Raw genomic sequence first — 288,358 nt, forward strand, 5'->3', positions numbered from 1 at the left:
GATTGTATGAGTGGGCGGCGACTGTCAGAGGACTCAGAGAAAATAATTTTACGGTAAGTTCTTACAAAAATTCTATTTTTGCACCCTAGGTTTTTTGTTGCAGCACTGGAGATTGTAGTTCAAGTTTTTTCATTAGAGAGTTTTGCATAAATGTCTCTTCTGAAATAGGAAAAGGGACAAAAACAACAAAGATTACTGAAAAACATACAGAGAGAGAGCGCATGGAAAAATACACAGGACGTTTTGAAAAAATAAACACAATTTATTACCATCCCAACCAAAAAAAAAAAAAAAAAATCAAAGCCAGGACTAGTAACAAAAAGTTTTTATAAACAGCAAAATTCTGTCACATGCTGTGTGATCATGTGGACATAAAAATAATCTGATATGTTGAAAGCCATCTGCAGGGTAGATGTAACTCTGGTAGAATTACATTTATGTGATACAACATATTTTATTATGCAGAATAATTTGCATTAAGTGTTTTTTTAAATAACAGATCGCAGTATGCTGACGCATGCAAAGCCATGATGGAAGCTGTATTAGCAACGACTGGAAAACAATCACGTCGTTTGTAAAATCTTTATAGGTTAATAAACCTTTTGTTTGATGTGGGTAGGAAGTATAAGCAGCACCCATAAGAGGCTAGAACATATACAGTGTTTATAACTGTAGCCATTTTGTAAGCAGATCATATATCTGTTTTCTTGCAGCTGGTAACATGGAAGGCTCTTCGGGTCGGGCAGGATACATATCGGCACAGTGAGCAGCATCTAAAACAATAAAGGCCAGACAATAATAAGTGACCCTACTTCTATTAACAGCTACTCTATGGTTAAAAAACATGTTTATACAAATGTATGTATCAGTCCAGGACCTAGAAATAAAGATCTACCACATACAGCATATAATGTCCAAAGTAATGGGTGTGGTGCCACACGGATTGTAGAGAAATATTAGTATTCTGACTCTTGAGGCACCTATCCCAGCAGATTATCCATAAAAAAGTAATTTGTTAATACAAATGTGAAGAGCACATACAATTCCATAGAAAAATACTGGTATATTTGGTAAATACTATGACAGTCTCTTTCTTATGTGTCCTCAACATAATAGCTGTTCATTATATGAAAAGGGGAACATTTTGTTTGCACATTTAAAAAGATATCTTCTTACATTTACAGTACAAATTGAGTAATAAAACACTCATGTCTGGACAATGGTGCCTATTAATCTAATGCATGATAGAATCATAACAATGACCTGATCATCTTGTTGATTCAACATGGCTGATGAATAATAAAAAATGTGCTTATAATTCAGACGTTTTAACATTCCTCACATAGTATCCAAAGATGCATGTAATCTGGCTGTCCAAATTCACCAGACTTCACTGCTAGGGAAGCGAATTAAGTTTTTCTATCAAATGTTACCAGTCTGACTCTGCAAAGAAAGGTGTAGAAGCTACTTTGGCACAATTGTTGCACATTGGGGAAACCCCCTTTGTGCAGTGAATGGGCTGCCCTATGCTGTTGCAGAAAAAAATGCTCTAAAAATTTTTTAAAAAAAAAACAGAGTGGGTGTGAATGGGGCCATAAAGTGATTTATGGCCCCATTCAAAAAAAAGTTTTTTTTTTTTTTTTTAATAACAAATATAATATTTACCTGCTTTGTGCAATGGCATTGAATAAAGCAATCGCTTACCTCCTCCCCTGGGGTCCCCTATTGGTACAGCCTGTTTTACCTCTTCTCCGGGGGATCCCCATAGCAAGCTGGCTGCTGTGGGGGCATTTACATGGGTGTGCTCCAAAGCCAAGCTGTGTGCATCCATAGACACACACAGCATGTCTCGGACCCGCCCTCTGCTCCCTTCTCACTGGATTGGACTGACAGCAGCAGGAGTTAATGGCAAGAAAAAAATAGGCAGTTTGGGACTTTAAAATGAGGCAGAAGCAGGTAATGCTTAGCATCTCCATCCCTGTACATGAAAAAACTGAAGAAAGGGGGACTAAAAGAGGTGCATGGAAAACAGCCAGCCCCTAGTTTGGTATACTCACCCACCAGTCTTGCCACCAACCGAATAAACCTGTCTAACAATGTAGGTTAAAAACAGGGGTTTAGTTGACACACATTTGCAAACGCATGTGTAAACTGCAAGGCCCCTTCACGGCACCCTGTGCAACTTGCAGTCTCCTAGCACTAATAAATTTGAGTGTCTCCACAGTGGAGTCAATGGAGTCAGGAGTCAATGGCTCCCACTGCTCTTAGTGAAGCTTGAGCGGAGAGAAATGGGGGGTGGGGGGATCTGCAGCAGAGCACAATGCTGGGTCACTAGGGGACTCGGGGGGGGGGGGGATGCTGGAGGGCATGGCTATTGGAAGCTTTTTTACCTCAATGCAGAGAATGCGTTAAGGTACAAAAAAAAATTGCCTTTAGAATCGCGTTAGTTATAATTACTGATTGATTGCGGGGTTCTTATAGGCGGAAATATCTCCAAATGGTGTTGAAGATGCAGACATGGGAAAATTAGAGCTGCCCTGTTGTAGTTGTGAACTGTACCGCTACCCCTGTAGGGACCGCTTGATTTTTAGGTCCCCCTTTACATGCACAGCCAGGCAACAGGTTTTTTCAGCATGCACTCTGTAGACCGAACCTAGTCCAAGGGCTTTGTTTTGTTTTTGGTTTATTAGGGGAATCAACTTGCATGGGGAAAGAGTGGTATAGGATGCCCAGAACTGTAGTACAAAAGCACTTGAGAATATAGAACAAATTGAATAGCCCAACTGGCATAGATCAGTTTCAAACTTCTTCCTTAGAGTAATGCCAAAGTACTTGGCTTCTCACTAGAATCCCCAAGCAGAGGTGCTCTAATGACGCGAAGCGTCATTCAGGTACGTTGTTTCGTGGGACAGAGCCGACCTGCCGCCGTAAAACTACGGCGGATGGTCGGTAAGTGGTTAATTCTTACAATGCAACAGTTGTCCATGATCAGTGTTTTAATCCTAAAGAAAAAGTCACAACATATAAGCAGGTGCTTACTGAGGTATTACAGGGTTGTGTGCAGTATTTCTGGGGTTATGTTTTCTTCTCTGATGATTGGTTAAAGGATAAGTTCACCTTTGTAAAAAAGAAAAAATGCACATCTTTTTTGAAGGTAAAAAAATGTACATTTATTATTTCTTTTACAATGAGCCTGCAAATCATTGCACCCATGGTCAGCAGATCATGGGTGCCATGCAAGGCAGAGAGTACGTGTAAGCTGTCTACTCGTACCTCATACGGCCAGGCAGTTATACACTGACAGGAAGAAACCTAGAATGCTCAACAGTGCCCTGGTAGTTAATTGAGAACATAAACAAAGTATTTACAGTGTGTGTGTGTGTTTTTTGAAAATGATCATGCTAAATACCCTCACACCACCACTGTGCGGTCACATAATCTCCCTCTGCTGGCTGACATCAGAGGGAAATTCTCAGCCCCTCCGGCTACTCTTACATCAGGGAAGGAGAGTGGAGGGAGGTCACGTGACCGCGCAATGGCAGTGTGAGCTAAGGTATTTATTATTATCATTTTTTTTTTACAAACACACACACACACACACACACACTGTAGTTTAGGTCTTTATAAACCAGAGGGGATAGCAGTAAGATAATAATGTTACTTTACAGCCACTTTAAAGCAAAATAGGATGCAACCCAAAAACAGTAAAAAAAACAAAAAAAAAAAAAAAACAAAAGCAAACATATTGCAGTTTACCCATTCTTATTTGTGATGGCTGCATTGGTTTTCTTTTTTTTTTTTCCTATTTATATCAGGTGATCTGGACAGCAAGTCTGCTGATTTTAATAACAAGCACTCTTGCAGTTATAGGGATGAGACAAACCATGTAACACTGGCAGGGGGGCTTACAATAATCCACTTTTATTTAAGTAAACCTTTTTACCAAAAGGTAAAAAAAAAACGTATAACTGCTTAGAAAGTGTACTTTGAAGTTTGGCTTTAATTAGTTATCGTATTAAAATCTGCTAGTACATCTACCACTCCCCTCCCCTAAGAATGACAAGGTTGCTGTCCAAATCTGCCCCCTGTGCTCCTTGTGTTTAGGTACTCTAATACGGGAGATGTGTTACTGGCCAGATCACAAGGTAAAAAACAAAGGTAAAAAGCCTAAAAAAGAAAACGAATGCAGTCAGCACATCTAATGATTAGTAAGCTGCGATATATTACATTTTTGGGATGAATACCACTTTTAATCTTTAATCAGCAAGTATGCGGAAGTGTAATAATTAAAATGGAAGTTTAGACTTTTTTTCCTCATATTTCCATTAGTCCAGCTTAAACCGATGTAAGTATGCATGTGCCATACCTGGCCAATCCCCATGGAAAATGGAAATCACTGTAGTAGACACCACTGCCACAGTGATTGCCACTAGATTCCTGGTCCCCAGCTTTATAAAAATGGAGTATGCCATGAGCATAGCTGATTTGATTAGTTTGCCTGTACTCTGTAGAAGTTATTTATAAGAAGCTTCTTTCTAGAATTATCATCTTGAGCTTTCCCATTTTCACTTCTGTTAACACTTTCAAACGTACAGTAACTACTGCCATTTTGGTTCTGACTTTCTGCGTAGTCTGTCACAGACTATACCAAAACTGAAGAGAAAAAGGGGATTAAAGAAGGTGTGCGTTTGAGACACTCAGGTTGAGTAGTGTTAGGAAGTGTTAGGACTGCAGGATACACAGGCCGTGGAGTGGCCTGCAGCTTATACATGCGTTTGCAAATGTGTGTTAACTAAATCCCTGTTTTTAACCTATTATGTTAGACAGGTTTATTTGGTTTGTCAGCAGACTGGTGGGTAAGTATAGCAAACTAAGGGCCGGTTGGTTTACACACACACACACACACACACACACACACACACACCTTCTTTAATTCCCTTTTTCTCTTCAGTTTTGTTATATACAGGGATGGAGACGCTGAGCAGTGCTCGCCGGTGTCTCATCTAAAGTCCCAAAACTGCCCAAATTTTCTATGTTATCAGGGATGGAGATGCTTGCTTTATAGGCTGGTGTCTCATCTAAAGTCCCAATTTGCCTTTACCATCTATACTATTGGGATGGGGGTGTGTGTTTCCCAGCTGGTAATTTTTTAGTTTGCACCCTGTGGTATTTATATAGCCATTAGTTTTTCAATACCAGTCATGGAGGGGAGCAGGTTGGGGGAGGATTGGGCCATCTCTAAGCTCACCTGTTTCCCATCCATCCATTAGCATTCATGTACTTCCATGTTTGAGACACTCAGGTTGAGTAGTGTTAGGAAGTGTCAGGATTGCAGGATACACAGGGTGCCGTGGAGTGGCCTGCAGCTTATACATGCGTTTGCAAATGTGTGAACTAAACCCCTGTTTTTAACCTATTATGTTAGACAGGTTTATTTATTTAGTTTTTCAGCAGACTGTGGGTAAGTATAGCAAACTAAGGACCGGTTGGTTTCCACACACATATACACACACACACACACACACACCTTCTTTAATCCCCCTTTTTCTCTTCAGTTTTGTTATGCACAGGGATGGAGACGCTGAGCAGTGCTGGCTGGTGTCTCATCTAAAGTCCCAAAACTGCCCAAATTTTCTATGTCACAGACTATACTGCTCCCAGCTTGCCAAAAATACTCAAATCCGGTATCAGGTTCAACAGCTATTATATGTTGCATGTTCAGCGACAGGTAAGAGACAAACCATACTACTGCAGCAGACAAAAGGGTGCAGACAAATATAATCAACATGGCTTAAAACAGAAGAACAACTGTCCCTAAACCCATCTTAAAATTAAGATATTTTTTTTCCTTTTATAGGCAAAAGGGAGGTAAGGAATACATGAAAAGATATATACTGGGAATTTACTTTGAAATCAAATCAATAAATCTGCACTGAGCGTCAGGTCCCGGTTTCATTATTTTACCAGCAAAGCAAGAATATTTTGTGTTTAAAGCGGTGACTGGTAGACAGGACAAGAAATACGATTTCAAAAAATTAATCCTTGTGTCCTATTGTAATAAATTTAGACTAGCTATGGATATAGATTGAATGTCATGGATGAAAAATGTATACTGTTAAGTCAGAATTTCAGACAAGGCTAGCTACATCAATATTAGTCCACTCACATGAGTCCAGATGATGCAGCAGGGATACATACCACAATATTGTACAAATGTAAAAACTATAACAAATTTTAATAACGAATGGTAGTGATTACAACATCTCTATAATGGACTTCGAAAGAATTACCTTGCATTGGGATAGCCACAACATCACTGCTAAGGCTCCTGGTAATCCCCAGTGCATGCCAAGGGTCAATCAATCCATTTGGAAATACTATTCTACTGCTGTGAATATTAAGGCCACCGTAATTTTCATTTGTTTGCTGAACAGCAGCACTAACCATTGATGAATTGAATTCTGAGCCATAAATATCAGCACACTGCTGGATGTGGTAGCTGCAAAAAACACAAGAAAACAACATATTTTATGTATGCATTCAAATACGTGTGCATTTGTCTTTTGTAGAATAAAAAAAAAAAAAAAAACAACTCTTCATGGGTATGTCACTTTAAACACTTTAAACACCCCCTTCCCATGACCAGGTCATTTGTTGACACTGTACCCAAATAAAATGTACCGTAGGTCTTTCTCCCACAAATTGACCTTTCTTTTGGTGGTATTTGATTATCTCTGCATTTATTTTTTGGCTATAAACAAAAAAACACCGGTAACATTTTTTACTTTCTGCTACAAAACATATCCAATAAAAAAAACGTACTAAAAAAAAAAAAAAAAAATCAAATTTTTTTCAACCATTTAGGCCAATATGTATTCTGCTACATATTTTTGGTAAAATAAAAATCCAATAAGCACATATAGATTGGTTACACAAAAGTTATAGCGTTTTTAAACTATTGGATATATTTATGGAATTTTTATATATTTATTTTTTTTACTAGTAAAGGGGGCGATCAACGACTTATGGTGCGACTGCAATATTGCGGCAGACAAATTGGACACTGACACTTTTTTGGGAACCAGTGACACCAATACAGTAATCAGTGCTAAACATATGCACTGTCACTATACTTAAGACACTGGTTGGGAAGGGGTTAACATCAGGTGCGATCAAACGGTTAACTGTGTGCCTAGCCTGTGTTTTTGTGTACCGTTGGAGGTGCTTGTACTAGGGAAAGACATGGATCCATGTCCCTGCTTTGCAGGAACACAGGATCCATGCCTTCCCTACTGCAATCTGCCTGGTTTACATGTCAGACTGCCATTCTGCTTCTGTACCAAATAATCGGCGGGTGGCGGTGGAGGAGTCCACAGTACCCGCTGATCGGCTCAGTGGCGGTGCGCATTTCGTGCCCGCTACTGGGAAATGCAGGATCACTTACATATAGCAGTGGATCTGCTATAGGGTGGTCATCAAATGGTTAAAAGGATTAAGGCAGATGCCCTAGGTCCCAAAAAAAGAAGACTCCAAGCAAATATGTGTTTAAAAGGGCTGATTGCTGAATCCATAGCCAGTTGCCATGGTGTCTTCCAGCAGCATGATCAAAGACTCCATATTACCAGCACTACTTGTTAAGACTGGTAGACAAGACATTTATTCATAGCCCATAAGCAGGCCCTGAGTAAGAGGCCCTTAGTGGCTGCAAAGAGTCACTTCTTCGAGGGTGACAAATAAATGACTGAAATTCTGAACATGGTGTGCTGGTGCAATTGAATCTTTTGGGCACATGGGATGATGGCACCATCTGTCTTGTCATCATAGCACTTGTTTTATGGTCAGCTACTCTAAGGAGTGCACTGGGTTCTGTGCATTTATGGACTGATCTTCCATCAGCATGATTTTCTGTGCTGATCACAAGGAGGTTTTGGACCTGTAAGGTCTATGAAAATAGCTTCTACTCCTTTTCTTGACCTGCAACTGACACTTGGCAGTTGAGTTCAAACCTTCAGATCAATTTTAGAAATCATCTTGAAACCACAAACCGATTCAACATTAACTTATGCCTTTTCTGAAGAGATGACAAGAAAAGATAGATAAAATATGTTGTTTTTGTTTCAGAAATAAATTAGTAGTGGAAGAGATGGAACTGAGGGTTAATTTACTAAAGACAAAATTGGGTGTTTATTTTGCAAAATAAATTGAACTATGCAAGGGAATCGTGCATGTGCAAGCAAACATACCTTTTTTATTTTTCATGCACATGATTGGGTTTTCTTTGCAAAGTGAATTTTCACCAAATTCATTAAACCAAGAGAAAATTCCTTTGGAAAGTACCTGGAAAATTTACATTTTGACTGGATATGCTCATGTAAAATAGCAGAGCACTCCTCGGCCTTGGACCTCGTAGCTGTATATGAAGCTTGAGATCATCTACTACTGTGGATCTGAAGTGCAAGGATCTTCCTGCTTCTGCTTTGTTCGTTTAGTAGATCTGAGCATTCTAAACCTCTCCTGATGCTTCCTAAAGGAGGAAATTTACGTATGGCAATAGCATACATTAATTTTAAACCATCATTAATAGATAGTTCAAACACATCATAGTTCTTTTTGACAAGTCAATATAAGCCTACTTGAAAAAATGTATTGTCATGTTGTTAGTGCTGCCTATCTGCTGGACATTGCTTTCCACAATTCTGTGTATTTTCTGCAGATGTTTTGCAGCTTCTCCTCTGCTGTTAATTTTCAATTTCTATAGGATTACATATCCCATGGTACCTTGCTGCCTGCAATCAGTGATTCCTGGACTCCATCTCATCCAAACTCCTCCTCTCAGCCCTTCTGTAGTTCACAAGGGAGGCTTTGTGAAATGTGACGCAGCAATGCACAGTCATAGGGCATATTGAATGTGTTACTGCCTTCAAGGAAGTAAATGTGTGGGATTCTTCTATACAATGTTTTTAAACTTCAAGATCATTCAGATTAACAGGAGAAGGCTAGAAATAATTACAATTCAATGCAATTTGGGCCATAGAAACACGTTAAGTATGTTTTTTTCATCAGGTCATTAGTCATTGGTGGGCAGCTCGGAAACAAGTTAGCAAAACCCTGCTCTTCTACAAAGGTGTTTTACTCAACTTATAGAGATATAGGGGTTGATTTACTAAAACTGGAGAGTGCAAAATCTGGTACATTGTAGCCAGTTTCTAACTTCAGCTTATTCAATTAAGTTTTGCCAAAAGAAAAAAAAAAAAGTGGAAGCGGATTGGTTTCTCTGCAGAGCTGCACCAGATTTTGCCAGTTTTAGCAAATTTCCCTCACAGTGCAGAACAAGGAATAGTAAGTCAGTAATGGGGAAAAGTTCAGCAGCAGAAAAGTCCATCATAAGGTGTACATTTGTAAAGTGTCCCACTAGTTCATTTTTTTTTTTTTTTCTTTTTAGAGTGTGGAAGGAATAGAAAGGTATTTTTCCCTCACTTTCTGCACGGTGACAACAGTTTCACCAGACAGCTAATCAGTCTTCAGCAATCATTGCTTGATTTCATGGCAAAAGAAAAAAGAGACAGAAATGAAATATTTTTTTTTAGTAGACTAGGGAAAGGCGAGAGCCCTCCTCAGCTTTTTAACACTGTGACTTTGTTGTAGAGTTTCCTTTTTTTTCTGTCTGTTAAAAAAGTTTTTTTGCCAGACCGAAAGTAAGAAAAAAATCTCTCTAATGGAGCCCTAGATAATAGAGAACACTTTCCCACTTAATCCAAACCTAAAAAAAAAAAAAAAAAAAAAGGAAGAAGAAACATGTTTTGGCTGCACCTATACTTTAATGCTTTAATGTTTATTTTGATAGGTAAACTTTATAATTTAGTTTCATTGCAAGGTTTCAATGAACAGCTCAATAATGAATATATAAAAGAGACATCAGAAGGATTCAAAAAAGTACAAAATCCACATAGCCAAAGCCCAACCATGTAGTTAAATTTTGTTTTTTGGGTGTGCGTAGGACACCCAAAGTACATACCTGGTTAATGGATCAGACCCAATCCTTCACACTCAAGCTGTGAGACTGAATCAAATGAAATCACATTCTATAGCTTGCATAAAACCATGAACTATTTTAGCAGCACTTTGGTGGGTCATGTCCTTATCCTCCAATGTTAGGGAAAGGGTTCTCTTATCTAACATTTCACTTTAAAAGGGCTGCATTTTAGGACAGTCCCCAAACAGATGTAGATCAGTGCCTGATGTTTGGGACAGCTATTAAATCAGTCCTTATTCAGTTTATTCAATCCTTCGGTTATCAATTAGATGCATTCAAATAGGCATACAGCTATGTGATTATAGCTGGGGTAGTAATCGGAGGAGTAGGGCTTTAAATTGTGTTACCATAGTGGGTTCATCTCTGTGGACCCAGGATTGCATAGAACTTAGGTTTGGGTTACTCTGTAGGGGAGTATAGGGTTAATAAATGCCACCAAATATCTGGTGGGAATTGGACTCAAGAACTATCCAAGAGGCCTCAAGAACTATCATCCAGGATTTGAAGTAAACTACCACCATACAATAGCTCCCATGGCTGCCCAGTAGGCTTGGAAGGTAAAGAGGACCTAACCCATCACTTAGAGGGAAGCACTGTCAGTGCGACACATAGGACCTTCCCTGCCCAGATAAAGGAGATGGAAACCATATCTAACAAAAGAATCCCTGTGTCATCCAGATGGAAATATTCCTAAATTTAGCAATACGACTGTATGGATATTTTCTCAACTAATAATAAATGGCAGAGTATTCCATGAGGAATGCCTATGTTAAAGTTCTTTAACAACTTGCCTAAGATTAGAATGTAGGTAAAAGGGATAAATCAGAAGGGATTACCACTTGAAAAATAGTTAAATGGCTGAAGCCACTTGAAATGCCTGAAAGGCATCACAAATTTATAACACAGTTTGTAAAGATGCTGCCAAAACATTTCAGTAAAGTACAGTGTCATCCATGTAGGATAATAACTCTTCTTCCAATCTTTACATGATCACACCCTTAACTCCTGGTGAAAAATGGATAATAATAGCTTGGACCTCCTCTACTAGAGCAAACAAGCCCAATAAAAAGCATATACAGTTTACCTTAATGGAAAACCAGAGAATGGTTGTGAAGTAGAATCTGAAGACTGGAAATAGCCAAATTCTGTACAGGTTTGGTACATCCACTGCCTGCCTGGAAAAGAAAGTTGACAAATTTAACAAAATATAACTTACTTATATTGCTTATGATTCTAACAGCGACATTTATGTTGCTCTGTTGGTAATACAATTATCAACTTTCCTTCTCTGACAATTAAGGCCTGGTTTACACCTACGTACGTTTTAGTTCATTTTCAGTTTTGCAGTAACACACTACAGTCCAGTTAACATGGTTTCCTATGGGTCATGTTCACATCTGTGCATTTTTTGGAAAGGGCCAGGGACCATCAGGTTGGGTTTTTGGTTTTATAGACTTTAATAGATTAAAAACGTGTATTGAAAAAAACGCAAAATGCACCTAGATCAACTTGCATCAACTGCAACCTGCATAGGTTTGAACCAGGCCTCAGAGGCTATTAATCATAAATTTACATCACCTGACCCCTTCACTGAAAATTTGAAGCAGTAGTGGCTTTAAAATATTAAATGAGGAAACACGCTGCAAATGTAAAGTAAAACTTCTCATAGGAGAAACACAGGGATTGCACTTATGACCTTATCCTAAAAATGCTATGCTTTAATACTGCTTGGGCCACTGATGTGGAACAAGTATGTAGATTAGGAAAGTCATGGAAATGTTCTCAGAGGTTTGCGACCTAAGTGGATGAAATTAGTTGAGGGTAAAAATGGATTGGAAAAATGAAGCCAATCTGTGTTTGAGCACCCAAACAAATTGCCAAATTGGGTAAAGATGTGCAGTTGGCAGCCCTAGAGGTTACTGCTACCTCTAACAGCCCGGAATGCAGCTGACCTACTAGAGGTGATCAGGGTAATGCAGGAAGGCCTAAACAGTTGCTGGTAATAAGGTAATCTGTCATCAGGAGAACTGATGGAATAATTTGTCTCTCAGTTTACACCTACCAATTGATTTGCTGTTTCCATGATGCCAGAGATCGGCATGTGGTGGACCAGATTGAAAAATGACTGGGGGGGATTAGGCATGACCCAGCTGCCTCAGTACATGTTGGGACTATGACAGGTGGTAAGGAGATTCCCATGTTACAAAGAAACTTTGGCAAATAGAGTACTATTTGCACTACAAAAAAGGTAATGTGAGGTAAGGTAAGGTGAACAAGTGAATAGTGCAACAATAGAATAAAGTGTTAGTTCACCAATTCCAGGAGTCTGCCAAGCAAAATAGGATAGTTGGAAGAATTGGTGCAGGAACAGCACTCTGATTTAGTTGGTAGTGCAGAAAAAGTAATAGCGCCTGTCTCTATGGGAGAGGTCATCTAAACTCAAAAGAAGAACTTATTGATGGAGAGTGTGAGAGTGTAGTTACATATTGACAGGCGAACTGCAAAGTTAAATGTTGCCGTTTGTTACAGGCCCCCCAGCGTTAATGAGGGGTTAGAGGCTCCTTACATAGATAAATTAGGCTAAAGGTGTAGGATGGTGGTAATAATGGCAACTTTCAAAATACCCTGAGATAGACTTGTGTATTGCTGTAGCAGTAAAATTGTGAAATTTTTAAACTTAAAGTGGTTGTAAAAGCACAAGTATTTTTACCTTCATGCATTCCATGCATGAAGGTATATAAAAAATCTTGTGTGCAGCAGCCCCCCCCTAGCCATTGGCTCCCACTGCTGTCAATCACAGCCAGTGACTCAATCAGCAGACGGAGGGGACGGGGCCGAACTTCGGCTCCGTGTGTGAACGGACATACAGTGCAGGAGGGAGCAGCCAGGAACGACAGGTGTGGGACCCAAAAAGAGGAGGATCCGGGCCACTCTGTGCAAAACCACTGCACAGAGCAGAAAAGTATAACAAGTTTATTTTAATGAAAAAAAAATAAAACAAATTAAAGCTTTACAATCACTTTAAGGCTACATTCACACCTGAGCGTAGCGTTTTTTCGCGCGTTTTTACCGCGATTTTACCGCGATTTTTGCGGCGATTTTTACCGCGATTTTACCGCGATTTTTGTGCAGGCGTTTTTAGATTGAATAGAGATCAATGGAAAACGCCTGTAATCTGCCCAAAAAGAAGCTCATGTACTTTTTTGAGCGTTGGGCGTTTTGTAAACAGCTTCAAAACGCTCAGATGTGAACAGGGGCCATTGAAATGAATAGGATTTGTCTTGTTGGGCGTTTTGAGAGCTGATCCTAGAGCAGAAAAATGCCCCAAAAACGCCCCAAAACGCCTACATGTTAACGGAGCCTTATACATGACAATTTTTTAGCACGGTTTATGTAAGCCCCAACTAGAAATGACGCTCTTCTTTACCCGTTAAAAAGGTAAAACAATGATAATTGTAATACAAAATGTTCATAAAACAAATAAGAGTAACAGTGACCATAAAATGATTTATTTTATTTAAATTGCAAACAAAACAAAAAACACATACTGGAAAGATAAAAACACAATTTTAAAAGAGCATTTTTTTCTAATGCGGAGGGCTGCTCTTCAGTACTTAGATTTGGGGGGGGGGGGGGGGGCAGAAAAGAATACAGAATAGAAAAGTGAAGGTTTTTTTCAAATTGACTATGTGCAAAATACACTACAATATCCAAATTTAAGGGTAAAAAAAAAAAAAATGCAAAAAAATTAAAGGGAAATTTTCATTATTTGAAAAAGACAAGACAAATGTTATAACAAAATATGTAAAGAGGAAATCAAGATTGCAAAGATTAAAACAAATGTGTAGGCAGATGCCTACTTTAAAAAATTGGTTTTATCTGATAATTTATATCACTGTATGTGCACCTTTAACCACTTGCCGACCAGCTGCCGTAGTTTTACTGCGGCAGGTCGGCTCTGTTACGCAAAACAACGTAACTGTACGTCACTTCGTGTAAGAGATAGTAGGGGCACTAGAGGTGGAGCCAATCTGCGGGTCCAGTAGGCACGATGTCCATTGGGCACCCTCGATCGCTTCCCATAGAAACAGAACAGCGGTCTGCAGATGTAAACAAGGCAGACTGCTGTTCTGTCAGTGATGAACACAGGGATCCTGTGTTCCTCCTATTTAAGAACACAGGTCTCTGTGTTCATCCAGTGAGTCCATCCCCCACACAGTTAGAAAGCACCCCCTGGGGACGCACTTAACCCTTTGATCGCCCCTGGTGTTAACCCCTTCCCTGCCAGTGTCATTAGTAACCTTGCATATTTTTAGCACGGATTACCATAGTAATGTCACTGGTCCCCTCAAAAGTGTCAGTTAGGTGTCCAATCTGTCTGCCACAATGTCGCAGTTCTGCTATAAAACGCTGATCACTGCCAATACTAGTAAAAAATAAATAAATAAATAAAAATAGGACATAAATGTATCCCCTAGTTTGTAGACTTTTGCGCAAACCAATCAATATACACTTATTGGGATTTTTTTTACCAAAATTATGTGGGAGAATACATATTGGCCTAAAAAGAACTTACCGTAAAATTAATTTTCTCTGAGTCCTCTGACAGATGCAGCCACTTCATAGTTTCCTCACAAATGGGTAATGTGCCACCTACAGGTGTAGACTAGGCAGTGAAACTATTTAGAAAAACTTTTCACTAGACACATCCTTAGGGGCTGTCCCCTCAGACATTACCCCAGACAAATCCAACTTCCTAATCAGTTTCATAGCAAGCAGTGAAGGAAAAAAAGACAACCAACCCCAAAATAGGAGGACCAGGGCCTTACACACCTGGGCCACAGAGGCTTGATGGCAAAAAGCCCAAGAGGCACTCATAGCTCTTGTAGAATGTGCCCTCACAGAAAAGGAGGAACCTGACCCTTTAGTGAATAGGCCTGAATAACCGTCTTTCTGATCCATTTGGAAATGGTTGCAGCGGACGCAGCCGAACCCTTACGGAGGTCCCTCAGGAAGGGCAAACAGGGAATCAGACATCCAAAAAGATTCCGTGGCTGACAGGTAAACCCTGATCGCCGGAACCACATCCAGTGAATGCAGAGCGAATTCCTTGGGATGCTTGGGCTTCACACAAAGTGAAGGCAACACAATATCTTCATTGAGGTGGAAAGCAGACACCACCTTAGGGAGAAAAGATTGGTTGGGTCGCAGAACAACCTTATCCCTATGAACGACCAGATAAGGCAAACGGCAAGACAGTGCCGCCAACTCAGACACCCTGCGAGCAGAGGTGATAGCCACTAGAAAATCAACTTTCTGATTTAACAAAGGCAGAGAATCTCTCTGATATATTCAAAGGGAGGTCGGTGCAGAACGGACAAAACCATATTCTGCAAGAAAGCCAAGACCCTCGCCACCGAAAAAGGGGCAAGGATGGAACCCCTGCGACTCACACCAGGCAATGTATGCCATACAGGTACGATAGTAAATCTTCCTGGGAGGTGGCATTCCGAGCCCCCAACAAGGTAGGAATCATGGCATCAGAGAGACCTCCGTCTCTCAACACCTGGCCTTCAACAGCCACGCCGTTAAAGCCAGAGACCGTAAAGCAGGATGGAAGATCAGCCCTTGATATAGCAGATCTTCCCTCAGAGGCAGCCGCCAGGGAGGCTCGACGACCCTCTTTACGAGGTCTGCGTACCAAGACCGGCGAGGCCAGTCTGAGGCCACCAGGATTACCTGCACCTGTTCCAACGCCAATCTGCGGAAGAACTTGGACAACAGCTGAATCGGTGGAAATAAGCCGACACCGGTGCCAAGGCACCACCAACGCGTCTGTGGCGTCTGCCAGAGGATCTCGATCCTCAACCACGAACCCGTCCACTGTCCTAATGAGACGAGACACGAACAGATCCATTTCTGTTGTCCCCCACAGGGCACACAGGAGACAAAACTCCCCCGGATGCAGGGACCATACTCCTGATCCAAGAACTGACAACTCAGACAGTTTGCCTGCCAGTTCTCCACTCCAGGAATGTGAACAGTGGAGAGAGCTGGAACTTGCGCCTCGGCCCAAGTCAACATCTCGGCCACTTCCCTGGCCGCCCGGCACTCCTGGTGTCCCATTGATGATCCCCATAAGCCACAGCTGTGGCAGTGTCGGACTGCACCCGAACCGGGAGACCGAGCAGCCGAGGCATCCAATGAAGCAGGCAGAGTTTGATCGCCCCAAGCTCCAGGACATGAGCGGAAAGGAAGCGATCGACAGATTGCCCAACTGGGTCGGGTGATAACCCGCTCTCAAAAGGAAATCGTCCAGATACCCGAGGATCACAATCCCTTTGTGCGGAAACAAGGCCAACACCCCGGTCAAAACCTCGGTGAAGACTCAGGGTTCCTGGACACTGGGAACAGGGGTGAATGAAAAAAACCCAAAACCTTTCCAGCTGAGGAACTGACACCACTACTCCCTGCGCAAGCAGAGCACGCACCACCTCCCTGGGATCCCACAAACGATCTGGAGATAAACGGAGACATGGTGGAAAGAACCTGTCCACCGGGCGAGACGGAAATACGTGGGAAAGGTGTTCTGTATAGGTTGCAGAAAAAAGTTGGTTATTGGAGGGTGAATGATGCACAAGGTAACACATAAATGATGTGATAATAGGTCAATTTATTATGATAATATTGTGTGAAATGCACACTGTGCAGTACAAGTCATGATGTTTTAACGATAAACAGAAAACAAGACGGACAACATGTAACAAAAATACAAAAACCGGCCGGTACACAAAATGTGACTTATCAGGGTGGAAAATAGGGGATGTGGGAAGTTCACATTTAGTGTCTCAATCTTGAGCTTGTTCCTCTCACATAATTGTGTATGGCCTGATAAGTTCCTTGTGGAAGCTCGGGTGAGACAGGTGGAGTGATATCACTCAATGTATGGTGCAGAGGGGCTGATCCGGTAAGACGGGGGTTAATTGGAGGGGAGTTCGATCCGGATGGAGGATATGCTGGAGGGATAGTTAATCCTTTTGCATATTCCTCTGCATTGCCTACCAGGGCTGGGCTGTATAGCGGTTGGGTGTCCTGGTCTGTGGGGAATGCCTAGAGGGTGTATGCATGCATCGCGGCGACAGTGAGCAGCTGAGTGGCTGGTGTGTATGCAATTGCACTGGTATGGTGCCAGGGTTTCTGGGGGACTTTGTAAGGTACAATGGTCCTGCGGACAGTATAGCTTATACTCAGTGTATGTACCTGTAAGTTCTGGCTGTGTCTTCGCCCCACAAAAAGTACCTGTCCTGTCAGATGTCCTGTACTTGTCTGCTTGCTGAGCTGCTGCTGTCTGCCGCTCTCCTTCCCTTTCTTACGGTCTGAGCCTTACGGTCCGAGCCACAAGAAAATGGTGCCATAATATAGAAGAAACACAGGGAAAATGGCTGCCGCCCATACAGTGCGGCCTACCCACATTCAAGATGGTGCCCAAAAATGGCGCCGGCAATCAGGAGCCCAGGGTATAAGGCCACCACGGGAATCCACCACAGGGACCCCCCCAGGACAAGGTAGTAGTCATACAAAACGTAAACAAAAAGAAAAATGTCAGCACCTAATCTATAAAAAATAGCAGCTTGCAAAACAGTGTGAATATACAAACACCAGTGAAATAAACAAATAAAAAGGTTGCAGCGCTAAACAGTGTTATAAGGAGTGTCTGAAAAATCAAGTCCAACTGTGAAACACAAGTCCAGCCAGCTAGCCTAGTGGATAGCAGTATTGTGTGTCAATATAAAATCAATGCCGACACCAGTTAGTGTTTCTCCAACAAATTAAAAAGTGAACACTCACCAGACTCTTATGCGGTCTTATCAGGACAGCTAAAAAGTGTGTAAGATGAAGCCAGAGAAATCAAGCGGGGGGTGGTCTTCTTATCCCTTTACCGGACTTGCTTTCCTCAGATGTTAACTCCAGAGTAGCAAATAACAGGCAAAAGAGAAAATAAACCTCCTCATGGTGTAGTATTTATTAAAACTTCCATAATAGTTAAAAGCAATGTACAAAAGACAAGATAGAGATCCATACAGTGCAACAGCATATATAGCACTTACATATGAAGCCACCAGACTAAGAAGACTGGCGGCTTATGGACCTCTGGCATATAACCCTGCTCTACGGACGTTTCGTGCCACGCACTTCTTCAGGAGCATACACCCCCCTCTCAGGCGTTAAACGCTGCTATAGTGCCCCCATTTGGAGCAGGGAGGGCAGGACCTGTCCTGACAGACTAAGGTGATCTTACAGAGACCGCAGCTCTGACATCCCCAGAAATGGGCCCAGATTCCCCCACCGATGATTGTCCCAGGGACACAGGGGGGGCAGTATCACCCACCATATCAAAGAAAGTAAAAAACAGACCTGAGTACCAGCAGTGAAACCTAGGTCCTACACCTGAACTAGGCAGCAAGAAATTGATTAGTAAGCTGGATGTGTCTGGGGTAATGTCTGAGGGGACAGCCACTAAGGGTGTGTCTAGTGAAAAGTTTTTCTAAATAGTTTCACTGCCTAGTCTACTCCTGTAGGTGGCTCATTACACATTTGTGAGGAAACTGAAGTGGCTGCGTCCGTCAGAGGACGTAAGAGAAAATTGTATTTTTTTTTGTTTTGTTTTTTATTGGGAATGTTTTATAACAGAAAGTAAAAATATTGCTTTTTTTTTATCAGAATCATCGCTCTTTTTTTGTTTATAGCGCAAGGTAATCAAATACCACCAAAAGAAAGCTCTATTTGTTGGAAAAAAATACATCAATTTTTTTTTGGTTACAGCGTTGCACGACCACGCAGTTGTCAGCTAAAATAACAGTGCCGTATCTGGTCATTAAGGGGGTAAAACCTTCCGGTCCTTAAGTGGGTAAACATTGGGCTGAGGCATGTAGGGGGTTAATGTGCTCTTTGAGATGGTTTCCTCTGCATGTGTGTCGCTTTTAGTTTTTAGGGCATATACACATGGGAACTGGGCTCATGGTGAGGAGCCCAGTATGAGAGCTGTACTGCAATGACCACATTACCCTCCTATGGGACCCATTTCTTAGTGTATCTACATGTATAGACTTGTTGTAAGGTCTGCTTTGCCCTAAAAGTACGGGCAGCACCACTATTGACAGCACAGTCAATCTAGGCTCAGCCAGCCTATGGACTTGCAAATTCATGCACAAACAATTGAATAGATTTAACAGTCATATATGTGAGGATAAGGTTCTACATTGCAATGTTCTACCTCAATTATATACTGTTCATTAAAGGGAGTATTCCAGACGAAATTGTCTTTTCTGGGGAAAAAAATATTAGATATTTTAATGATGTGTAGTTCTGGTGTATCACAAAGATCTGGGAATCGGGAGTGTAACTACATTTAATCCTCTGTGTTTTGAAGAAGTGACCTGTCCAGTAACAAGGGCAACATAGTCAACCACTGTTAGGTAAAAACATGTGTGAAGAGTACCAGAAGGAGAAGCAGCCAGCTGACTAAGGTAAGTGGTGACAGAGGCAAGTGATGGGGTATCTGGTAGTGAGGTAACAGCTTAGCACTTTTTGTTCCCCACTTAGTGGCAGGGCCAATAAATTGAAAAATGCTGTGGTACAGGTCCTGCCCAAGGACCAAGCCTGGTGTTATGCTGTGCAAAGTGAAGTAAGTGTCTTACCTGTATGCCCAAAGGTGGAGCATACTGTAGTTCAAAGTAGCAGAGTTAAAACATGAGACAAGTTGGAGATAAGTACTTGCTCAGTGATACTTTCTCAAAATGCTTTGGGGTCATGCATCTGATGAGACAGAAGTGTCACCAGGTCTCTGGTTGTTTCCTCCAACGTGCGGACAAATGTGTTGGGGCACAACAGCATGCAGTTTTAGAACATCCAATCACTGCAGAGGGCATTGCTTCAATTGTTTCCAGGGTGTTGAGTTTGCAGTGGGGTGGTCCTGTGCCTCAGGCCATTCACTTAGGTGTTCAGACCAGAGACACTTCATGCCACTTGTACGTGGAACACCTGTCACCTGGACTATCAGAGACAGTCTACCTTATTGTGAGAAAGTGTTGCTCCATAGAAAACGGAAGTAGTTGTTTCTTCTTAAGTGTTCTTATAACATATCTCTGAGTGTCTCGCTCTGTACTGTGCCGCCTAAAGCCCTTATTAGGAAACCGCTCCCATTCAGCTCCTGTTGTTGGAATAGCTACATTGCCTGTTTGTATTTGTTCTGTGCTTATTGTATACCTCCGTTACCATCCCATTTGAATTGACAATTCATCCTGCAATATAAATAGTTCGGCTGTTACCTCTACATAGCAGATTATAGAATGAATAGTTACATGCAATGCCAAGCTGCAGTTTCTAAAGCAAGGAAATAGTCTCTTGTATTTAAAGAGGTCGAGACTCCAGAGAGAGAAACATAATCTTGCCTCTGTAAAAAGCATCATTAAGACCATGTCTGGAATATGCAGTTTCGTTTTGGGCACAAATTCACAAAAAGGATGTTGAGGAAAAAGAATACAAAGATGGGCAACTAAACTGATAAAGATAGAGGTATACGATCTGAAGCAAACACAGTGACGTGCCTCCATCCCCAATGGTTAATACAAACAGAAAACAGAGGTCGTGGGACTTCAAATGAGGCAGGTCACATACTAAGATATACAAAATTAGACTATTAATTTATTATACATACAGTAATTGATACAAATGTTGACATCAACATTATAAAGGACATAAACTGATAAAGGACATGGAGGAGCTCAGGTATGAGGAGAGATTAGCTGAACTGAATTTAGTGTCCTCTGAGAAGAAGCAATTGATCGAGGTAATATCTCCATATAGCAAACTTGGTATGGAGTTATTTATTTTAAAGTAATTGCAAAGGGCAAGGGGGCACTCTTTGATTCTGGAGGGAAAGATTTACCTGCCACATACAAAAAGGCTTCTTCACAGTGGGGGCTGTGAAACTTGGAATAGGATACCTCAGAAACTAGCTCTAGCTAGCTTGGTAAATGTTTTTAAGAAAAAGCTTGATGCATTCCTAAATGCACAGGTAATTGGATATTAATATTTATAAAGCAATAACATAAGAGATTATTAAAACAAGGAATATTGCTGATTGCCTTAGGTATAGAGTTCTGCTTACGTGTTCCATTTCTTTTTTTTTATTATTGGATGAACTAGATGGACTTGTGTCTTGTTTCAGCCTAACTCAGTGGTTATCTCTCCTGCCTGGCAGCATTAGGGTCGTCAATTCAAATACCAACCTGCACAGAGTTTGCATGTTCTCCCTGTACTCCGGTTTCCAATGAATCCACCAATTCATAACAAACCAAAAAAGAGGAAAACCATGCTTGTGTATCAAAATAAACCAAATTACCACATAAAAACAGCTGCAACACACCAGGAGATATTGTCATAGTAAATAGAATTTACAAAAAAACGGTTGCGCTATACCAGTTCAAAATCATTCCAACAAACAAACGTGAATGTAAAACTATAAAGATGTCCTTTAGTGAATATATGTATTGTGAAAAAGCAGTCCTTCAGGTAAATATATGAAAAAGCAGGTAAATGAAAAAGAATCGTCACCAATACCTTCTGAGAAGAACCGCCACCGAAAGATTCGGATATACATTTACCAGAAGTAGATGACCTCCTAACTAAAGAAAGGTCAGACAGGCTATTTGGTATGTAATCTTTCAAAGGGTTCCACTCTAGTTGGTGATACTTACAGGTTTTCACATCCAATGCCACTTCTCATCTTACCTCCAATCAATACATTGTTTGATCGTGGTGGCTTTGTCCATTTTCTTTTTTCAGGCTATGTACATTTTATTTTAAAAAAAATCTGTCATTTTTTACTTTAACTGGCATGGGATGGACTTCATTTAATGACAGACAGAGCTGTGAAACCAAGTTCCCAGATGGCCTCTTCTCCCTCCTCACTGCCCGCAGACCACTATACAGGGTATACTGTACAGTATAATTTGGTATTATGATGAAAATGGAGAGCACTATGGTTTGTTTTTTCCTCTTTCTGTTCCTCTTTCTGGTTGGCAGTGGTGTTATTTGGTCCTGGAGTTGGCAATGAAGAAAAGGAGAGTTTATATTCCTCCAGTGTAGCCTATTCGGACTTATTAAATGGGGATTTATTTGATCTTTTATAATTTAAAAAAGGTCCAACCAAGGAGGTGAGAATTTGTCCTTTTGAGCCCACAGTTGAGGAGTGAACAGTTTAATTGCACAGGTTGTTTTTTTCTTTTGAAGAGGAATTCAATATTTCTTAAAGCTGAAGGTTTGTAAATAGACTCGTTTCTGTTTTTCGGTTTTTATTACTTGTTGGACATCCACACAATGACTATTTATTGGTCTTTTAGTAGCATTTATCTCAGTTAGCACATGCTTTTCTTTAAGTTTGCGGTTTAGGATGAAATCATTGATGTTATACCAGTTTTTTACTCTGCAACATTGGTGGATTTACATTTAATTTTAGCATGGTGCAGTTTTTCCCTTGTAGTTCAGCGACTCAAAATTCTATAGTAAAAGTATCATGACATCACAGCTGGACAACAAGCATTTTCAGATGCAGAGGTCAGAAATGGCAGTCTTCATGTTAATCTCATGACAGTTTTCCATGGTAGGTTTTGCACATTGTGCAACAGCAAATATAGAGCTCTACCATCTTTAGGATTCACAATCATTTTTGTTTTGAAGGATGGGGTTTGTAAGGCTAGCCAGGGCCGCTGATAGGGGGGGGACCACCAGCCCTCTTGTAGGGGGCCCGAGCACACAGGGGGGCCCACACAGAAAGGGGGATTAGTGATGGACAACAATTACAGAAATCTTCCTCCAGCACCTGAATCTGATCTGTCCCTCTCCCTGCTATCAGCTTTTATCTGTTGAGAAAGAGACAGTCGTCCCTCATTAATCCCCCTCCCTTGTGTGCCCCCCCCCCCCCCACCACCACCAGCACTTATCTCTGCTCAGGAGTTTATTTGTAAATTGTAACTTTGTTTCTCTCTCTCTGTCTCTCTGATCACTGAGCTCCAACTGCCCAACCTTTATATTTTTCTCATCTCTTCTTTTTTATTTAACATTTAGCAGTTTTTTTTTTTTTAGATTAAGCAGGAATTATGCGAGTTATGTTATATTTGTGTCTTATAATAGTGATTTTGTTGTAATTTTAGCTAAATATATCTTAAATATTTTCTTGGAGGGGCCCTGCCAGGTAGTCTGTACGGGGCCCCGAGGCTAGCCATACATGTTCAATACTCCAGTACAATTTTTGTACAATTTTACTTTAGATTTACCTAAATCTATGCAGTGCAGGGGCCTGTCTAGTTGGATAAAATTGAAAGTTGTTTCGTTTTGACCTCATATTATGTGGTTTTTGGTAAATCTAAAGGAAAATTGTACAATAAGATTGAACATATGGCCAGCCTTAGTCTTATGCTCAGGAGGAGGATATCTCTTTCACAGTTTGTCATTGATGGAGAGCTTCCTGGCATGGGTGGACCCAATAGTTATCCTACTGCTAGCATAGCAATTAGGACTAGGCCAACTACATTCAAATAGGCAAGCCTTGGTATTCATTTTATAAGTAATTAGGAACTTTACTATGGGAAGCCTTTGAAAATAACCCACCAAACCCACAATCCTTTTCGTTACTTAGAAGCTAAATATGTAGTAAAGCAGCAGATGTCCTCTGAATGTTATCCAGCATAGTCCAGGCACATCTTTTTAAATCCAGCCAATAAGTCTGTTTTTTTAAAGGAACACATGATCTTTCAGGTGTATCAGTTTAAAAAGGGACAGGACAAACCACTTAGCACTAGCAGGGGTGCTTACAATGGTCAGCTTTGATTAATGAAAAACCTTTATCCCAAAAGGAAAAAATTGCTTTCTTAAACTTCTTATAAAGTATTAGCTGCAGTTCAGCTTAAATTTGTTAGTGTATTAGAATCTGCTAGTACAGATCCCCTCCCCCAAGATTAACAATGCTGCTGTGCCACTTGTGCTCATTCATCCAAAGGTGTGGCATTCTAATACTGGAAGTGTGTTACTTGCCAGATTCACCAGGTGAAAACAGATGGGAAATGCGCCTAAATACAGAAAACCAATGCAGCCCCCACATCTATTGATTAGTAAGCTGCAACAGGTTACATTTTTGGTTTATTACCGCTGTGTCAAAACTTTCTGAAAATAACCCAGCACTTCTTTATTTTCAGGCTTTGATTGGCGGGAGAAAGGAGGGGGTAAATAGAGGGACATAACACTGGGGCAAGGCTGTCCAACGCATATGGGTACATATACACACAGATTTTGGAACATCACCAATCAATCAAATATTGACAAGTTCCTTCAAATTATTTTACTCACTCTTAAGAAGTTGGCCTCTTTGTTAATTATTTAAATGTGGGGTCGTTTTTAATAAATATGTGGCTGGAAAATTAACTGTTATCAATGCTGGACTTTTACAAGGAAAAAGTATATTCTTTATTCCTCACACATTTATCTTTGAATGTGGCAACATACAGTATGTAATAGTGTAACATCGGATGCCTGAGAACTTTTCTTTATAGTATATTTTTGGCACATATCACTTCCTTTTACTACAACTGAAATAACACTGGTAATTACAAACACATGGAGGCTCATGTTATAGACAGGGAAGCAGTAGGATGTGATGGAAGCAGTAGCACACAGCTGGAAGTTGAAGCCAGAGAGAGAATTTCTCAAGGTTTAATTTCTCATGTACAAATAAACACAACTGTGCATATGTTCTAAAAAAGAGCAAAGTGGGTCATGGAACCCTGAGTGGGAGTGCACTGCATAGGAGAAAAAAAAAAATTGGACAATGAAATGTATTCGTTCATTTTCATTCATTCAGGGACACAGGATTAAGAGACACAATCGAAAAATACAAATGGCAGAAAAACAAAAAACAAACAGTGACTCGGCTGGTACAGCCCCTGCCACTTCCAGCATGCCTTAGGTTTTGTGGTAGTGTCCTAGGAGCATGGATGTCCTTTCAATTAGGGATCGACCGATTATCGGCAAAGCCGATATATCGAGGGCCGATCTGCACTTTCCCGAGATATCGGATTCGGCCACCAAGGTGACCGATATTGCCAATATTTTGGGAAAAGTTGAAGGCATCACCCCCGGTACCGGTGTCCATAGCCGACGGTCGGCTGTCTTGAAATGACAACCGATGTGGCTGAGAAACCGCTCGGCTGTCATTACAAGGAGCGGGAGGGGATGTCCCCCCCTCCCGCGGCTCACCCGGGTCTCCCGTCCCACCGGGAGACCCAGTCAACCAGCCTGCACGGCCACCAAAGAGAAGACCCGATCAAAGCCCCATTTGGCTCTGATCGGGTCTCCATGTAAAAACCCGGAAGTGATGTCATGACATCACTTCCGGGTACTCGGCGCCAAATTCAAAAACATTACAGTATTCAAAACAGCCAAACTTGGCGTTTTGAATGCTTTTAAGTGCAGAGGAGGGGTTTGGGGTCTTTTAGACCTGCAGATCCCTCCAAAAGAGTACCTTTAAAAAAAAAAAAAAAAAAAAAAAAATGTTTTAATGTACAAAAATAAATCGGCCAATACCGATATGCGATGACCAAAATATCGGTATCGGCAATAAAAAAAAAAACGATATCGGTCGATTACTACTTTCTATACTGAGAAAAGTTTAACTGTTTTACTTACTATTTTTCCTAGGTTTTACTTTGTGGATGTTCGGATCTCTCTGATGCCAGCTTTGGCCATAAGGTCATTCAGGCAGCTCTTTGAGGCTGCCCCTATTTCCTTAGGTTTGCTATGTGGGCTTTTTACTGTTGCCCACTTCTCAGTTGAACTGTTTTGGACATCCTAAATATCTCTGAATCTGGGGTCTCTTAATCAAGTCCATGAAACAGATCCTACGGAAAGTACAAAAATTCTTTCTTGGCCTAGTGATACACTTATTTTTTTTTTGTAATTCAGCATCATTTTAGAAAGGGTTAATGTTTTGGTTCCTGTCAAACACCAGTGGCACTACACAAGCAGTCAGGAGTAGAGGTATTGATTCCAATGCACAAGATTCAAAAGTAGATCAGGAGATGGCAGACATCCCAACCTGCAAAAACTAATTTCAGGGAGGTGGCAAAGTCATTTCAGGGAGGGGAGCCCACCCCCCCCCACGCACGCCTGCGCCGCACCCCCCCCCTTTCCAATTTAACACTACCAGAGAATAATAAAATGAAATGTAATCGGTATACCTGGTCACTGGTGCTGGACACTGATGCTGGTACTGGACACTGGTGCTGGTACTGGTCACTGGTGCTGGTCACTGGTGCTTGTACTGGCCTGGTCACTGGTGCTCGTACTGGTCTCTGGTACTGGCCTGGTCACTGGTGCTTGTACTGGCCTGGTCACTGGTGCTCGTACTGGTCTCTGGTACTGGCCTGGTCACTGGTGCTGGTACTGGTCACTGGTGCTCTTACTGGTCTCTGGTACTGGCCTGGTCACTGGTACTGGCCTGGTCACTGGTACTGGCCTGGTCACTGGTACTGGCCTGGTCACTGGTACTGGTACTGGTCACTGGTGCTGGTACTGGTCACTGGTGCTGGTCACTGGTGCTGGTACTGGCCTGGTCACTGGTGCTGGTACTGGCCTGGTCACTGGTGCTGGTACTGGTCCTGGCACTGGCCTGGTCACTGGTGCTGGTACTGGCCTGGTCACTGGTGCTGGCCATTGGTGCTGGTACTGGCCACTGGTGCTGGTACTGGTGCTGGTACTGGCCTGGTAACTGGTGCTGGTACTGGCCTGGTCACTGGTGCTGGTGCTGGTACTGGTCACTGGTGCTGGTACTGGTACTGGCCTGGTCACTGGTGCTGGTCACTGGTGCTGGTACTGGCCTGGTCACTGGTGCTGGTACTGGCCTGGTCACTGGTGCTGGTACTGGCCTGGTCACTGGTGCTGGTACTGGCCTGGCCACTGGTGCTGGTACTGGCCTGGTCACTGGTGCTGGTACTGGCCACTGGTGCTGGCCTGGTAACTGGTGCTGGTTGCTGGTACTGGCCACTGGTGCTGGTGCTGGTACTGGCCTGGTCACTGGTGCTGGTTGCTGGTACTGGCCACTGGTGCTGGTACTAGTCACTGGTGCTGGTCACTTGCTGGTATTGGTCTCAGGTGCTGGCTCTCTGGTGCTGTTCTCAGAATAGGTCACTGTGTCTGTCACAGAGTGGGGTGTCACGATGATTGGTCCCGCGCCAAAATGCCTCCTGGAGTAGAAGATGTGGCTGTAGTAGAGAGCAAAGCCGCTGCTTGCTCTCTGCAGCTCCTCCCACAGGCGGAGTGCATGACTCATATCACTCCACCTGTGAGCCGGATCTACTTCGGCTCCGACGTGATTTCTCTGTGCAGGCTCAGCTTGCTGACAGCTGACACACTCGTCTTCTGCCTGCATCGATGAGTCATCTCATCTGACTCACTGTGACTGACTCACACACAGAGCCGGGATATTGCCCTGAGCTAGCGGGTGTCCGTGAGCTCAGGGCGGAAAGCGGGAGTCTCGCGCGATTTGCGGGAGACTTGAGATGTCTGCAGATGGGTGGTGTGAAATGACAGAACTGCATTAAAGTTTACATGCTGACTCCAAAATCTCCTGCCTAGTTTCTAGTTGCAATTACTCTTATTTATTTCATCTTGACAAAATGCTTCTTTTATGCTTAGAAGCATTGAGATATTGTACAGAGCTGGAAGATCCAACTGCTTCCCTGAACTATGTGCATATAGTTTGAGAGTTGTACAGTTTGGAAATTAACAAAAAGTAAATAAAAATGCCATAAAAAAATTAAATTAAGGTGGAAGTTTAAAAAAGTATTGAGAGAAATACAGGATATGTTTAGAACATAATTACTTAATTCTTATAGTAAAGTGTGTGAAATCCCTAACCACAAACTTCTCTTGCTCATTTCAACCTGTTAAATATGTTGGTTATGTGTTAAGATGAGGAACTGAGAAGTTGAGGAATTTAGAATTTAGCTTTACTTGCTTAGAACAGCATACATGTGTGAGAACAGCATTGCAGGAGAGAGCAGAGAACAAAAATGTCCTTCCTGTGCAGAATATACACGCAAATATAAACACACAGATGCTAGTATATCACTACAGGGCCATTTATAAAGTGCATAATACATGCTGTTGCACTCCCAAGAAAATATACTGTACCATTAAAGGGTTTGGTTTTATCGGCTTGATAAATGCAAAAAAAAAAAAAAAGTTCATTCTGCCAGAAATCCAGTGCTGTCCTGTACAGCTTACCGCTTAAAGTGGAACTTCCCTTTCCTAATCAACGTGGACTATTTTTAATCCTCATGCTGCAAGCATTTGTAAATAGATAGGAAAGTATATTATAGTTACTTTCTTTAAGCTTTTTTTTTTTTTACATCTATTCAGTTACTTCTGTTTTTTGGTCAAGGCAAATTAAGTCATACATCCCAGGAACCCTCAAGAGAAGGGGTTTGCTCAGCTAGGCACACCCTCCTGTATACATGCCTAAACCAAGGGCAGATGATTCCAGGAAGTAAATGCTACAGGAATCATCTGCCATTACTCAAGTTGGCCACGTTCAGAAATTCTAAGGGCAATAAGTGTTTTTTCAACAAAATAAAGCATGGAGACATTGATAGATTGGGGGTGGGGGGGGGGGTTGCTTTCAATAATAAAAATTAATTAAAAATGGTGTTTTTGATTTTTGGTGTTCAGATGCAGTGAAGATCCACTTTAAGATTCTTTAAAACAATGTCAGAACCCTTTTCAACCCAGCTGGAAAATCACATTTACATCAGCATCTCATGATGCAATGTGTGGTGTCCCAATCATATTGCCTTTTTGAGTTGTGGTGAGGCATATTATAAATAAATGCTTTTACTCTGAGCATTCTGACCCTAAGGGCTCATGCACAAGGTCAATCCACCAACTGAGCTTTGTGGAGGCAGCTCACAGAAGGCGACTTGGTACTCATATGCTGTACAGACTTACTTGCACAGCGAAGTTTCACAGGTAAGCAGAGAGGGGGGGCAAAGAACCAGGCGCACAGGTTCTGCGTTTAGGTCTATGCACCCATCCCTGCATACCTGTCAATTTGATGCGAGTAAGTCTGTATAGCTGATGTGTACCTATTCACTTTCTATGTATTATCTGCATGCAGCTTAGCTATAGTAAAAAAAAAAAAAAAAAAAAAAAAAAAAGGGATTCTTTCGTTTTTTTGGCTGTAAGTTTTTGGAAAAAGCAGAGGCCAGGTTAAGTAAACTGCTCTGGCCATTGCACAGGGCTGAGCGCATGTATGAAAAGATATATTCTTCTGCCTTATGATTAATTCACTTTAGACCTAAAAGTTATTTGATAGTTCCAATAAAATAATTTATTAGTTGTTACTAGCTTTCACAATAAAATTATAAAAAAGGAAGAGGAAGTTGAAAAAAAAAAAAAAAAACCATACTGTAAGGGAATTAATATTTTCTACCAATAACAGCATCTTTACTAAATAGATAAAACAACTCTAATGCCATGGCCAACACACAGTACACATCCTCTGTAACAACGGCCAACCAAAACAGTTTCTTCTAGTAGACAGAAATAAGGAGCTTAGTTTCCAATTTAGATACCCTGCAATGAAAAGACAACAGTAGTAAGGTCGAAAAGCTACCATGGCTGAACGGTGCAACAAGTGGTAGTAATGTTTAGGCAGAAAGCCTCCCAGGAAACATATACCCTCAATGCAAGTAGTATACATTCCTTGCAATCATCCTTGGGCGCATGTAAGGGGGACTAGGACTGGCTATGTGTTTATGCCATAATTGCTAGAGACCCCACCCTGCTTCTTTTTGGATGGGACAGCTACCCACCTGCTAGTAGGTGGAATCCCTTTGCCTTATTGTGTCCTAGCTCCTGGCCATAGGCCTGCTCAGTCTCACTACATCATTGGCTATAAGCCTTGATATTTAAGAATAAAGGAATGTCCACACCAGCGTCGGCCGGTCCATAAGGGGCACTGCCCCTCTCTAATTGGCTTCAAAAAGGTTGGGCTCAGGGTGCAGAGCACTGTGCCCCGAACCCACCCACTTGTGACATTAGCGAATCAATATTTGCTATTGTCTTCCGGCTTCTCCTCCCAGCCAATCAGGACAGGAGGTGGATCTTAAGACCGGATTAGCCAGGAGGAGAAGCCGGGGAAACCGCATCCTGAATGGGGTAAGTAAGGGCCTGGCGGAGGGGGGGGGGTTGCTTGCCGCCCCCCCCCCCTTCCCCCCAAAGAAAAATGGAGCACCAGCTGTCACTGGTCCACACATGAAATATATATTCTGCACTTTACTGTAGCTTTCAAAGATGGCCCGACTTCCAATATCCCATAAACATACTGGCAGAACTCTTCAGTGGTGAAGGCAATACTCAGGAGAAAAAATAAGGTAGCTGACATTTGGGCACAGATTTGGGCCAGCACATAATTTGTAAGCAATTTTCCCTTTTACACCTCCTCTCTTTTTAGGAGCACTACAGAACTGGGACCACTTCCCCATGTGTACCAAGTCCATGGCATACAGCTTCGTTCACAGAGTCTAATCAAGGTGCTTTTCGTTTGCTATAGTGATCTATAGCTCTGCCCAACCAGGCATGATCCCTGATGACACACTAATTTCTAGGTGTAAAAGTACTCACATCAGTGGACTCTGGCCTAGCCTAAAAGGCCTTTTACATTCTGCTCACAGACCACAGCCGACCGCAAAATAGTCAAGGCAACCACTGCTGTTCCTTCTGGGTGTTAAATTGTCTCATCTGGGGTTTCAGCCCTGTTAGGTGCCCTTGGCAGCGATGACTTCCGAAAAGCTCTGGGGTGTTGGTTTCCCATGCCCCAACTCACTATCCTAGTATTTATATGGGCATTTACTTCACCCATTACATCACTAGAGGAAAGTTTCCTTTAAAAGGGACCCAACAAGTAATTGCCACTTTCCCTATACCAGACTGTATTGGGAACAGAGCCACCTAGTGGCAGACTAGCTAACTGCACCTGCTAACATACATACTTCCCTATAAGCAAGTACTCAGTGCACTGTGCAGTCCTGTCTAGCCTCAGCAGCTTTTAGCTGCTGAAATCTCATGCACACCCAGTATGCATGAGGCCTTAAAGTGGTGGCTATTGCAATGCTTTGACAAACATTGTCAAAAAAGTGTTCTTTTCCTGATTGAATAAGACATGTTTTTGACAAGTGAATACAGTTTATGGTTTTTATATCAACTACAGGGGTGCATTAATAAGTTTATGAACTATGCAAAAAGGCATCATTGATGTAAAAGAGTTAGGGCATCATTTCTCACCTCCAGTAGAGGCAGCACCTTCCCAGTGGCAGTCTCTCATGTCTTGAACGTACGACCGATAACTTGCTTCAATGCATTTCTCCTGTGCAGCTTTTAGAATGGTGTCAATTACTTTAGAATATCTGTCATATGGTGAGCCCCATGATTCATTAGCCATAATATCACACACAGCCTGAATGGTGACATTGGTCGTTTTCACACCCTAAGAAAGGTGAAAAGAATACATTTATGTTAATATTTATAGATTTACAGGTTTATTCAATAAAGCAATATAAAGAACAATGGAAATGTTCAGCAACTAACTGAAACCAGAGGTCACATAAATCGCAGTTATATCAGCAGGATGGGTTCAGATTTGTTGCTACTGGCATATTTGCTTTTTATCATACTAAATAAAGTTCATAATTAAATATGTACATAAAGGAAGCCATATTTGCTCATTACAGTACATATATTGCAAAGCTACACAACGGTTGTGCTTTACTTGCAAGTCTGAGTTGTTTGACTTTTTAAAAGCAATTATACTCTGTGGCCGATAGCTTACCAACATTCCAGGTTGATCAAAACAATATATATGTGCACATTTTTACAGTTCATTTTCTTTCAAAAAGCCTGTGCTTCAAAGGTCACTTGCCCTCTATGGAGAAACAATTGACTCTTTACACAGGTCCAACACACCTTTTGTTTAGTCAGACCTATAGCTCTTTATTCAGCAATTAAATGCTCCCTGTGTTGATTGAATTGATTTTTTATTTGATTTGGGACCTCTAGCTCTGGCATGGAGAACGTTTTTTTAAAACACATATTTATATTTATATTTAGAAAAAAAAAAAAAAAAGGATGTAAAGATTATGTGTTTCCTTTAAACCTTGGGTGATATATTATGGAAATGTTAACAGACATCTTTTGGTTGCATTGTGGTGTTCTCCTGCTGTTCTTCTCACCTATCCGTTGGCTACAAAACAGGACTGGTTTGCACAATTTGGAGTGGAGGAAAGCAAAAAGGGTGAAAAACCTTGGAGTGCTCTGTTTTTTTCTCTCGTACTGTATATAGAACCTCTGGTTTTAAAGGACTGCTTCATTGTATCTCGCTAACCACAGTATGGGGGGCCCTAGATGGGCATATATATATATAACAAAAAAAACAGAGTGAGGAGTCTGTGTGGCCTTAAACCTGCAGAAAACACACCACAATGTGGTCTGCAACTGTGCCAACCAGCAGAAATGTTAAAAGGGAAGTATCAGTCCCATCAAAAATATATCTACTGACAAGTTTAATAAGCATGTGTGCAATTAGTGCTTTAAGCCTCTAAGTTCTTATTGCTCCTTTGGAAATCTCTCTGTATGACCTAACCCTTGGTTTATCCTCCAAACGGCTACTAAACTGCCAGAATTGACTATGTGTGGTCTGATTTTTGGTGCGAACCATCAAAATAGCATATCTAGCTTGCTTATATCATCATACTGTCACCAGTGCAGTTTAGCATCATCACATACCTGGTGTCTTGGTGATTAAGGACACGGATTGGTGACAGTATGTAAAATAAATATATATCATTTTTAAATTAAATAAACTTTTTCTGTTTTATTACATGTTTTTTTTACATACTGTGACCAGAGCAATACAGTGTTACCATAGTAACCATGTACTATTCTAGGGAGTTGATCAGGATTTTTTTTTAACACGGTAGGATTGCTTAGAACAGTGATCGCCGTTGTAAATAAGCAACCATTTTTGTTATTAAATAAATCCATTTATTCAGTGTGTTCTATTGAAAATCACTGTGATTAGCCACAGCTAACCACATAGTACAGATGGGCTGTGGTGGTTCCTGTCTGTACTATGTGATCACTGTGACTAATCACAGATCAACACAATAGTATGAATGGGAACCATCCATTGTGCGCAATTGTCATGTGATCTGCTCTGACTGGTAACAGCTAAAACATGATACCAGTGGCGGCCCGATACACTGATCTGTGTTCCGCTGTGTCCAGTGGACACAGCAGGTGACAGATGGGCCCAACAGCATGGCATAAAGCACAATCCTGGGAGGACATCATATGTGAGAGCTCCTGCCAGACTGTCATATTACAATAGGCCAGGCAAGAAGCAGTTAAAGAATAATTCCAGGCATCGGTATGTTATATGTAACACCCTCCTATTCAGGTGCTAGGTAAAAGCATTGGGTTGCTTTCCTGCTTATCAGGGAGCAGGATTTCTAGTTAGGCCTGTTGCATGTGTCCAGGTGTGATTAACTTGGTCTCAGGGAGTGTCCCCACTGTATCCAATAGGGGAGCCTTTTGGACAGTGGAGGAAACCCAGCCAGTAACCCACAGGCTTTTGTGGCAGTCCCAGTGGGAGGGCACAACAGCAGTGCATCCTGGGATTGACCATAAAAGCCAATGTGACAGGGGTCTTTGGGCGGAAAGCCAGGTCCCAGGAGGAGGGTGACGGCTGTCTCTCCTCCTGTCAGGTTGGAAAGTGGTCACAGGCAGTTGGCCTAGTGGACCAGAGTGTGAAGCTGAGCTGTGAGGTCCATGAGAAACTGACAGCGCAGCAGTGGCAGAGATTCCTGTGAAAAACAGTGTCTGTGAGTACCAGGGAGCTTGCCAGCGGTCTGCCCAGGAAGGGGACCACTCCAGGGAAAGTCAGTGGACAAGAATCAGCACACACAGTGGGTCAGAAAGGGGGTGCCAAGTTTGACCCTGAAGAGAAGCTAAAGTACAGTTCATCAATTAAATCTTCACCTCAGTGGCAAAGTGAAACAGTGGCCTTGTCGCATCCTCTGCAGATAGTTGTCCTCAAGTTGTGCATAGCTACTAGATGGAGTACCCCACTCCCTTCCCCATCCCATTATAAAATAGATACACAAAATCCAAATCCCCTGGACTGTTCATTGACTGAGCCAATTTTAAAGTGAGGAATATTTTACAGACTATTGCTACGGGTAACCCAGGGGAATCCACTTAAAGCGGCTCCTACGGGGGGCAGTGCTACATATATATAGTTTTATTGGTTGTCCAATGTATATGACATACCTGCCGAATGCCCCTGGAAGCTGGAAATCACTGAAGTATATGCAACTTCAGTGATACCCATTTGCTTCTTGGTCCAGTGGCAGGTGGCTGCTCTCCTGCATTGTGAGTACAGGAGGTCAGCCACTCGACACGGATACCATTTAGAGATTGCTTTGCATCTTCTGAATGAAGAGGCAGGGCAGTGACAGCAAGTTCTTTATTTCATTCAATTGGGGTTGGGTTAGTGGTTTACAGATGGAAAATCACATTGTTTTGTTTTCACTTCAGCTCATTGAAAGTAACAAGAACACTGCATTTCTAGCAAGACCAACAGATATGTTCTGTAATTATTAAAATTGTTCTTAGCCGGAAACATTATGCATCCACCTTAGTGAAGGTGTAATAACCCTATGGGAACTGCAAAGTCCAATGGATAAGCCTATGTCTATACAGAAAGGTAACATAGGTGTATTGGGGAATTCCTTAGATGCTGTATAATCCAATTACTATGTGGATCGGCAGTCCATAAAATTTGGTATCATAATGAACAAAACCTCTGAAATAGGGACTCAAAAGAGAAAGGTTTTTCAGCTCCTATAAACTGCAATAGAACTATGACAGATGAACGTCCATGTGGATCTCTGCTGGTGGATATTACTCCAGGATAACCCTGTATGCACATCAGCAGTTTCTCCTGGGTGATCTGTAACCAGCTTATCCATCTCTCCGCATAGCTTGCCACCTTGCTGGGGATACCATGAGTTGCGTTTTGGGTGTTGATTACGTCAACGCATTTCGCAATGCTATTGCGTATTATCGACTGGACATCTGGTGGTTATCTAAGGGTTCCTTTTAAGCCTGTATCCACATTGGATAGAGCCACCCTATACGATTTTCTCCTAAAGGAATAGCTTTTTGTTTTTCTTCTGCTGTGTCTATACTGTCAAAGGCAAGGATTATTGTGAATCATCTATACAAGTATATTGTATCTACAGTGAAACCGTTAAGCTTGTATTTGATATATTCTAACATACTAGGAGGAGAGGGAGGGGGATGAAAGGCGGGGGGAGGGGAGAAAAAGAATAAAGAAATGGAGGTGGAGGAGCAAGAAGGACAAGACAGATGACCGAGGCTATTACAGGAATAGCTATAAAGGGGGTGATGTGTATTTCTCACTTTCCATTCACATCATTATTTACAATTCTACTCTTGGTCACCAAAATAGCCTCTTTCCTCCCTGTCTCTATACAGGGAATACTTTTTTTGCTGTATGTTTGCTAGGCTATGCTGACAACACCATATACTGTAGGTGTAGACGTTATTGGGTATATCATTTTTTAAATAAGCCTCGATCGCTGGTCCTTATATATCGAGTCGCAGGATCACAAGTGATCCGTTCTGTAGGCATTGGTAGAATAACCTGGATTGGAAAATACCACTGTGTTATTGTACTGGTATATGTTGGGCAAGTGATGGCATTCGTATTAGGAGATGAAATAGATCAGGAGATAAAATTATCCTTTCAAAAAGATTTGACTTTGGCCTTTGGACAAGAGGAAATAGTTTTAAAGAACACAAAAATTGCTGACCAAACATTTAAATAGGAAATTGGATGTTTCCTTTTTGAAAACCTAATGAACAGAAGATAAGCCCGAGGTGATTACAAGATAAGCCTGAGGTGATTACGAGATAAGGTGCTACCAGTAGAACATTTACAAAATGACAGGATTCCTCCCTAAATGGAAGACATTATGCATAGAACATGGAGTAGGTGTGATGAGGTTGATAGTGGAGGTGGAAAGGATACAATTAACAGAATTAACCAAGCAAGGTTTAGATCCCTTTAAAAAGACACAGACAAATTTCAGAAAGAATATTCAATTTCTCAAAAAGAAGATAGAACACAACATAGCCCTAAAGTGACGAAACAATCTAAATTTAGACGTAATCTGGATGATTGGGAAAAAGGAGAATTATTTGATCTTACAATTCACCGCAATAGGAGTAGATCTAGGAGGAGAGCCTTTCGTTCCACATCACGTTCTAAAGATGGTCGATCACAAAAGTGACACAGACAAGGAGACTAACCCCAGAGCAGTTACTTTTTTAGAACGAGGGAGGGGAGGTAGAAGGGAATATCGAAGCGTATCCCCCAAGCACCAGGCCCTACTGCAAACAGAACACAGAACAAACAAAAGCAAAAAGACCAAGACCGAAGAACAGGGAAGGAAGGGACAGGAACAAGGAGTCAGAGAAATCAGAGGGACTAGAAATTATGGTTGCTTCGGCAACAGATATGAAAGTAATCAATCGAACATCCCCCTGGCCCCCGAGACACATTCACTTGTTACAACAAGGGATGTCCTTCTCCCCGATAAACTATATGGATTAGATTACGGTCTATAAAGATATTGCCTTGTTTCTTCGTAAAGTCTATCTGCGCTCCCTATATACTAGGAGAGATATACCTGATGGCCATGATATGATGATAGAGGAAAATTATAAAAAGATGTTGCAGAGTCTAAATTCCATATTAGAGGAAAAAACGAGGAGACATTTAATATATGACCCCTCCTGTAACGGAACAGGGCACCCCTGACCAGGTACCTCCATTGACAGATGCTCCTAGTGCTTTCCAAGGGCTCCAAGCACTCCACCAGACACCGTAACCACTTCAGACCCCATGAACCGCTGCTGGTTGGTTAGGGTCTCGCAATCTCCTACCCACCCTGGACCTATGACAAGGCTCCAGGTTCCTGTGGGTGAACCTCCTTTCCCCAGAGAGTTCAGCAGAACAAGCTCTTACACAAGCTCTTACAAGAGCTCAGTGATTCTCTATGGGAGTATGGAAGACCATAGCAATCCCTTGCAGCAGATTCCCCCAATAAGAGACAGGACTCTAGATGAGGGTGAAGGAACTCTAGAACAACTTTATTGAACAGACTTATATACAGTTTTAACCCACAAGGTACCACCCAGGTGGACCTTGTTGAAGACTGTACTCAACATTCACCATCCAATGGGAACAGAGTTTTACACTCTCATACAGTGTACACAAAAATATACAATGTGGGACAATCCCCCCTCCCCCTTAGCATCCAATCCACATATCTTTATACATCCCATAATATGTTTCTCTTAAGGCAGACAGACAGAACAATGGGAGGTCATTAGCACTTAACAATGAGACAGGGCAATCCACATTCCCTCCTCAATACACAACAAAAGGAACCTGTCTGACATTGAAAGATATGTAATATACACAGCATTTAGGAATTACAGATTTCGTGGCAAATGGGAATAAATCTTTATATTCCTATATGGAGATTTTGCTGGCAAATATGACCGTCCCATCTGAAGCAATTTAAACCATTAATTATCTGTTTTTACTCATAGTGACGGTGAATACCGTCACACCTCCTATCACAGAACAGCCAGTCTTAAAATCAAATCTACACGAATGCCACCATTAGGGAAAAACAAATGGCTTAGCCTCTTTTTAGAGATGGTACAGACATATCTAAATATGGTAGACTGGACAAAAAGAGGACCTGACAACCTCTCACGGGAAGAACGACAAGCGATGAGAGAACTGAACAAAGCCAAGAGTATGGTTACAAAACTAAGAGACAAAAGGGTAAAATGTCATCCTAATGGACGAGAAACTAGAAAAAAGGTCAAACAACCTATAAAAAGCTAGATCAGAATCCCTTCCCAAAAGTAAACGGCAGAACTAAATGGAAAAAAAAAACGCAAAAGAAGCAAACTTACTTAGCAGGAGTTTGATTATTTGTACATCATAAATCTTTGAATCCACCAGGAAAGACAATTGTATCGGCAATAAAAGGCCCAATGAAAAAGATCTGGATATATCTAGATTCCCTCTTAAAAGATATAGTAAAAAACTTAAAATCATACGTTCAGGACACAAGGGATGTCCTAGAGAAAATAATCCGATTTCAAAATTGGTGGTGATGTGTGGTTGGTCGGGGTGGATGTAAAGTCCATATATACCTCAATCCCACATCCATGGGGATTGAGAGAGATGGGAACATTCTTAGAACAACATTACCCTGAATGTGGCCACCAAAATGAATTTTTGGAGGACATACTAGCCTTTGCCCCGGAAAATAAACTACTTTCAGTTTATGTCCAAATATTGTAAACAGATTGAAGGCACATGGATGGGAGCATCATGGGCCCCAGCATATGCCTGCCTTCACCTAGGATTGTGGGAGGAGGAAGTAGTGTATGTCGCCCCCAGATATACCTAGACCACGTGCATACGTGGCTAAGGAACATCGATGACGTACTAGTCATATGGAGGGGAGATGTTGAGACCCTCCATAAATTAATTAATATCGTGAACATCAATGAACGTAATATCCACCTGACTTCTGTCTTTGATAGGAAACAAATCTTTTTCAGATCTATGGATAGCATGACACTCTGGTTACATGCACGTTACAAAAAGAAACAGCGGCTAACACCTTACTCAGGGCAGGCAGTAACCATCCCAAATGGCTGAAGGATGAGATTCCAGTAGGCCAATTTCTTTGCATTAATAAAACGCAACTGTACAAAGTCGGTTGACTATGTCCAAAAGAGTAATGATCTCTACAAAGAGAAAGAGGTTACTCACACAAGCAACCTAAAAAAGCGAAGAAAAGAATAGCAGGACGCGATAGAAACAAATCTCCTTAAAAGGAAAATGAGAGAGAGACCGAACAAGAGGGCTCGAACCCGATAAGAATTACCCAATTTGGAGCACAGTGAGATACAGTAGAAAAAAAAAAGAATACAGAAGCATTGGGGGGGATTTTAACCAACACTCCAGGACTAGCAAATATAGTGGGCCCAACCCCCAAGTTAGTGGCACACAGATCCAAAAACTTGAAACATTTTAATTAAATCTAAATTTACTAAGGAACCTGAAACAACATGGCTATCACAGTCAAATTTGCCCATATGTAGACAGAACCAACATGTTTAAGTATGCCTCAGGGGCAGTGGCGTACCTAGAGCATTTGGCACCCGGGGCGGATCCTATATCTGGCACCCCCCCCCCCCAACTTTAAAATGTAAACACACCCACAAAAATTTGTAATGTTTTCAAGAATATTTATTGCACACATTTCACAGCCCCACATCACAGTGCCCCATGCAGTCTGCCCCCCCCCCCCGTCTCTCTATGGTCAGAGACTGCAGACATGATACAGGAGAAGGTCAGAGACTACGGACTTGATACAGGAGATGGTCAGAGACTGCAGACTAGGGATGATCGAACGGTTCGGGTCGGCCATCGGTTCGACCCGAACATTGACTGTTCGAGGTTCGGTCGAATTTAGAACTTTTTGCTGAAAAAGTTCGGAATTCGGCAACCAGAACCGACCAAAATGCAATGGGCCAGGAAATGGGCTTTAAAAGCCTGTGATTGGACCAGAACCATTAGTAAAAGCCAATTGAGGGGGCAGGAGAATGCTAGAAATGTGATTGGAGTGACTAGGGGGGTCCAGAGGCCAATCATTAGTGAATACGCCCCCCAATATATAAGATAGCCCCTGCCAAATTTCTACCATTTTAATACAGGGACATGGAAGAGAGTGGAAGCAGTTCTGTTACTTCTGCTTCAAAAAAGTGTAATTTAGCAATTATTAGTGTGAGGAAAGGGATATCTAGTGTAGTTAGGGTGCTATTTTCCACTATAGTTAGCTTCAAAAATCAAGTTTCTGTAGGGAAAGTGTTAAGTGCCCGGGTGCCTGTAGTGTAGTGTAGGGTGAACTGACACTGACTGCTATGGCAGGGTGACCAAACCCTTCCATTTCAGGGTGACCGCTATAGAGAAAAGCTTGTTTTCTCTTATGTGACTTTCAGAGCAGCGATATGGCTTCTCTCCGGTCAGCCTGCTTTTTGCTGCAGGCGTTTATAGGGCTTTAGGACATGTTTGGAGTCAGGCATGACATCTGAACTTGTGTATAGGGGTATATATATACACACACACACACACACGTATGTATATATACACCTACACATATATAGGTGTGAAAATAGCAGAACCCTATGCTTGCGCTAATGAAATAATTAACAGGCATATGGGTCCGCTCCTATCACACCTATATGTGTGTACGTGTATAAATACATATAAGTGTGTGTGTGTATATATACCCCTATACACAAGTTCAGATGTTTTGCCTGCCTCCAAAGACCCCCAAAAAATGCCCAAAAAAACGCCTGCGCCAAAAAAAAAAAACGCCCAGGTGTGTTATTGCAGGCGTTTTTTTGGGGCATTTTTTTGGGGTCTTTGGAGTCAGGCATGACATCTGAACTTGTGTATAGGGGTATATATACAGACACACACGTATGTCTATATACACCTACACATATATTTTTTTTTCAATAATTTTTTTCAATAATTGGCTCTCTATCAAAAATGACAATTTTTAATAACTTTTTTTTTGTGTGATTAATAGTCCCTGGGGCATGACCCAGAACCCTAGGCACTTTTTAGGGGCATTTATTGGGTTTTAGGGCTTCAAAATGGGTTTTTTGATTACCGAAGTTCGGGTCCCATTGATTTCAATGGGGTTCTGAAATCCGGGCCGAACTTTCTGAAAGTTCTGGTGTTCTGGTCGAACCGAACTTTTGAAAAGTTCGATCATCCCTACTGCAGACATGATACAGTAGATGGTCAGAGACTGCAGATGTGATACAAGAGATGGTCAGAGACTGTGAAAAAGATACAAGAGATGGTCAGAGACTGAGGACATGAAACAAGAGATGGTCAGAGACTGAGGACATGAAACAAGAGATGGTCAGAGACTGAGGACATGATACAAGAGCTGGTCAGAAACTGAGGACATAATATACAAGAGATGGTCAGAGACTGCAGACGTGATACAAGAGATGGTCAAAGACTGAAGACATGATACAAGAGATGCTAAGAGACTGAGGACATGATAGAAGAGCACTAGGGGGCCGGAGAGCACAGGGAAAGCAGAGAGCACTGGAGGAACTGAAAGGCACCGGGGGGGGACTGGAGAGAATTAAGAGGGGGTTTGGAAAGCATTATAGGGGGGGTTGGAAGGCGCAGGGGGTTGGAAGGCGCAGGGGGTGGAGAGCACTGGGGGGGGGGACAGGGAGCACTAGGGGAGCCAGAGAGCATAGGGGGGAGGGAGATGAAAAGCACTGTGGGGAGCTGAAGAGCACGGGGGGGTCTAGGGCACTGGGGGGGCTAAGAGCATTGAGGGGGGTTAACCGCTTGCCAACTGCTCACAGTATATTTACTGCGGCAGTCAGCCCCTCACAGGCAGAGCGACGTAGGTCTACGTCGCTAGCCTGTGAGGCTCTGGGGAGCGAGCGCGCGCCGCCGGAGGCATGGTCACGGACCCCCCCCCCCCCCCGCGCGTGAGACCGGCGGACATCGGGGGGGGGAGGGAGAAAGTCAGGCGGCTTATGTAAACAAGCCACCTGTCATTCTCCCCGGTGTAGAAACACTGATCACACGGTTCTACAATGTAGGACCATTGATCAGTGTTCCTACAGCTCAAGCCACAGCCAATCACAGTAAGAATCACGCCCCTAGGGACACACACAGCCCCTCCCTCTCGAATAAAGTTAACCCCTTCACTACCAGTGTATTTTTACAGTAACAGTGCATATGTATAGCACTGATTACTGTAGAAATGTCACTGGTAACCCCAAAAGTGTCAAAAATGTCAGTCAAGGGTCCGATCTGTTTGTCGCAATGTCGCAAAAAAAAAAAAATTGCAGATCTCCGCCATTATGCGTTAAAAACAACAAAAATGACAAAAATCTTTCCCTTTGTTAGTAAATGCGATAACTTTTGCGCAAACCAATAAAAATACGCTTTTTGCAATTTTTTTTACCAAACATACAGTATGTAGCATAAAACAAATTGGCCGAAAATGTTAAAAAAATTTTGATTTTTACATTTTTTGGGGGGGAATTTCATATAAAAAAATGTGAAAAATATTGTCTTTTTGCAAAATTGACGCTTTTTGTTTATAGCGCATGATCAAAAAAAAAAAAAAAAAAAAAAAAAAATCGCACAGGTGATCAAATACCACCAAAAGAAAGCTCTGTTTGTGGGAAAAAAAGGACGTCAAATTCATTTAGGTACAGCGTCGCACGACCGTGCAATTGTCTGTTAATGTCACGCAGTGCTGAATCGCAAAATACCCCCTGGTCTTTTAGCAGCCAAATCCTCCGGGGCTTAAGTGGTTAAGAGCACTGAGGGGGGATTAAGAGCATTGAGGGGGGTTAAGAGCACTGAGGGGGGATTAAAAGCACTGAGGGGAGATAAGAGCACTGGGGGCCAGCAAAAGAAATTGTATAGGAGGGGGATGGGGCAGCTGCATATAGAGGAATTGATCTTTCCATATTCTTCCTGCAGGAGGGAGAGGAGGAGAATCAGGTATTCAGCGGCTGCAGGAAGAATAGGGAAATATCAATTCCCCTATTTGCAGCTGCCCCATCCATCTCCTATTCAGCACACACACTTGGGCACTCACCTTCTTACCAATGTGGCTCCGCCCCCTTCTTCCCGCCACGGCTCCGCCCCCCGCGAGCAGCACAAAACTGAAGGAGCTGCCTTCGCACTGAGATACGGGATCTGTCAGAGCACGCCAGGCAGGACACCAGCTGACACCCCCCCCCCCCGCGCACCCCCCGTTGGTACGCCACTGCTCAGGGGAAAAAAGTTATCAGATACATGACCTCATTAACTATTCAACAACAAGAATTATATACAGGTTAGCTTGCCCATGTGATATATTCTATATAGGCAAGACGAAACGCCAACTAAAAGTTAGGATAGGTGAGTACATACGTGAAATTAAAGAAAAAACCTGGGAAAAACCCCTTGCAAGACATTTCGCACAATACCATGATGGTAAACTGGAAGGCATGTGGGTGATAGGGATCTATATGCTAAAACTGCCCCCTAGAAGGGGGGACTTTAACCTGATAACACTACCAAAGGCAAAGTGGTGGATATACAGGTTGAAGTCCCTCCTACCAAAATGGCCTGAATACAGAACTTAATTTACAGCACTATTTGGAGTCCTGAGTAGACATGCAATTGATGATGTGAATGGAAAGTGAGAAATACACATCACCCCCTTATATCTATTCCTGTAATAGCCCCTGTCTTTTGTCTTGTCCTTCTTGCCCCTTCCCTCCTTTTCTTTATTCTTTTTCTCCCCTCTCCCCCCCTTTCATCCCTCTCCCTCTCCTCCTAGTACGTTACAATAAATAAAATACATGTTTAGCTGTTTCACTGTAGATATGATATACTTGTATAGATGGTTCACAATTAATCCTTGCATTTATGACAGTATAGACATAGCACAAGAAAAACAAAAAGATATTCCTTTAAGAGAAAATTATATAGGGAGGCTCTATCAAACGTGGAGACATGCTTAAAAGAAACCCTTGGATAACCACCACATATCCAGGCGAAGCTACACAATAGCATTGCGAAACGTGTTGACGTCATCCACGCCCAAAAAGCCACTCATGGTATCCCCAAGCAAGGTGTAGAAACAGCTGATGTGCATACAGGGTTATCCTGGAGAAACAACAAGAAATGCAAAAGCAGGAGTCTGAACTTATATCATCTAAAAGCACCACGGTAGGGATCGTGGCAGTGATCGGCGATTTGTTGGCTCCATAAGGGCGGTATAGTACCACGCTAATACAGTATTGACTACAATGTATGTCACCCCTAAGCCATACATGATTTGAACATATGCCGAACATACACCAGGTATACCCTAGATCCCAGGTACACTGATGAACCTTTACACCAGTGGCACCATTCCCTTAAAAAACTGCTTTCATCAGCACTAGGGAATAGGCAGCTTCACATACACCTTTGGACGTCAGCAGCACCTGAGAGATTCACATGGACGTTCATCTATCATAGTTCCATTGCGGTTTGTAGGAGAAGACAAACCTTTCTCTTTTGAGTCCAGGGTTTTTCAGGGTGTTTGGGTGTTTGATCATTATGATACCAAAATTTGTGGACTGCCAATCCACATAGTAATTGGGTTATACAGCATCTAGGAGATTTCCCTATACACCCATGTTATTTCATTGTATATAGACATAGGCCTATCCATTGGACTTTGCAGTCTTCATGTCAGCATGTCTAACATGCACAGTTGATGTGGTTCTGGTATCTCCCTAACCGGGGAAACATTTTATTGATATATGTTTCCACTGAGATAAATAAAGTAACATACTATTTTATTTTGTATCCCATTTGCCATTCTTTGTCACCAAAATAGCCTCTTTCCTCCTGCTATAGGATGAATGTGCAGTATATGGGCATATAACTTTAATACTTAGCCATTGATTTTTTTATGCAAACCAACAACAGCAAAAAATTATAGCAGTAAAATAACACATTGATGGTAGTGAGACTACAAATGCTACAAAATAACTATGGCAAAACATGCAATTAAGGTCCTGCCTATGTTCAGTGCTTGGCTGAAGCTAGTGTTAAGTTAACAATGTGTTTCCAAGTTTTAAAGTAAAGGACTAGAATCACTGAGGAAAAGAGGGCAGATCAATCAAACTAAGCAGATGGTATGGTTTGATCTTGGCCGTGTCGATGCCAAAGAAAATATTTGAAGAAAGTTTAAATACTGTAGAAACAAAATTTGCAACACCATGTTGAGCAACCAATTACCAGGTCTTCTTGGAAAGAACACAAGTTGTTTTATGAAAATTAACGAATTAATTTTATGTATATTGCTGTCCCATCTGTGACCTAAATATTACACTATTCATCTACTTTTAACCTAGATTTCATTGAGATTAAGGAAGTTTCACAACATTTCACAGACAAAGTTGGAAGGTTAAGAGCAGATCAGATTTTATAAACCAAAGACCTTAATCTTCCACCCATGCAGATTTTAAGAGGTTTCATGTCGTTGTACACACCATTCAATCCAACACAAACACAAACAGAACAAATTTGGCTTCTCTCCTCCTTAACATGGAAAAAAAAGCATTTAATTTAATGCTGGGATACTCTGTTGGAAGGAACAGAAAACCACAATGTTCTGTCTGGAAACAAGGGAAATGCTAACATCAAACATTTGATCAATTTAAATGTCAGAGGAGCTTGGAAAGAGTTCCAGGAGCTTAGGAAACTTAACACTCTTTAATGTTGCAATAGGAAAATGAACAATTCGTATCACATGGAAGTCACGTAGTAAAAAAAAAAAACTATAAAAAAAAACCTAAGAAAAAGAAGAAAAAAGAAAAAGCCTAGCTGAAAAGACACCACTTGCCCTTATGGTTATATACAGTATTTCACAAAAGTGAGTACACCCCTCACATTTTTGTAAATATTTTATTATATCTTTTCATGTGACAGCCCTGAAAATGACACTTTGCTACATTGTAAAGTCGTGGGTGTACAGCTTGTATAACAGTGTAAATTTGCTGTCCCCTCAAAATAACTCAACACACAGACTTTAATGTCTAAACTGGCGGCCATAAAAGTGAGTACACCCCTAAGTGAAAATGTCCACATTGGGCCCAATTAGCCATTTTCCCTCCCCGGTGTCATGTGACTCATTAGTGTTACAAGGTCTCAGGTGTACATGGGGAGCACGTGTGTGGTAAATTTGGTGTCATCGCTCTCGCTCTCTCATACTGGTCACTGAAAGTTCAACATGGCACCTCATGGCAAAGAACTCCCTGAGGATCTGAAAAAAGAATTGTTGCTTTTCATAAAGATGGCCTTGGCTGTAAGAAGAATGCCAAGACCCAGAAACTGAGCTGCAGCATGGTGACCAAGACCATACAGCGGTTTAACAGGACAGGTTCCACTTAGAACAGGCCTCGCCATGGTCAACCAAAGAAGTTGGGTGCACGTGCTCAGCATTATATCCAGAGGTTGTCTTTGGTGAATAAATGTATGAGTGCTGCCAGCATTGCTGCAGAGGTTGAAGGGGTGGGGGGGTCAGCCTGTCAGTGCTCAGACCATACGCCGCACATTGCATCCATTTGGTCTGCTTTTCTGTCGTCCCAGGAGGAAGCCTCTTCTAAAGATGATGCACAAGAAAGCCTGAAAACAGTTTGCTAAGACAAGCAGACTAAGGAAATGAATTACTGGAACCATATCCTGTGGTCTGATGAGACCAAGATAAATTTCTTTGGATCAGATGGTGTCAAGCGTGTGTGGCAGAAACCAGGTGAAGAGTACAAAGACAAGTGTGTCTTGCCTACAGTCAAGCATGGTGTTGGAATGGTCATGATCTGGGGCTGCATGAGTGCTGCCAGCAGAGGGTGGGGAGCTGAGAGAAAGACCCCCTAGCACTGCCCCTATCCACAGTCCCTCCTCTGCCCCCCCATCCCATTCTGTGTCTGCAGGTAGGTCTGTGTCAGTGTATGATGCCCAATACCTTCTCGATCCAGGAGGCACTCTGCTGCTCCTTCCAGCAGCTCCCTGGCCACTTGTGCCTCTCGCTCGTCCTCCGGGATTTACTGCTGATGCTGGAGCGGAGCAGAGAGGAGGTTGGAGGTGACGGGAGTCCAGGCTTTGGAACTCTGGGGATGCTTCTGCGTGCCTCTTCTGGGCTCAAAGAGGCTGTGAACCTCTTCCCTCTTCTGAACTCCCAGCTGCCCTCGATGGTCATCTTCCACGTGAGCGCGGCCTCCTTCTGCGGGGCCGCACACTCATCATGTGGGGATAGATGCCCACACCCCCAGGATGCCAGCACCCACCTGACATTATAACCAGCTACTGCAGGCTGCACAATACTGACTGGGATCTAGGCAGCACACTCGGGACTAACACTGCCCTTCTGAATTTTGTGTGTGTGTGTGCGCATGTGTGTGTGTGTGGTCCCCCCCCCTCCCCGATGCTATGCTACGCCACGCCACTGCTGGAATCCGAATCCCCAGCGATTGGCTTTTGAACCACCCCCTACCCTGGCGCCCTAGACAGCTGTACAGATGTGCCACTTCACAGGCAGGTTAAAGCGGTAGTAAACTTCACCAATTAAAAAAAAAAATGTTTAACCATGCAAGGTAAAGGCAAAATGTGCTAGTATACTAGCTCATTAGGAAATACCTTAGAGCGAAGCCCTCCAGCGCCGTGCTGTCACTGCAAGTAGATGCTTCCATCTTGATCCAGTCTTCCTTCTGGGTTTGCATCCTCTGGCCTTCTGATTGGCCGTGGCGTGATGACATTATGGACTGCGGCATGGGTATACCATATTCTTCAGGGTGCATGCAAAATGAATATCTCCTAAACCATGCAGGTACAGGTACCTTATTATAGGCTTATTTGTAGGTACAAGTGCCAAAAAAGGGCACCTCCACTTTAAGGGCATCCTCCAGGCTTGTTATCTTAAGCAATTTTGCATTTTGAAGGTTTCAAAATGGTTTATTAGATTGGAACCTTAGATTGTAAGCTCCTGGAGGGCAGGTACCATAGGTGTGTGCAGCCTTTTGCATTAGGGTGTGCACCCCAAAGCTCAAAACACACATGCCTTTCTCTGCAGCCTCAGCTGCACTGGACAGTGAATGAATGGGAAGTGCTCTGTGCTGAGCAGCTTCCTGTTCATTCACAAACTGAAGCATAGTAGATAATTTACCATGCTTCAGTTATGAATGGACACAGTGAGCTAGTGTGTTCCATTTAGAAAAGGAAGGGGCTGGTAAATTACATATTTACTAGCACCTTTCCCTGCTCTCCATCCTGAAACATACCCCGGGGCAGCTGGTACACCCCCTGCGCACACCTATGGCAGGGACTGATGTGAATTCATAAATATACATGTAAAGTAAATTGCCTAAATTGACCGGGTTATATATAGTGCATCCAGAAAGTATTCACAGCGCATCACTTTTTTCAGATTTTGTTATGTTACAGACTTATTCCAAAATGGATTAAATTAATTTTTTCCCTCAAAATTCTACAAACAATTCCCCATGATGACAACTTGAAATAATTTTGTTTAAAATCTTTGCAAACTTAAAAAAAAAAAATAATAAAATCACACGTACATAAGTATTCACAGCCCTTGCCATGACAATCAAAATTGAGCTCAGGTGCAATATATTTCCACTGATCATCCTTGAGATGTTTCTACAAGTTGATTGGAGTCACCTGTGGTAAATGCAGTTGATTGGACATGTGGAAAGGCACAACCTGTCTATAAATAAGGTCCCACAGTTAACAGTGCATGTCAGAGCACAAACCAAGCCATGAAGTCCAAGGAATTGTCTGTAGACCTCGGAGACAGGATTGTTTTGGAGGTACAGATTTGAGGAAGTGTATAGAAAAATGTCTACAGCATTGAAGTTCCGAATGAGTGGCCTCCATCATCCATAAATAGAAGAAGTTTGGAACCACCAGGACTCTTCCTAGAGTGGGCCACCCGGCCAAACGGAGTGATCAGGAGAGAAGGGCCTTAGTCAGGGAGGTGACCAAGAAACTGATGGTTACTCTGACAGAGCTCCAGCGTTTCTCTGTGGAGAGAGGAGAACCTTCCAGAAGAACCACCATCTCTTAAGCACTCCACCAAGCAGGCCTGTATGGTAAAGTGGCCAGACCGAAGCCACTCCTCAGTAAAAGGCCCATGACCACCCGCTTGGAGTTTGCCAAAAGGCAACTGAATAACTCGCAGACCATGAGAAACAAAATTATCTGGTCTGATGAAACAAAGATTCAACTCTTTGGCCTGAATGGTAATCATCATGTCTGGAGAAAAACCAGCAAAACTCATCACCTGGCCAAAACCATTCCTACAGTGAAGCATGGTGGTGGCAGCATTATATTGTGGAGATGTTTTTCAGTGGCATGAACTGGGAGACTAGTCAGGATCAAGGGAGCGATGAATGCAGCAATGTACAGAGACATCCTTGATGAAAACCTGCTCCAGAGCATTCTGGACCTTAGACTGGGGCGAAGGTACATCTTCCAACAGGACAATGACCCCAGGCACAAAGACAAGATAACAAAGGAGTGGCTATGGGACAACTCTGAATGTCCTCGAGTGGCCCAGCCAGAGTCCAGACTTGAAAGCAATTGAACATCTCTGGAGAGATCTGAAAATGGTTGTGTACCGACACTCCCCATTCAACCTGATGGAGCTTGAAATGTTCTGCAAAGAAGAATGTGAGAAACTGTCCAAAAATAGTGATGGACAAACATCGGCCGGAGCAGTTCGCGAATGTTAGCCGCAAATTCTCAAATGTCCGTAAACCGCAAGTTCGCGGCGGGCCCCATTGACCTTAATGGGAGGCGAACTTTAAAAACCTTTAGATCATATTTGCAGCCACAAAAGACTTACTAGCTGTGCACAAATAGTCCCACCACATGGACAATGTCATAACAGAAGTATGGCAATTGGAAAAAAGTTGCCCTAAAAATTTTATTTATTTTTTCCAGCAAAATTTTTTTTTATTTTTTCCTAAATCAGCCAGAACTGACAGCAGCCAGTAAATACATATAGGGTCCATTCACACATCTGTAAAATGGGTCCGCATACATTTCACAATTTTTACAGACCCATTGATTTTCAATTTCAGTCTGAAAAATTAGGCATTCACAGGATAAATTAAGTGTCGGCCATAAAAGGCCCTAAAAATTAGCCCACATGGGTTTACCTGACAGCTAAGAACGTTGTATGCTGTGGCTGAAGGTACATTAGGCATTCACAGGATAAATAAGTAAACGAATTGACAGAAAAAATAATTGTCGGCCATGAAAGGCCCCAAAAATTAGGCATTCAATGGACATGAAATGCCTTTTATGCCGCTGTATTTAACGAAGACAAGGACCATGAATTGTTGTGGGTGGATGGCAGTCTGGCGGATATTTGTGGCCTGTCATGAGGAATTTAAACGAAACATGGTCTACTGGTTACATGTGTTGAATTCCTCAGAGATCCATGCCTCATTCATTTTTATAAATGTGAGGTAGTCAACACTGTCATGAGCTAGGCGAGAGGGTTATCTGGCGTCTCTTTTTTTACGCTCCAACATTTGGGCCACGGAAGCCTGCCTTTTTCCAGAACAACGTGAGGACGGCATGATGGAAGGTGGAGTGGAGGACAATTGTGAGGAGGGAGGAGAAGGAGAAGAGGCTGGACGGTGAGAGCCTGGAGTGTGGCTTTGTGGGTTCTGACTGCATTGCTCCCACTGTGCTCAGTGATAGGAGTTCAGGTGCCTTCTTAAGGCGGTCGTCCCTAGGTGAGTGTTGGGCTTACCGCAACTTATGCTTTGACTGCAAAGGCTGCAGATGGCAACACCATTGTCAGCAGCGGACACATTAAAAAAAACCCCACACTGCGGAGCCATGTGCTGGCATCCTGGGAGCGCCAGATGTGACTGTACATGGTTGATGGCTCGCTCCTGATACATTTGCAGTCTGCTTTGTCCCTCCTGTGCAATGCAAGTTCCGCCTGCTTCTCCTCCCCATCTGCTGGTCCGTCTCTCCCTCTGAACTCCCCTCCTCTTCCTCTATTGTGGCCACCCACGAGACATCCATAGACACGTCATCATCCACGTCACCTTCCCCACCACTAACATTCAAGATCTCGGAGTAGGCAGCAACAGTGGGGACTAACCTCCTTGGGCTGATCTGGGTACTGTGGTCAGACTGCGGAGTGGCGGCTGATGCTACCTCCTCTTCCTGATCCGATGCCAACAATGGCTGCGCATCGCAAATGTCTTGTGATGGATCGGAAAATAATTCCAGTGACTCAAGCGGAGGGTATATGGTGGTGGTGGTGTTGGTGTCTTTGGGGGTGCACACAGCAGAGAGTAAAGAGGGTGCAGATAGAGAGGATAGAGAGGATGAGGAGGGTGCAGAAGAGGAAGGCTGAGTGAGCCACTCAACCAAGTCTGGTGCGTCCTTTGAGGTAATCGAATGCACCTTCTGAAACTTCACCCTTTGCCTCCGGCCTACTGCTCCTGCCCTACCCCTACCACCCCTGCATAAGGGCCTGTCTCTTCCTCTGCCTGTCATTTTTTAAAATTACCCTGTGACAAAAGTCTCTAGAGAAGCACAGTATATGTGGAACGAGGTATACAACAACCCGCTTCAATCTGTAGTATTGGGGGGCCACTGGTTTATCACACCAGTTCAACAAAAAATTGGCCAGTAACTGTTGTCACTGTGTGTAGCACAGTTAACACAGCAAAAGAGGCAATATTTTTGCAGGACACAAATACACTTATAAAAAGTATACTCAGATAACACCCCACTTCAATATGTGGTATTAGGGGGGGCACTGGTCTATCACACCAGTTATAATACTTTAAAAGTGCTTTTGTCACGGTTGGTAGTATTGCTGCAGAAACGCTCAACACACCAGTCACAATGCTGCAGCGCACAATACAAATCCACTAGAATATGCTTTCTATATTACAAAAGTATATTAGGTGAAGGTAACCTGGTTAGAAGGTAACCTGGTTAGAAAGCCTTCTGGTGACAGTTTGGTCTAAGGCCCATTTGGCAGCTCTCAGTGCGTGTTCCTGTTTTATATTTGTATATAGTGAATTGACGAATGATGTAGGAGAGGTTATGGTATAAAGAGCCTCTGCCAACAGGAAGTGATGTCCTTTGAAGACGCTGTGTGTGACGGCGAAACGCGTTGACGCACTTCCGGTTGCGGACGTAACGTCATTTCCGGTCGGGAACTTCCTGTATGTGGAACGCACGCCAAGAGCGGCGCCACTTGCTTTGTTTGCTACATGCCATTTTTTTTTCTTTGATCTTGTAAGTATTCAATCGTCTTTTGGGGAATAAAATTATACCTACGTACTTCACGATGTATGGCCCTCTTTTCTTTTAATGGTGTTATCGGGAACGATTTCAACACGGAGGACACATCGGAGGAATCCCACATCTGATCCTGGGCAAATATGCAATAAAATCAAGGGCTTTTATACAATCTAATTCCGGTGAGTGGGGAACCAAGAGGGCACCTTCACCTCACAAGCACCTTTATTTACTTGGCACAACCTCTCCCTAAACTGACAAAAAGCAGAATGCGAAATGGCCGCCAGGTTGGGTCTATTTATAGGGTAGGGGGTATGTCCATGTGCTTAAATGTTTCAATTGGCTGTCCCGTTCCAACTGATGGCTTTGTCATGGGTCAAAGTTCTCCCCAATGTAAACTAATATGGCCGCCGCGAACAACGCCATATGTTTGCAAAATCTGCGGACTGCGAACAAGCAAAGTTTGCCGCGAACCGAACGCCGGGCAAACCGCAAGGCCCTCCCTATCCAAAAATAGGTTTGCCAAGCTTGTAACATCATACTCAAAAAGACTTGAGGCTGTAATTGGTGCCAAAAGTGCTTCAACAAAGTATTGAGCAAAGGCTGTGAAAACTCATGTACATATGATTTTTTTATTTTTAATAAGTTTTCAAAGATTTGAAACAAACTTCTTTCACATTGTCCATATGGGGTATTGCTTGCGGAATTTTGGAGGAAAATAATTTAATTCATTTTGGAATAAGGCTGTAACAAAGTGTGGAAATAGTGAAGCGCTGTGAATACTTTCCAGATGCACTGTAAGTACCTGAAATTATAATAATGATTTCAGTGCATTCATTTTTTAAAACTTATTTTAAAATGGGCTGAATGCACCATTTTTAAAAACTATAACCGGATCTCATATTACTGTGGCACCAGGCAATTTGGTGGTATTTGATCACCTGTGCGATTTTTTTGATCATGCGCTATAAACAGAAAAAGAGCGTCAATTTTGCAAAAATAATAATATTTTTCACATTTTTTTTATATGAAATTCCCCAAAAAAAATGTAAAAATCAAAATGTTTTAACATTTTTGGCCAATTTGATTTCTGCTACATATGTTTGGTATAAAAAAAAAAATAGCAAAAAGCGTATTTTGATTGGTTTGCGCAAAAGTTATTGCGTTTACTAACTAAGGGAAAGATTTTTGTCATTTTTGTTGTTTTTTTTTTAACGAGTAATGGCGGCAATCTGCGATTTTTTTTGCGGGACTGCGACATTGCGGTGGACAGATCGGACCCTTGACTGACATTTATGACACTTTTGGGGTTACCAGTGACATTACTACAGTAATCAGTGCTATACATATGCACTGTTACTGTAAAAATGACACTGGGAGGGAAGGGGTTAACTTTATTGGAGAGGGAGGGGTTAAGTGTGTCCCTAGGGGCGTGTTTCTAACGGTGATTGGCTGTGGCTACTTGTGTAAGAACGGAGATCAATGGTCCTACATAGTAGTACGGCTCTAACGGACGATCGCGAGTGCCCGGCGAACATCGGGTCCGCTGGGCACGCGCGCGGAGGGTCCACGAGGGAGCGGGCGTGCGCTCGCTCCCTGGAGCCTCCCAGGCTAGCGACGTAGACCTACGTCGCTTTGCCTGTGAGGGGCTGACTGCCAACATAAATCGTCGTTAGGCAGTCGGCAAGTGGTTAAGACCGGAAGGATTTGCCCCCCTTAATGACCAGGCCACTTTTTTCAACTTGGCACTGCTTGACTTTAACTGACAATTGCACGGTCGTGCGATGCTGTACCCAGACGAAATTTACATCCTTTTTTCCCCACAAAAAAAGCAACAATTCTGAAAAAAACTCTATATTTTTCACATTCTGCTATAGAACATTCCCAAAAAAAGAATTTAAAAATCAAAATGTTTTAACATTTTCAGGCCAATTTGTTTTTTGCTACATATTTTTGGTAAAAAAAAAAAAAAAAAATGCAATAAGCGTATTTTGATTGGTTTGCGCAAAAGTTATTATTGTGTCTAACTACAGGAAAAATGTATGTAGTTTTTATTGTTTTTTTTCCCCCAGTAATGGGGGCGATATGCGATTTTTTGCGGGACTGCAACATTGCGGTGGGCGGATCGGACCCCTGACTGACATTTTTGACACTTTTGGGGGGACCAGTGACATTACTACAGTAATCAGTGCTAAATAATATGCACGGTTACAGTATAAATGACACTGGCAGGGAAGGGATTAACATTGTGGGTGATCAAGGGGTTAAAAGTGAGCCTAGGGGAGTGATTCTATCTGTGGGGGGCGTGGCTTGTGAAATGATCATAGAGACCTGCAATCCTATATAGAAGGATCACAGGGGCTCTATAATCATTCCAGGGAGAAGAACGGACAGCTATGTTTACAACAGTAGATCAATTCTTCTCTCTCAGCGGGAAACGTTTTCCGGTGTCAGGCGGCAATAGGAGCCACCTGCCTGCTGCATCGGCTTCCCCGCTGATGAGTGGGGGCGGGAGCGCACCTAGCCTCCTGCTCGCGACCACCTTACAGTTACGGCGGTTTGTGCAGGAACGGCTGCCTGCCATAGTACATCTGCGGCGGGTGGTCGTAAAGAGGTTGAAAAGCATAATTTTCTTTGTTTCTGTTACAGAATTTTGCAAATGAATAATCCTTCATAAATGTAGGACAAAATGTCTTCTGCTACTTTTCTTTGGTAAAAATTACCCAAATACACATATATTTATTTATTCGTGTGAAAGATAGAGAGTCTACAAACTATGGGGTATATATTTGAAAATTAATCAGTCCTGATGTACTAATGGCCCTGCTCATTTCTTGAGACCCTAAAATGACAGTACAAATACCCCCCATTTTTAGAAAGTAGACAGTTTAAAAAAGGTATTTAGTGAGTTTTTAGACGACGTAATTTTTTGAATCAAATTAAAAAAAAAAAAAAAAAATTATACAGTGCCTTGCGGAAGTAGTCGGCCCCCTTGAACTTTGTGACCTTTTTTCACATTTCAGGCTTCAAACAAAGATATAAAACTGTAATTTTTTATGAAGAATCAACAACAAGTGGGACACAATCATGAAGTGGAACAAAATTTATTGGATATTTCAAACTTTGTTAACAAATTAAAAACTGAAAAATTGGGCGTGCAAAATTATTCAGCCCCTTTACTTTCAGTGCAGCAAACTCTCTCCAGAAGTTCAGTGAGGATCTTTGAATGATCCAATGTTGACCTAAATGACTAATGATGATAAATAGCATCCACCTGTGTGTAATCAAGTCTCCATATAAATGCACCTGCACTGTGATAGTCTCAGAGGTCCGTTTAAAGCGCAGAGAGCATCATGAAGAACAAGGAACACACCAGGCAGGTCCGAAATACTGTTGTGGAGAAGTTTAAAGCCGGATTTGAATACAAAAAGATTTCCCAAGCTTTAAACATCCCAAGGAGCACTGTGCAAGCGATAATATTGAAATGGAAGGAGTAGCAGACCACTGCAAATCTACAAAGACCTGGCCGTCCCTCTAAACTTTCAGCTCATACAAGGAGAAGACTGATCAGAGATGCAGCCAAGAGGCCCATGATCACTCTGGATGAACTGCAGAGATCTACAGCTGAAGTGGGAGACTCTGTCCATAGGACAACAATCAGTCGTATACTGTACAAATCTGGCCTTTATGGAAGTGTGGCAAGAAGAAAGCCAGTTCTTAAAGATATCCATAAAAAGTGTGGTTTAAAGTTTGCCACAAGCCACCTGGGAGACACACCAAACATGTGGAAGAAGGTGCTCTGGTCAGATGAAACCAAAATCAAACTTTTTGGCAACAATGCAAAACGTTATGTTTGGCGTAAAAGCAACACAGCTCATCACCCTGAACACACCATCCCCCCTGTCAAACATGGTGGTGGCAGCATCATGGTTTGGGCCTGCTTTTCTTCAGCAGGGACATGGAAGATGGTTAAAATTGATGGGAAGATGGATGGAGCCAAATACAGGACCATTCTGGAAGAAAACCTGATGGAGTCTGCAAAAGACCTGAGACTGGGATGGAGATTTGTCTTCCAACAAGACAATGATCCAAAACATAAAGTAAAATCTACAATGGAATGGTTCACAAATAAACATATCCAGGTGTTAGAATGGCCAAGTCAAAGTCCAGACCTGAATCCAATCGAGAATCTTTGGAAAGAACTGAAAACTGCTGTACACAAACGCTCTCCATCCAACCTCACTGAGCTCGAGCTGTTTTGTAAGGAGGAATGGGCAAAAATTTCAGTCTCTCGATGTGCAAAACTGATAGAGACATACCCCAAGCGACTTACAGCTGTAATCGCAGCAAAAGGTGGCGCTACAAAGTATTAACTTAAGGGGGCTGAATAATTTTGCATGCCCAATTTTTCAGTTTTTTGATTTGTTAAAATTTTGAAATATCCAATAAATTTCGTTCCACTTCATGATTGTATCCCACTTGTTGTTGATTCTTCACAAAAAATTACAGTTTTATATCTATATGTTTGAAGCCTGAAATTTGGCAAAAGGTCGCAAAGTTCAAGGGGGCCGAGCAGTACAGCATCGTCACATGACTGGCATGGGCTGTGATCAGGGATTCTGAATGGGAAGAAAAAAAAAAAAGTTTATGTTATGCACACTGCACTACACAGACACAATCCACTGACACTACAGCATACTGAAGTAAAACTGCCCTGATGCACTTCAATATACTGCAGTAAAACTGCCCTGACACACTGCACCGACAAACTTCAATATACTGTAGTAAAACTGCACGGATGCACTACACTGACACTACAGTAAAACTGCACAGACGCACTACACTGATGCTGCACTATCACTATATTCACACTTCACTAACACTCTACACTCACAAAAGAATCAAAATAGCACACTAACTTGCCAGAAACAATGAACTGAGCTGGGTTCTATCTACTTATCTCCACTCCAGTATCACACTTTAAATGGCTCCTCTGGGAAGGAACCTTTTATAGTGTGGGGTGGGTCTATGAGCAATGAGCCATGATTGAGCTAAGTCATCATAACTTTCTCCAATCATGGCTCTGACAGTGCTCTGGTCCCTGATTGGGCAAAGCTATTATTGCTTCAGTCAATTAGGGCTTAGAATGCACTGTGCAGAGCATTGTGGTGCGCTCGGCGGGCCAAACAAATGGTTAAACGCCCTGCCAAAATAGGTGTTCGCCGAACCGGCCCAAATATTGGCTGTTTGCCTAACTTTTGCTGGGCCTGAACCGTTCGACTAAACCTACATGTGAAAGCTTATTTTCTTGGCATTTGTTTGCCAAGTTGTGCGTTGCTACCTTAGTTTAGCTAAAAGAATATCATCCATAGTTCCTCATACTCAGAACAATTATCTTGTCTATTATACAAAAAGCAAATATCCCAAATGTGTAATTGCATACAGATGGTCCCTTCAATAAGTTTTCCCTTCTGTTGTACTCAAGAGAAATAAAGACGTCATATTCAGCATTCTAATCCTAACATCTCACAAACAAATACATTCCTTCCCATAGCAGGAACACAAAAACCCCTAATCTTCCTCTTGAGATTCTGCCTTTGTCATGAAGGTCATCATCATTTAATATACAGTATGCATCCATGGGACTCTTAGTAAATTTTAATTATCCAGGAACTGTAATTTAATTAGCTGCAGAGATAGTTTGTCAGTGTGGGTGCCCTGCATGCTAGTTACTTCTTTAGCTTTCATCCAAAGCACTCTTGAAAATACTTACAATTTCTGCCTACCATGGTGGTGGCAGCATCATGGTTTTGGCCTGCTTTTCTTCAGCAGGGAAAGGGAAGATGGTTAAAATTGATGGGAAGATGGATGGAGCCAAATACAGGACCATTTTGGAAGAAAACCTGATGGAGTCTGCAAAAGACCTGAGACTGGGACGGAGATTTGTCTTCCAACAAGACAATGATCCAAAACATAAAGCAAAATCTACAATGGAATGGTTCACAAATAAACATATCCAGGCATTAGAATGGCCAAGTCAAAGTCCAGACCTGAATCCAATCGAGAATCTGTGGAAAGAACTGAAAACTGCTGTTCACAAACGCTCTCCATCCAACCTCACTGACCTCGAGCTGTTTTGCAAGGAGGAATGGGCAAACATTTCAGTCTCTCGATGTGCAAAACTGATAGAGACATACCCCAAGCGACTTACAGCTGTAATCGCAGCAAAAGTTGGCACTACAAAGTATTAACTTAAGGGGGCTGAATAATTTTGCACGCCCAATTTTTCAGTTTTTTTTTGTTAAAAAAGTTTGAAATATCCAATAAATTTCGTTCCACTTCATGATTGTGTCCCACTTGTTGATTCTTTACAAAAAATTACAGTTTTATATCTTTATGTTTGAAGCCTGAAATGTGGCAAAAGGTCGTAAAGTTCAAGGGGGCCAAATACTTTCACAATGCACTGTGTGTATATATATATATATATATATATATATATATATATATATATATATACACACACACACACACACACATATTCGTGCGGACACGTGTGATGTCATGCACATAGTCTGTGAGTAGTCCATGGATCAGTGTCTTGTTTTTTATATGATCCTTTATTCATTATTTCTAGTTTGTCTTTTGCATTTTTTATCATTTGTTTTTTAGTCTTTATATTTTTTTAATTGTATATTTTCCAATATCAATACCAAATATTATTATTTGTATTATTGTATTATGGATTCTTGTAATTTATATATATAGTAGATGAAATATGATTTTTATATGGATGTGTATTTAGTCTTACTTTACTGGAGTGGCTTCAAAAAAAGGTATGTATAGTGATTTATTTTTTACAGGGCTAGATAGGTTAGTGTTTGATCCCGATCATGGATGCCTGTAGATTTAGAGATTTTAGTGTTAGGATGGACATCTATTTTAAAATAGAAGTCTGGGATTTAAAAAAAAAAAAAAAACATTTTTACTCACTTAGGTGGATGCAGCATCAATCCAACAATGCATCTATCGTCAGCCGGCTCTACAGTGAGAACTGAGCGAACAAACACCATTGATTGCTCAGTTCTCCCCCTCTGTTCTGAGCAAAGAGATGTAACTGTCAGTCAGCGGCTCTCTGCTCTCTCCTCAAGTGCTCACTGGAACACTTGACCAGTGGCAGCTGGTGCTCATGGGCGGGGGCGTCAGGCGGACCACACTATACCCCCCGGACCACAGGACCACACCAACTTGCCAGCTCGCACAAGACCCCCCCCCCCCCCCATCGCCGGCTGACTTACATTAAAGCGCTAAAGATGCCCTGGAACACTCCTGCCTGGACACATTAGAAGCCTCCTATCAGCTTCATCTCCGGTGGCTTCCTCTGGAGTCTCCTCCCTCCTTCTCCTCCTCATTGGCCAATAGCATGGCCTCTCCTTTTGGCCAATCGGGAAACGGGTCTCATGACCCGCTTCCTGATTGGCCAGGAGGAAGATCTGTGTGACAATAGCGAATTTTCATTCGCTATTTTCACACAACTGCGTGGGCTCGGGGCACTCAACCGGTGACGTCATAGGGGTAAGCTCCTTAACAGGTAACATAACCTCAAAATCGACATAGACAACAAAAATTTAGAAATGGATATAAAGTTTTTTTTCCCCCACATACAGCTTTTTTCATTGTTATATATATAAAAAAAATACCGAACATAAAAAAAAACAAAAAGAAAAAGAAAAAAAATGCACGTTTCTTAGTTTCGGTTATAAAAATTTGCAAACAAATAATCTTTTTATAGACCAAAATGTATCTACTACATTTCTTTGGTAAAATTTACCTAAATCAGTGTAGAATATTTAGTCTGCATGAAAAAGTTATACAGTCTACAAACTGTGAGGATAGATAGAATAGATAGATACACACATACAGTATCTCACAAAAGTGAGTACAACCCTAACATTTTTGTAAATGTTTTATTATATATATATCTTTTCATTTGACAACACTGAAGAAATGGTTAATAAAAATGATTAATCAGCGCTAACCAATAAAAAAAAAAAAAAAAAAAAGGTATGACCCCAATTAATTGCTAAATAGCCAGATAAGGGGACCGATGGCTGCCAACATAAAAGTGCAGTCACCTAACACCAAAATGATCCAAAAAATATGAAATATGTAGCGCAAAAAGATATATACAATAAATAAAAAGCAAAGTGTGTCAAATGACAAAAAATATATATATCTGAATAAATAAATAAATAAATCTAGATATGTATCAAAATAAAGGTGCAAGTGCTCTTAAATTATGTGGTAATACAATAAGCCAGGTGATAAAAGCTACTTCCGTGGATAAACAAAATTTTATAATAAATAACTAAATGTCACAATAAGTGTTCGTGCAAATAAATATATCTATTGGTCATGCATAAGCATACACAAGTGGGAATAAAAATAGGTGCAAAAAGTCCATAAAAGTGGGTAATCTCTTCTATGCTGTGTTGGTATCAAGTGACCAAGTGCTGGTGCTTAAATAGCTTAAAGTGACTTGGTGCATTGATAGTAATGCTGGCGGCTCACCTCCTGGTTTGGCTCACAAGTTATAATACGCCAAACCCGCTTTTTGCACACACAGGTGCTAATAGGTAGGGATAGGTAGCTTCCTCCTGTCCTCTCTCTGGATAAAGGTGCTTCAGGTAAGATAAAAATGGCCAGATCCGCAGTGTCGCTGACACAGTGAAAGGGATAGGGTTGTCGCCTCCTCACACTCCTCTAGTGCTCTCTGTAACAACTACTTTTTTGGGGTAAATCAAACAGCAAAACACTCACATGAACTGGCACTCAGCCAGTGCGGGCATGGACAGTGATATGGGTGCTACAGCGTGTGCAGGCTCCTCCCCCATACGCGTTACATCGAAACCACAACCCCTGCTGAAGAAGTCGTGGTTTTCGACGTAACGCGTACGGGGGAGGAGCCTGCACACACTAACAAGACAGGACAGGTTCCACTCAGAACAGGCCTCGCTATGGTTGACCCAAGAACTTGAGTGCATGTGCTGTGCTCAGCATCATATCCAGAGGTTTTCTTTGGAAAATAGACATACGAGTGCTGCCAGCATTGCTGCAGAGGTTGAAGGAGTGTGTGTGTGTGTGTGTGTGTGTGGGGGGGGGGGGGGTCAGCCTGTCAGTGCTCAGACCATATACAGCACACTGCATCAAATTGCATGGCTGTCATCCCAGAAAAAAGCTTCTTCTAAAGATGATGCAGAAGAAAGCCCGCAACCAGTTTGTTGAAGACAAGAAGAGTAAGGACAAGTATTACTGGAACCATGTCCTGTGGTCTGATGAGATCAAGATAAACATATTTGGTTCAAATGGTGTGAAGCATGTGTGGCAGCAACCAAGTGAGTAGTACTAAGACAAGTGTGTCTTGCCTCAAGCATGGTGGTGGGAGTGTCATGGTCTAGGGCTGCATGACTGCTGCCGGCACTGGGGAACTACAGTTCTTTGAGGCTATCATGAATGCCAACATGTACAGTGACATACTGAAGCAGAGCATGATCCCCTCCCTTCAGAAACTGGGCCGCAAGGCAGTATTCCTACATGATAACGACTCCAAACACAGCTCCAAGACAACCACTGCCTTGCTAAAGAAGCTGAGGGTAAAAGGTGATGGGACTGGCCAAGCAGGTCTCCAGACCTAAACCCTATTGAGCATCTGTGGGGCATCCTCAAACGGAAGATGGAGAAGTGTGGGATCTCTAACATCCACCAGCTCAGTGATGTCGTCATGGAGGAGTGGAAGAGGACTCCAGTGGCAACCTGGAAAAGAATAGTGGCCATACAAAATATTGACACTTTGGTCCCAATTTGGACATTTTCACTTAGGGGTGTAATCACTTTTGTTTCCAGAGGTTTAGACATAATTGGCTGAATGTTGAGTTATTTTGAGGGGACAGCAAATGTACACTCTTAGACCGCATTCACACTAGTACGTCACGCTCTCATTGTGCGGTACAGGAGCCGTTCTAATAAGAGCGACACAAGTCACTTCGACTTAGCAAAAGGGTCCTGTACTACTTCGGAGCGACCTGGAGGCGACTTGCATAGACATTATATGAAGTCCGTGCAAGTCGTGCCGAAGTCGCGCTGCATGCGACTTCACAGGTCGCCCCCGAAGTCGGAGCGACCTAGTGTGAACCGGCACTTATACAAGCTGTAAACTACTACTTTACATTGTAGCAAAGTGTCATTTCTTCAGTGTTGTCACATGAAAAGATATTTACAAAAATTGAAGGAGTGTACTTACTTTTGATTTTTTTTAAATTGATTAGTCCTGATGTACTGATGGCCTATCTCATTTCTTGAGTAGGGATGGGCCGAACACCTCCCTGTTCGGTTCGCACCAGAACACCGCGAACGGGAGAAAAGTTTGTTCAAACATTCGAACTCCATTAAAGTCTATGAGACTCGAACCTGAAAAATCTAAAGTCCTCATTTTAAAGCTTAAATGCAAGTTATTGCCCAAAAAAAGTGTATGTGGGTCCGGGTACTGACCTGGGGGACATGTACCAATGCAAACATTTTTTTTTTTAAACAATTGTTTTTAAAGGAGCAGTGATGAGGTTTAAAGTGAAACAATAAAAATGAAAAATTTCTTAAAAAAATCATGCCTGGGGGGGCCCCTTAATGTAAAAATGTAATTTAAACTTGCTCGCGGCTGTAATGTATAGTCGGCTCCCCGCAATACAGATAAAAAAGAAAGAAAAAAACGGCGCAGGGTTCCCCCCAGTCCCTTCGGGTCTGGTATGGATTTGGTACGCCAAAATGAGAGGGATAGATAGATAGATAGATAGATAGATAGATAGATAGATAGATAGATAGATAGATAGATAGATAGATAGATAGATAGATAGATAGATAGATAGATAGATAGATAGATAGATAGATAGATAGATAGATAGATAGATAGATAGATAGATAGATAGATAGATAGATAGATAGATAGATAGATAGATAGATAGATAGATAGATAGATAGATAGATAGATAGATAGATAGATAGATAGATAGATAGATAGATAGATAGATAGATAGATAGAACGCGCATGGTTCAGGAACAAGCCCTGCTGTTAAAAATGTGATATAAATTTGAAATCGCATGTACTTGTCATACAGGTGCAGAAAAATTGGGCCTTGGGTGTTGGTGGTGCCTGAACACTGCAACCCCTCGCAGTTACTCTTGCTGGGTGCAGGAACGGGCCCTGCTGTTAAAAATTAGATTTGAAATTGCATGCACCTGTCATACAAGTGCAGAAAAATTAGGCCTTGGGTGTTGGTGGTGCCTTAAACCAAAAAACATTGTTGGAAGCTAGCATTATGAAGATTGAGGAATAGGATAGGCAGCATATGCAGTCTTCAAGGGATGGCAGACCCCTAGCAAATTCAATCAGTTACATCAGCATCAGGGGCTTGATAGCTCTTGTTGATCCAGGACAAAATTTTAATAAAAGTCAGCTGGTCAACAGAGTCTGTGGACAGACACACTCTTGTCTGTCACAAAACCTCCAGCAGCACTAAATGTCCTTTTGGAAAGCACGCTGGAAGCAGGACAGGCCAGTAGCTCCATTGCATATTGAGCAAGTTCTAGCCAGTGGTCAATCCTCAAGACCCAATAACCCAGTGGATGCTCAGTTGGAAAGGTCTCAGTCTGCTCTTGCCCCTAGATAATCGTGCACCATATGATGGAGACGCTGCCAGTGGTTGCTTAAATCGAACAGCCCTGGGCGCTGAGGACTAAAGAATTGGTTAAAGGCATCGGTCAGTTGGCCGACTTCTCCACCTCTCCTCCTTTGGCTGAACGATGCCTCAGAAACACATCCAGAGAACGTTACCCTCCCAGTGTCTGGAAAAGGTGTTACACAAACTTTTCTTCAAGGCGTCCCCAAGATGTTTCATCCTCCCTCTGTGAAGGCAGGATGAGCTCTGCAACTTTACCCTTGTAACATGGATCAAGAAGGGTTGCCAACCAGTAATAATCCCTTTCCTTGATACAAAGAATCTTCAGGTCCTTTCACAGGCTTTGCAGAATCAGGGAGCCTATGCAGCGTAAGTTTGAGGAGGCATGAGATTCTGAGTCCTCTGGGTCACTAAGGATAACTTTGTCAGGAACAACCTCTCCCCAGCCACGTACAACTCCTGGGGTTTCTGGGGAAGGACAACCATCCCTTTGAAGATTGCTGTAGGTTACCCTCTACATCCATGCTGTCACAATCCTCCTCCTCCTCCTCCTCCTCCTCTTACTCCTGTGTGTTTTGTGGCCCCGCAGTAATGATATCTGCATGTGGGTCCGGGTACTGACCTGGGGGACATGTACCAATGCAAACATTTTTTTTTTAAACAATTGTTTTTAAAGGAGCAGCAATGAGGTTTAAAGTGAAACAATAAAAATGAAAAATGTCTTTAAAAAAATCATACCTGGGGGCCCCTTAATGTAAAAATGTAATTTAAAAACTTGCTCGCGGCTGTAATGTATAGTCGGCTCCCCGCAATACAGATAAAAAAGAAAGAAAAAAACGGCGCAGGGTTCCCCCCAGTCCCTGACAAAGGATGACTTTGTCAGGAGCAAACTCTCCCCAGCCACGTAAAACTCCTGGGGTTTCTGGGGAAGGACAACCATCCCTTTGAAGACTGCTGTAGGTTACCCTCTACATCCATGCTGTCACAATCCTCCTCCTCCTCTTACTCCTGTGTGTTTTGTGGCCCCGCAGTAATGATATCTGCATAAAGGGAGCCTTGTGAGGAAAGGAAGTCCTCCTCTTCCTCTCGCTGTTCTGCCTCAAGTGCTCTATGTTTCCACAAAGCATGTGCTCCAGCCGGAAGACTAGAGGGATAGGGTCATTGATGCATGCATTGTCGTGGCTCACCATCCTTGTGGCCTCCTCAAATGGTGACAGTGCATGCATTCTTTATCAGCAGCTACTGGCATGGCGAAATGAGCCGCTGCAGCATTGCCAATGTTGAGTTCCACCTGGTGAGCATGTCACAAATGAGGCACTTGGTGGGCAGGTTGAATTCCCATTGAATTTCAGATAGCAGAGCACTGGCATTGTATGACCGCCAGTAATGACCACGCTTTTCTGGCCTGCCTCAGAAGATCTTGTAAGCCTGGGTACCTGTTCAAGAAACTGCACCACCAGAATCAGGAGATGTGCCAAGCATGGGACATGTGTCAAGTGTCCCTGTCGGAGGGCAGAGAGAAGGTTGGTGCCATTGTCGCATACAACCATTCCTGGCTCAAGCTGCCGTGGCATCAACCACCTCTCAGCCTGCCCCTGCAGAGCTGACAGAATCTCTGGCTCCTGTCCCCTAGACAAACCAACTGAAGCACTGCATGGCATCTTTTAGCCTGACTGCTTGCGTATCCCCTTGAAAGTTTAGGGAGCACTGCTGGTTCAGAGGACAATTCAGCATAAGAGGACATAGAGGAAGAAGAGGAGGAGGGGGTGAGTAGATAGATGTAGCAGAATCAGCACCAGCTTTTTGTAGGCGTGGTGACAGAACAAGCTCCAGCACTAAACCCAGTCCTGCATCCTTCCCAGCTGCCAGCAGAGTTACCAAGTGCACCGTGAAAGAAATAAAACGTCCCTGCCCATGCCTGTTGATGTAATGAGAACCTTCCTTCTGACTGCTCTGTCCAAGGAGGCAAAAACACTACCTTCCACATGATGGTAGAGAGCTGGAATGGCCTTACCTGAAAAGAAATGTCTTTTTTGGAACCCGCCACTGTGGTACAGCACACTCTGCAAATTCACGAAAGGGGGCAGAGTCTACAAGATGAAAAGGCAGCAGTTGTAGTGCTAGCAATTTGTCCAAGCTAGCATTTAGACGCTGAGCATGTGGATGGCTGGGACAGGATTTCTTTTTACAGTTCAGCAACTGGGGTAGCGAACTTTGCCTGCTGGTCAAATCAACTGCTAGCAGATTGGGTGTAAGTATCTGTGGCACTCATTGCTATACCATCATCCCTCTCAGTGCAGGTTTTAGAGATGACACGAGATATACTAGGAGTAGAGATCTCTGATGAGGAGCAAAGTGAAGTATGCTTTTTTTTTTTTTTTTTTTTTTTTTTTATTTTTTTTTTTTTAATGAGGTTGGTCTTTCAGGTGCTTTTGCCAATGGACTGCATGGCAGATTTTCATATGTCTTGTCAAGCATGTGGTGCCCAAGCGGCTGGTGTTCTAGGCCATGCTTGATCCGCTTCAGACAGATTGCAAACAACAAAGCTGCGGTCTACTGCACATGTGTTGAAAAAAGCTCACACCAATGAACTTTTGGAAGTCAGCGGGGTGTTAGCAGCGCCCTGCACCTGTGTAGCTATGTGGTGTGATGCAATAAGGTGGCTTCCCTTAAGGTGGCCCCTGGAGCACATCCTGCCTCAGAGTTGTGCAACCTCCTCCTCACTTTCCTCCTCTATTCTCTCAGGCACCCAAGTACGGTCAGTGACCATCCCCTCCCTCCTCGTCACTAGAACAAACTTGGCAGTATGCTGCAGCTGTGAGAACATGACTGCTAGCTTCTTGTCCATCATTGTCACCACCCTCTCTCTAGGCTCATGTTATTCCCTTCCTCAATCTGGGAACCAACATCATTATGCAACTAACACTATGATCAAATAATTCAGGTGACTCCTCCATGCATGATGGAGAGGCTACGGAAGGAGCAGCTGTAGACAAGGAGCCTGTGGAATGAGCCACTTTGGCAGCTGCGGTGGAAGGAAAACTAGTATGAGCCTGTTTGGCTCTGGACGAGGAGGAGGAAAATGGCTAAGTTATCCACTCCACCAACTCTTCTACATGTTGTGGCTCGAAAACACGGCCAGCACAGAAAAAAAAAAAAAGGACAAGCATGACCCGCCTGCAGAGGATGCACCGTGTCCGTGGCCACCACTTTTTACTGTGGACACAGAGGCTGCTTGCCGTCTTTTAGTGGCCTGTGAGCGTCTGCCTCTCCTTGTTGGCCTTTCAGACATGATGGGGATTTTGGGGGGTTTATATAACTGATTATTATGGACCGTGTGATGGAAATATGATGCTTGGGTGCAATAATTGTGTGCTTGGTGCACTATAAACAGTTTTATTATTGAGTTTTATTTTTTGGGGGGGGATTTTTATAACTTTTTAGTGTAGAGTGTGGAAAGGGAATATGGTGCTTGGGTGCAATACTTTTGTGCACTATAAACCATTTTATTATATTTTTTTTATTAATTAAGAAAATAATTAATAAAGCCAAAAAAAAAAAAAAAAAAAAGAAGAAAACCCCCTGCTGAGGCAGAAGGAATAGCGCCTGAGATGCACAAGGGGGTACAGCAATTATTCCCCTAATGTTATTAGTGCTGCTGCGCAAAAAAAAAAATTAATAATGAAAAATAATAATAATGAAAAATATTATTATTTATATATATCTATATAATAAAAAAATGGTATCAGTGGGGTGACATTTACGTGTTGTACAATACACTTCAGTGGCCCCATTACAATCACAGCACATCAGTAAACTGACTGCACACACACACACACACTGCTCTGGCAGATATATACACTGGACTTGGCTAAGATATATATAGATCACTGGTTGATATATATCCTACAATAACTGAGATATATATATATATATATATAGATATATATATATATATATATATATATATATATATACACACACACACACACACACACACACACACACACACACACACACTGCACTATCTCCTGCAATAGCTGATAAATATATATATCTACTACACTGGCTAATCTATTAATATATAAAATGCACACTCCATACTAACTACCCTGCCTAATGTCCACTCTTAACATTACACACGGCTGCCATGTAAGCAGACTTATATAGTGTGGGTCGTGGACTTAGCCCCTGAGCCATGATTGGCTAAAGGCACCCTGCCTTTGACCAATCAGGGCTCTGACAGGACATTGTGCTGTGATTGGCCAAAGCATAGAGGTCAAGGTGCATGCTTTGACCAATCACAAGGATTGCATTATGGCGGACGAATTTCCCACCAACTGCCCCATTTGTTCGCTGTTCTGCGAACGAACGAACAAACACCCGATGTTCGAGTCGAACTTACATTTGACTTGAATTCGAAGCTCATCCCAATTTTGGAGGCCCTAAAATGCTAAGACAGTACAAACTCCCTCCAAATGTCCCCTTTGTAGAATGTAGACAGTCCAAGGTATTTAGTAAGTTTTGTAAAGTTGTAATCAATGCACTGTTTAATTGGGCAACTAGGTGGCAAATGAGCTTTAATGTTGGTAAATGTAAAGTTATGCACGCATCATACATACTAGGGGGAGTACAACTGGGGGAATCCATAGTGGAGAAGGATCTGGGTGTTCTGGTAGATCCTAAGCTTAATAACAACATGCAATGCCAAGCTGCGGTTTCCAAAGCGAGCAAAGTCCTTTCTTTATTATTAGGAGAGGTATGGACTCCAGAGAGAGAGATATAATTTTGCCCCTGTACAAATTAGTAAGACCTCATCTGGAATATGCATTTCAGTTTTGGGCACCAGTTCTCAAAAGGGATATCAGGGAACTAGAGAAAGTGCAGAGAAGGGCAACCAAACTGATAAGAGGCATGGAGGAGCTCAGCTATGAGGAAAGATTAGAGGGAATTTATTCACTCTTGAGAAGAGGGGATTAAGGGGGGGATATGATCAACATGTATAAATACAAAAAGGGGTCCATATAGTGAACTTGGTATTGAGTTATTCACTTTAAGGTCATCACAGAGGACAAGGGGGCACTCTTTACATCTGGAGGAAAACAAATGTAATCTACAATTATGGAAAGGTGTCTTCACAGGAAGAGCTGTGTGTATGTGTAATAGACTCCCTCAAGAGCTGGTTCTGGCCAGCTCAGTAGAGTTCTTTAAAAAAGGCCTGGATTCTTTCCTAAATGTACAAAACATAACTGGATACTAACATTTTTAGGTAAAGTTCATCCAGGGAATAATTAATTGTCTCTCTGGGTATCAGGAAGGCATGCTTCCCCTACTGTAGCAAATTAGATCATGCTTTGATGTTTTTTTTTGCCTTCCTTTGGATCGATTGTGTGATTTTATTTTTTCCCCCTTTTTTTTGGTTGAACTAGATGGACTTGTCTCTTTTTTCAACCAGACTATCTATGTAACATATAGACTACTCACGCTTCTCTAATACAGGTCATGCCTAATTACGCTCTACTTTCTATATACTACTTGCAGTGTGCGATATGGTTTCCTAAAACAGATTGTTGGTACAGTTTCATTACAGTTCAATTTCTTGGGGGCAAAAGCTAAGTTTATCATCATCTCTTCATGCATTAAACAAAAATGACAGTTTTTCTTTAGCGTTCCTTCTCTGTTCCTGACTAGAGTGGAGCGGACACCTGGATGTCCGTGTTCGGCGGGTTCGGCCGAACTTAAAAAAAAAAGTCCAGGTCCGTGTCCCGGACTTTTGCCGAACTTTTCCCAGACACCGAACCCCATTGAAGTCAATGGGGACCCGAACTTTCAGGCACTGAAATACCAATGGAAAGGGCTAGAGTGCTGCAAATGGCAGCAAAACGTAGTTAAGAGCATGGCAAGTGCTCTGCAAACAAATGTGGATAGGGAAATAACTTAAAACAAAAAAAAAAAAAAAAAAAAAAAACAGAAAAATAAAACAATGTTCTTCATCTCTGAAGGACGAGGCCCATATGGAGTAGGAGGGAGGTTGAGGTGGTGGTGGATGTGGCGGTGTCATAGGCGTGCGCACAGGGTGTGCCGGGTGTACCTGGGCACACCCTAATCACCTAGGGCACATAGCATTGCCAGTGAGGAGATGGGAAAGATCTCCCTCGGACCTGCTCTGCTCTATTTCTCTTTGCCAGCAGGGAGAGTAATGTATCGGGGCCATGTACATGTAGGCAAACACATGCATGTGTATTTAAACTTTGGGGTGCACACCCTAATGCAATAGGCTGCGCACACCTATGGGCGGTGTAGGTGGAAGCGGCGGTGGAGGAGGACCAGGGCCTGATTAAGAGCATCATGGGCTTGGTGCTGAGGATTTTGAAGGGCCTTAAGGGCCGTGCCTTGGCATGCACCCAGAGGAGGAAGGGTGCAGCCATGCATGCCTAGTTCAACATGGGATGCTGTCTCTGAAGCCCATAAACACATCCATGCATCGGCAACTGTCCCTCCTTGTCCGGCCTTCGTGCTGTGTGGGGAGGTTCTGAGGGAGCTGCCTGGGGAAGCGAGCATAGAAGCCAGACTTCTGTGTTTACAAGTGACAGAAGAGCGGTAACAGTGAATATGGCCAACCCGGGGCCTATATTAAGGTAGGGGCCTGGAGCTGCAGCTCCAATAGCCCCTATGTTAATCTGGCCCTGAGGAGGACGAGGTAGCCAACACTGCTTTTTTTCAGAAATTTTAAATGAGGGTACACCCCAAAAGAGTGAGAAAGAGCAAAAATAGAACAATAGCTGGGTAAGGTCGGTATCCATCGCTATTCTGCACAAGGTACGGAAAAGTCCCGTAGGATCCATGCCTGGTTCATTTTAATGAACGTGAGCTTGTCCACATTGTCTCTGGACAGGCGGCTGCGCTTGTCTGTGATAACGCCCCCAGCCGTGCTAAATACCCTTTCAGATAATACACTGGCTGCAGGGCACGCCAGCACCTCCAAGGCGTAAAGGGCAAGCTCAGGCCATGTGCCCAACTTGGAGACCCAGAAGTTGAAGGGGGCAGACCCGTCATTCAGTACGTCTAGGCGTGTGCACACATACTGCTTCACCATGTTGGTGAAATGCTGCCTCCTGCTAAGACGTTCCATATGAGCTGCTGGTGCTGCTGTTTGTTGTGGCGTGCTGACAAAGCTTTTCCACATTTCGGCCATGCTAACCCTGCCTTCTGAGGTGCTGGTGGTGCCCTGGTTGCGTTGGCGACCTCTTCCTCCTCCTCCTCCTCTGCCTTGTGCTTCCACTGTGGCCCCGCTGTCAGGTGGGAATGCCAGCAGCATCGCGTCTACCAGCGTGTGCTTGTACTCGCGCATCTTGCGATCGCGCTCCAGTGAGTGAATTAAGGACGGTACGTTGTCCTTGTAACGGGGATCCAGCAGCGTGGCCACCCAGTAATCAGCACAAGTTAGAATGTGGGCAACTCGGCGGTCGTTGTGGAGACACTGCAGCATGTAATCGCTCATGTGTGCCAGGCTGCCCAGAGGCAACGAAAGGCTGTCCTCTGTGGGAGGTGTATCGTCTGTGTCCTCTGTATCCCCCCAGCCACGCACCAGTGATGGCCATGAGCTGGCCTGGGTGCCACCCTGCTGTGAACATGGTTCCATCTCCTCCTCCAGCTCCTCCTCCTCATCCTCCAGAACTGTGCCCCTGCTGGACAATTGTGTCCCTGGCGTTTGTGTGTGCAGGAACCCACCCTCAGAGCCCCTTGTGAATGACTGCCCTGAAAGCCTTGGAAATGTTACCTCTTCATCCTCCTCCTCCTCCTCCTCCTCATCCTGTGCCACATCCTCTTCCATCATCGCCCAAATTGTTTTTTCAAAGGAGGCATAGAAGTGGGATAGTTAAGCTGACAACGGCGTCATCGGTACTGGCCATGTTGGTGGAGTACTCAAAACAGCGCAACAAGGCACACAGGTCTCGCATGGAGGCCCAGTTATTGGTGGAGAAGTGGTGCTGTTCCGCAGAGCGACTCACGCGTGCGTGCTGCAGCTGAAACTCCAGTATGGCCTGCTGCTGCTCGCACAGTCTTTCCAGCATGTGCAAGGTGGAGCATGTCACATATGAGGCGGTGAGCGGGAAGGCCGAAGTTACGCTGCAGCGCTGACAGGCGAGCAGCAGCAGGGTGAGAACGCCGAAAGTGCGCACAGACGGCCCGCACTTTCTGCAGCAGCTCTGACATATCGGGGTAGTTTTTAAGGACCTCTGCACCACCAAATTCAGCACATGCGCCAGGCAAGAGATGTGCGTCAAACCGGCTAGGCCCAGAGCTGCTATGAGATTTTGCCCGTTATCGCACACCACCAGGCCGGGCTTGAGGCTCGCTGGCAGCAACCACTCATTTGTCTGCTGTTCCATGCTCCTCCACAACTCCTGCGCAGTGTGTGGTTTTTCCCCCAAACAGGCAAGTTTTAAAACTGCCTGCTGTCGTTTACCCCTGGCCGTGCTGAAGTTGGTGGTGAAGGTGTTACGCTGTCCGGATGAGAAGGCGGTAGAGGATGAGGAAGCGGAGTAGGAGGAGTTAGGAACAGGAGGCAAACTGAAGCGCCCTGCAATCCTCGGTGGTGGAAGGATGTGTGCCAAATTGCTATCCGCCTCAGGCCCATCCGCCACTGCATTTACCCAGTGTGCCGTTAGGGAGATACAACGCCCCTGACCGTGCTTACTGGTCCACGTATCGGTAGTTAGGTGGACCTTGCCACAGATGGCGTTGCTCAGTGCACACCTGATTTTTTCCCCCACTTGGTTGTGCAGGGAAGGGATGGCTGGCCTGGAAAAGCAGTGGCGGCTGGGCATGACGTACTGTGGGACAGCCACCGACATAAGGTTTTTAAAACTGTGCGTCTCCACCAGACGGAATAGCAGTATTTCAAAGGCCAAGAATTTTGAAATGCTGGCATTCAGGGCCAGGGATCGCGGGTGGGTAGGGGGGTACTTCCTCTTCCTCTCAAGTGTTTGGGAGATGGAAAGCTGAACGCTTCCACGGGACATTGTGGAGATGGTTGGTGACCCAGGTGGTGGTGTTGCTGACAGATCGTCTGTTTGCGGGGTGGCAGATGTGGCTGGAGCGGCCGAGACTGCAGCAGAAGAGGAAGCAGGATGAGCCAGAGATGTTTCTTGGTTTTGAAGGTGTCTACTCCACTGCAGCTCGTGCTTTGCACTTAGATGCCTGATCATGCAGGTTGTGCTCAGGTTGAGAAGGTTTATGCCTCGCTTCAGGCTCTGATCATCAGCACATTTTCTAAAGAACTTCCACGCTAGAGAACTCCTTTGAGCTGGCTTTGGTGCGCTCGTTCCCTTGCTGCGTTGGGCAGTAGCAGGCGTAGTGTCTAGGGCACGGCTTCTGCACCCTGCTCCCTCTTCTGCTGTGCTGGTGGCTCTGTGCGACCACCGCCTCTTCCTCCAAACTACTCAGGTCACCTGCATGACCTTCATTCCATGTGGGGTCGAGGACCTCATCGTCCTCCACATCATCTTCCACCCAGTCTTCACCCCTGCCCTCCTTGTCGGTCTCCGCAATTCTGAACGCCGCAGCAGTTGGCACCTGCGTTTCGTCATCATCGGAGACGTGCTGCGATGGTCCTTGCATGTACTCATCTTGAGAAATAAGTGGTTGGGCATCGCTGCACTCAATCTCTTCCACTTCTGGGGCAGGGCTAGGTGGATGGCCCTGGGAAACCCTGCTGACAGAGTCCTCAAAAAGAAGAAGAGACTGCTGTATGGCTTGGGGCTCAGACTGCTTGCCTGATTTGCAAGGGGGTGAGGTGAAAGACGGTTGGACATCGGCTGCAGGTGCCAACTCTGACCTTTCTGCAGTAGACTGGGTGGGAGACAATGAAGGAACTGGAGGCATTGTCAGCAGCAAACCAATCTACTATTGCCTCTACGTGTTCTGGCATCATCACTTCTAGGAGGCGTATGATGCCCTACCAAATACTGATGCAGGTTCTGTCGCCTACTAACACTTGAGGAAGGTGTTTCACTTGTGCGTGTAGCTGGCACAGATCGACCACGTCCTCTCCTTGCAACAGGAGCTCTACCAGCAGCACCACGACCCAGGCCACGGCCCCTATTTGACGGTCTCTTCATAGTTCTGTAATTTAGGATCTTGACCTAGAAAGGTGTTTATTGAATAGCGGAACAAAACAACAACAGTATTGCACGGGTGTATCTCACAGTCAAATATGCAAACTATGCCGCAATTTAATGTTTTTTACCCCAAAAGGGTGTATATTGAATAGCGGAATAGGAAAAAGGATAAAAAACGGTGTATCTCACACGTACAAACACAGACTAGGCCCCGATTAAAAATTTTTGTACCCTAAAGGGAGGATGAGGAAGAGGAGTAGGAGGAGTTGGGAACAGGAGGCAAACTGAAGCGCCCTGCAATCCTCGGCGGTAGAAGGAGATACGCCAAACAAATTTAAAAAGGTGTATTTCACATGTACCGATACAGACTATCCCGCAATTTAATTTTTTACACTCAAACAGGGTGTATATTGAATAGCGGAATAGGACAAATTTTACAAAACGGTGTATCTCACACGTACAAACACAATCTAGGCCCCGATTACAATTTTTTGTACCCTAAAGGCAGGATGAGGAGTAGGAGGAGTTCGGAACAGGCAGGAGGCAGACTGAAGCACCCTCAAATCCTCGGCAGTACGAGATGCGCCCCAAAAATTGGAAAGGTGCATCTCACACGTACCGACACAGCCCAACCCGCAATTTAATTGTTTTTACCCAAATGTGTAGATTAAATAGTGGAATAGAAAATATTATCAAAAAAAGGTGTATGTATCTCACACGTACAGAACCTGACTAGGCCCCAATTACTATTTTTTGTACCCCCAAAGGCAGGATGAGGAGTAGGAGGAGTATGGAACAGGCAGCACCCTCAAATCTTCAGAAGTATGAGATGAACCCCAAAAATTGGAAAGGTGTATCTCACAGGTACCAACACAGACTATCCCACAATTTAATTGTTTATACCCAAAGGTTTTGATTGAATAGCGGAATAGAAAATAGGATATAAAATTGGTGTGATTTATCAATAGCACATGTGAACAGCAGTGTCTTATATCATTCAGCTCTGCTGCAGGCTATGGAGGGAAAAAAAAAAATTCCCCTTTTTAAGTTTTTAATTTTTAACTAGATTAGTACAGACTATACCACAATTTAATTTTTTTAACCCAAGGGTGTATATTGAATAGTGGAATAGAAAAAAGTGTATAACTTTTGAAATCTCTCAATAATAGCACATGTGAACACTGAACACAGCAGTGTATGATCACAGTCAGCACAGCACAGCACTGAAGGAAAAACGCTGCACACAGTGACTGATAGAAAAAGATTTTTCTCCCTCCTCCTCAGTGGGCAAAAAAGATTGTGTTTACTGCACCCCACACACAGCAAAATCGATGTGGACCACTGACACCTGCCTATCTCCAGCCTCTCCCTAAAAGGATTGATAAGATCGGTCACTGCAAACCCCCCCCCCACACAGCAATATCGGTTGCAGAACACTGACCGTAAAAATCAGCAGCCTCGCCCTAAAATGCCCTACAACTCGCCCTGCCTAACACACTCCGACCTGTCCCTCAATTCTATCCGGACACAAATGGTTTTTGCCTGTCTGTCCCTAATCATCAGCCAGCACGTATGATGTGTGCTCTCTCCCTGAACTAACACAGCAGAATGACGCAGCGGCTCTCCGTCTCGAACTTATAAAGACTTGGTCACATGCTTCAGATGGCCAATCACAGCTACTAATACATTTGTAGGCATGGCTGGGATGGCTTAAGGCACACCAGTTAAACGCTTGTTGATTGGCTGTTGAAAGCCCGCCATGAAAAGCGCGCCAATGCATACAAAACCCTGAAATAAAATGACCGAACACGGATTTTTACCCGAATATACAGTAAAGTTTTCGGGTCCGTGTTCGGGTAACAAAAATACAATTATTCGGTACGGAGATATAGAGATAGAGAGAGATAGAGAGAGATAGAGAGAGATAGATAGAGAGATAGATAGAGAGATAGAGAGATAGAGAGATAGAGAGATAGAGAGAATAAAAAAACACTTTGTGTCATGAATTGATGATAATTTATTGTGATACCACATTTAGAACTTAATTTCTTTTTGTATAGATCAGTATATTCATTTATTTTATATTTATCTATAGTAAAAGCACAATCTTGCACAATGTATTGCAAAAATGCATAATTTGACCAATACCTGATATGATCACATGTATAGAAGTTTATTTTATATTGGGGGCACTGTGCACTTTTGTGCATCTCATATTAGTATTTTTGTATGCACTTTATTTATACACAAATGGCAATGCACATGTTATTTTAGGATATCTATTTTATACAGATGCGCCAGTTTCTATATTTTTCTTTTATTCTCCTGAAGTACCTGGGAAAAAAAAAATGTACTAAAACCGGGGTTGTGTAACTGTAGTTATCCTGTCTCAGGGACTTTAGGCAAAGAGTTGTGAGATGGATGCAAGATAGCCTAAGGCAAGCCAGAGCCCTTTGAGTACTAATGACCCTGGGAAGGAGAGAGACTGTATAGGGAAGGTATCTTAAGGTTTGTAAGCAGCTTTTACATGTAACTGCTGTGGATCATCCATTCTATTTGATTGACAAAGTACTGTAAGTGACCCTTGATAGTATGTATGTGATGTGACTGTAAATGCCACTTTGTGAAGTAACATCAGTAAAGTGCAGCAACTATACTTCTTTTGTGTGGACATTCCTTTCTTCAGAATATAAAAGGGGAATAGTCAGGGATGTCATGGGAAGATGTAAACCCCATTCAGGAAATCTGATCTGGGCACATATATCTGTAGTGTTTACTTATCTCTCACCAAAGCCCTAAGTCCCATGCCTTTCTGCTGCCCTGTTCCTCTGTTATCAGCATAATAACTTCTAACAAGCTCTCTGACACAGGAGATAAAAAGCAGCTGGAAATTTGTGTTGGGGTGGGTGCATAGAAATAGATTAGCAGAGAGCTGGTTTATTCACAGCACAGCTCTGCATGTTTCTTCCTTCCTCTGCCTTTGTGAAGTGGGGTGTGTGCCTTTCCTCCAATCAGCTCACACACAGTGTATGCCAAGACTCCCCTCCCAATCCTGAAACAGGAATTAAAAAAAATCTAACACAACGTGCACTTTCTAAAGAATATAGAAGGTTGAAGACAGCAGATATACATGTAAAACATATGTAGGTAGATTTGTCTCATCTCTGTGTATCATCTGAGGCTGTTCACTTCACTGGGTATAGGAGAGGGTTTACATTCACTTTAAGAAGGTGGGTTGTTGTTCTAGCAAGAAGAAGCAGGGCAGGGACTTGTACTAGTTGGCTCACAACATCAGCCAGTTACAAGCCCCCTTACACTCAGGTTTCCCAGGAGGCTGTAGGAAGACTGCATGGCATCACCAGCACCTAGGCAAATACACTGGAGTCTATGATTAGTAACCATTAGTTTTGAGTTTAGAGTGAAACTCACTCTCTCAATTGACATGGACTATTTTGAATCCTTATGCTGCTAACATTGGGAAAACAGATTGGAAACGATATAATATTTACTTGTTTTACATTTTTGTTTTTACATTTCTTTAGTTACTTCCTGGTGTCCATGCCTAGGCAAATGCCATACATCCCAAGAGTCTTAAGGAGGCGTTTTCTCAGCTAAGCATACTCTCCTGTCTGCATGCCTGAGTTAGGGGGCAGCTGGATTGGAAGTAAATGCTACATGAATCATCTACTCAAAATGCTATGGGGGGGGGGGGTGTTTTCAAATTGTTTTCTCATCAAAATAAAGCAAAGAGACATGGATAGATGGGGGAGTTTGCTTTGAATATTAAAAATGAATTAAGTAGTGCTTTTGGTTTTCGGTGCTCAGATACAGTGTAGACCTGCTTTAAGTTATAATCTCAATATAAGATACGCTTTAAAAAGATCATATTTAAAAGGTTTTACCAGCATAGCAAACTTTCACTATTAGCATTCAAACAGGATGCAGAGGACATCTAGAGGTAGCAATGGAAAATGCAATCTTCGTGTGAAGAGAAAGCCAACCATGAAAAAATGCCCTGGCTGCTATTGCTGACTACATTCTAAAAATAATAGCAGATGGTTGTCCCCATCTTCATTACCTTCCAAAATCACTAAAAACCAATAGGCTGAAAATGTCAGTATGCCTGATCTGTATAGTGATTCAGATTATAGTAGTTAAGTGATGGCCATATTCAGGACCAGGCTGGCAATATCAATATGTTTCTTTTAAGGTTTCAGTCCTGTAATACTTTTTGCAGCATAGGTGGCCTTCCGTGTGGTTGCACAGAAAACCTACCTGTGGTGAGAGCATGCAGTCAGATTTTCCCTCCTTTTTTTCCATTTCAGATTCATAAGAACATACACCATAATCACTCTTCTATTAAAGTCCACTAAAAAAAAAAAAACTTTCTAGTAAAAACTGGATTTTTTTTGTCTTACGGTTAAATCCTGTTCTCTGAAGTGCATTGACAGATGCAGCTCCATATAATTTTGACCATTGGATTAAGATGCCCCCTACAGGAGTAGAACACTAGGCAAGAAAAAGCTTTACCACCCCAATGGGGTGGTCCCTGCAGGCATACACCCACACACTCTGCTAAAGGCTTCAGTTTCGTTGCAAGCAGTGTTTAGAGGAAAAACCCCAACCCACTCAAGATAGAGGGGCGGGTGCTGCGTCTGTCAATGAACTGCAGAGAAAAGGATTTTACAGTAAGACAAAAATCCAGTTTTCTCTATCGTTCATTGACAGACGCAGCTCCATATAATTCTTGACCATTGGGACTTAGCAAAGCAGTATTTGCATGAGGGGGTGGGGAAAAACAATGCAGAGAAATAATGTAATTCCCAACAAGGCTAAAACTTTAGCCAACCAGAGAATATAGAGCTCAACCAGGAACAACAGGAGCTCACCTGGACAAACACACTCAAAAAGACTAAAGCCCCGTACACACGTACCGATCGTCGGCCGAACGATCGGCCGTCTTTTGTCCAGGGCTGTCCTGTCCGCAGAAAAGTGCAAAAGACTGCACACAAATTTTGTCGGCCAACAACAGCCGACTGCAGAAGTGATGTCATGTGATGGTTAACTTTCCGTGTCTTTTTTCTTCTCTGAGCATGCCCAGTCTTGCAAATCTGCTGATTGTTGGCCGAAATCTGTACTGACTGACGCACAATCGGCCGTTCTGTTGTCGGCCTACAAAAATTTTAATGCCTGCACGACAGATTCTGTTCGGCTGAAAATGCGCTGTCGGAAGAATCATACTAACAAGTCTACAATCGGCCGATCGGTCAGCAGCCGAATATTTGCGGCCGACAATAAGTGCGTGTGTACGGGGCTTAAGTCTCTATCAAACAGTGGCCTGCAAAACCAAGCATCCGAGGATGCCAACACGTTCACTTTATAAAATTTTGTGAACATGTGCACAGACGGCCAACTTGCCGCCTTGCAAACTTGTATCACTGACGCCTGATGGCGAAAAGCCCAAGAAGCACTCAGCGTCCTAGTAGAATGTGCCTTTACAGGGAAATGTATAACCTGACCCTTCAGTAAATAAGCCTGAACCACCATCTGCCTGATCCACCTAGAAATGGTCGCAGCCAATCCCTTTCTAGGTCCTACTGTAAGGACAAAAAGAGAATCTGATTTCCTGAAAGATACAGTAGCCTCCAGGTAAACCCCAATTCCCCGAACCACATCCAAAGAATGCAAAGGATGCTTGGGCTTAGGACAGAGTGAAGGCAGCACAATGTCTTCATTTAGATGGAAATCAGAAACCACCTTAGGAAGAAACGACTAACTAAATAAGGCGAACCGCAGGAAAGTGCCGCCAATTCTAATACTCTGCAAGCAGAAGTAATAGCTGCCAAAAAGGCAACCTTCTGAAACAAGGTAAGCAGAGAAATCTCCCTAATGTTCTCATGTGAGGCTAAAGGATGTTGGAAAAAACAGCCAAGGCCGACACTTGGCCTTTAATAGTAGCCAAGGCCAACTTCTGTTCGACACCTCTTTGAAGGCAAGCGAAGAGCCTAGCCACCAAAAAAAAGGCAAGGATGCACCTTGATGAATGCACACCATAAAAATGTATGATTTCCATGTACAATGATAGATCTTCCTGGAAGTAGACTTCCTGGCCTTCAACAGTGTAGGAATCATTGAATCAGAAAGACCCCTATCCTTCAACACCTGGCTTTCAACAGCCACGCCGTTAAAGCCAGCGACTGTAAAGCAGGATGGAAGTTCGGCCCTTGAGACAGCAAATCTTACCTGAGAGGAAGTCTCCAAGGAGCATCGGCGACCAATCTTACCAGATCTGGAGCAACCATAATGAGTGGAATCTCCTCCGCCTCTATTCTGCGCAGAAGTCTCGGCAGGAGTTTCAGTGCTGGACATGCATAGATCAGCCGATAATGATCCCAAGGAGCCACCAGTGCATCTACAGCATCGGCTAGGGGATCCCGTGACCTAGCTACAAACCTTTGAACCTTCTTGTTAAGCTGAGAGGCCAACAGGTCGACATAGGGTGTCCCCCACCGAGCACACAGGAGATGAAACACCTCCAGGTGTAGAGACCATTCCCCCTGATCCAACATCTGACAGATCAGGTAGTCCGCCTGCCAGTTTTCCACACCTGGGATGTGTACTGCGGAGAGAGCGGGAACAAAATTCTCTGCCCATTTCAAGATCTTGGCCACCTCCCGGGCCGCTAGGACACTTTTGGTGCCCCCTTGATGATTGATGTAAGCCACGGCCGTGGCATTGTCTGATTGAACCCAGACAACCTTGTAGACGATTTGTTCAGTGACAAAGGCAAAGCTTTATTGCCCTGAGTTTTAGAACATTGATCAGTAGTCTGGATTCTTCCACTGTCCAAGACCTCTGGGCACACAGCTTCCCCAGCACTCCTGCCCAGCAGGACAGGCTGGCGTCCATGGTGACCACGGTCCAATACAATGGAAAGAAAGACTTGCCCTTGCACAATGCCAACGAGCGAAGCCACCATAGAAGAGTCTTTCTGTTGTGGCTCAACCGAATCATAGAATCCAACGACTTTGGATCTTTGTCCTCTTCGACAAGAATTTCCCTCTGTAATGACCTGGTGTGGAACTGAGCAAACGGGACCGCCTCAATGGTCAACACCATCAGGCCTAGGACTCTCATGCAAGTCTACAGAGAGGACAAATGGCTGGACAACAACAAACAAATCGCCTCCTGCAACTTCTGCAGCTTGTCCAGGGGAAGAAAAACCTTTGCTGAAGCAGAATCCATAGTCAGACCTAGGTAGACCCGTCTTGAGGATGGTACCAGGGCCGATTTTGCTAAATTTATGGTCCAGCCAAACTCTTGCAGAGTCCTTACAGTGATTGATAAATCCCCTAACAGAGCTGAATGAGAATCTGCTCTTAACAGGAGATCGTCAAGGTAACCCAGGACCGCAATCCCCCTCTGACGTAGAAGTGCCAATATCGAAGCCAACACTTTTGTAAATACCCTGGGAGCAGAGGCGAGACCAAAGGGTAATGCCACAAATTAAAAGTGCTCCTCTAACACAGCGAAGTGAAAAAAACAATGATTTCCAGCGTAGATCGGATGTGTAGATATGCGTCCTTTATATCGATAGAGGCCAACAGGTCTCCCTGATGTAAGGACGCCACCACCATGCGAATAGACTTCTGTACCCGCACTAAGCGGTTCAGATCTTTGAGATCCAGGATTGTATGCACTTTGCCACCCTTCCTGGGCACAGTAAACAACTTTGAATAAAACCCCTGAAAACGTTCCTGAGAGGGAAATCGCCATAATCACTCCCTGTGACCGCAGGTCTTGCACAGCCTCTCATAGGTCCATTATTCGATCTGGAGATAGGTGGAGTTTGGACAGGAAGAACCTGTCCGACGGTCATGACCTGAATTTCGATCTTGTAACCCGACCAGATCAGTTTGTGTCGCGAATCAAAAAAGTCCATGGTTCCGTAAAGAAGCCAATATGTCGCCCCCCCCAACCCCAGAAATGGGTGAGGGCATCCCTTCTTGCAGGCAAGGATTTGTCCGCAGATCCGTATTGGCATGTTCTCGACTTACCTGACAATGTCTTTTTGGAACCCCTAGAAGACCTGAATGGCTTGGCTTCTTTCTCCTGCGACCCGGAGGTACGAAAGGGCCGCCTATGAGCAGTAAATGAAGGCCCCCGTCAATTATGCGGTGCCTTGTCCTTGGTGGATTGGAGAAGAAGAGTACTCTTCCCTCCCGTAAGGCCTTTGATCAACTCATCCAGGGAGGATCCAAATAACCTTTCGCCCGTAAAGGGAAGGTCAGAAAGAGCCTTTTTGGAAGCCTGGTCCACAGACCAATAAAGTATATATCTGGACACAAATTTGTCAAACAGGATATCTCTGCGCTTGTTGGAGGAGTCAGTTCATTAACTGCTAAACTACAAACTGCTGCTACTTCACCAAATAACGATATATATTGGAAAACATAAATAAAAAGAATAGTAGCGCAAAAAGTCACTGGATGTGACTTTAGAAATGTAAAACAATAAAATCATACATAAAAAGGGTGTTACTAAAAACACTCTCATAAGGGTATAAAAGTCCTTTAAAGTCCATAGACCGTCCAGGAATGAGTGATGTTACTACTGGATCACCTTTTTTGTCCACCACCAAGTGTCACACCAAGGGGTCAGCAGAAATGGCAACTCACCAGATAAAGTGGCTCAGGTGTTCTCACACAAGAGCAAAATGAGCAGATATCCAAGATACAGATGATGGGTGTAGACAAACGACCTGGATATGTCACCGCTGCACACACTTAATCAGACCTCCTTTCCACAAATTTCCCTCAGCATAGTGATCACATGCAAGGCAAAATAACCCCAATAGTGAAGTATTGTAAAACTCAGCTTTATTGAAAGATAGATTGCACTTACATTTGTAGGAAAAATCAGGCTTCTAAGTAGTAACAAAGCGGCCAGGAAAGGATCCACACTCGTGTAATCGCCCGGGTTGACTCCACGCCAACCCCGATACTTCCGGGTGGGTTCTCTTCCGTGCCACGTGATGTCGGATGCGTCGTCTGGTCACGCCCCGACGCGTTTCGTCATTTCCGACTTCAACTGGGGGCATGACCAGACGTCACCATCCACCATCTAAATACCTCCGCTGGAACGCACCGCGACCAATCGGCACAGCGGTGGAACGGCCGGAAGATAACCAGCGCTCACAACGTCGGAAGTAAACAAACACATCGCACTTCTGTGACAGAGTGGTATGACTTTTTCCATCGAGTGGGGCTCGACCTACAGTCTTTGGTTCTGAAAAGAAAGAAAAAGGAAAATGGACCTTTTGAATAAAAAGATCCAGGATCTACAAACTAAAATAGAAACCAAAAGTGATTCCCCTGAGGTGAGAGAATTTAGTAATAACACCAAATCTAAATTAGATAAAATAGATAAAGAAACACACCTCAAAAAGGTTAAAAAGTTTACGAGGGACAGACAGGATTTTAATAATGGTCAGGTTTTTTGCTGGCAAGCAACGTTACCAGGACCCATTCGTGTAGAAGCCCCGGTAAGAGAGGAACCTATGGAGGCTGTGAGTAATGGAGCTGTTGGCGGTCAAGGACCTGCTCCCTCAAATCAGACCCCAGTGGTGCGCCCTAGGGCAGGTGTATCACATATTCCCATTAGACCTGTGCTAGAATGGACAGGACCCCCTATTAAGGGTACTAATAGGGGAAATAAAACCAAGAGTGGCCTGTCAAGAGGGAATTTCCAGGGAACTGGGATCCCCATCCATAACCAATACCAGGTCCTTGCCAACAGATCCAATGGAGGGACAGAGGACACTGGCCCAAAGACCCCCTCAAACCCACCCAGGCAGCCTTTTTTGGGGCGGGGCAGGGGCAGGGGGAGGGGTCGGAATCGACCACACAAATATCCACAACCCGACAGGCAACTGTTCCGAGAAAATCCGCGCCCCGAAGAGGAGTACGGGCCGGAAGAAGGATACAGTTCCAAAAAAAGAAGGAGAGACTGGTAAACGAGGGAATATTTAATATAAGCAGTGTAAGTTTAACAAAAAGTGAACTCCATATTCTGGACCAAGGGCTTAAATGTGCCCCCAAAAGACCTGTCAATAAGTTCAACACTTATATTGACATACATAAATATATAAGAAAAGTGAATCTAAAGAAACACTTTTTAAACAATCCCATTACATCTATCAGTAATAGGAGTAGTGGAGGGATGATCAATAGTGGATTGCGCAATAAATCTACTTTTAATCCACCGGTCAGTAACAACCACTATGTGGAAGTATTTAAGAGTCTAGTTTTGCGTGATCTACAATCCTTGGAACCTGGGTATGAGGTCAGCAAGAAGTACAAGCATATACATGAAGGCCTTGATTCATTGGAATCTCGTAAAGAGATTATCATCCGCCCTGCTGATAAGGGGGGTGGAGTGGTAGTCATGGATAAATGTTTTTACCATGACCAAATTAAAACCATGTTGAGTGACACCTCCACTTATACTAGATTATCTCGAGATCCCACGAACGATTTTGTGGCAGATTTAAAACGTCTGGTAGAATCAGGCTTTAGGGATGGTGTTCTAACTAAGAAAGAACGCAATTATCTAATACCTAGTGCTTGCCGCATCCCTATCCTGTATACGCTTCCCAAAGTCCACAAGGACGCAACCAACCCACCTCCACGCCCAATTGTCAATGGGATTGGTTCGGTGAGTGCACGTTTGGGCCAATATTTGGACCAGTTCCTACAAAAGAGTGTGGTCAAGACAAAGGCCTTTTTGAAGGACACTGCTGATCTTCTCCTCGTGCTGGATGGTGTTGTGCTGGGGGAGGACTCGTCGGTCTTTCTCGTCACGGCCGACGTGTCGTCCCTGTACACCATCATCCAGCACGAGGATGCCCTGTTATCCCTTAACTGGGCACTCAGTCAAAGGGACGATCTGCCTAGGGAACAGAAAGTGTTCATTGGCAGGGCTCTAGATTTCTGTCTGAGCCATAACTATTTTTGGCATCAGAGCAACTTCTTCAGCCAAAAAACAGGTGTTGCTATGGGCGCCAAGTTCGCTCCGAGCCTGGCAAACTTGTTCATGTCGGAGTGGGAGGACAAGTTTGTCTTCAATCAACATCGGCAGGAGCTATTACTGTATAGGCGCTTCATAGATGATATTGTCTTCATCTGGCAGGGATCAGAGGAAGGCCTGATTGGCTTCACGGAACACCTAAATTCCAATCAGAATAATATCAAGTTAGATTTCCATTATAGTCTGAACGAAATTAACTTTTTAGATGTTATAATCAAGAGAGAGGGTGAGAGACTCACTACTAAAGTTTTTTTCAAGACCACGGACAGGAACAGTTATTTGGCGATCCAGAGCGGACACCATCCGAACTGGCTCAGGAATATTCCGAGAGGCCAATTTGTCCGTGTCAGGCGTAACTGTACCTCTGTCACTGACTATATGGAGCAAGCAGAGGTCTTGAAGGACAGGTTCATTGCCAAGGGATATGATGAATCTTGTCTGGATAGGGAGATTATTAAAATCAAGAATGCTCCCAGACCTCTAAGGCCTTCAGTGAAACCTGTAAATGTTAATGATGATCCCAAACAATGGAGCTTTCTGTCAGATTTCTCCAATGACTATAAAAAGCTAGAGGAGATCTTTAGACAGCATTGGCCCATCTTACAAATGGATAGAACTTTAGGTCCAGTTCTTCCTGCTAAACCTTCATTTATTTATCGACGATCCCCGAATTTTGGTGATCAGATCGTCAAGAAGGTATTAGACCCCCCGAATGTCTCTTTTTTTCCAGACATGAAGGGTTTCTTCACCTGTGGCAGATGTAGGGCCTGCTCTTTTACACCTACCAACTTCAGGAGAAGAGAATCCTTCACAGTTCCCGCAATTGACAAAACGTTCAAGATAAAAAGTTTGATCACATGTGATACTACACATGTGGTCTATGGATTGATGTGCCCCTGTAAGCTGGTGTACATAGGCCGCACCAAGCGGGCCTTAAAGGTGAGAATAGGTGAGCACATCACCAATATCTTGAAAGGTTTGCGAGAACACAATGTGTCCGCACATTTCCGAAAGTTTCATCAGAGGGACCCAAGGAGTCTTCACTTTTGGGGGATTGAGCGTGTTACCCCGTCGTGGCGGGGTGCGAATTGGGTGAGGGAATTGTCCAAGCGTGAGACCAAATGGATTTTTCTCACCCAGGCCCTCGCCCCGATGGGGTTAAATATAGAATTGGATCTGAATTGCTATATTAGTGATTCGTGAGACTTTTTGCCTAGATCCTTTTCTTTTATTCTTTTTACTATTTTTTGGGATCACCCTCTATGTGTGTGGGCCCCAGTTTACTATTGGGTTGTGGATTATCTTCATTATTACCAATGTTTGGTGTTAGTGATTTTTCATTTAGCTCTACTACAATTTTATATGGGTGTGACTTTGTAGTAATATATTTTATATATATTTTTTATATTTGGGTGTTATTTTTGTATATGTGGGGTTTATGTGATATGGGTCATTCCATATAAACATATACTGATTTGTTTTACGCATGTTCTTATGTTATTTGTTATGTGCTCAATTGCTGATATTGTGCTATGTGTGTTATGCGGCTGGCAATGCACTGCAGACCTAAGATCGGCACAGGGGAGACCCTTAAATTAATGCTTCAATTGTGCTTATTGTCACTATCTAGCTTGATTTATATATGAGCATCTCTGTGTCCTCTGTATATTAGGTTGAACATTTCTGGCGCTGTTTTATTTCCCAGCGGTGCCTTGATGGTTGTCCCTATGCAGAGGATACCCGGAAGTGCGATGTGTTTGTTTACTTCCGCCGTTGTGAGCGCTGGTTATCTTCCGGCCGTTCCACCGCTGTGCCGATTGGTCGCGGTGCGTTCCAGCGGAGGTATTTAGATGGTGGATGGTGACGTCTGGTCACGCCCCCAGTTGAAGTCGGAATTGACGAAACGCGTCGGGGCGTGACCAGACGACGCATCCGACATCACGTGGCACGGAAGAGAACCCACCCGGAAGTATCGGGGTTGGCGTGGAGTCAACCCGGGCGATTACACGAGTGTGGATCCTTTCCTGGCCGCTTTGTTACTACTTAGAAGCCTGATTTTTCCTACGAATGTAAGTGCAATCTATCTTTCAATAAAGCTGAGTTTTACAATACTTCACTATTGGGGTTATTTTGCCTTGCATGTGATCACTATGCTGAGGGAAATTTGTGGAAAGGAGGTCTGATTAAGTGTGTGCAGCGGTGACATATCCAGGTCGTTTGTCTACACCCATCATCTGTATCTTGGATATCTGCTCATTTTGCTCTTGTGTGAGAACACCTGAGCCACTTTATCTGGTGAGTTGCCATTTCTGCTGACCCCTTGGTGTGACACTTGGTGGTGGACAAAAAAGGTGATCCAGTAGTAACATCACTCATTCCTGGACGGTCTATGGACTTTAAAGGACTTTTATACCCTTATGAGAGTGTTTTTAGTAACACCCTTTCTATGTATGATTTTATTGTTTTACATTTCTAAAGTCACATCCAGTGACTTTTTGCGCTACTATTCTTTTTATTTATGGTCCACAGACCAGCTTTCTAGCCACACCATGCGTCTAATAACAAGCCCCACCACAGATACTCTGGCTACCAGTGGAGACGCATTCAGCGACGCATCACATATATACAGAAGGACTTGGACCATTTGGTCCGTTAGCTCTATCAGGCCAGACGAGAGCTGCTCCGTTTCCAAGTTACCTTTCAGCAACTTCGCCCATCTCATTATGGTCTGTTACACCAGAGAGATCACAAAGACCGGTTTCAGTATTGAGCCCGCTATCACATGCAAATAGTGGGACAGAGACTCAATCCGTCTATCTACAGGGTCTGTAAATACCAGGGACTCCTCCACCAGAACCACAGTAGACATGTTTAGTCTGGAAACCAGATGATCCACCTTTGGTGGTACTGTCCATCTAGTGGATACCGCGTCCGCGAAGGGGTAGCGCCTTTTAAAGAACTTAGGCACCACTAACATTTTCTTGATGCGCCCCCACTGTTCATTGATAATGTTGTCAAAAAGTTCCAGACAGGGAAAAACCTTGCCCGACTTCTGGGATTTGCGGGTGACAAAAGACACATGCGTCCCGGACGCTGTATAATCATCCACCATTTTTAAGGTTTCCCCGCACTGATACAATAAGTGCCTCCACCAGCACATTTTCCCACGTGGCTACTTAAGGAGGATACTTCCTCCTTGCCATCAGAATGCGAAGACGCAGATCCGTCAGGATGACAGACGTCCACGGTGGCCATATCTACCTCAGAATCTGAGGATACTAGAGAGGCATGGGAAGGAATAGGGCGCTTTCTACTAGTGGCATTTTTTTAAAACGAATTTCACTTGTGACCCCAGGTTTTCCAAAACTGCTGTAAATGCAGACAGGGGCTGCAACCCGGAGGTTCTGTGGGTGAAATTTGGTCCTGGGACTCTATATTTACTTAATACAAAAAACAGTGTCACTTTAAGACAAAACTGCAAAAACCCCATTCCGCACCGCTGCACCAGCGGCACCACAAGTCCCAGCCGTAGCACAGCCTGCAGCAGGGTGAATGAGAAATATCTACAGGGACCCCAGTAACATACCACCAAAAAAATATGGAGGGATATACTGTAGAAACGTTCTTGGCAGAGAGAAAAACGATCTGACACATGAACAGCAAATACCTGGGTCATGTACTAGAGTCACCCTAGCTTCTCCCTGCCAATCGTGGATTCCAAGAAAATGGCCCCCCAACGCATTCCTATGGGGGGAACTACAAAAACGTGGCCGCCCATGCATTTCAATGTAAAAATTTTTACATGCAGAGCGAAACTACAGCAAAATGGCAGCCCCCACGGCACGCCATGCGGTTTCCAGGACCCCCCAGGGGGGTCATTAGACAGTGGCATTGGGGGGACCCCAGGAGGGCCACTGCAGCGGCCACAATACATCTGCCCCCCTGAGGTAGGAACCTGCTTGTGGGGGGAAAAAGCCTAAGGGGGGGCCTGATATCACTGAGAGGCCAGGGGAACCGAGGGACATTCCCTAGACAGGGAATGTGTTACTAGCAGAATATTCAAGGGGGGGGGGGGAAGGTGAAACAAAGAAAACCTGAAAAAAGAAAGCTAACGCAAAGGCCTGGTAAGCTGCAATATATAACAATGTTATGCTTGGGTTTAGACATGTTTTAAAAGATCACTAAAGAAATAGGTACAGATATGTGACCCCTGATTAACACACAACTCACATAAATAGAAAAACTTAACAAGACTGGACATTTATTGGTTCAGCAGGTATTAGAGTTTCTAACTATATCATTGGTTAGTTAACAGTCACCTTTGGGTTGGTTGTCTGATCTGTGCTGCTTTGGGCAGGCTTATGTTTTATGCTAGAGGCAGAAATACTCTATATCCAAACAGTACATTATAAAAGTAAAAATATTCATATTGTATTTTTATTACTTAATGTCTTGTTAAATATTATAATCACTTGATTAAATTCAGAGCTGTCTAATGAACCTCTTACCTCAAATGCTCGGTTGTCATTGTTATACTGAACAATATCCATAATGTATTCAGCTATGGTATCAAGGAAAAAGGCCATGTCCATTTTTGAGTTGATTTCCAGTGGTTTGCACAGGCTTTGGGAAGGAAAAAAAAAAAAAAATTATATATATATATATATATATATATATATATATATATATATATATATATATAAACAAACAACAACAAAAAACTTTTCCATGTTGTTACATGGTGTGATTGGCTTATACACTGCCTTCAATCCAACAAGATTAAGGCTGGTACACACAGGTTAAATATTGGTCAGTTAAGCAGGAACCATCTTACATTCGGCCAGTGTGTACAGCTATCATTCCAACAGAAGTCGGTCTAACAACCAGCTTTCGTTAAAGGGACATGCTGGAAAACCAGCATCCAATCAGCGTTCATAGCCAATTCAGCTAATTGTGGGAACCCCCCCAGCTGGGGTTCTCACATATAATCATAGGCCGGGTGCATTCGATGTTGTTATTGCACCCTTTAAATCTTTGAAAAACAGGCATCTGCCAGTTAAAAGCAGAGGTATGTTTTAAAAGGTTTGTTTTTTTACCATATTGTAATTGACAGAAGCAAAACGGTTCGTTCACAGGTTATCCAAAAAATGAGAGAAACAATCTAAAATTACACAAAAGCCACTTACTTGAAATCACGTGTGATTTTCTCATAGTTTTCCTTGTAGGCCAGCAGCTCTATCAGTGAATCTGAAGCCACTTTAATTGTCTTGGGACAGTCAGAGTGATTTCTAGCTAAAGATGACTGCACCACATCAAGGTATTCTGCAAGTCAATAATAGGAAATTTACACCAGCCAAAATATGTTTGTATACCATCGATGAGGAAGAGTATGAACTGTCAGGTCTTTATTGCTCTCAATGCCTGTTTCAAGATTTACCCTCCTCTTCCTGTCCTTGTGACAGGTGGAAACATTTCTCCAACAGGGGCTTAAAAGACCCTAGGTACTTTTTTTCAAATCGTATAAAGTGTTACTAATCCTCTGCATTGTGTAAAAAGGATGTTTAATCCTGTCTTCTCTGACCCTCCTCCTTTTTCTGTTCCCAATTCATCTCTCCTGTGCACTTAGAGGCACTCTGCAAATGCTCAGTTGTGTGTTTTGCTAGAGAGGTTTTTTGGAAGGGCAGGGTGCATGTGATCAGCACAGGGCCAATCAGCATTGTCCAGACAGAAAATCAGGGGTCATGCAGGCTCATAGGACAGCCAGAGGAGAATTAAAACCCCTCCTACAAGCTTTAACCAGTGCTCAGCCAGACACTGATAGAAGTCACAAGACTGCTATATACTGCTGATGAGAAAAAAGGTATTGGACAATTTTTATTTACTAAATTAATTGCATTTCCGTGTTCTGTGGGAGACCAGATATAGTGAATGCAGGACCCTGTGTTTTAGTAACACCAAGGAGATACAATTACTGGACTTTCTCAATAGATTGAAAGTGCAAGCTTTAGACATAGAAAAACAAAGTGTCCTTACATATTTTTAAAAGCTTATTTTTGTCAAATTTACAGTAGTTCGCTAATAAATTCCAAGCTTTCTGCATTCATGACTTGATAATATTGAACACTATTATGCTGCACCTTCAAAAATTGTGAAAGTTTTTTTTTTTTTTTTTTTTTTTATTTAATTATATATGTGCAAAGGTAAACCAAAAATCAAACGTGCAAATATAGTGTGAGTTGCAGCAGCTTAAAGGTGTGTGCTACCCATGCATTCGGCATTTTACTAGGATATACCCATTTGTGAATACAATTATAAAGTGCAATAATGCTGTGAAATAAATCCTCAAAATCCTTATATCATAAATGCTTCCCCCCCAAAAGTCACACTGTGGATGTCGCCCCTACAGGGGTATGCACTCACCCGCAGGTATGGACCCCCTGGGCTTAAACCGAGGTGGGTCTGCTAAGCTTTGGTATGCTGTTTATTCATCTAGTGTTTGGGGATCCCCCTTGATGTATCCAATTCATAGGGAGTGTGCACCCCTGTGGGGGGACATCCACGGTGTGACTTTTGGAGTGGAATATTGCATGCACACGGAGCACTTTATCATGGAGTCTTTGGATGATAATCTGTTCACTACTTACACCGGGAGCACATCTGTCTCAAATTTATAAACAATTTACAAATTTCTATTAAATTTAAGGTCTCGGATTGATTGAAAGCATTTATATGCAATTATGATATAGGGATTTTGAGATTTATTTTTCAGCACTATTGCACTTTATAAAATTGTATTGCTTTAAGGGTAGCGCAACATTGTTTTAAAAGGACTTGTTTTTTATTTTTAACTAAACTGTAACTGTCTGAAATGTACGCTTATACCGAATTACCATACACCAGCTAAAAGTCAAAAACTGCCTTCAAGCAGGAGTGCCTTTTCTACAAGCTGGGGTGTACTTACAGTCAGGAAAGAACTACATTGTGAGGTTTACTAGAGAGGGCAGAAGGCAAGATCTATGCAGCTGTAAACGGTTTACTACATACATATTATTTATGCATTTATCAGTATTTGTAGAGGCCGTATTTTTGAACCAAAAAAAAAAAAAATACTGAAACAGTGCTGGGTGGGAAAAATGCCATCTGCATTTGGACTCAAAAAAATGTAGGAAATAAGTCTTTTGGTTTTCTGCTCTAACCAATCAAACCTTTCACTTTCTGACCTGCGCTAGAAAATGACACCCAGAATTTGATTGACTGCCAAGTATTAATGACAATGTTCTCCTGGAGTTCACCTGGAGTAGCAATTCTTGATAAAAAATCAATGTAGAAGATAGTGAAATCTTCCTTTTGTACACAGTGATGTGCTGGTGAAGATTTCTATATGCTTGTATTTTGCTGGTGCCACCCATTCCACTTCAGCACCCTGCCTCACCCCCAGGACACACTTCAGCTTTCAGTTGACAATAAAACAAATTGAAAAACTTTAGTTTCTTACCAGAAAAATTCAGGACAGCTTGTACAGGGGCACTGCTGGCTACAGCTGCATAGGCCAAGTGAGGAAACTTTAATCGGTACCATGCTGCAAGACACCCAGGATATGATCCACCAAATATAATCCATTTCCTGTTAACTAATCCAAGTTTTTCAGTCATCACTACCTGAAAGTGGGCAAGGTCTGCCAAAGCTTGCTGACTGCTCAGATAGCGGAGATTGTCCACACTCATATTCCTACAAGAAAAAAAGGCTGCAGTGACTAGCAGAAAAAGTAGTTTAACGCAGTTGTAGACCCCTGAAATAAAAACTAAACAAAGCAGATCACTCCATAGTATGTACTTGCCTTAACCCAAATTATCTAGTGTGATTTCTGTCCGCTCTGTCAGTCCTCCTCTGCTATCTGCATGAGTCACTTCTGACAGTCTATGCCGACACCACACAATCTTGGGAGATGCCCCTCTCCCCCAGTAGGAGATTGAATGCCTCATATTTCCCCTTTGAGTCTGTATAGAAGAGGTGTGTGCTTTTTTGTTCCACTCAGGTCTTTTATTACATTTGAATTATTGCTCTTTGCTGTACTGTGTGTAACATGAGATTCCTGCCCTCTCCCTTCTGGAGAGGGCAGGAATCTATGTTATTCTGTTCTATGTAAATTCTGTTCTTTTAATGGCTGTAAGGGGCAAAGGGCTGCAGATAAACAAGTACAACTTCTGTAGAAGGACTGGTTTTGTCTCCGTGTATCACCTTCGGCTAGTCACTGCAGTTGGTATATCTAAGGGTTTACAACCACTTTAAAGCATTTTCAAGTTGACCTAGTATCAGACACAATTTTAATGTTAATTGTATGCATTTAGGTGTATTATTACATCTTACCTACTGATGGGCGAATCTTCCCAGGTTTGATTAGCCAAAGGGTTTTGATGAATCTTGTTCAAGAGTTGGGAAACCCAAACCCAAGGCAAATCCCAATTTTCGCAGACAGTCTTAGTGACAGCATACGCTTGCATTCTATATTTGGCTGTGGAATTGATTTAATTTTCTTTTACAAATAGGTTGGATAGATTATATATATATATATATATATATATATATATATATATCCCCTGGTAGTTAAAACTACATAGCAATACATGCTTATTCTTCATTAAATAGTAATGGACCCACTTTTGACTGGCAGATAGAAATTGTCTAGGAGCCCACTGTGGCAATCTCTGTTCTTACCGGGGCTTTTTTTTCATTGGGAATGTGGGGGAATGCAGTTCCCGCACCTCCAGCACTGAATGTATGTAATGGCAAGGGATTTGAGGTGTGCTGGAGGGTTTATTGATGCTGAGTGATGGGGGGGGGGGGGGGGTCTATTATTTGTAGTGGGGATCTATTGTTGCTGGGAGAGATCCTATGTTCCTGGGGGGGGGTCAATTGTTGCTGGGAGGGATCTACTGTTGAGGGAGGAGTCTATTGTTGCTGGCTGCTGGAGGTTCACTAAAACGTTGGCTGCTAGAACATCCATTGTTGCTGGCTTAATACATTTTTTTTGGGGGGGGTAGGGAGGGGGGTCTATTGTTGCTTGTGGGAACAATTATTCTGGGGAGATCTATTGTTGCTGGCTGCAGAGGATCTATTTTACTGCCTTATCATTAATGAATGGCATAAGATTTTCTTTTTTGCACCACAAAATTATACTCTAAAAAGGGGTGATATTAGGAGGTGGGTGGAACCAAGGGACAGTGCTTGGAGGTGGTTAAGGGGTGGAGACAAGGGGTGACTTGGAAAGGTGGAAAAGTCCTGGTTCTTACTAAAGAAAAACTCTCCTGCTTCAGGCCAATTTTGATTAAGCTTTAATAAAAAACTTAAACCTGAACTCTAGGCATGGATTTTATAGCATATTTACATTGGTCCAGTTGTAAGTATGCATATGCCATACCTCTGGGATCCCAATGGAAGCTGGAAATCACTGTTGTAGTCTCTGCTACTAGAATGATCTCAGTAAATACAAGTCGATCTCTGATTAGACTAGGCGTAGATTGTGACATCTTCCTGCCTCTCCACCTCAGAGATCGCCTTTCATTCACTGGCAAAAAAAATACAAAGCATTCTGCAAATGGCGCCCGTGCCAAGAAGGCGATCTTCTGTGGTTACTTTGCAGCTTCACAGCACAGGACCTATAAGACAGCAGTGATCACTGATTTCAGCTTCCCAAAATTAAAAACATAAAAATAAAGCTTGTTGAAGAATGAGGTGCGCAAACAAAAAATGAATCTCCAGCAGCAACCGAAACTTTAACCTTGATAAAGTAAACGTGTGATGTGCAAAAAATGGGTGCGCTAGATGTGAGCAATGTGTGTTGAACCAAAAGGGAAAACACAAAGAACAAAATACCTAATAAATATACACAGATATTATAAATGGTGCACAATGTGAACAAAAACGTGCTATGAAATATGTGCAGTCCAAAACAAGTCCAAAATGAAAAAAGGCTGAAATCTTCTTGATGTTGAATGAAGGTGAAGAAGAGGACGTGCAAACACCAAATCCCTCTTGGCACCCACGTTTAAAAAAAAGAGAGGTGATACCCTTACCAACTCAACATAATAAAACACTTGAGAAGATGACACCAGCCAGTGTAATAGATATGAAGTCCCAACCTTTCACTCTTCCACCCGATTTGTGGTATATCAAAACTCTTAACAAAGGCAAGTATTTCATAGGTCAGATGGTGAGTGATAATGTTCTCCAAATCATCAGGCAAACTATCCAGACTAGCATTCAGTGAATCTTCTTGTAAATCTTATTCTGACTCCTGTTTCTGTATGGGGGTTGGTCTCTCTCCTATACCCCTCACACTCAGTGACAGATAGTGCCAAAAAAAGAATGGAACAGGCAATAGTGCATTACCTCTTAAACGACTTTATTAAAAAAAAAAAAAGGTAGAACACTTACAGTTAAGTTGAATAAATAGGCGAATGCAAATTCAATCGTGGCCGCTCTGCAGCGCGGACCACAGGTGGTGAGGGCGAAGGCTTCTCCCCCCCGACGCATTTCCCCTGATGAGGCATCAACTGGTGAGGCATTCACCATCAAGAAGGTTCAGCCTTTTTTTCATTTTGGACTTGTTTTGGACTGCACATATTTCCATAGCACGTTTTTGTTCACATTATGCACCATTAATAATATCTGTGTATATTTATATTTATTAGGTATTTTGTTCATTGTGTTTTCCCTTTTGGTTCAACACACATTGCTCACATCTAGCGCACCCATTTTTTGCATAAAAATAAAGCTCACAAAAATATCAAAATCCCAAAATCCCACCAATGAAACAAAAGCCCTTTTTAAAAGGGAACACTATATTAAAGCGGAGTTGCACCCATTTTGGTGTTTATTAAAAGTCACACTCACCTGTCCCACAATCCAGCGATGCGCCCAGTGGGAGCCTCGGTTCTTTCCCTCTTCTCCCCGGAGCGCCGGCATCTCTAGTGTGGGCATCTGGCTGTGACAGCTTGTGGCTTCAAAGCTGGCTGCGCATGCGTGAGTCGTGCTGCGGGTCCTGAGCAGGTGGGCAATCTTCTGGGACCTGTGACATGTCCCAGAAGATTGCAAGGAGGGAGGGAGGGGGGGAGGAGAACTTCCACTCAAGCCGCCTAGGCAGCCCCAGCGGGGGTGGGAGCGGGTACTTGTCAAATCTAGGTATCTGCCTCCCCCCCCCCCCCCAAAAAAAAAAAATGACATGCCAAATGTGGCATGTCAGGGGGTCAGGACAGGAGCACTTGAAGCGGAAATTCCACTTTTGGGTGGAACTCCGCTTTAAGTTTGCCTTGTACTCTCCATAAACTGATGCTTTTCCATTACAAGTCCTGACATGTGCCACTGTACGTGATCTTTGCCTAATGAGGTTAGTGGCTTGTTACCGCTCTCTCTTTGTGGCTCTCAACTCCTGCCTCCTGTGTACATGGGATAATGGCATTATATGTATAGCACTGGGAGCATGGGAGGAAGAGGTATGTTGACAATCCCAACAGGAAAAATCATTGCAAAGTTACTGTACTGTCACTGTAATATAGATTTAATTGTCAATAACCAGCAAATGAATGACAGGCAGAACCCACCCATAGTCAAGGTTACAGAGAAGCAGGATGGTAGTGACAAGGCAGCATTTGCTGGCTAATTTTCTAATTATAAAGGTTGTGACAGATTTTCTCTAAGAATGTAAAGACAATTTGCATTGTGTGCAATCCCCATAGTCTTACTCTGTTGGGTGACTTTTTCCATAAAATCTGTGCTCTAGCAGAAAACAAAGGGCTCGCATTTTCTCAGCATATGTCATCCATGTCCCTTGAGTCATCCAAGCTGGATTGGCAGTTCCTTCACCTCCAATCATCAAGAAAATGGGGCCATCATCACTTGTGAAAGAGTCATTCATATAATATCTCTAAGAAGAAAAACAGCAAGAGGTTCAAGAGCTCGCTTCACTCTATATGCAGCTGAGAACAGAGACTATGTGATCTATTAAAAGGGAGGGGGAGGAGAATATATTTATAATGTTTTTTTTTTTCGTATGTATACATAAAGGTTTTGCCTTTTTCCTGTTCAATTCTTTTTATTAATTTTCAAAAACGTGAGAACAAAGTAATTGCCCACACAGGAGCTAAGACAAATTGAACAGGTGTATACAATCATTAAAACAGAGATGGACATTCAAAAGTTGTAAAAAGGCAAAAGTCAGCTTCCCAAAGTAAAAGCCTTTAGAACCACATTCCGTAACTGAAGCTTTCAAACAGATTTAAGAAATCTTTATTAAAAAAAAAGCAATAAAGGATACACCAACCCACATCTGAAATAACAGTGACAGCTTGATGAAGATACATTAGTCAAAATTACAACTAATTATAGCTCTCCTGCAGCCCAATGGTGAGAGCTACCACTACTGCTCTAGCTAGTACCACCCCACCTGGTCTGGGGAGACATATCCATGGAGGGACGCACAGACCTTTACAGGCTAGACAATGGCACCCCGACTGCCATTAGGTATCAGAATAAAGTCCTTGGGCACATTGTCAGACCCTACACTGGTGCAGTGGGTCCTGGGTTCCTCCTGGTACACGACAATGCCCAGCCTCATGTAGCGAGAGTATGCAGCCAGTTCCTGGAGGATGAAGTAATTGATACCATTGAATGCCCCCCACACTCACCTGATCTAATGCCAATAGAAAGCCTCTGGGACATTAGGCTTTGGTCCATCCGACACCGCCAGGTTGCACCTCAGTCTGTTCAGGATCTCAGGGATACCCTGGTCCAGATCTGGGAGGAAATACCCCAGGACACCATCCGTTGTTTAATTAGAAGCATGCCCCAACATTGTCAGTTATGCATACAAGCATGTGGGGGCCATACAAACTACTGAGTACCATATTGAGTTGCTGCAATGAAATTTCAGCAAAATGGACTAGCCTGCTGCATAATTTTTTCACTTTGATTTTCAGGGTGTCTTTGAATTCAGCCCTCTGTAGGTTGGTAAGTTTTCATTTCCTTCAAAAAGGATGGGACATCCTTTTATTCCTAACACTCTAAACTAAACTCTGCTAATAGCCTAGGTGTACATGGACACATAGGCTTTTATGGAGTGGAGTTTAGGAGCTTTGGTAAAAAAAAAAAAAAAAAAATCACGCCAAAAATCTGCAAAACTCACGTTTAGGAGCTTTCAGCATAGGCTAATGTACATGAAGCCAAAAAATGGTTATAGCTATACATACCCTTCAATCACATTACAAAGCCATTGTACAAAATCGGCAGGTAGGTAGACTCAGTTTTCTGGAAAACATACATGGCTGGCCAGTACGCTGGTTGAAACATTGTACAGGATTGAGCGGTCATTAGACAAAGCAGATACTAGGTAAAGTATACAGCGCTAATCAGACTTCTGTACTTGGTGATAGCTGTGAACCAATAATGATCACAATTGTAGACTTTGCTTGTGTTTGCAAACAGCCCTCCCCTTCCTCTCAAAATGGAGGAATTGAAGGAATGAGGATTGCAAGAAGGAAGGGATTGTCATCAGCAGATTGCAGGACCACCAATTGCCGGATTCTTTTTTATATAGAAAAAAAATGTCTCCCAAACTTGTACTGTTTAGGAGATGTCATCGGCTGCATGCGCTCTAAAGTAACGGCCGCCCATGCTGTTTCTTCAGAGCCCTGTGCCGTGACCGGCGGCTCCCGTGCGCATACGCAAAAGTTTAGTCACACGGCTCCGGCCAGTAATACAGCCGGAGTCCGCAGACCCGGAGGGAAGACGGGCGAAGATGGATTCGGCCAGCAGTGGGGACAACATGGGCTTCGTTGCAGGTAAGTGTTCCATAATGTGCTAGTATGCTATGCAGGGGGTGGGGGGGGGAACAAGGGAAGAGTTTACTTCCTCTTTAGGTAGGGGCTAGTATCCCCTTTTAGTAATGTCCCTCCCTTAGATGGGTATAGTGGGTGGAGATAGTATGCCCTATACAAGATAGAGCCAGAAGAGCCTGGGGCAGAGGGTGGGGGGGGGGGGGGAACAGGCTCCCTGGTATACTAACACATAAGCCTGTAGCCTGAGAAAGAGAACCATTCAGGCTAGGCCTGAACAAGCTCATTTGGAGAGCCCACCTATGGGGGACCTGCAGTGAGGACATTGAAGTGTGGGGCGCCATTTTAAATGTATTTTGGAGATGTACTATACAGAATATGTATGTCGGGACTGGAGGTGTGGATGTACTGTCACAATAAAGAACACTGAAGGGCTGTATGTGTGCACATTCCTTATATCTGAGGGAGGACCTCAGGTCAGGAGAATGTGAATGACCTAAAATAGTGGAGTTTCTCCCTGTCAAACATGTGGGCATTCCCTATCTTGTTCCTGTTGCAGGATGACACATTGACCCCCCCAATGGTATGGGGGTGGGAGCTTTTAAATGTTACTGACCCCCAATGACTGAGGGGAATTTTATTGCAAATACTTGGCTTTAGCAAAAGTTTTAAAAAATCTTTTAGTTTTCAAAACAGGACAAGGAATAAAAGGCAAATAAATATTGCGATACAATCATATTAAGGTTAAAGACATAGGAATTGCAGAGTTGCTGGTGTCATGTCCTGTGATACAGGATGGAGTTGAGTGTCTCTTGGTTCAGAAATTGCAGAGCCATCGTCCTGGTTACCTTTTTATATAATAGAGAGGGTGAACTTAAACACAACCCATTTGGTGGGTAGAAAGGAGGAGAGGTACTGTAGAAGGCGTGGATGTGGGAAGTGGTGAAGGTGCAAAAGGATAAAAAGGGGAGGGGGGGTCCCACCTTACTGTTCTCCCAGGGCAGGGAAGGAGGGTCCCAGGGAGAAGAGGGTTTGGTCATAGGAAAGAATGGATCTGTATTCCTGGGAATAGATATATTCCGACAGTATTACAAGTGTATTGAAACTTCTGATCCTGGTGTTTCGGAGAGGCTCTTAGATTTTCCCAAGTGTTGGATTTCGTTAATTTTGGAAAACAGTAATTTAAAGAGATTGGGGAGGAGGGTTTCTCTGGTTTCCAAAGCATGGGGATCTTAGGCCCTGTTCATACTTTAGCGATGATGCATTCAGTTGAATGGGCTCCCTCTGCTCCTAAAACCATGCTGAAGAAGCTTGTGTTGCATATTTTAGTCTGTTTTTCAAGCATTTGGAGAAACACTCATTTCTACCCATGCAAATGGGGCTTTAGCTGCGTTGGAGGATTATGTACTCCTGGGAAAACTTGAAAGTATGAGGTTGGCAGAGGATGACCTTTAAAAAGGTGAAGTGCATACATTATATATATATATATATATATATATATATATATATATATATATATATATATATATATATATATATATATATATAATCTTCTCACTCATGATGTCCTGTGTCTGTGTCTCTCCCTGCAGCAGGTGAAAGCTGGCAGAAGGGGGAGAAACTGGCTTTCAGCTGTTGCAGAGAGCTGCACAGGGCTTCCTTCTGTAATTGCCCCTCCGCCTGACCGCACCGATTCCCCATGCTGTTGGGGCCCCCCCTATCAGTGGCCTTGGTCTTAACCCCCCCGGGGGATAAAGCGCATTAATACCTACTCTTAAAATGAGAGGTCATGGCTATATGGTCAGTTCTCCAGTGTGGTGGTGATTCACAGTGGTGGATTGAAGCACGGAAGGAGCCATTATATTTATGGACTATTTTTGCACATATAGCACTGAGCACTTTATAGAGTGGAACCCACACAGCATATTGGTAAGAACTTTTTTGAAATGTATATATTTTTTTTGAATGGTCAATTTTTGAAGCACAGTTTTGTAGCACATGATTGGTTAGTGCTATCGTAGTATGGTGAATGCAATGTATTTCTTTTTCAATTGTAGAGTGCCTTGAAAAAAGTATTCATACCCCTTGCAATTTTCCATATTTTCTCACGTTACAACCAAAAACGTACATTTATTTGTGTGGCGGGCATTTGTCTTCAGCCCCCCTGAGTCAATACACTTTGTAGAACCACCTTTTTCTGCAATTACAGCTGCAATCTTTTTGGGGATGTCTCTACCAGCTTTGCACAACTAGAGGGTGAACTTTTTGCCCATTCTTTGCAAAATAGCTCAATCTCTATCAGATTGGATGGAGAGTGTCTGAACAGCAATTTTCAAGTATTGCCACATATTCTAAATTGGCTTAAGGTCTGGACTTTGACTGGGCCAGTCTAACACATGAATATGCTTGGATCTAAACCATTCCATTGTAGATCTGGCTGTATGTTTAGGGTCATTGTCCTGCTGGAAGGTGAACCTCTGCCCTAGTCTCAAGACTTTTGCAGACTCTTAACAGGTTCTCTTCTACGTTTGCACTACATTTAGCTCCATCCATCTTCCCATCAACTCTGAACAGCTTTCCTGTCCCTGTTGAAGAAAAGCATCCCCACAACATGATGCTGCCACCACCACCATATTTCACGGTGGGGATGGTGTGTTCAGGGTGATATGCAGGGTTCGTTTTTTGCCACAAATAGCATTTTGCTTTAAGGACAATAAGTTACATTTTGGTCTCATCTGACCAGAGCACCTTCTTCCACATGTTTGCTGTGTCCCCCACATGGCTTCCCACAAACTGCAAACAGGACTTCTTATGGCTTTCTTTCAACAATGGTTTTCTTCTTGCCACTCTTCCATAAAGGCCAGATTTGTGGAGTGCATGATTAATAGTTGTCCTATAGACAGATTCTCCCACCTGAGCTGTGGATCTCTGAACCTCCTCCAGAGTTATCATGGGCCTCTTGGCTGCTTCTCTAATTAATGATCTCTTTGCCGGGCCTGTCAGTTTAGGTGGACGGCCATGTCTTGGTAGGTTTGCAGTTGTGCCATACTCAGGGCTGGCCCAAGACATTGTGCTGCCTGGGTCCAAGAATAAAATGCTGCCCCCCCCCACCAAAAAATAAATAAATCACGCCCACCAAAAGGCCCCCACATCCATTATTTTTATTTCATGATATTTGCCCACACAAACATGGCCTGCACTAAACACAGAAGTGGGAACCTAGATTAAGGGCCAATTCATACCAGGATCATATGGGAACACACGTTTTCCCGTGGGGAGCATTTTGACAGTCCGTTCATTTGAATGGGCTCCAAAAAGTAACAGACTGCGGAATAAGTTCCACTACTTTTAAAAACACACTGCACCAAACTGCAAAGTACTGTGCGATTTTGTGGCTGTAAACACACTGGATTTGCGATCTGTGTTTGGAGTGCCATTAACAATACATAGGCACCCACATGCAGCAGATTGCAGAGATAGTGTGTTCACCTGCTGTGTGGGAAATGCACACACAGCGCACCTTAGCCACAAAGACCTTGTGCTGGTGAAACCGGCCCTCAATTAATCAGGTATAATAGAGAGCCCCCCAGGCCCCCACTCATGACATTTACAAGCTTTAGAATTTACAATCAATTCCCCATACAGCCCAGCTATGTCCATAGCCATATGCAGTCTCCCCCCCCCCCCCCCCAGGAAGGAGGAGAGGACAGGGTGTCCAGACCCGGACTCACCTGTGACCTGCAGACAGTCCGGCCGGGTTGCACCCTACGGCAGAGCCTCCAGAGTAGCACCTTCCATCTGTGTCCCCTTACACACACCTTCTCACCTTAGTGCTTGGTGTGGTAGGCAGCTGGAAGGAAACAGCTTTTTAACCACTTTAAGACCGGAAGGATTTGCCCCCTTAATGACCAGGCCACTTTTTTCAACTTGGCACTGCGGGTCTTTAAATGACGATTGCGCGGTCATGCGACGCTGTACCCAAACTAAATTTGCTTCTTTTTTTCCCACAAATAGAGCTTTCTTTTGGTGGTATTTGATCACTTGTGCGATTTTTATTTTTTGCACTATAAACAAAAAAAAGAGCGTCAATTCTGAAAAAAAAAAAAAACATTTTTCACTTTCTGCTATATACTGTAACATTCTCAAAAAAAAAAAAAAAAAAACCTAAAAAAAAAATTTTAGGCCAATTTGTTTTCTGCTACATATTTTTGGTAAAGATAAAAAATAAAAAAAAATCACAATAAGCCTATTTTGCACAAAAGTTATTGCGTCTACTAACTACGGGAAAGATGTATGTCCTTTTTATTGTTTTTTTATCTAGTAATGCCGACGATCTGCGATTTTTTGCGAAACTGACATTTTTGACAATTTGGGGGGGACCAGTGACACTACTACAGTAATCAGTGCTAAAAATATACACTGTTACTGTAATAATGACACTGGCAGGGAAGGGGTTAACAGTATAGGTGATCACGGGGTTAAATGTTTACCTAGGGGTGTGTTTCTAACTATGGGGGAGCGTGCCTTGTATAATGACCATAGAGACCTGTAATCCTATATAGAAGGATCACAGGCGCTCTGTGATCATTCCAGGGAGAAGGACGGTCAGATGTGTTTACAACAGCTGCCCGTCCTATCTCAGCGGGGGAACGATTGCGGGTGTCAGGCGGCAATCGGAGCCATCTGCCCACTGCATCGGCTTCCCTGCTGATAATCGGGAGCGGAATTGCACCGCCAGCGGCGCGTGTTTCCCCCCTAGTTCCCACCAGGCGACCGACGTAGCCTTACGTCGGTTTGCCTGGGAGAGCCACACTGCCGCAGTAAATATGCGGTAAGCGGTCGGCAAGTGGTTAAAAAAAGAAAAATCCACTTGTTGCTACCTGTGCAGTCGTGGAGCCATTGGAATAGTGAACTGTTGTGGTTGGCGTCAGATCGGGCAGTAGGGCTCGTGAATAAAAGCCATACCTAATGTGCGCACAGGTACGCACCCAGACCTGCCCTGGTGCCTGATCCAAGGCCGAGCTCAGCAGTGCAGCATTCAGCTGCTTCCAAATGGCAACAAGTGGATTTATCTCCTCTCTGTGGACGGTTGCACAGCCCCGGATTGAGTGGCTTTTTCCCAGCATGTCTGTTCAACAGAAGTCCATTGTTAGATTAACTTCTGTTGAGCGGCAGTGGGGACACATGTAACACACACACACACACGCAGTATACATACAGTACACACACACCAGCACTTTCCATCTAAATATCAGCTTGATTGAACACATTGCTGCTGCCCCCATTTGGCATGCTGGTAGTGCTCCAGCAGCTCACAGACATTGGATGTGGTAATGCAGAAGAGGAGGAGGTGGGCAGGTAAGGAGTAGGGAAGTGTAGCAGAGATTGGGGGAGAGGTTTAGAGCATATCCTCCCTCCAGAAGCAGTGCACTGAAATCCATCTAACAGCCTCAGAGACAGGAGTAGCCCTGCTAGAGAAAACACAGCCTCCCTCTCCTCCTCCTCATCAGGAATACATTTAGTTTATCTGCCCCAGCTCACCTTCTTCTATGAGGCTGAAGCCTGTCCCACACTGCAGGCTGTGTACTCTCCTCTGCAGCTGTCAGCATCTCCTGCTCTGATGTCAAACAAGGCACGCTGAGGAAGGGGGCGTGTACGCTGTGTTCCCATTGGCTGAGGAGGCAGTGGGGAGGCGGAGCAGCTTTAGCCTCTGCATTTTTTCAGTGAAAGGATGTCGGTAACTGGCATTTCAGGGACTGGGACAGATATAAAAAAAGGAAACAGCCTCTGCCGCCCCTCTTAAAGTGCCGCCTGGGTCCGATGGACCCAGCGGGACCCATTGTAGGGCTGGCCCTGGCCACAATCTTTCCATTTTCAGATGATGAATTGAACAGTGCGCCATGACATGTTCAAAGCTTGGGATATTTTTATAACATAACCCTGCTTTAAACTTCTCCACAACTTTATCCCTGACCTGTCTGGAGTGTTCCTTGGCCTTCGTGATGCTGTTTGTTCACTAAGTTTCTCTAACAAACTTGAGGGCTTCACAGAACAGCTGTAAATTACACACAGCTGGGAGGTGTCTTCTGAAGGTAATTGTTTCAACTAGATTTTAGTTAAGGGTTTCAGAGTAAAGGGGGCTGAATACAAATGCAGGCCACATTTTTCAGATATTTATTCATAAAAAATTTGGAAAACCATTTTCCTTCCACTTCACAATGATGTGCCACTTTGTGTTTGTCAATCACATGAAATCCCAATAAAATAAATTTACATTTCTGGTTGGAACGTGACAAAATTTCAAGGGGTATGAATACTTTTTTTAAAGGCATGGTATGTTGCAATTTATGCACTGTATTTTAGTTGATGTGATCTAACAAGAGTGGACAGTGTTATCACAGTGTGGTGAATGCACTTTGCAATCTAATTATGTGGTTTAACTAATGCACTGTAGCACTTTATTTTAATTTTTAGTTTATGGGACTTATGAGAATGAGTGCTGTATTTTGAAGTATATTGATCATTTAAGCACTTATTGTGCTTTTTACAGTAGCTGAGATTTAGAATACACGCAGCGTGGGTGTTAATGGTTTATATATAATTTTACATTACAGTGTAATACTAACAGCTTACAGTGGAGGGCAGCAGATCCCTACATTTGTTTTTCTATACTGATGTGTATCTATGTACTGCTAGTTATTGTTATATGCCAGTTTCAGTAGTTCTTCTGCTCCTAACTATTTTTATTGGATTACTGATTCATTTCCCAGGAAGGTAATTCTCTCTGTTTATAGAGACCCTGTCCTGGGTGAAGGTGTTGCCAACATTATGATTAACCACTTCAATATCGGGCACTTTCACCCCCTTCCTTCCCAGGCCAATTTTCCCCTTTTCGCGCTGTTGCATTTTGAATGACAATTACGCGGCCATGCAACACTGTACCTACACCAAATTTATGTCATTCCCCCCCCCCCACAAATACAGCTTTCTTTTGGTGGTATTTGATCACCTCTGGGTTTTTTCCTTTTTTGCTAAACAAATTAAAAAAGACCGAAAAGTTTTGAAAAAAAAAAAAAAAAAAAAAGTTTTGTTTATGTTATACAATTTTGTAAATAAATACGTTTTTTCCTGCACTGATGAGACTGCACTGACAGGCACTGATAGGTGGCACTGATGGGCAATAATGGGCACTGGTGGGCGACACTGATAGATGGCATTGATGAGCACTGGTGGTCAGCACTGATAGGGAGGGCACTGGCGGGCAGCACTGATGGGGAGGGCAATGGGGGGCTCCCTAAGCCCTGATTGCCATCCCTGGTGGCCATAGTGGGCATCCCTGGTGTCATGGGTGGACATCCCTGGTGGTTCTAGTGGCACCCCCCCCCCCCGAGGGTCTGCACTGGTAATCAATGATCTGATTACCAGTGCCGACCCCCCCCCCTGTCAGGGGAGCCGCCGATCTGCGCTCCTTTACTCGTGCCTGTCAGGCATGTACTGAGGAAAGCCGATCAACGGCTCTTCCTGTTTACTATGTGACCAGCCGTGATTGGACACGGCTGGTCACATGGTAAAGAGCCTACGTCAGTAGGCTCTTTACCGAGATCAGAGATGCAGGGAGTCAGTGTGACACCTCGCATCACCTATCGCATCACCGATCACCGATCGTCCGGTCAGGATAATACAACCACAATCCCGCCGTCAAACGCCTATAGGGCGGGCGGGATGTGGTTAAACCCATTCTTCCACTTAGCAAAGGTTCTGGTTCTCTTTTTTTACCTACAGGTTTAGCCCAATATGCTGTTTGGGAAGGGCCATTTGTCATAACTCCACCCAAAACATGGTTACATATGCTGCATGTATTTCCAAGTATGCTGCAATTGTTATTTTCTCATAGATTTTTTTTTTTTTTTTTTTTTTTTTTTTTTTTTTATTGATAACGGTGACAACATGGGATTATGCCTTGGAAATGTGCATTAGCACAGCATTATATATTGAATTACAACAAGCAAGGAACTGTGATATTCGGGGCAGAGCATTGTCACCCTAAAAACGCAAAAGTGCACAAACATGGACCTTTATCTCACTATGACAAGCTGTTAAATTCATGAAAGATAGCCATTAAAATATAAAGGGGTATTATCATGCTAAAGCTTATATAAAATGTTTGTGGTTGGATTCATGTCTACTTTAACTACAGGATCAAAAAAAAAGGTACAAAAAACCCTAATGCAGTTTCACATGGTTTTTTTTCTGAGGGGGGGGGGTCTTTTCTTTTTTTTTTTAAATCCAAGGTATACTGACACAAAATAGTTTAAATTCTGCTGTATATTTTTACTAATACTGGCAAAGAACAACCCCAAAATACATTCTCCTTCTGACAATTGCAGCGATACCACACATGTGTATGTCATTTGTTGTTTGTATCCATAGTAGGGCCCAGAAACTATTTTGTATCTTACCTAAAAATACCACACTAAAAAAATTACATGGATACAAACTTTACAAGCCTCCTGCACACTGGACGTTTTTACAGCTTAGGTTTGTTGCTTCTGAGATTTTGTTTTTCTACAGTTAATAAATCCCCCAGCAGGTTATCCTATGTGTCCATGCACATTTTTTTGGCTGGAGTGTTTTCTGGCTGGAAAAACCCCCAGAACTAATGGGTTTGGGGGAGAGTTTTTGAGCTGTAAAAATGCTCGAACACCAGTAAATGCGGTAAAACGCAGCTAACCTGCATTTGAGCTTTTCGATCCCATAGCTTGTTTTTTCTTGTTTAAAACACAGCAAAAACACAAAAAACTGGGAATGCAAAAAAATAAAATAAAAAAATATATAAAAACGTGCGTTTTTAAAGCGGCAACGCTACTGGTGTTTTTATAACCAGTGTGCATGAGGCCCTAAAAATGCTTTTTTAATCCTACCCAAAATACACTGATCCTGACCTTTGAACCCACATTTGGATTCTGACCTTTGGCTCTGAACATGACCCTTGACCCTAACCCTGGTCCTGATCTAGCTATTTTTCTTTATTTTTTATTTTACCACACTTCTTTGTTTACACCTTTCTCTTCTTTCAAGGAGATAAAAGATACAGTGAATATTTTTCTCCATTCAGGAGAAGAAAAAGACACAGGGAGGGCTGCATAGTTACTGAGTGATCACTGTGATAGCCAATCAGAGGCTATCGATCTGCCGATCCCCCGCTGAGCAGGAGGATGGCAGCTGTGTCTACGTGCTGTTATGCATCTTTATGGGGGAATCGGATGGGAACGGACCATCTGTCCGTTCTCATCCAATCCAATCCGATCGGATGTCAGCAGACATGTCTCTGCTGACATCCGATTCCCCATAGACATGCATGGGGTGACTGTTAAGATCCGCCAAAAAAATGGACAGGCGGATCTGAATGGGCCGCCTGTGTGAAAGGGCCCTAAAGGAACAATATCTGTCTGCAATGATTGATTGTTATCTCCAGCTACCTTTTTTTCTATTAATTGGGGCTTTGGGGGCCTGCCCAGGCCCAGCATTTTTCACTAAATATGAGAGGAGTTAGTGATTTTTTTTATTTTATAATGATCCCATTTTCTGGTAAGGACACAAAAAAGACTGTTTCACTAATGCCTGCCTCATCGCAGAGCTGATGGAGGAATGGGAGGAAGAGTAGAGAGAGGAGGTGGAGGAAGAGGTGAAATAGGAAGGGGAAGTAGGAGTAGTAAAGGGAGAAGGAGGAATAGATAAAGAGAGGAAAAAGGGGTAGAGGGAGGATGGATGTGGAAAAGGAGGTAGAGGCCAATGGGGAAGGGGTGCAGGTGATGGTGCGGTCACTATTGGACAAGACATTTGGTGGCACCACCAGCTCCAGTAGTTTGCCCAATCCTGAATCCTTGCCAGACACAAAAGATTGTCCAAAAATATGTAGAAAAAATAATGGAGGCTGGGTACTGTGGTATAGTGTAGACTATAAACTCGTACACGGAAGCTTATACCATGCATTGAAATGGGAGCACCTGCAAAGTCGATAGTTTTGCCAAGATGGCTTTAAGATGTTGGGGTGATTTCGGGACATTATATCCTTACACTCCAGCAGCTGTGGGGAGGACACCTGCCTTGGGAAGGGCGTTGCTATCAGATCTAATTTGCTGCAAGATCACCATCACCAGCAGAATGTACAAGGCTAGCTATAGAAATGCAGATGAGGAAATATCCTTCTATTCTCCCTGTAGGCTGTGGCTCCCAAAGTGTATAAAATAGCCAGTTATAAAAAAAAATGTTTAAGTGATAAAAAAAAAAAAATAGCCAGTTCAACAACAGTAACTGGCACACATGCCGTCACGCTGTCTACTACTTCCTTCTCTTTTCTCACTGGCTTCTGACCTAGAAATGCTCGTTTTTGCCTCTCAGGGTGGCCCTAAATGGGTCCAATTATTTTACATTGGACTGTCAAAACTGTCCGTTACAATAGTGATAGAGATTGTTGGTGATCGGTTGTATTCATCCATTGGTTTTGGAGGTGACAGAAATGGTCCTAAAATTAGCTTATGTGTTACCAGCATTACTTACAGCAATCATATTTTAAATCTACTAAAGTGAGATCACTAAAACTTCTGATGGGTTTTTGTTTTTTCTAACTATACCTAAAGTGCTCTGTTAGCAGAAGTAGCTTTTGCTATGTATTTTAAAAGACGCTAGGTTAGGCTATTACACACAGCTTATAGGGGGGGGGGGGGGAGACATGATTAAACCCTTTAAATACATAAAGGGGTGAGGTGAGTAAGGTTCAAGAGGGCAGGATTTTAAATATGCAGCGAAGATCAAGAACTAGGTCATGACATCAAACTAGCAGAGGAAAGTTCAAAACCAATCTTAGAAAGTATTATTTTATCAAATGAGTAGTTCATACTTGGAATAGACTACCAGCAGAGGCAGTGATTCAGTCAACAGTAAGAGCCGGTTCACACTAATCCGACTCAAAGTTGCCCCGACTTCAGGCGACTTTGAAGTCGCCCGTGCAGCGCCACTTCATCGCGGCTTGCAAACGACTTCTCATAATAGAAGTCAATGCAAGTCGATCCGACTTCGCCAAAAAACAGTGCAGGAGCCTTTTTCTAAGTCGGAGCGACTTGAGTCACTCTGATTAGAACGGTTCCATTGCACAGCATTGGGAGCTACTTGGGACTACAAGTCGCCTGACAAGTCGGAGTAGTGTGAACCGGCTCTTAGTCGATTCAAACTTGCTTGGGACAGTCATAGATATATACTCAAAGAAAACAAGTAAAATAAATTTAAAAAAAACAAAACTGGATTCAAAGGACCACTTGGTCTTTTTTTTTTTTTTTTTTTTTTTTTTTTTGTGGTCACTCTTCTATTCTAGGTTTCTTCTAGCTGAATAAATGTTTGCAGTTTTTTCTTCCCTAGCCAAAGCACAAACATGTTGGGCTCATTCAGATAGATAATGGAAAAAAAAAAAAAAATAGTACAATAATCTATAACAAACATTAAAAGGACCTATTTACACTTGTGCATTGAATTAATGTACAGTACTTGCATTAGGTCATGTGTTACTATGCATTGCATTAGGGCAGCTCATTAAATTCAATGAACTTCCGATACCCCAAAAATCAGACGTCACACAATTTTTGCTGCAATGCACTGCAATAGACTATGCTGTGTTGCAGTAAGTTGCAACACGTATGCATTGCTTTATTGCGTTTGGAGGTTATTCAAAATAAATGCTACCAGACTGCATCAAAGCACGTGCGTTCCCACAATGCTTAAGGCTCCGTTCACATGTAGGCGTTTTGGGGCGTTTTTGGGGAGTTTTTCTGCTCTCAAAACGCCCAACAAGACAAATCCTATTCATTTCAATGGCCCCTGTTCACATCTGAGCGTTTTGTCGCTGTTAGCAAAACGCCCAACGCTCAAAAAAGTACATGAGCTTCTTTTTGGGCAGATTACAGGCATTTTCCATTGGTCTCTATTCAATCTAAAAACGCCTGCACAAAAAACGCCTGTAAAAACGCCTGTAAAACGCCTGCAAAAACGCCCATAAAAACGCCTAAAAAACGCCTGTAATTAGCAACACCAAGATGTGAACGTAGCCTAAATGTAAATCTGCCATAAGGGACCATTTACACTTGTTTCAACACAGGGGTCGCAATGCATGAAAAATGTATGTGCCCAACTTTGCCATAAAAAAAAAAAAAAAAAAAAAAAAAAAGTATATGTGTCTGTGCCTATCCTAGGGCTTCACTGTGCTATAAAATAGGACATTTCAGATTTTATGTTCATTTTAGTGTGTTGGGAGGTACACAGAGGTCAATAGAAACGCATCAGCTGGCATGCGTTTGAATTAGGGTTGCCATTTCATCCCTTTAAACCCGAACACATATGAATTACACAGGTTCTGAGGCTAATTTAATGCAGATTAGGCACCAAGTTTAAAATACCACCTTAATCAGCCACAGAACCTGTGTAATTCATATGTGTTCAGTTTTAAAGGGGTGAGCTGGCAACCCTAGTTTGTTCCCTTTACGGTTTTCCTGAATAATATTAAATGAAAAGAAAAAAACAAAATCACTGCATGCTTTTATACGGCAGGTTTAAAAAGAGAGATTTCCAGGAACAAATCAGAATCCTGGATTATCCAAATCAGGTTTAGTAACTGTTATTCAGCAAGGACACTTGTCTAATCTTCATAAACTTGCCTGTTTCCAAACTCTGGTGTCGGCTCCATTGAAATGATCCAACCTCTGCTCAAACCAGTGATCCTGCACTGTCACTAGGATTTCAGAGGGTCTTCTGCTAAACCTTCGATTAGTGAAACCGCTGCAAAGAGAAGCCCCCAAACACAGGAAGGCGAGCAGCTGTGCACTAGCCATTGTCCTCAGTGGTGTTTAAAGGGTGGTCACATGACCTTTTATCAGCTGACTTTCCTTCCGTCTGCTTGGGTTTCAGCTGTCTCAGCAGTCTATGCTGCCTGCTCAGGAGCCTATGTCACAATACAGAACACTGAAAGAATAGCTCCCAACTGTCCCTGATTTGGAGGGACTGTCTCGGAACAAAGTCCTTCCTTTTCATTTTAGTCTGATGTGTATACCTATAAAACGCACTATTTATCTATCAAAAAGTGTTTCCCAGAAGAGCTAAAACTTTCAGACAATTTCTAAATTGTTGCATTTGTAAATTTCAAAAATCAGTATATTGGAATAGTTGTAGTAAAAAAAGAGCTTGTGGGTTAAACCAGTGTTTCTCAACTCCGGTCCTCAGGGCACACTAACAGGCCAGATTTTAAGTATTACCTTGGGGAGATGCAGACTAGAATACTGCAATCACTGAGCAGCAAATTATATCCCCTGTGATGTATTTCAGTTTTCTTGCAAACCCTTGCCTGTTAGTGTGCCCTAAGGACCGGAGTTGAGAAACAGTGGGTTAAACTAATCATTTTTGTATTAATTTTTCATTAAGGGGCTTGTCCTTTGCTTCCATACTTTTTGCTAATAGGTGTTCCTACATAGTTACATATTTAGTGAGGTTGAAAAAAGACATCAGTCCATCTAGTTTAACCTATGATGTGTGTGTGTGTGTTTGCTGTTAACCGTACATTGTATACCCCTGTATGTTGTGGTCTTTAAGGTGCCCATCTAATAGTTTTTTGAAACTATTGATGACCCCTGCTGATACCACTGCTTGTGGAAGAGAATTCCACATCCTTACTGCTCCACATTCTTACTTTCCTCTTTCCCATCTCAGAAAGTTGGGATGTCATTCTGATTCAATTGCTTAAAAACAAATGCTAGCCATTCATAGCTTGATTTTCACTTGTTCAGCCCTTGGCTTAGCGGATTAAACCATCCATGCTAAACAGAGTGGATGAAGGAATCTCGGCTGACGGCTATTGTATTCAAGCAGCCTGAACACCCAAACAGTGACTGCATTCAGTGGCGTAGCTTGGGGGGGTGCTGGGGGGGCCACTGGCACCGGGCGCAACAGCTAGGGGGGGCGCATCCCATCCGTGGGATCATAGTGTCCAGCGGCCCACCTGCCCGCACTCCTCCTCTTGGCTCCGTGACTGACTTTGTGCAGGACGAGCGGCGGACCGCTGAAGGTGTCACGTGCGGCCAGGGGGGCGGGGCTGGTCATGGGTGAAGATGCTCTGTGGCTCAGTGCATGTGCAGCACCGCTTCCAGAGTCTCCCCCTGCTGTCTGGGCCTGCCGCCGACACGCTGTCTCTTCTCTTCTCCAGTGTTTGGAAACAGAACAAGGTAAGTGATGTGCTGCCTGCCCCCGGGGGCCCAGGGAAGTTGACATGGGAGGGGGAAGGTGGGTCAGTGTAGGGGGTGTCAGTATAGGTGTCAGTGGTCAGATAGGTCTCTGTAGGTGTCAGCATAGTAATCAGGTAGGTTAGTGTAGGAATCAGGTAGGTCTCTGTAGTGGTCAAATAGGTCTCTGTAGGTGTCAGTATAGTGATCAGGTAAGTCAGTGTAGTGGGCAGTGTATTGGTCAGGTAGGTCTGTGTAGTGGTCAGGTAGGTCAGTGTAGGTATCAGTATAGAAATTAGGTAGGTCAGTGTAGTGATCAGGTTGGTTAGTGCAGGAATAAGGTAGGTCAGTGTGGGAAGAAGGTAGGTCAGAGTAGGTGTCTGTGTAGTGGTCAGGTAGGTTAGTGTAAAAGGAAAAATAATGGGCGCTCTTCCTGGGGGATGGCTCCTTTGTTCCAGACAGTCTTGATAGGTGAGATGTTAACCAGACTGATGGTGAATGTTCCAAAAGCACAGTGTTAGTGCTATCATCGAGGGCAGCTCTCACAGGGCCGAAGTGAAATCCCACATGTAAATAGAGTAAAGCGAAGGCGCCATTCAGTGAAGCAGTAATAACAAATTTATTAAGCTCATATTAAGACTTACATAAAAGCAAAAAGTGGAGCGTCATGACCAGGCATCCTTCCTAATTCACCGTGTACCCGTTGTGGAAGCTGCCAGCAGTCTAAACCAATCTGGGGGCTGAATCAGAGTGTGGCTGCGGCAAACCACATACCTCACAGAAGGACCATGCGTCCGTAGACGAGGAATGGGCGGTTACCGATTTTGGAGCATGCTCACAACAGCTCCTTCTTCAGACCAGGATTAGGAAGGACGCCGGGTCATGACGCTCCACTTTTTGCTTTTAGGTAGGTTAGTGTAGGTGTCAGTATAGTAATCAGGTAGGTCAGTGTAGAAATAAGGTAGGTCTCTGTAGTGGTCAGGTAGGTCAGTGTAGGTGTCAGTATAGTAATCAGGTAGGTCTGTGTAGTGGTCAGGTAGGTCAGTGTAGTGGCCTGTGTAATGGTCTAGTAGGTTTGTGTAGGGGGCACAAATTATTTACCTTGCCCCGGGCGCTGACAACCCACGTTACACCAGTGACTGCATCTGATAAGATACAGTCATAGTTCATATGCTAATTTGCATATGGCTCAATCAATTTTTTTAAATTGACTTGACAAGCCAGGTGGTTCCGACAGGGCCACCCATAGCTTGAATTATGGTGCCTATACAGATGTTTTTTCAGCCAGTTAATGGGCACATATCGGTAATAGGTTATAACATTTCTGTGAAGAAGTTTGAAATAATTTTGCCTGAACTAATGATAAATCAAAAGGTTAATGTGAAAAAAGGGGGTTGCGGGGACACACCCTGCTTGTACTGGACTTTAATGGCATCACATAAGACAAGGACAAATTCCATGAAATTAAAACTTTTATTTACAACAATTTCAAATTCAAAAAATTGTTAGATAGTACTAACAATATAAAAACATTCGAAGCTGTGCTTGGATATAATATATATAACCATCTAACACTGCCTAAGATACTGATTTGACGTAGAAATAACCTTGAGGCGTACAAGTTGTTCAATCCTACAAGGGTCAACGAGTTTGGCTAATTGCGGTACATGGCGGGTGAGAGTATCTGGCCTAAAGGGAGTTAATCATGAATGGGATATCCACTAAAGATAAATAGCAAGTCTCTGTGTGTGTCATATCCAAGCACATCTTCGGATGTTTTTATATTGTTTGTACTTTCTAATGTAGAACCCTACAGGTAGGTGCTAGCTAAAATATAATGGGCTTTGGCTGCCTAACAGCAGAGCCATGTTATCTTTTGTTAGGTAGATTGTCATGGCTACCAAGTGTGTCTGCTGTGAGGGGAGTCTCCTCACTGGCCCTGTGAGAGGCTTCTCATTGGGCAGTGAAGGAAGCCCAATCAGGGACACATTCAGGCTTGTAACTACCCCAGAAGGCAGATTATGCCGCAAAGGATTCTGGGAGTGGATATAAGTCTGAGGGGAGCACATTGTCTTTGGCGGGAGCAGAGTCCCAGGAAGGAGAGTGCAGCTGTCTCTCCTCCTGTCTGAGGAAGGTGGATGTCTCGGGGTGTCACCTGAGTGTCCAGAGCGTGCTGAGTGAGCTGAGGGGATCTGGTGTGCCGAGAGCCTGCGGAGAGAGAGAGGGGTCCAGTCCCAGGAAAGCCTACACAGGTCGTGAGTACTGAGGATTGCCCCTCGGGGTCTGCCTGAAGTTAGAGGGGACCACTCCGGAAGAGGTTCCAGGATCCAGTGCCAGCTAGTTGGAAAGGGGGTACCTAAGTTGAGGGCCCTATAGCTACATAGGGGGTACATAGTCAGTGGACCCTGAAGAGTTGAAGTTAAAGTGGGCACCTGCGGTTGGGCACTGAATTGTACAGAGTGTGTCAGTTGCAAGTACAGCTATACAGAGTTCTACTTCATACTATCTCAAGCTAGTCAAAGCAGGGTGACAGTATTCAGTGACTTCCACAGAACAACAGTGTCAGGAGTTCTACAGTTCTCAGACTTGGATCATTTGGACTAATAGTCGAGGAGTCAGCACTTCTGTGTTCTAAAGGATATTTACAGTGTTAGAGAGCGTTGGCTGGCGTCGGCTGGCGTCAAGGGAGCTCCAATGGGTATTTTTCAGGAGTAAAGTCCCACATGTAATTTGGTCAAGCCTCAAGGAGTATCTCACTCATTCCCTTCTCCCATCCCCTTTAAATCAAATAAAAACCACAAACAAAGATGACGGAGATGTCGCTGCTTCAGTTGTCACACCCAGGGTCAAAGCTCAGATGGGCTGAAGAGAGTACCGGTACTAATGGCAGACCCACATCAGGCCACAGGCCTGGAAACCTTGCTACACTAACAATTTTTTGAATTTTAAAATGTTGTAAATAAAAGTTATAATTTATGGAATTTGTCCTTGTCTCATATGATGGCAATCATGGCATTAAAGTCCAGTACAAGCAGGGTGTGCCCCCGCAACCCTCTTTTTTCCTATTAGAATTTTGGATGTGGCATGGGTAGAGGTCTTTGTAATTCAAAAGGTTAATGTGTTTCTTGTCTAAACTGTTTGCACTAGGTATATGTGAAAAAACGAACAAAAAACTGATTCATTTATGTCCATTGAATGATTTATTGATCAAAATTCGGTCACTAATCGTTTGCTCTCATGGCCGTTCATTTTTCGGAAATAAATTTGAACAATTTTTCTTATAGTGTATGGGCAGCATTAGAGCCGACAAAATTTCAGCAGCTCTGTGGCCATCCATAATCACTAAGGCCGGCCATGCATGGTTTGAATTTCGAATCCATCGAATTTGAGTGATCAGGCATGTGGGAATTTTCTTTTAAAAAACGAACCATTTTCTAATCAATGATGGAAGAATCATGTGAGAAATATAACTGAAAAAGAAACGCGCATAAGTGCAAGACCAGAAAATTCCCAGAAAGAAAGGAAGATTCCCAGCCATGAAAACTATTTTTTGTAACAAAATGAGGTGAATTTGAAGCCTTGGTTGGTCGAATTTCTAAATCAACGATGGCACCACCGGTTCACAAACCATACAAAATTTCAGATTTTCAAAAGAAAATCAGAATTCGACCCATGTATGGCCTGCATAACAATTGCAAGTATACATATAGGGAGTTCAGGAAATATGAAGTACAGTGCTAACCTCCGTCCAAACATTCTAACTGCCTGACTGTCCCTTGTTTCAGTACTTTAGGTTAGAGAGGAAAAACTTAAAAATCTTAAAAATGCTCCCTCCCTCCTCCTAACACTTATCCTGACTAACCTGTATAAGAAAGATGTATATACTTACCTATTCTCAGGCCGTTACAGTCCGGTCACGTGATTTGGCTCCCCCGTGTCAGCCAGTGAGGGATGCAGGGGAGAGGAGAGTGCGCTGACAGTGGGCCATAGTAAGCCTATGGGTGATGTGACCGCTCCAGGCTTTACCAGCCATTGTCGAGTACCTTACCCTCTACCTTGCACTCCACACTGGCTGTGGCACAGTGGAGATCACATGACCTGGACCGGAGCTGCCTGAAAATAGGTAAGTGTATACTCCTTTCTTACAAAGGTTAGTCAGCATAGGTGTTAGGAGGGGGGAGGGACTATATTTAATTTTAGTTAGGTTTATCTCAGAATTCCACTTTACGTCAGAATGCTTATCTGTATAATTGATACTGGTGGGTGGTTCACAAAAGAATAAAGCTGAGCATCACACAAAAATAAAATACAGCTCTTTCATTTCCTGTACAAAAGAGCTAAGACTGGGAGAGTGAGAAGCCGTACGAGGTGCCAATCTGTTGTGTTGCAGTGCTGATGTGCTAACAATCACCACTGCAGGATTTTCTGCCCTTCTGTATATGGCTGTTCTGTGTCATGGCTGTGTAGCACTGCCCCCTTGAGGGCTGCTAAATTTCTCACCTTTTCGGGTCCCTCTGGGTTACCGTTAGCAACTGCATGCTGTCCTGGGGACTCGGGAAGACGTAATTTGTGACAAAACGCGTAGGGAAGGCGTGCTGACGTCACCACGCAATACGGGGAAGTCGGGCGGCTGTGTGTTTTCTTTTGGATCCTGCCGTTGAGCGCTGTTTTAACACACACATGTGAGTTTTCTACCTTTTAATAAATTGTATACCTATACGTACTTCACTATGGTGGTTATCCTTCCTTTATGACCATTGTTGGGCCGTGGAATGTCCGGATTTTCGGGGTCTATTATCTGGCTGATCTGAGCGGAACCTCCTCGCCGGTCTAAGTGGAGCTGTCTGGGTCCTTGGTTGAGCTGGTTGATTCACCCTCCGAGTTCTATATGCCTATATTTATGGCGTTCTGGTAAGCGCATTAGCGTGATTCACTTCCAGCATGGTGTTAGCATTATTGAACGGTGGAGGCTTGCTTTTGAGCACTGTTACGCTCATCTTTGGACTTTATTTACATAATTCATTGGACACTGTGATTCATGTTTTTGTTACTATTGGATGTCACTTTATTTAATTGTATAAGCACATAAGTATTTGATATCACCTTGTATCATTTATATTTATTTTTATTTGGATACCTTTAGGGATATCCTCTTTTTATATGTGTTTATCACATTTATCACTTAGCGCAGCTTTACTTGTTTATATAATAACCACTAATGTTAGAAGCCACAATAATTTTGACTGTCCGTCTTTTTTTTTTTTTTTTTTGCCTTTCTTGTTAGTTATTTCAAGGATATAACCAAAATTAATTTTGTATCCATCCTGAGTGTCAAATACACTAGGTACGCCACATTGCTTATTATTTTTTTTTTTCAAACTTTTTCACACCTATTGATTATATTATTGTATGACAAGTTGTAGGTATACAGTATTTTAGCAGGGGTTCCCCAAGAAGCTAAAATTCATTTCAAGGGTTCCTCAGAGGTAAAAAGGTGAGAAAGGCTGCGCTAGAGACTTCGGAACATCAGAATAATAAATGCAAAACGCCCACTTAAAGGGAGTGCACTCAGGTGTTGCTATAGCTTTAGGGTGTAATGTAGATAGAAGACTCTTGCGCTATCACTAAATAAAGAACAAAAAAGGGGGATGTGATATGATTATTAAAGGGTCGCTGCTACCATTCAAGCTATCATCTGCGGGGATATAAAAATGTAAGAAATAAATTAATAAGTGTAGTGCTACCCTGAGAGGGCGGCTAAAATATGTGACCTTGAGAAAATATGCAACAGTGACAGATTGATGTGAATAATTCACAAAATTACCATAAAGTTCAAACATATAAATAATAATAAAGTGTCAAGTGCAACGGTGCAAATGGGGATGGGATGTGTAACACAAGGAAGAATAAAACATTGAATATTGCATCCAATGGTTTTAGGAGGTAGGTGAAGTGTCACTTAAAGTGGAGTTCCACCCATTTTAGTAACTTTAGATGTATGTAATCCCCTTTAAAACAACTTTTACCAATGGAAACTTTTTTTCTTATTTGCTAGGAAATACCTTATTTTCTTCTCTAATCATCCTCTCCTCACTTCCGGGTCCGGACGCCGATTGGCGATTACGTCATTCGGCGATTCGCAGGGGGTGCTGGGATGTATCTCATGGGATGAAATCTCGCATTATTATACAGGTGTCCTGAGCTGTACTGTACGTATTGGATTGAGGCCGTGCTCTGCTCCGCCTCTGCTCAGCCTCCGCCCCGCCTCCTCTCAGTGAGCGAGGACTGAAAGCATTATATCTTCACTGAGCTCACTGAGAGGAGGCGGGGCAGAGCACGGCCTCAATCCAATACATACAGTACAGCTCAGGACTCCTGTGTAATAATGCGAGATTTCCTCCCATGAGATACATCCCAGCACCCCCTGCGAATCGCCGAATGACGTAATCGCCGATCGGCATCTGGACCCGGAAGTGAGGAGAGGATGAATAAAAAAGAAAATAAGGTATTTCCTAGCAAAAAAAAAAAAAAAAGTTTCCATTGGTAAAAGTAGTTTTAAAGGGGATTACATACATCTATGTAATCCAAGTTATTAAAAATGGGTGGAACTCCACTTTAATGTCTGAATAAAAAAAGTACACACGTGCAAAAGAATTATGTATAAAAATTACTGTGATCTTCAATAGCACATATAACAATAGTCCATCAAAAAATATAAAATGAATAGTCCTTAATTTGTGCTACCCTGTGTCCCTTTACCAGTGTGATCAACTGGCACCAATGTGCTCTCTAGCAGCTCACCTCAGTAATTCTTGGATAAGACACGTAATGGTAATATATCCATAAAATGGTCATGCTAGTGTTCCACCACTAGATGTCCTCGACACATCTGTTCCCGAAGGGTATTTGGTCAGCCCTATCCCTGGCTGGTAATGTCAGGAATACTACGGATCACTTGTCCTCATATGTTCATATGAAGAGATGAAAAGGAAACTTTCATAGTGTAGCATGATTAATACTTTATTAAAACGAACATTTACAACTTAGGCTGGCCATACATTATACAATTTTCTTACAATTTTCTGTACAATTGTCTTGAAATTTACCTTCAACTATGTAGTACAAAGACCTGCTTAATTGGATACTTGTGAAAGTGTTGTTTAGCTTTGAACTCATTTTATGTGGTTTGTGGGAAATCTAACAGAAAATTGTACAAGAAAATCGAACATCTATGGCCAGCCTTACGGTTAAGGATAAAAAAGTCCGGCAGTGGCTCAGGCTAAGCCACCCGTGATGGTCGTAGCGTCAACTCCAGGGTTTTCCACCCACGTTTCCATTGCACTTTATGGTAATTTTTTGGATTATTCACATCAATGTGTCACTGTTGCATATTTTCTCATGGTCACATATTTTAGCCGCCTTCTCAGGGTAGAGCTACACTTATTAATTTCATTCTTACATTTTAAGGTGTAATGGCTTAACGGTGAGGGTCACCACGCATGACCCCCTCCTCCTGAACCACTTTTACATACAGTAAATAGAAGTTAGTTTAACCATTAACTTTGCAGGCAGGTGGTCTATTTTCTCCACTGCAGGTGGCCGACCATAGTGGCATTGCAATTTGACAGGAAGTCAAGAGGAACATTGCTCCTCTATGGTTTCCCAGGTCACTGGGGAAGCTATCTGATTGGATGTTGCTCCATGTGACTGTCAGCCATCTTGGGTCAAGCAGAGCCTATTTAAGGCCCTGCCTCCCAGGCTTAGCGTTCCTTCCGCATGTGGGTAGGGACAGGTAACATCTGACAGGGACCGTAACAGCAGTAGCAGTTCCTGACGAGTGGGGAAAGAGCTCCCTGGAAGCCCGCTTCCAGGCCACATTCCATCCCTCGAGACAGACACTGTCTGGGCATGTGGGCCTGTGAGTGCCCCTGGCTGGGTTGATTTTCCGCCAGGTAGTTGTGTTGTTTAGACTTTAATTGCAATACAGTTCTGTTATTGCATCTGGTCTCCGAGTGTTTACTGTCAGCCCACTAGGCTGCACCTCCCCATAACTTTATTATTGTCACCTAACATGCAAATGCCATCATAACCACATCATAGACACTGAAGTTAAAACTGAGCAACAATTTATTTGTGACTTCTAAAAACTAGTTAATGTTAAATTTTAAAATCAGTAACATCAAAACACTTCCATAAAAGTAAAATTTGAAAGTAAACTTTTTCAAAAGGGAGACAAGGAGACTCACCTCCTTCTGGAAACAAAATGCTATTTGCCAGGCTGTTATGATGATTCTCTGGCTTCCATAATTTCTGAGCCACTGATAAGTATGCATATCAGAAAATTCAGAGTGAAGTCATAAGTCCTTCATACTTGTTCTGGGTTGGCGACTTAAGGTAATGAAACATGACTGCCAGGCAACTACCATTTGCAGAATATTACCTGTTTACAAAATGTTATAACAAACTATAAAAAACGTTTTTTTTTTTCAAAATGTTCTGTCTTTTTTTTTGTTTGTTTAGCAAAAAATAAAAACCTTGGTGGTTACTAAATACCGCTAAAAGAAAGCTCTATTTGTGTGAAAAAATAATAAAAATGTCATATGGGTACAGTGTTGCATGACCGCGCAATTCAATGTGTGACAGGTCTGGCCTGGTCAGGAAGGAGGTTCAAGTGCCCAGTAAGCAAGTGGTTAAAGCCCAACTCCAGCCAACTTAAAAAATGATCCCTTTCAGTGGGACTGTGCCTACACTGCAAGGGTTTATTGCATGAGGAACTGTCATGTGCTGTTCTGTTCTTCCCTAGACAAAACGAGCATTTAACTCTTACAGTTTTAAAGTTTCCCAAAGTTGGGCTTTAAAGGAAACCTTTCTTGAAAAAAAACATCAAGGCTGCCATTGTTAACTTCTATTTTCTCCTTCACTGATGTGCGTAAATGAGGCTGCACTGATGGGCGCTGAGAGGTGGCACTGATGGGCAACACTGATGATGAGGCACTGATTGGCACTGATAGATGACACTGATTAACAGCACTGGTGGGCACTGAGGGGACAGATGTCTATGTTACAGAAACCAGTTAATGGCTTTCTTCTTTTTTCTTCCTTACGCTGATAGTGTGAGAAAAAAATAAAGCCGATAACTGGCTTCTGTTTAATTCCGTGATCAGCTGTCAATGGATGACAGCTGATCACGTGGTAAAAGGCCCGCTGTGATTAGCCCTTTACCCTGATCTGTGATCAGCTGGGTCTCAAGGACTAGCCAATCACAGAACGGGGTGTGCGGGCAGCGCAAGAACAAGAGGAAGTCTTTCAGCTATAGCGTGGGCGCCAAGTGGTTAAAGGTATACCATATCTACGGTGCAAATATCAGTAGAAACAGACTTAATTCCTCTTGTTAATGTATTGTGACAAATTCATGAAGCATTTGTGACACTTTTGGTTCTTACAGCGACTTGTTCACCCAATTCAGATAGTTCTAAAATGCACCACTTTTACATTGTGTTGCATTGAATGGGCCGCTTTTACATTGTGTCTCATTGAATGCTCCAAATGTAAAAGTTGAGCTAATAAAAACCAACTCTCTTTTGGTGTACAAAGAGAAAAACTGGCTCAGACAGATTTTGCGAAAGTGTCTCAAGTGCATTCGAAAAGTGGCGCAGCATGAGCCAAATTCAGGTATACGTTCTAGACAGGTACATAAATTTGGCGCTTTCTTCACCACTATTAGAATGAGAGACACATTAACAAACTCTGCCTGCGCCAGTCTTCAGGAATTCCAGGGACTGTATTTAACAGCATATTTATGTAATTCTCTCCTCCTGCTGCCAAAAAGCCATAAACATACACTCTTGTGGGAAATGCACTCCAAATAGTGAGTAAAACTTCAAAAGATTACAGTCTCTACTGTGAAAAAAGCCACTCCTACCCCTTTCCAAACACCATCCAGCCTCGCGGCTAACGAATTACTGTGTTTGGAAGTGAAAACGCCGTACCCAGAAGTGGAATCGCGGCGTGCGGTTCACCAGCGGGGTCCGAGCGCGGCGGCATGCGTACCAATTGACGCGTTTCATCAGCAAATTGACGTCTTCCGAAGACTCACTATTTGGAGTGCATTTTCCACAAGAGTGTATGTTTACGGCTTTTTGGTCATGCGGTGTTTTTAAAGTTTGGAGGGCTTTTAAAATGTTTTTAAACAATAAAGGAGTCATTTAATACTCTGCACTATGAGGAGCCCTTTGCTTTAATTTTGAGCCACAAAGTACACCTAAAGGAGAAAGTTCCCACTTTACTTCGGACCACGAGCCGTATCCAGTGGATCCTTGAGACACAGAGGAATCGGGATATACTAAAGACTAAGCGCAAGTTGATTCCCACTGGCGTATGCCACTAGGAATCCACAACATCTGGTAAGTGAGTCTTCTTACCACAATTACCACAACAAGGTGACCGGTGAAGGGTTACAATATTGGAATTGAAGCACAATAATTATATGAAGGACTTTTTTGCACTACGGCACTTTCCTTTATTCACCAAGAACAGTATGCTTTTGTGGAAACAATAGCCCACGTGAAATATAGAGGACTGTTTTGATAGTTATATGCATCGTTAAGTTCATGTCACATAAATGTGAAGGTTGTTTTTTTATATACTTATCTATAACATTTACTATATGATATACAGCCAGTTTGTAAAGAATACATCTTATGAATAGTATATGTACCATTTTATATAATCACTATATGCACTTTATTATGTGGATGTAAGATATCACACAGACGCAAGTAACACAGAGAGGGAGCACAGCAGATAGTGGGAATTATATCCCCATTATCTATACGCACTAGGGGATAGCGCAGTTACATATTGTTACGCTCAGCACTCCGGGCCCCCTGCTGGCCTTGGAGCGCTCACAGCGTGTGTCCCCAGGCGGCGCTCCTGCATCTCGGCGTGTGCATCGCCACTCTCTAGGGCGCGCACGCACCGGGACTCTTAGATCTAAAGGACCAGTGCACAGGTGATTGGTGCCTGGCCCAAACTGGTTATTAAGGGTTAAGGGTTGTGCGAGGCAGTGCTGACTTAATTTGGCTTCACCTGTGCACTACCCATAAATACCTTCTCCTCCCACAACTTCCTGCCGGATCTTTGTGCCTTGTGCCTCTGAAAAAGCGTTCCCTACTGAGTTTGTTTGCTTTGCCTGTTGCCGAACCCGCTGCTACCGACTACTCGCCTTTGAACCTCTGCCGCCTGCCCTGACCTCTGCTACGTCCGACTACGCTCTTGCCTACTCCCTGTGTACCATGCCATATCAGCTGCCAGAGAGATCGAGTTGTCACTAGGGGACACGACCTGGTAGTTACCACCGCAGCAAATCCATCCCGCCTTGCGGCGGGCTCTGGTGAAGACCAGTAACTGCTTAGAACCGGTCCTCTAGTACAACCCGCACCATCGCCTCTCTGGTCCAGAGGATCCACTATCAGTCCTGCCGGTTCGTGACAGTAAGATCCGGCCATGGATCCCGTTGATGTTCCGTTGCCAAGCCTAGCGGACCTCACCACCATTGTGGCCCAGCAAGGTCAACAGTTGGCCCAGCTGGCCACTATGTTGCAGCAGCTCCTGCCAACTCAGCAACAGCCAGCTCCTCCGTCAGCATCTGCTGCACCTCCCACACCAGCAGTTGCCACCGGGTCCAGATTCAGCTTGTCTCTGCTGGACAAGTACGACGGAGATCCTAAATTGTGCTGAGGGTTCCTGTCTCAGTGCTCTCTTCACCTCGAGCTACTGTCTGACCAGTTTCCGTCTGAGCGAGCCAAGGTAGCCTTCATCCTCAGTCTGCTCTCTGGGAGGGCCATGGCCTGGGCTACACCGTTTTGGGACCGCGCTGATCCAGCCACCGCATCTGTCCAGAATTTTTGTCAGGAGTTCCGTAATGTTTTCGAGGAACCTGCCCGGGTTACCTCCGCAGAGACTGCCTTGCTAAACTTGTCCCAAGGAAGTTCTACCTTGGGTGATTATGCCATCCAGTTCCGTACCCTTGCCTCTGAGCTGAACTGGAACAATGAAGCTTTTTGTGCCACTTTTAAGAAGGGACTCAATAGTGACATCAAGGACGTCCTTGCTGCACGTGACCTGCTTACTACCCTGAGTGACCTCATCTTGCTGGCCACCAGGATTGATAAACGTTTCTCCGAGAGACAAGAGGAACTCCATCTTGAAAAGGAAAGAGCTCGTCCTAAACGCTACCCTCGTCTGGCTCCTGTGTTCCAGCGTCCACCTCAACCTATCTCTGGGTCTTCCACTGTGGAGGCCATGCAGGTGGACCGGTCTCGCCTGACCCCGCAAGAACGAAGCCGTCGTAGAGACGAGAACCTGTGTTTGTACTGCGCTAGTCCCGAGCACTTCCTTAAAAACTGTCCTCTTTGTCCCCCACGTTCGGGAAATGCTCGTACCTAGTGAATGTGGGAGAGGCATTACTAGGTGTGGATTCTTCCTCTTCACGTCTCATCATACCCATGCAGTTGTTCCTTTCGCCCAAGTCCTTCTTCTCTGCTGCAGCCTTCTTGGACTCTGGTTCAGCCGACAACTTCATTCACGCCTCCTTGGTCGACAAGTACCGAATTCCTATAATCCGTCTTCCCAAGCCGATCCTCATTTCTACGGTCAATGGGGAAAGACTCTCTGCTACGGTACAATACCGTACCCAGCCTCTGCGGATGGACATTGGGGCGTTACACACAGAGACTCTGGAATTTTTTGTTCTTCCCTTTTGCTCTTCCGAACTCCTGCTGGGTCTACCGTGGTTGCAACGCCATTGTCCTGTCCTGAATTGGTCCACCGGTGAGATTTTGCGTTGGGGTTCCTCCTGCTCTGACCGGTGTCTCAAGCCTGCTCCTATCAAATGGGACCCGCTAGTTCCTCCGCCACCAGGTCTCCCCAAGCCTTACCACCTTTTTGCAGGTGTCTTCTGTAAAAAGCAAGCTGAGACTCTTCCTCCTCACAGGCCTTATGATTGTCCTATTGACCTGTTACCTGGCTCTGCTCCACCTCGGGGCAGAATTTATCCTCTCTCATAGACTCAGGCCATGTCAGACTATGTACGTGAGAACTTACACAGAGGGTTTATTAGGAAGTCTTCTTCCCCTGCTGGAGCCGGGTTTTTCTTTGTGTCAAAAAAGGATGGTTCTCTCCGCCCCTGCATTGACTATAGAGGACTTAATAAAATTACCATTAAAAACCGTTACCCTCTGCCTCTAATCTCTGAGCTGTTTGATCGTCTCAGAGGAGCCAAGATTTTCACCAAGCTGGATGTCCGTGGGGCCTACAACCTGATCCGCATTCGAAAGGGAGACGAGTGGAAGACCGCTTTTAACACCAGGGACGGCCATTTTGAATACTTAGTGATGCCCTTTGGGCTCTGTAATGCTTCTGCAGTCTTCCAGGAGTTCGTTAACAATATCTTCCGGGACCTTCTTTACTCTTGTGTAGTAGTATACCTGGATGATATCCTTATCTTTTCCTCTAATTTGGAGCAACACAGAGTCCATGTCCAACAAGTACTCACCCGTCTCAGGAGTAATCGCCTCTATGCCAAGATTGAGAAGTGTCTGTTTGAGCGTTCCTCCTTGCCCTTCCTGGGGTATATCATCTCTGCCCAAGGACTTCAAATGGATCCTGCCTACCTCTCAGCGGTTCTGGACTGGACACGCCCCTCTGGCCTCCGAGCCATACAGAGGTTCCTGGGTTTCGCCAACTACTACAGACAATTTATTCCTCATTATTCCACCCTGGTGGCTCCCATTGTGGCCTTGACTAGAAAAGGTGCTAATCCCAAAACCTGGCCTCCTCACGCTGAAGAGGCCTTCCAGTCCCTGAAAGACGCCTTTGCTTCTGCACCTGTTCTGTCCCGGCCAGATTCTTCCAAGCCATTCTATCTTGAAGTGGATGCATCCTCAGTGGGAGCCGGAGCTGTGCTAACTCAGAAGTCATCCAGAGGCAAGACCATAACTTGTGGCTTCTTCTCTAAAACCTTTTCCTCCGCCGAGAAAAATTACTCTATTGGGGACAGAGAACTGCTGGCAATTAAATTAGCCCTGGAGGAATGGAGACATCTTCTCGAGGGTGCTCCTCACCCTGTGATCATCTTTACGGACCACAAGAACCTAGCCTACCTCCAGTCAGCTCAAAGACTAAATCCCCGCCAAGCCCGTTGGTCCATCTTCTTCGCCAGCTTCAATTTCCAGATTCATTTCTGCCCAGCTGCTAAGAACATCAGGGCAGATGCCCTTTCTCGCTCTTCAGATGTGGTGGGCGACATACCCACTCCTCAACACATTATTCCTCCAGAATGTCTCATCTCGGTTGCTCCTGTGGACCTGTGTCTTCTTCCTCCCGGCAAGACCTACGTTCCTCCTCGTCAGCGGTTACAAATTCTCAAGTGGGGCCACGCTTCCCTTTTTGCCGGTCATCCTGGAATTAAGAAATCTCTTCAATTAATTTCCCAAAGATATTGGTGGCCCTCTCTGGAGAGAGACATCACAGAATTCGTCCAGTCATGTGTGATCTGCGCTCGTGACAAAACTCCTCCTCAGAAACCTGCGGGTCTTCTTCTGCCTCTTCCTGTTCCTGAGACTCCTTGGTCGCACATCGCCATGGACTTTATCACTGATCTTCCCTCCTCCCATGGTATGATGGTCATCTGGGTCGTGGTGGACCGATTTTCGAAGATGGCTCACTTTGTGTCCCTGCCCGGTCTCCCGTCCGCGCCTCAGTTGGCCAAACAGTTTTTTCTACACATCTTCCGCCTTCACGGCCTTCCCAGACACATCGTCTCGGACCGTGGGGTGCAGTTCGTATCCAGATTTTGGAGGGCTCTCTGTGGTCAGCTTGGAGTCAAGTTGGACTTTTCTTCCTCGTATCACCCTCAGTCCAATGGCAAAGTAGAACGGGTGAACCAGATTCTGGGAGATTATCTACGCCATTTTGTGTCCTCCCGTCAAGATGATTGGTCAGATTTACTACCTTGGGCAGAGTTTTCTTATAATCTTCTGCCTCCAATAAGTCCCCATTTTTTGTGGTCTATGGGCGTCATCCTCTGCCACCTCTGCCTCGGACCTCTGCCCCCTCTTCTGTACCAGCTGTAGAGGACCTCCTTCAGGACTTCTCTTCTATTTGGCGAGAGACCCACTCAGCCCTTCTCAAAGCCTCGGCCCGTATGAAGTTCCAGGCCTATAAAAGTCGCAGAGCTCCTCCGGAATTCAGTCCCGGTGACAAAGTGTGGCTCTCCTCGAAGTTCATCAGATTTAAGGTCCCAAGTTACAAGTTGGGCCCTTGTTACTTGGGTCCCTTTAAAATCAAGAGCCGCATTAATCAGGTGTCGTACCAGCTCCATCTTCCTCCCTCTCTCCGAATCCATAACTCTTTCCATGTCTCCCTTCTCAAACCTGCTATCTTTAACCGCTTCTCTCCTAAACTTCTTTCTTCCACCCCTGTCGCTGGTACCTCTGATATTTTTTCAGTCAAAGAAGTCCTAGCGACCAAGGTCATCCGGGGGAAAAGATTTTTTTTGGTCGATTGGGAGGGCTGCGGTCCTGAGGAGAGATCTTGGGAGCTGGAGGAGAACATCCTGGACCGCAGCCTCATCCGCGAATTCCTGGGTACCAAAAAGAGAGGGAGACCAAAGGGGGGGGTACTGTTACGCTCAGCACTCCGGGCCCCCTGCTGGCCTCGGAGCGCTCACAGCATGTGTCCCCAGGCGGCGCTCCTGCGTCTCGGCATGTGCGTCCCCGCTCTCTAGGGCGCGCACGCACCGGGACTCTTAGATCTAAAGGACCAGTGCACAGGTGATTGGTGCCTGGCCCAAACTGGTTATTAAGGGTTAAGGGTTGTGAGAGGCAGTGCTGACTTAATTAGGCTTCACATGTGCACTACCCATAAATTCCTTCTCCTCCCACAACTTCCTGCCGGATCTTTGTGCCTTGTGCCTCTGAGAAAGCGTTCCCTACTGAGTTTGTTTGCTTTGCCTGTTGCCGAACCTGCTGCTACCGACTACTCACCTTTGAACCTCTGCCGCCTGCCCTGACCTCTGCTACGTCCGACTATGCTCTTGCCTACTCCCTGTGTAAAACGCCATATCAGCTGCCAGAGAGATCGAGTTGTTACTAGGGGACACGACCTGGTAGTTACTGCGGCAGCAAATCCATCCCGCCTTGCGGCGGGCTCTGGTGAAGACCAGTAACTGCTTAGAACCGGTCCTCTAGTACAACCCGCGCCATCGCCTCTCTGGTCCAGAGGATCCACTATCAGTCCTGCCGGTTCGTGACACATATCTACTAACTTGCATAACTACCGTTTGGTTATTTGACTTGCAGCTTTCCAACATATAAATATTTATTTATTTATTTATTTATTTAAATATTTATATATTTATTTATTTATCTAATTATTTACATATCTAATATATTTTGTATTACACACACCAGAGGCACGAGTGGAATTATATACACCCTTGGCATACTTGACTCGGCGTCTCACTGTTACTCCTGGAACAGGTAACAATTAAACCCTGCCAAGCTAACTAGCTATCTGATCCCAGTGAACCATTTTTGGTGACTAAGTGATAGGCACTGTCCCTTCTCAGCATTGGGCACTGACTCTCCTCCTATCACCATCAGACCCACAGGTGTAGAAAGAAACATGCGGAGTCCACCCAACTGGTGTTCACAGTGTCCTTCTCTCCTGTAACACCGAGGCAACCTGTCTTCTCTCTGTGACAAGCTATTTTGCTGGAGCTTGAGCAAGCTTGTCCAACCTGTGAGTATTGCAAATCTATTCAAGGGGCCCTTCATTCTAGCATCTCCTTCTCTGAAGAGACATCAAGTAACTACCCACTCTTCCTGAGGTAGCAACTTGCACAAAGTTCCTCCAACTTGCCCTCTGGCCCAACAGGATCTTCGCAAAGTGTCCTTTGAACAAAGTATCTTTGTGAAGGGGTCCTCTTCTTCTGAACTCTTTCAGTGTCTGTTTGACAATGAGATAGTAAATGATCCTGGCCCGTTGGCCCAAGGGATCTCCATAGAACGTTCAGTAAGAACAATTTCTGGTAGCCACTAGAGCATAGAACTGAGTAACTACTGAAACAAATAGTCTCTTTTGTAGTCAGAGGGTCGGCCCTCCTTAATGACACTACCCGATGATAGCAGTTTTACTGGTTTCCTGATCCCTTTTGAAAGAATAGAAGGGAAAGGGGTATTTGGGAATAGGGCTTTGGCCTTAGCAACAGGCAACAACAACTTGAACTTTGGGCTCTCCAGCCCCTTTTCTTCTTTAACCACTTTACCACCGGAGGATTTTGCTGTCTTACGTCCAGGCCACTTATTGTGATTCGGCGCTGTGCGACTTTAACTGACGATTGCGCAGTCGTGCGACGCCGTACCCAAACGAAATTTACGTCCTTTTTTTCCCACAAACAGAGCTTTCTTTTGGTGGTATTTGATCAGCTGTGCGATTTTTACTTTTTGCGCTATAAACAAAAAAAGAGCGTTTATTTTGAAAAAATAACAATATTTTTAAAAAATTTTTATATGAAATTCCTCCCAAAAAATATGTAAAAATCAATTTTTTTTTAAATTTTTGGCCAATTTGTTTTCTGCTACCTATGTTTGGTAAAAAAAATCACAATAAGCGTATTTTGATTGGTTTGCGCAAAAGTTATTGCGTTTACTAACTAAGGGAAAGATTTCTGTAATTTTTGGCGTTTTTTTTTACGCGTAATGGCGGCGATCTGCGATTTTTTTTGCGGGACTGCGACATTGCGGCGGACAGATCGGACCCTTGACTGACATTTTTGACACTTCTGGGGGTACCAGTGACATTACTGCAGTAATCAGTGCTATATATATGCACTGTTACTGTAAAAATTACACTGGCAGGGAAGGGGTTAATTTTATTGGAGAGGGAGGGGTTAATGTATGCCTGGTGCTTACTGACGTGTGGGGGGGGGGGTGACTGAGTGAGTGAGGGACAGATCGGATGTTCAGCTATGCTGAACACTCCGATCTGTCACTCCCTGTCACTTAGGAGATCCGCCCGCTCTGTTTACACAGGCGGGCGGATCTCCAAACTAGATTCCCCGACGATCGGGGAAGAGTGGCGGCGATCGCCGCCGCTCCTCCCCTGGCCTGACTCCCGCTGTGAATGAAAACAGCGGGAGTGCGACCTACGTCGCTGGACGATAACGAGCCACTGTGCCGCAGTAGAGGCACAGTGAGCGGTCGTAAAGTGGTTAAAGAACTCTAAGGACAACTAGCCTTATAACAGTATCTCTGTGGGAGTGGGACCCTACATCCCTAGCAATAGAAGTCAGGATGAAGGATCCAGACTGACTTCCCTTCAGAGTTCTTAACACGGATGGACCAAGCCTGGCCAGATCCATTTAGGTGGCGGACCTCTATGTAGACAGCCCACCCTAGGTTCCAGTTCGTCTTTGTAGAGCAGAAGGTGTCCCACAGCTCAGGCCTCTCTTTGTTCCGGTATGGTTTGGGAATGTAGAGAAACTCCCAAATCGCATCACAGCACCAATGCTCTGGCCTGGCCTCAACTTCCAACGTGATCTCCTGGAGAGCATAGGGGTAGTCATATCCATATTCCAGGGCCACCTTCCTCTGTATTAGACGCTAGTATCTTCAGAACATGGGGCGGGTTTGTCTGTTTCCTCTCCCAGGTGGGAAGTACAAAGTCTCTTGTCTCCTGATGAGTTTCTTATAGGCCTCGTTTTGATCCCGAGCCCAGGTGTAGGTGCGAGGGGGGGACAGATCTGGAACCCGTGTAGCGTAGGCCTCACAGAACCCCAAATTCTTGACACACTGCATGCGTACCACCAAATTTCTTGTCTCCTCATCAGGCAAACTGGCATTTGTAGAGCTGCTCCTCTCATCTGCTCCCAAGTCCCACCCCGTCTCTTCCTCAGACTTCCAGACATCTATCCCCTCCTCCAAGGATCAAAACCAATGCTGAAAGTTGGGGGACCCTGTGTCAATGGCTCCGGCCTCCCCTTCACTCAACACACTGGGACCCTCACTCTCTGGAGCCCATTGATTCCCCTCTGCCTTGATAGAAGCTGTGGGCTCTGCCCTTACAGGTTTGACTGGCCCTTGTCCTGGCCTGTACCACTTGGGTGCACTTCACCTCGGAGGTGTGAGTCTCCCTGGTCTGACCAGTGTGAAACACTCTCTAGACCAGATGAATCACACACTAAGCACCAAGAGCAGACCTAACTCACAGATCCTGATCTCTGTTAAGCAGAAAGCAATATAGAATTTGCCTGCTGCTCCTCTGATAGGCAGACAGACAAAAACTATACTCTCTCTCTAGCACCTACCTTGGAGGGTGCTACATATACAGTATATTTACTTTCTGCTACAAAACATATCCCATAAAATGTTAAAAATCAAATCTCTTAAAAAATTTGGCAAAAATGTATTCTGCTACATCTTTGGTAAAAAAAAGAATCGGCGGCGATCAGCGGCTTATAGTGGGATGGCGTGCAATCTGACACTAACTGCCACTGATTTCACCAGTGACATTATTACAGTAATCAGTGCTAATAATATGCATTGTTACTGTACTAATGACACTGGGCAGGAAGGGGTTAATATTTAGGGGGATCAAGGAGTTAATATGTGCCTAACAAGTGTTTATGTGTGTACTGTCTGCTTCTTTTACTGGGGATCTAGTTGTTTTCATTCCCTGCTCAGCAGGGAATAAAAAAGCAACTAGAACCCTTGTCACTGCACACAGCTCTGTGCTGTTTACACTCACAGAGCTGTGTTCTGTGAGACTCAGAATCGATCTTCAGGATCCGTTGATCGGCATGTGCTGTGACGAATCACAGTACAGCTAGACGGGCACACATGCACACACCCCCTACCCAAAAATGCAGAATCACGTATGTATGCGTGATTCTTCACACAGCGGCTGCCCTGTAGCAGAAAATCTACAGGAGGTGGTTTAAATGGTTAACCTGAACTGAGTCCAGGGAATCACCAGACCATCTGATGCCAGGCCTCCCTCTGCAACTATGTTTGCTGAACTGTTAGGGATTGGAACACTTCTACCCAGTCTAAGAAGCTGTCATCTGTTATTATCATCCATTGGTGTGGTAGGCAGAGCCGGGACAAGGGGTGGGCAGGAGGAACGGTTGCCCTGGTAAGCAATGCTTAACTGAGTGTATGACCCTCTAAAATTGCACATCATGAATAAGGGAAGGGGGCGCCATTTGCCATCTTTGCCCTGGGCGATGGATGATCTTGTCCCAGCACTGGTGATAGGAACAAGTTTTAAATTGTTAGGGTATGATTGAAAATTCACCAACTTAGGAAAGTCCTTGCTTGGGTGGATAGTAGCATCAGGAGCTTGAGAGAAGGAGTGTGATTGTCCCAGGCTAAAAGTGTGTTGTGTTGGAAAGGACTTGAATTAAAATTGGGTTAAGGGAGATCTCAGAAAGGAAAGTTGTTTAACCACTTGCCTACTGGGCACTTTTACCCCCTTCCTGCCCAGGCCAATTTTCAGTTTTCAGCGCTGTCACACTTTGAATGACAATTGCGCGGTCATGCTACACTGTACCCATATGAAATTTTTATAATTTTTTTTCACACAAATAGAGCTTTCTTTTGGTGGTATTTAATAACCTCTGGGTTTTTTATTTCTTACAAAAAAAAAAGAATAAAGACAGAAAATTTTGAAAAAAAAAAAAGTTTTTCCTATTTTCTGTGAGTACATTTTGAAAATAAATACATTTTTCTCCTTCACTGATGTGCGCTGATGAGGCGGCACTGATGGGCACTGATAGGCTGCACTGATGGGCACTGATGAGGTGGCACTTATGGGCACTGATGAGGTGGCACTGATGAGGAGGTACTAATATGCCGCACTGATGAGCACTGATAGGTGTCACTGATAGGCGGCACTGATGAGCACTGATAGGCGGCACTGATGAGCACTGAGAGGTGGCAGTGCTGGGCACTGAGAGGTGGCACTGCTGGGCACTGAGAGGCGGCACTGATGGACACTGAAGGGTGGCACTGATGGGCGGCACTGATGAGCACTGATGGGCAGCACCATCAGTGCCCACACTCAGTGCCCATAGGGCTGCTAGTCAGTGCCTAGATGAGCAGGCACTGATGGGCACTGACTGGCAGCACTATGGGCACTGATTGTGGGCACTGATGGCATTTTTTTCCCCTCTTGTGTGATCAGGGCACTGGTGATCAGTTCCCTGATTACATTCCTGTGTCCCCTTACCGCTGATCGGCTCTCCTCTTCCTCACACTGCAGTCTCTGTGTGAGGAAGGAGAGCTGGCAATGAGAGATGATCTCATATGTTTACATTTGAGATCATCTCTCATTGAACGGTCCGATCACATGGTAAATGGCCGCTGTGATTGGCCATTCACCACGATCTGTGATTGGCTGTGTCCAAGGGACACGGCCGACACAGATTTTCCCCAATGCACGCTCTCGGGAGCGCGCGGGGAGCCTGTTACTGGGAGGCCGTTTAAAGACGGCCTCCCGGAAATTAGAGCCCGGGCTGTAGCCGTCTTTTGGCTATAGCGCGGGTGGAAGGTGGTTAAGTTTCGATGGGCGGAGTGAAACATATCAAGGGCAGTAGCTTTGGTGGAGACTCATGGGCTGAGGCGATTTCAAGTCTATACTAGGTTGGCTGGATGGGAGTGTGGCGCTTCTTTGATTTTATGCAGGCAGAGCTTTTAAAAACATCTCAAATGTTTTTGTCAGCAGAATCTTTGAAAGGAACATTTAGTTACAAGTTACTTAGTCAGGTTGAAAAAAAAAAAACACACAAATGGGAAACCTTATATATATATATATATATATATATATATATATATATATATACACAGTGTATATATATATATATATATATATTGTGACAGGAAGTCAGGTAAATCTGTGGATGTAGTCACAGACAGGAGATACATTTCCACCTGGTTTAGAAAATTCACCAATTACTATAGGGTGTCGGCTGCAGAGATAGCCAGCAGGAAGTTGAAAACCATTCAGCTGTTCAGAATGAGGAAATTAAGGCCTCTATAATTTGTCCAAAGGAAGTCTAAGGATTGCTGCCTCCTGCCGCTGTGTGGGCATAGGGAGAGGAGGACAGTCAGATGTGTGCCCCCTGAAAGCTGTGTGAGCATGGGGAAGACCTCCTGAAGCGATGTGAAGCTGAGGAGGGTAACAAGTGTGAAGACTACTCAACGTGAGGTCTTGGACTATTTCTATGTGGAAAGAAATAAATGCACTGTGTTCTATGTGAAGAAAAAAGCAAAGGGACCTGTTTAATGTGAAGAGGAAAAGGGACATGATCAATGGACATTTGTTGTGTGAAGAAAAAACATGGACTATTGAGTGTCTGCTGTAGGATCAGCAAAGTTTGCCCAACAGTAGGTTGGAGACAGACTCCGTAGGTAGGTTCCTGTATGTGAGAAGGTAGCCGCCCACAGTGGCAAGGATTTATTTTGTGTTTTATTTTTATTTTGCTGTTTTGACGCTTGCAGTCTGGTGAAGAAAATTGCATGAATAAACCAAAGTGTTGTTTGCAACCACTTCTCGGCTGTCTCCCTGTGTAACGAACCCCCCCAAGGGGTCATCCACGCCTACCACTGAGCTAATCAATCCCACATATGGTGGAGGTATGCATTGGGCAGAAGCAGAGATCCTTGCAAAGAAGTGCATATGTTCTATGAACTTTGTCTGGTGCATGAGATTGCACAATCTATGTGTGCAGGAGAGGAAATCCTGAATGAGAGAAAAACTACGTGTTTTAAAGAGACAGTGGTCTCAAAATTTTTGATAAACTTTGTCTGGTGCATGAGACTGCACAAACTGTGTGTGCAGGAAAGGAGATCCTGCAAGAGAGAGAAAAACTACTAGTTTTAAAGAGACAGTGGTCTCAAAATTTTGGCTCCACTGTGAAAAATGTATTGTGGAGTTATTGAAGATGGGGCGATCAAAACGCCTGAAAGATGCATAGATAGCTGAAATGAGAGACCGGATTTTATGGATGGAGAGGATGCTACCATCTGAACGAGCCCCATCCATGCCTGAACAGAATCTGCTAAAGAGAAAGGTTGTTGTCCCTAGCAACACTGAGGCAAATGTGGATTTTCAGCGGAGCTTTGCAGCTCAACAAAAGGCTCACCAAGAGAGCATGGCAGGCTGGAAACAGAGACGCCAGCAGCCAATGGAGGCCATCGGTTTGGAGGAAACCGAGTATGTGTGCAGGGCTGAGTTGGATGCCTTGCAACGGAAAATGGAAGAAAAGGAAAACGCCCTGGAGTTGCTTAGGATGGAGCATAGAAACGTGCAGGCTCAGGTGTTACAGTGGGAAGAATCCACTGCTCTTCTTTTTTCCGAGTTACAAAAACTTGGAGAGACTATAATGGAGAAAGATACCATCCTTATGGAAAAGGAAATTGAAGTTAAGACTTTGCAGGAGCAAAGTATGTGTGATATGTTGGAGTTGCGTAATCAGCTGGAAAAAAGTCTTAAGTCTTTGGAAGCTACAAAAATAGACCTGCAGGAGGCGCAGGAACAGAATGTCGCTCTGAAAACGACATTGTCTCTCAGCGACAAGGAGAAAAGTGAGAGAGAGGCTAAAGGAAGGGGGGATTTTCTTTTGAACACATGTACTTAAGTAAGTTCTGCCACTGTCCCTGCATGTATATAGGAAGGAGACAGCAGGCAATTCCATACTGCATGCGTCAAGCTTCCACCCCACCCCACTGAAGAACGCAATCCCATACAGCCAGTTTCTTAGGCTTAAAAGAAACTGCACTACTGAACAAGATTTCCAGAAAGAGGCAAACATCCTCACCGCAAGGCTACTAAGAAGGGGTTACACAAAGACAACTTTGAGAAAAGCGTTTAACAGAGTTAAGAAGCAAGACAGACATAACATTCTATTCAAAAATGAAAACAGACGGAAACCCATTGAACAGGAAAACATAACCAGGATAATAATGAGGTTTACAAATGACCACCAAAAAATAAAAAAGATCATCTCTAAACACTGGCTGATCCTAAAAGAAGACCCCGTGGTAAAATCATTTATACCAGAGAATCCACAAATAACATTCCGCAAAGCAGGGTCAATGAGGCAATCACTGACGCACAGTGAATACAAGGAAACCAGAAAAGATCCCTGTAAACAAATGGGCACATTTCCATGTGGAAATTGCGGACAATGCAGCGTGATACAAAAATGTGTTAACACAATACTCCCAAACGGGGAGCCCTTCAAACCCCGACACTTCGCAAACTGCAGGACGAGAGGAGTCGTCTACCTCATGCGGTGCCAATGCGGGTCCTACTATGTAGGAAAGAGCAAACAGGAATTTGGCAAACGGGTCAATCAACATATCAACAGTATGCAATTGTGCAACTTCTACGTACCCCTCGGGAGGCATGTTGCCCACTATCATAAAAACAGAATGCCCAAAGTGACATTTATAGCACTTGAAAGGATTCATATACCGCATTGTGGGGGGGATTGGAATAAAAGACTGCTTCAGATGGAAATTAGGTGGATTAGACGCCTCCATGCCACAAAACCTCCTGACCTAAATGAAAACGAGAGTTTCCGCCCGTTTCTTGAAGGCTTTGCCTCGGGCAAGACAGATTAATAACTTATCCATTCATCCTTACGTTCCTATCACTGTGATCTCCATAGATCCCTCCCATGACCCCACATACATCAGCCCCCTCTTTCCAGTGTTGTAAAAAACAGCATATGGGATATGTTTTATTCCAATGTATCTAAAACACTGCTTTAATCCCATATTAGTGCTCAAGAACCCGATTGTACATGGACATGGCCCCGGAGCGATCTATGGTACTGTCCGGCAATCGGCACTGTTCCTCCCTGACCCACGGCTACCTGTGGTGGAGCTGTGTGCTACTGCTGTTAAGATTATATGTAATCTTTATTTGCTTTACAAATTGTATTATAGTATATTATAAATATTACAATGTTGTTGAATCCACCTTTGTGTAAATGCTCGCATATACTAAACATGAATCAGGAATGCCTTAGATTCTGCACATTATGTATTGCTAATACATGGGTATACACCATGATTCCGCTGACCGGCCCCGTAATGCCCCACAATCACACCCGGCGCGGTAAACGCCTACTTCGTAGGGGATTACTGGGACCAACCAATCCCTTCGGGGAGAAAATGGCCCCTCCTCCCGTGTCGGCGGCCAGAGCGGCGTCCCCAGCAACGGGGTTGCGACCTGCGCGCGCATCCATTCGGCACAGGCGCAGATGTCGGTGCCACATCACGCCGCTATGGAGCCCGCCTACGTGCAGCGCGCAATGCGCATGCGCGAGGGGCTTCATAAGGCCGGGGAACGAATAGGCAATCCTCACTTCTCTCCAGCAGAGAGGAGAGGACGGACCTAAACTGCGCTGGCTTAAAGGACACCTCCATCCCATCCCAGGAAAATGTAAGTGCAAACGGACTTCAAAGCCCTTTATCTTTTAAATAAAACTTGGTACCTAGTCACGGTAACAAAAAGTCACCTTACCTTGTAAAAACACCATCTTTAAAGTCAAGCACAATGAGATGTCTGCATGGTGGTGGCAGCATCATGCTGTGGGGGTGTTTTTCAGCTGCAGGGACAGGACGACTGGTTGCAATCGAGGGAAAGATGAATGCGGCCAAGTACAGGGATATCCTGGACAAAAACCTTCTCCAGAGTGCTCTGGACCTCAGACTGGGTCAAAGGTTTACCTTCCAACAAGACAGTGACCGTAAGCACACAGCTAAAATAACGAAGGAGTGGCTTCACAACAACTCCGTGACTGTTCTTGAATGGCCCAGCCAGAGCCCTGACTTAAACCCAATTGAGCATCTCTGGAGAGACCTAAAAATGGCTGTCCACCAACGTTTACCATCCAACCTGACAGAACTGGAGAGGATCTGCAAGGAGGAATGGCAGAGGATCCCCAAATCCAGGTGTGAAAGACTTGTTGCATCTTTCCCAAAAAGACTCCTGGCTGTATTAGATCAAAGGGGGACTTCTACTAAATACTGAGCAAAGGGTCTGAATACTTAGGACCATGTGATCTTTCAGTTTTTCGTTTTTAATAAATCTGCAACAATGTCAACAATTCTGTGTTTTTCTGTCAGTATGGGGTGCTATGTGTACATTCATGAGGAAGAAGAATGAACCTAAATGATTTTAGCAAATGGCTGCAATATAACAAAGAGTGAAAAATGTCTTCACCAATCCTGGAAAAACCGGACACCATAGTCACACTATTCTTGAAGTCACCCTTTATTGTACAAACCCTATCCAAAAACCAATTATTATTACACTTTAGATCAAGAGCCCGGTGGAAAAAGAGGGGAATATACCCCCAGGACCCCGGTGGCAAGCCCCTCCTACCAGTCTACTCAACTGTAAGTGGAGGAATATATATATATATATATTTTCTTTGCATCATTCGCATGATTCATCTGAACTCCCGTTTTAAGAAACATCATATATAATCCTAGGCCTTGCAGTACACGATTCCCGATGTGATTGTGAACGGATACAGGGGCTTCTGCGCAGGAACAATGGCTACACCCATGTATGTAATTTTCAAGTATTATCAATACTAAGATTGTACTTGATATATTTAGAGGATTTTTTTCCAACAATTCTTACATTTCATATCATTCTCATAGACTACAGACTGAGTGACTGAACGCTTTGAGAAAGGCCCATGATAGAGCCGAAACGCGTCAGCAATCTAGGATTTTTCTCTGAAATTACTTTCCTTTCCAACATCCATGGGAAAACAGAAAAAATCCATGTTTAAAGTCACCAGATGCACCATTGTCACTGATTCTGTTGAATCATCTTTTTCTTCCTCACACTTGGGCCTCTGTCCCAAGCACATTTTTCACTGAATGCTTGTTGTACATCCTATTGGTATTTATGGATTAAATACTATTTCATTTTATATTTTGTTATTTTATATACTTTATTTAATTTCTTATGTATATCTATTCACTTGCCCGTAAAGTCCCACTCTATCTGGTTTGAGGCACCAGCAACCCCCAATAGTGAGAGAGAGGCTAAATTACTGAGTACTGTGTATGAGCTCACCACTTTGAGCAATGTGGTAGATGAATGGCGTACGGACTATGAAAGTTGGAAAGATGAAGCCCAACGTGTCCAGCAGCAGTTAAAGGAGAAAGAAGCCTGTGTGGCAGAATTACAGTCTCATTCCCAGAAGCTAGCCAATGAGGTGAAAGCTCTTATGCAGGGAAAAGGAGATTCTGAACACAAGAGGAAAAAAGTAGAGGCACAGCTGCAGGAATCGCAAGTCAAGATGTCAGAAGGTGACCTATTGTGTGCTAAGCTGTCAGAGAAGGCAAACAGACTGCAGGTTGAGTTGGACAATGTCACAAATCAGCTTTCTCAAGCAGACAGCAAATCTAGAGAAATTACGGAAGATTTTTCTATCTTGGAATCGCAGCTGCAAGACACGCAGGAACTCTTACAGGAAGAGAGGTGTCAAAGGCTGAGTTTTAGCACAAAGCTCAAACAAATGGAAGATGAGAAAAATGGCTTCCTGGAACAATTAAAAGAGGAGGAGGAAGCAAAGAAAAACCTATCGGAGCAAGTCGCAACATTGCAAGCTCACATAGCGGATATGAAAAAACGCATGGAAGAAAGCGTTGGTTCATTAGAGAGTGTTGAAGATGTGAAAAAGAAGTTTGATCAGATGCTTGGTGAGGAGAAGTCTGTGTCTGCAAAATATGCAGAAGAACGCGACCGTGCAGAAGCGGAGGCGCGTGATAAAGAGAGCAAAGCCCTGTTCTTGGCTCGCTCCTTGGAGGAAGCTCTAGAGTGTAAGGATGAACTAGAAAGAGTTAACAAACAGCTGCGTAAAGAAATGGAAGATTTAGTCAGCTCCAAGGATGATTTTGTGAAAAGCGTTCAGGAGCTAGAAAAGTCTAAGCGAGCCTTAGAACAGCAAGTAGAAGAGATGAAGATTCCGTTGCAGGAACTTGAAGAGGAATTACAGGCAACAGAGGATCTGTCCCAAAGAGGGGATAGTGTGCCTGATGCAGTTTATAAAAGGGTCTGTGTTTTGGGGTCTGTCCTGAGTGAGCATCAGAAATGTGATGACATGTTGTTTGAATCACCCCTCTGGAATAAACATTTCCTTCAAAAACGCCACCTAGTGGAGAAAACTAAGGCTGTTGGTGAAAACGTGAAGCAAATGAATAAGTGCCTTTCAGGGAATATTTCCAAAATGGAATTAGTGAAAGACAGGTGGCAGAAGTTTGATCGTGATCTTGAGATACATTCCATGTGGAGTTCAGATAAAGTACAGATATTTCTTGGAACAAAGCTTAGTGAAGCAGAGGTTCTCAAAGTTTTGTGGAAAACATTTATTGATTGCAGAGAGAGGCGGCTCAAGAATGTTGAAAACATTAAGACTAGCACAATTGAGTTGCCTATGGATCACGGTCCTCCTTGGTGGATAGGACAGACGGTTATGCAGGACAAACTTGAGAAGGAGTGAAATGATGCCAAAAATGCAGTTGAAGAATGTGTATATGAGATGAGGGACAAGCTGTCTGACATTTATGAGAAATCTGTCAATGAAGATGACAGAAACAGTTTCATCCTGAAGCTTCAAGATACAGAGAATTGGCTATATGAACATGGAGAGGATCAGCCAAAACAAGTGTATATACACAAGCTAACAGACTTAAAGAAAGAGCCACTCCTACAAGCATTTCAACAAAAGTTAGCATTTGTTAATGAACTGGGGAGGGAAGATACTAGGAGGCTTATCAGTGAGAGTCAAGAGAAGTGCCTGATACATGCGTGCCTGGAAATCTGTGTCCCAACCCTAGGGTTGAAACAAGAGGGGGGGGGGGGGTATGTGACAGGAAGTCAGGTAAATCTGTGGATGTAGTCACAGACAGGAGATACATTTCCACCTGGTTTAGAAAATTCACCAATTACTATAGGGTGTCGGCTGCAGAGATAGCCAGCAGGAAGTTGAAAACCATTCAGCTGTTCAGCGATGTGAAGCTGAGGAGGGTAACAAGTGTGAAGACTACTCAAGGTGAGGTCTTGGACTATTTCTATGTGGAAAGAAATAAATGCACTGTGTTCTATGTGAAGAGAAAAGCAAAGTTCAATGTGAAAAGGAAAAGGGACATGATCAATGGACATTTGTTGTATGAAGAAAAAACATGGACTATTGAGTGTCTGCTGTAGGATCAGCAAAGTTTGCCCAACAGTAGGTTGGAGACAGACTCCGTAGGTAGGTTCCTGTATGTGAGAAGGTAGCCGCCCACAGTGGCAAGGATTTATTTTGTGTTTTATTTTTATTTTGCTGTTTTGACGCTTGCAGTCTGGTGAAGAAAATTGCATGAATAAACCAAAGTGTTGTTTGCAACCACTTCTCGGCTGTCTCCCTGTGTAACGAACCCCCCCAAGGGGTCATCCACGCCTACCACCGAGCTAATCAATCCCACTATATATATATATATATATTTATATATATACACACACACGCACTGCATGTATACAGTTTGTACTATCCTATGTCCACAGTTTATCCAGATGAAGGCAAAAAACCCCAATGAAGCATTATTCAAATCGCTCCAGTGGGGGAAACATTCCCCCTGAAACAACTTACCCTCTCATTCAGAGATGTATAGTAACTAAGTAGAACTACTTAATTACTGTACTTAAGTACCGAAATGCGGTATCTGTACTTTCCTAGAGTAGAATTTTTTTCTCCTACTTCTACTTTTACTTCACTACATTTTTTCGATGATTTCGATACTTCTACTCAAGTATTTTTTTTTGTGCTGCATAGTTACTCGTTACTTTTAAATTACCACTGCCAGAACAGTATATGGCAGGTTACATAAAGCTCAAAAAAATGTGTATAATGTCATTTGTAAATCAGCGCATACGAAAATAAAGGCTGTGTATAATAAAAGCTGCTATACCAAATCTTTCCAATAAAAAGAAAATATGAAACAAACAAATAAATGGTGCTACAGCGCTTAAAGTGCATCAAGAAACTACTAACAAACACAACTTGGCTGTGCGAATAAAGTGCCTGTGCAATCGATATAATATCATTGTTGCCCCCAGTGCCCTGCCCACACTCCACACAGTATCAAAAATAAAGTGACATGAATGTGCTAAAGCCTAAATGCAGTGAAAATAATTATTCCCACAATGTAACAGTAAATTCAATTCATATAAAATATGACAATAAATCACAATAAAATAAGTTATGAAATAAGTTAGGTCAGGTGCGTGCAACAAGTTGAAGTGTGTAAACCTATCTATAACGAAAAGTCCATAAATAAATTCCAGTGTGCAAATCTAAAGTGTCACTTCACTTGTCAGATGCTTCCACCTCCTTCAGTGCTCGAGTGACCGACCAACACACTTAATGGTGGTGGCACTGGTGGATAGCGTCTGGGTGGCACTGTGGCACTGACTGCACTGGTTCAAAAAGCCATATATATTTAATTATTTCAATTCTCAATCCCATAGGTCCTCTCCTCATAAGATATTAATAACTTAAGATTAGGTGATGAACTTCTTGGTGGCCCTGGCAGGATGACGGGGACACCCGCCACTTCTGGAGCCGAGCCGCTGTGATTCCCCAACATGTGACAAAGTGACAGCCAGGAGATCTAGTGGCTAGTAGTGCTCAACAATACCGCTTTTATATATAAAAATGAAATAAAATATACTGACACAATTTAGTAGTAGGTAGCGTGTAGCAGTAGGCAGCACAACTCAATTCAATCAATCCCACAGCCTCGCTCACGCCGCGGCCCGCGGAATCACTGTCATGATCATCAAGTTAAGACCGCACTGGAGGAGCCATGCTGCCGTCTTCCCGCTTGAGGTCTCCGCCTCTAAACGTGTTGTGTGTCACTCAGACTCCCCCCCCCTTAGGGCCCTTACTGAGAGGAGTTGTGACGCGGGCGGCCAGACGCGGGAGCAGGACTCGGAGCATTTTCTTCGTTATCTCATCTTCTTCTCTATGAGGTGAGTGAGGTGGACCGTGGAGAGGGCCTAATCCTTGCCATGGCAATGTGCCATTTGAGAATCAAATAATCAATATAAAATATTAATATATTATATACACACGGGTCATGGGTGGCTTTTTTGAACCAAGAAGAGTGAGACTGACGGCTATGATGATTATCCGACCATCCATGGTCCATGGACCATAAGTGTTGTGTTGTGGTGCGGCCTGTGCTTCCTGCGGCCTGCCTCTGCCTGTGCGGCTGTGCCTGCACTGCAGTGGCCACTGGCAGTGGCACTTGACTTGAGCAAAGCAAATGAGCACTACTAGTGTGAAGGACAGGTGGTGGAAGCATGTTCTGACAAGTTCTTATAATGAAAATAATATAGACAGCTTTTTGAACCAGTGCAGTGCCAGTGCTACTAAGGTGAGAGGCAGAGAGAGAGGCTATCCAGTCCACCACTTTACTTGAGCAGATCACAGAAGAAAGGTGGAAGCATCTGACAGCAAGTGACAAGCACTTCTTAGATTGCACACTGGAATTCAGTTATGGACTTTTCCTTATAAAGTTTAGTTTACACACTTAAACTTGCACCTAACTTATTCACAATCACAGCTTATTTTATTGTGGTATTGTCATATATATTTTATATAAATTACATTTACATTGTGGGAATAATTTGCACTGCATTTAGCACAGACATGTCACTTTATGTTTGATACTGTGGGCGATGATTTTGAATACAAGAAGAATATATATATATATATATATATATATATATATATATATACAGTATATAATTGCAGGTACTTTATTAGCATTTTTAGCACAGCCACTTTGTTAGTAGTTTTTGATGCATTTTTCACTTTAAGCGTTGTAGGTTTGATGAAGCTGGCCTGGCACATCATCATCAATTGAGCAAATCAAATCAAACCGCGATTAAGAAGACTGCGCATGCTCCTGTTCTGCCTTTTGATCAGCTGAAAAGATGGATGAACCAAAAACACCACCTTCCACCCCTGGCCCTTCAACTTCAAGTGATCTGCCTGGCTGTGAGAGTGAGGAAGCTCAGGAAGGAGACCACCCCTGGCTTTAAAAGGTGAATGCTTTAAAAGGGGAAGGGAGGGACATACTTTATCTGTTTTTTGTTTACAAAAAGTTACAGCCTAAGGAATTGTGATTGTCCTTTAGGTTAATCATTTGAATAAATCATTTGAAATAATAAAAAACAATATGATGTTCAAACTTTTGACTTCTTTCTTTAATAACTACATAACACAGTACTTGTACTTCTACTTTCAGTACTTGAGTAGAAATTTTTTGAAAAAACTACTAGTACTTTTTACTTTTAGTACTTAAGTAGCAAATTTTTTGAAAAAACTACTTGCAATACTTAAGTAAAAAAAATGTTGAATACTTTAGTACTTCTACTTAAGTAACTTTTTCTGCGAGCACTTCCACTTCTACTCAAGTCACTTTTTGATCGAGCACTTGTACTTTTACTCAAGTAGAAATTTTGAATACTTTATACAAGTCTGCTCTCATTATTACCTCTGAATATTAATATTCAGTTATATTTTTTGTGCATTTAGGAATGTATCCAGCTCTTTATTAAAACATTCTTCTGAGCCTGCCAGCACCATTTCTTGCGGCAAGCTATTCCACATTTTCACAGCTCTTACTGTGAAGCCTTTCCTTATGTGAAAGATAAATCTCTCTATTACTCCAGATGTAAAGAGTGCCCCCCTTGTCCTCTATAGAGACCTGAAAGTAAATAACCCTTCACCAAGTTCACTATATGGACCAGTTATGTATTTATACACATTGATCATATCCCCTCTTTACCTCCTCTTCTCAGTGCCGGTTCACACTTCTGCGTTTGCAGAGATCGCATGTAATTCGGAGCGCACTGCTCCTAATTACATGCGATCTGATGTGCGGATGCGAGTTCAGCCATACACTTTGTATGGCTGAATTCGCACTGTATCCGCAACAAACACGCACATAAGGCTTTTTTTGAGCCGCAGTAGAATCGGATCGCATAGTGGTTCACACTAGTGCGATACGATTCTGTGCGTACTTGCAGATCGCACTGCGATATGCGATCGCAACTGGGGGTGTCGTTAACTTTTAATTGACACCCCCTGCATATCGCATATGGCAGTGTGAACTGCCAGAAGTGCGGATGCGATGCGGGAACACGCTGCATATTCGTGCAAGTGTGAACCGGCACTCAAGAGAGAATAAATTCAGTTCCTCAAGTCTTTCCTCATAGCTGAGCTCCTCCATGCCTCTTATTAGTTTGGTTGCTCTTCTCTGCACCTTCTCCAGTTCTGTGATATCCTTTTTTTTGTACTGGTGCCTAAAACTAAACTGCAAATTCCAGGTGAGGTCTTACTAATGATTTGTACAGGGGCAAAATTATCTCTCTCTCTTCTGCCAATACCTCTTTCAAAACAAAAAGTATTTAGCTAGCTTTAGAAAGGGAAGCTTGGCATTGCATATTATTATCGGGTCTATGATCTACCAGAACACCCAGATCCTTCTCCACCATTGACTCCCCCACCTGTTCTCCTCCTAGTGTATATGATGTTCGCATGTTTATAGCCCCCAGGTGCATAACTTTACATTTATCAACATTAAACCTCATTTGCCACATACTCTCTTTGCCACACTCTCTGAATACGGTCTTTTAGCCAGTTTTCTGTTAATTTACAAACTGGATTTTCTAAGCCTGAATTTACACATTAGCCACATGTGAGGAACTTTGTCAAACAGTTTGGCAAAATCCACGTATTCTACATCCACAGCCACTCCTTTGTCCAAGTTTTTGCTTACCTCCTCAAAAAATAAATCAGATTTGTTTGACAACTTCAGTCATTCATGAATCCATGCTGACTATTGCTTAAAATATTATTTTCCAGGAAAAACTCTTCCATACAGTCCTTTATTAAACTCTCAAGTATCTTCCTGACTATAGAAGTTAAATAGAGCTATAGACAAAGCTTTTTTTTTTTTTTTTTTTTTTTTTCATTTTTGGATAGAGCAAGGATTGGTTATAACTCATGTCAGATTTTTTTTTTTTTTTTTTTGTCATCTGTGTGCGGAGATTTCTCTTCAGTTCCTGTCCTATAGCCAAACAGGAAGTGAGAGGAAATCCCTTAAAATTAAGGGAATTCCTTGGGGACTCCCAGGTTGCCCAAACTAGTGTCCCCATTGGAAGATTTCCCCTTTATTACTTTTCTGGAGACAACCCAAAATTTTGGATTTTCTTTTACTTTCACTTTAAATGATAACAGCAAACAGGACAAATAGAGAGGGTAGTCTCCTTAAGGGGGGCACAGCAGCAATAAAAACTGACAAGCGTTTTAATCCCTCTCCACTCTATCCAAAACTAAAAAAAAGCTTTGCCTTTAGTTATACTTTAACCACTTAAGCCCCGGAAGATTTTACCCCCTTCCTGACCAGGCCCTATTTTGCGATTCGGCACTGCGTGACTTTAACGGACAATTGCGCGGTTGTGCAACGCTGTATCTAAACGAATTTGACGGTCTTTTTTTCCCACAAACCGAGCTTTCTTTTGGTGTTATTTGATCACCTGTGCGATTTTTTGATCATGCGCTATAAACAAAAAAAGAGCGACAATTTTGCAAAAATAACAATATTTTTCACATTTTTTTATATGAAATTCCCCAAAAAAATGTAAAAATCAAAATTTTTTAACATTTTAGGCCAATTTGTTTTCTGCTTCATATGTTTGGTAAAAAAAATCGCAATAAGCGTATTTTGATTGGTTTGCGAAAAAGTTATTGAGTTTACTAACTAAGGGAAAGATTTTTGTCATTTTTATTGTTTTTTTATTTTTAACGAGTAATGGCGGCGATCTGCAATTTTTTTTTGCAGGACTGCGACATTGCGGTGGACAGATCGGACCCTTGACTGACATTTTTGACACTTTTGGGGGTACCAGTGACATTACTATAGTAATCAGTGCTATACGTATGCACTGTTACTGTAAAAATGACACTGGCAGGGAAGGGGTTAACTTTATTGGAGAAGGAGGGGTTAAATGTATCCCTAGGGGCGTGCTTCTAACTGTTATGGGATGTGGCTGTTTGTGTAACTACAGAGATATATCATCCTACATAGCAGGACCGTATGATCTCTGCACTTACACAAGGGAGAATGACAGGCGGCTTTGTTTACATTAGCCGTCTGCCTTTCTCCCTCTGTACCTGACGATCGCGAGTGACCAGCGGACATCGAGTCCGCCGGTCACACGCGCGGGGATCACAGTGAATGAGCGGGGGAGGGAGCGCTCGCCCCCTATTGGCTCACAGGCGAGTGATGTACCCATACGTTACTTTGCCTGCATGGGGCTGACCGCCGCAGTATATGTACTTAATGTGGTTAACCACTTACCGCAAAGTGACGTAGGGCTACGTCGGCTGACTTTGCGGCGTTATACCGGGGTGATGCCTCTAGCTAGAGGCATCACCCCGATACTGTTGTTTAGAGCCGGTGGTCGGCTTTCCGGCGGTAATGACCGATGCGGCTCGGGAGCCACTCGGTCGGTACCCCGGCGAGTGGGAGGGGACGCTCCCCCCCTCCCACCGCCTTCCGCTGCTTTGCCCGGGTCTCCTTTGCCGGCTGGATGGAGTCCCGATCAAAGCCGAAAGCGGCTTCGATCGGGTCTCTGATGACGTAACCCGGAGGCGGCGTCCATGACGTCACGTCTGGGTTACTCTGCTGCTAAAGGCGGCAAATTTAAAAAACGAGTGCATTCAAAAATGCTGTTTGCGGCGTTTTGAATACATGGAATTGTAGTGGAGGGGTCTAGGGTCTATTAGACCCTCGATCCCTCCATAAAGAGTACCTGTCACTGCATATTGCTGTCACAAGGGATGTTTACATTGCTTGTGACAGCAATAAAAGTGATCAGATTTTTTTTTTTTTTTTAAAAACCTGTGATAAAGTAAAAAAAATAAAAATAAATAGGAAAAAAAAACGTTTTAGCCGCCCCCCGTCGTCGTTAGCTCGCGCACGAAAGAAAACGGAAGTCGAGCCGTGAATGAGATCGCTGTTCAAACCACACATGTGAGGTATCGCCGCAATCGCCAGAGAGTGAGCAATAATTTAAAAAAAAAGAGCTACACTCTAACTCTAAACTGGTAACCGTTAAAAAGTTTTAAAACGTCGCCTATTGAGATTTCTATTGACCGTAGTTTGTCGCCATCCCACGGGTGTGTGCAATTTTAAACCGTAACATGTTGGGTATCTATTTACTTGGCGTGACATCATCTTTCACAATATACAAAAAAAATGTGCTAACCTTACTGTTTAGTTTTTTTTAAATGCTGTGAAATGTGATTTTTCGTCATTTTTAAAAAAAAATGGCGTTTTAAAGACCGCTGCGCAAATACCGCGTGACAAAAAATATTGCAATGACCGCCATTTTATTCTCCAGAGTCTTTGCTAAAAAAATATATATAATGTTTGGGGGTTCTAAGTAGTTTTCTAGGAAACAAAAAGTGTCCGAAATAGGCCTGGGGCTTAAGTGGTTAACTTAACCAGCCTGTAGTTACTTGGTAAAGATTTCGATCCCTTTTTAAATAAAGGCACCTTGTTGGCTTTACACTAATCCAGTGGAACCATGACATTTTTAATAGGAACAGTAAGATGTTTCTTTAGGACTGAGATAGCAGGGCTACTACTGGAATAGGCAACTTTTAGGTAAACACTTTTTCATCTGGATAGAGTAAAGCAATGATTCTTACAATGGTAAAAAATAGTTTTTTGAAAGGACAAACTCAAAATAGATTCTATTTGTTCATGAATGGGGACAGTCTTTTTAGATGTTTCTGGTCTCTCTGTACCCAATGGGCATAGCAAGACAGAAAAGAATCAAGCACGACAATGCCCAGGCTTTTGCACATAGCAGCAGCGAGCATTTCAACATTAGCCAGCAAATTGCGTTAACATGGTTTTAAAGCCTAAAAGTTTATTATCTTAATTCATTCTTTGCATTAGGGTAAAAAATGTTTAGGTGTCAGCAACCCCACCCCCCCCTTTTACTTACCTGAGCCCTCATTCGATCCAGAGCCCTGCATATCTGCAGCTCTTCACTCCCCTCACTTTCGGGTCTCGCTAGCTTTGCTGAAGCACTGGGAGCCATTGGCAATCAAAGCCAGTGATGAGGGAGCGGGGTGCTGGACCGAGTCCTGCTGTCTGTGTCAATGAATGCAGCATTGGGACTCGAGTGCAAGCACGCATGAGCACCCCCATGGGAAGCTATTTCCCATGGGGGCACTGGACAGAGGGGAGGGGCCAGGAGTGCCAGTGGGGGACCCAAAAAGAGGAAGTTTACAGCCACTATGTGCAATTCTATTGCACAGAGCAGGTAAGTATGGACATGTTTGTTTGTTTTATTTAATTACCTTTACAATCACTTTAAACCATAGCCTCAAGTGTAAAGGAGATTAGGGGAGAGCAATATTCTATGACGGGCATCACTAAATGGCGGTCCGTTTCCGGCCCGAGCTGCTGCTCTATCAGGACCGCAGCGATCAGCTGCTGGTTTTCTTCCCTGCCTCTGCTGCTGTCATTAGCAGAGCAGGGTGGATGGCTGGAGGCGGGAATGTGACTGGGGGCGGGACCGGCATTGAATGGAGAGAGGCAGCTGCCTGAATTAACTTTTCAGGTTGGAGGTGATTGGCTGCTGGGAGGCGGGAGGTGATTGGCTGGGAGTTACACAGTCGGCTGCCTCTCTGCTTGCAGGGCTGCTGTTCTTCTGCCTTCTCGAGATTGTCCCGCCTCCTGCTCTCCGTTCACTGTGTTTAAGGTAGGAGAGTGAATTGAGGACATGGCTGTGAAGTTGTGAAGGATGATTGGGGAGCAGGGGTCATGTACAGGGGGGTAGTGTGGTGTGTGGGGATTCATGTAAAGGGGAGCAATGCTGTGGGGGCAGTGGTGGGATTCAGCCGGTTTGCACCGGTTCCACAGAACCGGTTACTAAATATTTGGAAGTTCGCAGATCTGCCTTGTGAGTTGTGACCATCTGTATATCATCCTGATCCGCTGACCGCTCTGCTGCTCTCTCTGTACTCTGTCGGCGCTCTCTCTCTGCAGGAAGGTTGCTGGATCTCACACACTGGTTGCTAGGCTAGAGCCGCTTAGCGTCTAGTAACCAGTGACGTCACCCCTTTCTCCTCCAGGCCGCCGCGCCGCTGCCTCCCAGACAGTCCCTGACTCCCCACCTATTACAATTTGGCTCTAGTAGGAAAGAGTGGACCCAGGGCGCAGAGCAGTGTGCCCCGAGCCCACCCATTGTGTGACAATAGCAAATGGAAATTCGCTATTGTCACACGGATCCTCCTCCGAGGAGACGCGGGGACTGAAGAGAAGAAGTCGCCGCTACAACAGGTAAGTCAAGTGCACTGGTCTCGGGGGGGGGGGGGCTTGGCAAGTTGGCACACTGTTCACTCTGCATTGAAGGGGGCACGATGATCTCTGCATTGAAGGGGGCACGATGATCTCTGCATTGAAGGGGGCACGATGATCTCTGCTTTGAAGGGGGCACGCAACACGCTGGTCTCTGCATTGAAAGGGGGCACAAATGATGATCTCTGCATTGAAGGGGGCAAGAATGATGATCTCTGCATTGAAGGGGGCAGGGGCACGAATGATGATCTCTGCATTGAAGGGGGCACGCCGCACGCCGGTCTCTGCATTGAAAGGGGGCACGCTGGTCACTGTACATTGAAAGGGGGCACGCTGGTCACTGCGCATTGAAAGGGGGCACGCTGGTCACTGCATTGAAGCGGGCACGCGGGTCACTGCATTGAAGGGGGCACGCTGGTCTCTGTGCATTGAAAGGGGGCACGCTGGTCATTCTGCATTGAAAGGGGGCACACTGGTCACTGTGCATTGAAGTGGGAACTGGTTACTAACATTTTTGAATCCCACCACTGTGTGGGGGTGATATGTTAAGAGGGTAGTGGTGTGTGTTGATGTAAAGGGGGCAGTGCTATGGGTGTGTGTGTTAACAGGGCAGTGCTGTGTATGTGTGTAGGGGTGATGCAAATGGGCAGTGCTTTGGGGGTGATATGTGAAGGGGGCAGTGGTGGGGGGGGGGTGTGAAGGGGGCAGTGCTGTTGGGGGATGTAAGAGGGGCAGTGCTGTTGGGGGGATAGGTGAAAGGGGCAGTGCTGTGGGGGGGATAGGTGAAGGGGGCAGTGCTGTGGGGGGGATAGGTGAAGGGGGCAGTGCTATTGGGGGGATAGGTGAAGGGGGCAATGCTGTTGGGGGGATAGGTGAAGGGGGCAGTGCTGTGGGGGGATAGGTGAAAGGGGCAGTGCTGTGGGGGATAGGTGAAGGGGGCAGTGCTGTGGGGGGATACATGAAGGGGGCAGTGCAGTGGGGGGATGTGAGGGGGGCAGTGATGTTGGGGGGATGTAAGAGGGACAGTGATGTTGGGGGATGTGAGAGGGACAGTGATGTTGGGGGGATGTGAGAGGGACAGTGATGTTGGGGGGATGTGAGAGGGACAGTGATGTTAGGGATGGATGTGAGAGGGACAGTGATGTTAGGGGGGATGTGAGAGGGACAGTGCTGTGGGGGGATGTGAGAGGGACAATGCTGTGGGGGGATGTGAGAGGGACAGTGACATTGGGGGGATGTGAGAGGGACAGTGATGTTGGGGGGATGTGAGAGGGACAGTGACGTTGGGGGGATGTGAGAGGGACAGTGATGTTAGGGGGGATGTGAGAGGGACAGTTCTGTGGGGGGATGTGAGAGGTACAATGATGTGGGGGGATGTGAGAGGGACAGTGATGTTGGGGGGGATGTGAGAGGGACAGTGACATTGGGGGGAATGTGAGAGGGACAGTGCTGTGGGGGGGTGTGAGAGGGACAGTGATGTAGTGATGTTGGGGGGATGTGAGAGGGACAGTGCTGTGGGGGGATGTGAGAGGGTCAGTGATGTTGGGGGATGTGAGAGGAACAGTGATGTTGGGGGGATGTGAGAGGGACAGTGCTGTGGGGGGATGTGAGAGGGACAGTGATGTTGGGGGGGATGTGAGAGGGACAGTGATGTTGGGGGGGATGTGAGAGGGACAGTGATTTTGGGGGGGATGTGAGAGGGATAGTGCTGTTGGGGGGATAGGTGAAGGGGGCAGTGCTATGGGGGGATACGTTAAGGGGGCAGTGGTGTGGGGGGATGTGAGAGGGACAGTGCTGTGGGGGGATATGTGAAAGGGGCAGCACTTTGGGGGAATGATATATGAAGGGGACAGTGGTGTGTGTGTGTGTGTGCGGGGCTGGCGATGTGAAGAGGGACAGTGCTGTGTGTCTGTGGGGGGGGGGGGTGGTGATGTGAAGGGGGATAGTGCTGTGTGGGGGGGGGGTGGTGATGTGAACTTTGCACTTTCCATGCGACTGCATTTTTAAAAAGGTGCCAGGGCTTTTTCCCAGCAGAAAACGCAGACACAGCAGCCCATTCAAATGAATGGGCTGACGTGCCTGCACAACTGGGCTGTGATGTAAAGAATCCGAGTCATCACGCAAAAATGCAATCTGGACCTCTGCTGGAAGAAATTTTTACTAATCGGACCTCCATGAATTTTAATTCAATACCCCTGTTCTATGGCCCTCTCTAACCCTGTCTCTTCTTCATTCCCTTCATTCTTCTCAATGTCTGGGTCTTCTGGAACAGACAGATACGATTCTGACTCAGCTTGAGACAGTGGGGAAGAGGCATTTTGTTTTTAAGCTCAGGACAGCGATGGCTGTAATAAATGTATTGTCCTAGAAAGTGTTACAGAAAAATATAACTTAGACAGGTAGACTGCTTGTTGCACTCCTGATACAGAGCTAGATTCGGATGCAAAGACTATTGTTAAAATAGGGTCCTGCTCCAGTACAAAGGAAGCATCTATACTCTGAGCGGTCTAAATATCCTGCAGGCTTTGGAGAAAATGTGTGTTAGCCAGAGCTTTTGCCGCAGTTCTCTTGCTCCTTTTTTCTGTCATTTCCGTCATCAGTAAGGGTATTCCCCTGTGGGTTTCTCAAGGATATGTGATGTAGAAATAAGGGTATTTATGTCCGTGAAGGAGTACACAACAACCTGGTGTAGACTGTCCTGTAATAGAAGTGGTGTTAAACTGTGACTGGTGGTGTGATGTAACACTTGGTCATCCACCTAAAAGTAAGCTCTGAATAGTGGAGCTTTGAGACACCAAGTTTCAAAAGTTTACACTGTGAAAGTGAAATATATTTCAAACACATTCCATGTTTTGGATTTTTTTGTAGAAACAAATAAAACCCAGGCTAAATATATAAGTGTAATGCAAGTAACAGAGAAGTTATGTGTTATACTTGCAATGGGGCCATGGTACAGTCTAATAAACAGGGAGACCTTGTCTTACTTTGTTCATGCCACTGCTCACTGTATAGAGTCCAAACCTGACCCGTCACAGTGAACATACCTCTAAAGGGGTCTTCAGAGTCTCCGTCCTATAGGGATCGACCACAATCCTGTACCTGTGTAAGACCCAGTGGTTAACTACATATGTTGTACCAAGTGCAAAGATGAGCTCCTAACACAGGATCCAGTCCCCGAAGCAACATTACAGGCCATGCCTACAGCATGGGGTCTGGGTACAGCTTTCAAGGTTTTACTGATCCAGATGCACAGCTTCTAATGTACTAGAAAACAGTGAAGAATTGATTGAAGAATCCAAAGTAAATAATTAAATTAGGCTTATTAATTTCTCCTTGAAGAGGAGGAGGAAACAACATTAAAGAACAGAATAACTATTAGAACTTACCTATTAAATGTAAAACTTGTGCTTACATCTTTCTGCACAGATGCTCAGTTCTGGGACATGCTTGAGATATGCAGTAATACAGAGGGTAGCAAGGCAGAGCACAGGGGGAAAGCATGGCCAAGCATAGGAGCCAGCAGGTCAGAACACAGATGGGTCAGCAGGGCAGGATACAAGAGGTCAGCAGGGCTGAGCACAGGGGGTCAGGAGGGAACACTGAATTGGGGGCAGAAGGGCTCATTACATAGAGTTAACAGGGCACGTTATATGGGGGGGGGGGTAGCATGGCACATTTTGAGGCACAGCAGAACACATAATAGTGGGGCACAGCAGAGCACCTTATAGGGGTACAGCAAGGAACATATGGGGCAGAGCAGGGAACATATGGGGCACAGCAAGGTACGTTACATGGGGACAAGAGTGCACATTATGGGACACAGCAAGGTGCATTACATGAGGGCAAGAGTGCGCATTAAGGGGCACAGCAGGGCATATAACTTGGAGGTAGGGTGGCACATTATGGGGTACACAGGAGGGCATAGTATGGGACACACAGGAGGGCACATTTTGGTGAACAGCAGGGCATATTACATGGGGGTAGGAGGGCACATTTTGGTGCACAGCAAGGCATATTACATGGTGGTAGAAGGGCAATTTATGAATCACAGCAGGGCATATTACATGGGGGTAGGAAAGCATATTATGTGGCACAGCAGGGCACACAGCAAGGTGCAGGTGAACACAGCAGGGTGCATTTGGGAGTAAACAAACGGTACATTGCTATAGCAATTTTCCACATGCAGAGTAGCATGGCAAGCAGCTGTAATGACACCTTTTGAGGTGTGCTGCTCCCTGCCTGCTCCTCCTCTCCTCTTGTCCATCCCAGGTGATGTCACATACAAGCACCTGGGGTGGACAGGAGGAGAAGAGAGGTCGATGGGGATAAGCGCGCCATGAGAGATCTCATTACAACCACTTCCCTTGCTACTCTGCATGTGTTGGTTAAGCAGGGATCTGATCTACCCATCAGCTGCCTGTGATTGACAGGTAGATTGTGGCAGAAACTCCTAGGGAACCCTGGTTGAGAAACCCTGACCTAGAGACAATACTGAGGACTCATGGATTGAGGTAGCGGTATAGAAGGATGACCAGGGGAAGTGCTCTGCAAAGCCTTGCCAGTGTCTAATCGCCAAAGCCCACAGCCAAGGGTCTGTGAATACCACGCCTGTGTCCTGTCTTGTACAATTAAGATATATCTTCACCTCCCTTCAACTATTTTTTCATAAAATGGTAAGATTATCTAACAAACAGTTTAGTAATACTGTACATGTATATTGCCCATCATCAAAACAACTTTCATTGCCTTAGTTAATAAACCTACAATACATTTTAATGCATTAAACACAATAAGACATACACATTGTAACAACCTTCTAATGGACCCTTTAACAAAGTAGTTTTATTCTATTAACAGATGTAATTACTAATCCTTTTAACAAAGTGTTCAAATGTCAATATTTCTGTTGTGTTAATGGTTTTCACTCCTGTGGCGTAAGATGGATAACACAGCTAGCTAATATCAAATAAAAAATTCCTCTCTAAGCTGCTTGCCATTGCTATGGCATCCATGAGATCTCCTCGAGTGAAGTATCTTGTTGCTGATGTAAACTCCTTTGTTCTCCGTGACAGCCGGAGGGAATTTGGAGTCCCCTTCTGTGGAGGCTAAATATTTTGCAGCTTTGAAACCTGCAGCAAAGCAGATTTTGTGTTCACAAACTGAACTATTCTGCGGATCCCTGGACAGTCTGTAAACAGAGAATGTCTGATGTCTCACATTCTTAACTCTGTGTCCAGTGTCTACGTTGGTCTCAGTCTCATCTGGTTGTAGACTGGTTCTACAGCCCCTGTTGAATATGTGGCCAGTTTCTTTTTGATCGAATGCTTTGCAAGATATTTGACAAGGTTTAAAGTCTTTCAATTTTGTAAGCCCAGTTTGCTTCTTTTCCTGCGTGCCTTTGCTTGGTTTAGCCAATGACAATGACTGAGCAGTGAAAGGATTTGATTGGGGCTGAAAAGCAAATGTTCCATCACCTGGTGCCACCCAGCTGTTATCAGCGACCTATTTACAAAAAAGTATGTGAAATACAGTTCTACAATCAACACATTACTTATATATAACAATTCAGTGTTTTGCGTACCGTAATTCAGTGTTCTTCATATTTTAATTGATATACTGGTACCCGTTAGATGGCAACTCAGGGTATCAAGAGAAAACGTTCTGCATATGACGCTTCATTCAAGCTCAAAGTTGTTGATCATGCTGAAATAAATGATTTTTATCATGGCCGCACGTGTTCAACAATGTTTTTTTGTCAATTACAATGCTTGGTGTGAAACAAAATTTTATACCGATTTTTAATCGAAAATCAGGGGTGCGCGTTATACACGTGTGCGCGTTATACTCGAATAAATACGGTAACCATGAATTGCAATCTAATTGCCCCATTACCCACTAACATGTACGGCACTTTTCACTTCAGGCAGATCTCTGTGACAAAGATGGATGTAAGGAGTCCCTCACTTTGATGGCAAGGTCTATGATATGGCCAATACATATGGATATATAAAGTGTACTCTGTGAAGCATCTGCCTCATGTATACAGTGGTTCTAACAGAGACCCCATTTACGTTGATGTAATATTAGACAAGGAACGTATCTGGTGCCTGTAATCTTGGGGTTCCCGTGATAATTTTGAGAGGATACCGACTGTGAATTCTCCCCCAAAATCTGCATATTTGTAGTTATTCTATTGCATATAACCTCTTGCATTTATCTGCCTGCACTGATCTGCCCCTCAACGCATGAGTCTGCCTAGGTCTCTATCGCAGCTGGAAATATCAGTCTGCCTTGGTCTCTCTGGCCCTGAGGAAGCCCTGTTGCGAAACGCGTCGGCTTGCTGGGGATCCTAGACCGTGCTATCTAGAGACCGTAACATCTAATGAGATACACTGTATCAGCATTCCCCATGGGAATATATTTCTACATATGCGTTTTTCTTTTATCCAGTCTTTCTATGTAGTTATAGTATATTTTGTTTTTTGTCTTTTTATATATATATATATATATATATATATATATATATATATATCTGTTCAATAAAGAGAGCAATTTTAATTAATTATATGGTGTGATAATTGTGATCATCCTCTCTCCAATTGCCCATACAAAGCCCCACCTTTCTCTTAGTATTTTGTTGTACACAATAATAGGGGTTTGGGCACATTATCACGGCAATTGTTATTTGTCACTTCATATAAACTTTTTTTAGTAGCTACTGAATAAGGGTGATAACACTTAAAGCCCCTCATTAGGTAAATACCCAGGCTGCCTATGCAGATTTACTTCTTAAATATGGTAGTTGCTTGTTTGTCATGCTGATCCTTTGGCTTCAGTATGGGGAGTATATGCTGTCTAGGGGTTCTGATTTCACTTTCTGCATATTTGTTCTGAGTCAGTAACTTTCAATATATTGAAGCTAGAGAATTGGAAAAACAGCCAGGCAACAAGCTTCTTCAAGCTTTTGACACCTATGTAAGGCATATGTGCGCCAGCAAAAAGGATGAGTTTTAATGCCTACATGCCGCATAGGTGTCAGAGCTTTGTGTGCTGAGGATTTTCTCACTGTGCACTTCCATCACAGTAATTGAACTGTCAAAGACAGCTTTTGGTCCATACTGATGATTGGGACTCGGCGAGGCCAACTCTCGATCACAACAACCACTGTGACAGCCAATTACAGTGGTCAGATGATTCGCCAATCCTTCCTGCGCCCCGGAGGAATACAGACCCTATTAAAGGGATGCTAAGGAACAAAGCCCTAAACTCCCCACTTGCTCAACATTATGCCCTACAAGGTTATCGCTCTATGTGTCTCTTCACTCTGAACGAATTCTGGCGAGAGCAGCAATACAAGATAATGCACAGAGCGTACTTCCCTCACCTTCGTAACTCACAGGACCTTAATCATCATTACTGCACACTCTACAATTTACTCCACCCTACTCTGCTTCACAAACTCTGCCCCCCAATCTCTGCCTTCTGGGATCAGCTTCTTCTCTTTGCTTCCCACCTGCTGGGGACAACACTGCCTAAGGATGTGTATGCCCTAATTTTTGGATATCTAGACACTCAATTTGCCTCCCTCCCCTCCAAACACAGACCTTTTCTTCAACGGCACAAACCCTGGCTATCCACTTGTTACATGTTGGCACGGAGAGCCATACTAAGGCATTGGATGGACACTTCCCCTCCAACAATCCTCGAATTGCGCTCGGATCTTACTGCTCTATGGAAAAAGGAGCAAATGGATCTTACACTTCAGCCCCGTCCTTGCACCTTAGCTTTTCGGAACAAATGGAGTGTCTTTACCTTTGCCCAAGGCCTTCCCCAACCCCAGGGGACCTGAGGAAAATACCTAGCCCCATCTCTGCTATTTGGACGCCCTGCAGCATTCCCTATGTCGCTCCATGATATTTGACAGGATAAATATTACTACCTCTCGGATTTTTGGTTTCCCACACCTATGACTCAATCTCGTACATCATTCTTCCATGGTAGTCATGTTAACATTGTATTCTCCCCCCTTCCCTCCTCCTCTTTGCTTACCTTTAACCCCCCCCCCCCCCCCCAGTTTATGCGTCCCTTGGGACGGGATATCTGAGGTTAATAGCTGGTCTATGTTATAAGTGATGCTTGTTAATACATCGATGTCAACTTGTAAGTGCCTTTGCTGCACTGAAAGTAAAGAGGCTGAATAATTTTGGATGCCCAATTTTTCAGTTTTTTATTTGTTAAAAAAGTTTGAAATATTCAATAAATTTTGTTCCACTTTATGATTGTGTCCCACTTGTTGTTGATTCTTCACAAAAAAATACAGTTTTATATCTTTATGTTTGAAGCCTGAAATGTGGCAAAAGGTCGCAAAGTTCAAGGGGGCCGAATACTTTCGCAAGGCACTGTATTTTTACCTTTGAGGCAGGCCATGTCTTAAATTTCAGTGTTGCTGATCTCTGGCTGCTGCTGCTGTTTTCCTATACTTGTACAGTATTCACAAGTGTTGAATACCTGCTTCCCTTCTCCACAGTGTGGTTCCCTCCACCAGCTTCTACACCCCTACACAGCACCCCCTACATCAATAGTGGATGGAAGTGATGGAGCTACAATTATCTGTCAAATTAGAAAGTGTCAGATACCATTGACACCTGGACACAACACTTCTCATCCAACAACTCTAGCAGGATACTATAGGATATATTTTAACCTTCATCAGGCTGGCCAAAACACTGCCCACTATAATGGCCATAAAGCTACCCACAAAAAAGAAGCGTCTGTGAGGATTATGGGCAATGCATTCTATTCTGAATGGGCTGCCTAATGTACTGTAATGCAAGATAACTGGCATGCACTCACACACCAGAACAGACCACAAAGGTCTAAAGGGGGCTTTAAATCAGTGTTAAGCAGACATTTATTATATTGCAGTTTACCAATTCTTAGATGTGATGGCTGCGTTAATTTCCTTTTTTGAGCTTCCTTTATTTTCACCTGGTGATCCGGCCAGTAATTGTTATTTTTCAACAAAACAAGCAGCCTTGCAGATGTAGCGGTTAGGCCCCTTTCACACAGGCGGACCGTTCAGATCCGCCTGTCAGTTTTTTTAGCGGATCTGAACAGTCACCCCATGCATCTGTATGGGGCATCGGATGTCAGCGGAGACATGTCCGCTGACATCCAATCCGATCCGATCTGTCAAATCTGGACGGATGGAAACCCTATTTTCCATCCGTTCATCGGATCGGACCGGATGGGATCGGAAGAAAATGGACAGACGGTCCTTTCCCATCCGATTTCCCCATAGAGATGCATGGTGGGGACCTGACAGCTCTGTCTCCGCACACACCACGGAGAACAGCTGTCATCCTCCTGCTCAGCGGGGGATCGGCGGATCGATCCCCCGCTGAGAAAAGCTGAGTCCGTCCGACGGACTCCATGTGTGAAAGAGTCCTTAGAGAGATGAGAAAAACTATTTACTGCTGACATTGGTGCTCACAATGGTCAGCTTATTAGTTATGTAAAACCTTTATCCCAAAAGGAAAAAACTGTCGCTGTAACTGCCTAATAAGTTGGAGATTGGCTTCATGTTGTTAGTGTATTTTAATCTGCTAATACATCTAACATTCTCCTCCCTCCAGATTAACAATGCTGCTGTCCAAAGGTGCCCCTGTGCTCCTTTATGCAGAGGGGGGTACTATAAAACAGGGAGGTGTGTTACTGGCCATATCACCAGGTTAAAACAGAGTGAAAAAGCCTAAAAAAAGAAAAGTAATAAAGCCATCCCATCTAATGACTGTTAAGCTGCAATATATTACATTTTTGGTTTTAGGCTTAATACTGCTTTCATTTTTTTTTCACCATTTCAACACGGATACATGTAGTAGGCCATGTTTCATCCAAATATTTAACAAAACAATCTGTTCTATAAAGCATGATGGCTATCGAGTACATTTTTTTTCAATAGAAGTCCTTGCCCATCTGGCTCCTCTCCTGCCTATTATCAAGGATTCAATAATTACATGGTCACTGTCCTCCGCTCCACAGCTTAGATTTGTCTGCAGTCAAACCAACAAGCATTTACCTGTGTTGTTCCCATGAATCCTGGCTTGTCAATAACTTCAGAAGGAGGCTGGTTACATTTATAGTAAACTAGAAGCCCCCTTTAAAAGGCACACTCTATGGGTCTATTTTGATTTATCCAGGAAGTAAGTTGTTGGAATGAAGGGGAAGGGGAGTACACAGGATAAATGGAACATACATATAGAGGTTTATAAAGTTGGGGGAGATCTAATTACCAAAAGTAAGATTCTGTTGCCATCATAATCTTGGGTTTGCCATCGTGTGTCACTAATTGGCACACAGGGGTAGGGCAACAAAGGAACGAGTTGTCCTATTGCTTGTATAGTAAATTGCAGAGCACAGGCATCTTTCACTTGTACAGATACCCCAGGGGGCAACTGCTTTAGTGAGAGTTGTATGGATATGTGCTTGGTAGAACGTAAAACAAAAAAGCAGAATCCAAACTTCTGGCTGGTTGCCTCCACACCCAGAATTGTTTCATAAAGCCGCACTGCATCCTCATAATTATCACAACTACAGTACAGGGTAATTCTCAGGATCTCTGTGCCATAGTGTACCCTTCTTATTCCCCAAACTGGAGTATGCACATCCAGACAGTAAAAATCGCCATTTTGACTGAATGAACAGGATGGTCCTAGGTTAAGCTCTGTACTGACATGATCCCATGGTGGTAGCTGAAAGAAGCTTTGAAGTAGAGAGATCCGTTCTTCATTAAGGTCTTCACGGAGGAAAAGTGTTACCGAGATCCCTGGAAATTCAACTCTCCTGATACTCATATCTTGGCACTGGAGCACCTTGTTCGGAAACCAAGAAAAGGGGAGTATCTACATAAAGGTCTTGCAGTAGTCGGTCAATTGCTTGATGGAATATTGCAAAATCACCTTTACTGACAAGCAAGTGAATGGTGACAGGCAGGGCAGTGTGTTGGGCATCCATCTAGAAACATCTTAAAAAAAAAAAAATTGTATGTAGCTAATCATCATAAGATTCCATGATACAATAACATTGGACCTGTTTATTTAAAAGATGGCAAGGTACTGCTATTCCCTCAAAGTGGAACCAAACTCTGGCTTACAAAACATTGCTGGCATGCTTCTGATGACGTCTATTACAACGAAACGTGTTGGATGGAGCCTGTACATGTGACGTCGATGCACACACGGACTGCTGCCATTTTGTTGATTGGAAACTTGTATGTGATTGTAATGACATGCTCAAATTTTACATACAGTGTGTGATCATTCTGAAAAAATTTTAATAAACATTCAAGTGTTTTTACTTACTACACTATAAGGCGGTCATTGTTCCTCTTTTTACCACATATGTATGATATTCTGACCTGTGGAGAAACGCTCTCAGAGGGGATAACAGGATTTGAACCATAAATTTTGTGCAGTCTTGGGTGAACCGGAACATGCCAGATGAAGCGCTATCAGACCACATATATTGTAGTCCATTCCTGAGGGTAAGAGGCCCAGATTGCTGTGGTGTTGGTGGAGGATTGTTTTACTACTTACAGATATACCTGTGGTACACACCCTGGGCGCTCCCTTTGGATTAGTGGAAACTTTTTGGATGGAAATTTTTACTAAGTGCTGCATTTTATTTAGAGGTCTTTATTGCAGAAGCAGCTCTGTGGGTTGGTTTACAAAAGACAAACAGGCTTTTTTATTTTGCATAGGTATTAGCTTAGTGAATGAAGCGTAGCTCTGCTGCTGAATGAAGCGAAGCTTTGCTGACTTCCATCATCCAAGTAAAAATAATTTTTTTTTAAAAAAATGTTTCCTTGCACATGATTGGGTTTTCTTTGCAAAAGTGAATTTTCACCACATTCTCTAGCTAAGGGAAAATTCCCTCGCAAAACAAAGAGCCTATTTGAGGCTTTGGTAAATCAACTCCTGTATGCCTTTTCTCCAAAAAAAATGTCTTAGATGCCTACAAGCAATGTTTTTTGTGAATGTACAGCTCTATGCACACTCCCGGCATCAGTGTTTATGCAGCACACCCAACACACCTCAAGGCAGCGTTATGGAATGAGCAGGAAAATGTGTCCTGGCAGTGAGCCTGTGTTATTCTATGCAGATCAGTGCAGCTCAACTGATAGTGTGTAAACAAGCCCTAATTGGTAACCAGGGATGTTTTATGCAAGCAGTGGGCATGTGTATAGGATCATATGTTGGGCCCTCCTGAGTAAGAAAAGTAGCGTGCCACATAAATAAATGGGTATGGTTTTTATTGTGCTGAATTTTGGCTATGGCTAAAAGAGAAGAAGAGATCAGTACTAGGTGATGCAGAGTTCAGAGATCAGTAGGAAGTGACGCAGAGTTCGGGATCAGAAGAAAGTGACACAGAGGTCAGGGATCAGAAGTAAGTGATGCAGAATTTGGAGATCAGTAGGAAAAGACACAGAAGTCAGGGATAAGTAGTAAGTCACGCAGAGGTTAGGGATCAGAAGTGACACAGAGATCAGGGATCAGAAGTAAGTGATGCATAGTTTGGAGATCAGTAGAAAAATACACAGAAGTCAGGGATCAGTAGTAAGTGGCGCAGAGGTTAGGGATCAGAAGTAAGTGACACAGAGATCAGGGATCAGAAGTAAGTGACACAGAGATCAGGGATCAGAAGTAAGTGACACAGAGATCAGGGATCAGAAGTAAGTGACACAGAGATCAGGGACCAGAAGTAAGTGAGACAGAGATCAGGGATCAGAAGTAAGTGAGACAGAGATCAAGGATCAGAAGTAAGTGATGCAGAGCTTAGATATCAGTAGGAAGTGAAGCAGAGTTCAGGGATCAGTAGTGACAGAGGTCAGGGAGCAGAAGTAAGTGATGCAGAGTTTAGATATCAGTAGGAAGTGAAGCAGAGTTCAGAGATCAGTAGTAAGTGACACAGAGGTCAGGGAGCAGAAGTAATTGACACAGACTTCACAGGTCAGTAGTAAGTGACGCAAATGTCAGAGATCATTAGTAAGTGATGCAGAGGTCAGGGGTTAGTGATCAGGAGGATGTGACATAAAGATAAGAGAGCAGTAGGAAGTGATGCAGAGTTTGGAGATCAGTAGGAAGTGATGCAGAGTTTGGAGATCAGTAAGAAGTGACGCAGAGATTGGAGATCAGTAGGTAGTGATGCAGACCTCAGCGATCAGTAGGAAGGGATGCAGAGATCAGTGATCAGTAGGAATTGACACAGAGATCAGTGATCAGTAGGAAGTGATGCAGAGCTTTGAAATCAGTAGGTAGTGATGCAGACCTCAGAAATCAGAGGGAAAGGGTGCAGAGATCAGAGATCAGTAGGAAGGAATGCAGAGATCAGTGATCAGTAGGAAGGAATGCAGAGATCAATGATCAGTAGGAAGTGACACAGAGATCAGTGATATGTAGGAAGTAATGCTGAACTTGGAGATCAGTAGGAAGGGACGGAGAGATCACTGATCGGTAGGAAGCAACACTAAACTTTTAGATAAGTAGGAAGGGACACAGAGATCAGTGATCAGTAGGAAGTAACGCTGAACTTTTAGATCAGTAGGAAGGGACACAGAGATCAGTGATTAGTAGGAAGTCATGCAGAGATCAGTGATCAGTAGGAAGTCAAGCAAAAATCAGTGATCAATAGGAAGTGACACAGAGGTCAGCGAATAGTAGGAAGTGATGCTATGCTCAGAGATCAGTAGGAAGTGATTCAAAGGTCAGTAGGAAATGACGCAAAGATCACTAGGAAGTGACGTAAAAGCTGCTGGTAAATACCAATGTGTAACCCACCTACACCTTGCACAAAATAAAGCCTAATTAGAGTTCAACAAACTCCCCCAACATTCTATTCATAATTTCAATAGTAACAGCAGCTTTATTCTTTAATTTCCATATATTATGAGTAGAATATTGGGGGAGGGGGGTTTGTTGAGCTCTAATTAGGATTATTTGTAGAGGAGTTACATTAAGGTAAACCCGACCTGACTGCTGAATGGGAGCCGAACCTCAAAGCTGCTGGCTGCATCTATACTGTGTGGCAAGTGGGCATTACCGAAGGGCCAGCTGGCTTCTTGACAGCTGTCTTCTGGAGAGGAAGGAATGTTTCATCTGATCCTTTTCCTCTGCTGCTCGATCTCTTCCACACCACAAGAGCTATGCCACTACATGAATCTTTGCTGCAGCTCTAGCACTTGTGATATGGAGGCCATCAAGCTCTCGAGGAGTGGCAGGGGGATAGGATCACTTAAAACATTCCTTCCTCTCTAGTTGACAGCTGGCAAGTAACCAGCCAGTGATTCGGTAGTGCCCGCTGGTTATATAGTATAGATGCCGCCAGTAGCTGTAGGGTTTAGGTCCCCTGGGCTCCACCACTAGCAGGCAGGGAGTTAACTTTTAAGTGCAGCCCGCTTCCTTGCCCAGACAAGAAAGACAAGGAACTGGCATCTCCCCATGTTGTACAGTGTGCAAAGCTCTCCCTTTGGGCCTGTGTGCACCACACACATTGCACTCATGGATAATACCCAACTGTTGGTAACTCTATTATAGCCACATTGATCTATTTTACACGTACTGTATATCTAAAAATGTACTAAGCACTGCAACAAAACACTGCAAGAACAACTCACGAAGCACTATACAATACTTTTACCAAGAAATGAATACTAGTTAATGTATACATTTTGTTAAAGACAGTTACATATGGTATGATAATTACATCATGCCATGTTGTCCATGTTCTGATTAAGACTGGAAAAGTTCTCGTTATGCTGCACAGATTTCACAGTATCAGGAAAGGCGCTGCTTCCTTTCATTGTACTTTTGCTCCCTGTAAATATTTACAGACTGAACTGTCTGATTCTGATTAAACCTATAGAGCTTGGTCTAATAAGCTGAAATAGGTTGATAGTATCTATTAACCCATAGTCCACAGGGTCACCACTGCAGTCTTAAAACTTAAACTTTAATACTTAAAGACATGATTGTGATTTGCATTATATTATGAAATAAGCCTCCGGAGGCTGAGAGACCTTTAATCCAACAAGTCATGCAAGAGAGTGATGAAACTGACTGATAGATATGCTGTTCTACACTATCACTTTGCTTCTTGGTGCCATCAGTGGCCCTTATTTACCTAATTAAACAAAAATGGCAACAGCCCAATTTTATATTTTGCACAATGCAAACAAAAATGTAGCTCCCAGCACATTTACTAGCTAGCCAACAAATAAAAAACAAAAAAACTATCGGACAATTTACATTAAAAACAGGAGTTTTAGTTGCACAACAATTGCAAATATATGTGGATTCCATACTGCCTCGGCAAGGCCCTTCTGTATAGTGCAGTCCTAGCTCTAGTCTTTGAAAGTCTCCATACTGTAGCACATATACCAATGGATAAATTAGGAGTGGGTATGCCTGGAGACAGCCATTCCCCTTTAAAGTGGAAGCTCTGCTTGTCTGCCACCTCTCCCTCCGCTGCCACATTTGGCACCTTTTGAAAGGGAGGGGGGTGCAGGTCCCTTAATGTGGAAGTTCAGCCCCCTCCTCCTTCCCCTGCAGCTAGTCCAATCAGAGAGTGCAGTAGGGAACCCACTGTGAATCCACAAGGCTTCACTGCTAGTTTCCCCTAGCTGAATTGGCGGCAGCAGCACCCGATAGCTGATTGAAAAACCGACTCGGGTGAAGACTCCGCTGGATTCCTGGACAGGTAAGTGCACTGAACCTCCTCTTCTGGAGTGACCCACTGGCAAACAGGCTCCTTCTCTTCTGTGTCTGCCTCCATAGCAAGCCACTAACTACCTGTCTCAACAATGGAGAAAGGGGCACTGCTGCATCTTTTTCCTATCTACAATGTAGGTACTGAAAGGTAGGGGGAGTAATGGTGAGATAGAACAACTTGGGGTGATAGAAAGTCCATAGCCTCAGAATACAGAGAAGGGAAGAACATCCTGAGTAATTATTAATGTTTAATATCATAAGGAATTTGCCCAATATGTTTAAATCGTCAAATTTAATTTGGGGTGTGATTTATGCAATATTATACAGTATAATCATCAAATCTACACTGCCTTTAAATCATTATAGGCCGTTCTATATACTTATCAAATGATGATGGCATTGACCACTTCCTTAAGGCTGGACGTCATATGACATCCAGGGCTTTGGGTGGGGATATCTGAATGATGGTGCTTCTACCGGCACGACTGTGCGATCGGCGAGCCGGAGAAGGAATCCGCCAGCAGTGGAAGTACACCATAGAGACTGCTGAGGACCAGATGGTCCCCGGCAGTCTCTGACGTCACACCCGACTTGGCAGTTGTCAATACTGCCGTGATTGTTTTTTTTTTGTTTTTTTTTTATCTCAGGCTTAGCCTGTAGGAGAGATCTGAGGTCTTATTGCCCCCAGATCTCTCCATACAGAGGGCCTATAAGCACTATTCCTATTACAAAGGGTGTTTACATTCCTTGTAATAGGAAAAAAGTGATAAAAAAATAAATTAAAAGGCAAAGTGAAAAAAATAAATAAATAAAATAAAATTGAGAGTGCCCCAGTCCCCATGTGCTCGCACGCAGAGGCGAACGCATGCGTACATCATGGCCACATATGTCGTTCAATCCATACATGTGATGTATCGCCACAAACGTTAGAGCGAGTGCAACAATTCTAGCCCAAGACCTCCTCTGTAACTCTAAACTGGTAACCTGTAAAACATTTTAAATGTATAAAAAAGGATCAGGCACCAAGGTAATCAGAGGTTCAGTTAACCAAAGGGAGACAAAGATGCTGCTAATTTACGGCAGGTGTCCTACATGTGAATAGAGAGGTAAGGTGATCAGGGCAAGGTTGTATTATTTCCAAAGTGGCTAAATGTGAAAAGTGCTAGTGTGCATATAAAGTATGATTCTATCAATTGTATAAAAGCTGCTATGTAAAAAAAAATAATAATTACTTATAAAAAATCAATATGTGCATTGTGTGTAAGAAAAATTTATACATGTGGTAATATAAATGCCAATATCCAATGGGGAAACGATATGCCAAAATAAAAGATATTGAAAGTGCACAAGTGCCTCAAATTGATACATTTATAAAGCATTGCCTGTGGAGATTTTTAAGTTCCCGAAGTTTGGCGTCATTCCACGAGTGTGCGCAATTTTAAAGCATGACATGTTAGGTATCTATTTACTCATAACATCACATTTCACATTATACAAAAAAATGGGCTAACTTTAGTGTTTTTTTATTTTTTTTTAATTCATATAACTTTTTCTTTCCAAAAAAAGGCGTTTGAAAAATTTCTGCACGAATACCGTGTGACATAAAAGTTGCAATGACCGCCATTTTATTCCCTAGGGTCTCTGATAAAAAGAAATGTATAATGTTTGGGGGTTCTGAGTAATTTTCCAGCAAATAAAAGATGATTTTTACATGTAGGAGCGGAGTGCCAGAAATGGCCAGGTATGGAAGTGGTTAATAGTAGTTATATTAATATCTTAAACAGTGACACTTACCTTTCTTGATTTAATATAGCAGATACTGCATGCTTGGGCATCTTTCTTTTCCCTCCACGATTTTATTATTTCATTTGTTTTCTGTAGTTTGCTACAGATTGTTCAGTTGTTGATTATCTCTGTATGCTTAATAAGCAAAGTCATTTCATCTGGCCTACAAAAAAGAGACATGTATCCCCTTAAGCAATACATTTTTTAAATGTTGTGATTGTTAGCCTCAATACTTCTAAATACCTGTTTCCTTATTTTAAATTGTGTTAGGACAGTCATGAATAATGAGATTTTTGGTTTATCTATAAAATCTTTTTCTTGGTGTACACCACAGGACAACTTCATATTCATTACAATGGGATTATGCTGCTACCAGGTGATTGGACACTGATCAAAAGAAGTCCCTGCCCAGACATAGCCCCTCCCTGTTAGGTATAGCTTCAGTTTTGTGACAAGCAATGAAACAGTAAAGAAGAGGAGAGGGATCCCTGTGTTCTGTGATGTACCCCAAGAAAAGGATTTACTGGTATATATAAAAATCACACTTTGTTTATCATGCAGTTGCTGAATGGAGTCCATTAGGACATATACCAACAAACTAAGGCACAACGAAAATCCTCCACATACCTGCAGCTTCAGTTTCCCTTTGCATAGGGCCTTATCTCTGAATATCCGACTAGCCCAGACCTTGACACACTCCCACAGCCGCAATACCTTGTTTTAAGGGCTCTTTCACACGGGCGGTCTGATCAGATCCGCCTGTCAGTTTTTTAGGCGGATCTGATCGGATCCTCCATGCAGCTCTATGGGGCAGCGGGTGTCAGCGGAGGTCACCTCCGCTGACACCCGCTGCCATCCGCATCCGATCCTGTGCTGAAATCTGGACGGATGGAAACCCTATTTTTCCATCCGTTCAGTAGTCGGAGCGGAGCGGATCTGATGAGAGCGGACAAGCGGTCCGCTCTCCTCCGATCCCCCATAGAGGGCAGCAGGTGCTGAGACACCTCCCTCTCCGCTCTGCAAGCAGAGACGGAGCTGTCATCCGCCCGGCTCAGCGGGGATCGCGGATCGATCCCTGCTGAGCAACACGGATCCGCCTGCAGAGGCAGACCGTGTGAGAGAAGCCTAAGACTCTCCCCCCCCCCCCCCCACCAGAGCAAGAGAGGCTTTAACAAAGACCTCAAGATGTTTGTTCTAAGCAACCTTAAACACCAGAACCTCATCAACTGGAATTGCAAGGGTCTTTTTAAGATAGGATATAGCCTAATCCACTGCAGGCATATTCCATTTCTTATGGGCCATACACACTATAAGATTTTCTGAAGACTTTTTCCTTTAGACTTACCAAAACCATATAATATGAGGTCAAACCTGAACACTTTCAATTTGTATGCAATCTGGCAGGCCCTTGCACTACAAAGAAAAGGTTAATCTGAAGGAAATCTACCAACAAAAGTTGGATAGTGTGTATCCAGCTTTAGTAAACCCACTCTCTATGGAATATTGTTGAGTAAATCATTTTGGTGGAACCAACACCTTTTCAGGATGAGCCCAGTCCACATTTAGCACATTCTTTAAACGAGGACATACAGGGAAGGATTAAAGATGCTTCAGCAGTCCCTATAACCCAAATCCTGTAATCTTTGAGGAAGAGGACTGATGGGCCATACACACTATACAATTTTCTTTAGATTTTTTCCTTTAGACTTACCAAAACCATATAATATGAGGTCAAACCTAAACACTTTCAATTTGTATGCAATCAGGCAGGCCCTTGCACTACATAGAAAAGGTAAATCTAAAGGAAATCTGACAACAAAAGTTGTATAGTGTGTATCCAGCTTTAGGGTGCAGTAGCATTAAGTTGGTCCTGACCACATCCACGAGAAAACCCTTTTTTTTGGGTGTAGGATAAAACCAGTCCCTGGTATTCATAAGGAGTAGATTCCTCCTCAGAGGACGAGCCGTTACCCTCTTCTGGAAAAGGCCCTTCTCCTTCTGCATGTATTGGGTCATCCATAGGTTCCTGTTTCATGAATAGGAATGGAGGAGGAGAAGGAGAATATTTCTCCTTGCTACCAAGACAGTCGAAACAAGAAAAGATTGTGGAATGCTAGTGTTGTAACTCATCAGCCATAGCTGATGAATGAAAAAAAAAGATTAAAAAAACACTCTCCAATACTTTTTGCCCCCAATGGGTACCCTGTATGGCCCTGGTATGAGTGCTGTACACACAGGTATCAAAGGTAGTGGTCCCATTAGGCTCCACCTACAATGATGTTATGACTTGGTACTGCGCATGCACGCTCAGTGCAGTTTTTGCAGCCAGAATAGCTTGAGGGGGTGACGAGAAGCTCTCTTGGCACCAAAAAAACCTATGGTCCAACCCCAAACTCCACTACAGCCTTGTAATTGTTTTGGCTAGACATGAACTCAACTGACACTGAAGCAAAGTAATAAAGTACAGATTACCAAAGTCTAATAGGCAAATAGGCTTTGATCATGACAACACCTAAGACGCTAGCAAAAAACTGAAGCTATGCTTAGCAGGAAATAGTTATACTTGGGCAAGGATTTCCTGTTTTTTATCACAAGACTTGGCTATTGGAGAACATGCAGGCTGTGCCCCAGCACAGCCAGAAAATTGATCACACTGGGATGGAAGTGCTCTCATGCCTAGCATGGTCAGTTGGAAATAAGAAAGCAGGGGTCTGGCAGGATTTTGGGTTTAGTTCCACTTAAACTCTCCATTATCAACAAAAATCGAAAATTTCAATTTTGGTGGACTGACTCTTTAATAGAAGTTACAAAACTTTTCAAGGCAGTATTGACTGTTTGAATACATTTTTAAATATTTTTTTCCTTTTAGTTTTATTGTACATCCTAGGAAACAGAGCATCTTTTATATTCATTAGGATAGGGTTGATTTGACACCATCAGCCCTGACACACTGAGGACTCTAAAACAGCTGCGCATTCCATGGGCTGCTTAAGGGCAGCAACTGCTCAGTCTCTGGTACCCTCCTGGGGAGAAGGATTCCAGCTCTCCAGTGTTCCAGACTATTTATCACCTTTCCAACCCCCCATTCTGGACACTTCTCCTGAGGGGTTGGCTGAAGCGTGAAACATGATGAATATTGGATTTGACAGGCACCCACTCCCACTTCCAGCTTAGATTGTTACGCCAATCTGAGCTGGAAGTTTACCCCCCCCCCTTCCTTCCTCAATCTTCTGGGACATATTGCAAGTCCTAGAGGACTACAGGACCATTCACAAGGCACAGCATGTCTCAGTCTCCCTTACCAGAGATACCGGCGCCTGCACCTAAAGCTGATTGAAGAATCGGCTCAGGTGACGACATACATACAGTATTTGTAGCTGCTGACTTTTAATTTTTTGGCTGGAGCCTGCAGCTCCTCTTTAACCACTTGCCGACTGCACGCTGCAGTTGTACGGCGGCAGTCTGGCTCTCCCAGGCAAAGTCCCATACATGTACTGCCCTCACCTGAGAGGAGCTAGGGGGCAATCGCGCGCCGCCGGAGGCACGCTTCCGCCCACCCCCCCCCCCGCTCGTCAGCTGGGAAGCTAGTGCGTGTGGCAGGCGGCTCCGATGGCCGCCAGCCATTTGCGATCTCCCGCAGCTGAGAGAGAAGGACGGACGGTTGATGTAAACACAGCCGTCCGTACTTCTCCCTGAAGTGATCCCAGATGTCATGTGATCCTGCTATATAGGATCACCTGTCTCTGTGATGACTTCACAAGCTACGCCCCCCACAGTTATAATCACGCCCCTAGGGTCACATTTAACCCTTTGATCACCAGTACTGTTAACCCCTTCCCTGCCAGTGTCATTTTTACAGTAACAGTGCATATTTTTAGCACTGATTACTGTAGTAATGTCACTGGTACCCCCAAAAGTGTCAAAAATGTCAGTTAGGGGTCCGATCTGTCCACCGCAATGTCGCAGTTCCACAAAAAATCGCAGATCGCCACCATTACTAGTAAAAAAAAAAAAAAAAACAACAATAAAAATGACATAAATCTTTCCCGTAGTTAGTAAACGCAATAACTTTTGCGCAAACTAATCAAAATACGCTTATTGCGATTTTTTTTTACCAAAAATATGTAGCAGAAAACAAATTGGCCTAAAATGTTAAAAAAAATGTATTTTTACATTTTTTTTTGAGAATTTCATATAAAAGAATGTGAAAAATATTGTTATTTTTTACAAGATTGTCGCTCTTTTTTTGTTTATAGCGCAAAAAATAAAAATCGCACAGGTGATCAAATACCACCAAAAGAAAGCTCTGTTTGTGGGGAAAAAAAAGGTGTCAATTTCGTTTGGGCACGGCGTCGCACGATTGCGTAATTGTCTGTAAAGTCACGCAGTGCCAAATCGCAAAATAGGGCCTGGTCATTGAGCAGCCAAATCCTCTGGTCTAAAATTGTTTAATTCATCGCAATGCGTAGTCACACACTTTAGCATTTGATGAGTAGATATATACAGTTAGATCCATATATTGTTGGACACAGGTACAATTTTAGTTTTTTCAGGTATTTACCAGAACGTATTCAAGCTATAGTTGTATAGTCCAAATCAAAGGAAGGGGTGCAAACCATTCATAAGCCTGAAGAATAGAAAAGCCAGATTAGACTTTGCCAAAAAAATCTAAAAAAGCCAGACTAGTTCTGGAAAAGTATTCTTTGGATAGATGAAACTAAAATTAATCTGTAACAGAATGACGGGAAGAAAAACATGTGGAGAAGGCTTGGAACAGCTCATGATCCAAAGCACACGTCATCTCTAAAACATGGTGGAGACAGTGTGATGGCATGGGCATGCATGGCTTCCAGTGGCACTGGATTGTTGGTGTATATTGTATGATGTGACAGAAGACAGAAGCAGCCGGATGAATTCTGCAGTGTTTAGAGATATACTGTCAGCCCAGATTCAGCCAAATGCAGCAAAGTTGATTGGATGGCGCTTCACAGTACAGATGGACAATGATCCAAAACACACTGCAAAAGCACCCCAGGAGCCTTTGAAGGAAAAAAGTGGAATATTCTGCAATGGCCGAGTCAGTCACCTGATCTCAACCCAATTAAGCATGCATTTAACTTGCTGAAGGCAAAACTGAAGACAGAAAGACCCACAAACAAAGAACAACTGAAGACAGCTGCAGCTAGAGCCTGGCAAAGCATCACAAAGGAGGAAACCCAGTCTTTGGTAATGTCCATGGGTTCCAGACTTCAGGCAGTCATTGCCAGTAAAGGATTCTCAACAAAATAATAAAAATGAACATTTTATTTCTGATTATATTTATTTGTCCAGCTAAATTTGAGCCCCTGAAAATGGGGGGACTGTGTATAAAAATGGTTGCAGCTCCTAAAATTTGTATTTGATATTTATATTCAACTCCTTGAATTAAAGTTGAAGGTCTGCACTTCAAATTCATTTGGATTGTTTTGTTTTAATTTTATTCTGGTAGCATACAGAGCCAACAGTATGAAAATTGTGCCTGTGTCCAAATTGATATGGTCCTAACTGTATATACACACTATACACACATCTTTCATCTCGAAGTATGCAAGTGAGAGAGCTTGAAATCCAGCAATTTTTGGAAGGAATGACAGTCTATGTCAAGGCTTTCCAACCTTTTTAACTTGGAGGAACCCTTGGCAAAAAGTTATGAGATCTTGGGGAACCCCTTGAAATAATGTTCACATCTACAGCTCATGAAACATTGGTGGGATCAGGGAAATATTGATATAATTCTTTTTAGAAAAAGCATTAAATAATAGAATAAATATTTAATGTGAAACTTGTGCTTGCTTTTTTTCTGCACAGATGCTCATTTCTGGGTCGAACTTGAGGTAAGCAGTGTATAGTAGATCAGCAGGGCAGAACATAGGAGGTCAGCACAGGATAGGGGTCAGAAGGACAGAGTAGAGGGGGACAACAGGGCAGAGTACAGGGGGCAGCAGGGCACATTACAGTAGAAGATTCCTTCATATGCAGAGCGACACAGGGAAGCGGCTTTGCTAGTCCTGGGTCTGGTGCGCTATTCCCCGCCAGCTCTCCTCTTGTCCATTGCATGTGATGTCACTTACAAGCACATAGGATGGACTGGAGGGAGAAGGAGTCAACAGGGAATAGCGGAGACAGTTCTTGCACCCCTGCGTTGCTCTGCATGTGGAGCAAATGATAGGAGAGCGTCAGCAGCCGGGAATCAATCTACCGGTCAGCAGCCTGAGATTGATGGGTAGATTGCAACAGAACTCTTTGGTTTTTCGGAACCCCGGTCGAGAAACCCTGGTCTATGTATTATGCTTAGCATTCTTGTCCAGATACCTTTGGGCAAATTTAAGTGTCAAATCAGAATAATATAAGATTTCTGCTATTATGTTTCCCTCTACAAAGCAATAGAATTAGAAGCTTATCCCCCCCCCCCCCCCCCCCCCCAGCCAAAAGTGTCTGAAATGGTAAAAATACTTACAGAGGAAAGAGTTTTGTAAAAATATAAGAAATTGTTAGGTGACTGAATCAGTTTAATGTTAGAATATAAAAAATCCAGGAAACCATTTGATTTATTTGGTATTATGAAGGTGAATAACTATCAAAGGCTAATTTGTGTCATTCGGTGACTTGCAAAGACTTTTTGGCTGTGGATTGAAAGAAGAATCTAAAGCTTTCTTGCCAGATGTTAACAAAAACAGCAGAGAGTGTTCACTGCTTGTCAGTTAAATTTTCTATAGGCTCTGAAATACACCATTGCCTGATATAATATTTATTATAGTATGGTAAATTATATTTATTATATATGGTATCATACGCAGAGAACAATGGAGGAAACAATAAACAATTGCAGTTCACTGGTTTGCTTTGTATGATGCTGATCTCCTTAGGTTATCTTTTGCTGTTATTAATATTTATACCCCAAAAATTGCCACAATATTTCAAAGTAGCACAGTATGACACATTTACACCACATTGGTACATTTCAGTTGTTAAAACTGGAGAATAGCTTTCAGGGTGCCTTAATGGCCACAGGTTTCCAAATCCTAGTAAGATTTAGAATCAGTTTACATGCCTGTCCTCAGCACTAGTATATAATATTAATTATAATTATAGAATAACTATGATGTCTAATGATATAGGAATGTAGCACAAATTATCACAGACCTGCTGTGGCTTATCGTGTTCCTGCTGATCAACTATGCAAACCTTCCGTCTTCCCAGGCTGGAAAAGGAACAGTCCCAACCTTTCCTCTTCTGTGCCTATTCTGGGATAAAGACCACCCTTCTGCATCATAAAGCCAGCCTCAACTTCTATTGTGACAGTAATTTATGACACAAACCACCACAGCCTTCTCACCCCTTGCTGAGCTACGCTATAAAAGGGCATTTAATAGCACTTTAAGAACAAAAGTAATAATCAGCAATTGCAATACAAAGAAATATACATATTTCATCAACTGGCAGAAAAAGGCATTCTTTGTCACATTCTTTCACATTTGCCAAGATTTTTTTCAATAAAATGTGTACTTTTTTTTTTTTTAATTATTAAATAAATATACAAAAAAAAACACTTTTTTTCCCAGTCTGCAGCTATATTAACCACTTCTGGACCAGAAGGATTTGTCCCCTTAATGACCAGGCCATTTTTTGCAATTCAGCACTGCGTTAAAATACCGGCCAGTGAGTCATTCCATGCGCATCCACTTATTTAGGTGATGTGTTACTATCACTAGATTAAGTGTCTGCTCACCTTCATAATTCACCCTCAAGGTGAATTATGAAGGTGAGCAGACACTTCACCTGGTGATAGTAGCACATCACTTACAGGAGTGGATGCACACGGAATGACTCACTGGCTGTTTCTTCAATAGAGACTTTTTTGGTCTTTATATACTGCACATTAGAGTGGTTACTTATTATTATTTATATTTTTTTCACTTTGGATTCATTTGTTTTGTTTGCACCTTAATACACCAGAGTCGGGGTTCTCTGCACTATATTAGCTTTTTTCCTATTTGGCACTCTATTTAATATGCTATAATATTTAAACCTCCTTTACACTAATATTTTTAACCAATTTTATAATCACAGCATTACAATTTTTTCTCCTATGCAATTGTTTTTACCTAGGTTTTTTGTCTTGGTAGCACCTTTTTTTTTTATCAGGGACAGTGTCTCTGCTTCACATTGCACCTTATAAGAGCTGGTTCACACTACCACTACCAGAAAGTCGCCCCGTGACTTGAAGAGACTTGTTTAGAGACTTGGAAGAGACTTGGAAGAGACTTGGAAGAGACTTGTGCACTACTTTGAAGAGACAGGCGACTTTGTCTGTGGGGAATGCCTGGCTAATCTCTTTCTTCTTCCTGGAAAGTCTGATAACAAGTCGTGTCAATTAAGATAAGGAGGCGACTCCCATTGAAGTATATGGGACAGTCGGATCACAGGTCGCCTCAAAGTAGTACAGGACCCTTTTCTGAAGTCGGAGCAACTTCAGTAGTGCCAATTAAGACGGCACTGATTGATTAACATTGCTTTTGTTATGTCAAGCTACCTGGGGCAACACAAGTTGCCTCACAAGTCGCGCTAGTGTGAATGGGCTCTTAAGCTAATACCTTATTTTGTTATATCAATTTGTTGATATTTATATTTTATACTGTTTACTTTATTATTTAATCTTTTTTAGCAGCGCTACCACATTTTGTCATTTTATTTCTTTTTATGTGGGAACACATTTAGGTGGTAGCAGCAGCTGGCACTCTATTCATCATAGTTTTTTATAAGGGTAGCGCACAATTATATTTGACTCTAAGTTAAATTAACGGACAATTGTGCGGTTGTGCGACGCTGTACGTAAATAAAATTTATGTCCTTTTTCCCATAAATAGAGCTTTCTTTTGGTGGTATTTGATCACCTGTGTGATTTTTATTTTTTGCGTCATAAACAAATAAAAGAGCGACGATTTTGAATAAAAAAAAAAACCTATATTTTCTGCTATATAACATTCCCCAAAAAAAAAAAAAAATTAAAAATCTAATTTTTTCATCCTCTTAGACCAATTTGTATTCTGCTACATATTTTAATTAGTTTGTACAAAAGTTATTGCATCTACAAACCAGGGGAAATATTAATGTAATTTTTATTTATTTATTTATTTTACTAATGGCGGCGATCTGCAATTTTTAGCAGGACTGCGACATTGCGGTGAACAGATCGGACCCATGACATTTTTTACACTTTTGGGGGACCAGTGACATTACTACAGTAATCAGAGCTTAAAATATGCACTATTACTGTAATAATGACAATGGCAGGGAAGGGGTTAACCCAATGGTGATCAAAGGATTAAGTGTGAGCCTAGGTGAGTGTTTTCTAACTGTATTGTGGTGGGACTTGTGAAATGAACACAGAGACCTGTGATCCTATATAGGAGGATCACAGGCGCTCTGTGATCATTTCAGAGGGAACAACGGTCGGCTGTGTTTACAACAGCTGACTGTCCTTCTCTCTCAGCGGGGAGCAATCGCGGGTGCCCAGGGGCAATCGGTGCCGCCGGTCCCGTGGATCGTCATCCCCGCTGCCTAGTGGGTACCCATACGTTGATTCCTGCAGCAGAGCCAGCCTGCCACAGGATATATGCAGCAGGCAGTCAGCAAGTGGTAAAAGCTGAACTCAAGGCATAATGACTAATTATATTATATTCCTTAATATTCACAAAATATTTAAGTTCACTTAATGAAGACTAAATAACTTTTCAGCATCAAGTAATTACCATGTAAAAGTAGCAATGACATCATCATGGCGATGTACTTATCCTGTGCAGAGAGCAGAGCTGTGGCCCCACCCACTACAGAATGCTGGCAGAAAACTACAGGAGGTGGCAGAGACATCACCTTACCCAAGCAGAAAGAACAGCAGTGACCGGTCTTTATTACAGCAAGCTCCTTTCAAACTGGATTACTGCACAGATCTGGAGGAAATACACAAAGAACACCAAGATTCAAGTGCATGCTTGTTGTATTTAAACACTATAGAGAATGGGGTTGATTTACTAAAATTGGAGAGTACAAAATTTAGTACAGTTCTGCATAGAAACCAGTCAGCTTCCAGGTTTTTTTTCAAAGCTTAATTGAACAAGCTGAAGTTAGAAGCTGATTGGCTACCATTTACAGCTGCACCAGATTTTGCACTCCCTAGTTTTAGTAAATCAACCCTAATATGTGCTTACTCTGGAGTTTAGATTAAAAGTGGAATTAAACCTCCAAAAAACGTGTTTTTTCTTTTGGGCCTCAGGAATTTTTAGCCATAATGCTCTAGTATGCCCAATATTTTACCACATTATGGCAGACCTGCCTGGCTAGTGATCCCCTTCAGTACTGAGCTGTCACAGCTCCAAATGTTCTGAGTGCTGCCATCATCTCCCTTATTCCTTCTGGGTTCTGACTCTTCAGCTGCTTGGTTGGCCAGGTTGCACTGACGTCACTCCTGTGCATGTGCATGTGCATGGGAGTCACATTTTAATGGCACAGAGTGAAACGGAAAATCATCTTTCTTTCATCCAACTAATCTCTGCTATTGAAAGTTAGGATGTACAAGTACATTTATTAATTTATGTAGTCTTGTGTACAACTGTAGGTCTTCCATAGAAAAACACACTTGATTTAAATACAGGACAATTTCTACAAATGCACAAACCTAAACAAATGATTTGAAAAGTGGCAAATACAAAATTTTTTTGCAGATTTTCCATCACTTTCTGTCTGGTAAAACTATTGTCATTGTGACAGTAAGGGTGATGACATCCCTGTAGCAGAGTCGTGGACTGCAGTAAAACCCGAAAGGGTTCTAATCTTACTCCACTCCAGCCATAACATTTTTTTACAGTTTTAGATGTTGATGTTTGTTGGAAGGCAACATCTTTTTCTTGTTTTTTTTATTTTTTTTTAAACAATATTTTATTGAAATTCAAAGCATTACATAGAACAAAACTGTGAGCAATGGATCAGGGAATAATACGAACGGCATAACACTGGTGACAACGTGCTCTGCTAAGCGCCCTGCTGGTCGCAAAGAATTTCTCGGGTAAAGTCGTAATAACGATATTCTGTAAGGCCAAAGGTGTTTCGTTTTAATAGAAGGAGGGGGAAGAGGGAGGAGGGATGCTTTACAAAACGCCAGGTGTAGTAGCACTTGGCGTCAAGGGAAGATAAGAGAAATGTAGCGGGGGGGGCGAGGGGGGGTGGTATGTAATTGGCATCCTAGCGACTATTCACATAGGTACAAATCCGCAGTTGCCAGTTGTCCGGGACTAGGCCGTCGCCCGAAGTCGAGCAGCCCAGACCGGAAGGCCCTAGAAGAGCCCGCTGTCACCCAAACGACAATAAGCAAACGGTGTTAAACAAACATTGAGTAAAAGGGGGGGTTGAGGCAGACACAAATTTGTACAGGGGAACCAGTTGGGGTGAGTGTGTTGCACCGGTGCATTGTAGTCCACTGAGTTAGTAGTGGTGGGATCTTAGATCGAACAAGGGCGAGAGCTGAAAGGCCTTCAGCTGCTGTAGAGCATGAGGAGGATATACAGTTCCATTTGCTGTCAAACTTAATGCGAGACAAGCGTGGGTCGATGGAGAGGCCCACCGATTCTGTGGTTCTTAATGAAGACATAGCAGTGGACAGTTCTGCGATAGTTGGGGCAGAGTCCGACAGCCAGTTGCGGAGTATCAGCCTACGGGCCGACATCAAGCAGGTCACAATCCAGGCTTTGTGCAGGGATATAAGCTTCCAATCGGGTTGAGGTATAGAGATAAAGTCTCTGTTCAAGCAGTTAAAAAGAAGAAGGTATATGTCCCGGGGGAGGGGTACCCCCGTCAGCTTTGCAACATATCTGATAACTTTATCCCAAAAAGAAGCTATGTGGGGGCATGACCACAGTTTGTGCAGAAGGGAGGGGAAACGTTCCTTGCAAAGAGTACAAAAGTGGTGGGCAATGTCCGGAGACCACCGCATATGCGGGAGATACGCTCCATGCAGAATTTTATATTGTTGCTCCCTCCAGAATTCGTTGGTAATATATCTACGGGTGATGGTGTAGCCTTGGATAATTTTCTTATGCGCATCAGGGGAATTCAGAGTCTTGTTCCAAGATTTGGCCACGGAAGCCGATGTCCCCTGCAAGAGCTCCTGATTTAGAGGCTTGTACAGCTGTGATATCCTGTGCTTGCCCTGTTGTATCCATGAGTCCAATAGGGTTGAGCAAAAACGTTGTGAAGGAGCATGACACAGTCTTGAAACATAACTAATACATTGCGAAAGTATAGGTAATGACCATATGGAAGGCCGTAGGTTTCCGCAAAGGTGGCGAAAGCCAACGGTCTGCCTGAATTCACATCGAACAATTGGGAGAACCGCCTGATCCCCTTTGATGCCCAAATTGCAAAAATGGAGTGCTGCTGCGCCTGTGGGAACCCGGGGTGGTGGTGCATGGGCAGGTACCTGGACAGCCGTTGGGGAGTCCCCAGCTTCTTTCGCACTTCTCGCCATGCCGCCACCGTGTCTCTTATCAGAATATTATTACGAAGGGTCTGCGGGATATCCCCCGTTCCACAGTGCAGCAGCGCTGTCAGATCCCAAGGGGCCACCATCTGCGTCTCCAGCGACCAGTTAGTATAACGCGATTCCTGGCTAATCCAATCTAGACATCCCCTCAAGAGGCATACTACGTTGTACATTCTGGTGTTAGGCAGGTCCACTCCCCCCTCCCTCCTAGGCAGGTGTAGTTTGATGATGGAGATGCGAGGCCTTTTCCCCTTCCAAAGGAAGGTGGAGAGCGCTTTATGTAGTCTATTGACGTCTGTGTGTTTTAGAAGCAGGGGAATGGTTTGCAGTGGATATAACAGTTTCGGGAAGGTGGTCATTTTATAGAGGTGACACCTTCCGAAGAAGGACAGAGGTAAATTGGCCCATGTTTTCAATTCAGCTATCATCTTATCTATTACCGGCGTAAAATTTAGGTGGTATATAGAAGAGGGGAATCGGCCTATTTTGACCCCAAGGTAAGTTATGTGTGAAGTTGCTATACGTAGCGTCGAGGAGGTAGCCCATGACGGGGTGCATGTCGTGTTGAGGGGGAAGGATTTCGCTCTTGGTAAAATTTATGCGTAGACCCGAGAACAAACGGTATTGCGCAAATATGGATTGTATTGTGGGTATATCTTGGCCTGGCGCTGAAGTGAATATAAGGACGTCGTCCGCGAACATTGCAATACGAAGCTCATTGGTGCCTACCCCAACACCATGTAGATCCGGGTGTGTCAGAAGGGCTCTGGACAGCGGTTCAAGCGCCAAGTTGAACAGGAGCGGGGAGAGCTGGCACCCTTGCCTCGTCCCCTTGAACAGGCGAAAGGACGGGGACATATGTCCCGCTATCACCACCTGTGCAGCCGGGGACGCGTACATCGCGCGGATTAGGTGAAGGAATCTACCGGAGAAGCCCAGCTGGCATAGCACCCGATCCAACCATTGGATATTCACATTATCAAAAGCCTTTTTGGCGTCAAGTGTTATGATCGCGGCGTCTGCATCCGGGTCCGATTTGGCCATTTCTAATGCTAGAAGCACTTTTCTAATCTTAGATGTCGCTGACCTTCCCCTCGTGAACCCTGCCTGAGAGGGGTGCACAAGGGTAGGCATTATAGAGGCCAATCTGACCGCTAACAACTTGGATAACAATTTGGAGTCTACATAAAGTAGTGAAATTGGTCTATAAGAGCCCGGGTCCAAAGGGTCCTTGCCTTTTTTATAGATCAATTTGATGTGAGCTTGACTGCCCGTAGGGAGGTATGGGTGGCCATCTAGTATGTGATTAAAAACAGACAACAGCGTCGGTGCCACTGAGTCCAATGCTAATTTGTAAAAGTCCGGCGTGTACCCGTCGGGGCCAGGTGATTTCCCCGGTGTCAATGCTTTAATAGATTTGGTCAATTCCTCCAAAGTCAATGGGGCATTTAGCTGCGACAGTTGGTCCGGTGTGAGAGAAGGGAGGCCGATTCTGGAGAGCCAATCCGAGGCCGTTGTCTCGTCCATAGGCTCGTGACTGTATAGATTTTGGTAGAATTGAGCAAATACCCTGTTGATTTCCTTTGGATCGTTAACTATTTGACCATCAACGTCCCTGAGAGCTGTTACCTGAGTAGGGGTAAAGGGGCCTCGGCATAGAGATGCCAGGAGTTTTCCCGGCTTGTTTCCATAGCAATGGAACTTCCATTCCTGATGGGATCTGTACAGCTGTTCCCTCCTCTCGGCCCATTCATTAAAGACTGCCTTTGCAGATCACCAACGGTCTATGTTTTCAGGAGAATTGCAGCTGTGAAGTGCAGCCTGAGCCGCTCTCAACGATGAGCTAGCCGTCTCAAAGGTTTTGGCGAGTGTCTTCTTATAAGCCGCAGCATAAGAGATTAGACGGCCTCTAAGCACTGCCTTCCCTGTTTCCCATAGAAGGGTGGGAGATATCGAGGGAGAATCGTTTTGTTCAATGAACTCAGACCAGGCTGCTTTGATGAGGGAGGATACCCCGGGGTCCTTAGCGAGATAAGAGGGAAATCGCCAACACTTCGCAGCAGGAGTGGAGTCATAAAGGGTGATGCCTACTGAAACCGGAGCATGATCGGAAATCGCTATGTCGTGTATGAGGGGAGAAGTCACGAAAGTGAGTATAGTAGGATTCGCGAGGACGTAGTCAATTCGTGAGAGCGTCTGGTGGGGGTGAGAGTAAAAAGAATACTCTCTGCCTTCAGGATTGTGTAGTCGCCACACGTCGGTGAGATGTAGGCTATCCGCAAATTCCCGTAGCAGAGGGGAGTGGGGTGAGTTAGGATTCTGGAGAGTCTGTGCGGCGAGGGACCTGTCCTCCGCTGGATTCATCAACTGGTTGAAGTCTCCCGCCACTAGGAGCGGAAGATGAAGGAGGGGAGCCAATGTCCGTGTCAATGATTGGAAGAAAGACGCCGAGGGCACGTTAGGGGCGTAGACTCCCGCTATTGCCCACTCCCGTTGCGCCGTTTCCAAATGTAGTGTCACTATGCGGCCTTCTGAGTCTGATACCGTGTGTTTGAGGGTAGCCTGTAGATTCTTATGGATAAGAATCAGGACACCTGCCTTGCCCTTCACTGCCGAAGAACCATAGACCTGTCCCACCCACAGTTTGCGCATACGATGGAAGTCCTTCGCTTCCAAGTGTGTTTCCTGTAAAATCGCAATGTCAGCTTTCAAACGTTTCAAGTGTCTGAGAACTGCCATCCTCTTGTTGGGTGATCTAAGTCCCTTAACGTTCCAAGAAATGACACTCATGGAGGATCCCACGAGGGTGATAACTCGAAATGGTTAAGGGTCAGTGAAGAGGTTGCCCCTGGTGATATGCCTCGTAGTGGGATGTCCGCCAGGCCAATAAATGTGGTTAGCGGAAAATAGCAAAAATTAGATGCCAAGGAGGGGAATGAGGGTAAAGAGGTAGGCCCAACCGGGGCCGTGGGGTAAACTAATAGGGAACATGAGATACACGTGTGGAACTTCACTTTTTTCCTCATGTAAATGAGCTCACGCATCGGACAGCGTTACCAGGTCCAGTGCTGCACGCCCCCGCCACTGATGGTCGTCGTGTGGTAAGCAAGTGATGCTGCGTAAGAGAACCGTGGGAGGTCCCCGACCATGAAACAGGGTCGCACGGCACTGGAGAGGGAAAGCCACAAGATGGCGTCGGCCCGCGTGCGTAGTGTGACCCACGCAGTCGGGTCGGACCATCGCATCAAAAATAATAAACCATAAACAGAAACAGTAAGAAAACCCCTATGGGGTCACACAGCCATAGCAGTCAGTAGGCAATGGCATAAAATACACCTTTCGCAACCACCAACAGAATAAAGAAAATGATAGTGGTATACAGTTATAACATATGCTTATAGTTACCAAATACCAAGATACGGCAATAACTTCGGGAAGCACAGGATATGCACAGAACTGAGTCCGTTAGAGGCATGGACTGGAATCAAGCAGGCAGAAGGTAGGTAGGTAGGTCATCAGCGTGGCCTATTGCGATAGGATACTCGCTGTTTCTTCGCGGGATCCTTTCTGGGACTCTGCTGGCCCCTGGCCCCCTGGGGGCGCTGGGGTGATGGAGTAGTCGGAGGGTCCAGGGTGATGTTGAAATGGCGTTGCAGGAAGTGATGAGCCTCGTCAGGCGCAGAGAAAGATTTCTGTTCTCCGGAAAGGTCCGCTAGTCGAAGGATAGCTGGGTACGCCAGAGTAAACTTTATAGATTTGTGGAATAAAGCCTGGCAAATCGGTTGGAAGGCCTTCCTGCGGCGGGAAACCTCCTGGGAGTAATCTGCAAATATCAGCAGCTTATGGCCGTCGACTTGTAGGGCTTTGGAGTTGCGGAACGATTTCAGAATATTCTGCCGGTCCATATAGTTCAGGTACCGCACAATAATAGATCGCGGGGAGCGTCTGTCATTGGAAGGGGCCCCCAGGCGATGAGCGCGTTCCACAGAGCATGGCATTTGGATCCCCAGAGCCGCAGGAAGGCGCACAGATGCTAGTTCACACAGGGTCTCTGCCCCATAAGTCTCTGGCAGGCCTATGATCCGGAGGTTATTTCTTCTGGATCTGTTCTCCAGATCATCCACTTTATCAAGAAGGTACCTCTGCGTCTGCCTGGCCTGCTGGTCCATCGCAAAGGATCCCTGGAGCTCGTCTTCCAGATCAGACATCCTATGCTCCATTTCAGTCAGCCTGTGGGCATGCTCTCCTATCTCCCTCTTTATCTGGGTGATCCCCTCGGATATGGCTTTGTCCACCGCTTCTTTGATTGTGGGAGATAGCAGGGTGGCCACTGCCTGTGCCAGAGAGGAGATCTGAGCCTCCGGTAAGGTGGTTGTGGGTGGAGGTGGCTGTGCTTGTGGCACCTGAGGGAGGGCGGCGTCCGCCATGTCCTCCTCCGAGTAGGCCGCAATTGAAGCCGCGGACTTTATTTGGGCCGTCGGGGGCGTACCGCCGTGATGCAGGAATCTATCCATAGCGGTCGGGTCCCCGGGTCACCGCGAGGCAATTGGCAGCAAAGGCGGGCGCGGATGGGCGAAATAGCAGGTTATATAGCTGATGTACCCTGGAGCCGATGTCCCGCGCTGCCTTCTACATGGGCGCCGGAACCGGAAGTCCAGTTTTTCTTGTTTTATTATCAGATGTTTCTGGATGGTTGAAACCCAATTACACTTGGCTTGAAATGCCAGCAGAGCAAGTTTACCCAGTAGAGTGTTCGTGACAAGGAGTCATAAATGGGAATTCATATCCTCATAGGATATTCTTGCATAGGTCCCTGTTGTGAGGTACGAGGGTAGAGGAGCCTCAGATAAGACCTCCTGGGGAGGTTATACCAACTTTAAATGCCAGCTGTTACTGAAAGATGACCCAGGTCAAAAACAGTGATTCATGGAGGAATGGCGCCCCTAGTGGAGACTATAACATGCTTCCAGGAAAGATGAGATACTTCCTGTTGATTCGGAAGGACGGCCTCTTATGCCAGCAGAGCAAGTTTACCCAGCAGGGTGTTCGTGACAAAGAGTCATTAATGGGAATTCATATCCTCATAGGATATTCTCGCATAGGCCTCCTGTTGTGAGGTACGGGGGTAGAGGAGCCTCAGATAAGACCTCCTGGGGAAGTTATACCAACATTAAAGACCAGCTGTTACTGAAAGATGACCCAGGTCAAAAACAGTGATTCATGGAGGAATGGTGCCCCTAGTGGAGACTATAACATGCTTCCAGGAAAGATGAGATACTTCCTGTTGATTAGGGAGGACGGCCTCTTATGGATTGTCATTTCACAAGCAGACAGTGGCTATTTGTGTGGATGGTGTCTGAGTGGACTTTAAAAGAAGTGGCCAGATAGATTTATTTATTTTTTGCTTTTCTTTCCCTTTGGTCCCAGCTGAAAAATACTGAATACTAAGGACAACCATATGTAAAGTATTATCTCTGCTGGTTTTGATTTATATGCTCTGTAGCATCCTTTTAGTTTTTTATGTTAGCAATTCTTCTTTCTTTATAATAAATTAGATCCTTGCTTTTAAAAGCAGTGTGTTATTTTTAGAACTAGCATTGATATTATATCTTCACCATTAAACCTATCAGAGCTTTGATAGACTAGACCAGCCTTTCTCAACCTTTTCAACACTGAGGAACCCTTGAAATAAATTTCTAGTCTCGGGGGAACCCCTGCTAAAAATTAAAATTCTACAAGTCATGACACATTAGTGTGACAGTCAGTGGGAAGAATGCTCCTTACTCTTGTCATCATTGGGAAGAATTGACCCCTACAGATAGCTAAAAGGAACAATGGTGTCATTGGAAACTTATCTGAGAGGCATAAATTGCCCATTTTTTAGGGAATCCCTAGCAACCTAGGAGGAACCCTAGGGTTTCATGGAACCCTGGTTGAGAAACCCTGTACTAGACAATCATAGGAATAGACAAATACACATAACACATATTTATAATAAATAGGGGAGATACAAAACCACACCACATTTATTTAAATGTTCTTACTTCATAAAGCCACTTTAGACACGGGATGTAGATACAAAGTAAATGTGGAATATGGTACTCGAAAGGCATGCTCATTAAAGCCTGTGAGTTCTCTCTGGTATCATTAAAGGATTTCTAAAGCCAATGTTTTACAATACAATACCATTGTCAACAGGTCAGAAAATTCTACAGTTGCTGCCGGACCAGATGAGGGGAAAGCTTTTAGTTATACCATTCCATGCTCTAAATCTAATTGTACACTTTTTGAACAATCTCCTTCACATCCACCAACACTAAATCCACAGAACTAAATTTTTTTTGTAACTTACCTTAAGATGTGTAGAGTTCCTTTTACATCTTGTTTGCCCAATTCCTCTTCTTCACAAGACTTCATTCTGTGTGAATGGGCTGCAGTACACTTCCTGTGCAGCCTGGCTGTGATGCATACCCCCCCCTGTAGTTCTCAGGACTACTGGGGTAATGTAATGATATGTAAAGTGCCACCACAGCACGGTCAACAAAAAGGATAGATGCCTAAAAGGTCATGCAGTTCCTGAGGGGTACACACGTCACTACAGTGTAAACCTGTGTATGCCACTACCCCCACCCCTGGCCAATCACAGGAAAATGTGCAGCAGACCTTGGACAATCATATGATCAGGGGGTGTTTTATTTAATCAGTGGACCTGTGTGCAAGATCATAAGCTGGGCCCCATTACTTAATAAAAAAAATAAAAAAAGTGGCATGTTTAGTGTGCTGTGGCCAAGAGCAAGCATGGTTTCATTGTGGCTGGGACATTTCTAGAATTGTAAAAGACCTGGAGCACCTTTGGAAGCCATAGCTAGGGTAGTAATGTGGTGAACGCTGCATGTTGCAAATTGCAACAGTGAGAGGGACCTAAATGGGCATAGTTAACTAAAACAAAAGCCTTCTTGTACCCATCAAATATGCTTAGATTGCTTTATCACAAGTAAGAGTCTCACAGGCATACTATTATACACCTTAGCACAATCATTCTTATAATTAAACTTCCATTTAATAAGATTTTATGTACGCTGAACATAGACAGAGAGCTAACACTTGGTCTGAGCCTACCTTAAAAATGGTCCAGTCAAAGTCCAGACCTAAATCCAATGTAGAATCTGTGACAAGACTTGAAAATTGCTGTTCATCCAATCTGACAGAGCTTGAGCTATTTTGTGAATAAGAATGGACAAAAATTTCACTCTCCAGATGTGCAAAGTTGGTAGAGATATCCCTAGAAAGACTTGCAGCTGTAATAGCAGCAAAAGGTGGTTCTACAAAGTATTGACTCAGGGGGGCAGAATACAAATGCACGCTGCACTTTTCACATATTTATTTGTAAAAAAAATGTTGAAAACCATTTATCAATGTCCTTCCACTTCACAATTATGTGCCACTTTGTTTTGGTCTATCACAAAAAATCTAAATAAAATACATTTATATTTTGGTCGTAATTTGATAAAATGTGGAACATTTTAAGGGATATGAATACTTTTTCAAGGCACTGTATATAGTGCAGAAGTATGTATTGTACAATATAGTGTATATAGTGCAGGAGTCTGTAATGTGTAAAGTATGGGCCCTACCCATCGCACACATTGCACCTTATTAAAATGTATCAATTTAAAAATTATAATAAGCAATGCCTTACAGTCTGGATGCAACTAATCCCAGGAATATAATTACCCTTTCCCTATAGAAAGAACCAGGGAAATTCTTATATCAGTACACAGATGAGTCTGTAATGTGTCTCTGTCCACCACGACAGTATAACCTCACTTTCTCCTCTTTGTTTCTCCAGGTAACATCCACTTGCCTGAGCCTTTATTCCCAGGAATGCAGCAAGAAAGTAGCTCTAATAAAAACAAAACAAAAGACCTCCTCTTTAAATAGTATCACTGTGCTTTTATTTAAAAAAAAGTAAAAAAAATGTGACCCATATGTATTTATAAGAGAATAGGTATAACAAATGCAGTGTCACCAAGGTCTTCCCACAGGGGCAGACTCACATTGGTGCTAACCCTAGGCAACAGATTGTGCTTGAGCTTTATCCCTACATGTTTCAATGGAATGACCATCTTCATCAGGAAGAGGGAGCGCAAGCAAATTACTTAATTTTAAGATCTCTTTCTGCCCACTACTAACATTTACTCTTACAATTCCAGACTCCAAAAGGTGTGTAAACACTCCAACTCATATAAAATGCATACTGATTAAAGCCATAAAATGTAAAACCTCTGATTGAGGGGGTCTTGACAAAATATACTAAACATACAGTATATTTGCATTAATACATTTAAAAATAGGATATTTATAAACCATATATAAGAATATTCACAATATACTGTAACAGGGCTTTTAGAAAGCAATTAAAGTTGAATTCTACATTTTACCCTTAGGGCAGGGATCCTCAAACTACAGTCATCCAGCTGTTGTGGAACTATGCATCCCATGAGGAATTGTAAAACTCTGACATCCACAGCCATGACTAGGCATGATGGGAATTGTAATTCCTGAACAACTGGAGGGCCATAGTTTGAAGACCCCTGCTTTAGGGTAAAAGCTTATTATTTTATTTATCCATTCACTTTCTTTTTGATCCAAAAAATGAATGATGTCACCACCATACCTCCCAACTTTTTGAGATGGGAACGAGGGACAACTATAAGCAAAAGTATGTAGGCATAGGACACACCCCCTGTCACGCCCCCTGAAAGGACAATTATACAAAAAAAAAAAAAAAAAGATTAGTCAAACCCACAAGTGCTTTTTTTTTTTTTTACCAATACTATTCCTTTATACTGGCTTTTGAAAATTACAAATGCAGAAATTTAGAAATTGGAGGAAAGGTTTAGCACTGGGATACACTTTTTGAAAGATAAAAAGTGCATTTTACATACAACTATATAGATCAGACCAAAATAAGGGACAGATGAGTTGGAAAGCGGGACAGAGGGACTTTGTTCCAAATCAGGGACAGTTCCTCAGATTTAGGGACATTTTGGAGGTATGCACCAGCTCTCTAATTGGTTTTAACTTCTTGAATCACTAAAAAAGGCAAGATTAGTAGAATCTTTCTTATGGCATTTTCCTAAATGCTCTTTTTTTGCCTTTTATAATATTATGTATATATTCTTCAGTGAATTTACCCACTGTTCATTTCCTATTCCCAATATACAGTAGCCCGCAAGGGCATTCAACCAAATAGAAAACATTCGTGGAATTTCAAGTAAAAAATTACTGTACCTTAAAATTTCCACCTATATTATTGTTCTATCATTTATCTTTAGTGTTTCTACAAGCAAATCATATTTTATATCTTCTAAAGCCTTTCTCCATTGAAAGAAATGTTCTAGAAGGGGTTTTTTTGTCTTTTCTTCTGTGTATCATTTCACTAACAAGTCCCTGAATGTGGGGGCCCTGCACAATACGATTTTTGGTTTGCGTGATCTCAAGCTGGGGTCTTTTTAAAGGAGTGGCCAGTATTTGGTGATGATTCTCATTACCCTTGCTTTATCTGTCACATTCTAGGCTGCAGTTTTCTGTTTGTGAAATTCTTACCTCCTTGCTGCAATGGTTCTGCTAGATCTGTTATTCCATTGACATGTGCTGCTGGCTTCTGTGCTCACATATGGACATTTCCTGCTATACTGTGGATTGATAATCCTTTCCCTTTTATCACTTTCTGGCCAACCTCCCAGTTTGCTTTCCTATACAGGCTGTTCCCGAGTTACAATCATCCGAGTTGCAATTGACTCCTACTTACGAATGGAGGTGGCGTGACGTCACTGCCAGCTGCTTGTGCTCCACGCTGGTCCTGGATACCGCTGAGCAGCCATCTTGCAGAGCGGGACACATAACACACTGCAGTACTACATGTACTGTATGCCCACCATACAGGACTGCATGCCCAGAAGCGCCCAGAACATCCCACATTATTGCATAGCCAGAAGCGCCTGGAACCTGTGGAGCTAGTGAGATTACAGTACTGTATTCTGTGCCCACTAATATTGGGAGTATGCCCTGTACTTGTAGCTGTAACTTCTATGATAGCATGACTGTGTTACTGTATAGTTACTATGTCCCAGCATGAGCTCGTGTCATCTGCCTATGTGGAGCTCCTATTCAATCGTGTGTGTTTTTATGCCATTTTTTATTGTTTATACAGAAGTTGGTCAATATAGCCTTTTTTTTTTTTTACTGCTTGGTCCTGAATGTAACTATCCTTTTGGGTCTGTTTTAGCCCTGTTTTTTTGTATTGGATTCCACGTTGCTGGACGGCTCCAAGGGTCAGGGACCAGGACCACTGCTGCTGCAGACTGAGGATGCACAACAAGCGACATATCCAACTGATGAGCCTTATATCTTGCTGTCACAGTGAGTGTTTTTATACAATATCGTACCTGTTTTATTAGAATACATTGGTAATAAAATGGCTGGCTGCTACACTTTTTTTTTCTTGTTCTTGTTCACTTCTAGAGTGCATAACACTCCACATTTTTTGTCTTTAACTTACAATGATGCTTCTGAAAAACAAATACAGTAAACCCCCCTCCATTGCGGGGGTTACGTTCCGGACCCAGCCGCGAAAAGTGAAATTCCGCGAAATAGAAAAACCCTATTAAAATGCATTGTAGGCATGATTTTTTTACTGTCACTGTATGTGTAGAAGCATTTTAAGGTCTTTAAACACACTTTTAAAACAATAGAAACTCATTTAAACACATAAAAGATACCTAGAGACAGAGCAAGAGCTATGAAAAACACAAAAATCTTTCATTTTTAATGATTTATATAGTAAAATAACATTACAAAAAAAAACGCGAATTACCGGGACCGCAAAAACTGAACCGCGATGTAGCAGGGGATTACTGTATGATGCAAGTGCTGGTGATACAGCAAAGAAAAGAAAAACCATCACCATGGAAAATAAAGTAGAAATAATGAAGTGATCAGAGAAAGGTGAAATTCCATCATTCATTGGCAGAGCATTTGGCTACAATCGGTTAACAATCGCAACAAGTTTAAAAAAGCAACGCAGTAGTTTGATTGTCCCGATGGAAAGGCTGCTGACAATTTGGATAGAAGACCAAAATCAGCATAATATGCCTATCAGTCTTTCTTTAGTCCAAGCCTTTTCAAAGATTTAAAAGCTGCCCAAAGCAAAGACGATTGCAATGAAGAATTTTTTGCAAGTAGGGATTGGTTCAATCACTTTAAAGAAAGAGCTAATTTGCATAACATTACGTTCAAGTTGAAGCAATGAGTGTCAATGTAAGTGCTGCAAAGGATTTTCCCAAGATATTGGAAGATATTATTGATGACGGAGTTTATTTGCCAGAACAAATTTTTAATGTAGACAAAACTGGCTTGTTTTGGAAAAAAAAATACCTGAGAGGACCTACATTTCAAAAGAGGAAAAAAGAGTAAAAGCATATAAGGCATCAAAAGACAGGCTGACTATATTACTTGGGGGTTATGCATCTGGGGATTTAAAGCTCAACTCTTTGCTAGTGCATTACTTCCTAAATCCAAGGGCACTACGTAATGTCACTAAGGGATCTCTTCCTGTTATTTGGAGGGCAAATTCAAAGGCTTGGGTTATAGTTACAGTCTTTGAAGAACGATTTTTGAACCATTTTGTCCCTGCTGTTGAACGTTATTGCTTGAGCAAAAACATTCCCTTCAAAATTCTTCTTCTCCTTGATAATGCTCCAGTACATCCAAATACTTTAGATGACATTCACCCCAATTTAAAGTGGTATTTCTACCCCCCAACACCACATCACTACTTCAGCCAATTAATCAAGGAGCCATAGCCTCCTTTAAGGCCTATTAATTACGGAGAACATTCTCACAAGTGGAGAGGGCTACCCAAAAGGATGAGATGACCTTAAGAGAGTTCTGAAAGAATTATAACCTTTATGATGCCATCACAAATATTGCTGATGTATGGGATGAAGTGAAAGAAACAAATATGAGGAGTTTAGAACAAATTGTGCCCCCAATTCACACAAGAATTTCTGGGGTTTACAGATAAAGAAATCATTAAAACCAGGCAAGCTGTGGTTGCTATTGGTAATCAACTGCAGTTGGACATCAGTGAAAGTGATATCATCTAGTTACTCGACACCCATGGCAAAGAACTAACCGATGAAGACCTTATCTAACTAGAGCTGCAGATGATAGCATTTAGGGAAGAAAACCAGAACCTAGAAACTCCAAAATTTAAAACGTTTTCTACAAAACAGTTAACTGATGCTTTTCACCTCAATGGCAAAGTTAGAGGAGCAAGATCCTGATACAAAAAGGTTTACCAAAGTTTACCGTACAGTTACTAAAGGCCTGAAATACTACAGAGCTATTTATGATGAGATAAAGAAAAGTGCAGTGCAAACATTCCTTGATGCCTACTTCAAGAAACTGACTGCAGCAGCTGAATCAGATTCTGACTCTATAAAAGCAGTCCCACCCTCTCTAACAAGCCCATCATCCTCCAACATGATTGTTTAAGGTTGTACTGTACTGTACAGTGTTTGAAATTTTTTAAGCATTTACATATATCTGCATCTACATGCACAGGTAAATATAAACAATATGTTAAAGAAAACATCTAAGTTGTATTTATTTATTCATTTTGGCTAGTACAGTACTGTATGGTGTGGGGTTAGAGCCACTGTGAGGTTTTTACTGCTGTCTGTATCCTCATTAGACTAATTTAATCTCACTTCCCATCTCTTAGACAACAGGAAATGAGAGGAAATTTACCCCTAGAAAGAGAAAATCTTTCCTGTATCTTTTTGGCTGGAGTTACACTTAAAAAAATGTATTGTTCCGAGTTAAAAACAAATTTTACTTAAGAACAAACCTATAGCCCCTATCTTGTTCATAACGCAGGGACTGCCTGTATATAGACATGCTCAGTGCAGCCCCGGGTTGCCTGAGAATCTTCCTAGTTTCTTTGTGCTCCTACTTTGCCTTGTATTACTTGTATTCTGTGCCTGACTACCTATGTACTGTCCCTAGCTTTGTCTACAGTTTTCACTTACCCGCCTTGAATTCCGCTTGTTTCCCGGCTTCTATTCGGTCTCCTGCCATCTTTACTCTGCACACGCGAGTGGTCTCTGCACTGCCAGCTGGGCATACCTGGGGGCTGTGACCTGGTTTCAGTTTTCTGCAAATACATCCCCACCACCAGGGGCACTGGCAAAGAAGCAGTCTGGAGTTTAGATGCCGCACCATGGAGAGCCCCGAGTTGACTATCTACAAGGGCTCACTACCATAGAAAACTGACATTATCATCTCCATATGGAAGGACACAGACAGGGAGTCAGGGACTTGCTCCTTCTCCTCTTTTGGAGGTTTATCAGCCAATAGTTGTTCCTTATGAGCATTAAAGGACTTGTAAAGGCAGATTACGGGACCTGGACTCTCCCTCCTGATTGGCTGAGATACAGCCGTGGCACCATTGGCTCTCGCGGCTGTCAATCAAAGTCAGTGAGCCAATCAGGAGAGAGAGGGGATGGGGCCAAATGGCAGCTCCCTGTCTAAATGGACACTCAGAGCTGCAGCTCGGCTTGGGGCAAGCTGCTTGCTGTGGGGCCACTCAATTGGAGGGAGGATCCAGGAGCAGGGATGAGGGACCCGAGAAGAGGAGGATCTGGGCTGCTCTGTTTAAAACCAACTGCACAGTGGAGGTATGTATAACATATTTGTAATTAAAAAAAAAAAAAAACAAATAAAAAACAAGACTTTACAATCACTTTAAGGGAAAACATAAGGGCAAACGTATAGGCTTCATCTATCACTTCCCTCTTGTATCCCTTTACTAAAAAAGTGGCTTTTAGGTCCTCAGCCTGGGAACAGCCACCATATTTATTTGCTGGGCTGTGTGACCTGTATGGACAGGGAAGCTGTTGATGTGATGGTCACAACAGGACTGGTACTCCTGATAAATTCAACCTGTTGCTGAATTGACATCAACAAACAGTTTATTTCTATTTGTCTGCCTGTCGGAATTCAAAAGATTATGTTCTTACTTGCGGGAGTAAACCAGCAGTTAAAGCAGAGCTAAACTACATCTGAGCACTACAAACCAAAAACACTAATTAAGTTATTATTTTCAAAGCAAACTCACTTATCCATCTAGGTCTCAAACCTTTATTTAGTTGAGAAAGCACTTTGAAAAACACCCCCCTAGCATTTCTAGCTGTGGCCATCTTGAATAAGGGCAAATGATTCATGTAGCATTTACTTCCTGGAATTAATCTGCCCTTAGCTCAAGCATGCATGCAGTGTGCTTAGCTGAGAAAATCCCTCCTCCTCTTCTCCCCTTCTGAATACTCCTGGGATCTATGATATCATTTGCCTAGCCAAGAAACCAGGAAGTAAAGAAAGAATTGTGGAAAAAAAAGGTATAAAACAAGTAAATATGAAATAATTTCCTATGTATTTATTAATGCTAGCAGCAGGAGGATTAAAAAAATGAATGTTGCTTGTGAGAGTAAAGTTCCACTTTAAGAGAATTCGACCTGCATTCCACTGTATTGCCTAAGTTTGCATAGTAAAAAGTTTTCTCCACAAGGACTTACAGATTTCCAGCTGATTGAGTGTTGGGACTTAGGTGTGCACACTTGGGAATTAAAAGGGTCTCATTGTGGACTGCACTTTTTAAATTGTCAGCTAGTCTGCAGCATTACTAGTCTCATTGAAGAATGCACTTTTTAAATTATCAGCGCTAGTCAGCATTACCAAACACCCTGCGAAAGTTGCCTACCTATACAGTTGCTGTGGGATTTATCCTGTATTTATGCCTTCTTGATTAACCTCTATAAACTTTTATCTGCCAAAAATAAATGGCCATTCTTTTGTTATTTCTGGTTGGTTGTTGGGTGTCCACAGACTACTATAATGCTGGGGCACCAAGGATAAAATGGATACTGTATATCTTCAGGGTCAAGTTGGAGCTTGAACAGATGGAAGGAAATTAGCTCTTTAGAATGAAAAGAATGGGTACCTTGGTAGTGGTGGGTTACCCAGGGTATTTTGTTTTGACAAACTAAGAATTTTGCAACCATTACTGTGTGTTTTTTGGAGTATACACGAGGTACACGAGGTACATTATGTTTTAGGTAGGTAGATAGCAATTAGAAATTCTAAACTTTAGAAATAAGAAATAAAGAAATACAAAAATTTGTATAGTGCAGAAAAGAATGAAAACACTGGTAATAGTCAAACCCATTAAATGTCCTGCATCTTCTGGGGAACTTGGATGTCTTTTTTCCCTAACCATTGATTGGTACAAAGGCATGGAATGGTGAACTGATGAAACCAAAATGTATTTTCCACAATGTAAGTTGTGGAAGCTGCTGCCTAAAAATATAGGAGAGTTCACTTGGAAAAACAAACTAAAGGTACTTGAAAACAAAGAAAAACATTAGTAAGATCTGGGAAGACAGCCCTGCAAAAGGAGGGTCATAGCTGTAATTTTAACCACTTGCCGACCGCTGCACGACTATTTACTGCAGCGGTCAGCCCCGTACAGGCAAAGTGACGTAGTACTACGTTGTTCGCCTGAGAGCCTCTAGGGGGCGGGCGCGCTCCCGCTCGTTCCCTAACATGTCCACGCGTGTGACCGGCGGACCCGATGTCCGCCGGTCACTCGCGATCTCCCGGTGCAGAGGGAGAAAGGCAGGCAGCTGATGTAAACAAAGCTGCCTGTTATTCTCCCTGGTGTAACAGCAGAGATCATACGATCCTGCTATGTAGGATCGTATGTCTCTGTGGTTACATCACTAGCCACACCCCTTTACAGTAAGAAGCACGCCCCTAGGGACATACTTAGCCCCTGCATCACCAATAAAGTTAACCCCTTCCCTGCCAGTGTCATTTTTACAGTAACAGTGCATATGTATAGTGCATATGTATATGTATATGTATGTACATATGTATGTATGTAGTAATGTCACTGGTACCCCCAAAAGCGTAAAAAATGTCAGTCAGGGGTCCGATCTGTCCGCCGCAATGTCGCAGTACCGCAAAAAAAAAAAAATCGCAGATCGCCGCCGTTACTAGTTAAAAAAGAAAACACCAAAAATTACAGAAACCTTTCCCTTAGTTAGTAAACGCAATAAGTTTTGCGCAAACCAATCAAAATACGCTTATTGCGATTTTTTTTTTTTTACCAAACCTATGTAGCAGAAAACAAATTGGCCTAAAATGTTAAAAAATTTTGATTTTTACATTTTTCTGGGGGAGAATTTCATATAAAAAATTTGAAAAATATTGTTATTTTTTCAAAATAGTTGCTCTTTTTTTGTTTATAGCGAAAAAAGTAAAAATCGCACAGGTGATCAAATAATTAATTTTAGTACAGCGTCGCACGACCGCGCAATTGTCCATTAAAATCACGCAGTGACGAATCGCAAAATAGGGCCTGGTCAGGAAGGGGGTAAAATCTTCCGGGGCTTAAGTGGTTAAAATAACCCAATATTTCATATTCCTGATATGTGCCTGCTGGTACTTTGTGTTTGTATAAAAAAGCATTTTATTCTCTTTGTATTGCTTCCTTTGTGTAAAATACTTGGTGTTTCTGCCAGTCCCTCTGCTTTCCTTTTTTTTAAAAATTGACCAGACTAGGCGTGAGAGCACATCCACCTCAGCGTGGTCAGTTTTCTAGCTGTGCTGGGAACTAAGTCTGCTCTCCCTAATTCACTGGGAAGACCGGTGTGTTGCTGTTTCCCCCTCCCCCAGCTTTCTAAGCTTCCTATGCGGCTGAGAACAGAAGGTATGTGATCACTTATAAAAAAGTAAAAAAAAAAAAAAAGGAATGTATAATAATAATAATATTATATATACATATACACACACACACTGTATACATACACACACTTCCACACATGTTTTGCCTTTCATTTCTATTTTAAACTGAGTGGGTTGTTTTAAAAAGGTAAGAGTTCACATATAATTTAATGTCCAGTGTTAGTAAGGCCCAGCGTTTAATTGAGGTGAACTTATTCTGACTCAAGGGTATGGAGGCAAACCACATTATGTGAAGGAAGGTTAGGCAAGATGGTGGCATGGTAGCATTGAAGGTGGCATATTCAATGGAGAAGCAGAGAAGTCACAGAAGTTTCCAGAGATCCTTGTAGAAACAGGGCTTCTGGGCTTGGATATTGTTGCATAAGGAAAAGAAACAAGTAGTGTGGCATTGGCCCGCACTTGATATCAATAAGATGGCAAGAGTACAGACTCTTACAAGAGGCCTGATAGCAGAAGGGTCTAGTGGGGGCCAGAGAAGCAGGAGAAGATGCAAAAGGTAATAGAAAAGAGTCAGGGAGAAACAAATGGTCACATTCAGAGAGGTCCATATGAAGAGATAAATTATCTATATGGGTAACTGTAGTAGTATATACAAGAAAATAAATGATGACACCTGTCAGCATCAAGTAGAGTCCAGCCATACTGAGGTGGTCTCCAGGGTGGTAAGGAAGAGTGTAATTTGTAAAGTGTAAAAATCATGTTGTACTTGACTACTTTGGAGCACAGCCTGGCCTTAACTATATCAAATGAGGACACTTTCCTTAGAGTAAATGAGGCAGAATGATCAAAAGAGCATGCTGAATCTCCCCTTGGAGCTAGCTTCATGAAGGACAAGTTCCTGATCGCTAAAGTTCAATATTTTAAGATAAAGGTGTGTGACAATGGAGAAGAGCATTAAGTGGGCCATGCAGTGAACAAAGAAGACGGAGAAGCACATTGGGGGACAAGAATCACAGCAGGGTCTCAACAAAGGCTGCAAGATCTTGGCCCTCCTCCCCTCTCCAGAAAACCTAATATTGTGAGTTTATTGATTCTCCGGTTCCTGTTTTTAAAGCCTGCAGCCTGTGATTCAGGAAGAGAGTTGAAGTAGTCTTGTCCTCATATTTTTTAATATAGCCTTCCGCCTCTGCCAGTTTACCATAGAGTGTATATAATCCTTTGGAGAATAAACCAATATCCAACTGTATGTGGTCAATGTTCTCTGTAAGTGTAGTCTGGCAGATGGCAATGGTATCAATGACCTGTTTTTGTCAAGGAGTAAGAACCTCCCAGAATAGAATAGGTCACCTTTTGGTGGCAGAGACCTCGATTTTCCCACCTCTACATTAGAACATTTCTGTATTCCCTGGCAGCTGCTGCTAAGGGTAGACTTACCCCTTGTGATGCACACCCCCCCATCATTGTGGAAACAGGATGGGGACAAAAACTCTGTTGCAGAAATAAAAGTAACCAGATTAATAGTAAGTTAGCAGTAGAGCTCCAGTTCTAACAGTCTGCTCTGTTGGCCATCTTGGACACACCTCCAAAAGCATCAACAATGTGTTGCAGGCCATCCTAACTCCACTGATGACAGTGATTTCACTGCTCAGTCCCTGGATCACTGACCTCAGGGCTACAACAACCACTAACACCTACAATTCCCTAGAGAACTAGGATTGAAATAAAAATGGGCTTCTTGAAGCCATGATGGTGCTATGGTCTAAATATTTTTTACATTAAAAATGGCTCTACTTAAATTCTAACATATTCTGTAATTTATATAGTTCAATATTAACTTTTTTGTAGCTAGGCAAAAATTTTTCCAAAAAGTAAAATCTCTAGTCAACTGAAATATCATGTGACTGACTTCTGGTTCCAAAATGTACAAGATTAGGCAAAAGAGAGGAGCCTATACTAGTGTTTGATAATGCTCTCAGTTACACAAAGCACAATTTCTGTCCTTGCGGAAATGTAACAGATCTCTGGTGTTGTATGAGCTTCAGAAATTATTGTTTCTACTGTACCTTTGTGGAGCCTGTATCACAAAAATCAGCTATCGAACAGGTTTTTCTTCACTTCTTAGTCTCCTGGAAACAGAGGAAGTAGTAAGATGTGATACATCCATGGAACACAGAAGTGTTATCTAGGGCATGACGTCACACTGCTTGGCAACACTGCTGCTAGCTGTTAGCTTGTGCCATATATCACTTGTGTGACAGTAGAAGATGCAGGAACAGGCAGACAGCTACTGACTAAGCAGTAAAACATTACATTTATTTTAAAATTGAAACGGTCTAAATGTTTCAAAGTAGCAAATAAATATAACATAATTGTAAAGAAAAGAAGAAAAACTTCTGTAATCATGATTACCGTATATTGCAAAAAGCACCTGGTATGATTAGAAATTTGATTTTATGTTAAGTTGTCACAAGCAGGATACTTTTTTTTAAGCTTAAAGAGGCAGTTATCACCTTAGCTGATGGCCAGAAGATTGAGGTGTTTAAACCTTTTTACTGCCACCACCATATGTCATATGGTGGCGACAAGTAATTGGGCAGCTACACAGCCACCATATTGTTTTTTGTGATCCCGGAACTCTGCCCCACCCTAATGCCATGCTTGCCAGGCTCCGTTGTTCCAATTGCAGAACCAGGACCCACATGGCAGGTGTTTGTTGATCTCCCTGCAAAAAACCTGGAAGCAACGTGAACAACATCAGAAAAGATCAACAACTGCATGTGGTTGACCAGAAATTGGGTCAGGCGCCTTGAAGGAACAGGTCCTAAATCTAGGACAAAATAGGTTCTTGGTAGAAAGACCAAATGGGAAGGCCCTAAACGTTATACCCCTGAATCCCTAGGATCAGAGGACAAGAGCTCTGTGTCTATATAGATGGTCTGGCCAGAAAACTAGCCTCACTAACAGATGCTAATCAGGAAAACCCTAAATCCATTAGAACATAACATACCCTGTAAGGGCAAGAGGTGAATCTGGAGTCTCCCAGAGAACTGGTTTCCATCAGATTTCCCTGAAAGGGGATAGCGCATGTGAAAATTAGACTCTTGCTATCATCTAGCACAGAAGTCAGACTACTTCTGATGCAAGAAGGACTCCCATGTATTCTCGATGACAAAAACACAGTAGCACTTCAGTGGTGTCCAGTGCAGTCTGAACCAGGAGACCTGCCCGAGGCAGTATCTCATGATGTAGAGGGAACCACCTGTTCTGGAAGACCAGGAAGCAGCTCCAGAGATAATGATTCTGATAGTGATACAAGTCCCCCCCAAAATGGGGAACAAGCACCCCTAGCAGCCACCTGATAGAAAAGCTGAGTGGTCACACCAGGGACTACCTGGGTCTTAGAAGCAGACACGTTAAACTGCCCTGCAATAGCAGAGAAAATAGTTAAAGTAAACCAGGAAGAGAAGGAAGAAATGAAGGTGCCTCCAAGAGGAAGTTCCTCCAATAATCAGCACTTCTGCAAGGAGGAGAATGGGGGATAACCCTTTCTTGGATGACAAGGGGCCTTAAGTAAACATATTGTGGGGGGGCCCTAGGAGCAAGAAACTATGGGTGTTATTCTTGCCTACAAGCAGGAGAGTTTTCAAAGCTAAAACCTAATGAGGCCAGATTTCTTCAGGGCAATGTTGTCCGGTAGGATTTGTAATATTTACCCATCACAAGGTTCATCTGAGTGTCCTACAATGGCGATGCCATGAAAAGGTACTAGACCAAAGAGATAAAATGTAATTCCCTATACAAAGGAACGGCAGTTAAAGCTGGTCCCCCATTGACCCAGTAGGTCAGAGGGCCCCTCTGAAGAAGGGGGACACTAAAGGGTACCAGTTAACACAGAGCCTTACATGCCCCATAGAAAGGGATTTTTTCCTGAGAAAGAGTAGTGGTTGAGTAGTGGTCAGAATAGGGTAAAATTCCAGAGGGACTGTAGCAATGGGACAGAGAAAGGTGCATGACTAAGCAGTAGCACAGGGAAATGAGGGAGCAGCTGGAGAAAGTGCCAGAGGCAAGGAATTAACCTGTCAGACTAACAACTTGCTGACTCAGACTTTTTCTGACATTTGTTGCTTACAATTTAAAATCAGTATTTTTTGCTAGAAAATTACTTAGAACCCCAAATATTATAATTGTTTTTAGCAGAGACCCTAGAGAATAAAATGGCGCTCCTTGAAATTGTTTATGTCAAATGGTTTTTACGCAGCGGTTTTTCAAATGCGATTTTTGGGGAAAATAATTGCATTTTGTAAGAACTTACCGTAAAATTATTTTCTCTGAGTCCTCTGATAGTCGCCGCCCGTTCAGTCAGCCTTCACTAGTGGGTAATGGCGCCCTCTGCAGGAGCAGGCTAGGCAGTAAAAGGTTAACAAACAAAAGCCTTTACACATTACACACCGCTAGGGGGCTGTTCCTCAGCTATTACCCATCAGCCACTAGGAGCTGCTCTTCAGTTTTGTAGCAAGCAGTACATGAAGGCTATCAACCCAGAAAAGAAGAGGGGCAGGGGCGGTGACTGTCAGAGGACTCAGAGAAAATAATTTTACGGTAAGTTCTTACAAAAATACTATTTTCTCTTACCTCCTCTGACAGTCGCCGCTCGTTCAGTCAGCCTTCACTAGTGGGATGTTCCAAAGCAGTGCAGGTGTGAGGGGTGGGAAGACGCAACCTATCGAAAAGGTAACATATCAACCAGGCCAGAAAAAACAACTGAGCCAACAGGGCAACGAAGCTCAAACAGGAGCTAACCCAGAACAACAAAAAACACCCAAGGAAGAGACAGAAAAAAACACGTCTCTTCAAACAACCGCCGCACTCAAAACCTTGCAGCCAAAGGAAGCATCCGAGGATGCCATCACATCAATTTTGTAGAATTTTGTGAAAGTGCGCACAGACGACCAGGTCGCCACTTTGCACACCTGAGCCCAGGGGCGGACTGACCATTTGGGCACTCGAGTGCTGCCCATGGGCCCGGTTGTCAGTAGGGGGCCCCGTTCCCGGCATCTGCAGTCTGCACTCATTCAGGGGCTCGCTACTCCGGGCACCTGTGTCACGATTACTGGGTCAGGCTCAGAGTCCAGTCGCAGGAAGCAGCAGCACAACCGTGGTCAACAAGCAGGGTCTGGTTCACAAGAGATCAGCCGGAGTGAGGGAGCAAGCAGAAGAGTAGTCGTAGTCTTTAGCCGAAGGTCGGTACACAAGCAGTGAAGGGCAAAATGGCAGCAGGCAGAGGCGTAGTCCTGGAACGTAGCTGGAGGTCGGTACACAAGTGGAAGATTCGGGAGGATGAAGCACACAAAGCTAGATCTTGGCAAAAGCACAATAATCTGGCATCAGGAAGTTTCCAGATCAGGCTTAAATAAGAAGTACAAAGGAGTGGCCAAAGGTTCAGAGTTCACAGGAGGCTGGGCAAGGAACTAGGCAGGAACCTGGACAAGGTCTAGGTCACCACATAGATCTAGAATGCATAGATATCAGCTGCTGGATAGCTCAGCAAGAAGAAGCACTGTCAGAAGCAACTGAGGACCTGGGTTCGCATCTGGGCCCTGACAGTATGCCCCTCCTTCTAGGACGACCACATGGCGTCTCAGGACCAGGCTTAAGCGGAAACCTTTGATGGAACTCCCAAACCAGTCTAGGAGCATGGACATGCTCAGCAGGTTCCCAAGAATTTTCTTCAGGTCCGTATCCTTCCCATTTCACCAGGTACTGCAACTTGTTCCTGTGGGTCCTGGAGTCAATTATTCCTTCTACAATAAATTCCTCTTCACCCTCAACAACCACAGGCAGAGCACTGTCAGAAGCAACTGAGGACCTGGGTTCGAATCTGGGCCCTGACAACCTGACACTTCACAGCATGGGATTTAAATTCCCACTGAGCAGCCGACACCAGCCATGTCCCATCCGAGCACGCAGTGAGTGTCTGGAAGGGGGGGAATCTCCAGCCTCTGCCCTCTCCATAGAAGTCGCATAGGATCATCAGTGAGGGATTGGGGAACAAGTGCACTGTGTCTAGAGCCTTCTGACAAATGGGAAAGCCAAGGAAGCCAGCACTGAGTGTGCTTCTTTCCTTCTCACTCACTTTCTCCACTTCCCCCTCTCCCTAACCTGTCGGCTTGGTTTGCTCTGTGACTGTGCTGGAAGAATCTTACCGGCTGTGCAGAGAGTTGAGGGAGTACTTAGGAGGGGATGGGGGTTGTTCACCTGTCAGTGTGTGTTTGTACATGTCTACTGCCTGTGTGTGTGCTACACTGAGACACAGGACAACACTGGCTGCATGCTGAGAGACCATTCACCCACACAGCATGTCACAGTACACAGGGATACTGATAGATAGAGACAGTCCCTGACCTGAAGACCAGTCCCTCTCCTTCACCCACTACTGTGTATGTCATTGTCCAGTTCCCTGATTAACCCCTTGCTTACTGTGCACTTAAACCCCCTTCCTGCCTCTAAGCATTACCTCTAAGATCTTGCGGTCAATCTGCTGCTGGGATCACTTTTGTCTTAAAGCCGGCTGCCTAACAAAAAAAAAACAAAAAAAGATACTATGTTATGGCATCTAGCTACAGCCAAAACCCTAGAATTGAATGTAAAAAACATGACGTATATTTACATAGGCAGTTGGCAAGTGGCTAAAGGGGTGCAATGCTGCAACAAAATCCCTGAAGAGGGCAAATTATTAAAGTACCCACAAAAATTAGCAATAAGCCCCTATTAATAGAAGAATCTGCCATGAGAACTGAGCTGTTTGGAGGGATATCAACTGCTGATCAGTAGAATCTTTGAAGGTAAACATGTTCTCTACTGGTCTAGTGGTTTTCCTGTTAAAATGTGGCATTGGCGATCAGCAGTGGGCATATTGGACAACTAATGTGTCAGGGGACTCAATGTTCCTGGAAAACAAGCACGAGTTTGCCTTTCTACAGGAAACACATTTTCATTCCTCCAATACTCCTAAATTGGGAAAATATGGATTTCCTATCTTATATCACAGTTTTTCCACTATCTCTAAATCTCAAGGTATTTCCATTGTGGAAATGCTAAATTAAAAAGTGCAATGCTTGGAAAAAAAAAACTATAATACAGTGTCCAAATGTACATATTAAATAAACCAATCTGTATAACTGTTAAACTATTCAACATAGTCCATAGATAATCTTTAGTGATAACAGATCAAATAGTCACAACGATCTTTAGTGATGTGTTTAGTCTTATCCGGACTCTTCAAGAGATTGACAAACGTGTCCCTCCACCAATCCATATACACTCAACAGAAAACAATGCTGCACAGATTATAGGCAGCAATTTGGGCTCAACAGCATCATCCAAGACCACTGAACCCTTCTGAGCAATAATTCCCATGGTGAAAACAGCAAGTGAGAGGCAGGACTGAAAGTGGGAGCAGTGCTTCCCAAAAAAAATCAAAAAGATATATATATATATATTGTGCAGTACTTATGATAAAGTTGTAAAACAAATGTGATCTCATATAGAGATAATATACAAGAGAGTGTGTCTATGTATACAAAACATCCACAGTTTACACCATCATGCGAACAGCAAATAGACACAATGACTATCACCACCAGGTATCTGCGGTTCACCCCTCAAGAGTGGTTCCTTTAGGGAATTTCTCTTGATGTAGCACGGACCAGAAAAGGGGTCATGTACTCAGTTGTTTAGTCGTTTCCGACTCTTCGTGACCTCATGGAAAATAGTGCGCCAGGCTTTTCTGTCCTCTTCTACCTCCCCGAGCTTGCTTAACTTCACGTTCATTGTTTCAATGCTATCTATCCATCTTGTTTTCTGTCATCCTTCAATGTTTCCTAGCATCAGAGTATTTTCCAGTGAGTCTTCTCTTCACATTAGGTGGCCAAAGTATTTGAGTTTCAGCTTCAGAATCTGTCCTTCCAGTGAAAATGCAGTTTTGAATGACTGGTTTGATATTCTTGCCATCCAAGGGACTTTCAAGAGTCTTCCCCAACACCATAGTTTAAAAGCATCAATTCTTCGGGGGTTCAGCCTTCCTCATTGTCCAACTTTTACAGCCATAGGTTACAACTGGGAATACCATAGCTTTAACTATATGGCACTTTGTCAGTAGGGTGATGTCTCTGCTTTTTATAATGTTGTCTAGGTTTGCCATTGCTTTTCTCCCAAGAAGAAAGCGTCTCTTAATTTCATGGTTACACTCATCGTCTGCCATGATCATGGAGCCTAGGAAGATAAAATCTGTCACGGTTTCCATTTCTTCTGGGAGTGATGGGACTGATTGCCATGATCTTAGTTTTCTTAATGTTCAATTTCAGGGCAGCTTTTGCACTCTCCTCTTTCACCTTCATTAAAGCGGAGTTCCGGGCACAGAAATGATTTTTTGCTGAACATACCCCCGGGACAGTCAGGGCTAGCACATTCCACAATGGCTAGCCTCTGATCTGTCCCGGTTCGCACTTACCTTTTAGAAGAAATACTTACTTAGAAAATTTCTTCCACAGCGTTTCCATCTCTGTTGTGGGCAGCTGAAGCCGGCGCGGTCCTCTTCTCTGTCTTCTTCCGCGTCTTCGTGTCCCAGAATGCACTGCACCGGCCCCTCTCGTCACTTCCAGTGCGGCGCCGCATTCCTAAACAGCTTCTGGGCATGCCCAGAAGCTGTTTAGCAGGAGAATGCGGCGTCGCCCGGAAATGACGAGCGGGGCCGGTGCCATCGCATTGATTCCTGGGAGCTATGACGTTTAGCTCCCAGGAATCATCGCGAGGCAGGAAGTGACGGGGTGAGCCTCGGCGCTGCAGGAGGAAGCAGTCATAGGTGAGTATTTACGATCTTCAATAAAAAGGTGAGTAAACAAAAAAAATAAAAATAACTATCCAATTCCTTTTCAGGGGAGCTCTACCTAGCGGAGGAGCAACAAAAAAAAAAATAGTTTTTGTGCCCGGAACTCCGCTTTAAGAGACTCCTTAGTGACTTCAGTTATTACTCCAAGAACCACGACACTTACTCCCGTCTGGATCTTATTTTTGTAGACCAGTTTTATCTGAGTAATATTTTTTCTTCATCCATTGAGTCCATCACTATATCCGATCACTCTCCTGTGTCACTATCCTTTTCCCCTCAAAGCACAGCAGAGGTAAAGAACTTGGCAAGTTAAAGAAACCCTCTTAGACAACCCTACTATTCTGAACATGTTCCTTATGACACTATTTTGAATTAAACTCTACTGAGGTGTCTCAACAGGTGCTTTGGGAGGGTCACAAGGCCATGACTAGGGTTAAAAAGAAAAGCAGCAAGAGATCTCAGATCTGCTTGCCAAAATTCATACCATAGAACTCAAACATAAAAGTCATCAGATGCTGAGACTTTGGACAACCTTAGGCAGGCTTTATCTCAAAGCTTGGAACACAGGGCAAAGGACAGGATACATTTTTGGGCCCAATACTTCTATGAACATGGCAATAAATGTGGGAGGAAGCTAGCTTGCATGTTAAAGAGGCAGCAGTCTTCCCGCCATGTTCACTCTCTAACAGTGCATGGTAGACAAGTCTTTGTCTCCCTCTCCATAGGCAGGGAATTCAATCACTTTTACAAGACCCTTTATAATATTGGATTGACCTCCCCTTTGGAGAGTTCTGAGACTCTTTCTGCAGGGGTCCAGGCATATTTTCAAAAATCCTGGCACCCTTACTCAACTACCAGAAGAGGTACTGGCAGAATTAACCCTATTACTTCTGTAGAAAATAGATATTATTGCGAATATGCCCCACGGTAAAATTCCAGGCCCAGATGGCTTCAAGAATCAGTATTACAAAAAATTAATCCCCACCCTTGTTGACCCAATGTGTACCTATTTTAACCACATCACACTAGATAATCCTTTACCACAAGAGGCCCATCTAGCCCAGATAACAGTGTTGCCCGAACCGGGAAGAGACCCCCAACACTGTGCAATCGGCCCATATCCCTACTGAATTCAGACATCAAGATTCTAGCCAAGCTCGTGGCGGTTCACCTTCAGGACCATATTACAACCTTGATCCTTTCTGACAAGGTGCCTGCAGGACACAGAGACAGTTCAAATAGATCTCCATGTATGAGGAGCCCAGGCAGGATTCATGAAGAACCCAGCGTGATCAGATGCTGGTTTGTGGTTTTGTGATCATCTTGATGTGGAGGGCCAACATTGACCTTGAAATGTGAGCGGGTGCTACAGGGCTGTGGTTATCTGTACAGGATTTTCCTATTTAAAGCACTTGCCTTAAAGTGCTCAGAGTAGCTTAGCTCTGAGGAAGGTGGTGCACCCCCGAAACGCATCAGCTGTATACCCTGTGATGTGAATGCAGCACGTGTGTCCACACTGTCTAGCATTGTGTGTTTTTATGGCCTTCTATTATTTGCAATTCTGAGAGTACCCATTTTTTATTAACCTTACATTTCATTAAATGTTTGTTCGTAATGCACTAGGTGCATGCGCCTTCCATTTTTTTTTTTCTTGTAGGCCCTAGAGCTAGAGCAAAGTATAATAGGATTCTGTCTGAGCCCCCTGATATAAATTGAACTAGACAGGGGTGTGTGTTGTCTCCACTACTCTTTGCACTAGTGTTGAAGCTCTTTTTTAGGCAGGTCTGTAATAATCAGGGTATAACCGGGGTTAAAATTGAGAATGTGGAGCACAAATTATCTGCTTACGCAGACGATCTCCTTTTTTTCTTTTACCTCAAATGACCTCAGACTTCTGTGCCTGTGCTCATAGAGGAACTTTAAACGCAATTATAATAAATCGGAACTACTACCCATCCATGTTCCCTTGGAGATGAGTAATGCCCTTCGGCATTCCTTTCAGTTCCAGTGGGTAACAGACTCTCTTCCCTATTTGGGCACATATATCTCCTCTGACCCGAGGTTTTGTATGACAACAATTATGGTAGGCTACTAGAAACGGATTGCAGTAGACTTAAAGACATGGCATGACTACCCCTTGACGTGGTTCGGACGTATAAATGTGATAAAAATGAACATTCTCTCTAGCATAATATATCTGCTGCACACTATTTCAATCCTATTGCCTCAAGCTTTTTTTTAACCACATGAAACAATCCTTTTTGAGGTTTTCTGGCATGGTAAACGACCCAGAACCGCTCATGAAGTACTACGCAGACACAAACTGCATAGTGGGGCAGGTCTACCAGATGTCTCTTTAGATTACAAAGCTATGACGCTAGTGCGTATCCTGTACTGGACTCATGATGTCTCTACGAAATTCTGGGTCCCTTTAGAAAAGACTCTGGTGGGCAGGAATGTAGCGGGAGCACCCTGGTTACAGATGGGGGACAGAGGACTCTCAGACAGGACTTCTCCCCCTGACCTGGGTGACTCTCAGTGTGGGACAGACTAAATGTTCAGAGCAGCTATGCCTCCAGGACCTCCCCCCGACACCTCTTGCAGGTTTCCCTTAGTTTCTCCCAGGAGAGGATATACACTTTTTTTCTCCTGGGGAACAGATGGAAACATGAGGTATGCAAAGTTTGCCCTCAGAAGGGCAGTTATTGCCAGTACACATTCTGAAATCTCATTATGGTGACTTTCCAGAGTCATTGTGGAGGTACAGGCAAATGCTGGACTTCCTCTTTAAACTGCGATCGTTGCTTTGCTCAGTGACTACTTTGTCTTATTTCGAATCCTGGTGTATACAGCCATTAGACTCTAGACACTTGTTATCCCATATTTACAAGCTGGTGCTTGGGGCGCACTCCCAGATGACGCCTTACTTTATCAAAGAATGGGTGAGGGAGCTGGAGACTGAATTTTCTCCCCTGCAGATTCAGAAAATTAGTCCCCTGGCACTTGTTTCCTCCATCAGCACTCGTATTCAGGAATCCTCATACAAATTTCTGACTAGGTGGTTTAGAACACCCTCTTGCCTGGCTCACTGTGGTACATTTCTCCATCTTTGGTGGGACTGTCCAAAGATTAGGACTTTTTGGGATTCAATACTTCCCTGGATCCAGAAAACATCCATATGACCAGCTGAATATACCCCACTTCAGTTCCTCCTCCAAGCTGCTAGGTCTTCGGTCAGAAGATATAAAAAGAATGTAACCCCTCACTTGTTGCTAAATGCCTGATACCAAGATATTGGAAAAAGGTAGCATGTCCAAAATTAGCTGATTGGAAGAGGGAAGTAAACTGCGCCATGGAAGCTAAACGGTGGGTACTCACTGCTAAGGACCAGTTTGAGTGCCTCTGCGATACCTGGTCAGGATGGATGTATTATTCAGAAGAAATCCCTGATCTGCAGTAATGCCCCTCCCAGACTGAGCTGCCAACTCACCAGGAGCTCATTTTAGCCTCTTTTCTTCCCCTTTTTTTTGATTCAGATGTCTCTATGTAGCTTTAGTTGCAGAAGATGCACCCTCCATGACACCAAATCATGCCGTCACCTCTCCCCCTTCATACCTTTATTGCTTTTGTTAGAGAGATGTACTAGTCCCATATGGTACATTTATTATGTGCTGACGAATCTCTGGATGAGCATAATGGTCCCTTCCTTTGGGTATGCTTTCCCTGTTCACAGGTTGGATCTAGATGGGTATGCCTATGTATGTACTTTGTTTGGCCCAGGGTCAAAATCTGATGTTGTGCAATCCACCCTGTAGATCTATTTTGATGGATAGTATTTGGACTATTACCTCTTGCTTGTTTCTTTAGTCGCCACTATTGATACATGTACGTTTATCTTTTACATTATTTTCTGTAGAAGTCTCTATAAATAAAAAATATTAAAAAGAGACTTTTTAGCTCTTCAATATCTGCCATTAGTGTAGTATCGTCTGCATATCTCAGGTTGTTGATATTTCTCCCTGTGATCTTAATTCCAGCTTGTGTTTCGTTGATTCTGGCATTTTGCATGATGTACTCTGCATATAAGTTAAATAACTAGGATGACAATCTACATCCATGCCGGACTCCTTTCTCAATTTTGGACCAGTCAGTTGTTTCGTGTCCTGTTCTAATTGTTTCTTCTTGACTTGCATACAGGTTTTTCAGAAGACAGGTGAGGTAGTCTGGTATTCCCATTTCTTTCAGTTTTTGCCACATCTTGTTGTGATCCAGACAATCGAGGGCTTTACTGTAGTCAATAAAGCAGAAGTAGAAATTCTTCTGGAACTCCCTTGCTTTCTCCTTGATCCAGCGAATGTTGGCAATTTGAACTCTAGTTCCTCTGCCTCTTCAAAATCCAGCTTGTACTTGTGGTAGGCTCTTGGTTCACATGCTGCTGAAGCTTAGCTTGTAGAATTTTCAGCATAACCTTGCAAGCGTGTGAGATGAGTGTGATCGTACAGTAGTTTGAACATTCTTTGGCGCTGCCCTTCTTTGGTTTTGGAATGTAAACAGACCTCTTCCAGTCCTGTGGCTATTGTTATGTTTTCCAAATTTGTTGGCATATTGAGTGCAGCACTTTAACCACTTAAGCCCCGGAGGATTTTTCTGCTCAAAGACCAGACCCCTTTTTTTAACTTGGCACTGCGTGACTTTAACTGACAATTGCGCGATCCTGCAATGCTGTACCCAAACAAACAGAGCTTTCTTTTGGTGGTATTTCATCACCTCTGCGCTTTTTATTTTTTGCGATATTAATAAAAAAAAGAGCGAAAATTGAGAAAAAAAAATGACATTTTCAACTTTGTCTTTTAAAAAATATCCAATATACTCAATTTATGTCATATATTTTGGCCAAAATGTGTTTAGCTACATGTCTTTGACAAAAAAAAAAAATATTCAATGAGCGTATGTTTATTGGTTTGCGCAAAAGTTATAGCGTCTACAAACTATGGCGTAAATACTGGAATTTACGCAGCTTTAATTTCTGACTGCCTATCTCATTTCATGAAGTGCTAAAATGGCACGGCAGTACAAAACCCCCCCAAATTACCACTTTTTGGAAAGTAGACATCCTAAGGAATGTCCTGAGAGGCATGTTGAGCTCATTGAATATTTCATTTTTTTGTCACAGGTGTTTGGAAAATGACTAAAAAAAAAAACTGAATTTTTGTAAAATCTTACCGTAAAATTCCTTTCTCTGAGTCCTCCGACAGTCGCCGCCCACTCATACAGTCTTCACTTATGGGGTATTGACTTCATCTCCACAGGAGTTTCTAGGCATAAGACTTGTAAAAGAACAATAAATCTACATAGTCACACCCATGGGGGCTGTCCTTCTAGTCCAATACCCCCCTGCAATAGCCATTCCACTTCAGTTTGGTCGCAAGCAGTGAAAGTGTGTAACAAAAGGACCCCAAAAAGAGGGGCGGGGGCGGCGACTGTCGGAGGACTCAGAGAAAGGAATTTTACGGTAAGATTTTACAAAAATTCAGTTTTCTCTTACGTCCTCCGACATTCGCCGCCCACTCATACAGTCTTCACTTATGGGGACGTCCCAAAGCAGTGTAGACATGAGGGGTGGGCAACGCAACTGCCAGAAAGCAACGCAGTACACACATCAGAGAAAGGAACCTTACATGTGCAAGAAGGTAACCTTCTGGGTAACAAAAAAGGGCTCCACATGAGCAACCACCCAGGAAAACAAATAACCAAGGGGAAAACAACCCCAACAGCAAGGGACCCGTATAAAACCAGGGTTCCCTATGGAACAGCCGCAGAGAGAACTTTGCGGCCAAAGGATGCATCAGCTGATGCCAGAACATAAATTTTGTAGAATTTTGAGAAAGTGTGCACCGACGACCAAGTCGCAGCCTTGTACACCTGGGCCACTGAAGCCTGATGCCGACAGGCCCAGGACGTATTCACCGACCTGCTAGAGTGCGCCTTAACAGGGAAGGGAGGAACCCGGTCCCGCAACGAATAGGCCTGTACAATGGTCTTTCTTATCTATTTGGCAATGGTTGCTGCAGACGCAGCCATACCCTTCAGAGGTCCCTCAGGAAGGACAAAGAGAGAATCCGATTTCCGAAAGGATTCAGTCGACGACAGGTAAACCCTGATCACCCGGGCAACATCTAAGGAATGCATGGCAACCTCTTTTGGATGCTTAGGATTCGCACATAGCGAAGGTAAAACAATGTCCTCGTTCAGGTGGAATTCCGAAACTACCTTTGGCAAAAAGGACGGATTAGGTCGCAAGACCACCTTATCCCTATGAACCACCAGGTAAGGGGAACGGCAAGACAACGCTGCCAACTCCGACACTCTGCGAGCAGAAATGATCGCTACCAGGAATTCAACCTTCTTAGATAGCAAGGTTAACGAGAGTTCCCTGGTGTTTTCAAACAGGGAACGTTGTAACACGGACAGAACCAAGTTCAAGTCCCATGGAGACAAGGGCTCCCTTCTGGGAGAGGCCAAGTGACACACACCTTGAATGAAGGTGCGAATCAAAGAATTAGACGCCACAGGGCGCTGGAAAAGAACAGCCAGTGCAGATACCTGGCCCTTAATCGTAGCCAACGCAAGGCGCTGGTCCACACCAGTCTGGAGGAAAGCTAACACCCTCGCCACCGAGTAGGAACGAGGAGAAAAACCCCTGGACTCACACCAGGCAAAATAAGCTTTCCATGTACGGCAATAAATCTTACCAGAGGAGGCTTTTCTAGCCTTGATCAAAGTAGGAATGACCTCTGAGGAGAGACCCCTGTCTCTCAGGACCTGGCTTTCAACAGCTATGCTGTTAAAGCCAGCGACTGTAAAGCAGGATGGAAGATCGGTCCCTGAGACAGCAGATCTTCCCGCTTTGGCAGCCGCCACGGAGGCTCTACGGCCAGGTGAACGATGTCCGCGTACCAGGACCGGCGAGGCCAGTCCGGCGCCACCAGAATCACCAATGTTGGTTCCGAGGCCAACCTGCGAAGGAACCTGGACAACAGCTGAATCGGAGGAAAGGCATATATCAGACGATGCTGATGCCAAGGCACCACCAGCGCGTCCGAGGCGTCTGCCAGAGGATCGCTCGTTCTTGCCACGAACCTTTCCACCTTGTGGTTTAGCCGAGACGTGAACAGATCCACATCCGGGGATCCCCACTTCACACACAGCATTTGAAATACCACCGGGTGCAGAGACCATTCCCCCTGGTCCAGGGTCTGGCGGCTCAGATAATCCGCCTGCCAATTCTCCACACCCGGAATGTGAACTGCCAAGATCGCCGGGACATGAGTCTCGGCCCAAGACAAAATGCTGCTCACTTCCTGGGCCGCCCGGGCACTCCTGGTGCCCCCTTGGTGGTTGATGTAAGCCACCGCAGTGGCATTGTCCGTCTGCACCCGTACAGGGCGAGGGCGGCCCCGCAGACGATCCGACCAATGGATCGTTCTCAACTCTAAAATGTTTATCGTGAGGGAAGATTCCTCCTCCTCCGACCAAGTGCCCTGGGCAGACAGGTTGCCCAGAATGCCACCCCAGCCCAACAGGCTGGCATCCGTGGTTATCATCGTCCACAGAATTGGCCGGGAAAATTTTCCGTCTGACACCGCTGGGGACTGAAGCCACCACAAAAGTTCCATTCTGGTTTGGCGACTCAGAGACACTCTTAGGTCAAAGGACTGAGGTAGTCTGTCCCACCTTTCCAGGATCTCCGCTTGAAGAGATCGCGTGTGAAACTGTGCAAACGGTATCGCCTCGAAGGCTGACACCATTAACCCCAGGGACCGCATACAGGTCCTGAGCGACGGGGCTTCGTTGTCCCTGAGGGACCTGACCTCATTCTGTAGGGTCCGGAGCTTGTCCTCCGGCAAGAACACCTTTGCTTGAGCAGAGTCCAGGACCATTCCCAGATACTGGAGACGAACAGAAGGCGACAAGGTCGACTTCTGAATGTTGACGGTCCACCCGAACTCCTGGAGCGTCTGGACCGTAATGGACAGATCGCGCAACAGGCTCTGACTGGCACCCGATCTTAGGAGATCATCCAGATATCCCAAGACCGCAATGCCCTGTGCCCGCAACAGGCCCAGAACAGGCGCCAACACTTTGGTAAAGACCCTTGGAGCCGAAGCGAGACCGAAAGGTAACGCCACAAACTGATAATGATCCTCCGCCATGGCAAATCAGAGATATCTCTGATGACCCTCGAAAATGGGGATGTGTAGATAGGCATCCTTCAGGTCTATAGAGGCCAGGAACTCCCCTGGATTCAGGGAAGCCACCACCGAACAGAGTGATTCCATACGGAAATTTAGAACGCGCACCAAGCGGTTCAGCGCTTTCAAGTCCAGAATTGGACGCACTTTGCCCTTCTTTCGGGGCACAGTGAATAGATTTTAATAAAAACCCCGAAACCTGTCCCGATGAGGCACCGGGACGATCACCCCTTGGGCGAGGAGATCCTGCACCGCCTGATGCAGGTCCTGCAACCGCCCTGGGATCAAATGCAGATTTGAGGGAAAGAATCTGTTCGCCGGCCGTGAAAGAAATTCGATCTTGTACCCTGACCGAATGATTTCCTGAACCCACCTGTCCATGATCCGGAGCAGCCAAGGTTGGAGGAAACCGCGCAAACGTCCCCCCACCCCTGAAACGGTTGAGGGCGCCCCTTCAGGCAGAGGCGGACTGAGCCGCCTGAGCCACCATCACAGAGGCAAAAATAGGCTTGAGCATGGAACTTGCCACCATGTAGGCATGTCGGGCAAGAGATTCCAGCCTCCTATCAGTAGGATCCCTAAACACCGGGGAGTCCTCGGCAGGGAGCAGGGTAGATTCATTCAACTTGGCCACCGTGTGATCCACTTGAGGAGGCACACACCAGCGCGCCATCGTAGTGGCCACAAAAGGGTAGGGAAGTTGAAACTTCCTAGGCACCACGAAGGTGTGTTTTAAATTACGCCATAGCTCATTCACCTTATGGTGAAACTCTGCGGGGCAAGGAAAAACCTGCGCCGTCTTGCAGGTCCTGTGTGTACCAAAAGAGGACACAACACCCGGAGGAGTGGGCTCATCCTCCAAATGTAGTGTTTCCTTTACCGCTAGGATCAACTCATCCATAGCTGCGTGTTCCTCGGGCGACTCAGGGGGGGAGTCATCCACCCCTGCCACCTCCGCATCCCCCTCAGACTCTTGCGGGTCCTGAGAAGAGCGAGACCCCGAAAGGGCCACGCTACCTACAGCAACCATATCACACTCAGAATCAGAAGAAAAGGAGATTCTAGGCCTTTTCCTAGCAGCACGTTCAGACATTTTTGATACCAAAGTTGCCACAACAGCAGCCAAATTAGTGACTGCGGAGGATTCAGAGGACCCTGACTCCCCCACAAAAGCTGGCGGGAATTTGCTGTCCTGGGATTCCATAACAGAAAATTTTTTTTTTTTTTTTTAACTGGCCTTTTAAGTGCGCTGCGGACCCCACAGCACACCGCTATAAGACTGTGACACACAGACCCCTCGCAGGGACAAAACTGACCAGGAAGATTGCACAAGGCAGTAACAGGAAAAGCAATAGCAGGACAGAACCCCACAAAGTGTTACCAGCTCCTTCGGTCGGCTCTGTGAGAAAGGAGGAAGTGATGTCACCGCCGGAGGCTGAACTAAGCTGCAGGCCAAGGGAAAATTGATGCCTATGTAAACTAATGGGAGGCTATGTAAACTAATGGGAGGCTTCGTTATCGTTATTCGATCGTTTGCCACACACAAAATGGCGCCGTAAGGCGCGAAAATACACTACATAGCATGCTGTATGAGCGCCCACAGTGAAGCCAGACATGCTGCCCACACTTAAAATGGCGGACTGGCGGTCTTTTAACCCGCAGCGGTCGCCGCATGTGTCTGCATCCCTAAGCACCCTAAAGTGACAGTAGGAGAGGGACCCCCAAAAATCCCACACAGCGCTGCTGTGAGAGAAATAAAAACCCCCGCAGGGACCGGGACCAGGGAGCCCAAAACGCACAGACACAGGGGACACCACAGACACACAGGACTGCCGACCCCAGACAGAGGCCCCACATAGAATGTACTTACCTGTACCGGATGGCGTGGGGTGCCTCATATCAAGCGGGAAACCGCCCACCTTCAGATGGCAGGGGAGTGCCGCCAGCCAAAAACGCAGGACACTATTAGTGCACGGACGAACCAACGCTGTGTCCAGTGAGGTAGCCACCTCACATGGCTGCATCCCAGATGGACAGGGATGGGTCATTTGTGAGGCCAGGGCGAACACATAGCCTGCGAAATGCTCGATGGCGGGCTGGGGTTCAATCTGACCCTCTGTCCTGGAGAACCAGGACGGTCAGTCCGATTCCCAGCTCCGCAGACGCCGTCTTCATCCGAAGATCTACTAACTAGTGCGGATAAAATAAACAGCTAGCAATGTAAAGAAAAAAGGACATCTTTTGAAAATGAATCATGAGAAAAAGAGAAAAGGTTGAGACTGTAGCCTCAGCACAGGGAAGCATATCCACTCCTGAAGCTAGGCAGAAGACAAACTGAAGTGGGATGGCTATTGCAGGGGGGTATTGGACTAGAAGGACAGCCCCCATGGGTGTGACTATGTAGATTTATTGTTCTTTTACAAGTCTTATGCCTAGAAACACCTGTGGAGATGAAGTTAATACCCCTTAAGTGAAGACTGAATGAGTGGGCGGCGACTGTCGGAGGACGTAAGAGAAAAATATATTTCTTTTTTTTTTTTTACACAAAGTTGACATTGAAATGATATATTGCTCACACATGCCATGGGTATATGTGTTATTAACTGAAATTAATTAAAAGTGCGCTGATAATATGTGAATGTTGTAAAGCTGCAACCAAGAAACTGTGCCTAGTGAATGTTATATAAATGATGATTGGTGCGCTAAACAAGAAAGGGTGACTGTAATGCTCAACTAAATAAAATGTTTACATATAGAGTGACTCTTCTTAAGTGAAATAAAAATGAACAATAAAAATTCATCAATGATTATAAATAACAACACAAAATGGTCTTTTGAGTGATTCAAAACAAATAGAAAGTCCATCAAATGATGACAAAATTGTGTTCTGAAGTGATATAGTGACTGTGCTTGAGGTATTGTTCCAAAAAGAGTGACTTCCGCGTGAATAAAGATCCCAACACCAGCTGCTTATCCTGCTTACCAGATATATGTATCTCTTAGGCAATAAATCACCGCAAATGGCATGCAAATCCACCCTGGTGTGCCCACACAATCGAGCCTCTTACCGGATGTGACAATAAATATGCTCATAGGATATCTCCTCTGGTTCAATCAGGAAGTGGTTATTGGCTATCTGCTTGGTTGTACCCAGATCCCCGGGATGTGTACTCCTCTTGTTGACTCCAAGGGTTACATGTAATGAATGCAAATAGACCACACGTAGTGCATTATCCTCGGTTTATTAATAAAAGAAAGGGCAATTGTACTTACAGGAAAATGGTCTTGCATAAAGCGTATATGGATGGAGCCTCTAGTGATCCTATGTCCGGCTGCAGCCCGAACAGCTGGATGACATGGGTGGCGGCGCGACACGCCTCCTCTCCGACGCGTTTCCTCTGAAAAGACTTCCACTGGGATAGGAGGGACGTGCGCGCCGCCACACTCATCTTTAAATACCTCCTACATTGCGAACATATACATATAAACCCAACATTACCAGGATCTTTCCTGATATGAAAGGGTATTTTCCCTGTAAAACCTGCAACATTTGTAAGGAAGCGACAACCATAAGAACCTCCAAGTTTAATTCGACTATCACAGGAAAAGAGTACAAGATAAAGGATTTTATAACTTGTCATACCAAAGGAGTTATCTATCTCCTTCAATGTGAGTGCGGCCTGCAATATGTGGGTCGCACGATAAGAACTGCGAATATAAGGATTGGAGAACACCTTACCAATATACGTAAAGGTTTTGTTGGACATAGTGTGTCCTTGCACTATGGACAATGCCACAACAAAAACCCGAAAAAGCTGCAGATTACAGTAATTGAAAAATACGTACCCCATTGGAGGGGGAGCAACCTTAAGAGATCTATATCCAGAAGGGAAACTTTCTGTATATATGAGTTGAAGTGCTCCCGTCCTCGGGGAATGAATGTCAAATGGGATATTAATGCCCATATCAACAATAATTAAATGCTCCTTTTTCACCATTTTTAACTTCTTTCTGATACCTTTTAACACTATTTAAATTTGATTTTAACGGATTTTAAAAACGTTTTTAATATAATCTATGTATTTTTAGAATGATATATGTAATATATTATGTGTTATTATCCATTTTAGCGATCAAATGCTTTTTGTACAGATAAGAACACTACTTCCGGTTTAGCGGTATTTTAATTTTTAAACTATACCATATTAAATTAATTTAGTGGAAGTATCAAGACTTTCAGATTTTTAATGTTCAGTTTTAAGAGGATACAGAATAAATGTTCGTTATTTAGGTATTTTAATTGGATCCTACCGGTTTATACATCGGCACCGACACTTCCGGTTTTTCTCTGCGGACACCGGAAGTATATGTTCGCAATGTAGGAGGTATTTAAAGACGAGTGTGGCGGCGCGCACGTCCCTCCTATCCCAGTGGAAGTCTTTTCAGAGGAAACGCGTTGGAGAGGAGGCGTGTCGCACCGCCACCCACATCATCCAGTTGTCCGGGCTGCAGCCGGACATAGGATCACTAGAGGCTCCATCCATATACGCTTTATGCAAGACCTTTTTCCTGTAAGTACAATTGCCCTTTCTTTTATTAATAAACCGAGGATAATGCACGACGGGTGGTCTATTTGCATTCATTACATGTAACCCTTGGAGTCAACCAGAGGAGTACACATCCCGGGGATCTGGGTACAACCAAGCAGATAGCCAATAACCACTTCCTGATTGAACCAGAGGAGATATTCTATGAGCATATTTATTGTCACATCCGGTAAGAGGCTCGATTGTGTGGCCACACCAGGGTGGATTTGCATGCCATTTGCGGTGATTTATTGCCTAAGAGATACATATATCTGGTAAGCAGGATAAACAGCTGGTGTTGGGATATTTATTCACGTGGAAGTCACTCTTTTTGGAACAATACCTCAAGCACAGTCAATATATCACTTCAGAACACAATTTTGTCATCATTTGATGGACTTTCTATTTGTTTTGAATCACTCAAAAGACAATTTTGTGTTGTTATTTATAATCATTGATGAATTTTTATTGTTCATTTTTATTTCACTTAAGAAGAGTCACTCTATATGTCAACATTTTATTTAGTTGAGCATTACAGTCACCCTCTCTTGTTTAGCGCACCAATCATCATTTATATATGTGTAATTAAACCCCAAAATATATTCTGCTGCTTCTCCTGAGTACAGGGATACCACATATGTGAGACTTTTTGGGAGCCTAGCTGTGTACGGGATCCCGAAAACCAATCCCCACCATCAGAATTTCAAAGGGCGTACATTTTTCATTTTTAGGAGGCCCTGAAATGTCAAGATACCACAAACCCCCCCCCCCCCCCCAAATGACCCCATTTTGGAAAGTAGACACCCCAAGCTGTTTGTTGAGAGGCATGGTGAGTCCATGGAATATTTTATATTTTGCCACAAAGTTTTGGGAAAATTACAATTTTTTTTAAATTGTTTTTTAACACAAAGTTGTCACTGAAAGATAAATTTCTCACACATGACATGGGTGTATGTGGAATGACACCCGAAATACATTCTTCCACTTCTCCCGAGTATGGGGATACCCCATGTGTGAGACTTTTTGGGAGCCTAGCTGTGTACGGGACCCCGAAAATCAATCACCATCTTCAGGTTTTCTAATGGCGTAAATTTTTGATTTTACTCCTAACTACCCATCACAATTTCGGAGGCCCTGAAATTTCAAGCTAGCATAAAACCCCCCGCAAATGTCCCCATTTTACAATGTAGACACCCCAAGCTACTTGCTGAGAGGCATGGTGAGTCCATGGAATATTTTATATTTTGCCACAAGTTTCGGGAAAATTACATTTTTTTTTAACACAAAGTTGTCAATGAAAGATACATTTCTCACCCATGACATGGGTATATGTGGAATGACACCCCAAAATACATTCTGCTGCTTCCCCTGAGTACAGGGATACCACATCTCTGGTTTTCTAATGGCGTAAATTGTGCATTTCACCTCCGCACTACCTGTCACAGTTTCGGAGGCCCTAAAATTCCAAGAAAGCACAAAACCCCATTTTGGAAAGTAGACACCCAAAGCTATTTGCGGAGAGGCATGGTGAGTCCATGGAATATTTTGTCACAAGTTCCGGGAAATATATATATATATTTTTTTTTTCACAAAGTTGTCAGTAAATGATATATTGTTCACACATGCCATGGGTATATGTGAAATGACACCCCAAAATACATTCTGCTGCTTCTCCTGAGTACAGGGATACCCCATGTGTGAGACTTTATTGCAGTCTAGCCGAGTATAGGACCCCGAAAACCAATCCCCACTCTCAGGCTTTCCAAGGGCGTAAATTGTTGATTTCACTCCTGACTACCTATCACAGTTTCGGAGGCCATGAAATGACAGCACAACCCCCCCCCCCCCCAAAATGACCCCTTTTCGGAAAGTAAGTAGGCACCCTAAGCTATTTGCAGAGAGGCATGTTGAGTTTTTTGCAGATCTCACTTTTTGTCACAAAGTTTTGGAATTTGAAAAAAAAGAGGAAAAAAAAAATGCATTTTCCTGTTTTTCTTCATTTTCAAAAAAAATGAGAGCTGCAAAATACTAACCATGCCTCTCAGCAAATAGACTGGAGTGTCTACTTTGCAAAATGGGGTAATTTGGGGGGGGGGGGGGGGGGTTGTGCCATCTTGGCATTTCATGGCCTTCAAAAGTGTGATAGGTAGTAAGGAGTGAGATCAACAATTTACGCTCTTAGAAAGCCAGAAGGTGCGGATTGGTTTTTGGGGTCCTGTATGCGGCTAGACTGCCAAAAAGTCTCACACATGGGGTATCCCTGTACTCAGGAGAAGCAGCAGAATGTATTTTGGGGTGTCATTTCACATATACCCATGTGTTAGCATTATATCATTTACTGACAACTTTGTGTAAAAAAACAAACAAAAAAAATAATAATTTTCCCCGAAACTTGTGGCAAAATATAAACTATTCCATGGACTCACCATGCCTCTAATGCCTCGTACACACGCAACGATTGTTGGCCGACCGATCGGCCGTCTTTTGTGCAGTGTTGTTGTGTTGGTTGAAATGTGCTCTAGACTTGAACTGGACTTTTGTTGGCCAACAAAAACTAACTTCAGAAGTGATGTCATGTGATGGTTTACTTTCCGTGTGTTTTTTCTTCTCTGAGCATGCCCAGTCTTGCTCATCAGATTTTTGTCTGCCGAAATCTGTACTGACTGACGAAAAATCAGCCATTGTGGTGACGGCCAACAAAAATTTTATAGCATGCACACCAGATTTTATTCGGCCGAAAAGTCGCAGTCGGTTGTCGGAATCATCATACTAACAAGCCGATAATCGGCCGAGCGGACTTTGGCTGAAAATTCACGGCCAACAATCGTTGCGTGTGTACGAGGCATAAGCAAATAGCTTAGAGTGTCTACTTTGCAAAATGGGGTCATTTTGGGGGGGGGTTTGTGCTATCTTGAAATTTCAGGGCCTCTGAAACTGTGACAGGTAGTGCGAAGGTAAAATAAGCAATTTACGCCATTAGAAAACTTAAAGATGGGGATTGGTTTTCGGAGTCCCGTACACAGCTAGGCTCCCAAAAAGTCTCACACATGTGGTATCCCTGTACTCAGGAGAAGCAGCAGAATGTATTTTGGGGTGTAATTTCACATATACCCCTAGCATGCGTGAGCAATATATCATTTAGTGACAACTTTCTTTAAAAAAAAAAAAAAAAAAACGAATTGTCACATTCCCGAAACTTAGAGCAAAATATAAAATACTTCATGGACTCAATATGCCTCTCAGCAAATAGCTTTGGGTGTCTGCTTTTCAAAAAGGGGTCATTAGGGGGGTGTTTGAACTTTCCCGGCATTTTATGCTCAATCTTAGCCACACATCACCCACTCTTCTAACCACTTTGAAAACCAGCCTTTTCTGTGACTTTTTGTTTACATGAAAAAATATATTTTTTTACTAGAAAATTACTTTGAACCCCCAAACATTATATATTTCTTTAAAGCAGAGGCCCTATAGAACAAAATGGTGGATGTTGCAAATTTTTTTGTCACATGGTATTTGCTCACAGATTTTCCAAACGCAATTTCTGTGAAAAAAATATACTTTTTTTAAATTGAATGCACAAATACACTATATAATTCCAAATTTTTTGGTAAAATTTAAAAGATGATCTTATGCCTAGTACATAGATACCAAACATGACATGCTTTAAAAATTGCACGTGCCTGTGCAGTGGCAACAAACTACGTACATTTTTGAAAGCCTTTAAAAGTCTTTACAGGTTACCACTTTAGACTTACAGAAGAGGTCTACTGCAAGAATTACTGCCCTCGACCTGGCGTTTGCGGCGATACCTCACATGCATGCTGCAATTGCGGTTTACATAAGACACTAGACCAACGCTTGCGTGCGCCTTTGCGCGCAAGCACGGGGGGACAGGGGAAGGCTTGATTTTTTTTTATTTATTTTGCTTTTTTATGTTATTATGACACCTTTCCTTTCATTTTTTTTAAATAATTTTTATTGTTATCACAGTGAATTTAAATATCCCCTATGATAGCAATCTGTAGTGACAGGTACTCTTTTTTTAAAAAAAAAATTGGGGTCTTTTGGACTTTAGATCTCTCCCAGGACCGGTCCGAGGCGGGTGCTTAGGGTGCAGTGCGCCCAGGCGCCGCCTGATGGGGGGTGCACTATCCTCTCCCGGCCGCAAGTCTCTCACTGCAGCCTCGGAGCTGCCTGCTATATCTTTTGTAGTTGTGAGCTGAAGGGAGGGGCGACAGTGGGGGAGGAAGACAGGCAGGGCCGGTGTGGTGGGCGGAGAATTACATGAAGGGGGAGGGGCGCACTGGAGCCGCTCTGTTCTGAAGCTTCCTCCCTTACAGAAGTGTCATTACTGTCCAGCAGCTACGGAGTTCCCAGCTCTGCCCAAGGGAGGAGAATGCTCTCTCCTCCCCTGATAGCATCCTGTGGGCGGAAGAGAGGAGGACAGCCATAGAGAACAGCTCATGAGTACAGAAGTGAGTGTGTACAGACTGCAGCGTGAGGGCAGAGCCTCCTGTAGTTTGTTTCCAAAGGGCAGAGAAATTCAGTATATTGGCTATGAAAGGATGAAAAAAAAAAAGTGTGTGCAATCCCTGCTTCCCCGCCCCCTCCCCACATGCCAGCAGCCTCCTGCTAACCTCTACAGTCAGCCATGTGTGTCCTATGGAGGGACAGAGCTGCAGAGAAGTGACTGGCAGAATCCCTAGAAGTGACTAGCAGCATGGAGGACTCAAGCTGAGCTACTGCCCTCTGTTACTGAAAGGTGGGAGGAAACAGCTTCAGAGTCCTACAGCCGATATGTGGGTGATGGTATTGTAGCAGAGGAGATATTGCTTCATACAGACTGATAGCATGGATTTTTAGAAGGGGGGGGGGGGGTGGAAATGCAGGGACAGGGTGTCAGTTATGTGTTACACAGAGATAGGGAAAAATACATTATTCCTAAAAAGCTTCTTCAGTGCAACAAAAAATGCTCTTTTATTATCAATTCAAGTTAACAATAGGCAAGTTATAGGAAACCTAACATGAAACAGGGAGGCTGTCATTGCTGTTTTTTTTCTGAAAATGCTAGTTGCTTGGTTGGGATGCTGACTGCATTGTTCTGATTCAGTGGAGGTATACAGATTGTGGTATGTGAATTCTAGCAGACTTTCCTGACATACATGACATGTTTGAGGTCAGAATGTATTAGATAGTGGGTCAGCATAACGCCATCTAACTAGCATTCTCAGGGAGAGGTTGGCAGTAAAGGGCTTATAGTTCACTAATCAGACCTAGCCCCCCTTTTCCCAAACACACACAAATTCACAGGACTCTGCTAAGGGGTAGGGGTGTTATAAGTAAAGTGTAATATCCCTTATTATAGGTAACTTAGGAGGCATTATGTTGCCTCTTATGTAGTACACTACACATACACTTCCAAAACATGACGGTGATGTCACATTACAATTATGGAAGTGTATGTGTAGTGTACATTACATGCTCTGACTGTAACTTAGACTGAAGTTTAATGCATAGTAAAATATTTTAGGCTTATGGAAGCAGGGCCGGTTTTAGACAAAGTGTGGCCCTGGGCAAACCTAAAAGTGGGGCCCCAAATTTTTTTATATTCTACCAAAAATATAGGCGCATTTAATCGATTTATCCAAATAAAACATACAACTACATGAAAATATGCTTTAATTAAATAACATTAAATAGAATAAATAAGAAATCAAGTGAGCTTTGCACCTTCACAAATCAGATCACCCCAATTCCTGCACCTTCACACCTCAGACAGCCCCAATTTCTGCACCTTCACACCTCAGACCACCCCAATTCCTGCACCTTCACACCTCAGACCACCCCAATTCCTGCACCTTCACACCTCAGACCACCCCAATTCCTGCACCTTCACACCTCAGACCACCCCAATTTCTGCACCTTCACACCTCAGACCACCCCAATTTCTGCACCTTCACACCTCAGGCCACCCCAATTTCTGCACCTTCACACCTCAGGCCACCCCAATTTCTGCACCTTCACACCTCAGGCCATCCCAATTTCTGCACCTTCACACCTCAGGCCACCCCAATTTCTGCACCTTCACACCTCAGGCCACCCCAATTCCTGCACCTTCACACCTCAGATCACCCCAATTCCTGCACCTTCACACCTCAGGTCACCCCAATTCCTGCACCTTCACACCTCAGATCAGCCCCTGGTAGGCTGGCACTGGCAGCAAATATTTTATTCAAATGAGGATTTCTTCTGCAAATAGGCTGGCATCAGAGTCAGACAATTACCAAAACCAATGTCATCATGACACATGATCAAAAAATGCGGAAAATGGCAGTGACATCATCAGATCAGACAAGGCACTGGCAGGCATTGTACTAGACTAGTACTATGCCTGGCTGCCAGTGCCAGGCCAGCCTATTTGCAAAAGAAATCCTGATTTGAATTAAATTGTTGCTGCCAGTGCCAGTATATTTGCAGAAGAAATCCTGATTTCTTTGAATAAAATTGTTGCTGCCAGTGCCAGCCCAGCCTATCTGCAAAATAAATCCCTAAGTAGAAGTCACTCCTCTCTCCAGTCCTCCACTTACCTTGGGTGTGCTGTGCAGTGTGGCTGCAGAGTGTTCCCGCTGGACATAGTACAGGAGATGGTCAGAGACTGCAAACATGATACAAGAGATGGTCAGAGACTGAGGACATGATACAGGAGATGGTCAGAGACTGCGGACATGATACAGGAGATGGTCAGAGACTGCGGACATGATACAGGAGATGGTCAGAGACTGCGGACATGATACAGAAGATGGTCAGAGACTGCAGACATGATACAGAAGATGGTCAGAGACTGAAGACATGATACAGGAGATGGTCAGAGACTGAAGACATGATACAGGAGATGGTCAGAGACTGAAGACTTGATACAGGAGATGGTCAGAGACTGAAGACTTGATACAGGAGATGGTCAGAGACTGAGGACATGATACATGAGATGGTCAGAGACTGAGGACATGATACAGGAGATGGTCAGAGACTGAGGACATGATACAGAAGAGGTCAGAGACTGAGGACATGATACAGGAGATGGTCAGAGACTGAGGACATGATACAGGAGATGGTCAGAGACTGAGGACGTGATACAGGAGATGGTCAGAGACTGAGGACATGATACAGGAGATGGTCAGAGACTGACATGATACAGGAGATGGTCAGAGACTGAGGACATGATACAGGAGATGGTCAGAGACTGAGGACATGATACAGGAGATGGTCAGAGACTGAGGACATGATACAGGAGATGGTCAGAGACTGAGGACATGATACAGGAGATGGTCAGAGACTGAGGACATGATACAGGAGATGGTCAGAGACTGAGGACATAATACAGGAGATGGTCAGAGACTGAGGACATGATACAGGAGATGGTCAGAGACTGAGGACATGATACAAGAGATGGTCAGAGACTACAGACATGATACAGTAGATGGTCAGAGAGTGCAGACGTGATACAAGATATGGTCAGAGACGATACAAGAGATGGTCAGAGACTGCAGATGTGATACAGTAGATGGTCAGAGAGTGCAGACGTGATACAAGAGATGGTCAGAGACGATACAAGAGATGGTCAGAGACTGCAGACGTGATACAAGAGCTGGTCAGACTGCAGACATGATACAAGAGCTGGTCAGACTGCAGACGTGATACAAGAGCTGGTCAGAGACTGCAGACGTGATACAAGAGCTGGTCAGAGACTGCAGACGTGATACAAGAGCTGGTCAGACTGCAGACATGATACAAGAGCTTGTCAGACTGCAGACATGATACAAGAGCTGGTCAGACTGCAGACGTGATACAAGAGCTGGTCAGACTGCAGACGTGATACAAGAGCTGGTCAGAGACTGCAGACGTAGTACAGGAGATGGTCCAGAGACTGCGGATGTGATACAAGAGAAGGTCAGAGACTGCAGACATGATAGAAGATAGAAGGACACTAGGGGGGCCGGAGAGCACAGGGAAAGCAGATAGCACTGGAGGAGCTGAAGGGCAAGGGGGGGGGGAACTGGAGAGAATTAAGGTGGAGGGAGTTTGGAAAGCATTGCAGGGGGGTTGGAAGGCGCAGGGTGGGGATAGCACTGGGGAGGGGGGGGTGGCGGGCAGGGAAAACCAGGGGGATGGAGAGCATGGGGGGGGGACTGGAGAGCACTGGAAATCACTTAGGGGGGAGCCAGGGAGCACAGGGGGGTGGAGAGCACTGGGGGAGCCAGAGAGCATAGGGGGAGATGAAAAGCACTGTGGGGACTTGAAGAGCACGGGGGGGGGCTAAGGAGCACAGGGCGGGGGGGCTAAAGAGTACTGGGGGGGCTAAGATCACTGGGGGGGGGCTAAGATCACTGGGGGGGGGCTAAGAACATGGGGGGGGGCTAAGATCACTGGGGGGACAGTAAAAGAATTTGAATAGGAGGGGGATGGGACAGCTCAGCTGCATATAGAGAAATTGATATTTCCATATTTCTCCTGCAGCCGCAGAATGCCTGCAGAAGGGAGGAGAAGAATCCATCCCTCCATCCAGCGGCATAAGGAAACATCAAATCCTCTATATGCAGCCGAGCCGCCCCACCCCCTCCTATTCAGCACACACGGCCGGGGCTGCACAGGCTGCACTGCAGGCAGTCACTTACCTTCTCTCCCCGCCACCGCCCCCCGCGAGCAGCCCGAAGTCGGGCTGAAGGAGCTCCTATCTGCAGCAGCTTCACTGATCATCGGCGGCCGCGGGAAGGAACACACACGCTGACTACATGACTTCCGGACCGGCTCCGCGGCCAATCAGCCTTCTGCTCAGGGGGGTGTGACTCACACGGTCACACCCCCCCTGAGCAGAAGGCTGATTGGCCGCGGAGCCGGTGTAGCTGGCAAGTACACACCGGCCGGCGGCCGCCCGCAGTAACGGAACGTCTTCTAGTGTCTGTGAATCTGAGCGCCGCGGCCCACCGGGACTCTGACAGTGACACGGGGCCCCTGGACATTCGGGGCCCTGGGCAGTTTCCCAGTTTGCCCCCCCCCTAACGCCGGCCCTGTATGGAAGTGTATGTGTACTAATAATGCGCATTGTGCCGCACATTCACGAGCATATGGGGCAATTTCTATTTTGCCTAGGGCGCCAAAAATCCTTGCACCAGCTCTGGAGAGGAGGAGCCGTACAGAGGAAGCAGCGGCTTTGCTCTCTACTGCAGCCGCCTGCTTTCTCTGTACGGCTCATCCTCTCACAGGCGGAGTGCATTTGATATCACTTCGCCTGTGAGCCGGGACTATGGAGGCGCCATTCTCACAGTGACAGCCGCAGCCCCGCTGAGATATCACACAAGAGCTTTACACCACAGAGCCTACAGAGCCCAGCACACCACAGAGCCCAGCACACCACAGAGCCCAGCACACCACAGAGCCCAGCACACCACAGAGCCCAGCACACCACAGAGCCCAGCACACCACAGAGCCCAGCACCACAGAGTCAGCATACCACAGAGACTGGCACCACAGCCCAACATACCACAGAGACCGGCACACCACAGAGGAGCCAGGAATCAGGACAGGCAGCCAAGAATCAGGACCAGCAGCCAAGAATCAGGACCAGAAGCCAGCCCCAAGGCCCCAGCAGCCAGACCCCAGGACCAGCAGCCGGAATACAGGACCAGCAGTCTAGCCCCAAAAACCAGGACCAGCAGCCAGGAATCAGGAGGACCAGCAGCCAGACCCCAGGACCAGCAGGCCAGCCCCAGCAGCCAGACCTTAGGACCAGCAGCAAAGCCCCAGAAGCCAGGACCCAGTCCCAGAAGCCAGGCCCCAGGACCAGCAGCCAGCCCCAGTACCCATTATTTAAGGTAAGTGAAGTCTTCTAGTCTTGGGCCTGGGCATCAAAGTGCTATTAATTAATATAATATTGTTTATTTTTCTATTGTTCGGTGACACTCTAATGTAGTCTCTCATCGGGGATGGAGGGGACTCTTTCTATCAGAGACTCTCCAATAGGCACAGAGAGGGCCTCTATAAGATAAACCCCCCTCCAGGTCCCATTAGACTCCGTTGTAGTCTCTAATGGGGCCTGGTGGGGGGTCTTTCTAACATAGACTTTAAAATGCACACAGAGATGACCTCTGTTCGAGAGACCCCCCTCCAGGTCCCATGATACAACCCCATTGTAGTCTCTAATGGGGCCTGGTGGAGGCTCTTTCTAACAGACTCTCTAACAGAGGCCCTCTCTGTGTTCCTTGGAGAGACCCCCTCCAGGTCCCATTAGGAAAGGGGAGGAGTTAGTAAGATGACCACGCCCACACGGGGGGCGCCATAAATATTTCTGCACCCAGGCGTCTCTTACCCTAGGATCGGCCCTGATCTCTCCTCTGACCTTAACGCATCTGACCACACCAAAATTGGTGTTATAAAATACTTTCCCGATGGCGCTGTTTATTTCTGGCGAAACAGAAGTCATGAATTGCTCGTAGCTTCCGGTATATTAGGCCATAGAGATGATTGGAGCCATTCTCATCTCCAATCAGCTCTATGGTTAGATAACTGAACCACCGGCTGCACTCTCGGGTTAACCGGTGGGACAGGAGAGCCAGAGAAAAACCGCGTAAGGCGGCGGTGGGGAGTCCCCTCCCACTGCATGTAAAAGCAGTCTAGCGGCCAATTATCCGCTAGGATTGCTTTTACATGTAAGCTGACTGCTGGCTGTAAAAAATGATACCACGGTGATGCCTAAATCTGCAGGCATCATCCTGGTATAACCACTCAAAAACCAGCAACGTACCAGTACATTTCTAGTCCTTGTTTGGCATACAGTGTAGGTTTTTTTTTTTTCATGCAGCCTGTGGGCTGAACGAAAAAAAAGAGAACCTAACAGAAATCACCACAGGAATATTGTGTAGCATTACACACCATTAACCACCCAACAACCAAACCCACTGATTTAATGGTGGGTATACATGGCAATAGTCCATGTATACCTAAAGGTTTTTTAACTGCAGTGGTGAAATCAGCCTACCACAGCTGCGGCCATCAGAGGTATTCATATATGCTGAGCGCAAACGCTGTTTGTGTCAGAATATATAAAATCAGTGTGGCATCTGACGGGTACCTGCAAGAGATAAACAGGTTAACAAAAGAATGAAAAACAAACAAAGTACAGTAAAAGTACAGTAGGTACAGTAGAAGAACATAAAAATAACTGACACGACAACTGTTTTTGGTTTTTTATTTCATATTTTTTTTAACACTTTTCTGTGAACTGCGTTTTTCCAGCTTGGGTCTCTCAAAATGTCGATAGCCATCAAACATCTTTTGAGACCCTGTGTTTGTGTGCCCTACACTGTGTCGTGCTGTACCCTACACTAAAACTCCACTAGTGTATGCTAGCGACGGAAACAGTCCCCGATGCAGAGACCAGGTTGGCCAGGACAGTTGGGACAATAATAACGGGTGTCACACCTACATCCGCGCCTGCTACAGACACAACATTTTCTTTGGGGGTGTCTTTGGGTAGAGGTACGCGGGAGGACTTGTGGAAAGTGCCGCTCATGCAGCCGGCTCACTGCATCTGGAAGGGGAAGTTGGAGAGGAACACCTCCTGGGTACAGGTAGGCTTCGATGATCTCTTCCTGGAATTCTCGGAAGAATGCAGTTCGTCCTTACACCCTGTATACGACAAAGGCGTTCAGCATAGCCAATTGGAATAAATAAAGACACTTTTTGTACCAGCGTCTGGCTTTACGGGCAACTAAATATGGCGCCAAAAGCTGGTCATTAAGGTCCACCCCTCCCACATTAAGGTTATATTCGTGGACACAGAGGGGTTTCTCCATAACGCCAGTTGCCGTAGAAATTTGGACTGTCGTGTCTGGGTGAATGGAGGACAGAACAAAAACATTCCGTGTATCCCTCCACTTCACTGCAAGCAATTTGTCTGTTTTCAAGCAGGCTCTCTCCCCCCGACTAAGACGGGAATTTACAAGCCGTTGGGGGAAGCCCCGGCGATTAGGTCACACGGTGCCACATGTGCCAAACTGCAATTCAAGAAGGTGACTAAATAGTGGCACACTTGAGTAAAAGTTGTCCACGTACAAATGGTACCCCTTTCTGGATAAGGGTGATACCATGTCCCAAACTATCTTGCCGCTGCTCCCTATGTAGTCTGGGCAGTTGGGGGGCTCCACACAGCTATGTTTTCCCTCATAGACCCGGAAACTAACTGTATAGCCTGTGGCCCTGTCACAGAGCTTGTACAGTTTGACCCCGTACTTGGCACGCTTGCTGGGGAGGTACTGTTTCATAGCAAGACGGCCAGTAAATTTAATCAGGGACTCGTCAACGCAGACAACTTGTTCGGGGGTAAACAAGGCAGCAAACCGCTGATTGAAGTGGTCTATGAGGGGCCGAATTTTGTGGAGCCGATCATATTCAGGGTCTCCCCGAGGACAACAGATTTCATTGTCGTTGAAATGCATAAATCACAGAATTTGCTCGTATCTCGCCCTTGACATGGAGGCAGAGTACACGCGCATATGGTGAAGTGGGCTAGTGGACCAATATAGCCGCAATTCACTCTTTTTGGTTATGCCCATGTTCAGGGAAAGGCCCAGAAAGATTTTAAAAATCGGGAACCGTTATAGGTTTCCAGCCGAATTGTCTGGCAAGGGGCGAATTTGGTTTAGCGGCAATAAATTGTTGTGCGTAAACATTTGATTGATCCACAATAGATCCGAAAAGTTCTTCCGTGAAGAACAGCTCAAAAAAGTTCAGGGGCGTAAAACCAGCTGTCTCCAGGTGGATTCCAGGTTGGGCATTGAACGGGGGGAAGTACTGGCGCTGTAGAATCAGTGGGTTGCCAATTGGGATTTGCCAGCGCATCAGGGAGGGCACTATGGGCTCTACGGGCCGGTCTTCGATTACGCGGTGGCTGCGGGCCACTACTCATGCTAGCCACTGCACCAGCTTCAACTGCACTTATGGGACTCGCCACGTCACCAAGTGTTACTGCAGTGCTTGTTATACTAGGTCCAGGGTGTACTAGGCCGCTGCCGCTTGCCAGGCCACCAGGAGGAGCGGCACTAGTACCGACACTCTGCTCCATACGAGCACCCTGCGATTCCTGCATCTCAACAACTCCAGAATGGGGTCGGGTACACCTGGGTCTAACAGGGACCCATCTGTTGTCGGAGCTATCTGTCAGGGAGCCGCTGCTGTCATCAGGTTCGTATACTGACCCTGATTTTGCCAGTGAGGCTTCCCCATCGCTCTCATCTGACATGGTCAGTATACTGTAAGCCTCGTCACTACTGTACCAACGTTTGGACATTTTAGTAACTAAATTTACCGGTACAGTAGTGTAACTCACAGGTAATAAAAGCACTTGGTTGTCAAGGACTATTTCAACTGCTACCAAAAAACTGCTAATGTTAGCAGGGATCAGGCCTGACTCTGCTAACACAGCGGTTTTGTGTGTTGTGTTTTTTGTAAGTGACAGTAATCTATTGATTACTACACTTGCCTGGGTGGGGTGGGCTGGGCGGAGGGGTTAAACGTAGGTGCTGGCAGGAATCAGTGCTGATCGTGCAAACACCGCGTTTTGGGAACCCTAAACTATGGGGACGCTAGTATAGTTCTGATCAGATATTGATCTGTTCTAACACTATACTAGTAATGGAAGTGTGTGTGTGTGTTAATCAAGGGGTTATTTCTAACTATGCGCTATTTTAGACTGACGCTAACACTAGCTAATGTCACCTGTGTCACTAATAATAGTGATAAAAAAAAAAAACTGTACACTATAAAAGTGACACTGTGACAGGGCAAGGAAGGGGTTAACTGGGGGGTGATCGGGGTTCAGGGGGTTAAATCTTTATTGGGGGGGGTGGCGGGGACCATAAACCTCCTTGGGACAGAAACTAACTCGCTAGCGCTAACTCAAGTCACAATCACACTAATACAAAATACAATAAAACACTATATTACGTGTGTATTAGTGTGCAATGTGACAGGGGGAAAGGGGTTAACTGGGGGTGATCAGGAGGGATCAGGGGGTAAAATCTTTATTGGGGGGGTGGTGGGTAAGGACAAAAGGAACGACCGCAAGTGCTAAACCTGGTCACAAGTCACACTAATACGGGTATATAGGAAAATGCTATATACTGTATACAGTGTGTGTTGTGACAGGGGGTGTAGGGGTGATCAGGGAGGGATCAGGGGGTTTAATCTTTATTGGGGGGGGGGGGGGTGGCGGGTATCCTAAGGATAAAAGGAACGACCGCAAACGCTAAACCTGGTCACAAGTCACACTTATACGGGTATATAGGAAAATGCTATATACTGTATACAGTGTGTGTTGTGACAGGGGATGTAGGGGGGATCAGGGGGGATCAGGGGTTAAATCTTTATTGGGGGGTGGCAGGGACCCTAAACCTCCTTGGGACAGAAACGAACTTGCTTGCGCGAACTCAAGCCACAATCGCACTAATACAAAATACAGAAAAACACTATATAACGTGTGTATTAGTGTGCAATGTGACAGGGGGGAAGGGGTTAACTGGGGGTGATCAGGGGGGGGGATCAGGGGGTTAAATCTTTATGGGGGGGTGGCGGGTATTTTAAGTGTAGAAGGAAGGGCCGCAAACGCTAAACCTGGTCACAAATCACACTTATACGGGTATATAGGAAAATGATATATACAGTATACAGTGTGTGTGGTGACAGGGGGTGTAGGGGTTAACTGGGGGGGGGGGCGATTGGGGGTGAAATGTGCCTATCTAAGTGTGTATGTATGTGCTTGGTGCAGTACTCACAGTTAAATGTGCTCTCTCCTCTCGATTAATCCAAAAAGGATCATGGGAGGAGAGAGCGGGTCTTTTCTGAGCCTTTTTTACATTACACAGGCTTAGCATAGAATCTGATTGGGCAGGACCGATCAACAGGTCCAGGCCAAAAATCATTGGCCTGGACCTGATGACTGATCGGTTCTGAACCCAATCAGGTCATCAGCGGGAGCGCGCCCCAGACTGGCAGGAGCGAGCGACGTAGTGCTACGTCGCTTTGCCTGCACGGGGCTGACTGCCTCATTAAATATACTGTGGGCAGTCGGCAAGTGGTTAACAGCATCATCTTTTACAATTTGAAATAACTCAGCTGGGATTCCATCACTTCCGCTATCTTTTTTTAGTAGTAATGCTTTCTAAGGCCTACTTCACTTCACTCTCCAGGATATCCGGTTCAAGGTCAGTAAATGCATCATCATGGTTATATGAGACATTCAGGTCTTTCGTGTATATTTCTTCTGTGTATTCTTGCCATTTCTTCTTTATCTCTTCTGCTTCTGTCAGGTCCTTGCCATTTTTGTCTATTAACGTGCCCATCTTTGCACACAACTTTCCCTGGATTCTTCCCATTTTCCTTATTCAAGACGCTTCAAACAATCCATTAATTACAGACATCTGGAGGTCCAACACCACAGTACCAGCGACTACACCTTCTTTTCTTCAGTACACTATATTCCAGGATTGACTTTTTGAACCATATGCTCTCCTTTCTTATGTACATGAGAATACTATTGTACCCACAATGATCATGCCCCTATCATGATGTCCTTCTCTTTCACTCCAACCCACCCAATGTGCAACATGGTCTCTTAATGAGAGCTTTCTGAAGGGTGACCATTTAATGTCTAAATTGCAGCATCTCTCTACCCTTTTTGCCAAGAATGATTTGCGCAAGACAAGGCATTTCTCTGTCTGGAAAGCCCATGAGTGTTTCATTAGGGGCTCATTTATTAAATTGGGTCTCAGATGAAGAAAGAGCACCTTGAATAACTCCCCTCCCTGATTGCACAAATCCATACTCTAGAGCAGTGGTCCTCAACCCTGGTCCTCAGGGCCCACTAACAGGCCAGATTTTAAGTATTAACTTGGGGAGATGCAGACTAGAATACTGCAATCACTGAGCAGCAAATGAGATCACCTGTGATGTAATTTAGTTATCTTGCAAACCTGGCCTGTTAGTGGGCCCCGAGGACCGGAGTTGAGGACCACTGCTCTAGAGGCTCAACATTTAAAATTTCAAGTAATCAGTCTAACATCAAAGTTACGGGTTCTTCGCGAGCAGGTCAACTCCCTGCATCTGAATAAATGACAAGATGTAAATGGTCTATAGCAGGCACCTCTACTATGAATTTGGCAAAAAATCAGGTAGGCTGTTGGCACAGTCCTTCTAAAATCCCTAAGTGCAAGTCTTTATTCCTCAAGAAACCACTCCTTCAGGTCTTACTCTCACCAAGCAAATTTAAAACCTTTTATTTCATCCCTATATAATCTCTTAAATTTCTGGTCCACTTACCCCCCCTGATAAGGACTCCCTAATTCCTCAAAAGCTTTAGGAAGCCTCCCTTCCCAAACTCGTACTGAACAAGAAGTGATCATAGATCCAATTACGGTGGAGGAATTTTTTTGCCTCCAGAGAAAGCACCAAGCCCAGACAGGTTCATGCTTTTTTATTATCAATCTTTTCAACCCTTAGAGAAGGACACCTCCAGTAACCATATTACTATGATCCCCAAGTTGGATAAAGATGCGTGCCAGTTACATGCCGATCTCACTGCTCAATGCTGATTTTAAACTTTTAACAAAAATTCTGGCACTGCGCTTACTCCCAGTTTTCACGGTGGTAATACAAAGTGATACAGTAAAACCACCTTTTCCTGAAAGGAAAGGATAACCTGAAGGGCCCTCAACCTTATCCATTTCTGTAACTCCAGCCCCCCGACTGTGTTGTTACTCTCCACAGAAGCTGAAAAAGCATTCAAAAGTGTTAGTTTAAGATTTGTAAAACAAACTCTTCATGATGTGACTACTGGAGACGACATGTTAAAGTGAGTCATCTCTTTATGAATACTCAGTAATGGTTGGTAAAGCCAACAAGACCCTATTCATTCACTTCAGGCTAGCCAATGATACCCCGCAGGGCTGTCCCGTTTCACTTTTCATTCTAACCCTTGAGGCCTTATTTAGACAAATAAGGTCCAATCTGTATATTTATGGTGTATGGGTGCAGGCAGCACGACACAAGGGCACTGAGTACACAGGCAACCTACTCTTCCTTGCCACTAGTCCTAAGAAAACTATCCCAAATACTACTGAAATAAATAGACTCTCATTCTCGCTTATCCAATTACAAAATGAACCTTTTCTAGATCTGAAACTTTAAACATCCTGATTCTATCAGATAGGCTCCTTTCACATAGACGTTCGGTTTTAACCAGCCATTGACAGATAGAAAATGGTCATAAATGCATCTCTATGGGAAAAACGTCTGTAAACGGCTGGTCACCCATTTTTCCAGAGATGCAATGATGTCTGTTTTTCATCTGTCAACGGACGGATGAAAAATGGACAAACAGAACGCTAGTGTGAAAGAGGTCTTCTTTTCTTACAATCTAATTTACCATTTAAGTGGGCAACTATGAAACTCAAATACCTGGGCATTTTCCTTACACCATGATTGACTTCATTGTTTCAGAAAAGCTTTCACCCTATTGCTTTCATCCCTTCGGATGTAACTGTTGGGACTCTAAACTGGAATCAGACGGTCACTGCAACTGGTGGCTAAGCCTATTCCAAGGCCTCTAGAAGGTCAGAGATTGATTCTGCAGGGGAGGCACTAGAGTGCACTTGAAACCTTTGCATTCGGTATCTGCAAGGAAATGTCTTGTGTGATCACAGTAGAGGCCTTCAATGACAGGATAGGGGTCTCAGCCTCACCCAATGGAGCCAAGGAAGACCAATGACAGACAAACTATCACTAGATTCCGCATTGCAAACATTGAGGACTTCAAAGGGTCCATGGTAAAAACCCTAAAGCCAATGGGAGAGGAAGGGATAGAGTCATATTTAGCAGTGAGCTGTTCCTTCTGAGTCTATAAACAAACATGTTGCAACCACAGGGCAGTGATGCCACTATTTTCAAAACACAGAAGTAAATCATGAGGTACTCACAAACCAGGTATCTGGTGGCTCATAAGGGTTGAATGATCAGAGGTGAAAGGTTAAGTGCAGACTGGCAGGAGGAACAGATTGGGGACCTGAGTTCCACATGGTGCTCTTCAAAGAAGGAGCACCAGTGGGATAAACTTCCTCTATGCTGAATGGCAGAAAAGAGCGCAGAGCCAGTGCCACTCCACCCACTGAATGACGGTGGTGCTCAGTCCCTCAGCATTACCTCTTCTCACAGTAAAACCAGCAAGAGCATAACATTTGAAATACACTCAGCAGTGCAAGTTAGCTCCCAATGCTGAGTTCGACTGGCTTACTCAATAGGGTGCGTTTTCAGAGACAGGGCTAGCACTGAGGCAGTAACACTGCTCTGGACCAAAAAAAAATTTCCACAGCTAACATAACAGAAGACAATGGGATTTATTTACTAAAAGCAAATCCACTGTGTACTACAAAGGCAATTGGAAGGGCAGTCTCTGCAGATCTGAGGGGGCATACAAGGAAAATAAATAGCATTTTTGCTTTCACATGATTGGATGATAGAAATCAGTAGAGCTTCCCCTCATTTCAGATATTCCCCTCAGACCTACAGCGACTGCACTTCCAAACGCACTTGCAGTGCAATTGCATGGCACAGTGGATTTGCCTTTAGTAAATAAAGCATGATGTCTGGAAAGAGGAGCCCATCACTCAAAAATCACATTCCAGCTTAGCCCCCACATCTAGACTAGTAGGGGTCTGGGTACTGCGCTCCTAAGTCAAGCTGTTGGAAGACTCATCTGAATAGCTGTCATATAGAAATAAGTTCAAGCAGCGATGTATTGAGCAATCTTGATAGGCTTAGTAATTAGCAGTAGAATCTATGTTAATTCCCTTGCCCCACAATGAACAAGAAAGAAACATAATTTTAGTAAACTTTGTGCTACTCTTTCTCAAATCTAGATTGTCAATAAAATAAACATCAAGCAACAGAAAAAAATGCCACTACTGTCATTTCCTTCTATGGGTCCTCTGCTTTCAGAAAATATATATCATATTGTAGTATTTTAAGAGCTTTATCATGTACAAAATTTTAGCATGTGTGCAAAAAATAAAAAATGTCTTGAAAAGGGGTTAAACATGTCTTAATGAATGCATCTTTATCTGCCTGGAGATCAGATTAAACACACCACATACAGTGGGTACGGAAAGTATTCAGACCCCCTTAAATTTTTCACTCTTTGTTATATTGCAGCCATTTGCTAAAAGCATTTAGGTTCATTCTTCTTCCTCATGAATGTACACATAGCACCCCATACTGACAGAAAAACACAGAATTGTTGACATTGTTGCAGATTTATTAAATAAGAAAAACTGAAATATCACATGGTCCTAAGTATTCAGACCCTTTGCTCAGTATTTAGTAGAAGCCCCCTTTTGATCTAATACAGCCAGGAGTCTTTTTGGGAAAGATGCAACAAGTCTTTCACACCTGGATTTGGGGATCCTCTGCCATTCCTCCTTGCAGATCCTCTCCAGTTCTGTCAGGTTGGATGGTAAACGTTGGTGGACAGCCATTTTTAGGTCTCTCCAGAGATGCTCAATTGGGTTTAAGTCAGGGCTTTGGCTGGGCCATTCAAGAACAGTCACGGAGTTGTTGTGAAGCCACTCCTTCGTTATTTTAGCTGTGTGCTTAGGGTCATTGTCTTGTTGGAAGGTAAACCTTCGGCCCAGTCTGAGGTCCAGAGCACTCTGGAGAAGGTTTTTGTCCAGGATATCCCTGTACTTGGCCGCATTCATCTTTCCCTCGATTGCAACCAGTCATCCTGTCCCTGCAGCTGAAAAACACCCCCAGAGCATGATGCTGCCACCACCATGCTTCACTGTTGGGACTGTATTGGACAGGTGATGAGCAGTGCCTGGCTTTATCCACACATACCGCTTACAATTAAGGCCAAAAAGTTCCATTTTGGTCTCATCAGACCAGAGAATCTTATTTCTCACATCTTGGAGTCCTTCAGGTGTTTTTTTAGCAAACTCCATGCAGGCTTTCATGTGTCTTACACTGAGGAGAGGCTTCTGTCGGGCCACTCTGCCATAAAGCCCCGACTGGTGGAGGGCTGCAGTGATGGTTGACTTTCTACAACTTTCTCCCATCTCCTGACTGCATCTCTGGAGCTCAGCCACAGTGATCTTTGGGTTCTTCTTTACCTCTCTCACCAAGGCTCTTCTCCCCCGATAGCTCAGTTTGGCCGGACGGCCAGCTCTAGGAAGGGTTCTGGTCGTCCCAAATGTCTTCCATTTGAGGATTATGGAGGCCACTGTGCTCTTAGGAACCTTAAGTGCAGCAGAAATCTTTTTGTAACCTTGGCCAGATCTGTGCCTTGCCACAATTCTGTCTCTGAGCTCTTCAGGCAGTTCCTTTGACCTCATGATTCTCATTTGCTCTGACATGCATTGTGATCTGGAAGATCTTATATAGACAGGTGTGTTGCTTTCCTAATCAAGTCCATTCAGTATAATCAAACACAGCTGGACTCAAATGAAGGTGTAGAACCATCTCAAGGATGATCAGAAGAAATGGAAAGCACCTCAGTTAAATATATGAGTGTCACAGCAAAGGGTCTGAATACTTAGGACCATGGGATATTTCAGTTTTTCTTTTTCAATAAATCTGCAACAATGTCAACAATTCTGTGTTTTTCTGTCAGTATGGGGTGCTATGTGTACATTCATGAGGAAGAAGAATGAACCTAAATGATTTTAGCGAATGGCTGCAATATAACAAAGAGTGAAAAATTTAAGAGGGTCTGAATACTTTCCGTACCCACTGTATACAGCCCTAGGCTGCATTTTTAGGGCACTCAAGTTCCTCATGCTCACTGCTAGTGATTGCCAGTAATTTTTAATCAAAAATAAACTTTTTTCCACCCACAAAAAAATACACATTTCTAATATTCAACTAGTCTCACGTATGAGTGTGTATAAAGAAATCACATGTGATATAACAATCATGTAGAAACTAATCATTAACATTCAAGTTTACAAAATGAGAGTGGTTTAACCTGTTCAATCTTTTTCTTGTAGAACATAAAAATGTACTTCAAATTCACGGTTAGTTTGGTTATGCTGCTACCTTCAGGTGAATGGACAAAAGTGGAATTGCACACCTAGGCATAAACCCCCCCCCCCCAGTTCAGCTAAACCTCAGCTGTGGAACAAGCAATGAAGAATCAAACAAGGGAGAGATCCTGATATACTCCAAGAAAATAATTTTACAGGTAATCCGAAAATCCTAATTTTACATCATAGGACACTTCATATTCATTTGGGATATTCTAAAGCACTGAACTTACTGATGGCTGAAAGTCCACATGCCAATTTTCCACACCAGGAATGTACATGGTGGAAGGGGTCAAAATGTGAAATTCTACCCAAGACAAGATAAGGTCTGCTTCTTGTCCCTCTTTGATGGTTGATTTATGCCACATCTGTGGCATTGTCTGCCTGCACCCTGAAGGGGACAACATGAAGGTAAACAGACCAGTGTAGGAGAGCCAGCCAAATCAACCAAAGTTCCAGGATATCGATCAGCAACTTCCAATTCTCCGACGACCATGTTCAGTTCTCCAGAACACCTCTTCAGTCTACCAGGCTTGCATTAGTCTGCAAGTTCAATTCATCAGAAGAAAAGCTATTCTTGTATCCAGCATCTGTATGGTTATCCAACATTGCAAAGCCAACCTGGTCTTGGAAGTCAAATGTATTGGCAGGTCCAAGGACTCCTGGTGCTTGTCATTTACTGACAAGATATTGAGTTAAAGCACTCTGGGGAGAAACTAGACATAGTGGAATGCAGGCACAAGTTGTGGGAGTTTCCAACAACTTCAGAGACTCCAGGGATCGAAGAAACAAGCACTCCTTCTGTGGAAGCAATACCTTAGCCTGAATAGGCTAAAATACTACAGAAGTAGGGTTGGAACCACAGCCATCCTCTGAGGGTTCTGAACCCATTCAAACCTTTCCAGAGCCTGTACCATCTGCTGGACATTTGATGTCCGCTTCAAAGCCAATTGCTCCTTGAGAAGCATGTCGCCTATGTAAAAAAAAAGGAAATCTAAGCTCACCTTCTAATCTCCACAACTGTGCAACTACCATATAACAAAAAGTAACAAACTGGTTACATAGTTAGTCAGGTTGAAAAAAGACAAGTCCACCCGGTTCAAAAAAAAAAAAAAAACAGTATTGAAAACCCAACCATGCAATCCCATATACACAATCCTATACCCACTGTTGACCGAAAGGGAGGCGAAAATAAACCTTAGCAAAGCATGATCCAATCTTCTACAGCAAATTGTACAGGTTCTTTTTCAGCTTTCAAAAGATGCTTCTCGTGTAAAACAATGTAACAACTAACAAACCACAGACTTCCAAGTGAGCTAAAAAAAAGTCCACACTTTAATTGCATTCAGTCTTCATCCACATTGAGATGTGCAGATATTCCCCTTTACTGTGCTCATTCATGCTGTGCAAACTAGTGATCGACCGATATCGGTTTTTCGTTGCCGATACCGATAATTTGGCCATTGCATATCGGTATCAGCCGATATTTTTGTACATTTAAAAAAAAATAAAAATGTTTTATTTTTATCACTTGACAGGTACTCTTGTGGAGGGATCTAGGGGTCTTAAAAGACCCCAAACCCCTCCTCTGCACTTAAAAACATTCAAAATGCCAAGTTTGGCTGTTTTGAATGCTGTAATTTTTTTAAATCTGGCGCCGAGTACCCGTAAGTGATGTCATGACATTACTTCCGGGGTTTTTACGTGGAAACCTAATCAGAGCCGAATGCGGCTTTGATCGGGTCTTCGGCGGCCGTGCAGGCTGGTTGCCCGGGTCTCCCCATGGGGGGATACGTCCCCTCCCGCTCCTTGTAACGACAGCCGAGTGGCTTCTCAGCCGCATCGGTTGTCATTACAAGACAGTCGGCTATGGACGCTGGTATCGGGGTGATCACTCCGGTACAAGCACTTTCCGAAATATCGGCAATATCAGCCACCTTGGTGGCCAATTCCGATATATCAGGGAAAGTGCATATCAGCCTCCGATATATCGGCTTAGCCGATAATCGGTTGATCACTAGTGCAAAATTCCCCCCCCCCCCCCCCCCCCGTGACTCCAAAGGACTCATCCGAACACTGACCTTTAGCTTAAAAAATTAAAAAGTCTATAAAGCTGGAGTTAGGACCTCTTTAGTTCTTAAACTATTTTGCCATCTTGTATATACTGTTTTGTTTCAAATCGAGGACCGCTACTTGTGAATAAGATTTCTTGAACCCTCGTTCGCTCCTACATTTTTCTACTTAATTTAGAAATTTGAACCACACGAACATTGTAGTGCAACATAGTGTACTATATGTAAAAACACTATTTTATACAAATCAAGAAACATTCACTTTTCCTGATGCATCCACCTTACAAACTGTTTAGCATCTGCTACCCCTCTCTGCCAATACTTCCATTGGCTGCCACTCAAACAACTAATTAAATTCAAAATACTAACAACTTACAAAGCCATCCACAACTTGGCCCCAGCTACATCACTAACTTAGTCTCAAAATACTAACCAAATTGTTCTCTTCATTCCTCCCTGCTCTCTTGCTCCCTCGCCACTGCCTTCCATACTCACCTCAAGGACTTCTCCCCAGCCTCTCCCATCCCTTGGAATTCCCTATCCCAATCTGTCCGACTATCTCCAACTCTATCCACTTTTAGACAATCCCTGAAAACTTTTCCCTTGAAAACTTTTCTCTTCAGAGAAACCTATCCTGTCTCCAACAACTGTACTTTAAATTTCTTCTTCAGCTCATGCCCCGCAGTTATTACATTTTGTATCTCTTGACCCTCCCTCTTAGATTGTAAGCTCTGAGCAGGGCCTTCTGATTCCTCCTGTATGGAATTGCATTATAACTGTACTGTTGTCACTAATGTTGTAAAGCGCTGTGCAAACTGTTGGCGCTATATAAAACCTGTATAATAATAATAAAAATAACCAGTATGAGCTGCTCAAGCACTTCCTTCCTCCACTGGCAAGTTTGTACAGACTCTCTGGGGATAGTTTACTTTAACTGGAACGTGCAAAATCTGGTGCAGCTCTGCAAGGAAACCAATCAGCTACCAGTTTTTTTTTTTTTCCCTCAAAGCCTAATTGAACAAGCTGAAGTTAGAAGCTGATTGACTACCAAGCACAGCTGCACCAGATTTTTCGCTCTCTAGTTTTAGTAAATCAACCCCTTAGCAACAGCTATCCTGGCCAGTCCTCCCTCAGCACTTATATAGATACCCCCCCCCCAATGGGGATATACCAGGTACTCAACAACCCCAGAACAGAAGCCCTCACCTTGGAAAACATTCTGGAGGCTGAGGATAGGCCCGATGGCAATGCCACAAACTGAAAAACACAGGAACTGTTGTGGCAGGCATCCTTGATTTTCACTAACACCAGAAAATTCCCTTGAGGAAGCAAGGCAATGACCAACCAGATAGAATCCATCCTGAACCTTTATACTTTTAGGTCAGATGTCACCCTTCGGCTTAGGAACCACAAACAAGTTGGAATGAAAGCTGTTAGACCTCTTCCCTTCTGGTACAGGTACGATGACCCCCTGGGATTTTCCAGAGCTGCAAAGGAAAAAAAAACGTATTTTGCAGTTCTGACAATACCCTTGAGCACAAAGTGTAGAGGGGGGAAAACTGACCTTCAGTTGTAACCTCTGGACACTACAGTGCAAACCCAGTCTGACTTCTGGAGTCCAGATGGCCACAAAGCCCAATAGACATCCATCCCTCCTGCATAAGTGGGGCTGCCCCTTCACTGTGAATAAAACTTGCCTCCAGAAACAGATGACTCCTAGGTCCAATTATTTTTATTAAACTGTGATGTTTAATAAACTGCTTAAACTGATTAAACTGCTTCTGCTTAGAGCCTGAGGCTTGCTACCTACAAAAGTAACTCTTCTTGGATTACAAAGGGGTCACTGGTTTTTGACTGCTCTCTTTTTTTGAGGTGAGAGCATGCTTTTTCCCCCAGAGTCACCATCTGGGTGAAGATGTAGGAGGACGGGCCAAGCAAGTGTTCACCCTAAAAGGGCAGCCTCTTGATTTGCTTCTGGAAGAGTTCCACTGACCAACACTTAGGTCATATGATCACTCATGTAGACAGACATGATGCCCACCTGTATTAGTGCACTTGCAAACAAAAACAATTGTATGCTGTACAGGATACTTTTTTTTAAACTGCACTAACAACCAAATTTTGTGGACAAGCATTCTGGGTGTCCCCCCTTCAAGGTCCAAGCAGTGCTAGGACACAAAGTTTTATTAGAATGTTAAAAATCTGAGGGAGAAAAAACAAGAATTTACACAGACACACTATTAAAAGGAAGATGATTTTGGCACATCTGTGGGACATCGTTCTTCACAACCAGACCACACTATGGAAGACATGAATGGTTGGTTCTTAAAGGGAACTTCAAATTACTCAGGAAAGGAAACCTTTTTTGAATAAAGAATGATCATTCTATTTGGCACAAAGGATATTGGACTTAATGTCGACGACAGCTTTCTAAATCACTATCCAGTAGTTTTAGGACTACTCATCTCTGTGACTTTTCCCCCCTGCCAGTCCAAAGCCCTCTCCCTCCCTCCACTATCCAAGTTTAATTACCATTGCTATGTATTTTTTGGGGGTTTTTTTCTCCCTCGAAGATTGTCTCAACATGCTAAAACTGTATTAGTACTGCTCGGACCTTGAAGACGAGGGTACACTCTATAGGCTTCTGCTAAAAATTTTGATATTAGTGCAAATAAAAAAAAGAATCACGGTCAATGCTCAATAGTTTTTGAAAGCATCCACTGAGAAATTCCATGTTCTTTGAAAATCTTCCAGAATCTGCCAGACAGTAGGATTCCCAGGGTCCAATTCTCTGAACAGAGCATATACTTTGCCTTAAAGTGGCTTAATGGAAAAATAAAAAATGTATAGCTTTACAATCATTTTAACTTTTGAGGGCTTAGCAAACTCCCACCACAGGCTGCCGCTCCCACCAGAAAGGATGTCTTAAAGAGGGCCTTTAACCTACACTTGAGTCTCAAACCAGTGAGACCCCTTCAGGGCTGGCCCAACAAATGTCCACAGAAAACTATTCTCTTGACACAAAGTAATTAGGGGATTGCGCCCCTGTGACAGTGGAAATACCAGATAAGTAAATGAATTTAATTTGTCCCCTAGGGGAGCTATTATAGGGCAAATGGGCGGAGGATCTAGGTAGGGCCCATTAGGGAAACAGACAAAATGGCAGATGCACACGATGTCATCACACATATGCAGCAGTCACTTTTTTTTTTCCCTGTGTATCATCTCACATGTAGAATAAGCCTGTGCTGCCCTAATGTACAGGACGACTCTAGGGAAAGACTGCACTCACCAGTCTATGCTGCAAGGCCTGAAGGCCCAATCTTCATGCCTCAAAGCAGGCGCTCCCCACAGAGCCTTCAGAAATCAACTACCCCCCCATCCCAAGGTGGATTACTGCTCTGGATCTGCAAAGCACCCTGCCAGGGAGGTCACTAAATACCTAGTACCCTAGAGATTGTTTCCTGCAGGATAAAGCGCTGACTGGGAAGATTACAGGCCAACCAGGTACCAGTTTCTCCTGGCCTTCTGGATCCAAATGTAACCTCACTCTACACCAGCAGTGGTTTTCAGAATAGGGCAGAAACTGGTGCCTAAAGCCCACGAAATGAGATTCTTCAGAGAGACATCGGTGTCAGTGGGAGAAATAGTGCCCCATCGTTGGTGTCAGTGGGAAGAATAGTGCACCCTCATTGGGAGGTATATTGCCCCATGATTGGTATCAGTAGGAGGAATAGTGTCCCAAGGGCCTGAAAAGGAAAGCAAAAGGCGACATCTGGCCCCCGGGCCACAGGTTGGAGACCACTGCAGTAGTCGAGTTTAGTTTGAAATTTATTGTTTTAAGAATGTTGATTTGACTGCACTAATGATTAGAAAATTAGAATTAGTAAAGTCCATCTTGAGAATATTACTCTAGTTTTTCTTCCCCTATATAATTAGGATGAAGCACGGTTGTGCCCCAGTGTTCATAGCACCATCACATGGTGACACTTTAAATCTTATTCTAGAAAATCAAACCAATATTTGGCCCCACTGTGCCAGAAGTTGGTTTTTGTTCAGTAAAGTCCATTCTTTCCAAAATTGAATGTTAAAAGCAAACAAAATGTTGAATACTTTCCAACATTTGTCAAGCTGTCGAATCAACTGAGAATTTTTATATGATCATTAGAAAATCTACTCATGTATAGTCAGCTTAGCCCTGCATCTGTGAGTCATTGTGCTTTCTAAGGATCACTTTCCTTCTGTTACTGTTTGCAGTAATGTATACCTCAGGTCCCAGCCTTGTTCACTGCACTTTGACCTTTTATCCATTATGTGACAGTTGAATTCCATGGTTCTGAATCATTAGAGGACTGCAGAAACAAGTCATTAACACATATGCACAAATGCAAATGACTAATCGAAGTGTTAGACTATTATTTAAATTGCTTATATCTTCATTGCAGAAATGGAAACCTAAAAGACAAATTGACATTACAAAAAAAAAAATGGATTTTTGTAAAATCTTACCGTAAAATCCTTTTCTCTTAGCTCATTGACAGACGTAGTCCTCGGTGATACAGCACCTTCGGGTTATGTTGCCTCCACAGGAGTAGGACTAGACAGGAAATAAAATGCTCTGGCCACACCCTAGGGGCAGTCCCTGAGGGTATATCCTCTCTCTCTCTGCCACAGCAAATCAGTTATGTCACAAAAGCAGTGTTTAGAGAATTTAACCCAACCCAACTCGAAAACAGAGGGGCGGGTACTACGTCTGTCAATGAGCTAAGAGAAAAGGATTTTACGGTAAGATTTTACAAAAATCCATTTTTCTCTATCGCTCATTGACAGACGTAGTCCTCGGTGATACAGCACCTTCGGGACGTCCCAGAGCAGTATCACAAATGAGGGGTGGGAAAATGGAAATCAAATCCAAATCTAGAAGGCCCAACCGGTGCCAACTAGAAGTTTACAATGCTCATCCTTAATGATGAGACTCAACAAAAAAATTTTCAAACAGAAAAAAACCCTCGAGGTAGACCACCGGTCTCCTCAAATTGCGGCCTGCAAAACCTTGCGGCCAAATGAGGCATCCGCCGATGCCATCACATCAATTTTATAAAATTTTGTAAAGGTATGTACCGACGACCAGGTGGCCGCCTTACATACCTGGACCACTGACGCCTGATGGCGAAAGGCCCAGGAAGTACTGAGCGCTCGAGTGGAGTGCGCCCTAACAGGGAACGGAGGACTCTGACCCTTAATAGAATAAGCCTGTACCACCCTCTGTCTGATCCATTTGGCAATAGTCGCGGCAGATGCAGGCAACCCCTTTCTGGGGCCATCCGTGATCACAAAAAGTGAATCCGTCTTACAGAACGATTCCGTAGCCTTCAGGTATACCCTGATTGCCCGAACCACATCCAAGGAATGCAACGCATGTTCCCGATGATGATTGGGCTGAGGACACAAGGAAGGTAGTACAATATCTTCATTCAGATGAAAATCTGAAACCACCTTAGGAAGAAAGCATGGCTTAGGATGGAGTACTACCTTATCCCTATGAATCACCAAGTATGGGGACTGGCATGATAAAGCAGCCAGTTCTGACACCCTGCGTGCAGAAGTGATAGCCACCAAGAAGGCCACCTTCTGGGATAAAGTAAGCAAGGGAATCTCCCTGATGTTTTCAAAAGGAGGTTTCTGTAGAACCAACAAAACCAAATTAAGATCCCAGGGCGGTAAGGGCGCGCGGACTGGTGGAGCCAGGTGCCGCACCCCCTGGATGAAATTCCGCACCAAGGACTTGGTAGCTAAAGGTTTCTGAAAGAAGATTGCTAATGCTGAAACTTGACCCTTGATGGTGCTCAAGGCTAGCTTCTGCTCAACCCCTTTTTGCAAAAAGGCCAATATTCGAGTCACCGAATAGGTACGTGGAGGAAATCCTAAAGATTCGCACCACGCGATATAAGTCTTCCATGTGTGATAATAGACTCTGCTGGAAGTCGCTTTCCTTGCTTTAATAAGGGTAGGAATGACTGAAGCTGACAACCCTCTGTCCTTCAGTACTTGGGTCTCAATGGCCAGGCCATTAAAACCAGCGACTGTAAAGCACAATGGTGGATTGGTCTTCGAGGCCGCAGATACTCCCTGAGACGCAGTTCCCACGGAACGTCCGCGACTAGCAAGTCCAAGTCGGCCAGGCCGGCTTGACGAGGCCAGCCTAGAATTTCTAGGACCACTGGCACTGACGGGATTTGAACCAGGCGTCCCTAGAGCTATCTGGCCCCGACCATCCGAGAAAGTCTGGTCGTTTTCTGTTCCCACACATTTATCCGACACCTGATTCCTATCAGGAACGGTGATCTCTCCTGGTTGAATCTCAGGGACCGAAGTCACCCGGCTAGAGGCTTCTTGGTCTGTCTGGTCAACCAGATCCGATTCCTGTGGGGAATTGAGACTAATCTTAGGAAAAGGTAAAGAAAAAGATCTGTTCAGGGAACGGTGACTACCGCTCCCTGTAGTACTTAAATGTTGGAAGGGAAGAATCGCACCGGTAGTAGTAGTCGATGCTCGATCTAATGTCCTGAATACCGGTGAAAACGTCCCCCCACCCTCAACCCGGGTGGGGGCGCACCTTCAGGCTGTGTAATCCTTTGCTTCGGGTTTGGCTGAGTCGGTCCTCTGTTTGTCCGACCAGCCTTTCTTGAACCCTCCTGGAGGAGTCTTGCCTTTCCCGCTTGTTCCAGCCGGGCGTGCGAACCCTTTATGGGCGGTAAAGAAAGGTCCTCGCTTGTTGCGAGGTCCCTTAGCTTTAGCAGCGTGTGGCAAGAAAGTGCTCTTGCCCCCAGTGGCATCCTTAATGATTTCATCTAGGGTGGCCCCAAATAGGTGATTCCCCTGAAAAGGGAGATTCGTCAAGGTCTTTTTGGAACCTAGGTCAGCTGACCAGCATTTTAACCACAGCACACGTCTGAGGATTACCGCTGACATAGATGCATGCCCTAATAGGGGGGTAGCATCCAAGGCTGCGTCACAGACAAACTGTAGCCCTTGTATAATCTGTTCCATCAAATCAGATGTTCCCTGGGGAATATCTTTTCCCCTAAGGTCTTGGCGTACCAATCTCGCCCATTCCGTTAGTGTCTGGGAAACTAGACCAATAACAAGTACTGGTCTAAATGCTGACCCTATCAGGGAGAAAATAGTGCGGGACTCTGCTTCCATCTTTCGATCCACCGGATCCTTAAAGGACGAAGTGTCCTCCACTGGGATAACCGTGGCTTTATTCAGCCTGGAAATAGGTGGATCCACCACTGGTGGTACCGTCCATTTCTTAATGAGGGATTCCTCAAACGGATAGCGTCTAGCAATACGCTTGGAAATAGTAAAGGTACGCTTAGAATGCTCCCATTCTCCTTTAATTTTATTACCAAAACACTTGGGTACAGGAAAAACCCTCACCGTTTTGATGGGCTTGTTAGTACCAAAGGGAATCTCTGTTTCAGTTGCCTCTGCCGGTAAAACCTCAAGTCTTAAGGTTTCCCGCACCGCCACAACTAGTGCATCCACCAATGCTTCTTCCTGAATTATGGCGGAAGAATGAACGTCCTCCTCACTGTCTGAAGGAGCTTTACCTGAGATAACAGCCCTTGCAGAGGGACCTGCAGTTGCAGTGACCATCTCTGAATCTGAGTCAGAGGTGTCAGATGATATAGGGGTAGGCGGGGGTCGCTTTCTTGACCCCCGTCCCTGACAGGCCGCCTCCACCCGAGCCACCATAGACTCCAAAACTGCTGTAAATGCATCCATACTCTGTGCACCGGCGGGTCCCGTGGCCCCCTCGAGGGAAACAGGTGGGGGTACTTGTGTGGCAGGGTCCATGATTATTCCAGTAACTACCCGGAAAATTCAATCCAAACTTAAATAAAAAACTTTTTTTTTTTCTTTTTTTCCAGACCCCCAGCGCCACAAAAGCCCCTCAGTGTTACCTGCTAGGGATCCCTATCCAGAGAGAGAGAGAGAGAGAGATAGACCCCAGGCTCACCACTTGATGCTCAGAGTTCACTGCAACAGGTTACAGCGCTGTGTTCACAAACAGGAAGTCTTTTGGCTGACTGCCCGGGAAGAAAGGAGGCGGCTCCGCCCCTCTGCACGCCTTCCGGCGCCTCCCCTAGCTCCACGAGGTGTTTGAGTCACCTCAAACATGGCCGCCCCCATGCTGCAGACACGAGGCTACGCCAAAATGGCGGCCTCGTGCGATCTACGGCGGTCTGTTACAGCATAGCGGCGTCCTGCAGAGTAACTAGGCATCTCAAAAATCTTTCTCTCATGGCGATCAGCTTGACCGGCGGTACCGAACCCTGGCGGAACCGCGTGGCCGTCGGGAGACCTGCTTCAGCTGGAGGAATGACCTGGCAAGCCGCATACCTGTCCTGTGGCTTCTGACAGGTAGGATACTTCTAGTAACACAGTAAGATTCCAGTGCTGCCACATATTACAATCATTTAAACATACTTTGTAATTAGATTGTCAGCTCCCAAACCAAGCCTGCTGGCTTTTTGTACACACAAATCACACTCAATATAGGGGGATCTGTGCTATGTTATAGGATAGAGGGGAACCCATCCTTACCATTACAGAGAGGGGCCCGCGTTCACCACAAGACCCGTCAGGGGGAAAAGGGGAACATACTACTCACCATACCGGAACCAGGCGGGCGCCAACTCCTGACAGTACCCCTCTCCACCGAAGTTGGAGGGCTGTCGACCAATACGGACGCCGTGACTCATGGTCCTTGGCGTTTCAGCGAGACGTTTAACTCGCAGGGTCAGTCCCCTCCAGTGGGACTATGTCGCGGCCGACCCAGCGCGGAGCTATGGCCTGCACGCGCTCGTAGGCTGAACTGGGGTGACCACTGGATCTCAACATCCCGCCCGTCGCCCAGTTCAGCTTTCTTGCTTGAAGATCTCACAGGAACACTGGAGAAAAAAAGCTGTCTAAAAAAAATCTTTTCTAAGAACAAATTCCTGCCAGGACCGAAGATCCCAGCAAGGTATCTAGGTCCTTACTCCTGACTAGACAGAAAAAAAATGATTTGCTGTGGCAGAGAGAGAGAGGATATACCCTCAGGGACTGCCCCTAGGGTGTGGCCAGAGCATTTTATTTCCTGTCTAGTCCTACTCCTGTGGAGGCAACATAACCCATAAGGTGCTGTATCACCGAGGACTACGTCTGTCAATGAGCGATAGAGAAAAGTGAATTTCCCATATCCATTGTCATCTACTCGGACGTAGGTTTGATGTGGTTAGACTATTAAAAGTGATCTGTGTCTGGTAGTGGACCAGTGCGTTGTGTTCCCAGTTTGGTGGGTCCAAATATTTATAAAATCCATTCCATGTAAGTTTTTAAATACTCAGAATAAAAAAGTCCATGCTTCGCCAGTCGATCCATTTTCTCAGAACAAAAGCAGATTTAACAAATTAGAAAATGCTTTACAGAATACACCAGATGTCCAGCAGCATTAACAAACATAAATGAGGTATGTGCATACAGGAACAGTTTAACCTGGTTTTATGTAGCTAAGAAGAGAAAAAAAGTGTCCATCAAAAGCTCAGCAGAGATTGTCCTTGTAGCAAATATTAATATATACAGGTGCATCTGAAAAATGTGAATATCAAAGTTTTTTTTTTTTTTTTTTCAGTAATTCAATTCAAAAAGTGAAACTCATATTTTATACATTCATTACACTCCGAGTGATATATTTCAAGCATTTTTTTTCTTTTATTTTTGATGATTATAGCTTAAAGCTAGTGAAAACCCAAAATTTAGTATCTCAGAAAATTAGAATATTACAAAAGACTGCAGGGTTATGCCTGTTTGTGCACCTTTTTCTACTACACTTTTTCTTTCCACTCAACTTTTCAGTAATATGCTTGGATACAGCACTCTGTGAACAGCCAGCTTCTTTAGCAATGACCCTTAGGGACTTACCCTCTTTGTGGAGGGTGTCAATGACTGTCTTCTGGACAAATGTTAAGTCAGCAATCTTTTCCATAATTGTGTAACCTACTGAACCAGACTGAGAGGCCATTTAAAGGTTCAGGAAATCCTGTACAGGTGTTTTGAGTTAATTAGCGGTTTAGAGTGTGACACCATGAGTCTACAATATTGAACTTTTTCACAATATTCGATTTTTCTGAGATACTAAATTTTTGGATTTTCACTAGCTGCAAGCCATAATCAACAAATAAAAGAAAGAAATGCTTGAAATATATCACTATGTGTAATGAATCTATATAATATGAGTTTTACCTTTTGAACTGAATTACTGAAAGAAATTAACTTTTTGATGATATTTCAATTTTTTGAAATGCACCTGTATATATATATATATACTCAAAGTCACTAATGAAGTCTGTGCTAATAGGTAGTGAGGCAACCTGCAAGGAATTTCTGAACAGAAACCTGCATGCAAATTCTGAACAGATATGGGGTAAATACAGTGTAAACACAGCATCCAAAATTAAAATAACTAAACTATATCAAAGAAACAATATGTGCAACCCAAAATAAAGCATCATAAAATAAATCATGAAACACCTAATATAAGTGCCAAACATACTTAAGTATCACAGAAGTAAGAAAAAGGTGTCCATCAAGAGTTCAGCAAATATGGTCAATCATAGTGATACGAATGTATCCACAATTTAAGCAATTTAAGGGAAGGAAGATATGCAACTTCTATAAGCCAAATCTGTAGGAGATATTGAGCACCCACCAATCAGAGGCAAGTATTATGCTTACCAAGATTTAAAGCTCCAATCAGAGGCAAACAGCATTTATAGCTCGTTCTGGGCTGGATGGACCGCTCATTCCTTGTACAGCTCACTCTCCACCAGTCTGCTTCCAAAAGAGACCTAGTACCGCCAATAGAAAGCAGTGCCATGCCACAAGCAGGACAAAAGCCTCTTACAGAAACGCTGCTGCTTATCTCGGCAGTAGTGTATGATGTCAACAGGCTCCAACTCTATGCCATTTACCCTATATCTGTTAGGAATTTGCATATATCGATTCCTTAAAAGTTGCCTCACTACATATCGTTGCAGACTTCGATAGTAACCTAATGTAGAAAAGCACATTTAAGTGCATTAAATGCAGGAGGAATGCGTCGGGAAGTATGTTTGTTTATACTTGCCAGAACAATTTCTCCTGCAATTAAAATGCATGATGCCTAAAAAGAAAACTAAGGTCAGAACCACAGCTCTGGTTTGCAAATGGATTTTTATATTTTAAAACGACAGGACACAAAACCATTTTTCTTATTATATTACAAATTGTGAAGTATGGTCCAAGCTATTTTGTTTTCCAAAACTGATGAAAAGTGTTTGAAAGTGATTATAAAGTCTGTTTTTATTTTTTAAAAGAAACATTGTATACTTACCTGCTCTGTGCAGTAGTTATGCACAGAGCAGCCTGGATCCTCCACTTCCTAAGTCCCTGGCTGGAGCTCCTGGCCCCTTCCTTCTGTTGAGTGCCTCCACAAGCAAGCAGTTTGCTATGGGGGTACCCTAACCGAGCCACAGCTCAGGGTATTTATTTGGATGCTGAGCCATGGTTCAGCCCCGCCCCCTCTCTCTCCTCATTGGCTTAGTTTGATTGCCAGCAGCGGGAGCCAATGGTGCCACTGCTGTGTCTCAACCATTAAGGAGGGAGAGTCCCGGATGGCCGAGGCACTTGTGGACATCACTGAATCGAGAGGGGGCTCAGGTAAGTATTAGGGGGGCTGCTACACACAGGTGTTTTATCTTAATGCTTAGAATGCATTAAGATAAAAAACCTTCTCCCTTTACAACAACTTCAATTCTACTTTTGGGGAAAGATCTTCACAGGGGTTCCAAGAACACCAAAAGATTTCACCTGTGTGTGTCCTATTACAGCAGGGTTTACCTTCATCCAACATCTTAACATCCCTTAACCTCTCACACAGCCGATTACTTTATTCTCTGTAAGGTCTTAGGGTCCTTTCACACTAGCGATCCGATCAGATCTGCCTGTCAGTTTTTTTGGCGGACCTGATAAGATCCTCTATGCATCCCTATGGAGCAGCGGATGTCAGCAGAGACATCTCCGCTGACATCCGCATCCGATCCGGTCAATGAAATCCGGACAGATGGAAACCCTATTTTCCATCCGCCCAGTGGATTGGATCAGATGCGAACTGACAGGCGGTCCGTTCTCATCCGATTCCCCCATAGAGAGCAGCGGAGCTCTGACACCTCCCTCTCCGCACACAGTGCGGAGACAGAGCTGTCATCCGCCTGCCAAGCCTGTCTGAAGTTTGCCAATGAACATCTAAATGATTCAGAGGATTGGGAGAAAGTGCGGAGGTCAGATGAAACCAAAATTGAGCTCTTTGGCATTAACTCAACTCACCCTGTTTGGAGGGCGAAAAATACCAACTATGAACTGAAGAACACAATCCCAACAGTTAAACATGGAGGTGGAAAGAATATGCTTTGGGGCTTTCTCTGCCAAAAGGTACAGGGCAACTTTGCCACATTAAGGGGTCAATGGACTAGGCCATGTATTATAAAATCTTGGATGAGAAACTTCTTCCCTCAGCCAGAACACTGAAGACGGGACGTGAATGGGTCTTTCAGCATGACAATGACCCAAAACATACCACCAAGGCAACGAAGAAGTGGCGCAAGAAGAAGAACATTAAGGTCATGGAGTGGCTCAGCCAGTCTTCAGACCTTAATCCTATAGGATAATTTATAAAGGGAGCCAAAAATTCAAGTTGCCAAGCAACCTTAAGGATTTAGAGAAGTTCTGTAAAGAAGAGTGGACAAAAAGCCCTCTGGAGATGTGTGTAAACCTGGTAACCAACTACAAGAAACATCTCACCTCTGTGCTTGCCAACAAGGGTTTCTCCACCAAGTACTAAGTCATGTTTAGCTTTGGGATCTAATTCTTATTTTACTCACTGAACTGCAACACAATTTATCATTTGTATCAGGATTTTATTTCAGGATATTTGATTGATATTCTGTCTCTTATTTAAGATAAACCTATGATAAAAAGGATTATAGACCCTTAATTCCTTTGTAAGTGGGCAAACTTACAAAATCTGCAGGGATCACATAATTATTTTCCCCACTGTTTGTATATAACCAGTTTTTGATTCTGACAATATTTTTAGAGGCTATACATTTATCATTTAAACACTATGCATGTCCGTTAATTTAGGGGTATGTTTGAAGCATACATGTAGGACTGGCATTTAGAACCATGCTCCCCCATATCAATATACAAAAGAAAATATCCAGCCCGCAGACATAGAAGCAGCATTTGGTTAAACACAGCCACAGGACCTCAGCCACGATTCTTTTCACTTTACAGCATATGCACCCTTTGGATTCACAGGTTATAATAGGTTTTCTGTCTCCCTAAAAGTGGCAAGTTACACTGGAACCCATTACAGCCCAGGAGGCTGCATGGTACAAGCACCAATATGAATGTTGTGTTGGCTGTGAAATGTGTGTAGCTTTATTATAAAAGAAACAAAAGCAGAAAACAAAAAATCCTGCATCCACTATGTAGATTTACATGACCTGTAGTGAGCATGACAGAGTTACAATTATGCAGGAGCAAGCAAAGTAGTAATTGTATCTACATCAGGCATGTCCAACCTGCGGCCCGGAACCGCAGGAAATGCGGCCCACTGCCCCCTGACAATTTTCTTTTTTTGCTGGGGAGGAAGGATGTCGTCGGGGGCATGGCCACAGCAGCTTCCAACTAACGGTAGGCAGAGGCTGCCTCGAAGGGGGGGGGGGGGAGGCAAGAATGTGCAGTGTTTCTGACTCCTGCCACCATGACCACTTCAAATCACTGAAGTGGTCATGGCGGTTAGAGTATTCCTTTATCTCCTCTCAGAAGTAAACCTCTGTATACGGATTCCATTTCATTTGATCATCCTCTAGTTGTGCTAAATTAGTGCGGGGGGCGCGGCGGCGTGGGAAGGGCGCAGCGGCATTTTATTGCTTATATACCTTAACTATAGTATACATTTTATATGCAGCCCGAGGAAATTTCTCTACACTCGATGTGGCCCAGAGAAGCCAAAAGGTTGGACACCCATGATCTACATACTTAGCAGCTCCAAGTGTATACAGATCAGCTATTAAACCAGTAATATTTGTAAAATGTGAAAGCATAGCAAATAAACCGTGAGAAAGGAAATGCAGGTGCATCTCCAAAAATTTGAATATTATTAAAAAGTTAATTTATTTCAGCAATTGAATTAAAAAGTGAGACTCGTATATTACAACATAGAATGATGTATTTCAAGCATTTTTCATTTAATTTTGATGATTATGGCTTAAAGCTAGTGAAAACCCAAAATTCAGTATCTCAGTAAATTTGAATTTTACATAAGACCAATAACAAAAATGGGATTTTTGACTTACAGTAAAATCCATTTCTCTGAAGTTCTTTGACGGACACAGCACACATTCTTCTTAACCATTGGATTATACTGCTCCCTACAGGAGTAGGACACTAGGCAGGAAAAAGCTTGACTAGGCCTATGGGCAGTCCCAGGGGTTATACACCCACACTCCGCTATAGGCAGTTTTGTCACAAGCAGTGTCAGAAGAAAGCCAGCTCTACAGAGGGGTGGGTGCTCTGTCCGTCAATGAACATCAGAGAAATGGTAAGTCAAAAACCCCATTTTCTCTTTTGTTCATTGACGGACACAGCTCTTCATCTTCATGACCGTAGAGACGTCCCAAAAAAGTGTCAAACCTGAGGAATGAGAAAAGTGGTAAACAAAATTTCTCCAAGGCTAAACATAGCCAACCAGGTAACAGAGCTCAACTGTGAACTGGAGCCCACCTGAAAAAAAAAAAAAAACACACACTTGAAGAGGACAAGTCCTCTGAACAGCTGCCTGCAAAACCTTGCGGCCAAAAGAAGCATCCGCAGCTGCCCATACATCCATTTTGTAAAACTTTGTAAAAGTGTGCACAGATGACCAGATGGCCGCCTTGCAAATCTGCATCACTGATGCCCGATGACGGAAGGCCCAGGAGGCACTAGGCGCACGAGTAGAGTGTGCCTTAACAGGGAAAAGAGGAACCTGACCCCTAATTGAATAGGCCTGAATCACTGTCTGTCTGATCCATCTGGAAATGTTTGCAGCAGAAGCGGCCAACCTTTTGAGGTCCAACCGTGAGTACAAATAGTGAGTCCGACTCCCTAAAAGACTCTGTAGCTGCCAGGTGCACCCTGATTGCCCGAACCACATCCAGGGAATGCAGAGCAATTTCCTTAGGATGTTTAGGCCTGGGACATAGGGAAGGCAACAGCAACACAATGTCCTCATTCAAATGGAAATCAGAGACAACCTTTGGAAGGAGCAACAGACAGGGACGAAAAACCACCCTAGCTCTGTAAACCAACAGGTAAGATGAAGGACAAGACAACGCCGCCGTAAGCAGTGGAAGCTCCTGATATTTTTGAAGGGAGATTCCTGGATAACTACCAAAACCAAACAGCGTTAATGTAGACCGCACTGGAGGAACCAAGTGTCGAGCTCCCTGGATAAAGATACGCCCCAAGGAATGTGTGGCCAATGGACGTTGAAAGAAAACCACCAAGGCTGAAACCTGGCCCTTGATGGTACTCAAGGCCAGGTGCTGCTCAACCCCCCTTTGGAGGAAAGCCAAGATTCAAGCCACCGAAAAGCAGCAAGGGAGAACCTCAAAAGACTCATAACATGCAACGTACCTCTTCCAAGTACGATGATAGAGCTTACTAGAGGTACATTTTCTAACCTTTAACAGCGTAGGAATCAACGATTCAGACAAACCTCTATTCAACACCTGGCTCTCAACAGCCAAGCTGTTAAAAGCAGCGACTATAAAGCAGGATGGAAGATTGGCCCTTGGGACAGCAGATCTTCCCTGAGAGGAAGTCTCCAAGGAGCATCGGCAACCAGCTCGGTGAGGCCAGTCTGGAGCCACTAGAAAGACTGGAATCCCTTGAGGGGGGGGGAGGCATAAATCAGACGATACTGACGCCAAGGAGTCACTAATACATCTGCCAGAGGATCCCAAGACCATGCCACAAACCTCTGTACTTCCATGGAATGTGTACAGCAGTGAGGGCTGGAACAATCGTTCTGCCCACCTTAGAGGTCCGCTACTTCCCGATCCGTCAGGACACTTCTTGTGTGCCCCCATGGTGATTAATGTAGGCCACAGCCATGACATTATCTGATTGAATTTGTACCGGACACCCCTGAAGACGATTGTCCAATTATCCAGACAAAGTCTGATCCCTCGGAGTTCCAGTACATTGATCAGCAGTCTGGATTCTTCCCAAGTCCAGACTCCCTGAGCACAAGCTGTGCCAAGGACGCCTTCCTATCCCGACAGGCTGGCATCTGTTGTGACAACCATCCAGTACAGGGGGAGAAGGATTTCTCTGTCGAAGCGCTTGAGAATAAAGCCACCTCTAGAGACTGTGGATTCTTGTCCTATTTTATCAGAATCTTTTTGCAGAGATCTCATGTGGAACTGTGCAAACGGAACCGCCCCGAAGGTAGACACCATCAGGCCCAGCACCTACATGCAAGCCTGGAGGGATGACCATCTGCTGGACAACAGAAGCTGAATTGCCTTCTGCAATTTCTGGAGTTTTTCCAGAGGAAGCAACACTCTGCCTGAGGCAGAATCCACCCATATAATCCAGTTTTGTAGACGGAACCAGAGCAGACTTCTGAAGGTTCAGAATCCAACAGAACTTCCTAAGAGATCGCAGAGTAATCTCCAAGGTGTCCATCAGAGCAGCCGGAGACTCTGCTCCCAGAAGATCGTCCAGGTACCCCAGTAATGCAATCCCCCGCTGACAACAATTCTAGCACCTGGGCCAAAACTTTGTGAAGACCTGAGGAGCGGAGGCGAGACCAAAAGGTAAAACACCACAAACTGATAATGCTCCTCGCCCATGGCAAAGTAGAGGAAGCGCTGGTTAGCGGCACATATTGGAATGTGAAGGTAGATGTCGATAGAAGATCCCCCAGATGTAGGGACACCACTACTGTGCAGATGGACACCATTCGGAAACTTCTGTACCTGCACAAGGCAGTTTAACGCCTTGAGGTCCAGAATTGGACATATCTTGCCTTCCTTCCAGGGAACCGTAAACAGGTTTGAGTAAAACCCCTGAAAACATTCGGGTCCACAGATCCAGAAATCAGTAAACCCTCCCCCCCCCCCTCAAATTCAGATATGGGTGAGTACGCCCCTTCATGTAGAGGAAGCCTTGTCCATAGGTCTGGAAGATCCCCTCGTGGCTTGCCAGACCAAGTCCTCTTGGAACCTCTGGGGGAGGCTCTGAAGGACTTTTATCCCTTGAGGGACGAAAAAAGCCTCTTATGAGCCAAGAAGAATGGCCCGCATCTACGAATAATGTCATCCAATGAGCTCAGATAAGGCCTTCTTAGAGGTCTGGCCTGCAGACCAGCATTACCAGCCAGATAAGACACAGAAGGACCACTGCGGATACAGACAGCCTAAAATCAAAAGGAACCGCATCCAAAAAAAGCATCACAAATAAACTACACAATGAATATAGAGCTCAAATGGTCCGCTACAGTAGTCCGCTGTAGCCGATGGAAGTCGGCATTTTCTGAACACTGGGGACACGGTGGAGGAGCTTCTGGCGGCACACTTCCGGCTGTGACGTACGAACGTGATGACGTAGGCGACGACTACTGTAGCGGACCGTTTGAGCTCTTCTGAGGCATCCGGATGTACCAACCGCCTGGACGGAACAGTCTTTATATTACCCACTGCTGTCTTTTACCTACTCTCTTGTGAGTACATGGTGTTATTGATTTGCAACATTAACCACTTAAGCCCCGGAGGATTTGGCTGCTAAACGACCAGGGGGTATTTTGCGATTCGGCACTGCGTGACTTTAACGGGCAATTGCGCGGTCGTGCGACGCTGTACCTAAACGAATTTGGCATCCTTTTTTTCCCACAAACAGAGCTTAATTTTGGCGGTATTTGATCACCTGTGCGATTTTTTGATCACGCGCTATAAACAAAAAAAGAGCGTAAATTTTGCAAAAATAGCAATATTTTTCCCTTTTTTTATATGAAATTCCCCCCCAAAAAAATGTAAAAATCAAAATTTTTTAACATTTTCGGCCAATTTGTTTTATGCTACCTATGTTTGGTAAAAAAAAAAAAAATCGCAAAAAGCGTATTTTGATTGGTTTGCGCAAAAGTTATTGCGTTTACTAACTAAGGGAAAGATTTTTGTCATTTTTGTTGTTTTTTTTTTTTAACGCGCAATGGCGGCGGACAGATCGGACCCTTGACTGACATTTTTGACACTTTTGGGGTTACCAGTGACATTTCTACAGTAATCAGTGCTATACATATGCACTGTTACTGTAAAAATACACTGGTAGTGAAGGGGTTAACTTTATTTGAGAGGGAGGGGCTGTGTGTGTCCCTAGGGGCGTGATTCTAACTGTGATTGGCTGTGGCTTCAGCTGTATGCAGAGTGATCAACGGATCTACATAGTAGATCCATATGATCATCTCTCATACAGAGGGGAGAATGACAGGCAGCTTGTTTACACAAGCTGCCTGACTTTCTCCCTCTTCCCCGCCGATCGCAGAGTGGCCGGCGGACATCAGGGTCCGCCGGTCACACGAGCGGGGGGGGGGGTCCGTGACCACGCGGGAGCGGGAGCGCGCCTCCGGCGGCGCGCGCTCGCTCCCTAGACCCTCACAAGCTAGTGACGTAGCCCTACGTCACTTTGCCTGTGAGGGGCTGACCGCAGCCGTAGATAGTCGTGCGGCGGTCGGCAAGTGGTTAAACGTGTCTTACTGCACTTAGAGTGGCGCCTGTCTTTTCTTCACATCACAAATAAACTGTAGCCCCTGGGTCAACTAATCCACCAGCCCCTCAAAGCCGCAGCCTAAATTTTGGGCTCAATCTGGCCCCCTGAGGCACGGACCCTCAGATACCAAACCAGCTAAAACTGAATACCCACAGCGCCCACCAAATTTTTGGAGGGTTTGGGGGGGGGGGGAGGGAGGGGAACTCAGGAGTCCCACTGTCCCAGGGAGGGGCCCAAGTCCCCCCCAAAACTTTCCATGTGTAGAGGGGGGGACAGCTACTTACCATAGCAGGAACAGGGTGGGCACCGCTCCTGACAGTCCACCTCTAAACGGGATCAGGGTGGCTGTCGGCCAGGAGGAACGCTGCGACACAGGCCGAGGCCAGGTTGTATGCTCCTCGCGAGCCCTTAATTGGCAGGCCAGTCCCCATCCAGGGAGGCTATATCGCGGCCGACCTAGCTCGGCGATGAGGCCTGCGCACGCTCCCTGGTCAGACTGGGGGGACCCTCTGGATCTAGATTATCCAGTCCGCCACCCAGTCTGGCAATTTAGTAGATTCTCACAGAACCAAAAAGATAGGAAAAAATCCATTTAAAAGGAAAAAAAATTACCAGCACCAAAGATCCCAGCAAGGAACTAGGTCCTTACTCCTGATTAGGCAGAAAAAAAAACTGAGTGCCTATAGCAGAGTGTGGGTGTATACCCCCTGGGACTGCCCATAGGCGTAGTCAAGCTTTTTCCTGCCTAGTGTCCTACTTCTGTAGGGAGCAGTATAACCCAATGGTTAAGAAGAATCAGGAGCTGTGGCCGTCAATGAACGAAAGAGAAAATAGAATTTTTTAAGAACTTACCGTAAAATTCTTTTCTCTGAGTCCTCTGACAGTCGCCACCCACTCATTCAGTCTGTACGTCTGGGTATTGGCCTTCTCCACAGGAGTAAGCTAGGCAGAAGATTTTGTAAGAAATAATCACAAAACCTTTGTATAGACACCTACAGGGGGCTGTCCTGGTCAATACCCCCCAGCTAGCCTCATTCCCAATTCAGTTTGGTAGCAAGCAGTACAGAGATCCATGAACCCCAAAGAGGGGCGGGGCGGCGACTGTCAGAGGACTCAGAGAAAAGAATTTTACGGTAAGTTCTTACAAAAATTCTATTTTCTCTTACGTCCTCTGACAGTCGCCGCCCACTCATTCAGTCTGCACGTCTGGGACGTCCCAAAGCAGTGTAGATGTGAGGGGTGGGAAAACGCAACCGTCAAAGAGGCAACGCAGCACCCAGATCAGAGAACAGAATCTTTTCTGAACCAGAAAAAAACTGGGCAACAAAAAGCTCAACAGGAGCGAACCCAGGAAAACAAACAAGAAAGAAACCTCAACAGGAGGAGACACAACAGGAGGAGACACAACTTGCCCAGAACTCCACCCCAGCCTGACAGGCTGGCATCCGTGTTGACCTCAGTCAACAGCAACGGTCGGAAGGACTTGCCTTCCATCAGACCCGGAGACTGGAGCCACCACAGGAGATCCAATCTCACTTGGAGGCTCAAAGAAATCCCCCTTTCCAAAGACGGAGGATGTCTGTCCCACTTGACCACTTGATCAATCTCCGCTTGAAGAGATCTCGTGTGAAAATGTGCAAATGGGATCGCCTCGAAAGCCGACACCATCAAGCCCAGGGACCGCATGCAGGTCCGAAGCGAGGAGAACTCGTTGTCCCTGAGGGACCTGACCTTGTCCTGCAAGATCCGGAGCTAGTCTTCCGAAAGAAAGACCTTTGCCTGGGCAGAGTCCAGAATCATCCCCAGGTAGGGGAGACGAACCAAAGGGGACAAAGCCGACTTCTGAAAACTGATGGTCCACCCGAAATCCTGGAGCGTCTGAACCGTGATTGACAGACCGCGCAACAGAGTGGCACTGGAACTCAACCTTAATAGGAGATCGTCCAACAAGGCTAGAACAGGAGCCAACACCTTGGTAAAAACCCTTGGAGCCGAAGCAAGGTCGAAAGGCAACGCCACAAACTGATAATGCTCCTCCGCGATTGCGAAGCGGAGGTACCTCTGATGACCTCGTAGATAGGGATGTGTAGATACGCATCCTTGAAATCGATGGAAGCCAAGAAATCCCCTGGACTCAGGGATGCCACCACCGACCGGAAGGACTCCATCCGAAAACTCTAAACCCGCACAAAGCGGTTTAGAAACTTCCAGTCCAGAATCGGACGCACCTTGCCCTCCTTTCTGGGCACTGTGAACAGATTGGAGTAAAAAAACCCCGAAACTTGTCCCACTGTGGAACTGGGACGACCACCCCTTGGGTGAGGAGATCCTGAACTGCCCGGCGGAGATCCCGGAAACGATCGGGAGTTAACTGAAGTTTTGAGGGAAAGAACCCTTCTGTGAGGCGAGACCGAAATTCGATCTTGTACCCTGAACGAATGAGTTCTTGAACCCACCTGTCCTGAACCTTGGACAGCCAGGGCTCGGGAAAACAACACAGATGTCCCCCCACCCCTGAGACGGGTGAGGGCGTCCCTTAAGGACGAGGTGGACTGGGCCGCTGTGTCAGCATGGCCGCCTTTGGACTTACCCACCCATGGCTTCTTCTGGCCACCAGAGGCCTTGAAGGACTTCCCCTTGTCCTGAAGGCACGAAAGGACCCCTGGTTAGGTTTAAAAGACGGACCCCGCTTGGCGCGGGACGATTTTCCCCTAGCCACCTGGGGCAAGAGAGCGCTCTTGCCCCCAGTGAGCCCTTTGGTCAGTTCATGCAGAGAGTCCCCAAAAAGACGACTACCCGCATAAGGGATGTCAGTCACTGTCTTTTTAGAAGACTGGTCGGGCGACCAGCTGTTAAACCAAGTAATGCGGCGGATTGCAACTGTGACCGGCGACAGCCATTCGACTAAAGGGGCCTCATCCAAGGCTGTGTCACACAGGATACTGAGCCATTTGATCCACCATTTCCAGCGCAGCCGAAGAGGCGGAGTCAGCAATTAGAGTGCGCCTAAGCGTCTTGGCCCACTCTGCAACAGCTAGTGAGAGCATTACCGAAGCGAACACGGGCTTCAGCAAGGAACCCGCAACCAGATAGATGTGGCGGGAAAGTGTCTCCTCCCGCCTATCTGCCGGGTCTTTAAACACTGGGGAATCCTCCACAGGCATTAAAGTGGCTTTATTTAACCTGGACACAGTGTGGTCCACCTTAGGAGCCGCAGTCCAGCTAGAGTCCACCGGATCCGCAAAGGGATAATGGTACTGAAATCTCTTGGGCACCACAAACATATGTTTGGTACGGCGCCATTGGTCATTCACCGTTTCGTGAAACTCCCGGGACAAGGAAAAACCTAACCCAATTTTTGGGCTTTGCGGGTCCCGAAGGAAACACGCTTACCCGACGGGGGGCTCATCATCCAAATTTAACTTTTCCTTAACAGAGCTGATAAGCGCGTCCACCGCAGCGCAGTCCCGCGCTGACCGAGGACGATTCCGCCTCCTCCACCTCCGACTGAGAGGACAGGGACCCCTTAGGGGGACGTTGTCCGTGGCAACCATATCTGGCTCTGAATCAGAAGACAGAGGGCATAGGCCATTTTTAGAAACCCGGTCAGACATCAACAAATCCATTTTTGACACTAAAGTCGCAAGTGCAGCAGATAGAGAGGCTATGGAAGCGGATTCAGGAGTATCTGAACCACCCACCAGGTCTATGGGGAATTTGCTATCCTGGGACTCCATAATAGCAATACACAAATTAAGTGACGCCGGCCCTTTAAATCGGCGATTCCCGCGGCCCCCACCGCAAATGGAGACCTTGTCCCTTGCTACAGAAATCTGTAAAAATAAGTGCTAGCAGGAATCCAGGCCAGAGAAACCAGTAAAAAAGCCCCCCACAGTGTGTTATACTTGCCCGCGCTGCTGAGGGATCTGAAGGGAAGAAGGAGGAAGTGACCTCACGCCCCTAGGAGGCAAAGCCAGCCCTGAGCCACAAGAAAATGGTTGCCAATAGAAGTCAAGGGGGAGAAAGCCCTGGGAAAATGGCTGCTGCCCACAAAGGACATCATGCCCACACTAAAGATTGCGCCCGATCGGCGCCATAAGGATGACAGAAAATGGCTGCTGCCCACACTGAGGCCGAACAGCCTGCCCACACCCAAAATGGCGGCCGCGCGGATTAGCGCTATTTGCGGCCCCAAAACACCATGCACTGGGCCCTACAAGCACCCCTGGGACGTAGGAGACCCCCCCCACACCGCGGTCAAACCGCAAGAGCGCCTCCGAAGGACAGGGAAGTGACACACAGGAGTCGCACCTACAGCCATGAGGGGGACATCACAGAACCCATACCTGAACTGTCATCCCCAAACAGAGGGCCCACATACACACCCCAACAAACATGGTCCAGAGACAAAGGGGTAGTCATGGTACTCACCGATCCAGCGAACGTGGGCACCGTTCTGCGACAGGAAACCTCCCACCCTGAGTGGGGGTGCCGTCAGCCTAAGGGGACGCTAGCAACACAGGGGCGTACCGCAGTTGAGACATCCCAGCGAAGATCGCAACTTCGCTGGCTCATCCCTGAAGCCAGGGACAGTGTCGTTTGCGAGGCCTGGGCGTACCAATAACCTGCTAACGCTCGATGGCAGGCTGGGAGTCCGTAAGGTTCTAGAACAACCAGTGCAAGGCCCAGCTCTGCAAACGCTGTAGTCTTCTAAAGTCCGACTAAGTAAGCGAAGGAGAAAATAAAAAGCTATCTTTTAAAAGAAAAAACACTTTTTTATAAAAAACATAAAAAGAAGAAAAAAGCGGAGACCTAAGTCTCAGCCAGGGAAACCCAGCCTATTCCTGAGCTAGGCAGCAGAAAACTGAATTGGGAATGAGGCTAGCTGGGGTTATTGACCAGAAGGACAGCCCCCTGTAGGTGTGTCTATACAAAGGTTTTGTAAATATTTCTAATAAAATCTTCTGCCTAGCTTACTCCTGTGGAGAATGCCAATACCCAGACGTGCAGACTGAATGAGTGGGCAGCGACTGTCAGAGGACGTAAGAGAAAGGATTTTTAACAGAAATGCTGGCTTACTGAAAAGTATGTCCATGTACAGTATAGTATGCACTCACTCAATACTTAGTCAAGGCTTCTTTTGCATGAATTAGTGCATTAATGCGGCGTGGCATGTAGGCGATCAGCCTGTGGCACTGCTGAGGTGTTATGGAAGCCCAGGTTGCTTTGATAGCGCCCTTCAGCTCGACTGCATTGTTGAGTCTAGTGGTTTATCTTCCACTTGACAATACCCCATTGATTTTTTAGGGGGTTTTGGTCATGCAAGTTTGCTGGTCAATCAAGCACAGTAATATCATGATCATTAAACCAGGTATTGGTACTTTTGGCAGTGTGGGCAGCTGCCAAGTCCTGCTGGAAAATTAAATCAGAATCCACATAAAGCTGGTCAGCAAAGGGAAGCATGAAGTGCTCTAGAATTTCCTGGTAGAGGGCTGTGCTGACTCTGGACTTGATAAAACACAGTGGACCAACACCAGAAGATGACATGGCTCCCCAAATCATCGACTGTGAAAACTTCACATTGGACCTCATGCAACTTGGATTCTGTGCCTCTCCACTCTTCCTCCAGACTCTGGGACCTTCATTTTCAAATTAAATGCAAAATTTACTTTAAGCCGAAAAGGACTTTGGACCATTGAGCAACAGTCCAGTGCTTTTTCTCCTTAGCCCAGCTAAGACGCTTATGATGTTGTCTCTGGTTCAGAAGTGGCTTGACAAAAGGAATGCGTCAGTTGTAGCCCATGTCCTGGATATGTGCGTGTAGGGTGGATTTTGAAGCACTGACACCAGCCGTTGTCCACTCCTTATGAATCTCCCCCCAAATTCTTGAATAACTTTTGCTTTACAAATTCTCTTAAGCCTGAGGTTTAGCCCTGTTGCTTGTGCACCTTGCTCTACCATACTTTTTCTTTCCACTCAACTTTCCAATTATTATGCTTTGATACAGCACTCTGAACAGCCAGCTTCTTTAGCAAAGACCTTTTGTGACTTACCCTCCTTGTGGGTCAATACTTTGTAGAACCACCTCTCGCTGCAATTACAGCTGCAAGTCTTTTTGGGTATGTCTCTACCAGCTTTGCACATCTAGGAGGGTGACATTTTTGACCATTCTTGTTTGCAAAATAGCTCAAGCTCCGTCAGATTGAATAGAGAGTGTTTTGGATTTGGACCAAAACAGTCCGAGACTGCAATTTTCAAGTCTTGCCACAGATTCTCAATTGGATTGAGGTCTGGACTTTGACTGGGCCATTTTAACACCTGAGTATGCTTTGATCTAAACCATTCCATTGTAGCTCTGGCTGTATGTTTAGGGTCATTGTCCTGCTGGCAGGTGAAACTCTGCCCCAGTCTCAAGTATTTTGCAGACTTAGCAGGTTTTCTTCTAAAGATTTTCCTTATTTGGCTCCATCCATCTTCTCATCAACTCTGAGCAGCTTCCCTGTCCCTGCTGAAGAAAGGCATCCCCACAACATGATGCTGTCACCACTCTGTTTTATGGTGGGGATGGTGTGTTCAGGGTGATGTGCAGTTTTCCGCCACATATACATTTTGCTTTTAGGCCAAAAAGTTAAATTTTGGTCTCATTTGATCAGAGCACCTTCTTTCACAATTGCCGTTTCCCCCCACATGGCTTCTCGCAAACTGGAAATGGGATTTCTTATGGTTTTCTTTCTGCCACTCTTCCAAAAAGCCCAGATTTGTGCAGTGCATTACTAATACAGGTCCTTCTCAAAAAAATTAGCATATTGTGATAAAGTTCATTATTTTCTGTAATTTACTGATAAACATTAGACTTTCATATATTTTAGATTCATTACACACAACTGAAGTAGTGCAAGCCTTTTATTGTTTTAATATTGATGATTTTGGCATACAGCTCATGAAAAACCCAAAATTCCTATCTAAAAAAATTAGCATATCATGAAAAGGTTCTCTAAACGAGCTATTAACCTAATCATCTGAATCAACTAATTAACTCTAAACACCTGCAAAAGATTCCTGAGGCTTTTAAAAACTCAGCCTGGTTCATTACTCAAAACTGCAATCATGGGTAAGACTGCCGACCTGACTGCTGTCCAGAAGGCCATCATTGACACCCTCAAGCAAGAGGGTAAGACACAAAGAAATTTCTGAACGAATAGGCTGTTCCCAGAGTGCTGTATCAAGGCACCTCAGTGGGAAGTCTGTGGGAAGGAAAAAGTGTGGCAGAAAACGCTGCACAACAAGAAGGACCGATTCCAGACCTTGGGGGACCTGCGGAAGCAGTGGACTGAGTCTGGAGTAGAAACAGCTAGAGCCACCGTGTACAGGCGTGTGCAGGAAATGGGCTACAGGTGCCGCATTCCCCAGGTCAAGCCACTTTTGAACCAGAAACAGCGGCAGAAACGCCTGACCTGGGCTACAGAGAAGCAGCACTGGAGATGTTGCTCAGTGGTCCAAAGTCCTTTTTTCGGATGAAAGCAAATTTTGCATGTCATTCGGAAATCAAGGTGCCAGAGTCTGGAGGAAGACTGGGGAGAGGGAAATGCCAAAATGCCTGAAGTCCGGTGTCAAGTACCCACAGTCAGTGATGGTCTGGGGTGCCATGTCAGCTGCTGATGTTGGTCCACTGTGTTTTATCAAGGGCAGGGTCAATGCAGCTAGCTATCAGGAGATTTTGGAGCACTTCATGCTTCCATCTGCTGAAAAGCTTTATGGAGATGAAAATTTCATTTTTCAGCACAACCTGGCACCTGCTCACAGTGCCAAAACCACTGGTAAATGGTTTACTGACCATGGTATTACTGTGCTCAATTGAACTGCCAACTCTCCTGACCTGAACCCCATAGAGAATCAGTGGGATGTTGTGAAGAGAAAGTTGAGAGAGGCAAGACCCAACACTCTGGATGAGCTCAAGGCCGCTATCGAAGCATCCTGGGCCTCCATAACACCTCAGCAGTGCCACAGGCTGATTGCCTCCATGCCACGCTGCATTGAAGCAGTCATTTCTGCAAAAGGATTCCCGACCAAGTATTGAGTGCATAACTGAACATAATTATTTGAAGGTTGACTTTTTTTTGTATTAAAAACACTTTTCTTTTATTGGTCGGATGAAATATGCTAATTTTTTGAGATAGGAATTTTGGGTTTTCATGAGCTGTATGCCAAAATCATCAATATTAAAACAATAAAAGGCTTGCACTACTTCAGTTGTGTGTAATGAATCTAAAATATATGAAAGTCTAATGTTTATCAGTACATTACAGAAAATAATGAACTTTATCACAATATGCTAATTTTTTGAGAAGGACCTGTAGTTGTCATGTGGACAGATTCTCCCACCTGAGCTGTGGCTCTCTGCAGTTCCTCAATAGCTACCATGGGCCTCTTGGCTACTTCTCTGATTAAAGATCTCCTTGCCCAGCCTGCCAGTTTAGGTGGACGGCCATGTCTTGGTAGGTTTGCATTTGTGCCATACTCTCCATTTTTAGATGATGAATTGAACAGTGCTCTGTGAGATGCCTAAAGCTTGGGATATTTTTTTTTTAATCCTAACCTAACTTCTCCACAACTTTATTCTGACCTTGGACTTCATGATGCTATTTGTTCACTAAGGTTCTCCAACAAACCTCTGAGGCCTTCACAGAACAGATGTATTTATACTGAAATTAAATTACACACAGGTAGACTCTTTTACTAATTAGGTGACTTCTGAAGGCAATTGGTTCCACTAGATTTTTGATAGGGATAGTGTAAAGGGGGCTTAATACAAATACACATTACACTTTTCAGATATTTGTAAGAAATTTTGAAACATTTCTTTTTTTTTTTTTTTTTTTTGGTTGCAAAGTCTACCTATCAGCAGAAATGTATTTATTCAAATGTCACATCATAATAAATTAAATATATAGACTCAATGTACTTATCAGTTTGTATTGTAGAGAAAATGAGCACATACATAACCAGGTGTAGACATGAGCTATGATTTTATTGTAGCGAATAACTATGTTGTTGCTGTTAAGTGTTGCTTAGTATCAGAATGCTTAGTATCAGAAGTATTTCAGTGTTCACCTAGGAAAACAATTCAAAGTAGAGCTGTAACCAAGCTGAGGACATTTCAATAGGACATATCTTTAACCACTCTACTACCGCTCACAGTAATACTACTGCGGCAGAGTGGCTCGTTCCCGTCCAGCCACGTAGTATTAACGTGACTGGACTCCTCCCCTTCTGGGCGGCGCTTGCGCGCCGCCGGAGGCTCGCTCCCGCTGTTTTCATTCACAGCGGGAGTCGGGCCAGGGGAGGAGCAGCGGCGATCGCCGCTGCTCTTACCCGATCGTCGGGGATCGAGTCTGGAGATCCGCCCGCTGTGTGTAAACACAGCGGGCGGATCTCCATAGTGACAGGGAGTGACAGATCGGACTGTTCAGCATAGCTGGACATCCGATCTGTCCATGACTCACACAGTCACCTCCCCCCCTACACATCAGTAAGCACCAGGCATACATTAACCCCTCCCTCTCCAATAAAATTAACCCCTTCCCTGCCAGTGTCATTTTTACAGTAACAGTGCATATATATAGCACTGATTACTGCAGTAATGTCACTGGTACCCCCAAAAGTGTCAAAAATGTCAGTCAGGGGTCCGGTCTGTCCGCCGCAATGTCGCAGTCCCGCAAAAAAAAATCGCAGATCGCCGCCATTACGCGTTAAAAAAAAAAACACCAAAAATGACAGAAATCTTTCCCTTTGTTAGTAAACGCAATAACTTTTGCGCAAACCAATCAAAATACGCTTATTGCGATTTTTTTTACCAAACATATGTAGCATAAAACAAATTGGCCAAAAACTTTTAAAAAAATTGGTTTTTACATCTTTTTTGTGGGGAATTTCATATAAAAAAATGTGAAAAATATTGTTATTTTTTCAAAATAAACGCTCTTTTTTTGTTTATAGCGCAAAAAGTAAAAATCGCACAGGTGATCAAATACCACCAAAAGAAAGCTCTGTTTGTGGGAAAAAAAGGACGTAAATTTCGTTTGGGTACGGCGTCGCACGACCGCGCAATTGTCAGTTGAAGTCGCACAGCGCCGAATCGCAAAAAGTGGCCTGGACGGAAGACAGCAAAATCCTCCGGTTGTAAAGTGGTTAAAGGAGAAGTACTGTATGGGCACAGCTCTTAGTTCTGCACGTCATAATTATGTGCCACTTTGTGTTGGTCTATCACATAAAATCCCAACAAAATACATTTTTGTTTTGGGTTGTAACATGACAAAATGTGGAACATTTTAAAGGGTATGAATATACACACACCTCAAAAAAGTAGAATAGCATCAAAAAGTTAATTTCAGTAATTCAATACAAAAAGCAAAACTCTTTATATAGATGCGTTACAAGCATTTCATTTTTTAAATTTTGTTGATTATGGCTTACAGCTAGTAAAAACCCAAAATTCAGTATCTCAGAAAACTAGATTACATAAAACCAATAAAAAAAAAAATACATAAAACCAATAAAAGATTTTTAATAAAGAAATATTACCTTACTAATAAATGTAGGTCCGAGTACAGTATAGAATGCACTCAATACTTGGGGGCTCCATTTGCATGAAATACTGCATCAATGTGGAGTGGCATGGAGGCGATCAGCCTGTGGCATTGCTGAGGTGTGATGGAAGCCCAGGTTGCTTTGATAGCGGCCTTTAGCTCTTCTGCATTGTTGGATCTGGTGTCTCATTTATGGGGTTCCATTTGGGCAAGTTTGCTGGCCAATCAAGCACAGTGATACCATGATCATTAAACTAGGTATTGGTACTAGGGTTGAGCGAACACCTAGATGTCCGTGTTCGACGGGTTCGGCCGAACTTTAAAAAAAAGTCCGGGTCCGTGTCCCGGACTTTTACCGAACTTTTCCCGGACACCGAACCCCATTGAAGTCAATGGGGACCCGAACTTTAAGGCACTAAAATGGCTCTAAAACACCAAAGGAAAGGGCTAGAGTGCTGCAAATGGCAGCAAAACGTAATTAAGAGCATGGCAAGTGCTCTGCAAACAAATGTGGATAGGGAAATAACTTAAAACAACAAAAAAAAAACAGAAAAATAAAACAATGTTCTTCTTCATCTCTGAAGGACGAGGCCCATATGGAGTAGGAGGGAGGTTGAGGTGGTGGTGGATGTGGCGGTGACATAGGCGTGCGCACAGGGTGTGCTGGGTGTGCCTGGGCACACCCTAATCACCTAGGGCACATAGCATTGCCAGTGAGGAGATGGGAAAGATCTCCCTGGGACCTGCTCTGCTCTATTTCTCCTTGCCTACAGGTACATGGCCCCGATACATTACTCTCCCTGCTGGCAAACACATGCATGTGTATTTCAACTTTGGGGTGCACACCTTAATGCAATAGGCTGCGCACACCTATGGGCGGTGTAGGTGGAAGCGGCGGTGGAGGAGGACCAGGGCCGGATTAACAGCATCATGGGCTTGGTGCTGAGGATTTTGAAGGGCCTTAAGGGCCGTGCCTTGCCATGCACCCAGAGGAGGAAGGGTGCAGCCATGCATGCCTAATTCAACATGGGATGCTGTCTCTGAAGCCCATAAACACATCCATGCATCGCCAACTGTCCCTCCTTGTCCGGCCTTCACGCTGTGTGGGGAGGTTCTGAGGGTGCTGCCTGGGGAAGCGAGCATAGAAGCCAGACTTCTGTGTTTACAAGTGACAGAAGAGCGGTAACAGTGAATATGGCCAACCCGGGGCCTATATAAAAGGTAGGGGCCTGGAGCTGCAGCTCCAATAGCCCCTACATTAATCTGGCCCTGAGGAGGAGGACGAGGTAGCCAACACTGCTTCTTTTCAAAAATTTTAAATGAGGGTACACCCCAAAAGAGTGAGAAAGAGCAAAAATGGAACAATGGGTGGGTAAGGTCGGTATCCATTGCTATTCTGCATAAGGTACGGAAAAGTCCCGTGGGATCCATGCCTGGTTCATTTTAATGAACGTGAGCTTGTCCACATTGTCTCTGGACAGGCGGCTGCGCTTGTCTGTTATAACGCCCCCAGCCGTGCTAAATACCCGTTCAGATAATACACTGGCTGCAGGGCACGCCAGCACCTCCAAGGCGTAAAGGGCAAGCTCAAGCCATGTGCCCAATTTGGAGACCCAGAAGTTGAAGGGGGCAGACCCGTCATTCACTACATGTAGGCGTGTGCACACATACTGCTCCACCATGTTGGTAAAATGCTGCCTCCTGCTAAGACGTTCCATCTGAGCTGCTGGTGCTGCTGTTTGTTGTGGCGTGCTGACAAAGCTTTTCCACATTTCGGCCATGCTAACCCTGCCTTCTGAGGTGCTGGCGGTGCCCTGGTTGCGTTGGCGACCTCCTCCTCCTCCTCCTCTGCCTTGTGCTTCCACTGTGGCCCCGCTGTCAGATGGGAATGCCAGCAGCATGGCGTCTACCAGCGTGCGCTTGTACTCGCGCATCTTGCGATCGCGCTCCAGTGAGTGAATTAAGGACGGTACGTTGTCCTTGTAACGGGGATCCAGCAGCGTGGCCACCCAGTAATCAGCACAAGTTAGAATGTGGGCAACTCGGCGGTCGTTGTGGAGACACTGCAGCATGTAATCGCTCATGTGTGCCAGGCTGCCCAGAGGCAACGAAAGGCTGTCCTCTGTGGGAGGTGTATCGTCCGTGTCCTCTGTATCCCCCCAGCCACGCACCAGTGATGGCCATGAGCTGGCCTGGGTGCCACCCTGCTGTGAACATGGTTCCATCTCCTCCTCCAGCTCCTCCTCCTCCTCATCCTCCTCATCCTCCAGAACTGTGCCCCTGCTGGACAATTGCGTCCCTGGCGTTTGCGTGTGCAGGAACCCACCCTCGGAGCCCCTTGCGAATGACTGCCCTGAAAGCCTTGGAAATGTTACCTCTTCATCCTCCTCCTCCTCCTCATCCTGTGCCACATCCTCTTCCATCATCGCCCGAATTGTTTTTTCAAGGAGGCATAGAAGTGGGATAGTTAAGCTGAGAACGGCGTCATTGCCACTGGCCATGTTGGTGGAGTACTCAAAACAGCGCAACAAGGCACACAGGTCTCGCATGGAGGCCCAGTTAAATTAAATAGCGGAATAGAAAATATGATCCAAAAAAAGTGTATGTATATCACACGTACACAACCACACTGGGCCCCAATTACTATTGTTTGTACCCCTAAAAGGCTAGATGAGGAGTAGGGGGAGTATGGAACAGGCAGCACCCTCAAACCTTCAGAAGTATGAGATGAACCCCAACAACTTGGAAAGGTGGATCTCTCTCACACGTACCGACACAGACTATCCCGCAATTCAATTGATCCTCAAAGGTTTTTATTGAATAGCGGAATAGGAAATATGATCAAAAAAAGTGTATGTATCTCGCACGTACACAACCACACTAGGCCCCAATTACTATTGTTTGTACCCCTAAAAGGCTAGATGAGGAGTAGGGGGGGTATGGAACAGGCAGCACCCTCAAACCTTCAGAAGTATGAGATGAACCCCAACAACTTGGAAAGGTGGATCTCTCTCACACGTACCGACACAGACTATCCCCCAATTTAACTGATCCCCAAAGGTTTTTGATTAAATAGCGGAATAGAAAATATGATCCAAAAAAAGTGTATGTATATCACACGTACACAACCACACTAGGCCCCAATTACTATTGTTTGTACCCCTAAAAGGCTAGATGAGGAGTAGGGGGGGTATGGAACAGGCAGCACCCTCAAACCTTCAGAAGTATGAGATGAACCCCAACAACTTGGAAAGGTGGATCTCTCTCACACGTACCGACACAGACTATCCCCCAATTTAACTGATCCCCAAAGGTTTTTGATTAAATAGCGGAATAGAAAATATGATCCCAAAAAAGTGTATGTATATCACACGTACACAACCACACTGGGCCCCAATTACTATTGTTTGTACCCCTAAAAGGCTAGATGAGGAGTAGGGGGGAGTATGGAACAGGCAGCACCCTCAAACCTTCAGAAGTATGAGATGAACCCCAACAACTTGGAAAGGTGGATCTCTCTCACACGTACCAACACAGACTATCCCCCAATTTAACTGATCCCCAAAGGTTTTTGATTAAATAGCGGAATAGAAAATATGATCCAAAAAAAGTGTATGTATATCACACGTACACAACCACACTAGGCCCCAATTACTATTGTTTGTACCCCTAAAAGGCTAGATGAGGAGTAGGGGGAGTATGGAACAGGCAGCACCCTCAAACCTTCAGAAGTATGAGATGAACCCCAACAACTTGGAAAGGTGGATCTCTCTCACACGTACCGACACAGACTATCCCGCAATTCAATTGATCCTCAAAGGTTTTTATTGAATAGCGGAATAGGAAATATGATCAAAAAAAGTGTATGTATATCACACGTACACAACCACACTAGGCCCCAATTACTATTGTTTGTACCCCTAAAAGGCTAGGAGTAGGGGGAGTATGGAACAGGCAGCACCCTCAAACCTTCAGAAGTATGAGATGAACCCCAACAACTTGGAAAGGTGGATCTCTCTCACACGTACCAACACAGACTATCCCCCAATTTAACTGATCCCCAAAGGTTTTTGATTAAATAGCGGAATAGAAAATATGATCCCAAAAAAGTGTATGTATATCACACGTACACAACCACACTAGGCCCCAATTACTATTGTTTGTACCCCTAAAAGGCTAGGAGTAGGGGGAGTATGGAACAGGCAGCACCCTCAAACCTTCAGAAGTATGAGATGAACCCCAACAACTTGGAAAGGTGGATCTCTCTCACACGTACCAACACAGACTATCCCCCAATTTAACTGATCCCCAAAGGTTTTTGATTAAATAGCGGAATAGAAAATATGATCCCAAAAAAGTGTATGTATATCACACGTACACAACCACACTAGGCCCCAATTACTATTGTTTGTACCCCTAAAAGGCTAGGAGTAGGGGGAGTATGGAACAGGCAGCACCCTCAAACCTTCAGAAGTATGAGATGAACCCCAACAACTTGGAAAGGTGGATCTCTCTCACACGTACCAACACAGACTATCCCCCAATTTAACTGATCCCCAAAGGTTTTTGATTAAATAGCGGAATAGAAAATATGATCCCAAAAAAGTGTATGTATATCACACGTACACAACCACACTAGGCCCCAATTACTATTGTTTGTACCCCTAAAAGGCTAGGAGTAGGGGGGAGTATGGAACAGGCAGCACCCTCAAACCTTCAGAAGTATGAGATGAACCCCAACAACTTGGAAAGGTGGATCTCTCTCACACGTACCAACACAGACTATCCCCCAATTTAACTGATCCCCAAAGGTTTTTGATTAAATAGCGGAATAGAAAATATGATCCCAAAAAAGTGTATGTATATCACACGTACACAACCACACTAGGCCCCAATTACTATTGTTTGTACCCCTAAAAGGCTAGGAGTAGGGGGAGTATGGAACAGGCAGCACCCTCAAACCTTCAGAAGTATGAGATGAACCCCAACAACTTGGAAAGGTGGATCTCTCTCACACGTACCAACACAGACTATCCCCCAATTTAACTGATCCCCAAAGGTTTTTGATTAAATAGCGGAATAGAAAATATGATCCCAAAAAAGTGTATGTATATCACACGTACACAACCACACTAGGCCCCAATTACTATTGTTTGTACCCCTAAAAGGCTAGGAGTAGGGGGAGTATGGAACAGGCAGCACCCTCAAACCTTCAGAAGTATGAGATGAACCCCAACAACTTGGAAAGGTGGATCTCTCTCACACGTACCAACACAGACTATCCCCCAATTTAACTGATCCCCAAAGGTTTTTGATTAAATAGCGGAATAGAAAATATGATCCCAAAAAAGTGTATGTATATCACACGTACACAACCACACTAGGCCCCAATTACTATTGTTTGTACCCCTAAAAGGCTAGATGAGGAGTAGGGGGAGTATGGAACAGGCAGCACCCTCAAACCTTCAGAAGTATGAGATTGTGTTCACTGTACCCCACAAAGATTGAGTTCACTGCACCCCACAATGATTGTGTTCACTGCACCCCACAAAGATTGTGTTCACTGCACCTCACAAAGATTGTGTTCACTGTACCCCCCAAAGATTGTGTTCACTGCACCCCACAAAGATTCTGTTCACTGTACCCCAAAAAGATTGTGTTCACTGCACCCCAAAAATGATTTTGTTCACTGCACCCCAAAAAGGATTTTGTTCACTGCACCCCAAAAAGGATGTTGTTCACTCCACCCCAAAAAGATTGTGTTCACTGCACCCCACAAAGGATTTTGTTCACTGCACCCCAAAAAGATTGTGTTCACTGCACCCCAAAAAGGATGTTGTTCACTGCACCCCAAAATGGATTTTGTTCACTGCACCCCAAAAAGATTGTGTTCACTGCACCCCACAAAGGATTTTGTTCACTGCACCCCACAAAGATTGTGTTCACTGCACACCAAAAAGGATTGTGTTCACTGCACCCCAAAAAGATTTTGTTCACTGCACCCCAAAAAGATTGTGTTCACTGCAGCCCAAAAAGATTGTGTTCACTGCAGCCCAAAAAGATTGTGTTCACTGCAGCCCAAAAAGATTGTGTTCACTGCAGCCCAAAAAGATTGTGTTCACTGCAGCCCAAAAAGATTGTGTTCACTGCAGCTCACACACAGAAAAATGGATGTGGATCACTGACACCTGCCTATCTCCAATCCCACACCACACAGCAATATCGATTGTAGTTTGTAGAACACAGTTTCCCTAAAATTCAGCAGACTCTGTCCCTAACAGGATTGAGAAGAGATCGTAGATCAGGATTGAGTGCAGATTCACCCCACCCCCCACACAGCAATATCGATTGTAGTTTGTAGAAGACACTGACCCTATAATTCAGCAGACTCTATCCCTAAAATGCCTACAACTCGCCCTGCCTAAACACTCCGACCTGTCCCTCAATTCTATCCGGACACAAATGTTTTTTTCCTGCCTATCTTTCCCTAATCAGCAGCCAGCACGTTGATGTGTGCTCTGTCCCTGAATCTAAGCAGCATAATGACGCCGCTGCGGCTGCCTCGAACTTATAAAGACTTGGTCACATGCTTCAGACGGCCAATCACAGCTACTGAGACATTTGCAGGCATGGCTGGGATGGCTTAAGGCACACCAGTTAAACGATTGTTGATTGGCTGTTGAAAGCCCGCCATGAAAAGAGCGCCAAAGCATGCAAAACCCGGAAATAAAACGACCGAACACGGATTTTTACCCGAACATACAGTAAAGTGTCCGTGTCCGTGTTCGGGTACAAAAAATCCAATTATTCGGTACGAACACGAATAATACAGTCCGTGTTCGCTCAACACTAATTGGTACACAGTTGGCAGTTTGGGTAGGTGCCAAGTCCTACTGGAAAATGATATCAGCATCTCCACAAAGCTGGTCAGCAGAGGGAAGCACAAAGTGCTCTAGAATTTCCTGCTAGAGGGTTGTACTGACATTGCACTTGATAAAAAACAGTAGACCAACACCGGCAGATGACATGGCTCCCTAAATCACAAACTGTGAAAAATGTTGAATTTCATTAGAAAATCAAGGTCCCAGAGTCTGAAGGAAGAGTGGAGAGGCACAGAATCCAAATTGCATGAGGTCCAGTGTGAAGTTTCCACAGTCATCAATGATTTTGGGGAGCCTCGTCATCTTCAGCTGTTGGACCACTGTGTTTTATCAAGTCCAAAGTCAGCGCAGCCCTCTAGCAGGAAATTCTAGAGCACTTCATGCTTCCCTCTGCTGACCAGCTTTATGTAGATGCGGATTTCCTTTTCCAGCAGGACTTGCCAGCTGCCCACACTGCCAAAAGTATCAATACCTGGTTAAATGATCATGGTATTACTGTGCTTGATTGACCAGCAACCTCGCCTGACCAAAATGCCCTAAGAGAATCTGTGGGGTATTGTCAAGAGGCAGAGGAGACACTAGACGCAACATTGCAGTCGAGCTGAATGCCACTATCAAAGCAGCCACTACCACCTCAGCAGTGTCACAGGCTGATCGCCTCAATGCCATGCCACATTAATGCAGTAATGTATGCAAAAGGATCCCTGACCAAGTATTAGTATAGAACGCATACTATACTGTACATAGACATACTTTTCAGCAAGCCAACATTTCTTTATTAATTTTTTTTTATTGGTCTTATGCAATATTTTCTGAGATACTGAATTTTGGGTTTTCACTAGCTGTAAACCATTAAAAAAAATGATTGAAATATATAACTCTGTGTGTAATAATCATAAATTATATCTATAAAAGTATTTGAGTTTCACTTTAATTGAATTACTGAAATAAATAAAAGTGATTGTAAAGATACATGTTATACTTACCCATTCTGTGCAGTCGGTTTTGCAGAGTGGCCCGGATCCTCCTTTTCTCAGGTCCCTCTTTTTCTCTGGCCCCTCCCTCTTGTTAAGTGCCCCCCACAGCAAGCAGCTTGCTGTGGGGGCACACGAGCCAAGTTTCATCTCCCTGTGTCCATTCAGACACTGAGCCGCCCCCTCTCTTCTGATTGACTGACTGACTGATTGACAGCAGAGGGAGCCAATCGTGCCACGCTACTGTCTCAGCCAATGAAGGGTCGAGTCCCAGGCACCTGAAACTCCTGCAACTTTGCTGGATAAAGATAGGCTCAAGGGGCTGCTGCAAACAGGTGTTTATTTATCTGAATACATAGAATGCATTAAGATAAAAAAAAAATAACTCGGCCTTTACAAACCCTTTAAGTTTGATGATATTCACATTTTTTGAGATGCACCTGTGTATGTGTATATATATATATATATATATATATATATATATATATTTATTTATTATACACACATACAGTCATGGCCAAAAATATTGGCACCCCCTACATTTGTCAGATAATGCCCCACTTTGCCCATAAAATTACAAATAATTAGGCATTCTATTGTTTCTTTTGTTTGTATTGGTATGACAAAAAAAAAAAAAGGCGGAGAATCAAAAAGCCAAATCTAACACCGTGCACGGAAAACTCTAAAAATGGACTGGACAAAATTGGCATCTTTTCAAAGTTGTAAGAAAAAATTGCATTCCAGGTTTATGATTGCTCCTGTAATTTGTAATTAAACTCATCTGTATCAATTAACAGGAGCAGACAATACAGAAATCACACCGGCAACCATTTACAATGGTGACAATTGACTCAACCTTTCTGTTGTGTGTCTGAGCGCCACCAGGAGCATTAAAAAGGTAAAGAGCAGCAAGGATTTATCTGAGGATTTGAGAACAAATTGTGGAAAAGCATGAACAATCTAAAGGTTACATGTACAGGTCTAGAAATCTTAATGTTCCTGTGTCCACTGTGTGCAACATTGTCAAGAAGTTACAGACCATGGCCCTGTAGCTTATCACCCTGGATATGAATGAAAGAGAAAAGGGGATTAAACATTGCAACAAAGAATTGTTCGAATGGTGGATAAAGAACCTTGATGAATTTCCAAATTCAAGTGGACCTTCGGGAACAGTGTACAATTCGTCAGCTCGCACTATACATCACCATCTGAATGAAAAGGGATGCTATGCTAGTAGTAGACAAAGGACCCTACTCCTGAAACAAAAAAGCCAGATTGGAGCTTGCCAAAAACTTAACTGAGGAAGACAAAATCCTTTGGGAGAAATGTGCTGTAGACAGAAAAAACAAGATTACAGCTTTTTGGTAAAGCCCATCATTCTGCGGTTTTCAGAAAAAGAAATGAGGCCTTTGATGAAAATACAGTCCTTACAGTCAAACACGGTGGAGGTTCACTGATGTTTTGAGGTTGCTTTGCTTCTTTAGGCACTGGATGTCCTGACCATGTCCATGGTATTATGAAAGCTAAAGACTACCCAGGAATTCTGGGGTGCAATGTAGCGCCCAGTGTCAGAAAGTTGGGTCCCTTTCAGAGGTCATGGGTCTTACAGCAGCACAAATAACCCAAAGCACATCAAAAAGCACACAGCAATGGTTTAAGGTTTGATCGCTGGAGAGTGCTGAACTGGCCAGTAATGTGTCAAGATATATAACCCCATAGCGCACATGTGGAGAGATCTCAAAACAGCAGTTGGGAAAATGAACCCTTCCAACCTGAAAGGCCTGGAGCAGTAGGCGAAAGAAGAGTGGTCCAAAATTCCAATAGAGAGGTGCCTGGAATGAGTCAGATTTGGCTTCTAGTTTCTCCAATTTTTCGTTTTTCATACCAATAAGAATAAAAGAAATAAAAATGAGAATGCCTAAACATTAGTAATTGGAGTGCAGAGCGAAGTGGTTCATTGTCTGAAAGCAATACAGGGGTGCCAATACTTTTTGACGTGTGTGTCTATGGGAATGTTTGACCGTTCTTCAAGAAGCCCATTTGGGAGGTCAGTCTCCACGTTCATTCATACCAAAGGTGTTCTATCCGGTTGAAGTCCTTAGTCCTAGTGAAGGGAACTCTTACAGTGGTTGTAAAGGCAGGTTTGTTTATCTTAAAGCATTCTATGCATTAAGATAAAATCCTTCAGTGTACAGCAGCCCCTCTAATACTTACCAGATCCTCATATCTATCCAGCAATGCCCACAAGTGCATCAGCCATCCAGGATTAGGTGAGACACTGCATCGACGCCATTGGCTTCCGCTGCTTTTAATCAAACTCACTTAGCCAATCAGGAGAGAGGGGATGGGGTTGAATCACAGCTCGGTGTCTGAATGGATACACGGAGCTGCTAATCGGCTGCCACCATAGAAGCTGTTTGCTGTGGGGGCATGCAACAGGAGGGAAGGGCAAGAAGCTCCATCCAGGGACTTGAGAAGAGTAGGATCCGGGCTGCCCTGCAAAACCGCTGCACAGAGCAGGTAAATAACAGGTTTATATAGAGGAGAGAAAACCCCCCAAAAAAACGTATAATCACTTTAAGGTGTCAGCATACCAAGCCCCTAACTGGAACTAAGCCCAACCCCTGACAAACAGCCCCACAACATAATCCTCCCTCCACCAAATTATTTGGACCAATACACAAAGTAAGGTTCATAAAGAAGACAAGGGTGAGCAATTTTGGGGTGGACGAACTTGACTGACCTGCACAGAATCCTGACCTCAACCATAATAAAACACCTTTGGGATGAATTAGAGTGCAGACTGCGAGCCAAGCCTTCCAACATCAGTGCCTGACCTCACAAATGCGCTTCTGGAAGAATGGTCAAACATTCCCACAGACACACTCCTAAACCTTGGTGACATCCATCCAAGAACAGTTGAAACTGTTGTAGCTGCAAAGGGTGGGCCAACTCAATATTGAACCCTAAGACTAGGATGACATTAAAGTTCATGTGTGTGTAAAGGCAGGTGTCCCAATACTTTTGACAAGATAGTGCATATATATATATACACATATACTCACAGTGGGTACGGAAAGTATTCAGAACCCCTTAAATTTTTCACTCTTTGTTATATTGCAGCCATTTGCTAAAATCATTTAGGTTCATTCTTCTTCCTCATGAATGTACACATAGCACCCCATACTGACAGAAAAACACAGAATTGTTGACATTGTTGCAGATTTATTAAAAAAGAAAAACTGAAATATCACATGGTCCTAAGTATTCAGACCCTTTGCTGTGACACTCATATTTAACTCAGGTGCTTTCCATTTCTTCTGATCATCCGAGATGGTTCTACACCTTCATTTGAGTCCAGCTGTGTTTGATTATACTGATTGGACTTGATTAGCAAGGCCACACACCTGTCTATATAAGACCTTCCAGATCACAATGCATGTCAGAGCAAATGAGAATCATGAGGTCAAAGGAACTGCCTGAAGAGCTCAGAGACAGAATTGTGGCAAGGCACAGATCTGGCCAAGGTTACAAAAAGATTTCTGCTGCACTTAAGGTTCCTAAGAGCACAGTGGCCTCCATAATCCTCAAATGGAAGACGTTTGGGACGACCAGAACCCTTCCTAGAGCTGGCCGTCCGGCCAAACCGAGCTATCGGGGGAGAAGAGCCTTGGTGAGAGAGGTAAAGAAGAACCCAAAGATCACTGTGGCTGAGCTCCAGAGATGCAGTCAGGAGATGGGAGAAAGTTGTAGAAAGTCAACCATCACTGCAGCCCTCCACCAGTCGGGGCTTTATGGCAGAGTGGCCCGACGGAAGCCTCTCCTCAGTGTAAGACACATGAAAGCCCGCATGGAGTTTGCTTAAAAAAAAAAACACCTGAAGGACTCCAAGATGGTGAGAAATAAGATTCTCTGGTCTGATGAGACCAAAATAGAACTTTTTGGCCTTAATTCTAAGCGGTATGTGTGGAGAAAACACCTGTCCAATACAGTCCCAACAGTGAAGCATGGTGGTGACAGCATCATGCTGTGGGGGTGTTTTTCAGCTGCAGGGACAGGATGACTGGTTGCAATCGAGGGAAAGATGAATGTGGCCAAGTACAGGGCTATCCTGGACAAAAACCTTCTCCAGAGTGCTCTGGACCTCAGACTGGGCCGAAGGTTTACCTTCCAACAAGACAATGACCCTAAGCACACAGCTAAAATAACGAAGGAGTGGCTTCACAACAACTCCGTGACTGTTCTTGAATGGCCCAACCAGAGCCCTGACTTAAACCCAATTGAGCATCTCTGGAGAGACCTAAAAATGGCTGTCCACCAACGTTTACCATCCAACCTGACAGAACTGGAGAGGATCTGCAAGGAGGAATGGCAGAGGATCCCCAAATCCAGGTGTGAAAGACTTGTTGCATCTTTCCCAAAAAGACTCCTGGCTGTATTAGATCAAAAGGGGGCTTCTACTAAATACTGAGCAAAGGGTCTGAATACTTAGGACCATGTGATATTTCAGTTTTTCTTTTTTAATAAATCTGCAACAATGTCAACAATTCTGTGTTTTTCTGTCAGTATGGGGTGCTATGTGTACATTCATGAGGAAGAAGAATGAACCTAAATGATTTTAGCAAATGGCTGCAATATAACAAAGAGTGAAAAATTTAAGGGGGTCTGAATACTTTCCGTACCCACTGTGTGTGTGTGTATATATATATATATATATATACATACACACATATGGTATAAATGTATGTACAATTAACTGCTTCCTCTGAATTTGCCTGACTGTTGTGCTGATCCAATAGCTTCAATACACCTAAGCCAGGAAAAGGAAACCGATCAAGCACGAAAATAGGTCATTGCCTATATTCCCATTTGGTCTAAGTGATTCAAAGTATTAGAGATAGGGCCAGAAAGGCAACAAGAAATTTCTGGGTAGGTTAGCAAAGGCAACCTACATTTCTCAGTATAGGTTTCCTTAAAACTCTCTTTTTATAAAAAGGTACAAAAAAATGTATGAGCATGCAAGCCAGAGAGGGAAGCAAAAAACAAAAAAAAAAAAAAAAAAAAAATGCACTGCTACACAAAACATTACATTTATTCTATTTTGGTTTGAAGGCTCAGTCTTATTGATGCATAAATAAAATTAAAGTTATTATACATTAAATAGTACAAATAACCCTTTAGAGAGTTGAAGGAAAGTATTATCTACTCTAAAACCGTATTGCACTACATAAGGGGGGGGGGGGGACAGTTGCACCTGTTAAAGTGGAAGTAAATCCTCCTATGGTTTTCAGCTATGGAAGCTGCCTTCTTGCCTTCTGTTTAATCTTCAACTGCCATGATGCTGCACATGTTATCAGTTATGACCAGCCCTTGTTTGACAGTTTGGGCGAGAGCACAACGTATGCAACATTTACATTCCCAGCACGTACCGGGAATTTCTTTCTTTTTTTTAACTTAAAGAGGTTGTAAATATATATATATGATTTTTTTTGTAACCTGAAAGAGAAACACATAATGAGCTAGTATGCACCGCATACTAGCTCATTATGATATACTTACCTTAGAACGAGCCCCCGCCGTGCCGCCCGCTTACCTGTATGACGGGCGACATGCACCAGCGGCCGTTCCTTCAGAGCGAATGCGCCAGGTATGTCACTGGCTGCATGTAAGGTACATATCTCCTAAACGGTACATGTTTAGGAGATATTTACAGTACCTATAGGTAAGCCTGATCATAGGCTTACCTATAGGTAAAAGTTGCAGAGGGTTTACTTCCTCTTTAAATTGATGGGCTTACCTCAACTTTAAGCCCCACTCCTAAGGAATTTTACATTGCAGTGTTAACATGGCATGGGATTTTTGACTTACCGTAAAATCAATTTCTCTGTTCATTGACAGACACAGCTGATGATCTTCTTAACCATTAGGTTTTACTGCCTCCTAAAGGAGTAGGAGACTAGGCAGAAAAAGAAAGTCATGCTACGCCTATAGACAATCCCAGGGGGTATAATCCCTTTCTCTGCTATAGGTGCTCTGTTTTGTTACAAGCAGTGTCAGAATAAAATACAACTTTACAGAGGGGTGGTTGCTGTGTCCATCAATGAACACCAGCAAAATGGATTTTACGGTAAGTCAAAAATCCCATTTTCTCTTCCGTTCATTAATGGACACAGCTCCTGATCTTCTGAACCATTGGGACGTCCTAAAGCAGTGTTAAACATGAGTGGGAACAGCGGGAAAAAAAATTTCCCAAGGCTAAAAATAGTACCTAAACCAGGCAACAGGAGCTCAACCAAAACAGCTGGAGCCCACCTGAAGAAAAATAAATAAATACACCCTCTAGAGCAGTGGTCCTCAACCCTGGCCTACAGGGCCCACTAACAGGCCAGATTTGCAAGATAACTGAAATACATCCCAGGTGATAACATTTGCTGCTCAGTGATTGCAGTACTCTAGTCTGCATCTCCCCAAGGTAATACCTAAAATCTGGCCTGTTAGTGGGCCCTGTAGGCCAGGGTTGAGGACCACTGCTCTAGAGGACTCTAAACCGCTGCCTGCAAATCCTTGCAGCCAAATGAAGCATCCGCAGATGCCAACACATCCACTTTATAGAACTTTGTTAAAGTGTGCACCAATGACAAGGTGGCCACCTTGCAAACCTGGATCACCTATGCCTAGTGACGGAATGCACAGGGGGGCACTGAGCTCCCGAGTAGAGTGCACCCTGACCGGGAAAGGAGGAACCTGACCCCTGATGGAATAGGCCTGAATCACCGTCTGTCCGATCCATCTGGAAATGGTCGCAGAGGAAGCGGACAACCCTTTCCAAGGCCCATCCTTAAGCAAATAATGAGTCTGACTTCCTAAAAGACTCCGTAGCTGCCAGGTAGAGCCCAATTGCCCAAACCACGTCCAAAGGCATGCAAGGCAATTTCCTTAGGATGTTTTGGCCTGGGACACAGCGAAGGCAACACAATGTCTTCATTCAAATGGAAATCAGACAACCTTTGGAAGGAATGACAGACAGGGGCGAAGAGTCACCTTATCTCTGCAAATCAAGTAAGGTGGACGACAGGATAACGCCGCCAGTTCCAACACCCTGTGCGCAGACATGTTAGCCACAGACAGCATAAGCATGGGAACCTCACAATGATTCTCAAAGGGAGGCTTCTGGAGGACTGAAAGCACCAATTGGAGGTCCCAAGGAAGCAATGGAGACCGTACTGGTGGAACCAAAATTCGAACAACCTGAAGAAAGGCACGCACCAGGGAGTGTGGCCAAGGGTCATTGGAAGAAGACCGCCAAAGCTGACACCTGGCCCTTGATAGTGCTCAAGGCCAATTTCTGTTCAACCCCCCATTGAAGGACAGTCAAGATCCA

General features: G+C 44.0%; 2 protein-coding genes across 2 annotated transcripts; both read right to left on the bottom strand.

Moving 5' to 3' along the window:
- Positions 1–615: 615 nt before the first annotated feature.
- LOC309550965 (putative serine protease K12H4.7) lies at positions 616–111,918 on the bottom strand. The gene is made up of 9 exons (XM_082251379.1): positions 111,695–111,918; positions 96,903–97,084; positions 92,657–92,889; positions 90,348–90,483; positions 89,670–89,784; positions 31,430–31,631; positions 11,118–11,208; positions 6,291–6,499; positions 616–773 (listed from the first exon to the last, which is right to left on the bottom strand). The coding sequence occupies exons 1-9, from the start codon at positions 111,866–111,868 to the stop codon at positions 664–666; spliced, it is 1,452 nt and encodes a 483-aa protein (XP_082107505.1). The 5' UTR covers positions 111,869–111,918; the 3' UTR covers positions 616–663.
- Positions 111,919–156,606: 44,688 nt separating this feature from the next.
- On the bottom strand, positions 156,607–176,612 carry FAM124B (family with sequence similarity 124 member B). Its single transcript, XM_082248908.1, is given in 6 exon segments — positions 156,607–157,281; positions 162,072–162,624; positions 162,626–162,802; positions 166,540–166,650; positions 169,338–169,491; positions 176,511–176,612. Coding segments are annotated over 3 exon segments (1,260 nt in total). The 5' UTR covers positions 162,793–162,802; positions 166,540–166,650; positions 169,338–169,491; positions 176,511–176,612; the 3' UTR covers positions 156,607–156,741.
- Positions 176,613–288,358: the final 111,746 nt, after the last annotated feature.

The sequence above is a fragment of the Pelophylax lessonae genome, assembly GCF_965119305.1.
Source record: "Pelophylax lessonae genome assembly, chromosome: 3".
In the NCBI taxonomy this organism is placed as follows: Eukaryota; Metazoa; Chordata; class Amphibia; order Anura; family Ranidae; genus Pelophylax; species Pelophylax lessonae.

Bases quoted from the DNA above. Each gene is read 5' to 3' on its own strand.
- LOC309550965 (XM_082251379.1), bottom strand. From the start codon at position 111,868: ATGGCTAGTGCACAGCTGCTCGCCTTCCTGTGTTTGGGGGCTTCTCTT. The intron at 92,890-96,902 runs GTAAGACTATGG...TTTTTCTTGTAG, and splicing joins GGAAAAAGTCACCCAACAGA to GAATATGAGTGTGGACAATC. The intron at 11,209-31,429 runs GTGAGAAATGAT...TTTCTTTTCCAG, and splicing joins AGGTGCTGCCTCTACTGGAG to GCAGGCAGTGGATGTACCAA.